Source organism: Macaca mulatta, chromosome 3 (genome assembly GCF_049350105.2).
Source record: "Macaca mulatta isolate MMU2019108-1 chromosome 3, T2T-MMU8v2.0, whole genome shotgun sequence".
NCBI lineage: Eukaryota > Metazoa > Chordata > Mammalia > Primates > Cercopithecidae > Macaca > Macaca mulatta.
This window is the reverse complement of record NC_133408.1, coordinates 95,663,921-95,937,500: the sequence shown is the minus strand read 5'-3', so window position 1 is coordinate 95,937,500 and position 273,580 is coordinate 95,663,921. Positions and strand designations below refer to the sequence as shown.

The following is a 273,580-nucleotide window of genomic DNA, read 5'->3' as shown; positions in this document are numbered from 1 at the left end:
AAGTTCACTCACTTCTTTATTCCTTCAGTAAGCATTTTTGAAGCATCAGGCATCACTCTACATTCTAAGGTTCAAATTGTGTCCTATTCCTTCTCTCATCTTCTCCTAAGTGGACTCCAGCAATGGCCCAATAGCTGGTCTCTCTACCCCAACCATGCGTACTCCAAAGTGTTTGTCCAAAAACACAAATCTAAATCCATTTTGTTTCAGCTTTAAAATCCTCTGACACTGTATAAAAGCTAAAACCTTTAAAGTGGCTTTTGAGGTCCTTCAGAGCCTAATTGTCATCTACTTTCTATTAAAGGATAATTCTCTACGAAAAGGTAAAATCATGACTCTCATGCAAACATAAAATGAACATGCATCAAAGATTATATGTTGCTCATTAATATGAGGAACTAGTAATGTGTTAAAGCCCAGTTCAAAGGTGTGTCCACAGAGCAGACACATATATAGGCAATAAAGAATACTAAAATGAATTTGTTAATAGATGCAAACCTCAATGTTCCATGGTAGGGTTTGGGGGTGGAGCAGGCAGGGAATTGATGTCACCTACCTGACAAAATTCATTTCATTTCCATAAAAAAGATTAATTTGCATTACTATCAGTTTTCTACAACTTACAAAGTGGTAAAAGAGTTCAAACATTGAAAGTTGCAGACCACTGTAGAACCAGATATTATGGAAAAGTGCACTAGACAATGCTCAGCATTCCATAAGGCACCCAGTCATCTTGGTAGTCTTTTTTTCTCTTTTTTTTTTTTTTTTTTGGCCCTTTCCAAGTCTTTCACACTTCCCAACCTCACCTTCAACGGTTCCTCCAGCCTTCTACCCAATATGGTAGTCACACGGCACTCTTCACAGTTGCCTAGGAAGGCTCCAAACACTTCTGGCCATTTGAGATGGAGTCTCGCTGTGTTGCCCAGGCTGGAGTGCAGTGGCGCAATCTCGGCTCACTGCAAGCTCCACCTCCCAAGTTCACGCCATTCTCCTGCCTCTGCCTCCCAAGTAGCTGGGACTACAGGCACCCACCACCATGCCCTGCTAATTTTTTGTATTTTTAGTAAAGATGGGGTTTCACCGTGTTAGCCAGGATGGTCTCGATCTCCTCACCTTGTGATCCACCCGTCTCAGCCTCCCAAAGTGCTGGGATTACAGGCGTGAGCCACCGTGCCTGGCCGAAGTGGACTCTTTATTAGAAGACCTCCTACTCATTATTATTTCAATTTACTCAGCAAATACTTCCTTCTATACCAATGATGGACCAAGCAGTGAGGATTCAGAAGTGGAGAAGACAGACTTGGTCCCAGCCTAGAACTCATTCTTTGAGCAGTGCTATTTACTTTGAATCATCCAGACTTTGGGAAATGCACTGATGTGCAACCACTATGTAACTGTGAGTGGTGATGGGGGTTTCTCTTCAGAGTTCATGGACATTTTTACTGTTGATCATTCTGGATGAAAGAGGAACCCTCAAAGGAGACTGAGGAGGAACACTCAGAGAGAGAGGAGGACCAGAAGGGAGCAGGACAAGACAACACAGGAGGAGCAAGTGGTGGTCCAGAGAGCAACCTCCATGGAGAGGTCCAGTAAGAACATAAACTATGCACATTTATTTTGGAAACCCAACTCTGCAGAGTGTTTCAATGAGAAGATGGAGGCAGAAGTTATATTATTCCAGGCTATCAAATAAAATGTAGAGCTATTTCTTTGGAAGGAGTGGGAATTCTATTATTGGAGCTAGAAAGAGAAGGATCAGAAGAGAAAAAGCGTAGGTACAACCACTAAGTCATGACCCAAAGAAAAGTCACCTATATACATATTATGATGTAGAAAAAGCACTAGATTTGGAGTTTAAAACTTGCATTTAAATCCTGGCTATGAGATGTAAGGCTTCTCATGCAGTCTATTTGCACCTTAGTTTCCTGTTCTGTAAAGAGGGGACAGTAATGCCTCAAAATATCATTCAATGACATAATCTTTGTGAAAGAACATAGTCCAAAGTCCAGTACATACTATGTGCCCAATATGTGTAATTTTAAGCCTCAGAGAGACTACCTGCGTAGTCATGTGGATAATCTTGACAAACTCTCACTGCATTCATTAGTGACTGAGGTTTGCATTTTGTTTTCTGTCTTTGTTTTTGTCTTATGTCGTGCCTGGGTGGAGTTCCAGAAGTGGAGAGTAAAAGAGCACACTGCCCAAAAGTTTTGAGTACCTTGTTAAGAAGAAGGTGACCTTCCTTTGCTTTGATTTGCTTTACTGAAGAGCAGAACGCAGAAAAGGATAAGACTTGTGGCTGGACACAGTGGATTCCAAAAGAGACCCTAGAAGCCCAGTCTCCTTAGAATGTTTCCTGCCTTTTCTATGGTATTAATTAAACCCCAGAAAGGCACTGTGATGCAGACAAATGGGAAACATGAAACAGCTCTTTTCATTGTGGAGGAGGCAAAGCAAGAAAAAAACGAATTCAGCAGGTTAAAGTAGAATTAATACAGACAGACCCTAGGCCTCCCATGGCTGACCTTCCTACAACCAGTCAATCCGAAGTCTGCCATTCCCACCCCCAGAGGAGGGTTAACTACTTGGAACAGATGACATTAGGTTTCCTTTCTGTCCTAAAGAGGGGGAAACTACTTCACTTTCTCTCCTCTAGATAGCATCCTAATTTGTCCCCACTTAGCCACATATCTCAGGACAAGAGCTTTTAAAATTAATGATGCTTTTCTGAGAGTAATTGCTTCTGTTCTAATCACCTGCTATTTCTTGCTACCCATGGGGCTCAGCATTAGGATTGCCTAAAGTAATCAGCAAATTGCCCAAAATGCACTGCTCTCAAGTTTCCAAAGTGCGTAATAAGTGATGGTGAGTCACTCTAAGCCAAGTAGTCACCTCACATCCCTTATAAAGTGAACTTACATGTTAGTATGCTCCCTAGGAGGCAAATCAGAACGTGCAGGGTGGGGGTGATAAGAGCTCACATTTTTTAAAAGCCTTTTCAACTTTTAAAAAACTTAAGATGAAATTCACATAACACACAATTAGCCATTTTTAAATGTACAATTCAGTGGTATTTAGTGTGCTCACAATGCTATACAACCAAGGGCTTTCGCTAATTTCAAAACTTTTTATCACCCCATAAAAACATCCTGTGCCCATTAAGTAGTCACTCCCCCTTCTTCCTTAGTCCCATTGCCTGGTAACCTTTAACCTGTGTTCTATCTCTACAACTTTGTCTGTTCTGGATACGTCCTATAAGAGGAAGCATAGTATATGACCTTTATTGTCTGGCTTCTTTCACAGTGTAATGATTTCAAGGTTCATCTATGTTATAGCAGAAATCAGTACTTTACTCATTCCTTTTTATGGCTGAATAATATTCCATTGTATGGATATACCACAAGTTGTTGATTTTATCTGTTGACAGACATATGGATTGTTTCCATCCCTTGGTTATGCTGAATAATGCTGCTATAAACATTCATGTACAAGCTTCTACATGGATCCCAACTGTTTTTGATATGCCTCTTCCCTCTTTCAGCTCATGAAAAACACTTGACTAGAACAACTTCCAAGGAAGCCCCAGTAAGAAGGAATAAGATATTCTTAAGAAGAAAGGGATCTTGTTTTTGCTGTTTTATTTTTAGTTTGCTATATGATTTTATTTAAAATATTTTAGCACAGTTTTGGAGGAACACTGTATTCTATACACACACCACAATATACTATTCCTGAATATTGTTGACATATAATATGGTATAATATAAATACTTGTAAGTTGATTGATGTAATTTTAGTCTGGCCTCAATGACTTTCACATGTTCATATTTCTCTGACTCCCTTATTTTACTAGATAGAGCCTGAGCCTCTCTGCATTCAGCAGATTTAGACATGATCAGAAAACTGTGGTTGGCATCACAGCTTCCAGAACAATGAGAAGCAAAAGATGGGCAAACACTGGGATCAGCTGCTTACAGAGGATCTTTATTAACTGGGTTGGATTGCAACCCCCAAATCTCTTTAAAACTTGGCCCCTGAGTATGGCCAAATCCAGCCTATACACATTGTGCATAAAATACTTTAAAATACAAAAGTCCTGTTAAGTAATGATAAAATAATAAATTCTCGAGACAAGGAAAGACAATGCAGATAAGTCATGTGTTCTGTGTGAAGATCACTATTTTAAAACTGGTTCAGTATATTCTTAGACTCTAAATATCTCAAAGCAGAATACTTATCTCTAAATGAACTACATTTAACTAATTCTGTGTTTAGTCTATATTTACATGTCAAGGTATCTTCATAAGCAGGTCAAAAACTATATTTCCATTTCTCTAAGAAATTCGAGGCCGAATACAGTGGTTCACGCCTGTCATCCCAGCACTCTGGGAGGCCGAGGCAGGTGGATCACTTGAGGTCAGGAGGTCGAGACCAGCCTGGCCAATATAGTGAAACCCCATCTCTCCTGCACTGTTCTCATGATAGTGAATGAGTTTCACAAGATCTAATTGTTTTAAAAGGGGAGTTTCCCTGCACAAGCTGTCTTCTCTTGTCTGCCATCATGTGAGATGTGCCTTTCACCTTCTGCCATGATTGTGAGGCCTCCCAGCCACATGGAACTGTAAGTCCAATAAACCTCTTCCTTTTGTAAATTACCCAGTGTCAGGTATGTCTTTATTAGCAGCAAGAAAACAGACCAATACATGGAGGTATACAGGAACATGGCTAAACAAGTAAGAGACAGAATTGCTGTTTTGTGATCTTTGGATTGACTCAGCCAAAATCACTTAAATATCAATAACTGAATCATAGAGCAGAATCATGTTGTCTTGTTGGGGAATGGTGTTTGTAAAATCAAAAGCCTCAGAGCTGAAGTGGTATAAACTTTAGTGTTTCCAGCAGACAGTAGCTTGTCTGCAGAGTCACGTGTTGTGCCACATGCATTGAGTATGTCATCCACAAGGACAGCCACCCAATCTTTAACATCACCAACCAGAAACATCCTATCCACCCCAACAATTCTCCTGCAAGGCAAGCCATGTTAGGTCTGTCCATGAATGGTGGAGTCTTTTTGGCTTCTCCTGCTTTGGGTGAAACAATGCTGCAGTTCCTCCAGTCTACAATATTCTCTCAGGTCCACCACAGAACTGCAGGCTCCACATGTAAGTCATTCACAGCAATACTGAAGAATCCCTGTATCTGAGCAGTGTGCAGATCCATAGTACTGACATGCTCCAACCCAGCTACTGAAAACACATTGGCTACAAGTTTTGCAGAAACTGCAGCATGACTCTTGTCCTTTTGATCTCATTGGGCATATGGAGAACATGAGAGTACTGCCTTCATGCCAGAGGACCATGTGGCTTTGCACACATTGGTCATAGCAAGAGATGTCAAGGTGTCATTAATTTTCCCATGGCTACTCTCAATGACATAGACAGCTTGGTCTTTCATTATTTCACCAGTTAGTATGCTAACCTCCTGATTGCTGAACTTCTTAGTGACCACCTTGCCCAGCTCCAACCCCCACCTTTTCACCACTTTCTGGGCAAGTCCCAGTGACCTGCTGCCAAGCAGCACCATATTGGACATAGCTGGAGCTTGGTGGAGCCAGGGGATGCTCAAGGTGGTGATGACAGGAGCAAGGAAAGAGCTGCCACTGCCACTGCCACTGGAAGAGGAGGAGGAGGGGCTGGGGAGGTGGTTTAGGGCCTGGCTGGGGGCAGGGAGCCCAGCTCTGGAAGAGATATTCTTATTTTTGGATGCTACATGCTGTTCCACCTCGTTCTTTTTCCATGTGAGCAAAGAAAAGGGCTACAACATTAAAAGAAAGTAACTCATTAATATTTAGCATAGACTGTAAAATCACTACCGTTAGAATTTTTTGAGGTTTCCTAAACTATTGTAACTTCCCCACATGTTATATTGGTCACTTCTTCCCTTACGATTGGCAGGAAAAGCCTGGCCTGTGTGCTTGTGTGGCCCAGGCACTAAGAGCCTCAAGTTCACAGGGCATGTCCTTGTGCTAGTGCTGCTAGAGAGGGGTAGACCATGTCACACAGGAAGCATCACGGTATTGTGCAATGGGGTTGGGTTGAGGAGGGGCAAGTTCTGTTTCCCACCAAGACTGCTATCAGAAAGGGTCTCTTCTTGCCACAGAGACTACAGCAACAAGGCAGAGAAAGTTCACTGAGGTGGGAAACAGGCACCAGACAAAGCAGCACATCGGAGAGACTGCTTCTTAGTCAGGCAAACAGATAAAAGCACTCCCAGAAAAGCAAAAACAGAATGACCTTAACATTTTGCAACACATACTGGAAGAAACAAGCCTCCACAGAAATCAACCTACGGAAGCTGGAGTAAACATGGACTTTTTACAAATTGCAAAAGTAATGTCAGAGGCCCTGAAACAAGGTGATACACTTTAGATGTTTGTCCTCTCCAAATCTCATGTTGGAAGGGTTTGGATCATGGAGGCGATCCCTCATTAATGGCTTAGTGCCAACTCCTTGTTGGTGAGTGAGTTCTTGCTCTGGTGGTTCACACAAGATTTGGTTGTTTAAAACAGTGTGGCACCTCTCACCTTGCTCTCTTCTCTCACCATGTGATGCGCTGGCTCCCTTTTTGCCTTCTACCATGACTGTAAGCTTCCTGAGGCCCTCACCAGAAGCAGATGCTGGCACTACGCTTCATGTACAGCCTGCAGAACCGTGAACCAAAATAAAACCTCTTTTCTTTAAAACTTACCGAGTCTCCTGCATTTCTTTATAGGAACACAAAAATGGCTTAACACCCACCCCAGGGAACCATCAACTGGGGTTAATCCCAGTAGAATGAGAATGGCATAGGACAAATGGAAGAGGGGAAACAGATTCTGGATACCAAAGACTTGATATGAACACAGACTATTTCTGTGGTTCATTGGCTGAGAGTTTTGTGTTGGTCAGCATGGTTTCAGCAGCAAAACAAAACAGAACAAAAATACCCAATCCAAATTAGCTTAAATTATGAGAATATGCATTGACCCACTAAACTGGAAGACCAGACAGAGTGGTTCTAACTCCATTTCTTTGACCTTCTCCATGTCTTTGCTTTATCCTCAGACTGGTAAAGAGACAGCTACCATAGTTTCCAGCCTCTCAACATATAAAACATAGCCCTGAATAAGAAAAGAACATATTCTCCTGTGGGTCTCTCTTAAGAGTCAATAAACTTCCCAGAATTTCCTAGCAAACTTCCTCAAATTGAGTCACATGCCCATTTCTGACAATCACTGCAAATGGGGTTAGGATAATTATTATCGCCTTCAACAATCCAGGCCCTTCCCTGGAGCGACAGAAAACTGCCCACACAGCATAGCTATTCTCCAATGGTAGAAGAGTATGCTGGATGTTAAAGAGATACCATAAAGTCCACCATGGTTTCCCAACAATGTCTTAGGAAGAACGAGTGCTGGACCCCCCCATAATATATCCCTAAGAGTTTAAAATTTATCTTTGTATCACTGAGGACTTTTGGGTTGCTAGTGACAGAAACACAACTCAAATCAGCTTAAGGAAAACATGGAATTGATTGGTTCTTAGCATCTAAGAAAGGGTTAACTCTTCTTAGCCAACTGAACAGAATATCCAAAGATGCAGCTGGGCTATAGTTGAAGTAGAACCATGAGTGCTCAGGGCTCTCCCTTATCACTCATGTTTGCTCCTCCTTGCATATTGACAATACTCTTTCCCAATCAGGATGATTTTTGTCACATAGCAAGAAACTTGGCTCCTGACAGCTCCTGAGATTTATGTCTCACAGCTTGAGAGACTGAATTCAAGGTCTCTCTGGTTCCAAGTTCAAAAATATTTGGAAAGAGCCTTTTTGGCTGAGCTTGATATAGATGCCAATCCCTGAACAAATTAACTGGAGCCAGGGATTGAGAGTCACTCTGTGCTAGCATGCCAACTTCTGTTCTAATTCCATGGATGAAGGAAAAGGCAGTTCCTAGAAAAAGGACCGTAAAGGACAATCCACTGTAATAGTTATACCCAGTTGTATAAGAAATTGCAGGCTGGGTGCAGTGGCTCACGCCTGTAATCCCAACACTTTGGGAGACTGAAGTGGGTGGATCACTTGAGGCCAGGAGTTTGAGACCAGCCTGACCAACATGGTGAAACCCTGTCTCTGCTAAAAATACAAAAATTAGCCGGGTGTGGTGGCATGTGCCTGTAGTCCCAGCTACTCAGGAGGCTGAGGCAGGAGAATCCTTTGAACCTGGGAGGCTGAGGTTGCAGTGAGCCGAGATTGAGCCACTGAACTCCAGCCTGGGCAGCAGCATGAGACTTCGTCTCAAAAACAAAAAAAAAAAAAGAAAGAAAGAAAAGAAATTGTAGAGTCAGGCCAGGCACAGTGGCTCACGCCTGTAATCCCATCACTTTGGGAGTCCAAGGCAAGTAGATCATTTGAGGTCAGGAGTTCGAGACCAGCCTGGACAACATGGCGAAGACCTGTCTCTACTAAAAATACAAAAATTAGCTGGGCATGGTGGCAGGGGCCTGTAATCCCTGCTACTCAGGAGGCTGAGGCACGAGAATTGCTTGAACCCGGGAGGCAGAGGTTGCAGTGAGCTGAGATTGCACTACTGTGCTCCAGCCTGGGCAACAGAACAAGACTCTGTCTCAAAAAAAAAAAAAAGAAGAAGAAAAGAAAAGAAAAGAAAAAAGACATTGCAGAGAGTCCTCAGTCCAAGAGGAGAGATCCTTCAGTTGCAAAAATATTTTATAAAAAGAACCCCACAAGTATTATCATAAATAATAAGTGGACCCTGACAATTGCAGTCAAGATTGGTAAAGCACAAGGCCTCTTCTTGTGTTTCTTTCAAGGTAAGGGATGCTTTTGGCTTGTTTCTGGAACAAGGAAAAGGAGAGAATTAAGAACAGTGTGTTATTTTCCATAATCCATGAGGCCCTCCCCTCCCACAAAATTGATAGCAGCTGTGAAGTGAAGCAGAAGTTTGTGAGAAAGAAAGAAGAGATTAGCATGGAGCTGGCCCAGGTTGGATAAGCAGGACCTACATCCCTAAAGGCTACTGGGCTACAGGTTTCTCTCTTGGTTGGGGTTCCTGCAAAAGCAGATCCTGAGAAAGCTTTGTGTACAAGTACTTTTGGAGGTCATCCCAGAAAACAAGTGAGGGCGCAGAGAAGTATGTTAAACTCTGCAAGTGGGTGTGTTAACAATTGCACGCTGTTATGGTCCACTGTGGCTCAATCCCACTGGAGACCCTCTGAGAAACTGTGTAGAGCACAGCTCAGAACTGTCTCCCACCAAGGAGCAAAAAGCTGGGATTTTTATCCATCAACTCCTGTCTCCATTGGTTAAGAGTTGTTCCTGGAGACGTTAATTTCCCAGCACTTTCAGGCAGAACATGCATATGAGGCCAGAGAAAAACCTTTAAACAGAAAGAATCATGTGCTTGAGGTAGGAAGTCATTGGCATGATATGGACACTTTCCATCAAATCACACGTGACCTACAGGATGGGCCAAGGGAATATTGCAGGGACATGACAGCATCTACTACAATTCCCAGAACCCATTCCACAGGCAACCCTCCCCAACTTCTGTACCTTCAACCACACTCTCCCCTCTCAGAATGCCCTGGTGTCCATTTAAACTAGATTTCATCCGGATTCAAACAGCAGCAGGGGAGGAGTGGCTCCCCACTGCATGCACTGGGACAATCCCTAGTGGTGGATCTGGAAAGAATGAGACTCAATATGTACTGAGTACCTACTACAAGCTGGTCCTATACATATCTTGTCTCATGGTAATGCTCAAAACAGCCCTTTGATGTATATATTATCATCGAGAGAAAGAGAGAGAGAGAGAGACAATGAGTGTGTATGTGTATGGAAACTAAGACCTGGAGAGGGAGGTAACTTGCCTAGTCTCAAACGATAGAAAATAACGCAGCCAAGACCCAAACCAAGTGTGGTTAACTCCAAAGCCTCATGCTCTTTCTTCCTGACACAGGAATAGAAGCCAATGCCTCTTCACCACCCAGGAAGAGTATTTCTCTTAGATCAAGAGACCAAAGTTTAGAGAACTCCTGGGAGCTTCAGAAAGTCCCAGTCCTCCCAGAGCCTCAGGTGACACAGACCTGAATGTTTGCCAGGCTATCTTTCACTAACACTGAAATAGCCACCTGCACACTGCCTGCATGCAAACCACTCCGTGATATACGTGCACCTAACACAAAGCCCCTTGCATGTTAGGCCAGTGGCTATTTTTGTTGCTTGTTTCTCTGAGGAAGGATTGATATGGAACAAGCCACAGAGCAGAAACCTATGCATGTTACCTCTCTCCAGGGGGACACTTCCCAGGGCTGGGGATTAAAGGAATTCAGTATCTATTAAGTGGAGAGACTTTCCTACAGGAAGAACAAGTTTTATAAAGTCCATATGACATATGAGGCAGTGTTTTCCAGCCTGGGGATTGTGTTGCATAAAAGGACTGGATAATTTTAACAAGATCACCTGCAAATGTTTTCCCCAGTGAGCTGCTTTCTGGAGAAAACTCCTCCTTCCCTCTCCACAGCAACATGAGCTGGGATCATTCTTTCATCTCCTGGAAGATATTGGATCCCACATAAAAACCTTTGCGCCACCCAAGAAGCTCCTAGCAACAACTGTCTGGCTTCAAGTTACATCACTGGGCAGTAACCCCATTCATTCATAGGCATTTAATGGGCACCTACACTCCTCCAGACCCCATGAAAAGCATCCAGGATACTTGGAGAGCAAAGTCTAGTCCTGTCCTCCAAGGATCTCAGTTGATGGAGGATTCTTATTTATTGTGTGTGCTAAATTTGACAACTGTGAAGGTGCCTGGCATTGTGTCTGACACATACAGGTGCACAGTAAATGCTAATTTCCTTTTGTTCCCTTAACAGTCTTCAAAATACTTTTATGGGAATTATCTTTGGTTTCTCAGGGCCTCTGCAAATCCAATTTGGAATGAGACAGAATAAAAGCAAATAACTAAGGACAGGAATCCTGTGAATAGAGAAAGGCAGGCATTATAAACCTCACACTTAGTTGAGGAAGTTGTATCCAGTTAGGCAGTGGTGCAGCACGGAGTTAAGGGCATGTGCTGGGGAGCCTGGGTTGGAATTCCAACTCTGTTCCTTGGCTATAAATTCCCACTTTTCCTTGTTGTATTCCGAGTTGAGCCCAGTTTCTCACCCCTACTGTAAAACCCCACTTTGGTAGTTCCCATATCTGTCTCTATAGTCCCCTTAAATAAAGTCTGCATTATTGTTCTTTAACAAAGGTCGCAGACAGATTTTTCTTTAAACATATATATAATACATATAATATATACACACATATATGTATGTGTATACATATAAACCTCACATTTAGTTGAGGAAGTTGCATCCAGTTAGGCCACAGTGCAGAATAGTGGTTAATATGTATTATACATATGATATATATTTATATATTATTAATATATAATAAATATGCTATTTATATATACATGTGTACATATATATAATATGTATATATTTAGTTAAAAAAAAAATCTGTGACCTTTGTTAAAGAATAAACAGAGCACAGTGGCTCATGCCTATAATCCCAGCACTTTGGGAGGCCCAGGTGGGCAGATCACTTGAGCTCAGGAGTTCCAGACCTGGGCAACACAGTAAAGCCCCGTCTCCACCAAAAATGCAAAAAATTAGCTGGGCATGGTGGCAGGCACCTGTGGTCCCAGCTATATGGGAGGCTGAGTAGGGAGGATCACTTGAGCCCAGGAGGTAGATAGAGGTTGCAGTAAGCCACGATCACACAACTAGACTCCAGCCTGGGTGACAGAGAGAGACCCTATCTCAAAAAAAAAAAAAAAAAAAAAGAATAAGGCAGACTTTATTCAAGGGAACTATATATATACACACACCCACATATACACATATAAATATATACATACACACACACCCACATATAAATATTAAGTTGGTGCAAAACTAACTGCAGTCTTTGCCATTAAAAGTAATGGTAAAAATTGCCATTACTTTTGCACCAACCTGTTAAATATATACACACATACATCCTACTGGTTCAGTTTCTCTGGAGAATCTTGACTGGTACGAGGGGAATAATACAACCCACCTCACTGAGTTGTTGTGAATAGCATGCTTAGAACAGTGCCTAGCACAAGGAAAAAACACTCTAAATGTCACCTACTTCATATCACTTTGATGGTGGCTGTGAGCCAGGACAAGTCCCCAAGTGCAAAACTTTAACACCACACCACGTGTTTCCTCTGCCCGTTGCATACAGTCATGCCTATCTGTCCTAGCCTTGCAGAGCTACTCGAATGAGAATGTGAGTGCACAATTTCCGAGTTGCAGGCCACCCACTTTGTCAGTCGATTGCACAAAGTAGCTGGGTCCCACTGCTCAGGTGATAGCACTCTCACTAGACTCAGTCATCTTATTCCTCCCTAACAGCATCAGGGTTATTCATGGAGTTTCAAGAATTCCTCAGGACACAACCTTGATTTGACTTTAAACCAGATCAGAAGTCCACTTTTCTATCAAGTGTCATTGACCCATGACGAATAGATTATCAAAACCATAAAGGTAAAAAGTAATTGATTTAGGAGTTTTTATTTGTTAAAAGAATGGAAATATTTTTTGCATTATATTTTTGTTTTATCTTGAGCAGTCAAAGAAGAGAGATTGGGAAGTTATAAAGGGACTTGAGGAAAAAAATGAAGCTTTGGAATTTGACAAAAACTAATATTGTTGCCCCACAGCCCTGGCGTGAAAGCTAGTTCCCGGCCCAGTCCTGTCCTGCAGCAGCCTGCCTCCTCTTTCCTTTCAACATGACAGATGCCGCTGTGTCCTTCACCAAGGACTTCCTGGCAGGTGTAGTAGCAGCAGCCATCTCCAAGATGGGGGTAGCACCCATCAAGAGAGTCAAGCTGCTGCTGGAGGTACAGCATGCCAGCAAGCAGATCACCGCAGATATGCAATACAAGGGCATTATAGACTGCATGGTCCATATTCCCAAGGAGCAGGGAGTCCTGTCCTTCTGGCACCGTAACCTGGCCAATGTCATCAGATAACTTCCCCACCCAGGCTCTCAACTTGGCCTTCAAAGATAAATACAAGCAGATATTCCTGGGTGATGTGGACAAGAGGACCCAGTTTGGGAGCTACTTTGCAGGGAATCTGGCATCAGGCGGTGCCGCTGGGGCCACATCCTTGTGTTTTGTGTACCCTCTTGATTTTGCCTGTACCTGTCTAGCAGCTGATGCAGGTAAAGCTGGAGCTGAAAGGGAATTCTGAGGCCTCAGTGACTGCCTGGTTAAGATCTACAAAACTGATGGGATTAAGGGCCTGTACCAAGGCTTTAACAAGTCTGTGCAGGGTATTGTCATCTACCGAGCTGCCTACTTAAGTATCTATGACACTGCAAAGGGAATGCTTCCTGATCCCAAGAACACCCACATCGTCATCAGCTGGATGATCGCACAGACTGTCACTGCTATTGCTGGGTTGACTTCCTATCCATTTGACAGCGTTCAATGCTGCATGATGATGCAGTCAGGGTGCAAAGGAACTGACATCATGTACACAGGCACACTTGACTGCTGGAGGAAGATTGCTGGTAATGAAGGAGGCAAAGTTTTTTTCAAGGGTGCATGGTCCAGTGTTCTCAGAGGCATGGGTGATGCTTTTGTGCTTGTCTTGTATGATGAAATCAGGAAGTACATGTAAGTTATTTCCTGGGATTGTTCCCGCTATGAACAGTCATGTTGTATTATATAATGTATCTTGAGCATTCTTGACAGACTCCTGGCTGTCAGTTTATCAGTGGCAACTATTTACTGGTTGAAAATGGGAAGCAGGCTGGATGCGGTGGCTCACACCTGTATTCCCAGCACTTTGGGAGGCCGAGGCAGGTGGATCATGAGATCGGGAGATCGAGACCATCTTGGCTAACATGGTGAAACCCCATTTCTACTAAAAATACAAAAAAATTGCTGGGCGTGTGGCACACGCCTGTAATCCCAGCTATTCAGGAGGCTGAGGCAGGAGAATCCCTTGAACCTGGGAGGTGGAGGTTGCAGTGAGCCGAGATGGCATCACTGCACTCCAGCCTGGGCAACAGAGCGACACTCTGTCGCAAAAAAAAAAAAAAGAAAAAAAAGAAAAAGAAAAGAAAAAAAAAAGAAAATGGGAAGCAATAATATTCATCTGACCAGTTTTCTCTTAAAGCCATTTCCATGATGATGATGATGATGATGATGATGATGGGACTCAATTATATTTTTTATTTCATTCACATCTGATAAATAACAAATTTGGAGAAATAAAAATATCTAAAATTTTTTAAAAAACTAATCTTGTTTGTTTGACCTGGTAAGGGATGGCAGGCAGGGTAGGAATGAATGGTGCACAACCCAGTAGAGTTTTTAAAAAGGTAGCGTTGTCAAAACGTGTTCTAAACAGTACGTTCATCTCTATTTGAAATCCGAAGGCACATTTTGTAGATAAAACTGAATTATTTTCATAGGGGCAAATACCCATCATGTGACTTGAAACACTGCTGCTCAAGATCCTTGCTGCATTTTAGAGTTTTAGTGCCTTGGGTTATTCTGTTCCCACTGCCTGGAATGCGTTTCCCCCTAGCAGGAAAATATTAACGTGCAGCTCCATGATTACCTCTTCAGGAAAGCCTCTCCTGACCTCTCCCGGGGGAGCTGATCACACTTCCCCTTCCCTTTGTGCACCCACGGCACTTTCTTTCCACTCCTCTGTACAGCGCCTTGCAGCTGAAAGGGCGTGCCTGTGTCCTCCGTCTAATTAAGAACATTTTTGCTAGCTTCTCTTGCCATTCTTTGTGCTGTCTCTAAACAGCACTGGCGTATAATGGGCACTCAACATACATAAGAGGCCATAGATCAGTTTGTTTCAAATGAACCCATATGTTAAATAAGTTAAGTTAAGGGCTGGATTTAAATCAGACGCTAGAAGTGTCTCACCCTTGCATTGTCCACTTTCAATGAACCACTCCACGAATGAATGATTACAAACATAAAAAATGAAAGAAATCACGTATCTGTGAGCAAATCAGGGACCTGTGGACGGGATTATCTGGCTGGTGCATCCCAGACCTGTTGTTCTTCACCTCCCTCTGGCTGTCCACTCTCCAAGAAAAGCAGAGTTATAATAACCCTAGCCTTCAGATCCTGTTGTTGCGGCAGCTCTCGTTAAAGTTTTGTTGATGTAACAACCAAATGTAATGAGTAGACTTGGCTTGAATCCTAATTCAGAAACCTACTGTAAAAACACAGTTTTGAGACAACTAGGTAAATATAATCCAGCTTTAATCCTGGGTATTAAATAATATGAATGAATTACTTCTAATTTTATTACATATAATAATGGTATTGTCCTATAAGAAAATATGCTTATATTTAAGAATTGTATACAGAAGTATTTAGGGATACAAAGATATATTGGCAGAGATTTCCTTTAAGAGACTACAGCCGGCCAGGCACGGTGGCTCACGCCTGTAATCCCAGCACTTTGGGAGGCCCAGGCGGGTGGATCACAAGATGAGGAGATCGAGACCATCCTGGCTAACATGGTGAAACACCACCTCTACTAAAAATGAAAAAAAAAAAAAAATTAGCCGGGCGCGGTGGCGGGCGCCTGTAGTCCCAGCTACTCAGGAGGCTGAGGCCGGAGAATTGCTTGAACCCGGGAGGCGGAGCTTGCAATGAGCCGAGATTGCAACACTGCACTCCAGCCCGGGCGACAGAGCAAAACTGTCTGAAAAAAAAAAAAAGAGAGAGAGACTACAGCCAAGCCGAGTGCGGTGGCTCACGCCTGAAATCCCAGCGCTTTGAGAGGCGGAGGCGGGCGGATCACGAGGTCAGATCAAGACCATCCTGGCTAATACGGTGAAACCCCGTCTCTACTAAAACTACAAAAAATTGGCCGGGCATGGTGGTGGGCGCCTGTAGTCCCAGCTACTCGGCAGGCTGAGGCCCAAGAATGGCATGAACCTGAGAGGCAGAGCTTGCAGTGAGCTGAGATCTGGCCACTGCACTCCAGCCCGGGCGACAGAGTGAGACTCCGTCTCAAAAAAAAAAAAAAAAAAAAGGCTACAGCCAAAAGAAAGAACAAAAGAGAGAAAGGACGGGCAGAGAGAAAAAGGGAGGGAGAAAAGGAGGAGGAAGAATGAAAGATGAAGCAAATATGGCATTATGTTGATCCCTGTAGAATATAGGAATAGGTATTTTCTCTAGTTTTCTTAATGTTTAAATATTTTCATAATAAAACAGGGTTTCAAAAGGCTTTCTGGGAAAGTAAATGTAAAGGAGTTGATAAAAATAATGTTAAACATCAGCAAAGTCTCAGGATACAAAATTAATGTGCAAAAATCATAAGCATTCGTATACACCAGTAACAGACAAACAGAGAGCCAAATCATGAATGAACTTCCATTCACAATTGCTTCAAAGAGAATAAAATACCTAGGAATCCAACTTACAAGGGATGTGAAGGACCTCTTCAAGGAGAACTACAAACCACTGCTCAGTGAAATAAAAGAGGACACAAACAAATGGAAGAACATACCATGCTCATGGATAGGAAGAATCAATATCGTGAAAATGGCCATACTGCCCAAGGTTATTTATAGATTCAATGCCATCCCCATCAAGCTACCAATGAGTTTCTTCACAGAATTGGAAAAAACTGCTTTAAAGTTCATATGGAACCAAAAAAGAGCCCGCATCTCCAAGACAATCCTAAGTCAAAAGAACAAAGCTGGAGGCATCACGCTACCTGACTTCAAACTATACTACAAGGCTACAGTAACCAAAACAGCATGGTACTGCTACCAAAACAGAGATGTAGACCAATGGAACAGAACAGAGTCCTCAGAAATAATACCACACATCTACAGCCATCTGATCTTTGACAAATCTGAGAGAAACAAGAAATGGGGAAAGGATTCCCTATTTAATAAATGGTGCTGGGAAAATTGGCTAGCCATAAGTAGAAAGCTGAAACTGGATCCTTTCCTTACTCCTTATACGAAAATTAATTCAAGATGGATTAGAGACTTAAATGTTAGACCTAATACCATAAAAACCCTAGAGGAAAACCTAGGTAGTACCATTCAGGACATAGGCATGGGCAAAGACTTCATGTCTAAAACACCAAAAGCAACGGCAACAAAAGCCAAAATTGACAAATGGGATCTAATTAAACTAAAGAGCTTCTGCACAGCAAAAGAAACTACCATCAGAGTGAACAGGCAACCTGCAGAATGGGAGAAAATTTTTGCAATCTACTCATCTGACAAAGGGCTAATATCCAGAACCTACAAAGAACTCAAACAAATTTACAAGAAAAAAACAAACAGCCCCATCAAAAAGTAGGCAAAGGATATGAACAGACATTTCTCAAAAGAAGACATTCATACAGCCAACAGACACATGAAAAAATGCTCATCATCACTGGCCATCAGAGAAATGCAAATCAAAACCACAATGAGATACCATCTCACACCAGTTAGAATGGCGATCATTAAAAAGTCAGGAAACAACAGGTGCTGGAGAGGATGTGGAGAAATAGGAACACTTTTACACTGTTGGTGGGATTGTAAACTAGTTCAACCATTATGGAAAACAGTATGGCGATTCCTCAAGGATCTAGAACTAGATGTACCATATGACCCAGCCATCCCATTACTGGGTATATACCCAAAGGATTATAAATCATGCTGCTATAAAGACACATGCACACGTATGTTTATTGCGGCACTATTCACAATAGCAAAGACTTGGAATCAACCCAAATGTCCATCAGCGACAGACTGGATTAAGAAAATGTGGCACATATACACCATGGAATACTATGCAGCCATCAAAAAGGATGAGTTTGTGTCCTTTGTAGGGACATGGATGCAGCTGGAAACCATCATTCTTAGCAAACTATCACAAGAACAGAAAACCAAACACCGCATGTTCTCACTCATAGGTGGGTACTGAACAATGAGATCACTTGGACTTGGGAAGGGGAACATCACACACCGGGGCCTATCATGGGGAGGGGGAAGGGGGGAGGGGGGAGGGGTTGCATTGGGAGTTATATCTGATGTAAATGATGAGTTGATGGGTGCTGATGAGTTGATGGGTGCAGCACAGCAACATGGCACAAGTATACATATGTAACAAACCTGCACGTTATGCACATGTACCCTAGAACTTAAAGTATAATAATAATTTTTAAAAAAAGAAAAAAAAATAATGTTAAACAATCTTTGGATTCATTTCATTCCTGTAGTTTTTCCCAGGCTTCTGAGAGCCAGCCCTTGAAAGCTTCATTGGCCACAGACATCTGAACCAACTTAAGAGCAGGAATTCCCCTGAGGCAAGCTGTTGCAAATTTTCTTGCTTTGGAAAATTCTGGCTTGTCTCCACTCAGCTCTGAATCCAGGCCCAAACCAGCCTCCAACCTGGGCAGAAGAAATCTTCTGTATGGTCTGATCTCATTCACTAGGACGCTATGGCTTGCATTTGTGCCTGTATCCGTTAGCCTTAACCAAGAGGGTTAAATAAGATGGCCTACTCATGCAAATAGCCAGGTAGGTGGTCTACGACTGGTATGGCAGCACCACTATTGCCTTCTTCTTTTTCCTCTGCAGCATTCATCTCATCCTCTACCACTTCATCCATACTTCATTGGCCACGATCTTGTGACATGATTCTTACATGATTAAACTTTGCTGCAATGGAGGCATAGAAATGTAGTCTTTAGCTGGGCAGCCATGGAAGGAAAGAGTTTGAAAAATGGAAGCCAACCAGCCACTTCTGACACCATGCCCAAGCAAGAAAAAAAGCTATAATCCTCTGTGCATATATTTTTCCTGGGGGCCACTTAGAAAGAGGTAGATGGTCAAAGGCAAAAAGCAGGTGACCAGGACCCCCTACAAAATGGTATATTAATATCACTTCTATTGGTGGTCTTTCTGCTGGGCTTTCTGCTGACACCAAAATGTGGGTCTGCATCCTTGCTCTTATCTCCATCAGGGAGAGCGTGCCTGAGAATGGAAAGAACAAGGAGGAGAGCAAGGTGAAGAGATGGAGAGACTGCATCCTGATGACATCTTTAGAGCCCATGGAGCTAGGAATGCCAGGAACTGGAAGGTTAAACTACATGAACCAATAAATATACCCCGTTTTTTCTTAAAAAAAAATACAGTTTGACCTTTGTCACTGTAACATGTCACCTGCATAATTGGAGAAGTCTTGAGGATGGGAGCTCTGCAAAGGCAGGAAGATAGGAGGCGCTCCAGGCACTGCATCTGTTGCCAGGAGTGAAGAAACTCCCTCCTGTGGAGCACCTACTGCCCACCCCGCACCGTGGGGTGCTCTCATATCACATATATTTCATATATATATTAGCCCTTATATATTATATCTATAATATATATTATCAAATACATTATTTCATATCATTCTCATATAACCCTGAAGTACATGTTACCATCCCTATTTTGCAGAGTAGGGCACCGAGGCTTACAGATATTAAGTAACTTCTCCAAGGTCACACAATTAAGAAATGACGAAACAGGTATTAGAAGCCAGATTCCCCCACCCCAGCCCCAGGCTGCCTTTAAATTCCTCCCTGGGCCCTCTTCCTTGCAGGCTCCTGTCCCATCTAAGTCCCTCCTCGTGATCCCCTCACGTCATTTGTCTTCTGCTGCTGATTGTCAGCATTTCTCAAGGTGCCAGGGGCTGTGAGTTGGAAGAGGCGTCAGTCTGAGTAGTAATCCACCTGCAGGGAAGAGATGGCTCTTTAGAAATAAACTAGAAATGAGTATCTCTATGATACCAATGGGGAAAGTGCAAGAGTTCGGACACAAGTGGTTTCAGCCTCTGGGGTAGAGGAAGGTAATTTTATCCGGGGTAACCCAACCATCACCATCCAGTCACAGAGGTGGAGTGGCACAGCCAAGAGCTCTGAATCAGGTTCCAATGATCTAAGCACCAGTTCCAGCACAGCCCCTGAGTCGCTTATCAAGTCAACGCCTCTCTTTGAGCCCAGGTCTCCCCACCTACAAAGTGAGGGACTGGGCCTAGAGGTGATGTAAGCTCCCTTCCAGCTCATCCCACTCTGAACCCATGCCTTGAGAAACCACAGATCCCAATGCAGGCTTGTGTCATCCTCAAGCACCAGTCACTGGGACAGCTGGAAGTCCTTGGGTGAGGTGCTCACCTCTCAGAGTTCATTTTCCCAACACAGGTGTCAGGTGGAATAGAAGAAACTAGGTGTCTAAGGATGCTCATTTATGGTTTCTATCACAAGGGAAAATTCCTTGAGCATGTACAATCCCCACCTGTGGTGATGTGAACACCCAACCTGGATCCAGGAAAACACCTGAGCCAAATTACTCCACTGAGCATTTCCCTTCTTCCTCAGCCCTTTTTCACCCTCCTGATGGCACAGGCTGCCGCTTGCCTGACTCAAGTTTCTCCACTAACTAAAATGTCACACTTCTAGCTGCAATCAGCAAGAGACACTCTCCAGGCAATTCAGTATAGGAAAAAATAAGGGCCTTCCCACTTCTTATTACCCTCATGAGATGCTGACTGTGGAGCTGGCTAAAACCAATGACAAATAACAGGGTTTCTATGAGGAAGTATGAATGGGACCTATGGCCCAAGAAGCAGCAATTATGGACACAAAAAAATGCATGAAAGGAGGTAAGTAGAGTCCTTCCCAGAGAACAGAGGAGGCAGGAGAGCCCATGACCCACATCTGAGTCACTGCACCCCATGGTCATGATCTTCTATTCTAGTACATTTCCCTATTGTTATAGCAGATACAATGATAAATTATTTTATAGGATGCCACAGCTCTTTTTGGAAAGCAGTGTAGATGTAAAAGCCAGCCAGGAAGTTACCAGCTGATATCCAATGATGAAGGAAGAGGGATCCAGTTAGCCCTCATGTCAACATAGAAAGTTATTCAAGTTAAAGCATTTCACATCTATGAGCCCTTTGGATCTCCAGAATAACTGTGTGGAGTAGGAAAGGCATGAGTTATTGCTTTGGCTTAAAAGATGAGGAAACCAAGACCCAAAGAGGGAAAATGGCTTGCCGGAGCTCACTCAGTCTGTAGCATTAGGGCTTCTACACCAGACCATGATTCCTCTTGAAGTGGCTTTTAGTCTGATGGTTTTCAAGTTTGTTCTCATTGAAACAGAAGAGAAAAGGAGAAGGAAGCAAGGAAAGCAAGGAGCATTATAGCTTTAAAATGATTAGCTACAGTGGCCGGACGCAGTGGCTCATGCCTGTAATCTCAGTGCTTTGGAAGGCCAAGGCAGGAGGATGGCTTGAGTCCAGGAGTTACAGACCAGCCTGAGCAAGACAGTGAAACCCCATTTCTACAAAAAATACCAAAAATTAGCCAGGCACATGCCTGTAGTCCCAGCTAGTCAGGAGGCTGAGGCAGAAGGATGGCTTGAGCCTGGGAGGCAGAGTTTGCAGTGAGCCAAGATTGTGCCACCACACTCCAGACTGGGCAACAAAGCAAGACCCTGGCTCAAAAAAAAAAAAAAAAATTAGTTGCCATATCCAAAACTGCTAGATTCCCACAGGACATTAAGTCAGAGCAATACACAGATGTGGGGACAGGCTCCCAAGTTCCCAAAGGCTCCCAATTCACCTCAGATTCCAAACACAGCATGGCCAGCAGTCATGGGGTACCCATGGTTAGAGGGAAGAGGGAGAATGCCTGAGCCCCAAGGACACGACCCCTCACCAGAGGTCAACCTTCCCTTCCCCTGACTGAGGCCTCGGGCCCTGGGCTGATGTGCTCTTCCACTGAAGTGCAGACAATCAAAGCAGAGAGTCAGTGCTAGAAAGGAACCCAAACATTCAACTTCACTCTTGTTTTATAGGTAAAAAAGTTGAAGCCCTGAAAGAAAAAAGAGTGGCTTACCCCAAGGTTACACAGTCACTTGGTGACAAACTCAAGTTTCCTAATTGCCCTTCTATCTCCCTTTCCAAACTGTTGACCTCCCTGCTTCTCCTGTGTGTGGCTGACACAGTCCCCACACTCCTTCCTATCAAGGGGCCCAGGGGAAAATAGTGGGCCCAGAAGATACATGGTTTACATCTGGAAAGCTGTGCAACTCTTGTTATTGGTTTGGTTTTGGTTTTTACTTAACCCCTCTCCTCTCCAGGGGAGGAGATTTAGCTTTGTCAAGCAGAGTCACTATGTTCTCCCGGGATCTTTACTCCTTTCTGAACTCATGCTGTTTTTTGAAGCCACTTCGTCATACCTATGACTCTTTATTCCCCTGTGATAAAACCTCCAGACCTCTGAAATCATCCCTTCATCCTGGCTTCCAAAGCACTCTCCTCTAAATTCACCAGGTAAGGCTGAATAGGTCTGAACCTGCAACCCCCAAAAGATTCCCCGTCCTCCTCGTAAACCAGATGGTGCAAACAGATCCTTTAAAAAAGAAAATCCCTTAACTCCACCCTCCAGAAGTTGCCAAGGCTCATTCTGACTCAGGCAAACCCAATTTTCAGATGCACCTTGTATTCCAGCTACTCCACATCACTCACAGCCCCTAATGCCAAATCCTTCACATCTCCCTTCCTATTCCTTTTGTCCCTCTTCTCTGCCTGACAAGTACCTGCTCCTTTGCCAAGGCCCAGCTCAAGGATCTCCTCTTCTAGGATGCTATGTCAGTCTGGCCCAGCAAGGTTCAGATAAAGAGACTTTAATGAAAGGATTGCTCACAAAGATAAAGGCAGTATTAAAAAATGAACGAGGAACTGTGAGGCCCCCAGACAATGGCAAATGTGGGAAGCCATTACTACCCCAGGACTGAATGGGATTAGGAGAGGAGACAGTGTTACTAGAGCCCTTTGAGAGCTAAAGACTTCTTTGCTTTAATAAAATAATAGGTCGGGCACGGTGGCTCACGCCTGTAATCCTGCACCTTGAGAGGCCAAGGTGGGTGGATCACGAGGTCAAGAGATCGAGACCTTCCTGGCCAACATGGTGAAACCCCATCTCTACTAAAAATACAAAAATTAGCTGGGCGTGGTGGCATGTGCCTGTAGCCCCAGCTACTTGGGACGCTGAGGCAGGAGAATCGCTTGAACCCAGGAAGCAGAAGTTGAAGTGAGCCGATATCACGCCACTGCACTCTAGCCTGGTGACAGAGCAAGACTCTGGCCTGAAAAATTTATCTCAATAAATAAATAAATAAAATAATAATTATTATTATCAGATAATATTTGCTGTAATTTAAAAAAGAAAGAGCTACAGACCTCTTGCCAGAGCTTAAAAGGAAAAAAAAAGAAAGAGAGCTAGAGACAAGGAAGAGGAGCTGCCAGTATGTGCTGTAGTCATGGGGAGGTTCAGCCACTGCTGAGACAGAGCGCTGAAGCAAGAACGTGCCAGAGAAGAAATGCTCCAGCCATTCTCTCTTCCCACCCTCTGATCTCCCAACCTGTCACCAGAGAGCAACTGAGCACAGGCCGCACAGTAAGCTGGATTCAGCATCCCAGAACACAGAGCAGGGAATGGATGGGCAGACAGAGAATATCTAGCATAGAGGTCTTTCCTGCTTCCCCCTCCCACCACAAGCAGAATCCAGCCCTCTCCTCTTTACAAGCTGAAAAGGCTAATGTATTCATGACATATCACATGTAGGGAATCTCTAGCTCCCTGGCCAGGCAGTGAGCTTCTGGAGGGCAGGAACAAAGTGGTACTCAATAAATGATTGTTTTATTAATGAATTAATGAGAGCCATGAACATATTTTGAAATCTTCTACCTCTTTATTTCACTTCCCTTACTATCTTACACCTAGTTGCTTTGTGAGTTCAATTATTTTCCAATTAATAAAGCCCGCATTCTTAGTCACCATCTTAATTCAACAAATATTATGATCCCCTGTGCCCCAAGCACTGTGCTTTGTGTAATAGAAGATTTAAAAATAACTAGGGGATGGGAGCGGTGGCTCACACCTATAATCCCAGCACTTTGGGAGGCCAAGGTGGGAGGATCATGAGGTCAAGAGTTCGAGACCAGCCTGACCAACATGGTGAAACCCCGTATCTACTAAAAATACAAAAATTAGCTGGGTGTGGTGGCACGTGCCTGTAGTTCCAGATACTCGGGAGGCTGAGGTAGGAGAATCACTTTAACCCAGGAGGTAAGATCATGCCACTGTACTCCAATCTGGGTGACAGAGTGAGACCCCATCTCAGAAAAAATAAAAATTAAAAAAAAAAATAACTAGGGGTTCTATTCTAGAGGTAACTGTTATGGACTAAATGACAGCTCCAACTGTTGACAAGGAATTGCTGTGATGGAAAACCTGTAAAAATGAGTTGATTCAGAGGCTCTTTAAATAATAATAACTAGCACCATTTATTGAGCCCTTACTGTGTAACTGAAACTATACTGGATGATTTACATACCTTATATTTGTCAATCGTTACAACCTTGAGAGGTGCTTATTATTCCCAATTTATGAATGAAGGAATTGAGGCACCTGCCCCAAATCACATGATTAACAAATCAAGGTAAAATTAGAGTCAAGGTAAGTCTGATTCTACCGCCCATGTTTTCATTCACAACACTACCTGCTGAAAGACAGTATTTCACAATAGAAAAGGCACCTCATATAGAAAATATAAAATAAATGAATGAAAAACAGATTCCTCTTTTGCAAAAAAAAAAAAAAAAAAAAGAGCTGGGGAAGTGTTAAATAGTGGTATATTTAACCCTTTACCTTGTGGTGTGATCCAATAGTAAGTTCAGCAGAGTAGGAGACCAGAAACCTGAGTTCAAATGAGGCTCTGGGGAAAACTAAAAAGCTTTGGCTCCAGCAACTAGCTGCCTGCCTAGTTCCACAGTGCCCTCTTGTGGTCAGCTGTTGTCATGCATGATTTTTCTTAAATTGAAGAATGAAATGTCTAATAAAGATAAGATTCAGTCAGGGTCGCTCCTGGATAAAGTAGATGAGATCTGTTTTCTGACCACTCTCTATTGCAGCCTCATGCCCACTAACCTCAACTCCTTGTGACTGAAGTACACAGAGCGTGAATTTGGGTGTCAGGCTGATCTGAGAAATACCAGTTCTACTTCTTGGAGAAATGTCGGCCAGGAGGCCTGCTGTCTTCCAAGAGTGGTACTCATAGAGCACCAGGACCCTGCTAGAGCTCCCTAGCTTCTGCCTCTGATCTTCCCAGATAACAGCCAGAAGCCCACTTGCATCACTGCACTGAGGGCCAATCGACCACACCAGCCAAACTCAACATACTCAGATGATGGTGGCCCATACTCTAGTCTATGGTCCAAGAGTGTAATAGGATTTGTTTCCTTTGAAACCAGGACTGTGCATGGTATGAACTGCTTGAGGCTGTTATTTTTCTAGGACAGAGTAGCTACTCAAGACAGTTTCACAGTATAAGAAAAGCCTCTATGACCTGTCCCATATAAGCATTGAGTAGTGATAGAGGGCTGAGGGACCCCATAGAACTTTCTGGAGGAAGAAACATTTGAGTCTAGTCTTGAATACAAGTAAACCAAGTGAAGAGAAGTTTGGAGATAAGGCTCTTCCCATAAAAGTCCAACATGAGTAAAGCCAAAGGCCAAAGAGGAGAAACAGTCAGTGTTATAAATTCTGTGCTATGAAGGCAAGACTGAGATGTGGTTGAGAAGGTCAATAGGCACCCCTCATGGTAACCTGTTAAGGAACCTGGCCTTTCATCGTATAGAAGGTAACTTACTGAAAGGTTTGAAAGCCAGCCAAGTGCAGCGGCTTAAGCCTATAATCCCAGCATTTTGTGAGGCCAAGGCAAGTGGATCACCTGAAGTCAGGTATTCAAGACTAGCCTGACCAACATGGAGAAACCTCGTCTCTACTAAAAATACAAAATTAGCCAGGCATGGTTAACTCATACCTGTAATCCCAGCTACTCAGGAGGCTGAGGCAGGAGAATCGCTTGAACCTGGGAGGCAGAGGTTGCTGCGAGCCGAGATCGCACCATGGCACTCCAGCCTGGGCAATAAGAGCGAAACTCCGTCTAAAAAAAAAAAAAACAACCAAACATGGCATGACCATAATCCTGCATTTTAGATCAATCAGTCAGTTGCTCTGATGGTCTGATGGCTGGGATGGACAGATAAAACAAGGTAGAGATGGGAGGCAGGCAGGAAGGCAGAGGAGGTTTTTGTCTTCGTACAGCAGAAACTCGAGGGCTATTGGAGTCTTGAGGGAGCCAATAATTAGCACTCCTGTTCCACAATTGAGTTCTGAACCAACTGAGAACAAAGGCAAACTAGTAAACAGACAGTGATCACTGTTAGTACTGACACAGGCTAAGTGGATGATGTCTTATATCTACAGACTGTAGTTAACTTCTTTGTTTGGAACGCCAGAATTATCCAGATGTACCCACCAAACCACAGGCATCAGTGACCACCGCAGACTTCTTCATGTGGAAGCAGACACCTCTAAAACTTACAGGAAAAAGCAGAGCAGAACCCACACTACCTTGAGCAACTCAGTCTGCATGTCTCTGGGCATAAAACAGAGAGAGGGCAGATGTGTTACACTAATTAATCTTTCATGTAGAAGAAAACATCAGAGGTAGAAAAGAAGCATTATTCCCTTACATTCCCCATCTTTTTGTTCTTTTCACCCACTGAACTTAACCATTAAAGCCATAGAGAAGAACACAGTCTATCACTCCCAAATCCAACTGCTATTGGGATCACTGGAAGGAGTTTAGATTTTGCCCCAAAAGGCTCTGAACGGAGTCAGTATTAAGGCAACTCCAAGGCTTCTGTAATTCTAAATCTGAAAATTCACTCCATTTCCCATCCCAAAGCACGCCCCACCACATGGTTGAGGCGGGAAATTAAAAAAAAGTAAACTTAAAAAGAAAAAGAAATAAGTTTTCCTGTATTAGGCTGACTTGTCCCAGAGGCAGCAACAGGCATGGCCCAGACCCAGGGAGTCTTGATATTATCTAATGTGCTCTGGAAACTCTCCCAGCATTCCCTCAACATAGGGAAAAGAAAAACAAATTTTCCTTCGTTTTATGGAATGAGTTCATAGATTCCTGTTCTCTGTAACTAGTGACATCAAATATTCTATTTTATCTAAGCAGTAGAGTGAAGGTCATGAGCCTCTGAGCAGGCCTGAGTGATGGCCACCTGGGCACCACAGTGAAGGTTATAGGATAAGCCCATGCTTAGGCAAAACCTAGATAACAGATATCTGGGTTGATTGGCAATGGTCATGTGTAATCCTGAGTTACGATCTGCTACAATTTGATTAACTGTCTTTGTCCTGCCTCTGTATCCCTGCTTTCAGGCCACTGTAAGCTTGCTTCAAGCTAGCCACCCCATTTTGTGAAGTGTGCATAAAAGTCAAGTGCTGTCTTTGTTCTGGGCCCAGTCTTTGGACGTTAAGTCTGCAGGGTCTGAGTGCACTCAATAATAAATATATCCTCCTGTATACACCTCAAGGTCTCTCTCTGGTCCTCCTGATCCTGCAACATGGTCTGTGATGGCTAATTTTAGGTGTCAAGTTAACGGGATTAAGGATATCTAGAAACCTAGTAAAGCATTATTTGGCTGTGTTTGAGGGTGTTTCCAGACTACTTTAGGGTGTGAGTCTGAGTGGACTAGGTGAGATGCACCTTCAACGTGGGCCAGCATCCAGTTGACAGAGGGTCCAAAGAGAACAAAAACAGAGAAAAGGCAACATGTCTGTCTCCCTCCTAGAGCTGGGACAACTCTTCCTTCTCTGTCCTTGGATATCAGAACTCCTGATGTTCTGATGAAGTTGTCCTCTGAGGACAGAGAAGGAAGAGTGATCCCAACTCTAGGAGACCTCTGGACCCCAGGACTTACACCAGTAGCCCCCTGGGTTCTCAGGCGTTCAGCCTCAGACTGAGAATTTTATCATCAGCATCCCGAGTTCTGAGGTCTTTGGACTTCGACTTAGCCACATCAAGGTTTCCAGCTTGCAGACGGCCTGTTTTGGGGCTTCCCAGCCTCCATAATAGCATGAGCTAATTCTCCTAACAAATCTCCTTATATATCTATATACATATACTATTGGTCGTCTCTGGAGAACCCCAACTAATACATGGTCTAACCTGGCATATCAGCACACTAACATCCAATAATAAAACGCCAACAACAGAGATGCCCAAATCTACATGTAATCCTCTCCCATTATCAAATTTACTGGAATTCAATAATTAAATATCTTTCCAAATCAAAGTCCAAACATGTTAAACTCCACTAGAATTAAAATCCAAAACTAAATACCCTTATTTTTGTGAATTAAGAATCAACAAGCCTGGGCAACATGGTGACACCCTGTCTCTACAAAATATTAAAAAATTAGGCCAGTGCTCGCTTCGGCAGCACATATACTAAAATTGGAACGATACAGAGAAGATTAGCATGGCCCCTGCGCAAGGATGACACGCAAATTCGTAAAGCGTTCCATATTTTTAAAAAAGAAAAAAAAAAAAAAATTAGGCCAGGCACAGTGGCTCACAACTGTAATCCCAGCACTTTGGGAGGCCAAGGCGAGTTGACTGCTTGAGTCCAGGAGGTTGAGACCAGCCTGGGCAATATGACAAGACCCAGTCTCCACCAAAAATACAAAAAATTAGCCAGGTGTGGTGGTGTGCACCTGTAGTGAGGGAGGATCACCTGAGCCCGAGAGGTCGAGGCTACAGTGAGCCATGACTGCTGCACTCCAGTCTGGGTGACAGACCCTGTCTTTTTAAAAAAAAAAAGATAAAAGGTAGCTGGGCATGGTGGCATGTACCCGTGGATCCAGCTACTTGGGAGGCTAAGGTGGGAGGACTGCTTGATCCCAGTGGTTTGAAGCTGCAGTGAATGCTGATCACACCACTGCACTCCAGCCTGGGTGAGAGAGCAAGACCTTGTCTCAAAACAAACAAAAAATGTCCAACATTCTTAAGTTAAATGCCCCAAACAATCTTCCCCAAATCCTTATTCTGTTCAGTCTTAACCAGAGAGGGTTTTGATGCTTAGGTGGTTAAAGTCCTTTCAGCAGCCACAACCCAAGCTGTCACTCATGGGAAAGCAATTCTTTTAGGGCCTCAGAAGTTACATTAGATATGCCTCAGATACATCACTTTTTAAAAATTGAGATGTAATTCATGTAACATGAAATCCACCCTTTTAAGGTTACAATTCAGTGATTTTTAGTATATTCACAAGGTTGTGCAACCATCTAATCCCAGAACATTTTCATCACCCCAAAAAACAAACCCGTATCTATTAGCAGTTACTAATATAGTTGTCTATTTCTGTAAATTTGCCTGTTCTGGATCATATAAATGAAATATGTGGTCTTTTGTGTCTGGCTTCTTTCACTTAGTATAATGTTGTCACAGTTCATCCATGTTGTAGCACACACAAGTATTTCATTCATTTTTACAGGTAGATAATATTCTATTGTACGAATATACCACATTTCATTTATCTATCCATCCATCGATGGACATTTGGGTTGTTTCCACTTTGGGGCATTAGGAATAACGCTGCCGTGAAAAGTTCACACAAGTTTCTATGCAGACATGTTTTTAGTTCTTTTGGGTATGAACTGAGGAGAGAGGTTGCAGGGTCATATGGTAATTCTATTTAACTATGTGAGGAATCATCAAATTATTTTCCACAGTGCATGCATCATTTTACATTCGCACCAGCAAAGTACTGGGGCTCAAATTTCTTCATATCCCAGTCAATACTTGTAACATTCCTTTTTTATCATTATAGCCATCATATAGCACCCATGAAATGGTGTTTCATTGTAGGTTTTGAGACAGGGTCTCACTGTAACCCAGGCTGCAGTACAGTGATGCAATCATAGCTCACTGAAATCTCAAACTCCTGGGCTCCAGCAACTCTCCTTCCTCAGCCTCCCAAGTATGTAGGACTACAGGTGCACACCACTACACCTCACTAATTTTTAAAAATTTTTGGTAGAGACGGGGTCTCACTATATTGTCCAGGCTGGCCTCCAACTGGCCTCAATCTATCCTCCCACCTTGACCACCCACAAGCACTGGGATTACAGACATGAGTCACTGCACCTGGCCTAACTCCTAGGATGAAAAAAGGAAGAGCTTGGGTATGACCATTAGCTCCCCTAGGATAGCAAATAATAAAGGAGTGGAAAGAAGCAGGTGTTACATCATTTACTCACCACCAAAGGGAAAGATACAACAGTGGAAGGAAAGCATTGCCCCCAAGAGTTAGAAGCAAAGTGTGGGGCAACCAGCACATACTGTCTCCTGAGAATCAACTGTTAAATCCTTGAGAATTTTGCAAACCAGTTGTTAAAGCCACAGTAGCTTGAAATTAGCCAAGGCAGTAGTACTGACAACATGTAAATCAGAAAAAAACTACAAATCAGTGCTTTGTGTTTTGGAAAATAAAGTTGGATCCTTTTTCCATGTGGTAATACTAAAATTCCAGATAGATTCCAGATTTAAATCAAATGCAGAAAACATAAAGTGCCCAAAGAAAAGTATAATCAAAGCAAAGGTCCTTCCAATCCACGCGGACCAAATACAAAAACCATAATGGCCTAGGTCAACATGTAACTACATTAAAATACATCATTTATGTCAAAAATAGCACTAAGTGGCAAACTACAAACTAGGGAAATTATTAGCAAAATACATGACTAAGAGAAACCCATCAAGAATTCTTACAAATTAGTAAGAAAAAGACAAACATCAATGGCAAAAGCCTCATCGGGTAAGTCATTTACAAAATACAAATGAGATCAAAATTAACCAAAGTGCTGGTGGCTCATGCCTTTAATACCAGCACTTTGGGAGGCCGAGACAGGTGGATCACTAGAGGTCAGGAGTTCAAGACCAGCCTGGCCAACAAGTTAAATCCCCATCTCTACTAAAAATATAAAAATTAGATGGGAGTTGTGGCACCCACCTGTAATCCCAGCTACTCGGGAGGGTGAGGCAGGAGAATCACTTGAACATGGGAGGCAGAGGTCGTGTTGATATTGCAACACAGCACTCCAGCCTGACTGGAGGTTGCAGTGAGCCGAGATCATGCCACTGCACTCCAGCGAGACTCTGTCTCCAAAAAAAAAAAAAGGAAAAGAAAATTTTTAGACATGCCAGGTTTTGCCTGTAAAAATGGCAAAGAGGAGAGAAGGTAGAACACAGCTAATGTTGGGAAGGATATAAATAGTACTATGAAAGACACCTGGCACAAATTTTTTTTTTGGCACAAAGTTTTTCTTGGCAACACAATATACACCCTTTGATCTTACACATTTTTTAGTTTATTCTAGAAAAATAAAAATGTATAAAGATCTAGTTAGACTACTGTGGTAAGAATAGGCTAAATAATTTATAGTAAATCCATTTATGTATACATTAATGTTGAAATATTTGACATGGAAAGATATTCACCATTTAAATTCAAAAAATGGCTTAAGTGGAGAGTAAAACATCAGGATGAACAAGTAAAATAAAATGTGTACTGAGAGTGGACTGAGAAAGTCTATGAAGACATACAGCAAAGCATGATCAACCTTCTCCTTTTTGCTTACTTATAATCCTACGATATGTGTATATTACCTGTTTGTTTTTAATAGTTCTTTGACTTAATTTATACAGTTCTATGATCTTATTATCAGTTCCTTGATTTTACCTGAGTCCTAGAGTTCTTAGCTGTTTTTGGTATCCTTTACCTTAAAGCTCTGTCTCCACTAATTTCCTGGCAATTCAGTAATAATTACATTAAGGTAATAACCCTCTGAACCAATTTTATAAACAAATAGATAAAATTTGTATCTTTAGGGAAATTCCAATAGATAATGCCCGCATTTCTACAATGTGCATATATTACCTGTATATTGTTTGTTTTCAATAGTTGTTCATGGAATTTGAAATCAGTAGAAAAATCCTCATTACAAAACAACAGCATTTTAATTTAATTTTCTAAGTGATCATTTCCAGTTGTTTAAATGCACCTGTTCAAATCAAAGTTCATCATTTTGTTTGGAACGACTTTTGTTTGAGAATCAAATGGTCATGTAAATGAGAAAGCAAATAAGCATATAATGACAGAAAAGTAAGTGGCAAAATAACCACAATCTTTGTTCCACTGGCTACTGCAGTACAATAAATAAAATGACAATTAACCAAAAACACCTTTATTTTCGTCTTCAAAGAAGCTCTTTTCTTCTTTTTCCAGGATAATCATGATTAACTTACAAAAATGGGTACACATCTTCAAAGCACTTCCCTTTAACGGGAAACTTAGCTTTATGGGATTTAAACATTAGAAGGTGGGGGAAAAAAATTCCATTTTCTTGTCATTAAAAGACAAAACAGAATCTAGCTAAGTCAAGAAAACTCATTCACACTTCAGGTCCTTCTCCTCCAGGAACCAGCTGCATAAAGAGGAAAAAGAGTTTATTAGTAACACAACAACCATGTCATCTAAAAATCCCTTGCTCTTCCTTAAGCCACCTTTGCCTGTCCCCTGCGCTCCACATTCCCATTTTCTCCAGATTGTCAATATCTATTCACAATTTCCAACATCATCAATTAATACTTACTATCTCAACAGCGATTAAAAATTCGAAGCAAACTAACCTTTAGACCCAATGCCTCTTCAATAGCTGAGCTTTAGGGCCCTGACCACAGAGAACACCCTTCCCATCTTACGCACCACTGGGCCATGATCATTTAGTTAAGCAAGCAACATTAAGGTTAGTTCTATAATCACTGCCCCAGAAAAATGGGCTCCCATCTAAACAAAACAGTTTCAATGTGTCTTACCATTGTTATATTATTTCCATTTAGCAAAATCTGATCTAATTTAGTAATCCTTCTTCCTTCTGGTGTGATTTCACTAAATGAATAGATAAAATACAGTCAGGATAAACAGTGAAAATCAAAGCCAACATTTTGGAAATACTTTCCCTCCCTAAAAAGGTGATCCTTGTATACAAATTACTCTGAGGTTGGGCAATTATATCGACAATTTTCAGTTACAAAGGTTATCCACTAGGTAATGTAACCTTCATTAAAAGCAACAGAATGAACTCACTGACCTAAGATCCACATCTGTCAGACAGAGCTTCATAAAAAGAAGCCAAAGCTTGCCCAGGAAATCAAATATGAAATGAAATGTTTTTTGGGTTTTGTTTTTTTTTTAAGAGACAGGGTCTTGCTCTATTGCCCAGGCTGAGTACAGTGGTACAATCATAGCTCACTGCAGCCTAGAACTCCTGGTTCACGGGATCCTCACCCTCCAGAGCAGCTAGGACTACAGCTGCCCCCTACCATACCCAGCTAATTTTTAAATTTTTTATAGAGACAGGGGTCTCCCTTTGTTGGCCAGGCTGGTCTCAAACTCCCAGGCTCAATCCTCCTCATTTGGCCTTCCAAAATGCTGGGATTACAGGGGTGAGCCACCATGTCCAGTCTAAATGCTCTTACTATCAGTTCCTTGATTTGACCTGAACCCTAAAATTCCTAGCTCTTTTTTTTATCTTCTACCTTAAAACTGTGTCTCCACTAATTGTCTAGGAGTTTACTAATAATTAAATTAAGGTAATAACACTGATCCAATTTTACAAGCAAACAGATAAAACTTCTATCTTTAAGGTTATTCCACCAACAGGTAATGTTTTCTTATAAATAATTTTACTCAAAAGTAGTAAAACTATCTTTAATTAAGAAGAGATTCCCCCCCAATTCTTTAACACTACTCACAACTCAGTGACATCTTCCAGTACCATATCTGAAATTTGGTGTTAAGAAAACAAATAGAGAATTTACTCCAGCTTCTGCCTTTGTTCAGCTTTTCTTTTCTTTTCTTTTGAGACAAAGTCTCGCTGTGTTATCCCAGCTTAAGTGCAGTGGTACACTCACACCTCACTGCAGCCTCCACCTTTTGGGCTTAAAGGATCCTCCTGCCTCGGTCCCAGAGATTAGCTGGGCCCACAGGTGTACGTCACCATGCCCAGCTAATTTTTGTAATGTTTGTGGAGACAGGGTTTCATCATGTTGCCCAGGCTGGTCTCAAACTCCTGGGCTCAAGCGATCCACCCACCTTGCCCTCCCAAAGCGCTGGGATTACAGGTGTAAGCCACTGGGCTCGCTTGTTCAGTTTTAATTATAATGTTTAACACAACGGCTCAAATTCAAAATGTTTGTTGTTGATAGGAACTTTACCGTCTTTCAATACATACCTCTTAAAACATTATCATAAGTTCCCTGAAAATGAACTGATTTTATTATAATAATCACAAATATACTGATTGTCTATAGTTCTTACGTTATTAAATACTTAAGAAAAACCTATACCACCACCACCACCTTTTAAAAGGATACTGACAAAGTCATCAAATCCTAGAAGAGTACCAACAATTTCCTTATCACTCTTCATCACAATGTGAATTCTTGATCCTATACATTTGTCCACAAGCTCTGAGGAGGGAAAAAATATTATTTTACCATTCATTATTTCAACAAATATTTGAGTGCCTACTGGCACTCTTACTTGCATATAGTGAAAGAAAAACCAGGAAAAACATTCATTCAATAACTTTAGGTCTTATAATACAAATCTCAGTTTAAGCACAGCATCTGGCGCCTAATGAGGATTCCAAAAGAGTCTGTGGCATGAAGGAATGAAAACTTTTCAATCACGGCCACGACCACTAGTTCAATAACTCTTCACCAGCTACAAAAACATAAGAGGAGATAGGTATAATTATATTCACCGGAAACTTTGTCACTGCTTCCCTCCCCCAACTCTGTCTATCCTCTGTGCTCTGACGGCAGCTTGAACATCTCTTTAGCCAGCCTAGCATTATGTAGCAGGATGTCTACTTGTCCAGTATTCTCTCCTCCACTGGCTTGTGTGCTATTTGAAGGCAATGGCTATGGTTTAAGTTTATCGTTGAAAAATGCCCAGGCACGGTATCTCGTGTATAGATACTCAGTTACTACTTATTGAATGAATAAATAACAGAGCTAGTTTCCAGATTCCTCATTTAAGGCTCATTCCGGACCAGGGTGTTAGTGTCAACCATATACATAACATGGTCTATCTAATCTGGGGATCTTAAAAGCCAGGTTGAGAAGTTGGCCTACTACCTATCACACTGCAGAGGCGGGCTCACAACAAAGGAGGCCGACAACACGTTCACTAAATGTGGACCTTCTCCAGTGACGGTCTGCTTTGAGGAGTCAGAAATCCTTGCCCGGAGGAGCCCGACCACGTTAAAGAGCAGGGGCGGCCTGCTGCCTTGAAGACTTGGAGCCGAGAGTCGAACCGCATTTGGTCCTATACATTTCCCCACACTCGGCCAGGGCCTGCCTCGGAACAGCCCCTCGGCCCCTAATCCTGAACTTCAGCTCCCGGTTCCTGCTCCCCAAAGGACGGCGATTACCTAACGGCAGCAGCTGTGACGGGTTGGTAGTAGCGTTAGCCGCCATGGCTACGCCGGAAGTGGCCTGCCTTCATCGACGGTGGGACGACTTTGAAAAGCGCGCTTCCGCTTTTTGCGCAGCCCATACAGGCTCGACCAATCTGAGGCCGAGCGTGCGATCTAGTCTATCGCGTGGGTCGCGTTCACTGCCTTTTTTCCCAAGCAAGTGAGATCCGGTGAAATATTTCCTGCTCACTGGACATTTTACCATCTCGGCAGATACCGATTCTGCCCTCGAAGTTTTGGAGAGACGTTGAAGATATTTTGCCTTATGAATAAATTGTTCCTGTAACCTTTGAGTCGTCTTCCCCCGTAAAGTTGCATTTCCTCTCAAGCCAGAATCTTCAAACCAGTATAAATCAATTCGTATTTCCTGCCATCAATTAACTGTTACATTTTTCTTCACAACTACTCATTAAAGAATCTATTGTTACTTTTTAAAGTCCAGTGGATTGAAAGTCTGAAACTAGCCTTTTTAAAAAACTTTTCTTTAGTGGGGATTTAAAATACGTTTTTTAAACTTTTTACTACAAACTTTTTACTACAAAAAAACAGCAAATTATCGGCCCTAGTCTGTTTTATATTTGTATCCTAGGAAGTTAAAGCTAAACAGTCTAGGTCAGGCGCAGTGGTCACGACTGTAATCCCAGCACTCAGGGAGGCTGAGGCGGGCAGATCACCTGAGGTCAGGAGTTCGAGACCAGCCTGACCAACATGGGTGAAACCCCGTCTCCACTAAAAATACAAAAATTAGCTGGATGTGGTGGCGTGTGCCTGTAGTCCCAGCTACTTGGGAGGCAGAGGCAGGATAATTGCTTGAACCCGAGAGACAGAGGTTGCAGTGAGCCTAGATCATGCCACTGCACTCAAGCCTGGGCAACAAGAACGAAACTCTTGTCTCAAAAAAAAAAAAAAAAAAAAAAAAAGGCCGGGCGCGGTGGCTCACGCCTGTAATCCCAGCACTTTGGGAGGCCGAGGCGGGCGGATCACAAGGTCAGGAGATCGAGACCACGGTGAAACCCCGTCTCTACTAAAAATACAAAAAATTAGCCGGGCGCGGTTGTGGGCGCCTGTAGTCCCAGCTACTCGGGAGGCTGAGGCAGGAGAATGGCGTGAACCCAGGAGGCGGAGCTTGCAGTGAGGCGAGATCGCGCCACTGCACTCCGGACTGGGCGACAGAGCAAGACTCCGTCTCAAAAAAAAAAAAAAAAAAAAAAGCTAAGCAAGAAATTCATCGTTCTTATCTTTTTTGAGCAGCCACAAAGAACGTCATTCGTTAAGCACCCATCATTCCTTCATAGACTGAGTTCCTCAAGGCTGAGAATGATGGGAAGCAGTAGTTTACATGATTAAATTTCTTCGTTTTGATTTAAATGACTTTGGTTCAAATACCATGGTCAGTTATTTGACAATGGGCAAGTTATTTTAACTTTTTAAGTTTCAATATACCCATTGGAAAAAATGGGGACAATAGTATCTACTCATAAGATTAATGTGAAGATTAATTGAGATAATCTATGAAAAGTGGTCAGCATAGGACCTGGCACATAGTAAGCCCTTTTAAACGTGAGCTGTTATTACTTATCCTTGTTTCCTAATACATGATGTCTGGCTCAGAGTGAAGCTACATAAAGCTGGCATTGCTAGCTGGTTTTGCATTCATCTTATTTTTATAACCAGACATAAGCCACTTTAAGGAAGCAATTTCTTATTTTATACACTGTGCACACATTTTCAGGCATACTGTAGGGTCTAATGAATATTCTTTAAATTGATTCTCACTATTTCATTCATACCCATCAACATTCTCCTTACTCTTCATAAGATTTTAAACACAAAGTAATGTCAAATTTGTTTGTGACACTTCTTTCTTTCTCTTTCTCTTTTTTTATTTCTTTTTGTCCAATCCTCATTTGGTTGAAACCCGCCTCTTTTCCTGGTTTTCCTTTTCTATTCCTATTCCTATTTTATTTTCCTCATACCATACTGATAGTATGGGCCAAATTCAAAACATTGTTGTTACTTGATAGAGTTTTTAAAAATTAGAAAAATAGGCTGGGCACAGTGGCTCACGCCTATAATCCCAACACTTTGGGGCACCGAGGTGGACGGATCATGAGGTCAAGACATCAAGACCATCCTGGCCAACATGTTGAAACCCCACCTCTACTAAAAATACAAAAATTAGCTGGGCGTGGTGGCACACACCTGTAGTTCCAGGTACTCAGGAGGCTGAGGCAGGAGAATCGCTTGAAGCCGGGAGGCGGAGGTTGCAGTGAGCCAATCGTGCCGTGCCACTGCACTCCAGCCTGGCGACAGAGCGAGACTCCATCTCAAAAAAAAAAAAAAAAGAACAGAATAAACATTAGCAATTTTGAATGCCACTAATAAAGAATAATCTCCTTATAATCTGAAAAAGGAGCGATATATAGTTCACTTACACAGTAGAGTTAATGGGGATTTCAGGAAGGGAGTGGTATTTTTATTTTATTATTTTCTCTCCTGAGGCGACACTCAAAAAGGAAGAACAGGCCAATTCCAAATGGATAGTTGTTATGAACTTGAAAATATGTCATAGCTCTGTGTCTCAATGATTTTTCTCCTTTTAAGTCTTAAGTAGAAAATGTAAAATAGAATTTATAATTTATCATAAAATACATGTAACTACCAAAGGCTCTTCGATGTATTATATGTTTAGAAAGGTATTTCTAATTTTCTCCCCTGAGTTAAATGAGAAATTTTATTATTTTCCCAATAGACAATTGTCCTTGTGGACAATATCTTGTTAATGAATTTATTCTACATTAACACAACTCATTTAAAACGCAATGTAAGATATGCATGGTGGCAGGCAACTGTAGCCCCAGCTACTCAGGAGGCTGAGGCAGGAGGATCCCTTGAGCCCAGGAGTTTGAGGCCAGCCTGGGCAACATAGCAACACCCCATCATATTTTAAACTTTATTTATTAACTCACTCTGTTACCCAGGCAGGAGTACAGTGGTGTGCTCGCAGGCTCAAGAAGCCAGTACCACAGGTGTGTGCCACCAAGTCCAGCTATTTATTTTTTATTACATTTTGTAGAGATGAGATCTCATTACATTGCTCAGGTTGGTCTCGAACTCTTAGACTCAAGTGATCTACCCGCCTTGGCCTCCCAAAGTGCTGAGATTACAGGTGTGAGCGGCCGGGCCCCACTTATATTCTAAACTCTTAAGTGGCCCAGTCTGTATATTTAGAGATGAAAAAAATTCTGGAAATTCCCTTGTTCACTTTCTCTCTCAATTTTCCCAGTTACTTTTTCTTTCTTTCTCTCTCTCTCTCCCTTTCTTTCTCTTTTTGAGATGGAGTCTCACTCTGTCATCCGGGCTGGAGTGCAGTGCAGTGACACAATCTCAGATCACTGCTACCTCCACCTCCCGGGTTCAGGGGATTCTCCTGCCTCAGCCTCCCTAGTAGCTGGGATTACAGGCATGCACCACCATGCCCAGCTAATTTTTGTATTTTTAGTAGAGATGGGGTTTCAACCATGTTGCCCAGGCTGGTCTCCAACTTTTGGCCTCAAGTGATCTGCCCGCCTCGGCCTCCCAAAGTACTGGGATTACAGGCATGAGCCACCGTGCCTGGCCCTGTTTTTGCATACATCTTTTTTTTTTTTTTTTTTTTTTTTTGAGAGGAAGTCTCGCTCTTGTCCCCCAGGCTGGAGTGCAATGGCGCAATCTTGGCTCACTGCAACCTCCGCTTCCCAGGTTCAAGCAATTCTCCTGTCTCAGCCCTCTGAGTAGCTGGGATTACAGGTGCCTGCCACCACGCCCGGCTAATTTTTGTATTTTTTAGTAGAGATGGAGTTTTACCATGTTGGCCAGGCTGGTCTAGAACTCCTGACCTCAGGTGATCCACCTGCCTTGGCCTCCCAAAGTGCTGTGATTACAGGCGTGAGCCACCACGCCCGGCCCTTATAGATATCTTTAAAAGGTGTTCATTAGACAGTAATTTTAGCCATGTTAATTGTGGAAAATATCAAGACAGTTTATATCAAGAAAATGTTAATAGTTAACACATCACACAGTTGACATCTCAAAACAGTTAATATATTAAGAAAACAGTTAATATATTCTGCATACAGGGAGCAATATAGTTTTACAGTTTTCTGAGCCAATGCCAATAATTTTGTAATACAGAAATGTATAGCAACATCTTGAAAAATGTCTACAGTATTAGCATTAAAACAGTTCTACTGAATCACAGAAACTAAATTTGATTTAGGAAGCCTACTGTTTTTCTCCGCTATGCTTAGATTAGAACAGAGCTCCTTATTTTTCAAGACCAGAAGTGCAAAATATCATAGTTACTGTAGTAATCTCTAATTCTACTTGAAGCAGACTCCTATCCTTTAGGTTATTTGAAAACTGTCGTAGATAAGACTTGTTAAATCTGCTAGTGTTTCTAGAATGCACTTTAAATTGACATGAGATTCACTGCTTAAAAAAAAAAAATTGCAGTACAGTCAGTAATTAAAAAACCCTGGTGACAACAGAACCCATATATTTTGTATTGACCTTCCTTCCTCCCACTCCACCAAAGCAGAAGCTAAAAACCTACAACCTACACATATCAACCTGCTCCTCCGCTGCTCATAACCATTTTTCAGGCGCAGAAGGAAGGGGTTGTGGGGGCTGGGCTTCATGTGGGGCAGGTGGGAGGAGTTGCAAAGGAGTCAGGCTGAGAGGCTTGGACTCTGCTTTCAAGGTAATAGGCTCAGAGTACTAAACCCAAAAAGAGATGGAATGAAAATAATACTCTTTTAAAATCGCAGGACTAGAATAACCATTTTACAAGTATCCAAGTAAACTTCCTTTATTGTCAAGGATATTCGGTTTCAGGTTTTAAATGCGTCTCAGATTGCTACACATAATATTTAAATGAAGGGGAAAAAAGCTCTAGAAACAAACAAACAAGAATTCTCGGGTAAGCAAGTAATTTAAAGGCTGAATACACAGATACGCAACCTCACCAGTATGCTCCATGTTATTACATATTTGAGAATAAGGACGGAGGCCACAGAGGCAAAGGCAAGGAGGTGAAGGAATCGGACACTCGGAGAGTGAATCGAAAAGATGTGAAAAAGCAAGGAAAACAGAAAAGAAGAGGGAAGGGGGAAAACTTTAAGGAGGAAAATGAGAAGGCAAAAGAGAAGGAAGTGCTTTGAGATTGAATCCAGGGAGGAAAAAGCAGGTGTGCCACGCCGCACCTCCAGGTCCCGCGGACACTACAGGCTCCGCAGGCCCAGCCGCCCGGGTCACGAAAGCCCCACCCCGCTGCTCCACGTCAAGGCCCCCTCCGGTCCCCCCCCCGACCCCCCGAACCCCCGACCCCCCGCCCCCGTCCAGTCGATCGCTTTTTTCCTAGCCCCACCTAACTCCCCCAGGCTCCACCTCGGTCTCTCAGAACCCCCAGCCGTCAGGGCCCTCCCGGCCTTGCCCCGCCCCGCCTCGCCGGCAGCTGCCGCCGCGTCAGGTGACAGCCCGGAAGCTGCGGAAGCGGATGAGAGAAGGGCGGCCGCGGCCCCGGGGGCGGGAGCTGCTCTCCCTCCACAGATCTCCCGGTGCGGCCCTCAAGTGCTGCGCTCGCTGACACCCGAAGTCCGCGGCTCTCCGCACACGGTGGGGTCGTCAGACCCGCTGCCCTTGGCAGTCGAAGTCGTAGTGTGGGCCCGCGGCGGCCGCCCATGGAGAAGGCCAGGAGAGGCGGGGATGGCGCCCCCCGGGGGCCCGTACTGCACATCGTGGTTGTTGGCTTTCACCATAAGAAGGGCTGCCAGGTGAGGAAAGGGCCCGCCCCCGCCCCCGGCCGTTCGGGCGTTCGCACCTCCCGGCGCCCCCTGCCCTCCTTCTGTGTTCCCAGCTCGCGTCGTGCAGTCCTCCCCACCGCGCCCGCGACCCTTCGCCTCTCAACCTGACTCCTTTGCAACTCCTCCCACCCGCCCCACATGAAGCCCAGCCCCCACAACCCCTTCCTTTTGCACCTGAAAAATGGTTATGAGCGGCGGAGGCGCAGATTGGTATGTGTAGGTTGTAGGATTTTAGCTTCTGCTTTGGTGGAGTGGGAGGAAGGAATCGAAGACCGGCCCCACTCTCTTCCCCGTCCATCATTGTCTCCACTGGCTTTCTGGGTGTCCACCTATAATGGGAGTCTAGAAAAATTCAGTGCTTGGACTCTGCTTTCAAGGTAATAGGCTCAGTGGGCTTGCATACTAATACTTCAGGTAGCTTGCGCACCTGCAGCCTCTGTAGAAAAATCAGCTTCCTTTGTTTATCTGATGGAAGCCTTGGAATCTGTCGTGTTAAGTACGGTTGTCGATTAACCCTGCCTCCCCCTTCCCATTGGTCCTTAGTTTTGCTATTTCATCTTCTCCGGATTTTACCTTTTGGTGAGAGATGAATCTCTCCAGATCAACCGCAATAAGAGAAGGCGTATTACCGACCAAACCGTTCAAATATAAAGGCGTTTTTCAGCAGCCTCATTGAATCTTTAATCCATCATCTGAAATGGAATATTTGCGATCTGTATATTGAAGGCAAGAGAACAAAATAGAAACAGGATTATCTAATGAGCAAGCAAACACTGGAAGGGAATGATGTCATAATGTGCTAGTGAACAGTAAATTGAAATGCTTTTTTGAAGTATTAAAAATAGTAATGGCCACCACTAGCTCATGAAGCGTTTAGTTTCTTGCATTCCGCAGGAAATGTAACATTTTAGAAGACGTATTGGCAAAAATTAAGTTCTCTAGGGAATAACAGAAAAAGTGATGGGAGTGAAAAAACTGTTTGTGCGTAATTTTGAAATATATCCTCACACCTGTAATGGCAGCACTTTTAGAGACTGATATGAAAGGATCACTTGAGCTCAGGAGTTTGAGACCAGCCTGGGTAACAAAGGGAAACTGTCTCCACAAAAAATTTTAAAAATTAGCTGCATGTGATAGCGCACTTGTAGTCCCAGCTAGTCGGGAGGCTAAGTTGGGAAGATCTCTTGAGCCCAGGAGGCTGAGGCTACAGTGGCCCTTGATCCCACCACTGCACTCCCGCCTGGATGAGAGAGCAAGACCCTGTCTCAAAAGAAAATTTTGGCGACGGGTGCGGTGACTCAATTCTGTAATCCCAGCACTTTGGGAGGCCGAGGCGAGTGGATCACCTGAGGTCAGGAGTTCGAGACCAGCCTGGACAACATGGTGAAAGCCCCGCCTCTACTGAAAATACAAAATTAGTTGCACGTGGTGGCACATGCCTGTAATCCCAGCTACTTGGGAGGCTGAGACACGAGAATCGCTTGAACCCGGGAGGCAGAGGTTGCTGTGAGCCTTGCACTCCAGCCTGGGCAACAAGAGCAAAAAAAAAAAAAAGTTTTGAAAATTGTGTATTACGTGCATAAGTCTTATAATGACTGGTCTAGAATCTGTTCTTTATAACCTGTACATCAGGTGTTTTTAGAGGCTTTAATTAAAGTATGTAAGATTTGCCCCAGGATAGATTAATCAGCTACCTAATTCTCCACGTTACTATTTTACTTCCAGGTGTAAAGGATTAGAGGTGCGTGGCTCATTGAGTTGTGACTCTGACTTCACGTGGTTTTAACTTGTGTGAGGGTACTTAGACTGCTCTTCCAAGTATTCAAAATTGCCGTGGGTCATGTTGACCATCCGTTCTTTCTGTGCGCTGAGATTGTGCATAGGGAAAATTCCTATACTTGGTCATAATTTGTAACTTTTAAATACAAGTGACTGAAGTAAAACCTTTGTTTTAAAAGTGATGCCTTTCAACAGTCCACTTGGTTAAGCATGATAACTTTGTCATTTGACACGGACCTCAAAGTAAAAGCCATCTTCTAATACTGCTGTTGAAGACCCAAAACTAGGCTTGTGGAAAATGTTAATTCATCTTGTTTCTTGCACTTTTCCACCTTTGAAGTCCTCAAATGTATTTTAATTCTTCCCCCCCACCCCCCCCCCAGACAGAGTCTCGTTCTGTCACCCCAGATGGAGTGCAGTGCAGTTGCGGGATCTCCTGCAACTTTCACCTCCTGGGTTCCAGTGATTCTGCTGCCTCAGCCTCCTGAGTAACTGGGATTACAGGCATGCACCACCATACCCGGCTTATTTTTTATATTTTTGGTAGAGACGGGGTTTCACCAAGTTGACCAGGCTGGTCTAGAACTCCTGACCTCAAGTGATCCGCCTGCCTTGGCCTCCCAAAGTGCTGGGATTACAGGCATCAGACTTGAGCCACCGTGCCCAGCCTCAGATGTATTTTAAATGAAAAATCTTTCATTGGAATTTAAATGAACATCTATTACTTTTATCATTTGTTCTTTTTTTTCACTTTTATTTGGGTAACTTGTGGAAGTGAATTATTCTGTAGATAGCGTGTTAGCCTCTAGATGTCATTTTTCTAGTTTACTGATATACTTAACGTTTAGAACATTTTAAGTGATTTTTTGAGTTCTACCATGACATTTAAAGTCGTTTCAAAATATTTACTCATTTCAACTTTTTACTGAATTGTTTAAAATTTAATATTTAACAAGGGATAATAATTAACAAGGGATAATTTAACATTTAACAAGGGATAATAAGTGTGGCCGGGCGCGGTGGTTCACGCCTGTAATCTTTGGGAGGCTCAAGTGAGGCGGATTATTAGAGCTCAGGAGTTTGAGACCAGCCTAGGCAATATAGGGGAACCCCATCTCCCCTAAAAATATAAACATTAGCTGGACATGGTGGCGTTTGCCTGTAATCCCAGCTACTCAGGAGGCTGAGGCGGGAGATTTGCTTGAATCTGGGAGGCGGAGGTTGCAGTAAGCCAAGATCTCCCTACTGCACTCCAACCTGGGTGACAGTGAGACCCTGTCTCAAACAAAACAAACAAAAATTTATCTGACATTAGACCCTTTGGCATGAAATAATTTATGAATACCTTCTCTGTAGTAAATTGGCTTGTTGTTGATTGTATATTCCAGAGTTTTGTTTGTTCCAATATATAAAGTATATTTGTCGAACTACCATAATTTTTTGCTAAGTAGCGTCAAATGTATATCACATTAACTCATTAACTCTTATGGTTTTTTTCACAAACAGGATAGAACTTTTTTAACTACTCAAGTTAAAAGGGAATAGGTTATTTTCCAAAGAGATGTCATAAAAAGTTAAAATAATTAATTTTTGACCACTTTTCTGATAGTTTGTTTTGTATACATAGCTTGCAGTTTTGTCTTAAATAAACTGGATTTACCAAACTGTATTTCTAATACAAAAAAAGAGGAGTAACAATTTTTTTTTTTTAAATTATACTCTTAAGTTCTGGGATACATGGGCAGAACATTCAGGTTTGTTACATAGGTATACATGTGTCATGGTGGTTTGCTGCATAACCAGTCGTCTAGATTTTAAGCCCCGTATCCATTAGGTATTTGTCCTAATGCTCTCCCTCCCCTTGCCCCCCATCCCCCAACAGGTGCCAGTCTGTGATGTTCCCCTCCCTGTGTCTGTGTGTTCTCATTGTTCAACTCCCACTTATGAGTGAGAACATGTGGTGTTTGGTTTTCTGTTCCTGTGTTTGCTGAGAATGATGGTTTCCAGCTTCATCCATGTCTCTGCAAAGGACATGAACTCATTCTTTTTCGTGGCTGCATAGTATTCCATGGTGTGTATATACCACATTTTCTTTATCCAGGCTATCATTGATGACCATTTGGGTTGGTTCCAAGTCTTTGCTATTGTGAATAGTGCTGCATTAAACATACGTGTGCATGTGTCTTTATAGTAGAATGATGTATAATCCTTTGGGTATATACCCAGTAATGGGATTGCTGGGTCAAATGATATTTCTGGTTCTGGATCCTTGAGGAATCGCCACACTGTCTTCCACAATGGTTGGACTAATTTACACTTCCACCAACAGTGTAAAAGTGTTCCTATTTCTCCACATCCTCTCCAGCATCTGTTGTTTCCTGACATTTTAACGATCACCAATCTAACTGGCATGAGATGGTATCTCATGGTTTTGATTTGCATTTCTCTAATGACCAGTGATGATGAGCTTTTTTCCATATATTTGTTGGCCGCATAGATACCTTCTTTTGAGAAGTGTCTGTTCATATCCTTTGCCCACTTTTTGATGGGGTTGTTTGTTTTTTTTCTTGTAAATTTATTTAAGTTCCTTGTAGAGTCTGGATATTAGACCTTTGTCAGATGGGTAGATTGCAAAAATTTTCTCCCATTCTATAGGTTGCCTGTTCACTCTAATGCTAGTTTCTTTGGCTGTACAGAAGCTCTTTAGTTTAATTAGATCTCATTTGTCAATTTTGGCTTTTGTTGCAATTACTTTTGGTGTTTTAGTCATGAAGTTTTGCCCATGCCTATATCCTGAATGGTATTGCCTAGGTTTTCTTCTAGGGTTTTTAGGGTTTTAGGTCTTAGTTTAAGTCTTTAATCCATCCTCTGTTAATTTTTGTATAAGGTGTAAAGAAGGGGTCTAGTTAAAGTTTTCTGCATATGGCTTGCCTGTTTTCCCAGCAACACTTATTAAATAGAGAATCCTTTCCCCGTTGCTTATTTTTGTCAAGTTTGTCAAAGAGCAGATGGCTGTAGATGTGTGGTGTTATTTCTGAGACCTCTGTTCTGTCCCATTGGTCTATATGTCTAAAAAGCAGAAGTATAAAAGAGCTAGAACTAATCTTAACACTATTCCACCAGTGAAGAAAGCAACCAGCAGCAGTGTAGAGAATGGCAGATTTTCCCATCAGTGTGAGTGAACTGGTCACAAAGTCTCCATGGGGTAGCAGAATGTTGCATTGCAAATTTAGAAATGGGTTGATATTAGGGGGATTGTTTATGTTGGGGTGTTACAACTATACTAAAGCCCTGAGTGATTCAGGTTTTGGTGACAGATGACTCACTGTCAAGCCTTTTTTGGCACCTGCTATTAATGAAATCCTGTGGTGACAATAATGAAACATTTGGGAGGGTTTGTTTGATTCTTGTTGAAATAAGTAGTTCTTTGGAACCAGAAAGAAAACTGAAGGGTTAGCAGTTAAGGAAGAATAACCTTTTAAGATTCTTTTTAGCTGCTAGTTTTACAGAAACTTTGTTGTGAAACAAGATTGCATTTTCTGGCCCTTCACTGCACTTTTATTTCTTCAACTTTAATATTTTGGTAGACAGTTTTTCCTGATTTTGGCCATGCTTTTTGTATGTGGTGAAATTATGAAAATCTCTGACCTAGCAGGGCTGCAGCAGTGACAGAACAATGGAATAGTTTTCATTCAGGCTTTGGCATTGTGACTAAGTGGAGTGGGTGTCAACTTGTGTACCTGAACTTAGAAATAAAAATATCAAGAAGATTCCTTCGTTCTCTTATGGGTCCTCCTAGCTAGCAAGAATGTGCCTAATTCCTTTCTTTAGCTTAAACCTTTGATCCCTAGTAAAATACTTATACACCATGAGTAATCGTCTACTTCATGTCATTGATATGATTCAGATCCTTTGCTGAACGCAGATTTTTGCTAAAGGGAAGGCTGCAGAAGGGCCCTAATCTACTAGGGATGGACAACAGGAAGATGCAAACACATAGGGAGAAGAGTCTACTTACCTACTTAATTTTAAGACTGCTCTGATTTTATATGGATTAAGAACTCAGGTTCTCCCTAAGATATTTTGAGAGGATGTTATCTAAGCTGACGTTTTTGGCGGTTTTTAAATCATATTTCAGTATTTTTGAAAATAACATTTATGATAAATAATATGTACTGGCCAGGTGCAGTGGCTCATGCCTGTAATCCCAGCACTTTGGGAGGCCAAGATGGGAAGATCGCTTGAGCCCAGGAGTTCGAGACCAGCCTGGGCAACATAGGGAGACCTCATCTTTGCCAAAAAGTAAAAAAAAAAAAAAAGCCAGGTTTGGTGGTGCATGCCTGTAGTCCCAGCTACTTGGGAGGCTGAAGCAGGAGTATCACTTGAGCCCAGGAGGTCGAAGCTGCAGTGAGCTGAGATGGCACCAGTGCACTCCAGCCTGGGTGACAGTAAAACCCTTTCTCAAAAAAATAAAAAAATAAAAAAATAAAAGAAAAGGTATCAAACCATAATCATGTTTCATGGCCTACCTTTTTCATGTGAAATATACCATTAATATTTTTCTATATTAGTAAATAATTGAATTATGTTTTAAAATTGCTAAATAGTATTTTGTAGAAATACTGTTATTTATTTAACTGATCTCCTTTTTAGATACTTAGGTGGCATTCTAATTTTTCACTATTTTGAATAGTGCTGCAAAGAACATCCTTGTGGCTTTTTGTACCTTTTCTCATAAGTATAGACACTTCATTGTAGCCATTTTTCTTGTGAAGGTTTTATTAAAATGGATTTTGAAACAGAACTTACTGAACACAATTTAAGTTAGTCTGGGTGACTCTTCAGAGCAAATGTCACTCATACTGTGGCATTCTCCGTTTAACATAGAGTTATTTGCACATGGCTCTGACTTCGTCGGGCCCTAGCCGGCCAGAGAGATGACAGAGATGTTAGTAATTACTTCCCAATGTCAGTACTATCCATAGTGATGGTGGTGGTTTCAGCTTCCTTTTATTTGATGCTTTTCTTCCATTGATTGGGAGACCATGTCTACTGAATCTGTTGTGTGAAATAAAATGACTCAGTCACGCGTTATGAAAGGAAACTTACAGCCTTCTTGGTATACTGTCAAGAACTTTATAATAGCTGGTTTTGCTGATAGATTTTTTTTTCATTTGTTTCTGGTTCTTGGCAGTTTTGTAGGTAATTAAGTTGTCAGAAGTGTGACTTCTGAATAAACTCTGGGTGTTCATTTAGATTTGAAATATGGGCCAGGTGTGGTGACTCACACCTGTAAATCCCAGTACTTTGGGAGGCTGAGGCAGGTGGATCACTTGAGGCCAGGAGTTCAAGCCCAGCCTAGCCAACATGGTGAAACCCCCGTCTCTACTAAAATATATATAAATATATATATACACACACACACACACACACACACACATAAATTAGCCAGGCGTGGTGGCACGTGCCTGTAGTCCCAGCTACTCAGGAGGCTGAGGCAGGAGAATCGCTTGAACCTAGGAGGCAGAGGTTGCAGTGAGCCGAGATCTCGCCATTGCACTCCAGCCTGGGTGACACAGCAAGACTCTGTCTCAAGGAAAAAAAACAATAAAACTATATTTGAAATATGGCCCTCTGCACTTGTGCCTTTCATCACACCACTGTGCTCATTGTCACAAGGTATGCTGTTCATATATGTGCACGTGGCTCCAGGGTTTTTTGTTTTTTGTTTTTGTTTTTTTATTTTTTGGAGACAGTCTCACTCTGCCTCCCAGGCTGGAGTGCAGTGGCACAATCTTCACTCACTGCATCCTCCACCTCCTGGGTACAAGCAATTCTCCTGCCTCAGGCTCCCGAGTAGCTGGGATTACCGGTGTGCACCACCACGCCTGGCTATGTTTTGTATTTTTAGTAGAGACAGGGTTTCACCCTGTCTGTTGGCCATGGCGTTTAATTGAAATGTTAATGAACTTTACCCTGGCAATCTTTTGTACATCAATTCATGTTTAACATTTCAATTTTTTTTCATTTCAATATTGAACTTTCATGGGGCAATAGAGATATTATAATTTCTGGGAGTGCATCACACCCACCAAAGGGAGCCTAACACATTCCTAATATCACCAGTGAAGTCCCATGGGGCAGACATGGGTTTCATTAAGAACCTTGCAAAGGCCAGGTATGGTGGCTTACGCCTGTAATCCCAGCACTTTGGGAGGCCGAGGCAGGCGGATCACCTGAGCTCAGGAGTTCAAGACCAGCCTGGCCAACATGGTGAAACCCCATCTCTACTAAAAATACAAAAATTAGCCGGGCGTGTGATCCCCAGCTACTCGGGAGGCTGAGGCAGATGAATCGCTTGAAACTGGAAGGCGGAGGTTGCAGTGAGCTGAGATCAGGCCACTACACTCCAGCCTGGGCAACAAGAGCGAAACTCTGTCTCAAAAAAAAAAAAAAAGAAAGAAAAAGAAACCCTTCTACCTTGTAGCAAATCACAAAACCCTTCATTCTTCAGTACTTTTGAAAGAGGCTTTTCAAAACTGCCATTTAATTCATATGATTTTCTTTCTTTAAATTGTTTAGACTAGTACAGAGCTAGCTAGGATTTAGTGACAGTTCTCCACTTGCGTTCTTTAATGTTGAGCCTTACAAGTATATAATTTTAGAAAAAAAGAACTCAAACAATAGCTCTGCTGTTTTTTAATATTCTGTTTTCACATACTATTCTAAGCAAACATGGTGTCTTAGAGAAATAAAAGCCACGACTTAATATAGGAACCCAGACCTCTCTTGGATGCTCATATATATATTTATGTACTGAGAGCATAAATTTCTATTAAGTAGAGTTGTTTTCTTCGCTCTTGATAAGCAATAGCAAAGATTCTAAGTCCATAAAGTGTGCCCTAAACATAATCTCTGCTTGTTATGAACTATTTTTAAAAACTATCCATGAGAGTCACCATGCAGTTAATTATTGTAATTCTATGAAGATACATATTTTTCTAATTTTTTTCCTGTACATACATATGATAAAGTTTAGTTTAAAAGCTAGGCACAAGAGATTAACAAAAAAAATTAATTAAATTTTTAATTTAAAATGTTTCAGTTTTGAATTTTAAAAATTTTAAACTTTTTACAAATTTTAAACTTTTTAAACTTTAAAACAATTTTAAAACATTTAGAAATTAGGCATAAGAGATTAACAAAACTAGCAGTAAAATAGAATGTTTATAACAATATGCCAGCATCACTGCTCTTGGGCTTTGGGGTCATTATTAAGTAAAATAAAAATTACTCAAACACAAGCACCTTGATACTGCTGCAGTCAATCCAATAACTAAGATGGCTATTCAGTGACTAATGAGAGGGTAGCCTATACAGCGAGGATAGGCTGGACGATGGGATGATTCACAAGTCAAGTGGAATGGAGAGGGACAGTGTAAGATTTCATCACGCTCCTCAGAATGGCACACAATTTAAGACTTATGAATTGTTTATTACTGAAACTTTCCATTTACAATTTTCAGAATGTGGTTGACCATGACTAGCTGAAGCCATTGAAAATGAAACTGGGCAAGGTGCAGTGACTCACACCTGTAATCCCAGCACTTTGGGAGGCCAAACAGGAGTATTACCTGAGGCCACAAGTTCGAGACCAGCCTGGACAGCATAGACCCTGTCTCTATTTAAAAAAAAAAAAAAAAAGAAAGTGAAACTGCAGGTCAGGAGGACTACTGTAATGAAGAAAATACCAATCCTTCACAAACTCTGTCAGAAAACAGAAGAAGAGGGAACATTTCTCAACTTATTTTATGAGGCCAGCATTACATTAATACCAAAGCCAGACAAATTATTATAAGAAAAAAACAAAGATCAATATCCCCCATCAACGTAGATGGAAAAATCCTTAACTAGATAGTTGCAAAAAATCTGGTAATATATAAAAGGAATAATACATCATAACCAAATGGGGTTTGTCACAGGTTGATTTCACATTTGAAAATATCCATTCACAATATTAATAAATAATAGGGTAAAGCTATATGGTACTCTATGGTTGGCAAATGGGGAGGGAAGGTAGAAGGGGAAAGCTCCTAGGGTTTTTATGTATAACCTTGTACCTCCCCACACAGAATCACAACTTGTCAGAACTCACTTTTCAAAGTTAGGCCTTCTTGATAGGCACATTCTTTTTTTTTTTTTTTTTTTTTTTTTTTTTTTTTTTTTTGAGACAGAGTCTTGCTCTGTGGCCCAGGCTGGAGTGCAGTGGCGCAATCTTGGCTCACTGCAAGCTCTGCCTCCCGGATTCACGCCATCCTCCTGCCTCAGCCTCCCAAGTGGCTGGGACTACAGGCGCCCGCCACTGCGCCCAGCTAATTTTTTGTATTTTTAGTAGAGACGGGGTTTCACTGTGGTCTCGATCTCCTGACCTCATGATCCGCCCACCTCGACCTCCCAAAGTGCTGGGATTACAGGCGTGAACCACCGTGCCCGGCCAATAGGCACATTCTTTAAAAGAAAATGTTTAGTGTGAAACATCATACATACACAGAAAAGTGCTTCCATTCCCAATATATAGATCACAAATGTGTATAATCACCTCACAAGTCTAGAAATATTAATAGAATATTGACAGCACCCCAGAAGCCACTGTTGTATGCTTTCCCACTCTTCTTTTTCCTCAACGCTAACCACCCTCTCCACTTGTAACACCATAGATTACTCTAGCTGTTTCTTCACTTTATAGAAATATAATCATGTATTATGCATACTTTTGTGCTTGGCTTCTTTTGTTCAGCATTGTGCTTGTGGAATTCATCTATGCTGTTGCATATTCCTGTGGTTTAATTTCTTCTCTTAACTGTGTAGTGTTCCCTTTGGTGATACCCCACTATTTATTTATTTATTCAACTGTTGACAGGCATTCAGTTGTTTCATCATGGGCTATTACAAATAATGCTATCATGAGCATTTTTTAGATATCTCTTGGTGCACATGTGCAAATCATTTTGTTGGATATATACTTAAGAGTCGAAGTGATGGATTCTAGGGAATACCTATCTTCGCTTTTAGTAGATGATATCAAATTGTTTTCCAAAACAGTGGAACCAATTAACTTTATCACTGGTGTTCTTCATGCTCCTTGCCAACACTGGGCATTGTCCATCCTTTTAATTACAGTAATTTTGGTGGGGTATATAGTGTCATCTCATTGTTTTACTTTACATTTTTTGATTTGTTGGTGAGGCTGGACACTTTTTAATAGGTCTGCTGGTCATTGGGCTGTCCTCTTTTTGTGAAGTACATGCTCCAAGTCTTTTCCTGTTTTTCTATTGGATTATCTTTTTTTTATTTGTTCAAGTTCTTTTTATATTATTGAAAAAAGCCCTTTAAGACTTATATGTGCTGCAAATTCTTTTCCCTCTCTGTCGCTTGCCTTTTCAGTATCTTAATAGTGTCTTTTTTATACCATAATTGAAATGTGGTCAACTATATTAGTCTTTCCCTTTGTGGTTAATACTTTTTAAATGCCATTTAAGACATTTTTACTAATTTGATGTCCTGAAGATATTTTTCTATATTACCTTCTAGATCAGTGTTGTCTAATAAAAATACTGAGCTGCATACATAATTTAAAATTTGTAGTATCCACATTAAGAGAGCAAAATAATCAGATAAAACTAATTTTAATATTGTTATGTAACTCCAAATTATTTCAAAGTTTCAATATAAAAATTGAGATATTTCACATTGTTTTTTCCTACTAAGTAATTAAACTCCAGTGCAAATTTTACTTAATAGCATATCTCAAATGTTCAGTATCCATACATGGACAGAGCAGTTCTAGAAGATTCATTGTTTTTATCCTTTCACATCATATCTTATGTTTCACCTGAAAATGATTTTTTGAATGAATTGTGAGGTAGAAATCATTAGTTACTCATTTAAGCATCCAGTTGACCTAAGACCACTTTATAGAATATAAAGACAGTCCTATCTCCACTGTTCTGTCATGCTACTTTGGTATTAAGGTGTCCACATATGTGTGAGTCTGTTTCTGTATTCTGTGTCATTTGTCTATTTTTCTATGCTTACACCAGTACTACACTATCTTATTATAATTTTTGTAATAAGTTTTGATACCTGGTAAGGAAGAATTTCTTCTTAGGAGAGTCTTGGCTACTCTTGACCCTTTACATTTCCATGTAAATTATAAACAGCTTGCCAGGTTCCACAAAAATATCTTTTGGAGTTTTGATTGAGATTGTATTGAATCTAAGGATCAGTTTGAGGAGAGCACTTCTTTTTGTATTATCTGTTCATCAGATGCTCTCATCTGGGTAGGATCTGGACGTGCTGTGCCTTCCAGGCTCTGCTACCTTTCCCTTTGTGGGATAGAAGCAGCTAACTGAGAGGGAGGCTCAACCCTCAGCTTTGATGAGAGCACTAGAGGGCCCCCTCCCTCTTTTTGCAGGAGACTTTCCTTAAGGGCAGAAAGTCCTTGGCAAGATTCTGGAATTCTAGAATGAAGAAAAATTAAGTCTGGGAGGAACCAGACCCAAAAAAAACACAATGAAACTCTGTATCTATATAGCAGGGGCCTTGTACCCTGTGTGTGAGTTCTCAGGGAGTTCTCAGGGATCACCTGTTCTTGCATTGACTTGAACCTAGGGCACATCAACACAACTTACCCTCCTTGAGAACAGATTAATGCTTTTTACTCCTCACTCTCTTTCTCTGTCGCTAGTCCTATAGTTTGCTTTGTGGTTTCAGACCAAGTTCCATGGAGAAACCAGTTCCAAAGGTAAAGGCTTGTGTATCCTGGCTGACTAGACACGAGAGAAAAGGAACAGACTGTGTTGGCCAGGCTGGTGGCTCACGCCTGTAATCCCAGCACTTTGGGAGGCTGAGGCGGGCAGATCACTTGAGGTCAGGAGTTTGAGACCAGCCTGGCCAACACAGTGAAACCTCATGTCTACTAAAAATACAGAAAATTAGCCAGGCGTGGTGTTGGGCGCCTGTAATCCTAGCTTTTCGGGAGGCTAAAGTGGGAGAATCACTTGAACCGAGAGGTGGAGGTTGCAGTGAACCAAGATCGCACCACTGTACTCCAGCCTGGGCAACAGAGTGAGACTGTGTCTCAAAAAGAAAAAAAGATTGTCTAGAAAAAGGTAATCTCAAGAATCTGAAGAGGGTTAACAAAATGAGGATTAAGGCAAAATACAGTTAGTAATAAGATAACCAGGAATCTGGTCATGGAAAAGGGGTCCTTGTAACTTACTGAGGCTGAACGTTGGTTTACCGTCTTTCATTTTCTACGTCCATCAAATCAGGCTTCTGGGAATCCACAGTCCTGACAATTCTGAACTGTCCCAGTAGGAGGGAAGCCATCTCTGCAGGGTGAGATTTGTGAGCCATCAGGTCTGGTTGTGGGAGTCCACAGTCCTGTCACTTCTGAACTGCCCCAGTAGGAGCAAACCCACCTCTCCAGGGTGAGATTTGTGAGCCGTCAGGTCTGGTTCTGGGAGTCCACAGTCCTGGCACTTCTGAACTGCCCCAGTATGAAGGAAGCCATCTCTCCAGGGTGAGATTCGTGAGCCATCAGGTCTCGTTGGGAGAATCCACAATCCTGGCAGTTCTAAACTGCCCCAGTATGAGGGAAACCATCTCGCCAGGGTGAGATTTGTGAGCCATCAGGTCTGGTTGTGGAAGGTCACAGTCCTGGCAGCTCTAAACTGCCCCGGTAGGAGGGAAGCCATCTCTCTAGGATAAGATGCAAGGGGGTACTAGGGTGTGGGGACTAGAGTACAGGGGACTAGCAAGAGGGGCTATGAGGAGGGCAAGGGGGAAAGATAGGGGGACACTTGGAAAGGGGTGCCTGACAAGCAGGGCGGCGGCATATGGACACTCTGGAATTAACAGAGGAAGAGCTGGGCAGGGAGTTCTGGGGGGTAGAGTGCTGGGAAGGGGCAACATTAGTCAGCTGGGGGAAATGAGTAGGCTGGAAAATTGAACAATTTGGACGGCCCTGGAGAGGAGGCTGAGGGCAGGAAGTTTGAGAAGTAAGGGGAGGAAGGAGGGCTGGAACACGAGAGCGGGAAGGAACAGAAAGAAATGGAGGCCAGCGTTGAGGCTGAGAAATTGGAGGTAGCTTTCTGGTCATTTTTCCAAATGAGTGCTGTAGTAACTCACTTGTCCAAACAAGTCAGAATGAACAACTGAGATGTGCTGAGACCAACTCCAGCGACATTCCATCACAGAATGCCTATTATGAAACGTACATTTATTTTCTTGGGACATTTCTTGACGGAATGCCTATTATGAAACATACATGCTCCCTCTTGTTCTAGTGAGGAGGCCCCACCAATCAGGGAAATTGTCCCAGTTTCTCATTTCAAAAGTGGTCATGGGAAGTAGCAAAGAAAATAAATGGGTCTGTAATTATTGGTCCTTGTTCATGGGATACCATGTAGTTTTGCCCCTCCATAGGCAAAAATTGATCAAGGAGCTAACAGAGGCAGGGGCTTGGGGCCTAGGAGAGCAGTTCTGAAGTAGGAATTGGGAAAATGGGAAGTCAGTATCCTCTTCTCTTTCCCTTACTACCTTATTGAAAGCCCTTTCACATCATTTACCTCACTGTGTGAATGCAGATGATTAGAGATGTTACGTTCATTTTACCGACGAGGACACTAAAGACCAGAAAGCGAATGCCAGTAGGCACAAAGCAGGTGGGACTAGAACTTGGCCAAATAGAGGGCTGGTGGGAGGGAGCACAAGATGGCACAAAGTGCTTACCAGCATCTTTGCCTCCTCCTATGTCTCTGGACAGGATCTTGTAGGAGGAGCTTAAGAGCAGAACTGTACTTTTCGTAGTTTACCTCTTAGTTCTTGTGTTCCCTTGGTTTGATTCCTTTCTGTTCCCTGGAACCAGAAACATAAGGCTAAAGCTGGTACACTCTCTGCCCTTTGAAACTGTGCCCCAAAGAGCCGAAGACAGCAATAACAGAAATCTTCGAGCTTGCCGGATGGAAGATAAGAAAAGAAACAACTTGCTAAAATAAAACTCCCTCCCCTTCTAAGAGAATGAAGTTGGCTAAACTTGGTTAAAACGAATATGGCCAATGAGTATATGCAGAGTGAACTTGCTTATATCACAACCCAAATTTCTACCACGTGTTTCATACTAACTCCCCCTGTTTCATACTAATGAAAGGAATGAGGCACATCCCCCATATATCTCCCAACTTTCTGAGCCCAGCACAAACACATTCCTCCATATTTCTTTCAAACTTCAGAAAAACATCACCTGGGAGATCTCCGATAAGGAATGCTAAATGTAGAATGTTAACCAATTGTAATGCTGTAACCGAGAGAATTACCTTGTTCCCTATAACTTTACATATCCTGTTTACATCGGGCTATAAAAAGCAAGCACTCGCATTGTTCGAGGCCCTCCTATATGCTGTGGAACGGAGGGCCCTCCTATATGCTGTGGAACGGAGGGACCAAGTTCGAACTTGTAGTAAAGATCCTTGCCGCTTGGCTTTGACTCTGGACTCTGGTGGTCTTCTTTGGGGGAACAAACGGTCTGGGCATAACACTAACTCCCCCTGAATTTGCGTATGGGATCCATGAGGAGGTACGAAGAGATAGTTGTGCATGTCTGAGGGACTTTCCAGATGTTCCTTTGCCTTCTACCAATCACTTGCTAATCCCAGAATCAGCCCCCTAACCTTTTCTAATAAAAGTACTGCCTTAAAACTAGCATAGGGAGACAGATTTGAGCTGGACTCATGTCTCTTTGTTGAGTAACCTGAATGAAAAGCTTTTCTTTTCTCAAAAACCTGGTGTCATAGTATTGGCTTTGTAAACCAAAAATAAAATTGAAAGGCCTCCCTGCAACCATCCCAATGGATTCCCTCCTCTGCCAGGGCACCCTGAAATGTAACCTGAAAAGACTGGTTCAGGCCACGGAAGCCAGGTGGGGGTTGGACTTGCTTCATTATACCCTTCCAGCATTACTATCTACACAGACCTTACATTTGATAAGAAACATTTACAGTCTATTCTCTTTAAAGCCTGATACTTGGAGGCTTCATCTGCATGATAAAACCTAGGTCTCCACAACCCCTTGTCTTCACCCAGACATTCTTTTCTATAGATAAAAACTCAACCAATTGCCAATCAGAATATGTTTAAGTGTACCTAGGACTTGGGAGCCTCCCCCTTTGAGTTGTCCCACCCTTCCAGATCAAACCAATGTAAATCTTAATGTACTGATTGATGTATTGAAGGGGGCCTGCCCCTCCACACCTGTGGGTATTTCTCACAAGGTGGAGACGAAAGACTGAGAAAAGAAGACGCGGAGACAAAGTATAGAGGAAGAAAAGTAGGCCCAGGGTGTAGCAGGATGAGCCGCAGACAAAACCTCTCAGACACCAAGTTGTAGAAGGAAGGGCTTTATTCAGCTGGGAGCATCAGCAAGCTACTGCCTTAAAAATCCTTAAAATCCGAGCTCCCCGAGTGCACAATTTCTGTCCTTAAGGGCTCACAACGCTAAAGATTTCATAGGAAAGGGTCGTGATTGAGCAATCTAGGGGATACGTGACAGGGGTTTCATGCACTTGTAGAAACAGAACAGGGCAGGGAGTTTCACAGTGTTCTTCTATACAATGTCTAGAATCTATGAATAACATCGGTTTCTAAGTTATGAGTTGATTTTTAACTACTGGGTTTAGACCAGGCAGACCTAGGCCTGGTTTTGGGCCTGGCGCCAGGCTGCCTGTCTTTAGTTTTACTTCCTTATTTTTTTCTTAAAACAGGTACTGAGTATAAAACAATGTGAGAGGGTCTTTTTCTTTCCTCATTTCCCCTCTTTGAGACCTTCACTCATTAGTTGGAGTTCTCTTGTTTTTGCTGCTTATGTCTTTTTGTGCAATAGATTGATAGTGATTCATATAGTACACTTGTACTGAAGCATTTTGGTGAACGAAGGTGGCAATGAAGTTTTTTTTTTTATCGTTTGAAGAAGTACAGGTAGCAAACAAGGGAGCAGTAAGCAGGTTCTTATTACTATTATAACTTTTATTGTAAGAGTTTTAAATCCTCCTAGTGCTGGGAACTAATTTTTAAACATGGCTTCAGGATCGAATTCGTGCTACACTTGTGCAGGCTACATGTGTCAGTTTTGTCATATTTTTAACTATGTCTTTAATTGCTTGCCTTTGATTATCTATGTGTAGACAGTAATTAGTAAGGTTAAATTTCTTATAGACCTCTCTTTCAGCTGCTAGCTAGTAGTCGAGAGCCAATCTATTTTGATAGATAACATTTCTTATCTGAGTCTCTTGCGGGGCAAGAACAGTCAAGGCTTGACCGGTTTTATTAGTAATAATTTCTAAAACAACTTGTAACCATGTGATTCGGTTGAGCATGTAGATGGGGGTCTGATATCTTTATGAGCCATCTTGTGCCCAAGTGGCTGGTCCGTAGTATTGTATGATTCTTTCTGGGGGCCATTCGTCATCTTTCTAATCACCTGTGGCTATGCTTCGTTTTTGGCGGGAAGCATAAACTGGGAAGCCTAGAAGTTCACCTGTTTTTATGGGCAGTAAGAAGAAAGATGGCTTAATGGTGCCAATTACACAGCTACCTGTCCACTGATCAGGCAGCTTAGGATAAGCTCTGCATCTACATATCCAGTATAACCTGGTGGGGGCTGTCCTGTCCCGGTGGAATTCTGAGTGGGCCTAAACAGTCTGCAACTTTGGAAATTTACTGAAGGGATTTCTTTCTGTGTAATTGGAATTCCACTATGTAACTGTTTTTGCAGTACCATTATACAGCTTTTGCCTAAGACAACTAAGCCGCCCTACAGGATGAGTGAACCTTTTCCCTTCTTTAGCTATGCAATACTGTCTAATAATTGAGGCTTTTAGAACCTAAAAATTGTCAGAGTGGTTCTTTTGGGCCGGGAATTCATCAGGAACTGGGTCTGTAGGAACTAATTCTTGGGCTTCCTATGGCCATTGATCTCCTGTTACGGTTCCTCCACAAACATAACAAGAAGTGACTTTTAGAGACTGGGCTACATGTTTGGCTAATTGCAAAAACAAATTTTTAGTTTTTCCTAGAATCTCAGGTACTGGAACCTTTAGTTCATCATAGAAAGTCTGAAATACTGGTTCTGGAGAGCGTCTCTGAACCTCTCCTTTTATTAAGATGCTTACGCTAGGATCTAGTCCTTTTCCATCAATGCTTAATGTTACGTATTTTCTTTTATTCTATTTTGGGTCTGAGGGGTTGTGATTACTAATTCTAAAGGGTTGCAGCTCCTACTCGTGCAGGAGGAGCCGACTTTTCCTTTTTGGAGCCAAACAGGATCTTTTTTATCTTTCTAAGTAGCCTAAATGACACAAGACTAGTACTGACACATCTCACATGAATATGATTCTTGACAGATATACTTAGTTTTGCTGTGTAACTTTTTTCCTAATCTAGAGAACCGCATCCTATCCTATGCTGCTAACGATTAACAGCGGCACAGGCATCAAATTTTAAGGTTACATTTTTGGGGACCTCTCTTCTGTTCTAGCAATTACTTTACTTGTGCCCTTTAGGAAAGGACCAGTCCTTAGTCTTACTTCAAAGACTGTAATCATGGAAGGTTCAGAGGGCTGGTCACTTCCTGGATTACATACTTTGTACTGGGTGTCATTATACAAACAGGTTCCTTTTGGAGTTCTTAGGTATTCATAATAGCTATAAAATAAAAAGATTGTCTTAACTTGTCCTACCTCAGTGACCTGATGTATACACTGACGGCAGTCCTCGGTGTGGGAAGAAGCAGTAGAAGTTTTTACCACAGAGGTCCATGTTATAACGAAAATAAGTCCCACGACGACTTTCCTTATGCTTAGGCTATGCGTGGATCAGTCAGCTTCCGGGTGTGACTGGAGCAGGGCTTGTCGTTTTCCTCAGGGTCACTTTGCAGGGATTGTCCAGGCTTGGTTTGGCCTCCTAGGTCTCAGTGGCTGCAGGCTTCATGCAACTGTGGTGAATCCAGGCTGGGATTCCTTCCACCTTTACAGCTGTGGGAGTGGTCAGGATAATGGTCTGGGGTCCTTTCCACTGTGGCCGCATTGGAGCCACGTTCCAGTCCTTGATCCACACACAGTCACCTGGAGCAAAAGGGTGAACTGGGGAGAATAAGCTGACTGGGCACCTCTCATTTACCTAAGTTGAGATAGTCTGGGTTATTTTCCTCAAGGCCTGTGGTGTTGCCGCTGTAATTTAATCTTACCTAACTCTTGGGGAGTACCCGGAAGTCCTCGCAGTATAGGAGGAGGCCTATGATACAGAATTTCATAGGGGGAGTATCCTGTTTTCTTAGAGGGGGTACACCTAATTTTAAACAATACTATAGGAAGGGCTTGTGTCCATTTTAATCTTGCCTCTTGACATACTTTCTTTTAACTATTTTTGATAGTTCGATTCATTCACTCCACCTTTCCGGAACTCTGAGGTCAATAAGCGGCATGTAACTTCTATGAGATTCTTAATACCTTTGCCGTCTTCTGTGCCAAGTCAGCCACAAATGCCGGCCTGTTATCTGAGCCGATTCGTAGAGGCAGTCTAAACCTAGGGATGAGATCTCGAAGAAGCACACAGGTTGCTTCACGAACTTTTTCAGTTTGTGTTGGATAAGCTTCCACTTACCTAGAGTAAGTACACACTGGAACCAGTAAATACTTGTTACCTCCGCATTTGGGCATCTCTGTGAAGTCCACTTGAAGATCTTCAAAAGGAGCCGCTCCATAGGTTTGTATGCCCGGAGGCACAGAGGGGCCTTGCTTTGCATTGTGCTGTCCACAGGTAATGCTACTGTTGTAGCAAGAGCTGGCAAGTGTGAGATGTAGAAATACTGGCCTAACAGCTTTTCAAGTGATTCTTGACCTGAATGGGTAGTTTCATGTACAGCCAGCACGACTGCGGCTCCTAACAGCTGCAGCACAGCTATTCTTCTATCTGATAACTTTATCCATCCTTCGTTTATTGTTTGTCCTCCGTCTGTCTGAAGAAAATCTTTTTCCTCTTTAGAATGAGTTGGCACCAGATCAAGCATTTGAGGGAGTAGTGGGACTGTGACTAATCCCCGGTAAGAAGTAGATGCTGCTTTTGGTGCCTCTGTGTCTGCTGGGGAGTTTCCTTGGCTTACCGAGGTGGAAACTCGCTGGTGTCTCTTGCAATGCATGACTGCCACCTTTTGTGGTTTTCACAGTGCTTCTAATAATTGTAGAATTTCTTGTCGATATTTTATATCTTTTCCCCTAGAATTTAACAGGCCTTTTTCTTTATACAATGCTCCATGTACTTGAAGGGTTAGAAAGGCATATCGAGAATCAGTGTAGATGTTTAGTCTTACCTTCACTGGGTTTCAGAGCCTTCACTGAATTAGAGCTATGAGTTCTGCTTTTTGGGCCGAAGTGCCCTGGGGCAATGGCTTAGCTTCAACGACGTCATCTAAGGTTACTACCGCATATCCTGCGCACCTTTCTCCTTGTGAGTTGATGAAGCTGCCTCCGTCCACGTGTAACTCCTAATCTACCGATGCGTATGGCTGGTCTCGAATATCTGGTCTTCTAGAATAGACAGAGTCTAACACCTACCTCTACACAATTATGTTTAACAGGGCTGTCAGATACTGGGAGCAAGGTGGCAGGATTTAAAGTGTTGCAAACTTCAATGGTTATGCGGGGATTTTCACAGAGCAAGCTTTGGTATCTAGTTAGTCTAGCATTCATTAGCTAATGGTGTTCTTTGGTATTTATTAAAATTACCACAGCATGGGGGGGCTTTATGTTCAGGTTTTGCCTAAGAGTTAGCTTATCTGCTTCTTGTGCTAACAGGGCCATTGCTGCCAGGGCCCTACAGTCTGGGTTAAAACTCCAACTGCCATTTTTTCTCTTTTTGACACACAGAGCGCAAAGAATTTTGTCAGGTCAGTTAGCTCAGGGCTGGGGCCAACAGGAGTTTTTCTTTTTTTTTTTTTTTTTTTGAGACGGAGTCTGGCTCTGCCACCCAGGCTGGAGTGCAGTGGCGCGATCTCAGCTCACTGCAAGCTCCACCTCCTGGGTTCACGCCATTCTCCTGCCTCAGCCTCCCGAGTAGCTGGGACTACAGGCACCTGCCACCTCGCCCGGCTAGTTTTTGTATTTTTTAGTAGAGACGGGGTTTCACTGTGTTAGCCAGGATGGTCTTGATCTCCTGACCTCATGATCCGCCCCTCTCGGCCTCCCAAAGTGCTGGGATTACAGGCTTGAGCCACCGCGCCGGGCCAGGAGTTTTTCTTTTTAACTCATGAAAAGCTCGTTGCTGTTGGTTGTAATAGATGTAGTTTATCTAATCTACATTTTTATTGACTGTCATCTACCAAAATATTGACGTAAATCCTGTAACTATTTGATTTCAGACTTTAAATTGATCTGGTATTCCTTGCAGGGCTCCAATTGCATCTAAATAGATGTGAGAGTTGAAAGACCTATAAGGGGCTTCTCTTGCTTTACAATGTCTTATTATTATTATTATCATTATTTTTCTTTCTCTGGTTGATGAAATGCCAGGGTGAAAAGGATAGCCAAATGGACTAAAGCACAAGTGCCACTGTGTTTATTCAGTAGAGTGACCAGTAAAGGTCCACCACAATACTACCACACATCTGCTCAGGGATGAACAAGGGCTGACTGATTGATAAGCTCTTGAAAATTCTTAAGCTCACTGCATCGTTTCAGGTCTTCAAGGAATGCTAAGTTCCCTCCCTGCCGTGAGAGACATGAAGTGAGCTTAGTGTTGGGAGACAGAAGCTGGATGGCCTTCGGGGGCTGACCCGCAGGGACTTCGGGATATAGCAGAGAGAGCTTGGCATGACATTACTCCAGGCTGTAGAATCCCGGAAAAGAGCTACCATGCAGCCTTCGCCTGGTCGCCTGGAGGACCACCTTAGTGGAAGGGGGACAATCAGGGCCTCTGGCCTGCCATGTGCACAAGCACAACAATTGCTTTTATTTAACCTCCAGATGGAATATTTGATCCATTTCAACCAGGCACTTGCCTTTTGGTATGTTGTCTTAATTGCCAAAGTTTGTTTTAAGTCTTTAACTTCTATGATCCTGTAGTAAAATGAATGTTTCCTTTAGCACCTATTTTTATTAGTTTTTAGACCAAAGAAAGTTAAACACCATTTTATATTTAATAATGCTACTTGTATGATTTTTATACCAGATAAGCTAAATTTTACCTTTATATTAGTGTGTTATTAATGTTTAACTTAATTTTAATAAAACTTTGTAGACATATTTATCCAATTTTTTATGTTTGACCATAAGGTAAGATTTTATAGACTCCTTTTAACCTTTCATAATTTTTGTTAAAGAGCGAGTTGATGCTTTAAGAAAAACCTGTTGCATTTTACTTTAATGTCCAGTTCACAGAAAAACTGGATGGTACCTTTTTAACTTTAGCTAGTATGTTTACACACAGAATTTTCTTTACGATTAACGTTTTAAACTTGCTTAAACTTTCAAAACAATGTTTTTTTTAACCTTTTAATGTACGTAAAAATCCGCATTCTTATGCCTCCTTATAATCTTTTTTTTTTTTTTTTTTTTTTTTTGAGACGGAGTCTCGCTCTGTGGCCCAGGCTGGAGTGCAGTGGCCGGATCTCAGCTCACTGCAAGCTCCGCCTCCCGGGTTCACGCCATTCTCCTGCCTTAGCCTCCCAAGTAGCTGGGACTACAGGCGCCCGCCACCTCGCCCAGCTAGTTTTTTGTATTTTTTAGTAGAGACGGAATTTCACCGGGTTAGCCAGGATAGTCTCGATCTCCTGACCTCGTGATCCGCCCGTCTCGGCCTCCCAATCCTTGTAATCTTTTTACCGAAGGTATATTTTACTTTTCTTATACACCTTGCACATAAACTGTTTCTTCAATAGTACTCAGGAGGCCTTGTTACTTTTAAATTATATAACATTTTTTGCATAAAAAATTTTTTTAACAGTTTTTTTCTTTTATGACTTTCGCAGACAATTTTTTGACTTGTCTCAACTTTCTGACTTATTACAAACATTTTTTTCTTTAAACAACCAGTTAATTTATTTCAGGACAAGAATTTACCACATAACATTCTTTTTATGTAAATTCTGCCTCTTCCCTTTTTTCCCTTTCTTGAAATTTTTTTTTAACATCATTCCTAGTGGGGTGGGCTTATTTGTGCCTGACCTATGCTTCGAGACAAAACACTACACTCACATCACACGCACACCACAAAACAAACAAAAAAAAACAGGTAAGAAAGGGCACACACACACTTCTGCAGTTTACACCAAACCAAAATCAAAACTAAAATCAGAGGATCCGGAAATCCAAGCCAACTCAAAACCAAAACCAAAGTATCAAGCAATCCAAGTCAAGTCAAGTCAAAAACAAAAACCAAAGTGCCAGATCAGGCCACGCTTCTACTCAAATGGAGTAGGCAAGTTCCCAAGACCAGTCCACTGAAGTGCCAATAAAGGCACGCCATGGGTGATCAGGCTACACTTCCACTAAAATGGAGTAGGCAAGTTCCCAAGACCAGTCCTATCAAGCAATTCAAACCAAGTCAAAACTAAAACCAATACCAAAGTGCCAATAAAGGCATGCCATGGGTGATCAGGCCACGCTTCTACTCAAATGGAGTGGGCAAATTCCAAAGACTAGTCTAACCAAGTTTCAGATGTCAGGACTCCAAGTACCAGTTCCTTCCCAGTGTTCAGCCACTGTGTTAATCCTCTGCGGGGGCCTGCCATGCGCTGCTGTGGTGAGGCGTTCCACTGGGGCAGTTGCGTACCCAGGAGCGCTCTTTGGATCGAGTCACTCAGGCTGGCTGGAGGTCCCCCACAGGGATGCTCCACAGGGCAGGCCTAAGCCGCCTAAGGGGCTGCCTCGGCCGTCAGTTACCTGGGTTCCGGGTCAAGGAACCAAGAAATGTAGCAGGACTAGCCGCAGACAAAACCTCTCAGACACCAAGTTGTAGAAGGAGGGGCTTTATTCAGCTGGGAGCATCGGCAAGCTACTGCCTTAAAATCCGAGCTCCCCGAGTGCACAATTTCTGTCCCTTTTAAGGGCTCACAACACTAAAGATTTCATAGGAAAGGGTCGTGATTGATTGAGCAATCTAGGGGATACATGACAGGGGTTTCATGCACTGATAGTCAGAACAGAACAGGGCAGGGAGTTTCACAGTGTTCTTTTATACAGTGTCTGGAATCTATGAATAACATTGGTTTCTAAGTTATGAGTTGATTTTTAACTACTGGGTTTAGGCCAGGCAGACCCAGGCCTGGTTTTGGGCCTGGCGCCGGGCTGCCTGTCTTTGGTTTTACTTCCTTATTTTTTTCTTAAAACAGGTACTGAGTACAAAACAATGTGAGAAGGTCTTTTTCTTTCTTCAAGGGGACTGGTGCTCAGCAAGTTAGGACCTGCACTGGTGCTGGTCTCTGAGTTCTCTCAGTATTTATTGATTACCATCTTTACTATCTTGGTGAGGGGAATGTGGCATAACCATAGGGTGATGGTGGGGAGACAGGGTCAGCAGAAAAACATGTGAGCAAAGGAATCTGTCATAAATAAGGAAAGGTGTTGTGCCTGGATGTGCACGTAGGCTAAATTTATGTTTAACTTTACATAAACATCTCAGTGCAGTAAAGAGTAACAGAGCAGTATTGCCACCATGATGTCTCGCCTCCAGCCATAAGGTGGTTTTCCCCTATCTCAGAATAGAATGTATGCTCGGTTTTACACCAAGTCATTCCATTCCCAGAGATGTGCAGAAGACAAATGCGTTCCTCTTATCTCAGCTGCATAGAGGTCTTCCTCTTTCACTAATCCTCCTCAGCACTGACCCTTTATGGGTGTTGGGCTGCGGGGCTGTAAGATCTTTCCCTTCCCACCAGGCCATATCTTAGGCTGTCTCTGGGGAGAAACCTGGACAATACCCAGGCTTTCTTGGGCAGCGGTCCCTGCAGCCTTCCACAGTGCATCGTGTCTCTGGTTAATAGAGAATGGAGAATGGCGATGACTTTCACAAAGCATACTGCCTGCAAACACATTTTTAACAAAGCACAGCCTGCACAGCCCTAAATTCCTTAAGCCTTGAGTCAATACAGCACATGTCTTTGTGAGCACAGGGTTGGGACAAGAGTTACAGATTAACAGCATCTCAAAGCAGAACAATTTTTCTTAGTGCAAATCAAAATGGAGTTTCTTATGTCTTCCTTTTTCTACATAGACATAGTAGCAATCTGATCTTTCTTTTCCCCACAATGTATTATGTCTCCCTAAAATGTATAAAAGCAAGCTGGAGCCCAACCACCTTGGGCATGTGTCCTCAGGACCTTCTAAGGCTGTGTCACAGATGCATCCTTAACCTTGGCAAAACAAACTTTTTAAATTGATTCAGACTTGTCTCAGATACTTTTTGGTTTACAAATTGGTGATCAATTGAAGAGACTCTGAGTATAGGTGGCCTCAACCTTTGACAAATCTATTGATATTTAGTAGCAGCTTTTAGCAGCCTTTATGGTCGAAACCAACAGGACAATTGGCTGAGGCCTGGGAGCCCTCCTCCCTCTAGAGAATCCCTGATCTCCCCAAATTTGGTTGAGATCCAAAGTGTATTTTGCTGTGCAACTCCTTTTCTAGAGTTTTACTTGCTTCCAACAAGGAAAGCAAGTTTTCCTGCTTCCCTGACAATAGAAGGCCGGTAACTCCTTTCTGGAGTTAGAGCTCACTTCCAACAGAGAAGGCAAGATTGAGTTTTCCTGCTTCTAGAATGGTAGAGAGCACTATTCTGTCTGATACCCATTCCTAAGTAAGTAGCTGAATTGGGGTTTCATCTTGGTTAAAGTTATGATCCAGCTGGTCGTAATTTCTCCTTACTGTTACAGCGCTCAGTAATCATATTGTTGGGGTTTTTGTTGTTGTTCTGGTCTTTCTCACATCAGATTTGACCAATTCTGCCTGACTTAGTAGATCTGAAATTCCAAATTGTAGGGAACAGGGCCTCTCTGAATTAGTTAAAATTCCTTGCTGCTGCAAAAGAAAAAAAAATCCATTTTTGGTTGCTTCCTGTCTTTAAAAAAAATTGTTCTTTCATTTACTTTTCTTCTACCTGATTCCTCCTTCCCCCCATTTGCCATATTCAATACCAAGAAAAATCTAGAGATGACTCAAACCCCTTAACGCAGAACAAAGGCACCACTCACCCCATTTGGGGGTGTTCTGTTTTCTTTGTGGAGTTTCAAGAGTCATGGGCAGATTCTTAGGTGTAAAGTTCTGCTTTCCTGTATTATATTACCTCACCTCTTTGGCTTTTGTGGGTAGCAGAGATTACCTTGTACTGTGAGAGGATTTGCCATTGGTGTGTGTAATGGTGGACAAGAACTACAAAGTTAAATCTGACTGAGGACAGTTTAAAGGAAGCAGTCTTCATTGTTGTTTTTTTTTTTTTCCACCTAGGAAGTTGGTTAGGATCCTAATTCTAATTCAGAGGTGCATTCTACAGAGTCATCTCCATTGCCTTGCCTCTCAAAATTAATCTTGATTGACTTCTCTGGGCATTTGCATGAGGAACTGAAATTGTCCTTTTCATAGATAAATGAGATAATGAGTTTCCTCAGCTCCCTAAAGGGCATTTTGCTTCTCCCAGCTGAAAGGCTTCCCTGGATTACTAGGGGCTAAGTGGGAGTGTCTGGTGGGTTGAGCCCCAGCAACGTGTAGCAGCCTTACAGGGAACCCTCAACAAAATTAATTTTGAAAGGCTTGTCCAAGAAATGAATATAGGAGCTGGACATTCCATGCTTTGAGCCCTCCTGGAGGTGCTAGACCTCTGGAGACAAAAATGACTCAGTGGATAACACGCTATGGAGTCCTGCTAATAGCCCACACATTTCAACCCATTCCACTAAACCCTACGCTTTAAAAAAAAAAAAAAAGTAGGAAACAATTTAAGAATGAGGAAAAACAAGGAGAATGACCCCCTTTCAGGCACTCTGTTGGTTTTATGGCACCTCTGCTTGCAAGTGTTTGTGTAAAATGGTCTTTATGGTCTTTTTGTGCACAATTACATAAAGGAAATTTCAGAACCCAAAGGTCAACCTGCAACTGTAAGGTTCCTAAGTTATCTATCTCTTTCTTTTCGGCCTGCTTTAAGTCTGCTGTTACTTTTCTACTGAGATAAAATCCACAGTTTGCATTCAACCATTTCTTTTTGTTATTGTTTTTGCAAACCAATGAGTTTGTATTAATATCTCCTGGCTAGAGTTCTGAAGTAAAAGCTATAGAATCTTTGTGTGAGTGTATATATGTGTGTTTATGTGTACATATGCATATTTTGTTATGTGTTTTGGCCACAGGGACCAAATGTGGCTTAAACTTACAGAGTACTCATAAATAAGCCCAAATGGTTTTCAAGTTCACGTGACGGTAAAATCTTTTTTCTTTTTTCTTTTTTTTTTGAGACAGAGTCTCACTCTGTCCCCCAGGCTAGAGTGCAGTGACGTGATCTCAGCTCAGTGCAACCTCTGCCGCCCGAGTTCAAGCAGTTCTCCTTCCTAGTAGCTGGGATTACAGGTGCCTGCCACCATGCCTGGCTAATTTTTGTAGTTTTAGTAGAGACGGGGTTTCACCATCTTGGCCAGGCTGGTCTTGAACTCCTGACCTCGTGATCCACCCACCTTGGCCTCCCAAAGTGCTGGGATTATAGGCATGAGCCACCGCACCCGGCCAACAGTAAAATCTTTAATCTAGCTTTAAAATTACTGGTAACGTAATACTAGAAATGTCCTAAGAATTGTCAGCATGCATTTTTGTTTACATTTATTGATCAAGAGATTTCATACTTATCCCTGCTATATACTATAAGATGTCAAAATTTGGCATAAGCATTATTAAACTATAAACCCAGCCCAAAACAGAATGATCTTTGCTTGTGTTCTTGGCGTTTTTTTGAAACAGAGTCTTGCTCTGTCACCTTGACTGGAGTGCAGTGGTGCGATCTCGGCTCACTGCAACCTCTACCACCCAGGTTCAAGTGATTCTCTGCCTCAGCCTCTTGAGTAGCTGGGACTACAGGCATGTGCCACCATGCCCGGCTTATTTTTGTATTTTTAGTAGAGGCAGAGTTTCGCCATGTTGGCCAGGCTGGTCTGAAACTCCTGGCATCAAGTGATCCAACCAACTTGGCCTCCCAAAGTGCTGGGATTTACACATGTGAGCCACCACACCTAGCTGTGCTGTGTAATTTTTAATAAAGAGGACATTAATATTAGTTTAGTGAAAATAACCAAATCTTGAATTATGTGGTAAAATAACCATATATTTAATCTTAAGTTTCTTACTTAGGTAAACACCTGAAATTCACAGACTGTAAAATGGTTGACAGGGAAATAACTTTAAATGACGACTATTTGCAGTTTTCATAAATAATCTAGGTAAAGGATTAAAATAAAATAACTGGTTAAATGTAATGGAATAAATACTTATAGACAAACTTGTCATAGCTTAGAATGTAAAATTAAATCAAATACATATTTCATTAAATGTTTGGATATTTTCCAATTAAAAAAATTATATTGTAGGAAAACATTGTTTCTAAAAAAAGAAGTATGCTCTTATTAAAAGGTAATTTTTGTCTAATTCAAACCTTTAAAGGTTATGTATAAGAAAAGAGGAACCAGGAAATAAAGAAGTTACATAATCGAAGAGGTGTTTTTGGTAAGAAAGCTCAAAGAAAAATATGTGAGAAAGAATCTTTTATGGTGAATCTTTTTCCTAAAATAAAATGACAGGGTTAAGAAAGAAGGATATGTAGGACAAACCAGAAAGTTTGAGCATGTCGTGAATGGTCTAAGTCATAATACAGTTAGTAAAAAGGGAATTTATAAAAATGTTTTGTGATTAATTGACTATAATGAAAGGAAATTATAATAGTTTTTCTAAAAAATTGGACTTGAGTATTAAAAATGCACTCAAGAATTTGTTAAAACAAGATATCATTAGAAAAAATTGAGTTACTCTTAGTGCAAGAAGTTTTTAATTTTTAAATTCAATGATCTGTTTCTTTTTGAAACTATTCAAATGTCTCAGAAGCTTAATAATCTATAGAAGAAAATTTTCGAAAAGCAAATGAAAAATCTTTTGGATCTGCTTTTGTCTGCATGTCTGTTATATCTATGATTATATGTGTCATGTGGAAGTGATATTTCACTATTAAACTGTGTGAAAGAGTTCTAATTTGACTTAAAGAAATGTAAGGGCTTGGCCGGGCACGGTGGTTCACACCTGTAATCCCAGCACTTTGGGAGGCCAAGGTGGGTGGAGCATGAGGTCAAGAGTTCGAGACCAGCCTGGCCAACATGGTAAAACCCCATCTCTACTAAAAATACAAAAAATTACCTGGGCTTGGTGGCAGGTGCCTGTGCTACTCGGGAGCCTGAGGCAGGAGAATCGCTTGAACCCAGGAGGTGGAGGTTACAGTGAGCTGAGACTGCACCACTGCACTCCAGATTGGGTGACAGAGCAAGACTCTGTCTCAAAAAAAAAAAAAAAAAGAAAACGTAAGGGCTTTCAGACTGATAGAAGCTAGCTTAGATGCCTTTTAATTCACATGACCTCGGCGGTCTTTGTTAAGATTAATTTGGTAAACTTAATCTAAAAATTCCCTGCAGTAGTTTAAAATCTTTTAAAAACTATTATTATGCCAAATGGTGATTTGTCTATTTGTACTTCTATGTTTCTTAGCTGTTACTCTTTTTTTTTTTTTTTTTGAGACGGAGTCTCGCTCTGTTGCCCAGGCTGGAGTGCAGTGGCGCTATCTCGGCTCCCTGCAAGCTCCGCCTCCCAGGTTCAAGGGATTCTCCTGCCTCAGCCTCCTGAGTACCTGGGAGTATAGGTGGGTTATTCTCCCACTGAATATGCCTATAACCTAGGTGATGGTAAATTTTGGGCTGAGAGGGGCACCTTTTACATGGGTACCCCTCCCACAGAATCATATGACTGTGTGAGAAGCTTTATCAAATTTGCTGTCCCTCATGGGTTTACAGATGGTTAATAAAACATTTGGGTAATTGGGCTGTGTCCTCACTCGAGTCTCAACTTGAATTATATCTCCCAGAATTCACATGTGTTGTGGGAGGGACCCAGGAGGAGGTAACTGAATCATGGGGTCCAGTGTTTCCCATGCTATTCTCGTGATAGTGAATAAGTCTCATGAGATCTGACGGGTTTATCAGGGGTTTCCACTTTTGCTCCTTCATGTTCTCTTGCCGCCACCATGTAATAATTGTCTTTAGCCTCCCATCATGATTCTGAGGCCTCCCCAGCCATATGGAACTGTTAGTCCAATTAAAACTCCTTTTCTTCCCAGTCTTGGGTATGTCTTTATCAGCAGCATGAAAACAGACTAATACAGTAAACTGGTGCTGGTAGAGTGGGGGCACTGCTGAAAATATACTTGAAAATGTAGAAGCGACTTTGGAACTGGGTAACAGGCAGAGGCTGGAACAGTTTGGAGGACTCAGAAGAAGACAGGAAAATGTGGGACAGTTTGGAACTTCCTAGAGAATGGCTTTGCCCAAAATACTGATAACGATAGGGACAATAAGGTCCAGGCTGAGGTGGTCTTAGATGGAGATGAGGAACTTGTTGGGAACTGGAGTAATGGTTACTTTTGCTATGTTTTAGAAGAGACTGGTGGCATTTTCCCCCTGCCCTAGATATTTGTAGAACTTTACACTTAAGAAAGATGATTTAGGGTATCTGGCGGAAGAAATTTCCAAGCAGCAAAGCTTTCAAGAGGTGATTTGGGTACTGTTAAAGGCATTTAGTTTTATAAGGGAAGCAGAGCATAAAAGTTTGGAAAATTTGCAGCCTGATTATGCAATAGAAAAGAAAAACCCATTTTCTGGGGAGAAATTCAAGCTGGCTGCAGAAATTTGTGTAAGTAGCAAGGAGCCTAATGTTAGTCCCCAAGACCATGGGGAAGATGTCTCCAGGCCATGCCAGAGACCTTCACCGCAGCCCCTCCCATCACAGGCCCTGAAGCCCAGGAGGAAAAAGTGGTTTTGTGAGCCTGACCCAGGGTCCCCGTGCTGTGTGCAGTCTAGAGATGTGGCGCCCTGTGTCCCAGCTGCTGCTTCAGCTGTGGCTGAAAGGGGCCAATGTACAGCTCAGGTTGTGGCCTCAGAGGGTGGAAGCCCCAAGCTTTGGCAGCTTCCACATGGTGTTGAGCCTGCAGGTGCACAGAAGTGAAAGAATTGAGGTTTGGGAACCTCCACCTAGATTTCAGAAGATGTATGGAAATGCCTGGATGCCCAGGCAAAAGTTTGCTACAGGGGCGGGGCCCTCATAGAGAACCTCTGCTAGGGCAGCGTGGAAGGGAAATGTGGGGTTGGAGCCCCCACACAGAGTCCCTATTGGGCACTGCCTGGTACAGTTGTGAGAAGAGGACCACCGTCTTCTAGACCCCAGAATGGTAGATCCACTGACAGCTTGCACCACGCGCCTGGAAAAGCCGCAGATACTTAACGCTTGCCCATGAAAGCAGCTGGGAGGGAGGCTGTACCCTGCAAAGCCACAGGGGTGGAGCTGCCCAAGACCATGGGAACTCACCTCTTGCATCAGTGTGACCTAGATTTGAGACCTGGAGTCAAAGGAGATCATTTTGGAGCTTTAAAATTTGACTGTCCCACTGAATTCTGGACTTGCATGGGACCCATAACCCCATTGTTTGGGCCAATTTCTCCCATTTGGAATGGCTGTATTTACCCAATACCTGCACCCGCATTGTATCTAGGAAGTAACTAGCTTGCTTTTGATTTTACAGGCCCATAGGCGGAAGAGACTTGCCTTGTCTCAGATGAGACTTTGGACTGTGGACTTTTAGGTTAATGCTGAAATGAGTTAAGACTTTGGGGGACTGTTGGGAAGGCATGATTGTTTTTGAAACGGGAGGACATGAGATTTGGAGGGTGCAGGGGCGTAATGATATGGTTTGGCTATGTCCCCACCCAAATCTCAACTCAAATTGTATCTCCCAGAATTCACATGTGTTGTGGGAGAGACCCAGGGGAAAGTAATTGAATCATGGCAGCCTGTCTTTTCTGTGCTATTCTCGTGATAGTACATAAGTCTCAAGAGCTCTGATGGGTTTCTCAGAGGTTTCTGCTTTTGTTTCTTCCTCATTTTGTCTTGCCACCTCCAGGTAGTAAGTGCTTTTTGCCTCCCGCCATAATTCTGAGGCCTTCCCAGCCATGTGGAACTATAAGTCCAGTTAAACCTTTTTTTCTTCCCAGCCTCGGGTATGAATCAGCAGCATGAAAATGGACTTGAATACAGAAGCCTTATCAAATTTGCTGTCCCTCATGGGTCTACAGATGGTTAATAAAACATTGGGGTAATTAACCAAAAAGAAAAGGAAAGCAAAAAGGCAGCCAAAGGACTAGCCCCAGAAGGATGATAGAAATTTTGGGATGGTTATTCACCATTTGCCCCAGATTGGAAGATTAAGGGGAAAAAAGAAATCAGAAGGCAAAGGCTATGAGAAAGCTGACATTGCCTGGGGCAATGATGAGGCCAATTAAGATGAAAATTGATAAAAATGAACAAAAGAGTCAGTCCCTTGGCTCGACTCCCTGCTGGTAACCCAAACCGTTTTTTTTGTGTGTTTTTTTTGTTTTTTTTGTTTTTTACCAGGTAAGGTAAAATGGTCTGGGGGTAGAAAAGTTCCTGGAACCAAAACATTAAAAATGTACGTGTTAATAGAATTATAAATTTCTTTTTTTCTTTTTTTGAAACAAAATCTCACTCCATCGCCCAGGCTGGAATGCAGTGATACAGTCTTGGCTCACTGCAGCCTCCGCCTCCTAGGTTCAAATGATTCTCTTGCCTCAGCCTCCCGAGTAGCTGGGACCACAGGGGCGTGCCACCACACCTGGCTTTTTTTTTTTTTTTTTTTAGTTTTATTAGAGATAGGGTTTCACCATGTTGACCAGGCTGGTCTCAAACTCCTAACCTCAAGTGATCCACCCATCTCGGCCTCCCAAAGTGCTGGGATTACAGCATTGAGCCACCACACCTGTCAAATTATGAAATTTGATATATTTAAACAGACTTTAAGGTAGTTGTGACTCCTTTACCTGTCTTATGAAAATTGGTATTATATCGCCAGGTGCGGTGGCTTATGCCTGTAATCCTAGCACTTTGGGAGGCCAAGGCAGATGGATCACCTGAGGTCAGGAGTTCAACACCAGCCTGGCCAACATGTCAAAACCCTGTCTCTACTAAAATACAATAATTAGTAGGGCGTGATGGCAGATGCCTGTAATCCCAGCTACTCGGGAGGCTGAGACAGGAGAATTGCTTGAACTCAGGAGACAGTGGTTGCAGTGAGCTGAGATCATGCCACTGCACTCTAGCCTGGGCGGCTGAGTGAGACTCCTTCTTCAGGGGGTGGAAAAAAACACACACACAGAAAAGAAAATGGATATTATATCTAACTGGGGGATATTTCCCCTATCTAGTGCTATACAACTGAAGGCGTGTAAATCTGCTCTTTGAGAAATGTTAATTGGACGCACTAAATGGGAACTAGTAAGATTGCCTGAGCCCACAGAATATGGGGTAGAAACCAGAGTGCTAGTTGGGACAAATCCTCCACTTCATAGCCTTTTGTGGAGCATTTATTGGGGCTTATGGCAAAAGACTGTGAGTACTTCCCAGTAATAACTACTGGACTAGAGAATTTCCACTTGAGGGGCATCTACTGTCTTGCTGTGGAATGTTAACTGAAGCCACCCCTATGCTAATGGAAATAATGGTGCCCAAAAGAGTTCCATGGTAAAATAAAAGTGGTTTACTTAGATCTTGCTACCTGGATGTACAAGTAGGACGCACTCATGAGCAGGGAGCTACTTTTTTCCCTAGGACTGTTTCTAACTGTATGAGGGGCTGCTAGATTCTACAGTGCCTGATGGTTCTCATGAGCTGTTTGGCTTGTGAATGGCAATTCAAAGGTGAACAAACATCTTGTTTGGAAGGCTGCTGCTCTGGCTAAAGAAGGGTCAAAAAATTTATTTTTCCTTTATTTCTAGTTTAGAACATTTGGGTAAAGTATATTTTTGTAAGCAAATTTACATTTTTCTGAGTTCTCCAAAATTCAGATTGTGATTTTATGACAGTATAGTTGTTTGCATAAGTTTAGTAAGAGTCTTTTAGAACAAAACAGTTGAAGACACTGGTTACTTTACTAAGACTTTCACTAGAATAGCGTATTTTTAGGTAAAGTTCCAGCAAAGCCAACTTAAGAAGAGCCTATATAGGGTGGGCGGAGCAAGATGGCCGAATAGGAACAGCTCCAGTCTCCAACTCCCCAGCGCGAGCGACACAGAAGACCGGTGATTTCTGCATTTTCAACTGAGGTACTGGGTTCATCTCGCTGGGGAGTGCCGGACGATCGGTGCTGGTCAGCTGCTGCAGCCCGACCAGCGAGAGCTGAAGCAGGGCGAGGCATTGCCTCACCTGGGAAGCGCAAGGGGAAGGGAATCCCTTTTCCTAGCCAGGGGAACTGAGATACACAACACCTGGAAAATCGGGTAACTCCCACCCCAATACTGCGCTTTAAGCAAACAGGCACACCAGGAGATCATATCCCACACCTGGCCGGGAGGGTCCCACGCCCACGGAGCCTCCCTCATTGCTAGCACAGCAGTCTGTGATCTACCAGCAAGGCAGCAGCGAGGCTGGGGGAGGGGTGCCCGCCATTGCTGAGGCTTAAGTAGGTAAACAAAGCTGCTGGGAAGCTCGAACTGGGTGGAGCTCACAGCAGCTCAAGGAAACCTGCCTGTCTCTGTAGACTCCACCTCTGGGGACAGGGCAATAACAAACGCAGCCGAAACCTCTGCAGACGCAAACGACTCTGTCTGACAGCTTTGAAGAGAGCAGTGGATCTCCCAACACGGAGGTTGAGATCTGAGAAGGGACAGACTCCCTGCTCAAGTGGGTCCCTGACCCCTGAGTAGCCTAACTGGGAGACATCCCCCACTAGGGGCAGTCTGACACCCCACACCTCACAGGGTAGAGTACACCCCTGAGAGGAAGCTTCCAAAGCAAGAATCAGACAGGTACACTCGCTGTTCAGAAATATTCTATCTTCTGCAGCCTCTGCTGCTGATACCCAGGCAAACAGGGTCTGGAGTGGACCTCAAGCAATCTCCAACAGACCTACAGCTGAGGGTCCTGACTGCTAGAAGGAAAACTATCAAACAGGAAGGACACCTACACCAAAACCCCATCAGTACATCACCATCATCAAAGACCAGAGGCAGATAAAACCACAAAGATGGGGAAAAAGCAGGGCAGAAAAGCTGGAAATTCAAAAAATAAGAGCGCATCTCCCCCGGAAAAGGAGCGCAGCTCATCGCCAGCAACGGATCAAAGCTGGACGGAGAATGACTTTGACGAGATGAGAGAAGAAGGCTTCAGTCCATCAAATTTCTCAGAGCTAAAGGAGGAATTACGTACCCAGCGCAAAGAAACTAAAAATCTTGAAAAAAAAGTGGAAGAATTGATGGCTAGAGTAATTAATGCAGAGAAGGTCATAAACGAAATGAAAGAGATGAAAACCATGACACGAGAAATACGTGACAAATGCACAAGCTTCAGTAACCGACTCGATCAACTGGAAGAAAGAGTATCTGCAATTGAGGATCAAATGAATGAAATGAAGTGAGAAGAGAAACCAAAAGAAAAAAGAAGAAAAAGAAATGAACAAAGCCTGCAAGAAGTATGGGATTATGTAAAAAGACCAAATCTACGTCTGATTGGGGTGCCTGAAAGTGAGGGGGAAAATGGAACCAAGTTGGAAAACACTCTTCAGGATATCATCCAGGAGAACTTCCCCAACCTAGTAGGGCAGGCCAACATTCAAATCCAGGAAATACAGAGAACGCCACAAAGATACTCCTCGAGAAGAGCAACTCCAAGACACATAATTGCCAGATTCACCAAAGTGGAAATGAAGGAAAAAATCTTAAGGGCAGCCAGAGAGAAAGGTCGGGTTACCCACAAAGGGAAGCCCATCAGACTAACAGCAGATCTCTCGGCAGAAACTCTACAAGCCAGAAGAGAGTGGGGGCCAATATTCAACATTCTTAAAGAAAAGAATTTTAAACCCAGAATTTCATATCCAGCCAAACTAAGTTTCATAAGTGAAGGAGAAATAAAATCCTTTACAGATAAGCAAATGCTTAGAGATTTTGTCACCACTAGGCCTGCCTTACAAGAGACCCTGAAGGAAGCACTAAACATGGAAAGGAACAACCGGTACCAGCCATTGCAAAAACATGCCAAAATGTAAAGACCATGGAGGCTAGGAAGAAACTGCATCAACTAACGAGCAAAATAACCAGTTAATATCATAATGGCAGGATCAAGTTCACACATAACAATCTTAACCTTAAATGTAAATGGACTAAATGCTCCAATTAAAAGACACAGACTGGCAAACTGGATAAAGAGTCAAGACCCATCAGTCTGCTGTATTCAGGAGACCCATCTCACACGCAGAGACATACATAGGCTCAAAATAAAGGGATGGAGGAAGATTTACCAAGCAAATGGAGAACAAAAAAAAGCGGGGGTTGCAATACTAGTCTCTGATAAAACAGACTTTAAACCATCAAAGATCAAAAGAGACAAAGAAGGCCATTACATAATGGTAAAGGGATCAATTCAACAGGAAGAGCTAACTATCCTAAATATATATGCACCCAATACAGGAGCACCCAGATTCATAAAGCAAGTCCTTAGAGACTTACAAAGAGACTTAGACTCCCATACAATAATAATGGGAGACTTCAACACTCCACTGTCAACATTAGACAGATCAGCGAGACAGAAAGTTAACAAGGATATCCAGGAATTGAACTCATCTCTGCAGCAAGCAGACCTAATAGACATCTATAGAACTCTCCACCCCAAATCAACAGAATATACATTCTTCTCAGCACCACATCGTACTTACTCCAAAATTGACCACGTAATTGGAAGTAAAGCGCTCCTCAGCAAATGTACAAGAACAGAAATTATAACAAACTGTCTCTCAGACCACAGTGCAATCAAACTAGAACTCAGGACTAAGAAACTCAATCAAAACCGCTCAACTACATGGAAACTGAACAACCTGCTCCTGAATGACTACTGGGTACATAACGAAATGAAGGCAGAAATAAAGATGTTCTTTGAAACCAATGAGAACAAAGATACAACATACCAGAATCTCTGGGACACATTTAAAGCAGTGTGTAGAGGGAAATTTATAGCACTAAATGCCCACAAGAGAAAGCAGGAAAGATCTAAAATTGACACTCTAACATCGCAATTAAAAGAACTAGAGAAGCAAGAGCAAACACATTCGAAAGCTAGCAGAAGGCAAGAAATAACTAAGATCAGAGCAGAACTGAAGGAGATAGAGACACAAAAAACTCTACAAAAAATCAGTGAATCCAGGAGTTGGTTTTTTGAAAAGATCAACAAAATTGACAGACCGCTAGCAAGACTAATAAAGAAGAAAAGAGAGAAGAATCAAATCAACGCAGTTAAAAATGATAAAGGGGATATCACCACCGACCCCACAGAAATACAAACTACCATCAGAGAATACTATAAACACCTCTACGCAAATAAACTGGAAAATCTAGAAGAAATGGATAATTTCCTGGACACTTACACTCTTCCAAGACTAAACCAGGAAGAAGTTGAATCCCTGAATAGACCAATAGCAGGCTCTGAAATTGAGGCAATAATTAATAGCCTACCAACCAAAAAAAGTCCAGGACCAGATGGATTCACAGCTGAATTCTACCAGAGGTACAAGGAGGAGTTGGTACCATTCCTTCTGAAACTATTCCAATCAATAGAAAAAGAGGGAATCCTCCCTAACTCATTTTATGAGGCCAACATCATCCTGATACCAAAGCCTGGCAGAGACACAACAAAAAAAGAGAATTTTAGACCAATATCCCTGATGAACATTGATGCAAAAATCCTCAATAAAATACTGGCAAACTGGATTCAGCAACACATCAAAAAGCTTATCCACCATGATCAAGTGGGCTTCATCCCTGGGATGCAAGGCTGGTTCAACATTCGCAAATCAATAAACATAATCCAGCATATAAACAGAACCAAAGACAACCACATGATTATCTCAATAGATGCAGAAAAGGCTTTTGACAAAATTCAACAGCCCTTCATGCTAAAAACGCTCAATAAATTCGGTATTGATGGAACGTACCTCAAAATCATAAGAGCTATTTATGACAAACCCACAGCCAATATCATACTGAATGGGCAAAAACTGGAAAAATTCCCTTTGAAAACTGGCACAAGACAGGGATGCCCTCTCTCACCACTCCTATTCAACATAGTGTTGGAAGTTCTGGCTAGGGCAATCAGGCAAGAGAAAGAAATCAAGGGTATTCAGTTAGGAAAAGAAGAAGTCAATTTGTCCCTCTTTGCAGATGACATGATTGTATATTTAGAAAACCCCATTGTCTCAGCCCAAAATCTCCTTAAGCTGATAAGCAACTTCAGCAAAGTCTCAGGATACAAAATTAATGTGCAAAAATCACAAGCAATCTTATACACCAGTAACAGACAAACAGAGAGCCAAATCATGAATGAACTTCGATTCACAATTGCTTCAAAGAGAATAAAATACCTGGGAATCCAACTTACAAGGGATGTAAAGGACCTCTTCAAGGAGAACTACAAACCACTGCTCAGTGAAATAAAAGAGGACACAAACAAATGGAAGAACATACCATGCTCATGGATAGGAAGAATCAGTATCGTGAAAATGGCCATACTGCCCAAGGTAATTTATAGATGCAATGCCATCCCCATCAAGCTACCAATGAGTTTCTTCACAGAATTGGAAAGAACTGCTTTAAAGTTCATATGGAACCAAAAAAGAGCCCGCATCTCCAAGACAATCCTAAGTCAAAAGAACAAAGCTGGAGGCATCACGCTACCTGACTTCAAACTATACTACAAGGCTACAGTAACCAAAACAGCATGGTACTGGTACCAAAACAGAGATATAGACCAATGGAACAGAACAGAGTCCTCAGAAATAATACCACACATCTACAGCCATCTGATCTTTGACAAATCTGAGAGAAACAAGAAATGGGGAAAGGATTCCCTATTTAATAAATGGTGCTGGGAAAATTGGCTAACCATAAGTAGAAAGCTGAAACTGGATCCTTTCCTTACTCCTTATACGAAAATTAATTCAAGATGGATTAGAGACTTAAATGTTAGACCTAATACCATAAAAATCCTAGAGGAAAACCTAGGTAGTACCATTCAGGACATAGGCATGGGCAAAGACTTCATGTCTAAAACACCAAAAGCAACGGCAGCAAAAGCCAAAATTGACAAATGGGATCTCATTAAACTAAAGAGCTTCTGCACAGCAAAAGAAACTACCATCAGAGTGAACAGGCAACCTACAGAATGGGAGAAAATTTTTGCAATCTACTCATCTGACAAAGGGCTAACATCCAGAACCTACAAAGAACTCAAACAAATTTACAAGAAAAAAACAAACAACCCCATCAAAAAGTGGGCAATGGATATGAACAGACATTTCTCAAAAGAAGCCATTCATACAGCCAACAGACACATGAAAAAATGCTCATCATCACTGGCCATCAGAGAAATGCAAATCAAAACCACAATGAGATACCATCTCACACCAGTTAGAATGGCAATCATTAAAAAGTCAGGAAACAACAGGTGCTGGAGAGGATGTGGAGAAATAGGAACACTTTTACACTGTTGGTGGGTTTGTAAACTAGTTCAACCATTATGGAAAACAGTATGGCGATTCCTCAAGGATCTAGAACTAGATGTACCATATGACCCAGCCATCCCATTACTGGGTATATACCCAAAGGATTATAAATTATGCTGCTATAAAGACACATGCACACGTATGTTTATTGCAGCACTATTCACAATAGCAAAGACTTGGAATCAACCCAAATGTCCATCAGTGACAGATTGGATTAAGAAAATGTGGCACATATACACCATGGAATACTATGCAGCCATCAAAAAGGATGAGTTTGTGTCCTTTGTAGGGACATGGATGCAGCTGGAAATCATCATTCTTAGCAAACTATCACAAGAACAGAAAACCAAACACCGCATGTTCTCACTCATAGGTGGGAACTGAACAATGAGATCACTTGGTCTCAGGAAGGGGAACATCACACACCGGGGCCTATCATGGGGAGGGGGGAGGGATTGCATTGGGAGTTATACCTGATGTAAATGACGAGTTGATGGGTGCAGCACACCAACATGGCACAAGTATAAATATGTAACAAACCTGCACGTTATGCACATGTACCCTACAACTTAAAGTATAATAATAATAAATAAATTTAAAAAAAAAAAAAAAAAAAGAAGAGCCTATATAGTCAATGAATTCTTGCTGCACTTTATGTAAATCATCAGGCAAAGTATAATAAGCTTAGAACTTATTTTGCACACAAATTGGTCTTACTATAATTTCTCTTGAATAGAAAAAGAGGGCTAGAGAGAAATTGTTTCAAAGGAAAAATGTAACGCTCTATACTAGATTTCACCCCTAACGTTTGTTTTTTTGAGTGCAGATTGAATCATGAATTATATCTTGGCTACAGTAATCTCTAGAGAGTACCAGATTATAAGATTATAATTTTTTCATATCTTTAGTTGGTGCCCTAATGGAATAGATTTATTTTTCTGTTCTGACACACAAATAATCTTTTTATTGTCAAAATATTAATGTTATTTATTTCTCTTTGTTTTACTTTCAAGGAAACGAAACCAATCTTCCTCCTTTGGCATCCCACAGGGCCTGATTTGTTTTTCACCGCAAATGCCCCGCTGCTAAAACTGTTTTGGGGGGAAAAAAACAAACTTGTTTTTGTCACACAACCCAGATAATTTAGGCATGCGGATATATTGTAGGGTGAGTAGGGCAGGGTTTATTGAGTGAAATGGAAAAAAATGGGAAACAGGAACCCTCAGCAAATTGAGAGCGTCCAGCTAGCGGGTTTCCTAACTCACAGATTGAAACCTAGGTTACCACACAGGAACAGGAGAGGCCAGGCTTCTCCCCGCTGCAAACGGCATCAACTTGATGAAGCTTCATCCTGTCCTCCTGGTGTGCAGGCCAGTCAGAGATTCTCCAGGGACCCCTTTTTACTTAGTCTCATTCACCCCTCTAAAGAAATACTTCTAACTGCCATTAGAAGAAGGATAAGAATAAGGATGAACACCAATCTTAACTGCTTCCTGCTGACAGGAGGTGCTGTTTGGGAAGAATGGCAGTCAGATCTCCTTCAGAGACCTATCTAAGGGTCCCTAGCAAAAGGGGCCATCATCCAAGGCTCCAGTTCATAACCACTTGGAGTGTCATGGTCTGAAGGCAAGAAGACACAAATCGGGTTATTAGAAAACATATATCAAAACGAAATAAGTGGCGAAGGGTAAGGACCTCTCAAAAATCCTGAGGCCTTTTACCAGTTTGCACAGGGAGAGAGGGGCCCAAAGCCTGACTGGCTAAAAAAAACTTACCCTTTTGTCAGCATGTCAGGCTTCTGGGTTCCCTTCCCCTAAGCCCAATGCTAAGCTAACAAGTTTAAGATTTGAGAAATTAACTCTTCCCAGTTTGGAGGGTGCATCTTATGGAAGCATACTGTTTCTATCTGTGAAGAGAGGATAGAGGAGGAAAAAGAAAAAAGACATTTTTTCAAAGGAGACCCAGGGGTTTCATACACATTGTAGGGTGAGTAGGGCAGGGTTTGTTGGGTGAAAGGAAAAAAAGGCAAACAGGAACCCTCAGCAAAGCGAAAGAGAGTCCCGATAGCAGTTTTCCCACCTCCCAGATTGAATTCCAGGTTACCACACAGGAACAAGAGAGGCCAGGCTCCTCCCCCCTGCAAATGGCACAAATTTCCTGAGGCTCCACGCCATCCTCCCAGTGTGCAGGCCAGTTAGATATTCCCCGGGGACCCCTTTTTACTTGGCTGTCTCAAAACTATGCAAGCACCCTCCCTCTAGGCCCAAGGACTATCACAGGAGAAGTGGGCATGTGAGATTGTAAGGGCTGGTTTTGAGGGATAGAATTAGGTCAAGGTCAGACCCTCCAAATCAAGGATGGGTACAAAGATGCCTAAACAGCTGGTAAAACAAGGGACTTTACCTCCTGAGCTGTTGTGTGGCACCTTTCCATCCACTTCAGCCATAAAGAATTTCCTGCTTCCTGTAGAATTAAAACAATTACCGAAGCTACCCCTATGCTAGTGAAAATAATGGTGCCCAAAAGAGTTCAGTGACTGATAGGATAAAGATAACTTGTGACAAAGCCTGCTGAGTTAATACCCTCATTATGAAGAGTGCAGATAGTTCCATAAGTCTTTAAAAAACTTTTTTCAAAACAGTGCTTATGTTTTGTTTAGCTAATTGCTGTGAGTCTGTAACTAAAACCGAGACTACAGTGGCTCAATACGTACAAGTTAAAAATAAATCAGTTTTGTAACTTCACCTTTGGTTTTTTTGATTGTTGACTTTCTACTTAAAAAAAGTAATTTTAAGGGGTAATGAATGCCTGGCCATGTCTATCCTGTCTGACCTAGAACAGTTAATTGGCTGTAAGTCTTGTTGACTCTAACATCCTTGGCCATAGGGAGTCCCACTGAGGGACAGAATGGGCCCAGGGCAGGCAGCTATGCCACACCAGCAACACTATGGGACAGAATTAAAATTTGGTGGCCATTGATGTTGCCTCTGGCAAATCTTGGCCAGAAGTGGGAAAATGTAAACCAAAAATAAAATTCAAAGTGTGTTCCACCCACCCACCTACCTCCCACAATCATCTGAATAGACTCCCTCTTTGGCCAGGGTACCCTAAAATTTAACATGAGAGACTGGTTCAGGCCATGATAAGAAATGGGGGAGTTGGGGTAAGATATGCCTCATTATACCCCTCCAGCATTTTCATCAACACAAACCTTAAATCTGATAAACATTTACAATCTATTCCCTCTAAAGCCTGATACTTGGAGGCTTCATCTGCATGATAAAACCTAGGTCTCCACAACCCCTTGTCTTCATCCAGACATTCCTTTCTATACGTAACTGTCTGAACTAATTTTCAATCAGAAATTGTTTAAATCTACCTATGACCTGGAAACACCACCCACCCTGACCCCTACCCCTACCCCACCCACGCCTTCGAGTTGTCTCGCTCTTCTAGACTAAGCCAGTGTAAACCTTAACATGTATTGATTGATGTATTGTGTCTCCCTAAAATGTATAAAAGCAAGCTGGAGCCCAACTACCTTGGGCATGTGTCCTCAGGACCTCCTGAGGCTGTCACGGGTGCATCCTTAACCTTGCAAAATAAACTTTCTAAATTGAGACTTGTCTCTTGTCTCAGATACTTTTTGGTTTACAGCTTCTAGCTCAATGAGGAGAGAGCCCCTTTTGCTCAGTAACAATTCTGGCAACCCAGCTGGGATGAAACCTGTCTGAAGTACTGTAGCCCCTTAATGGGGTACAGGCCCCCTTCCCGAACCCTGAGTGGTCACCTAGACCATTTTGTCCAGAGGCTCGGTGTAGGGCTCCTGCTTGTCCGCCGAGGCTTCCTTGGTACTACTCTTTTTTTCAGAAAAGAAACTGCTTCTGGATTAGATATCTTTCTGATAAGTCAAAGATGTTAATAATAATAGCTGCCATTTATTAAATGTTTATCATAGGCTGACACGGTGGCTCAAGCCTGTAATCCCAGCACTTTGGGAGGCCAAGGCGGGCAGATCACGAGGTCAGGAGATCAAGACCATCCTGGCTAACATGGTGAAACCCCATCTCTACTAAAAATACAAAAAATTAGCCGGGCCTGGTGGCTGGTGCCTGTAGTCCCAACTACTTAGGAGGCTGAGGCAGGAGAATGGCATGAACCCAGGGAGTGGAGCTTGCAGTGAGCCAAGATCGTGACACTGCACTCCAGCCTAGGTAACAGACCGAGACTCTGTCTCAAAAAAAAAAAAAAAAAAAAAAGTTTATCATATACTAAGCATTGTGTTAGTTGTGTGCCTGATATCATTTATTCTTTACCACAAACTGTTAAAAACAGAATTTTCTCAGATTTACTTTAAAGATCTAATTGACTTTCATTAGCAATCCATAAATGGGATGCCTCTCATTTAAGAATTAGGAAAGGCACTCTGATGAACTGAGCAGAAGAGGTTGGCTTTGTAGGCAGGAAATGGTTGAAGAAAGCAGAAACAGAACAAAGGGCAGATTGGTCATTTTAAAGTTACCTATAGGGTTAAAACAGGGGACTTCCCTGTCATGCCTGCTCAGGTGAACTGGGTCCCTTCTGATTGGTTGCTGTAAATCTCCTGGTTTTAGGGGGAAACTGGTTTCAAAGTACAGTTTATGAAGTACGTGGCACCTAGAATAAGTGACTCCATTCTGGTTTGGTCTGGTTTGTTAGTCCTAATACACCCTATAGCTCAGTCCACAACAGTTATTTCCCTTAAATTTCATTTAGAAAAAGCAAGGATTTATTAGCCCTCTTTATAGATAAGGAAATTGAAGTTAAGCGATGACAAGTGACTTACTCTAGGTTACATAGCTAAGTAGTAAGCGAGGACTGGAACCCCATGCTGGAACTCAAAGTTTCAAAGGCCCATGCATTGAACACACTTCATCTTCATATTTTTTTAAGCATTTTCTTAAATTGAGGTGTAACTTATGAACAATAAAGTGCATGAAACTTAAAGCAGTTCAGTTAATTTTTACATACGTATATGTAACAAATATCCAGATCAAAACAGAGAACAATTCCAGTGCTTAAGAAGATACCCTTATGCACCCCTTCCTATCCAGTTTCTACACAAGAATAACCATGTTTTGACCCATGCTGTCTCTTTTGTGTCTTTTTTTCTCTTAGTGTTATGTCTGAGATTGGTCCATGTTGTTTGTATCAGTAATTGCTGTATAGTATTTCATTATATACATAGACCTTTATTTATTTACCCATTATCCTATTAATGGACATGTGGGTTCCCAGCTTTTGGTTATTACAAATAAGACAAAAAGCGTCCTATTGTAAAAAATTTTTTTAATTATTGGATTTAAGTTTATAAAAGTTGGGATTTTTTTCCATATAGTTATACATATTTGTGATACATGACCAAAGTGTGTGTTTTAACTTGGAACTTAGGGTAATATAGAAGTTCCAGATTTCTTCAATATATAAGATCAAGTCAAAGTCAAATACATTTAAGATCCTTCATAACTATGTTTTAAGTGAGAGTTCACTCATAACTAGTAAATGTATTTGATGCTGTCTAGCTTTACATAAAGTAGCTCTCCAAAAAAAATCTGGTACTACTGGAAATTATTTGTCGGAAACACAAATCAAATTGTATTAATGCCATATCTGAGGGTATTTCTGATTTTGTAAGGTGTATATCTGCGAATACTTACGTTTCAATGAATGCCAAATCCTTACAACAATGCTGTTTATTCTCATATCAGGTAGAGATTAATACTTAGTAGAGTTCTTGATTTTGCTAGTCATATGTGACAACTTTTCCTTTTTAGAAGAAATATTTATTTTAAGCAAACATGATTCTATCAACCTAAAATAAAAGTCAGAATGTAGTTTAAAAGAGAATTTATTTGGCCAGGCACGGTGGCTCACACCTATAATGCCAGCACTTTGGGAGGCCAAGGCAGGCAGATCACTTGAGGTCAGGAGTTCGAGACCAGCCTGACTAACATGGTAAAAGCCCATCTCTGCTATTAATAAAAATACATAAAAATTAGCTGGACATGGTGGCATGTGCCTGTGGTCCTGGCTACTCTGGAGGCTGAGCCATGAAAATTACTTGAACCCAGGAGGCGGAGGTTGCAGTGAACCAAGATCATGCCACTGCACTCCAGCCTGGGTGACAGAGCAGGACTCCGTCTATTAAAAAAAAAAGAGAGAGTTTATTTAAGAACAGAAGTTGAGGACTGCAGTCCAGGACACATTTCCAGTTTGCCTTGGCAAGTACTCCAGAGAACGAGAGAGGCTCAAGTTTTAAAGAAAAAAGACAGATGGGGGGCAGGGACAATTACAAAAGTTGTTCTTCAGGAATTCTCATTGGCTTACAGAAATGGCATTAGTGATTGCCTATACATTGTTGGAACTATAGGGTGTAAAGCATTTTTTGGCTACTTGGCCTCAGTCTAGAGCTTGCATAGCAAGTGGCTTCAAGCGGTAACTATTTAGCTCAAGAGGGAATAACTGCCCCTTTCTGGGCCTGATAATTTAAAGGGACTTGCATTCCTCAGATAAGTATTCTTTTTCTTTCTCTATTTTATCAAATCTTCAGTTTGCTGTGTATATGCAGTTACATATGTTCATGTTCATTAACATATACATGTTCATATACATTTTCATTAACACATATATTCATATAAAATTCCAATAACTTTAAAGTGGAAAAACAGAATGATAATGTCTTAATGTTAGTGCCTCAAGCACCAATAGCATGAAAATCAGCTTCCTTAATACTGAAGTAGCATATTTCCCTCATCCCTTTGCGGGACTCACAACAGGGGTGCCTACTCAGCCCACTGCTCTCAACTCCTCGCAGGAGGGAGCACACGAGCGAATGCGGTGGGAACTGGAGTGCATGAGCGCTGGAGCTGACTGGCTGCTTCAGAGCTGGTGGGATCAAACGCCACTCACTCAGACCCACTGCATTCCTCCCCTCGTGGAGGGAGTGCACAGGTGAGTGGGTACAGGAGCCAAAGTGAGCGCTTTTAGGCACCAGCAGGAGCAAACTCTGTGCAGGCCCCGCAGCAGCATCTAGGTGGGGGTGCTTGTGACCCCGAAAGCCCCAGAGGGCGTGTTACAGTGTTCATTTCGTTCTTCCATCTGTAGACAGCTTAAGTGTTAACAGATCAGTGGGCCCTCTGCCTTTTCACATGAGGCAGCTGTCCTCCACCAGGGCAGTGTGACCGCCTTTTGCATCCACACTTGTGGCTCCCAAACTCTTGTCCAGCGTCCAGGAAAAATGAGGTCACGTGAACAAATTGAAGGATGGTAAATGCAGGGGATTTTATTGCCAATGAAAGTGGCTCTTAGTGGAATGGGGATCTGAAAAAGGGATGGGGCAGGTGAGTAAGCTTTCCCTGAAGTCCAGCCATCTCCGACCAGGTTCTTTTCCAAAGTTATGCCGTCAAGCTGTCCCTCTGAAGTCAAGCCACTTCTCTCCAGTGTCCAGACATAGTCCCCCACATCCAGCTGCGTCTCTCTGCTGGCTGAGGATGGGGGCTGGGCAGGCCATGGATAGTTTAGTGAAAGGCAGTATTCAAGTGGAAAAACAGCAGTTCTCACTTTGGGCCACAGATTTCAGGCTTTTCCACTTCAAGGTGGGGTTTTATTGGGGACCCACCTTTTTCTGCCTAGAATATCTCTACCTCCGTCCCTATGAATATATGTTGACACAAGCAAAATGTCCTATTATCTTATATAATAGAGTCTTGATATTCTGTTTCACTGTGGTGGGATTCTCATTATAATAATTTCTACATTAAAATTAAAATACACATTATCTGTTTTCATGCTCATAATCCAAGTACTCCAACTTAAGGGATGTGAAATAATAAATAGCTCTTTAATTCTAGGGAAAAAAATAGAAGATAACAGCCTTTATTCACTTGAATGTATAAAAGTACATGCTTTAAGATACTTATTTCCATTTAATTTAAAAACAAACTTCTTGATGGGCTCAGTGACACATGCTTGTAATCCCAGCCCTTTGGGAGGCCAGGGTGGGAAGATTGCTTGAGCCTAGGTGTTTGAGAGCAGCCTGGGCAACGAAAAATAAAATAATTACCTGGGTGCAGTGGTGCACACCTGTAGTCCCAGCTACTCAGGCTGAAGTGGGAGGACCACTTGAGCACAGGAGGCCAAGGCTGCAGTGAGCCCTGATCACACCAGTGCATACCAGCTTGAGTGACAGAGCAAGACCCTGTCTCTTAAAAACAGAACAAGGTCGGGCACCGTGGCTCATGCCTGTAATCCCAGCACTTTGGGAGGCCAAGGCGTGCAGATCACTTGAGGTCAGGAGTTCAAGACCAGCTGGCCAACATGATGAAACCTCGTCTCTACTAAAAATACAAAAATTGGCCGGCTGTGATGGCAGGTGCCTGTAATCCAAGCTACTCGGGAGACTGAGGCAGGAGAATCGCCTAAACCCAGGAGACAGAAGTTTCTGTGAGCCAAGATCACACCACTGCACTCCAGCCTGGGCAACAGAGCCAGACTGTCTCAAAAAAAAAAAAAAAAAAAAACCTTACTTTTAATTGGTAAGTCTCAAAGGTGCCATTTTACCTCTGCAGTATACACTTTATATTTCTGAACATCTAGTGCAGTCATGAAAACGATGTCATATTGAGGTACAGAAATGTTAAGTGCAGCTGTTTCAAATCTACATTTGACAAATAGTGATTTGTTGCCAACTTTGTAGTCGAGTGAGGAATAAATGCCAATTGCTTTGTAGTATTGACTTTTCAAGAGATATGAGAAAGAAACCATAGCTGAGAAGAAAACATGTCTGATGCCCGGGGCTTTTTCGTTTTCTTCTGTTTTAAGCGGAAAATATGACAGAGCTTTGATTTTGCTGCCTAAAATGTTATGACTATTAAGAAAATAAATACTTTGTGCTTCTGAGTGAAAAGAAAAAATGTCTGAGATACCGAGAAAGGAAGCAAAGAGGCAGAGCAGCTGTGAAGCACTCTCCTTCCTTCTGTAAGCCATTGATATCTGTAGGGTCCATGGATGTGGTTAATGTGTGTGCTAATAGTTTGGAAGTGTGGCTTCTATTTGCCACATGGTTCTCTGGCAGTGGAACATAATGCATTGTTAAAAAGTGAACAGAGAGTACTCCTGAAGTACTCAGAGTTCGTGCTTGGGTACTATGTTGTTTTGTTTTTGTAGTTTTTCTTGTTTCCTCAGTCTTTTTTTCTTAGGACAGAGTAAATGGAATCTGACTAGAGGACACCAATTTGGTTTATAAACTATGAAAAGGGATGGTAATTTTTATTACTGGAGGACAAACATGTCACCCTCTCTTACATAGTTCATTTAGCATTTAGAAAAATTGCTTTTTTATTCCTTGTGATCAGAGTCAGCTTTTATGTTTTAGAAATCAGCCATTGTTGGCCGGGCGCAGTGGCTCACGCCTGTAACGCCAGTACTTTGGGAGGCTGAAGTGGGCGGATCACAAGGTCAGGAGATCAAGACCATCCTGGCTAACACGGTGAAACCCCATCTCTACTAAAAATACCAAAAAAAAAAAAAAAAAATTGGCCGTGCGTGGTGGCAGGCACCTGTAGTCCCAGCTACTCGGGGGGCTGAGGCAGGAGAATCGCTTGAAACTGGGAGGTGGAGGTTGCAGTGAGCCGAGATCACATCATTGCACTCCAACCTGGGCAACAGAGCCAGATCCTGTCTCAAAATAAACAAATAAATAAAAGTTTCCAGTGATTTAGTCATCCTTCTCTTCCTGGTACAGACAGGAAGACACTTAAAAATGTAGATATTCTTTATAAAATAAATTTCTCTTACAAAAATATAACTTTTACTGTTTTCAGAGCTTCTCCTGTGTCTGTTTCCCAAAATATCCAGTTTAAAGTAATCCTATGCCAAAGAGGCATATTTGGAATGGCATATACTGGTGTCCTACAGACATACTTTGGGGTGTCATGTCCTGAACTCTACAATTGGCTCCCTCCCCCTTGTGGAAATGTAATCTCACGAGACCATTGGTTTCCACTGAGTTCCTGCACAAGCTCCAACAGACCAAACCAAGATAGAGGTCCCTCCTGCTAAAGTTCGATGTCACCAGGCTAAGTTATCTGACCTGAGAAATCAGGAGAGAGAGAGAGAAAAGTCAGATTCCCAAACAGGCCAGTTTTAGCTGGCATGGTAAGGGAGCCTCCTCTGCTTTAACCCTTACAAGGAAAGTAACTTTGAAAGTACTAATTTACTTTTTGTTCCTTATTTCTGCTTTCTTCAGCCTTTTACCCATCCAAAAATACTCACTACCCACATTGCGGAGATGAGCTCTCAACTTCTTGTTCTGAGGGTTGCGTGACTGGTGAATTGTTCTTTGCTCAAATAAACTGTTAAATTTATCTTGGCAGACTCTATTTTGATCCCCAAATTTGATTTAGATTTTGGGCCATTAAATTTCACTATTTAATAATAACCCTACTGGATGAGAATAAGTGTTTCTCAATTTCTGGTGATATGGTTTAGCTGTGTCCCCACCCAGAATCTCATCTTGAATTATATTCCCCATAATCCCCACGTGTCAATGGCAGGACCAGGTAGAGGTAATTGGATCAAGGGGGCAGTTTCACCCATGCTGTTCTCGTGATAGTGAATGAATCTCACGAGATCTGATGGTTTTATAAATATCTGGCATTTCCGCTGCTTGCACTCACTCCATTCCACTGCCTGTGAAGAAGGCGCCTGCTTCTTCTTTGCCTTCTGCCATGAGTATAAGTTTCCTGAGGTTTCCTCTCTAGCAATACAGAACTGTGAGTTAATTAAACCTCTTTCCTTTATAAATTACCCAGTCTCAGGTATTTTTTCATAGCAGCGTGAGGACTGATGTATCTGGGTACTTAGCATTGGTTTTTGTCTGTGGTTTTTTACATATACTTAGGGCTGCCATGTACAGCTATATGTACTTCATGACACAATTCCATGGAGAGCCATTTGTGTAAATGACAATGTAGCTCTCCCTGGAGCTGTGCAGTGAGGCAGCCTACTACGCTTACCTTCACTTACGTGGTGCTGGTTAGTTTAATTGGCACTACTATTTAAATTGTCTTGATTCAACTGAGTATTTAAGAGTCTCATGTTAACTTCCAAGAAAATTCCTCTTTAGCCTCTGTGCCATGAAATTTTGTGTCTGTGTGGATTAATTTGGATATATAGAAAGGGGATATACAGAGTATTCAGTCAGTATTTAAAATATGAAAAATACACAGTTTAAGATTTAAATATACCATCAATTTGGAAATAACATTTTTTTTTCATGCTTAATCTTTGATTCTTAGGGATTCTCAGATAGCAACTGGGAATTCTACAATTAAGTCATATTGTGACATTAACTACTCAGTTAACATCAAACTCTGTAAGGGCTCACTCAATCCCACAAAACTGCCCTCACTTCAGGCACCAATCACAAGTCCTGGGCCCCAAGCCACCCCATCTCTCTCTGACTTTGTTGCCAATTCAGGGCTTCCCATAACCTTCTCTGAGGTTTGATAATTTGCCAGAATGACTCATACAACTCAGGAAAACTCTTTGCTTGCATTTACTGGTTTATTATTAAAGGAAACAATTCAGGAACAACCAGATGGAAGAGATGAATAAAGCAAGTATGTTGGTTGGAGAGTCAGGGAGTTTCCATGCCATCTTTAGCATGCTGCCCTCCCAGCACTTTGATGTGTTCAACAACCCAGGAACTCGCTGAATCCCATTGTTTTTATGGAGGTTTCATTACATAGGCATGATTGACTAAATCACTGGCCATTGGTGATAGAACTCAAACTCTTAACACCGTTCCTGGGAGGTCAAGGGGTAGGGCTGAAAGTTACATCTCTTTAATCAAGGCTAGATCTTTCTGGTGATCAGCCCCTGTCCTGAAGCTATCTAGGTCCTCTTACCACTAGAGTCACCTTAGCATAAACTCAAGTATGATTGATTGGAGCTTATTATGAATAACAAAAGATGTTCCTATTACTCAGGAAATTCCAAGGATGTTAGGAGTTTTGTTCCAGGAATGAGGGACAAAGACCAAATATATGTATTTTTAATTATATCACATTTGAATATTCTGAACAGCTTGCAGTAGTATAGTGTTTTAAAAAACTAGAAAAACTCAACAATAGAAGATTGATATTAAAATGATGAAATAATATATATCTTTTTTTTTTAAAGACAGAGTCTCTCTGTCGCCCATGCTGGAGTGCCCTGGCGCCGGCTCAGCTCACTGCAACCACCACCTCCCGAGTTCAAGCGATTCTCCTGCCTCAGCCTCCTGAGTAGCTAGGACTACAGGGGCCTGCCACCATGCCCAGCTAATATTTTTTGTATTGTTAGTAGAGACAGAGTTTCACCGTGTTGATCAGGATGGTCTTGATCTCCTGACCTCATGATCCGCCTGCCTTGGTCCCCCAAAGTGCTGGAATTACAGGTGTGAGCTACCGCACCCAGCCACAAAGGAGTTTTAATAAACGGTTTTGAACTTGATTAGCAATTTCAGCAGTTTCCAAATGGATATATTTGTTGGTAGAAAAATCTACCAGCAGGAGAAGAGAATTATAGAAAGCTGCCAACACAGTACAGGCAGTCTGCAATTTATGAAAGACTTGTGTTCTAAAAGTTGACTGTTTGAAATTCTGAACACTTTCCCAATGAAGCAATGTTGTAAGTACTCTGGGCCCAAGTCAGGCTAGAACAACCTTAATTTTACCCATGGAATTCTTGGAATACATGTAGTATCCACACTTCTATTTATGACAGTTTTGAGTCAACTGCGTCTTCAGTTTCAGCTAGAACCATCTAAAACTGATCTTCCTTCAGTAGAGTTGGAAATTCGGAGAATATGTTAAGCATAGCATAGCTTCAGATATTAATTAAACTTCTGTTATCTAAATCTTCAGAAAAGAAGATAGATTTCTATACCTGCCCTTAACTCCCAAGATTATAGGATGGAAATAAGATTTCCTTCAGAAGTTAAGAACTGCTTGTGACTGTCTTTTATTTATTTGTTTTTAATCCTGCAAGCAATACATATCCATTTAAAAAACACTTAATTAAAAGTAAAGGTAGTATGCTCCACTTGCTGTTAAATCATTTAGAAAATCGTTTTTGTGTACACATACAACACAGATAAAACAAGTGTGGCTAAAGAAGCAATGCAGTTGGTAAATAAAGATCAAGTTTGTTAGGTTGTTCATATTCTTTCAACTTTCTGTAAGTTTGAAAATTTCAATAAAAAAGGTGGCAATTTTTTTTTTAAAGTAACAGGAGTATTCACTTATCTTCAGTCCCCAACCTCATTCTCCTCTCCAGAGTTAAAACATCTGCCAACAGTGTATATAGTTTTTCAAGTATCTTTTCAAGCATGTTTTTAAAATCTATTTACAGAAACTTTTTTTTGCACAAATGGAATCACAGTAAATATAGAATTATACTACTGTCACCAGTCAAGGGGTTTTGTCCAAGACCCCAAGAGCAGGTTCTTGGCTCTCATGCAGGAACGAATTCAGGGCAAGTCACAGAGTAGAGTGAAGTTAAAAGAATTTATTACAGACTGCTGAATTACAGAATAGGGCATCCTCAGAGAGCAAGAGGAGGGTGCACCCATTTCAAATATAATGCTAATATAGGTTATTAAGAAAAGTGAACTTCTGCCGGGCGCAGTGGCTCACGCCTATAATCCCAGCACTTTGGGAGGCCGAGGCGGGTGGATCACCTGAGGTCAGCAGTTTGAGATTAGCCTGACCAACATGGAGAAACCCTGTCTTTCCTAAAAATACAAAATTAGCCGGGCGTCGTGGTGCATGCCTATAGTCCCAGCTAGTCAGGCAGCTGAGACAGGAGAAACACTTGAACCCGAGAGGCAGAGGTTGCTGTGAGCCAAGATCATGCCATTACACTCCAGCCTGGGCAATAAGAGTGAAACTCCATCTCAAAAATAAATAAATAAATAAATAAGGAAAAGAAAAGTGTGCTTCATTACAAAGGCTTGTGACCAGCTTGTGACAGGCTGTTAGTATTGTTATTTTCCTATATTACTATTGATTTTAGCAAGAATTTTTGAGTGTACTATTATTTTTAAAGCAAAACCTATTCTTAAACTAAGAATGCTTTTTGTTCTTAAAGTACTGGGACATTTCCATAAGTCCTAGGTCTTCAGTTAGTTAACATCATTAACTCATTCCCTCAAACATAAACACCTTGTGACCAAGAGTGCCCAGTCCCCTGGGAACATACCACAGCAGGTTTGGCTTTATCCAGCCCTTATTCAAGATGGAGTCACTCTGGTTAGGGTGCCTCTGACACTGTTTACTGATATTCTACTTGCTTTTAAAATTTAACGGTATGTATTAGTTTTCTCTTGCTGCTGAAAAGTTACCACAAATGTAATGCCTTAAAATGACACAAATTTGCCGGGCGCGGTGGCTCAAGCCTGTAATCCCAGCACTTTGGGAGGCCGAGACGGGCGGATCACGAGGTCAGGAGATCGAGACCATCCTGGCTAACCCGGTGAAACCCCGTCTCTACTAAAAAATACAAAAAACTAGCCGGGCGAGGCGGCGGGCGCCTGTAGTCCCAGCTACTCGGGAGGCTGAGGCAGGAGAATGGCGTGAACCCGGGAGGCGGAGCTTGCAGTGAGCTGAGATCCGGCCACTGCACTCCAGCCTGGGCGACAGAGTGAGACTCCGTCTCAAAAAAAAAAAAAAAAAAAAATGACACAAATTTATGTGTCTGAGGTCACATTTAAAGTTTAAAGTTCTGAGGTCAGAATTCCAAAATGGGTTTCACTGGGCAAAAATCAAGGTGTTGGCTGGGCTCCATTTCTTCTGGAAGCTCCAGGAAAGACTTGATTATCTTACTGTTTCCACCTCCTAAAGGTCTCCTGCATTTCTTGTTTCATGGCCCTTTCTTCCATCTTTAAAGCCAGTGGCATAGCATCTTCAAATAACTCTTTCACTGATTCCTCTTCCTCTCTTATAAGGACTCTATGATTACACTTTACCCACTTGGATATTCCCTAGCTCAAGATCCTTAATCATATCTGCAAAGTCCCTTTTGCCAAGTAAGGTAACAAATAGAGTCGGGGGATTAGCGTATCTTTGGAAGGCCATTATTTCGCCTATCACACAGGATATTGTGGCTGTCTTGCTTTATCAGTATATATGAATCTGACATTCTTTTTAACAGCTGGACAAAACTGATAGAAACCACCGATGTTTCTACTCATGATGAATATTTAGGTTTCCCTTACATGCTGAAATAAATTATACTGCTATGAACATTTTTGTATGTATCTGAATATGTGAGAGTATCTATGGGATAAATCTCTAAAACTGAAATTGCTGAGTCAAAGGTGGTAAAGGATGAATTTTGGCACATTAAGATTTTAAGAAGTGTATGTGAGCAGACAGTGCTTCATGAGTCAGGCAGCTCCAAACCAGAAGTGGTTGGGGCTCTACTAAAGGAGCATGAGGGAAGGCATTTATAGGGTGAATATAGATGTAGAGCAAAGAAATTATTTGGTTTAAATTTAAGCAGTTGCCTTATTTGGGCCATGCCTGTGGGAAGTTCAAGAAAATGTAACTAATGCCCAGTTGGCTGCCTGTCATTGGCTGAGCTAAGCTTGGTGATCTTTTAAATTCAGTTTTGGTTTGCTTAAGTAGAACCCTGAGCCTTAGAGCCACCTCAGTCTGAGGGCCTCTCATTTTGTTATCTTAATAAAGGGTAAATGTGTTGTTGATAATACAGCCAAGTTGCCCTCCAAACTGTTGTGCCAGTGTACTGTACATTCCCACAGCAGGCTTCTTTTTAATGTTTTTCAATAGATGGATAAAAATTATATTAATTCAAATTGTATTTCTGTGATTAAAAATGAGATTAAGCATTGTTGTACTACTTTTTTTAGAATTTTCTATATTAAATTTTTTGGACCCTAAAGAGAAACATATTTCATGATGCATCATGAGAATTGGGGTACATGATATTTATGCTTATTTAAAAACATGTTTATTTCATACAAAATTCATTTTAAGTAAATATCTGTGCATCAAAATTTAATGGTTTTCTAAAAGATTGTTTAGTAATAATTACCAGGACTCCTTATGATAAATACACTATATATGGGACTTTGGTACTGATTACATAAAATATGATTATTTTCTTGCATTTATTTTTGGTGTTAAATAACTGAATTGGTAACTTTTTTAACTCTAAAATTGCCAACTTAACATCAGCTTTGAATTTGTGTGTATCTTACCTCGTCACATCCTGCCTTCCCTCACACTTTTAAAAAAATTGTCCAACAAAGCAAATTAGGATGAAACCTGTATGATAAATTATAGAGAAGATACAGAGAAATGTAATCGGAGGTTATTTTTGCCTCACCTTCAGTTAATTATTTTATTTATTTTTTTTGAGTCAGAGTCTCACTCTTGTTGCCCAGGCTGCAGTGCAGTGGCACAATCTCCACTCACTGCAACCTCCACCTCCTGGGTTCAAGTGATTCTCCTGCCTCATCCTTCTGAGTAGCTGGGATTACAGGCGTGTGCCACCACACCTGGCTAATTTTTGTATTTTTAGTAGGGACGGGATTTCACCATGTTGGCCAGGCTGGTCTCAAACTTCTGGCCTCAGGTGATCCACCCGCCTCAGCCTCCCAAAGTGTTGAGAATTCAGGTGTGAGCCACTGTGCCCAGCCAATTTTTCAGTTGATTTTAAATGATCTCTGGAAGAAAAGTTTTACTCCTTAATCTAAACTTTTGAAGAGTTCTTCTAAATGAAAAACATTGATTGCGTCTGGAGATGGGAGCAGGGACTGGGTAGCTGCCTCCCAAGGGTGGGAGGCAGTCTTTTTACAGTCCATTTTTTTGGTGTCTTTAAACATTTTAAATTTGGAATTGGATCACCTTTAGAAATAATCACGAATTGGCCGGATGCGGTGCCTCACGCCTGTAATCCCAGCACTTTGGGAGGCCGAGGCAGGCAGATTACCTTAGGTCAGGAATTCGAGACCAGCCTGGCCAACATGGTGAAACCCCGTCTCTACTGAAAATACAAAAAAATTAGTCGGGTGTGGTGGCACACGCCTGTAATCCCAGCTACTTGGGAGGCTAAGGCAGGAGAATCGCTTGAGCCCGGGAGATGGAGGTTGCAGTGAGCTGAGATCATGCCACTGCACTCCAGCCTGGCTGACAGCGAGACTGTCTCAAAAAAAAAAAAAAAAGAATCACGAATTTTAAATTCAGTGGACAAAAAAAAATTTTTTAATCATTTTTAAAACCCTTTTACAGTTGACTCTCCTGTGATTGAAGTGGCAGCTTGATTTCATTGAAATGTGGAAAGATGAGCCATCCTATTTTTCCACATTAAGGATTGGTTCTAAAAGTGATTCTGGGCTAAATTTGGGGGTCCTTTGTTGGATCTCTACTACTCAATTCAGTAGGCCGTTGGTTTTCCTAAGGGCCCTATGGCTTCAACTACCATCTGTTTGGTGACAGCCCCCAAATATCAATCTGCAGTCCAGTCACCAACCCCACTACCCCTTATGCACATTAAAGTTTAACAGCCCTTAAATCAGAAAGTGGAGAAAAGCTTATAAACTTTTCCTCCTTTTACTGCTTTTTTTTCCCCTCTTCTGTGCCATAGGTTTGCTGATGATATCAAATGACATTATACAGTGTGGCTTATCCTGACTTCTGTCATTCAAGGTTTAAAAGCATTTTTACATATCAGAATAAAATGCTTCCTTTGATCAACCACCTTTTGGCTAACATTCCTTGCTATTTTAGGTTGAATTCTCTTACCCGCCCCTGATTCCAGGAGATGGACATGACAGCCACACTTTACCTGAAGAATGGAAGTATTTGCCCTTCCTTGCCTTACCAGATGGCGCACACAACTACCAGGAAGGTATGTCACAAGACAGTGAAACAGTTAGGTGACATTTTTTAAAAACTTTGCCAAAATATCTTAGGTTCTAAATACTTTGAGAAATTAAAGGCCTTCAGCCTGTTAGAACTATTTATAAAATATTTACATGCTTGTTTGGAGATAACTAGTCATTCACTAGAGCACCTCTAAAGGAGTGCCAGGCTTACATTGACTGCGGCTAGTGAACCTTGGCCACGCCTCTGCCAAGTGATTAGCCAGAGCAGGACAGCCACCACTGGAAGCACTTCCTACATCTATACGTCATACTCCTCAGAGGCAAACCAGGGGGCTTGCCAGCGCCAGCCGTACGTTGCTTGGGACTCTAGCTGCATACTTGCAGTAGTAGGTTATTGCTCCAGTGCCCACCTTAGAAGCAGCTGAGATTGTTTTTGCGCCTCTGGAACCACTGCTGTCACAAGTACTCTGCTTGCAAGGTTGCTTGCTTGCATGCAGAGCATGTTAACATCTTCAAAAAAAGCAGGGCTGTGAAGTTCTTACCGAATCTCCTACCACCCTATAAATGAGTATTTTGCCTGACTTAATGAAGGACTGTATTTTACTATGGTATTTGATGCCCTACAAAAATGTTTTTGTTGTTATTGTTGCTGTTGCTTTTCTTTCTGGTTTTTTTTTTTTTTTTTTTGGAGATGGAGTCTCACTGTTGCCCTGTTGCCCAGGCTGATCTCAAACTCCTGAACTCAAGCAGTTCTCCTACCCCAGCCTTCCCAGTAGCTGTGGTTACAGATGTGAGCCACCATGCCTGGCTGTGCCACCATGCCTGGCGGTGCCACCATGCCCAGTGAAAGGACTGCTGCAAACATGTGAATTAAGATTATAGCAAATTTTCTACAGATTTTCTTTGTATTTGTGTATGTATATAATTTTGTCTGTACTATCTGAAAGGCAGTGACACTTTAAATACTTAAGATCTGAGAATGAGATCATTCCCCAGTGTAACTTCCAGTACCATTATCACAGCTAAGAGATTTAACAGTAATTTCATAATACTATCTAACATCCAATCTATGTTCAAATTTTCTCAGTTGTCCCCCAGATTTCTTGTATTCATTCAAGGTTCATGTGTTGCTATTGGCTTTTATGACTGTCTACTTTCTTTTAATCTAGAACGATTCCCTAAAGATTAAGTATTTTCTGTAATTGTAGTCTCAGTTTGACCTGTTATAATTCAGCCTCTTGGGCTTTTTGTGATGAGTATTTACCATAAGGCAATGAGAAAAATTCTAGGAAACCACTGGTTGTGGTGCTACAAATAAGTATGATTTGGATTCCTTGTTTTGTCATTTTTGTGTTAATGACTGCATTATGATAGCTTCAGATTTTACTACTTATTAATAAGGGTAATTCACCTCACTATTTACATTTTTCTATGTATCTCTTAGATACGGTGTTTTTTCACTTGCCACCCAGAAATGGAAATGGAGCCACAGTATTTGGTATCTCTTGCTATCGACAAATTGAAGCCAAGGTATGATAGTTAATAATGAAAAACAACTCCAAAGTCCTTTCTTAGATGTTGGACACTTAGAGAAACACAGTCTTTATTTTTCAGTGGTGCCTGTAATGTTGTTTTAGATTTTTGAATATAATTGGTAGCTGTTTTTTCACTAGTACCAGTTTATTCACAGAAACATTTTATTAAGTTGACATTGGTGGCTATGCTTATATTTGTATCATAATATTTTGTACATTGTTTTTAGATAGTGATACATAAATTATCCATTTGTCTTTTAAATACTGTACTTACATTTCAAGATGTCTTTGAATTTTCTGTTTCTAGTGTTTGGCATATAACTTAGAAAAATTGAGTGGTAATGCTTGTGTGTTTTTTAGTTTTTTTTATTTTTTTAAAGACAGGACCTTGCTATTTTGCCCAGGCTGGTTTTAAACTCGTAGGCTCTAGGGATCCTCCTGCCTCAGCCTGCTGAGTAGCTGGGACTACAGGTGTGCACCACTGTGTCTTGCCTTTTTTTAAGCAGCATTTCAGAAGTAGTGGGACATGCTTAGAGGGGCTCCCAACTACTCATAAGTTGTCTTAATTATCTCTAAGATTTCTTTTTTTTTCTTTTCTCTCTTTTTTTTTTTTCTCAGGAAGAGTCTCACTCTGTTGCCTAGGCTGGAGTGCAGTGGCACAATCTTGGCTCACTGCAGCCTTGACCCCAAGCTCAAGCCCTCCTCCCAGCTCAGATTCCCAAGTAGCTGGGATACAGGTTTGTGCCACCATGCCCAGCTAATTTTTGTGTTTTTTATGGAGACAGGGTTTCGCCACGATGCCCAGGTTGGTCTCGAACCCCTGAGTTCAAGTGATCTGCCCTCCTCAGCCTCTACAGGCTGAGCCACTGTGCCCAGCCTTGATTATTCTTAAGTACCTGCTAGCTTAATGCCTGACTTACTATGATAGCTCTAATTAATAAATTCAAATAAGCCAAGATGGTGGCCCCACCTTTCATGATTTGCTTATGTGTAGCACTGTTTTTTTGTGGTGGGGATAATCTTAATGAGTAAAAAGCTCTTTCAAAAGGTCAATAATACTCTAAAGTAGTGAGTGGTTCTCATTCTCAGCTGCACATTGCAATCACCTGGAGAGCTTTAAAAGCTAGGATAAGTGGGTCTTCCCCCACCCCAAAAGATTCTGATTTAATGATCTAGACATGGCAGGTGGGAATGTTTTAAAAGCTCCCCAGGTGATTTTCTACGTAGTCAAGATTCACAACCACTGCTCTAAAACAATGATTTTTAATCAGAATTACCTAGAGACTTGTGTGTGTGTGTGTGTGTAAATATCTGTACCTAGCCTTTCCTCCTAGTGACTGAATTAGAATCTCTGGGATTTGAGCCTGGACAATTAAAAGTTTTAAAAGCTTCCTCGGGTGAACAATTAGTAAATCTTTTTCTAACTTGTTATGATGGAAATTTCAAACATGCATAACTTGTTATGATGGAAATTTCAACCATGCAGATAAATTGAAAACATAGCACACTGAGTACCTGTGTACCCATCAGCTAGACTCATAGACTGTGTGTCTGTTTTTCCTCTGACCCACTTAAATGTAAACTACAGGTGTAAATTCCAGGATACCCAAAGTAGGTAACTACCATGAAATAACCCTCTAAGCACAGGGCCTGGAACCTAGAACATCCGTGTTATATCATGAATAACGGAATCTAAAGCTAAAGATATTATGTCAAATAATAGCATACACCTTAAATGTGTACAATTTTTGTCAGTTATACCTCAACGAAGCTGAGAAAATAAAGATAAAAGAGGCTGGGCCTGGTGGCTTACACCTGTAATCCCAGCACTTTGGGAGGCCAAGGCGGGTGGATCACGAAGTCAGGAGATCAAGACCATCCTGGCTAACATGGTGAAACCCTGTCTCTACTAAGAATAGAAAAAAATTAGCTGGGCATGGCGGCGCACACCTGTAGTCCCAGCTACTTGGGAGGCTGAGGCAGAAGAATTGTTTGAACCCAGGAGGGCGGAGGCTGCAGTGAGCTGAGATGGCGCCACCGCACTCCAGCCTGGCAGCAGAGCGAGACTCCATCTCAAAAAAAAAAAATAAGTAATAAATTTTTTAAAAAAAGATAAAAGAAACCTGAGAGTAAGAGTTCAACTGACAGCTTTGAGCAGTTGATGTTTTCATATACTATTGTAATCAAACCCAGGTTTGGCTGCACGCCGCTCAAAAAACAGGAGAGAAGAGAGTTGCTGGGAGGAAAAGCAGATTTATTTGGAAAGCCAGCTAGATGGTGAGCTAGCATTCTAAAGTAGCATCTTAAATTTTTCAGTCTGTCTGGAGGATTTTTATGGGAGAGGGATATGGGGAAGAAGAGGAAGTTGGTGTCATGAGGTGACACACAGACATCTGGGTACCAGCAAGGGTCCAAGGAGGTTGGATACTTCTTTATCATTGGTCAGGCCACAATGCTCCTGTAAGTCTTTAACAAAACATAGTTAGTTGTTTACATACCTTTTAAATCCCAGAGTTGGTTTTAAAACATGCATGATTGCAATTTTTGCATATTGGTACTCTAAAATTATCCTTTTCTATGTGCAGGAACAAGGAAACGCTGCCTAAAAAATGCAGTTAGTTATGTTCTTTTGCTATTTCACTGTTAACACTATTACCTTTACATATTTACATGTGAGATGAATTGAGCTGCTGCCTGTTCTTGGAAATTTGCTCCTTTTAATACCTTTTATTACCCATATGTCATGTAAGCACTAGTAAAATTATTTCTCCCAAGTGGGTCTTATCCCTCAGTGCTGTTTTAACAGCCCTCGTGCTCTGCATAGCCTTTAAATACTGCCTGTCTCCACACTCCCTGGTTCTGACCCACTCAGGAGTACATTAGAGTTGTCCATTTTTCCAGTGATTGCTATCCTTCTCAATAGATAATAGACAATAGAAGCAGACAGATAAACCAGTTATTGGAGGGACCTTGAGCCTGGAAGAAAGACTTTACTCCTTTTTAATGAAGATGAGACAGTGGATGAATCCAATCAGGAGGAAGGATTCAACTCCACAGCTAATTTAAAGCCTGTTCATCAGTCATCAGTTGAAAACATGGGGGCCCCTTGGTCCTCAGGACAGATCCAAGAAGGTGTCAGGCAGTACACTAGAGGAGGAAGTCTTTCTTCCCTTGCAGCCTTGCCTGAGGTTAATCAAATCAAGATTTGCTCTCTACTAGTAGAGGACTGTAGAAATCTCATATAGTCATCCTCACAATCACTGAGAAATAAGTTATGTGCTTGTGTTTGGTGCTGGGTGCCAATACAAGTTTCCAGGCAACATGGCACAACTAACTTAACAAAATTACTGACAGTTCTTCCATCTCTGGAGAACAAGCTGTCTGTTTTTGTCATCTCTTTTTCCTTTTTTTTTTTTTTAGACAGAGTCTCACTCTGTCGCCCAGGCTGTTGTGCAGTAGCACAATTTCAGCTCACTGCAACCTCTGTCTCCCGGGTTCAAGCGATTCTCCTGCCTCGGCTTTCCAAGTAGCTGGGACTACAGGCTTGTGCCACCACACCTGACTGATTTCTGTATTTTTAGTAGAGATGGGGTTTCACCATGTTGGCCAGGCTGGTCTCGAACTCCTGGCCTCAGGTGACCCACCCACCTTAGCCTCCCAAAATGCTGAGATTACAGGCATGAGCCATTGCTCCTGGCCTTTTGTTGTCTCTTGAACTAGCCCCTTCTCACCAGAAACAATGGTCTCTGAAAGGACTGACCATTTATAACCAGAATCAACAGTGATTGATTTGCATTGAATGGTTGATTTGGGCCTGGTGACTTATACATAAAGTATTCTCCATCAGATTATAAATTCCTTAAGATTCGGGATTGTCCCTTCACTATTATATTCCCAGTGCCTCCCATAGATTCTGGCACATAGGGCCAAACTGACATTTATTTGTTCATTATTTCCTGAGAGTCTTAATAACTTTTTAAGTTTAACTGAATGTAAGAAATTTCTTACATATAATTGCTATTTTTATATTGAAAAATAATTTTTGAAATATTGCTATCAAATATTCTGATAAATTGCTCTTTGTTTATAATAGGCACTGAAAGTAAGGCAAGCAGATATCACCAGAGAGACTGTTCAGAAAAGTGTCTGTGTTCTAAGCAAGCTGGTAAGAGACCAAGTAACTCGTTCATTATGTTAAACTTTCGTGGCAGATCTTTCTTTAAGGATAAGGCACTATTAGAATAAGAAGAGATTTAAATGACATATTAAAATTATTTATGCCCTAGCATCTCCTCATTCTCTTTCCCTTTCAACAGTTTTCATTTACACCTCTACCCAAGACTGGGTAAGAGAAAGGAGATCTTATAGCTATTGGAAAGTAAGTTGACACGTAAACAAAATGAGGTAGCTGATATATTTCATTTATCCATTTTGGTTTTGTCCAAAATCTTTTTTTTTTTTTTTGGAGACAGTCTTTCACTCTGTTGCCCAGGCTGGAGTGCAGTGGCATGACCTTGGCTTACTGCAACCTCTGCCTCCCAGGCTCAAGCAATCCTCCCACCTCAGCCTCCTGAGTGGCTGGGACCACAGGCATGCACTACCATGCCTGGCTAATATTTTTATATTTTTGGTAGAGACGAGGTTTTACCGTTTTGCCTAGGCTGGTCTCAAACTCCTGAGCTCAAGCAACCCACCTGCCTCAGCCTTCCAAAGTGCTGGGATTATAGGCGTGAGCCATTGTGCCCAGCCAAAATCTTATTTTATCCAAAATAAAATTTGGAGGATAAGAATATTTCTTCCAAGAAGTAATTTACATATAAGGCAACAATAGTCTCCTAGAAAAGGAATGGCTGTGGCCAGGTGTGGTGGCTCACACCTATAATACCAGCACTTTGGGAGGCCGAGGTGGGCGGATCATGAGATCAGGAGTTCGAGACCAGCCTGACCAACATGCTGAAACCCCGTCTCTATTAAAAATACAAAAAAAAAAATTAGCCAGTCATGATGGCATGCCCCTGTAATCTCAGCTACTCAGGAGGCTGATGCAGGAGAATCGCTTGAACCCAGGAGGCGGAGGTTGCAGTGAGCAGAGATCAGCCACTGCACTCCAGCATGGGTGACAGAGGGAAACTCCGTCTCAAAAAAACCAGAGAAAAGAAAAGGAATGGCTGTTATAAAAGACCCCAGTGTCAGAAAATTGATCAATTATTCATCTGATTCCTGTACACAGCTTTGAGAAGAGTAGCCTGAAAAAATATACATGAGTGAATAGCTTTTTTATACTGGACCAGATGACCGAAGAATAAGAGTACCAGATATTAAAGGAAGTGCAACATGTTAAGAGACTTCCTGAGTAATCATTCTTCAAAGGACGATTACAATAATAAAAGATGCCATTTATTGAGTGCCTATATATCAGGCATTAATTCTGTACCAGACACTTGTTATATGTAATTGTCATTTCCATCCTTATAACAACATTGAGACATAGTTACTGTTCTCACTTTATAAATAAAGGCATATCTCAGAGAAAAAATGTGTAATTCTCACAGACATGTAACTACTAAGTGATAAAATTGGGGCAAAAAAATCAAGTTTTATCTGTCTCTGCTTTTAAAGCAGACACAAGAGATGGGAAGAGGGTAGCTTACTCAAAGGTCTGGTTGTGGTTTTTCTGGTCTATGTATTGAAGTCTATGTATAAAAATAAAATGATTTTATACTTTGATGGGAATCATGATATATTAACAGGGATACTGGAAAAGAGACTCTTCCAGTATTACTTGTTTTTAATTAATTAGAGTATATATACATCATTGGTCATTGCATCCTGAAATGGACATAGAAATGAGAAAACATCTAGAAAAGAACATTACAAATAAAAAGATGAAAATGGTAGAAGAAGATCCTAAATAGAGAAATAAGGATTAAGGGATAACTTTGCTCAAATGTATAAAACAATATTATGATAAAGGACACAAACTAGTTGTTTGTCTTCTGCCACAGCCTCCTGAGTAGCTGGGACCACAGGTGCATGCCACCACTCCCAGAGGAGTGAGCCTCCACAGAGGACAAAAAAGGGAAATGAACTTAAATGTAATCATGAATGTTCAAATAGATTTAAAAACAGACTGTTATAAGGATGAATAAATGTCACTACAGGCTAGCAAAACAGTGTGCAGAATTAGAATATGTTTTAAATCATATAATAGTAATAGCTAATGTTTGGATGCTGTAATAGCTAATGTTTGGATTTTTTCTGTGTGTCAGATACTTCTTACAAGTGCTTTTACCTGGTATTTAATCCTTAAAACAGTCAAGTAAGAGGTACTGTTTTCATATGCCCATGTTCACATCAGCAAGCAGAGGTGGAGAGGTTAGATTCCCCAGAGCTGAGTGATGGAACCAGGCCCAGCAAGTCTGAGCCCACACTCTTAAGCACTGTACTGTGTTTCAGGTACTTTTCACTTGCAGCCAAAGAACAGATGACTTCACAGCTTTCAACTATGAATAATACGCACTAAAGTTGATAGTTACTAACTTTTTTCTCCCTGTTCTCTTCAAATTAAAAAGTTGTGGGGTTCTGTTTCTTTTACTATTATCAACCAATTTTACTGTTATCAACCAATTATTATCAATCAATGGTAATTTCTCTGTTTTCCTTTAAGCCTTTGTATGGTTTACTTCAAGCAAAACTTCAACTCATTACACATGCATATTTTGAAGAGAAGGATTTTTCCCAAATTTCCATTCTAAAGGTAACTTTATACCCCTCTATAGTGTTTGGCTGAAGATATGCTCATGAATCAAGTAAATATTGTCATTAATACTGTGAAGGATAATTATTACCTTAAGAAAGACATTCTAATGTGAAAACACATTTGCATCAAAACACTGAAAGACTAGGAATCTGCCCAAATACTAAATTTAACCAAACTTTTTTTTTTTTTTGGGGGGGGGAATAATGACTACAAATAACTATAACTAACAGTAATGTTTCTCTTAGTGGATAATAGCCCTTTTGCTATGGCATTGCTTCTATAAATTTGCTTATCTTACTAATAAACTGCACAGTATTTTTATATATCAGGTTTCTGGTTCCTAGCTCCCAATACATAGACCAGAAAAACCACATGATTATTTTATCGAAAATGGATAGCATGTTTTCCTCAATGCCACCATTCATGTAAAGAATATGGATCTCTCATGGATTCTGGTGGGAATAGGACAGCTAGGGACTTAGCAAGGGGCAGAGGGAATTTACACTAGGAATTCATACCACTATGTGAATGAGACATGCTTTAAAATGTAGAGGGAGAAAGGAATACCCTGAGTAGTTTTTCATACTCACTGCCCACATCTCTTCTGATACTGCTCATATCCAGAAGAGAAGAAATGAGAACTGGCAAGGTTGCAGAGAGGCTTGTTTTTAAATTTAGCGCCTAGCAGAACAAACTGCCTCAATTAAGAAACCAACTATTTTTTCTGATCAATATATTTCTAATTCAGATCTAAAATGATAGTAAAATGTGCTAAGTTCAATCTATATTTTATAGGAACTTTATGAACATATGAATAGTTCCTTGGGAGGTGCTTCATTAGAAGGATCCCAAGTATATCTTGGTAAGTTAACTGACTTACAAGTTAAAAGAGATTCCTTCATTTCTATTTGTTTAGCAAAGTGAGTTGCATGTAAAACTTTCATTAGAATTACATCTCTATATGGGATCTAAATTCTTCAACATTTGATGCTGTTTCTTCCTTAAGTATCTTCTTAGCCAGTGTTTATGCTGAGAAGAGTATTAGAACATACCAGATTTACAACTGTTAATGTACAAGGTAAATCAAGGTAAATTTCTGCGTTTTTTTTTTTTTTTTTTTTTGAGACAAACTACCTCAATTATCAATGAAAATGGACAGCATTTTCTCACCCAGGCTGGAGTGCAGTGGTGTGATCATGGCTTACTGCAGCCTTGACCTCCTGGGCTCAAGCAATTCTCCTGCCACAGCCTCCTGAGTAGCTGGGACCACAGGTGCATGCCACCACTCCCAGCTAGTCATTTTTTTGTTTGTTTTGGGTTTGGTTTTGTTTTGTTTTGTTTTGTAGAGACAAGGTGTCCCTATGGTGCCCAGGCTGGAATTTCTACCTTTTAGGATAGTAATGGAAGTTTTTTATTGTTTTTTCTTTTCCTTGCATTAATGCTGACCAGCTTAATTCCCTGTCGTAACAGATGAAGCAAAAAGATGCTCAGCTCTTTCCTGTTCTAAGATTCTTCGGGTTAGGGATTTGTGTTTAATTTATACTATCTTGACAACCCAGAATATCCATTGGTAGCCAAGGTATTCAATGGGCAACTCAATAAATATCCATTTTGTGATTAAAACTTTTTAATCACATAGTGGTTTATGCTCACTCAATTCCAATTTCAGCATGCAGTTGCCAACTGCAGTTTACGATTGCAATCCTCTGTGTAATGCAAACTATTGTTCTGCATAATATGAGGTCCTATTCTGAGAACATATTTTCTCTAAATTATTTTCTCTTGTACTGTGTTGTTTCAGGCAGATGATAGAAAAGACTGTTTCAGAAATAATAGCGTATGAAGTGCCATGACCAAAAACCTTGTTTAATCATTGATTGCCACTATAATATAAGCTATATCATTTCTAAACTTGTATAGTTTATGTTTGTAGAATGGGGAAATGTGTTAGACCTGCACTGTCCAAAACAGTAGCTACTAGCCACCTATAGCTGTCTATATTTAGATTAAAATTAATAAAATTTTAATAAAACTTAAGTCAGTTTGTCTCAGTTACTCATGCCACATTTCAATTGCTCATTAGCCGCATGTGATTACTGTATTGGACAAGACAGGTTTAAAATATTTTCATCCTTGCAGAAAGTTGTACTGAACAGCACTGTATATGAGTATATGTGTACCTAATCAAACATTACATAAATATTTGAATATTTGCATATTCCTGCCTTTGTTTTTAATCTTTCTTTCCGTTAAGGGGAAAATAACCTTTCTTCAGTAAAAACATTACATTGTAGCCACAGTTTAGCTTTTTTATTAACATTGTAGGTCTGTCACCTCGAGATCTTGTCCTTCATTTTCGACACAAGGTATAGTACCTTATTTAAATAAATTTATGATGTACAGTACTAAAATGGCCAACACTGTTCTTAGTGTGCACATTTAACTGCCAAATTCAGTGTGCTAAATTGAATGCAGATTGTGGCATACCATGCTTTAGTTCTTCTAAGATGTGCTTGGCCTTATAACTATACAAAATTAAAAGTATTGGTAGTCCTTGTATTATAGAAATTTAAAAGAGCACAAATACTGTTTACTTCTTTGCAGGATAGGGTAATTTTTTCTATTGTTTTTGCAATTTCATCTATCATGAGATTAGAGTGGAAAGAAACATGGTTTGATCTTGCAGAATATTTTATATGTTGCCCTGAGAATGGAGCATTTTTCAGTAAAATATATACATCCCTATACCTTCTGATGTTTATTATTAAAGCAGATGTTGACTAGGATATAAACACAGATTATCCATTTAACAAACATTTACTGAGCACCTGCTTTGTGAACACTCTGGACATCCAGAAGTAAATTATTTATTTAAAGAGCAGGGTCCCCTTTAAAGAGCTTACAGATACTTCAATCAAAGATGGTACCACCCCTTCAAGAAAAAATCATTTCAGTTAGAGATTTAAGTGATTCTCACATTTAAGAGTACACAGGTAATGTTTCACTTCTCAGTATAAGTTCATAATTTTTCATGTACTTTTTAAAGTGCTGTATTTAGTATTAATGATTATGGTTATGTTTTAGGAGGGGAAAAGATGAATTACAGACTTCAGTTTCTCATTTCAATACAACATTTTTTTTTTCCCCTTTTGCAGGTCTTAATCCTATTTAAGCTAATTCTTCTTGAAAAAAAGGTATGATCCTAAGGGATGAAAGGAAAGATGCAGTATTTAACTTTTATTGACTTTTTTTTTTACATTATTTCATAAAATTGAAACTAATGATAAAGTATTAAGATACTTTTTGCCTATCATTGTGGTGAGCTGAAGCACATTTTCTTGTTCTCTGCCATAGAAATATAAATTCGGGGCTGGGCGCGGTGGCTCAAGCCCGTAATCCCAGCACTTTGGGAGGCCGAGACAGGTGGATCACGAGGTCAGGAGATCGAGGCCATCCTGGCTAACACGGTGAAACCCCGTCTCTACTAAAAAATACAAAAAAAAACTAGCCGGGCGAGGTGGCGGGCGCCTGTAGTCCCAGCTACTCGGGAGGCTGAGGTAGGAGAATGGCGTGAACCCGGGAGGCGGAGCTTGCAGTGAGCTGAGATCCGGCCACTGCACCCCAGCCTGGGCTACAGAGCGAGACTCCGACTCAAAAAAAAAAAAGAAATATAAATTCATGCAGCTTTTCTGGAGGTAACAGAAAACTCAATTTTAAACTGACTTTAAATAAAAAGGACGTGTTGTTGGCTCACTTTAGATTTCAGGGTTGTGTGACTCAGTGGCTCCATAGTGTAATTAAGTACCTAGGTTTTTTTCCATCTCTTTGCTCTACAGTACACAGTGCTAGCTTGTTCCAGAGCCTAGTTTCCCTGGTAGTATAGGGAACTGCCGACAGTAATTGGGTTATTTGCTTCCTCAATCATAACTGCCGGCAGAAATAATACCTCCTCCTAAACAATCTAATAAGAATTTTTGACTGGGCACAGTGGCTCACACCTGTAATGCTAGTACTTTGGGAGGCTGAAGCAGGAGGATCACTTGTGCTCAGGAGTTTGAGACCAGCCTGGTATACATGGTGAAAGAAACCCCATCTCTACAAAATATACAAAACTTAGCTGGGTGTGGTGGCATGTGCCTGTAGTCCCAGCTACTTGGGAGGCTGAGTTAGGAGGATGGCTTGAGCCTGGGAGGTGGAGATTACAGGGAGCTGAGATCGTGCCACTGCACTCCAGCCTGGGAATACAGCCACTGTCTCAAAAAATAACAATTAAAAAAATAATAATTCTTCAATTTGTTTGGGCCTATTACAGGCCACACATGTGGCTACTCCTGTGGCCAAATACATGCTTGCCCTGATTGGCTTAAACTTGGGTTCCTGACCACTCCCTAATACAAAAGGATGGGTTTGCCATGATTGGCTTAGTCCCAAGGCCAAATCTGACCTACCAGCTATTGTTATACATAAAATTTTATTGGAAATCAGACCCATTTATTTACTTGCTGTTTATGGCTGCTTTCACACTGTGGTGGCAGAGTTGAGTAGTTGTGACAGACCATATGGCCCACCAAGCAAAAATATTTATCTGACCTTTTATAGGTATAAGGGTGAACTATATAAAAAGTTCACCAGCCTTTGGTTTAGACTAATCAGGAGCCATCCTTGGATCTGGGCCAGTTTTATATACCGTATTACTGTGCCTAGAGGAGTAGGGGTGGAAAGAATATTGGGGAGTCGACCATGCACAATATCCACTTTAGTTCACTACCTTAAAAATATTCCTTTGACCGAGTAATTCTCCTTTTAGAGATCTGTTTTCCAAAATTAATCTGAACTGGACACAAAGCTCTAAGAGAGTCTGTCACAGAATAATAAATTATAAGTGAATAACTATTAGTTTATCTTGTATGTTGTATATAATTTCAGACAATAAAAAAGATACTAAGATGTTTTTATTGTTTTAAAGATTTTCATGGCATGTTAAGTGAGAAAAGTTTGTCTACAACATATCAAGCCCATGATCCCAATTTTATAAATGAATATATATTAATTGAAAAGGGACTGGAAGTAAAGGTATCAGCCTAGTTTGGCAAGAACATAGGTTATTTTTTTAAAGGAAATTTTTTTCTGTATCCTATTTTTCTGTAAGAAATATATATTCCTTCAGGCTGGGCATGGTGGCTCACGCCTGTAATCTCAGCACTTTGGGAGACTAAGGTGGGCAGATCACTTGAGGTCAGGAGTTTGAGAACAGCCTGGCCAACATGGTGAAACCCCATCTCTGCTAAAAATACAAAAATTAGCCAGGCATGGTGGCAGATGCCTGTAGTCCCAGCTACTCGGGAGGCTGAGGCAGGAGAATTGCTTGAACCCGGGAGGCAGAGGTTGCAGTGAGCCAAGATCGCACCACTGCACTCTAGCCTGGGTGACAGAGCGAGACTCCATCTCAAAATAAATAAATGAATGAATGAATGAGTATTCCTTCAAACAGAAAAAAAGACAGTTTTTTTTTAAATTAACCCAACATACTAGTGTGTTGTTTCAAAAATTTTTATTTAATTTCTAAAATTGTAACAAAATATATGTAACATACAATTTATCATTGTAACCATTTTAAGGTATACAATTCAGTGGTATTAAGTACATTCATGTTATGCAGCCATCATCACCATCCAGCCACAGAACACTTTGAATTCCTTTTTATTTTTTGAGACAGGGTATAGCTCTGTCACCCAGGCTGGAGTGCAGTGGTGCGATCTCGGCTCACTGTAACCTCCATCTCCCGGGTTCAAGCAATTCTCCTGCCTCAGCCTCCTGAGTAGCTGAGATTACAGGTGCGCACTACCATGCCTGGCTAATTTTTGTATTTTTAGTAGAGGCAGGGTTTCAGCATGTTGGTCAGGCTGGTCTCAATCTCCTGACCTTGTCATCTGCCCGCCTTGGCCTCCCAAAGAGCTGGGATTACGGGTATGAGCCAGCTACCACGCCTGGCAGCTGTTATTTTTTTATTTTTTATTTTTATAAGACAGAGTCTCACTGTCTAGCCAGGCTGGAGTGCAGTGGCGTGATCTCGGCTCACTGCAACTCTGCCTTCTGGGTTTAAGTGATTCTCCTGCCCCAGCCTCCCAACTAGCTGGGACCACAGGCGTGCACCACCATCCCCGGCTAAGTTTTTGTATTTTAGTAGAGATGGGGTTTCACCCTGTTGGCCAGGATGGTCTCGATCTCCTGACCTTGTGATCCACCCACCCCAGCCTCCCAAAGTGCTGGGATTACAGGCATGAGCCACTGCACCCAGCCAGCTATTACTCTTATATAAATAATTTTTCCCTCTCTTTTATTTGTTATCATTATGGATGGCTTCATGGGTTTTCTAATTTGATTTTGATTGACTCCATTCCAGGTTCTTTTTTATATTTCTCCAGTGAATAAATTGGTGGGTGCACTGATGACTGTGTTATCCCTTTTTCCAGGTAAGAAAACAGCAGTATCTACTCTTTCTTTTGTTTAACTTGTACTGGAACCTAAACTTTTAGAAATAACGTTTCAAAGATAAATTCATTAGGGTTATCCTTTCTATTTTAATATGACATTTGCTTTTTGGAAATAGGTTTCTCTCTTTTGGGTTTCTTTCTGTTCTTTTTGTTTTTAATTAAAATGTGTAAAAGCATAGCTTATTAAATTTTATAGGAGAGTCTACTAATAAAATATATAGCTCTTAGGTTCTTCCATATTATTATAAGCCAAGCTGTTCTTTAATATTGCATATTTTAGGCATGATTGAACATGGTCTCAGTGACTGTTCTCAGTATAGACCCCGGAAGAGTATGTCTGAAGATGGTGGACTTCAGGAAAGTAACCCATGTGCAGATGATTTTAATTCTGCATCCACTTCTGATGTTTCACATACCAACTTGGGAACTGTCAGGAAAGTCATGGCAGGAAACCATGGAGAAGATGCTGCCATGAAGACTGAAGAGTCTTTGTTCCAAGTGGAAGACAGCAGCAAAGGGCAGGAACACAATGATAACAATCAATATTTGAAACCTCCATCTCGCCCATCTCCAGATTCTTCAGAAAGTGACTGGGAAACTTTGGATCCTAGTGTCTTAGAGGACCCCAACTTGAAAGAAAGGGAACAGCTGGGATCAGACCAGACAAATTTGTTTCCAAAGGACTCTGTCCCCTCAGAAAGTCTTCCAATTACTGTACAACCTCAAGCTAATACGGGACAGGTAGTCCTGATACCAGGGCTCATTTCAGGTTTGGAAGAGGATCAGTATGGCATGCCCCTGGCCATCTTCACAAAGGTAAAGTGCAATATTTTTTACCGAATTCCTTAAAGAATTTGAAAAATCCTTTTAGAGTTTAACTTTTGAACTTTTGGTATTCAACGCATTTTCAGATAGAAAATTTTCCTTGAAAACTGTAAAATATATACCAGATATATAGTACTGTGGCATCTGTGACCATAGTATAAGTCTATAGGGAAGTATATAGGGGATTTTGATTGGTAAATGTTTTGCAACTTAGTAGATATGAGTCATATTCACAATCAGTCTCTTGGGTCTATTTTTAATTATTCAGGTTTCTCCTTAAAAAAAGAATTAAGGAAGTTCAGACAGCCTTGATTGCGCTCAATAAATACAGGCACACCTCGGAGATACTATGGTTCAGTTACAGAACACTGTGATAAAACGAGTCTCAGGAATTTTTTTGTTTCCAAAACTTTGAGAGGCTGAGGCCGGAGGATCACTTGAGGCCAGGAGTTTGATTAGACAGATGTGGTAACTCACACCTATGGTCCCAGCTACTTGGGAGGCTGAGGTTAGCAGGCTCGGTTGAGCCCTGGAGGTTGAGGCTAAAGTGAGCTGTGATTACGCCACTGCACTCCAGACTGGGCGACAGAGGGAGACTCTATTATTTTTTAAATAGTAAATGTTTATTATTTAAAATTTAATAATTATTTTAAAAACAACAAAGTGAATAAAACTTAATAATTATGTTAAAAGCACAATAAAGTGAAATACAATTAATTATTAAATCATTAATTTTAAATTTATTTAAATATAAATGAATAAAAATCCTTAAATATAAATGAATAAAAATCCTTTGTTGTCATTTCAACAACATTCACCACATCTTCTTCACTAGCAGCAGACTCCATCACAAGAAACCACTCTCCTTATCCCTAAGCAGCAGCTCCTCATCCGTTCAAGTTGATCAGCAGATTGCAGCAATTCAGTCATATTTTCAGATTCCACTTCTAATTCTAATTTTCTTGCTGTTTCCACCAAATCTCCCCCAAGGTCTTGAACCCCTCAAAGTTATTCATGAGAGTGGTATCAACTTCTTCCAAACTCCTGTTAATATTGATATTTTGACCTCTTCCTGTGAATCACAAATGTTCTTAATGGCATCTAGAGTAACAAATCTTTTCCAGAAGACTTTCAATTTACTTTGCCCAGATCCATCAAAGGAATCACTATCCATGGCAGCTATAGCCTATGAAATGTGTTTCTTAAATAATAAGATTTGAAAATTAAAATGACTCCTTGATCCATGGGCTCCAAAATGAATGTTGTGTTCATAAGCATGAAGAAAACATTAATCTCCTTGTACATCTTCATTAGAGCCCTTAGATGACCAGGTGCATTGTCAATGAGCAGTAATATTTTGAAAGGAATCTTTTTTTATTTTCTTCTGTGTAGTAGGTCTCAACAGTGGCCTTAAATATACAGTAAACCATGCCATAAAGAGATGTGCTATCATCCAGGCTTTGTTGTTCCATTCTAGAGCACAGGCAGCAGATTTAGCATAACTCTGAAGGGCCCTAGGATTTGGGGAATGGTAAATGATCATTGGCTTCAACTTAAAGTCACCAGCTGCATTAGCCCCCAGTAAGAGTCACCTTGTCCTTTGAAGCTTTGAAGCCAGGCATTGACTTCTTCCCTACCTACAAAAGTCCTAGATGGCATCTTCTTCCAGTAGAAAGCTGTTTTGTCTTTATTGAAAATCTGTTGTATTCAAAATCATCAATGACCTTAGCTAGATCTTCTGAATAACTTGCTATAGCTTCTCCATCAGCACTTGCTGTTTCACCTTGCACTTTTATGTTATAGAGACGGCTTCTTAAACATGGTGAGCTAACTCTGCTGGCTTCATACTTCTGCATCTCCTCACCTCTCTCGGCTTTCATATAATTGAGGAGAATTAAGGCCTTGCTGTAGATTAGGCTTTGGCTTAAGGGAATGTTCTCTTTGGTTTGATCTTCTATCCAGACCACTCAATCAAACTTTCTGCATATCAGCAATAAGGCTGTTGTTTCACTTTCTTATCATTTGTGTGTTCACTGGTTAAAAAAAACACACACACACACTTTTAGTAGCACTTTTAATTTCCTTCAAAAACTTTTCTTTTGCATCGACAACTTGGCTAACTGGTGCAAGAGGCATAGATTTCTGTCTCAGCTTTCGACTTGCCTTCTTTACTAAACTTAATCATTTTTAGCTTTTGATTTCAAATAAGATGTGAGACTTTTCCTTTTACTTAAACACTTAGAGGCCATTGTAGGGTTGTTAATTGGCCTAATTTAAATATTGCTGCATCTCAGGGGATAGGGAGGTCTGAGGAGAGGGGAAGAGACAGGAATGGCCAGTCAGTGGAGAAGTCAGAACACACACAGCATTTATTAAATTTGCTGTCTATGTGGGTGTGGTTCATGTCACCTCAAAACAATGACAATAGTAACATCAAAGATCACGGATCACAGATCAGCGTAAGAAACACAATAATAAGGAAAATGTGTGAGATACTGTGAGAATTACCAAAATGTGACAGAGGCAGGGAAGTGAGCACAGGCTGTTGGAAAACTAGATGATGGTTGCAGGGTTGCCATAAACCTTCAGTTTAGAAAAAGCACAATAAAATGAAGTACAATAAAAAGAGTTGCCTATATATATCAAAATACTACAATTTTAAAAGAGAAAAGCTTAGATGTCTAACTTATATCACTTACAAGTGAGGAAAGTTATAACTAATAAATAAGTATACATATATATTTACTAAGTATACTTAATACATACACTTATTAAGTGTACTTATATTAGTAAACTTCATTTGAATATAACAGTGTTTTGGCTAATTGTTCTAACACTTTTTTAATCTTTTTATAAAAACCAGAATGTATTTGAATTTTTTAATGACTTAAACACAATATAGTAAATCAAATTGAATCTTTAATTCACAGTCTTCTCAGGATATCATTTCTTAATGTCAGTAATGCATTAAGATGAAGCAGTCAACTTCACTGGGTCAAAAGTTACACTGGACTGGACATAGTGTCTCACACCTGTAATCCCAGCACTTTGGGCGGCCGAGGCAGGGAGGATTGCTTGAAACCAGAATCTAGAAACCAGCCTGTGCAACAAAGCAAGACCTCATCTCTACGAAAAAGTAAAATAAATTATCTGGACACGGTGGCATATGACTATAGTCACAGCTACTTGGGAGGCTGAGGCAAGAGGATCTCTTGAACCCAGGACTTTGAGGCTGCTGTGAGCCATGACTGTGCCACTGCACTCCAGTCTGAGCTTCAGAGTTTAGAGTAAGACCCTGTCTCTATATAAAAATAAACAAAGTTACACTGATGCTGAGACATATTCTGGAAGCTACATTGTTTGGATGTTTTTTTCATCCTTTGCAGAAAAACTTTTATTGCTATTTGTGAATTTTCAAAGTAGAGCAGAAAAAAAATTTTTTTTAATTTCTTATTCTACAAGTACAGTTATCCCTCATTATTCATGGGGGATTAGTTCCAGGAACTTACCCCATACCAAAATTCGAGAATGTTCAAGTCACTTACATAGAGTGGCATAATGTTTGCATATGACCTGTGTACATCTTCCCACATATGGTTTTTCTTTTTTTTTTTTTTTTGAGACAAAGTCTTGCTCTGTCCCCCAGGCTGGAGTGCAGTGGCATGATCTCAGCTCACTGCAACCTCCACCTCCCAGGTTGAAGCGATTCTTCTGCCTCAGCCTCCTGAGTAGCTGGGACTACAGGCGCCCATCACTATGCCCAGCTGATTTTTGTATTTTTAGTAGAGACAGGGTTTCACTATGTTGACCAGGCTGGTCTCAGACTCCTGATCTCAGGTGATCTGCCCACCTTGGCCTCCCAAAGTGCTGGGATTACAGGCATGAGCCACTGTGCCCAGCCTCTCCCGTATCCTTTAAATCACCTCTAGATTATTTATAATACCTAATGCAATGTAAATGCTATGTGAATAGTTACTATGCTAGGGTTAATTTTGTATTATTATTTTTCTCAATATTTTTAATCCAAGGTCGGTTGAATCTGGTATGTGGAACCCATGGATGTGGAGAACCAACTGTATTTATTGCCCTTCCATGAGCCAGACACCATACTAGATTCTGAATTCTTGTCATCTGTGATCTTGCAGTCTACCATGAAAGGCAGATGTACCACCTTTTCAGTTACTAGAACAAAGTATTCTGTTTTTCCCTGAATACTGTCTGGTATTTATGAAGTAAAACTTTATGTGGAAAAGAAAGATGGGTAATGTTGGCTTGAACAATGTATTTATTTCCTCTCCTATATTATTTGATAAATTATTTCTGGGTTTACCCAACTTTGCAAAAATGTACTTGCCCAGAGTCATTGTTGGTGAATAGTTAATAGAGAATGCCATCTTTGTTCATTTTGTAACTTGCTTGGGATTCTGAAATTATCTTAACTGATTCCACGATTAAACCAATGCAGTTTCTTAAAACTGGAATTTAAGAACTTGGGGAGAAAACTTGGGTTTCTCAGACTACTGGTAAAGCAAGTAGCCACAAATTGTGGGCGTTCTGAGCTGTGTTATGACTTCCTATACCTTTCGGAGCCCTGACTTTGCTGTTTCACCCACCTGCCCTCTAATTTTTACTATTGTGAAGATATCAAGAGAGAAATTAACTGGAGAGGGATTTTGGTTTTGTCAGGTTGCTGACAAAGCAATTTAAAGATGTATTTTGCGTCTTGTCAATAAAGCATGTTTAGCGGAGTATTAGATTTGTGTGCCGTATACAGTATCAGTATTAAATATATGATGGGCTTACTAACGTCCCTATAAAATATTTGTCTTTTTGGTTTTATGTTTTTTGAGTGTTTGGATGAAAATCTAATTTCTTTAATCACAGTTTTAAATGGCAATGCTGACTTTTTCATGTCAGTAACTTTGGAATATGAAATATTCTTAAAACCAAATTGTCTTTAGGCTTTTTTCTCTTGAAGATCTTAAAATCCTTGTACAGAATGAATTAGGTTAGCAAAACATTTTGAAAAGTAATTTTAGAAATAGCTGGAGAGATGCCTGGGTGCCTGGGGAATATTGCTGAAGTAGAGTAGTTATCATATAAATAAATGGAAACAAATTTCTACACAATAAAACAATTATTTCCGGAAGAAAGTCTCCAGTTCCCCGACTTTCTAGTCCTCTCTCTGGTACATGAACTTGCCTGAGGTTGATGCCTTTCATGTCAGTTTCAGAGAGGAGGCTTACTATGTAAATGCTGTGGATACTAGCTTCTAAAATATATTTGCACCTTTCCTGAGAGCTGATTCAGGAAGTGTAGAGAAGAAATGGGTGCTAAGGAAGAAGAGGGGCTGGAGGCAGCTGTGGGGTAGGCTTCCCATAGGGTGATGGGAAGGTAACTGGGACACTGAAGGAGAAGTAGGAAATTAGAGGATGATTTGGGCCTGTGTAGTATTTATGCTCTGCTGCTCCATCACTTTCTAACCAGAGAAACATTGAAGGGGAAGGAGGGAAGTGGAAAAAAAGATAAAGAGGAAGATACAGTAGCTATTTTCTGATGTGAAAAGACAATCCTGAGGGCTTTTCTTCCATTCTTCCCTGATTTTAAGTCTTCCCATCTTGTTACTGAAAGTGTTCTGGAATTGGCTGCACTTTGGAGCAAAGTAGTTAATGGAGGACTGGCCAGAAACGACTGGAGCCCTTGGAGCTCGGACTCTCACCTGCCTTAATCTCACGCATCAGCTTTCTCCCTCTTCTAGTTATGAGATTTTTGCCATTATTCAGTAAAATTAGTTGAGTCACTATAATGGAACTCTATTTAGAAATAACCTCAATGCGACCAGGCTCGGTGGCTCAGGCCTGTAATCCCAGCATTTTGAGAGGCCAAGGTGGGCGGATCACCTGAGATCGGGAGTTCAAGACCAGCCTGACCAACATGGAGAAACCCCGTCTCTACTAAAAATCAAAATTAGCTGGGTGTGGCGGTGCATGCCTGAAATCCCAGCTACTCGGGAGACTGAGGCAGGAGAATCGCTTGAATCTGGGAGGCAAAGGTTGCGATGAGTGGAGATCACGCCATTGCACTCCAGCCTGGGCAACAAGAGCGAAACTCCGTAAAAAAAAAAAAAAAAAGAAAGAAAGAAAGAAATTACCTCAATGCAATTATTGTCGATTAAAAAACTTTGAAACAGCCAAGGCAGAAGAATCACTTGAGCTCAGGAATTTGAGACCAGCCTGAGCAACATAGTGAGACCTCAACTCTACTAAGTAAAAATTAAAAGATTAGCTGGGGCCAGGTGCGGTGGCTCATGCCTGTAATCCCAGCACTTTGGGAGGCCCAGGCAGGTGGATCACCTGAAGTCAAGAGATCAAGACCATTCGGGCCAACATGGTGAAACCCCATCTCTACTAAAAATACAAAAATTAGCTGGGCATGGTGGCACGCACCTGTATTCCCAGCTACTCAGGCTGCTGAGGCAGGAGAATCGCTTGAACCCAAGAGGCGAAGGTTACAGTGAGCCGAGATCCTGCCACTGCACTCCAAAAAAAAAAAAAAAAAAGAAATTAGCCAGGTGTGGGGGCATGTGCCAGTAGTCCCAGCTACTTGGAAGGCTGAGGTGGGAGGATCACTTGAGCCCAGGAGGTCAAGACTGCAGTGATCCATGGTCATGCCACTGCACTCCTGCCTGGGCAAAAGACCAAGACCTCATCTTAACAAATAATTATTATTTTTTTTAATCTTTTTTTTTTTTTTTTTGGAGACGGTCTCACCACTCTTGCCCAGCCTGGAATACAGTGGTGCAATCTCGGCTCACTGTAACCTCCACCTCCCGTGCTCAAGCGATCCTCCCACTGCAGCCTCCCAAGTAGCTGGGACCACAGGCGCTTGCCACCATGCCCAGCTAATTTTTTGTAGAGATGGGGTTTCATCATATTGTTCAGGCTGGTCTTGAACTCCTGAGCTCAAGCAGTTTGCCCGCCTTAGCCTTCCAAGTAGCTGGGACTACAGGTGTGAGCTACCACACCCAGCTAAAATAATAATGTTTAAGGCTAGTCAAATGAAGCACTGGAGGTCGAGAATAAAAATAGAATTGTTTTCAATTTTAATTTTTTAAAAAGTTACCTCAACCTGTAGCCAAATAAATGTGACTTTTGGCCAGGCGCGGTGGCTCACGCCTGTAATCTCAACACTTTGGGAGGCTGAGGCCGGTGGATCACAAGGTCAGGAGATCGAGACCATCCTGGCTAATATGGTGAAACCCTGTCTCTACTAAAAATACAACAACAACAAAAAAAATTAGCCAGGCGTGGTGGTGGGCACCTGTAGTCCCAGCTACTCGGGAGGCTGAGGCAGGAGAATGGCGTGAACACGGGAGGCGGAGCTTGCAGTGACCCGAGATCTCGCCAGTGCACTCCAGCCTGGGGGACACAGCGAGACTCCATCTCAAAAAAAAAAAAAAAAAAAAGAAATTACTTTTAGTGTTTGAGAGATAGGGAAGATTATTTCATATTATTTCATTATGTAGGAGGATAGGTGCTGCGTTTTAAAACTTTTTTAAAGAGCAGTAGCCATTTCTTTGTTTGGCTTTTATTGTATCTGGTACTCTTTAAAAAAAACACACAATTGCCTCCCCCAAAAGATGACTTAATTTGGAATTCCCTTAAGTTTCATTTTATTTGTAACTTTGTTTGTTTATTTTTGAGACAGAGTTTTGCTTTTCACCCAGGCTGGAGAGCAGTGGTGTGATCTCAGCTCACTGCAGCCTTGACCTCCTAGGCTCAAGGGATCCTCCCACCTCAGTCTCCTGAGTAGCTGGGACCACCGATGCGGGCCACCATACCCAGCTAATTTTTGTATTATTGGTAGAAATGGAGTTTCACCGTGTTGCTCAGGCTGGTCTCAAACTCCTGAGCTCAAGCAGTCTGTCCCCCTTGGCCTCCCAAAGTGCTGGGATTACAGACATGAGCCACCACACCCAGCAAGTAATGCTACAATTTTAAAGCTATTTTGAACTATTTTAAATACTTTTATAAATATGTAATGCTTCCACATAGTTCAATATTTGAAAGATTCCAAAGCATCGCTAATAAAAAGTCTCCCTTCCATTCCATCCCCTGCTATCCAGCAGCCCTCTCCAGTGGCAGCCAACATTGTCACTGTCTTATCTTTCCTTCTGGGGGTATTCTATGCAGAAACAAATGCATATTTCCCCTCCCTTTTTACAAATGGCAGCAGAATGTGCCCATTTTTGCCCTTTATTTTTTAATTTAATTATTTATTTATTTATTTATTTATTTTGACACAGTTTTGCTCTTGTCACCCAGGCTGGAGTGCCGTGGTATGATCTCAGCTCACTGCAGCCTCCACCTCCTGGTCTTTTCAAGCGATTCTCCTGCCTCAGCCTCTTGAGTAGTTGGGATTACAGGCACCCACCACCACGCCCAGCTCATTTTTATATTTTTAGTAGAGACAGGATTTCACCATGTTGGTCAGGCTGGTCTCAAACTCCTGACCTCAGATGATCTGTCCTCTTCAGCCTCCCAAAGTGCTGGGGTTACAGGTGTGAGCCATCGCACCCGGCCCTTTTTTAAATTTCATTTTTATTTTTTCTAGAGACAGTGTCTTACTATGCTGCCCGGCCATTCTCGAACTCCTGGGCTCAAGCAGTCCTCCCACTCTGGCCTCCCAAAGTGCTAGGATTACAGGTGTGAGTCATCATGCCCAGCTCGCTTATTCTTTTGTTACAGCATATTCTTTTTTTATTATTATTTTATTTTGAGATAGAGTCTTACTCTGTCGCCCAGGCTGGAGTACAATGGTGCTATCTTGGCTCACTGCAACCTCCACCTCCTGGGTTTAAGCGATTCTCCTGCCTCAGACTCCCAAGTAACTGGGATTACAGGTGCCCACCACCATGCCTGGCTAATTTTTGAATTTTTAGTAGAGACAGGGTTTCAGCATGTTGGCCAGGCTGGTCTCGAACTCCTGACCTCAAGTGATCTGCCTGCCTCAGCCTCCCAAAGTGCTGGGATTACAGGCATGAGCCACCACGTCCAGCCCATAATATTCTTTGGAGACGAACATCATCGCTTTTAATGGCTGCAGGTTCATTGTATGGATGAACATTTATTAGTCCCCTATTCATGAACAGTTTGGATTTGAGTTTTTTGATATTGCATTTATTTTCATAAATATAATATCACACATGATATAGTATTTGTAGGATACTGTAGGATAAATTACAAGCAGAATGCTGGGCCAAAAGGCATATATATTTAGAAATTTTTAAAGGATTTTTAAACATTTTTTAAAAGCTTCAACCTTATTTTTTTAAAACACACTTTTTAGTTTTGTTATTATTATGAAATATAATACTGATTCTGAATGAGGACCCTGGGTTGAGAACCTCTATACTGAGCATCTCTAATGCAAAGGCATGGATTTATTTTCGCTGCTTCTGTTAGTTAGGGGCTGATCAAGCAACAAAAGACATTTTCAAGAGTAAGAATATAACCAAATTACTAGACGTATATTCCAACTTTTGGAAGTCTTCCCTTTCATATTAACTATTTAACAACCACCTGTGAAGTTACACACAAAGCACTCTCCTAGTTGCCATAAAGAATATCAAGTTGCAAAGGGGCTATCCCCTGTCTTCAGAGAGATTTGTCTCATGATGTAAACACAACATTGTCCAGATGACGTAATTCTGTGTTTTAAAAAGTGATGAGATGTAAAAAAAATCTTACAGAACTTGAGGCTGAAAACAAGTTCAGGGGCTCAGTGAGTCTGTGTTCCTGGCTGTATGTACAAGTCATGCCACTTGTTGAAAACCTATTCTGATTTAGAATCTTGCAGCAGAAGTTGCGTATCTTCCTTCAGTGAAGCATTCCAGTGTTAGCACCTGCACTGTCAGGAAGTACGCCGGATTTTTTGTAGACTTAGACGCCTGCTGCAGTTTAGCAATTCCACTGCAATTTTTGGAGCAGTGCTGTTTTCAAATAAAATTCAAATGGAAATTAATTAAATACACAAATACTGCCAGTGTCATTTTTGCTTTAGATATTTAGTAGCAAATACCTTGAAATCTTTTTGCATGATTTGTAACATAGTACAGTATAACAAATGCTATGCAGTACTTTGCTGTTCTCCTAATAGTGCTTCGGTGGTTATGTGCAGATGCATGTATTTTAAATTTTTAACAGCCTTCTACTAAAAAACGTACTTATTAACAGGCTTAATGTTTCATTTCCTAAATGAAAAGGTTCAATTCATTAGTTACTGTAGAGGCTTTTAAATTGAATGAGAACAAAGTGATCAAGAAAGACAACCTTCATATTAAACCACCTTGCCAAGATTTGACCATTCATGGAGACAATTAGCTAATCATTAACTGGAATTACTGTAGTCAAGACTTGAAGTTCCCCTGGAATATTATTTTATTGAGTCAAAGATTAGCTGACTTACAGACAGGGCAAGAAAGAATGGAAGTTTCTTTTCCTACTGTTAGCCCTCTAAGTTTAAAGAGAAGGGTAACCTTTTACTTTTCTGATATTTTCTATTACTGTTCTAATTCATAGGGATATCTGTGTTTGCCTTACATGGCATTGCAGCAGCATCATCTTCTCTCCGATGTCACCGTTCGGGGGTTTGTTGCTGGAGCTACTAACATCCTTTTTCGACAACAGAAACACCTCAGTGATGCCATTGTGGAAGTACGTTTATGTGTGAGTGTGTGTATTTGGCCCTGCTCATCCCAGTTTTCCTTTCTTAACTACAATTATGAATATATAGTAACAACACTAGTAATGATAGTAATTGCATACTGCATGCCATGTATTCTAAGTATTTTATGTGTATTAACTGGTCTAATTCTCATAAAAACAGTCAATAGAACTGTACTATCCACATTTTATACCTGCAGAGGCTAAGGAACAGAGAGATGAAGTGATTTGTACAATATCAAACAGCCAGTAAACGGGTAAACCAGGATTCCAACCTGGGCAACTGGGCCTACCACTACCTCACGATTTTTAACATGTGTGTGTTGTTTAAGTAATTTCAGTCCTTCTAGCCTGTTTAGAATGCTCTTGATACCAAGAAGGAAGCTAGGAATAAATATTTGACATCAATATATAAAAAATTTAAATCATTTATTTTACAACTAAAATAATCTTTTTTTCCTCTTTTTTTGTTATTTTGAGACACAGTTTTGTTCTTGTTGCCCAGGCTGGAGTGCAATGGCGTGATCTCAGCTCCATGCAACCTCCGCCTCCTGGGTTCAAGCAATTCTTCTACCTCAGCCTCCCAAGTAGGTTGGATTACAGGTGCCCGCCACCATGCTTTGCTAATTTTTTCTATTTTTAGTAGAGACTGGGTTTCACCATGTTGGCCAGGTTGGTCTTGAACTCCTGACCTCAGGTGATTCACCCACCTCAGCCTCCCTAAGTGCTGGGATTACAGGCGTAAGCCACCACGCCCAGCCTGAAATAATTTTTGAAAAATTTCATAAGGCTCGGCGCAGTGGCTCACACATGTAATCCCAGCACTTTGGGAGGCCGAGGTGGGTGGATCACCTGCGGTCAGGAGTTCAAGACCACCCTGGCCAACATGGTGAAACCCTGTGTCTACTAAAAATACCAAAAAATTAGCCAGACAGACATGGTGGTGTGTGCCTGTAGCCTCAGCTACTCGGGAGGGCAGGAGAATCGTTTGAACCTTGAAGGTGGAGGTTGCAGTGAGCCAAGATCGCACCACTGCACTCCAGCCTAGGTGACAGAGTGAGACCCTGTCTCTAAATAAATAAATTAATTAAATAAATAAATAAATGGCCAGGTGCAGTGGCTCAAGTCTGTAATCCCAGCACTTTGGGAGGCTGAGGTGGGTGGATCATGAGGTCAGGAGTTTAAGACCAGCCTGGCCAACATGGTGAAACTCCGTCTCTACTAAAAATACAAAAATTAGCTGGGCATGGTGGCAGGCGCCTATAATCCCAGCTGCAGCTACTCGGGAGGCTGAGGCAGGAAAATCACTTGAACCTGGGCGGCAGAGTTTGCAGAGAGCCAAGATTGTGCCACTGCACTCCAGCTTAGGCGATGGAGTGAAACTCCGTCTCAAAAAAAAAAAAAAATTCAGCCACACTAAGGTTTTTGTAGTTTCTGACAGAACATATGAAAACATGTTTCTTGGGCGAATGGTTATAATATAATGAAAGTTCAGGATTCAAAGATGTATTTATTATAATCCCAAATTTGAAGAAGAAAGAGTATATACATTTTCCAAGACAGGAGGATATGGATGGGAGAACCATGGAGCTGCTTCAACATTATTGGTTACATTCTAGTTCTGTAGTTGGTTGGTGGGTTCATAGGAATTTCTTTTATTATTATACTTCAAAACTAACCTGTAAGTTACATGTATTTTTTAGTATGCCAAATACTACATAATAAGATATTCTAAAGTATCTGGCTGGGCATGGTGGCTCACGCCTGTAATCCCAGCACTTTGGGAGGCCAAGGCGGGTGGATCACAAGGTCAGGAGGTTGAGACCATCCTGGCTAACACGGTGAAACCCCATCTCTACTACAAAATACAAAAAATTAGCCTGGCACAGTGGTGGGCGCCTGTAGTCCCAGCTACTCAGGAGGCTGAGGTAGGAGAACGGCATGAACCCGGGAAGCGGAGGTTGCAGTGAGCCGAGATTGCACCACTGCACTCCAGCCTGGGCAACAGAGCAAGGCTCCGTCTCAAAAAAAAAAAAAAAAAAAAAAAAAAAAAAAAAAAACCAAGAATATTCTAAAATATCTGCACTCAAAAGAAAAAGTATTTAAGGAATTACACTTGTTAAATGTGTTCATTTCTGCTAGTGAAATAAAGGTGATTTTTACACGTATTTCTATGTTTTCCCAAATATTTGCAATCTATGTAATTTTATAGTTTAAAATACTACATTTATGTGTGTTATTTTCTAAAAACAGAAAGTGAACATTTTATAAATAGAAAGAAAACTTCAGTGTACAGACCTCTTTCTTAGACTCACCTTTTGAGAATGCTATTATTCATATTTTTTATTTCCAGCTCCACCTTCCCTGTAGTTACTCTGTAAAGTGTGGCATGGATGTCTGCGTGAATGCCCAGACTCTGACTTGTACCTGGATACCCTCTAGGTAGAAGAAGCTCTGATCCAGATCCATGATCCAGAACTCAGGAAGCTGCTTAACCCAACCACTGCAGACCTAAGGTTCGCAGATTACCTAGTGAGGCACGTGACTGAGAATCGGGATGACGTCTTCCTAGATGGCACAGGCTGGGAGGGAGGTGACGAATGGATCCGGGCCCAGTTTGCGGTCTACATTCATGCCCTGCTGGCTGCCACACTGCAATTAGGTAAGAAACCACGCAGAGCACACAGCTACTGTTTTATTATAATTTTTCATTTTGTAACATTTATGAGGTTTTAGATTGCACAATAAATACATATTCCTTATATAAAAATTACCAGTTATTCCCTCACACAGAGATAGCCACTTTTAACATCTTGAGTACTTTATAGCCTTGCAGATCTTTTCCTATGCATGTATTTTGGATTTTGGTTTCATGGTACTTTTGGTGGTCCTTTTACAAAAATGGATCCCTTTATACGTGTTTTCTGAAACTTTTTATTACTTTATAATAGAAACATGTATCAACATAACATGAACATACATCATTTTTACATGGCTGCGTCGTATTCTGTGTTTGGCAGCTGTTTATGAATACTGTCTACATGTTTTTAAGATGTATAAAGGGAGAAAGAAGAATATAAAAAATAGACATCATTGAAAACCATGTTGTAAATGATTAAATCTTCAAATTTATAATCCATTCTAAAAAATATTATTATTCCTATTAAATGGTTAAAATGGGGCAGGTAAACATGGACTTACTCCTGCATTAAAACTCTCTCATTCCCCTTGGGAAAAAAATATATAAATAGTGAAAATGGAGCTCTACAATGAGATTTTCACATTGGACATTTGGCAAATATTCATTAGAGTTGTTAGAAATATGTTGAGCTTGTGTTTTTGTTTCAGTTAACCATTATTTTTTAAATTGTGATGAAATACACATAGCATAAAATTTACCATCTTTATGATTTTTAAATGTACAGCTCCACAGTGGCATTAGATACATTCACATTGTTGTATCAGTAGATTTTTTTAATCAACACCACCACCACCACCACCGCCGCCACATGCTCCCAGGTTAGTTGTTCACAGTGCGTATAAGGAGTTTTAAATTAGGTTTCAGGAGAGTTTTTCATTTGTAAAAGATAGCTGAGGAACAAGTCCTCATTAGTTAATGGGATATTTTTAAATATTTGCCACCACTACCAGTATAGCAGCTGAGACACCAAAATTAAATCCTTTAACCCCAAATCCTTCAGTAATCTAGAAAGAAAACTTCAGTCCCCACTGTCATGTAGCTTAATTAATTTGCTTTTTAAAAAATATTTGCCCAGGAGGCTGTAGGCACTGAATAATAGTAGCTCACTTTTTTTTTGAACATTAAATATATGCAGGGACCAGTGTTCTGAGCACTTTACCTCTAGTAATTCATTTCATCCTCACAGCAATCCTGAAGGTAGGTACCTTGTCATCACCTTTTACAGAAGAGAAAATGAAGCTCACAGAGGTTAAATAGCTTGCTCATCCATCTGATAAGAGGCTTAGGCGGGATCTGATCCCAAACAGTTTGGCTTAGGCCCATATTCTTAACAAGTAACAAGGTCAAATGAGGAAATTCACCCCAATGAACTGCTTGAGTAACGTGTTCTTAGAACAACTTCTTTATGCTGTGTATGGAACTGTGTATCTCATTCATTTCCTTTCCTACCAACAAAAGGTTGTTTTCACTTTGTATTTCACCTTCAAAGCAAACAACATGCAATTAATATATGAAGTAATAGCCATTTTTATCAGTTCTCCAAACCATTTCTGATCTTCCAAGTGGAGGAAACACACATGGATACTTTCCCATGGTATTGATAAAGCTGAAAAGTTTATCAGTTTTCTGTATATTCTTTTAAGTCTTTTTTTTTTTTTTTTTTTTTTTTTTTTTTTTTTTTTTTGAGACGGAGTCTCACTCTTGTCATCCAGTCTGGAGTGCTGTGGCGTGATCTTGGCTCACTGCAACCTCCATCTCCCAGTTTCAAGCGATTCTCTTGCCTCAGCCTCCTGAGTAGCTGGGACTACAGGTGCCCACCACCGCGCCCGGCTAATTTTTGTATTTTTGGTAGAGATGGGGTTTCGCCATGTCAGCCAGGCTGATCTCGAACTCCTGACCTCCGGTGATCCGCCCTGCTCGACCTCCCAAAGTGCTGGGATTACAGGCATGAGCCACCGTGCATGGCCTTTTTAAAGTGTTTTTGACAGTGAAATGCTAGGAAATTCAAGAATGAAACACCAAATAGACAAAGTCCAAAGAAGAGAACATCATGACTGAAAGAACCACTTTGTGTATTCATTCTTAATCTTTTTTTGTAGAAAAATGGCATTTATAAAAAAGTAGAAAGATATCCCAATTGCCTATGCCATGCATATAAACCAGTATATTTATTCACTGTCAAGCATACAGTTTTTGATTAATTAATAATACTGTCCTCATAATGGTAAGGAGAACATGGAAATATTTTGGAGTTGTAAGGAACCTTGGAAAATATCTGGCTCAACCCTCTTATTTTCCAGTTAGGAAAATGAAGTTCTGGCCGGGCGCGGTGGCTCAAGCCTGTAATCCCAGCACTTTGGGAGGCCGAGACGGGCGGATCACGAGGTCAGGAGATCGAGACCATCCTGGCTAACACAGTGAAACCCCGTCTCTACTAAAAATATAAAAACTTAGCCGGGCGAGGTGGCAGGCGCCTGTAGTCCCAGCTACTCGGGAGGCTGAGGCAGGAGAATGGCGTGAACCCGGGAGGCAGAGCTTGCAGTGAGCTGAGATCCGGCCAATGCACTCCAGCCTGGGTGACAGAGCGAGACTCCGTCTCAAAAAAAAAAAAAAAAAAAAAAAAAAATGAAGTTCTGAGTGATTAAGTGACTTGCCAAAGGCCACATAGCTCCTTAACAGGATTTCTGGAACTAGACCCAAGTTTCCTGACATCTGGTAGGCTATCTCCCCCAAATATGGGAGGGCACGGGGATAAAGTCGTTCCTTTACCCTTTTTGGTTGTAGTCTTCACATCCCTGAATGGCTACAGCCCAGCTCAACTTCTTTCAAATATTTACTTGACAGATAATGAAAAGATACTATCGGACTATGGGACAACTTTTGTTACAGCATGGAAGAATACTCACAACTACAGGGTGTGGAACAGCAACAAGCATCCAGCACTTGCAGAAATAAATCCAAAGTAAGCGCATCCTCTGAAGACTGTAGTACATAATGGTTGGTTTACAAGTGCCCAATACAAAGAAAAATCTATTTTAACTTTGAGGAGAATGACGTGAACCCGGGTGGAGCTTGCAGTGAGCTGAGATCGCGCCACTGCACTCCAGCCTGGCCAACAGAGCGAGACTCTGTCTTAAAAAAAATAAAATAAAATAAAAATACAAAAGATGATGTGGTTTTTCATAATGATACAAGCATATACCATTTTCTTTTTTTTTTTTTTGAAACGGAGTCTCACTCTGTTGCCCAGGCTGGAGTGCTGGTGCGATCTTGGCTCACTGCAACCTCTGCCACCCAGGTTCAAGCAATTTTTCTGCCTCAGCCTCCCGAGTAGCTGGGATTACAGGCACCTCCCACCAGGTCCAGCTAATTTTTGTATTTTTAGTAGAGACGGGGTTTCACCATCTTGGCCAGGCTGTTCTTGAACTCCTGACCTCGTGATCCACCTACCTTGGCCTCCCAAAGTGTCGGGATTACAGGCGTGAGCCACCATGCCCAGCCAAGCATACACCATTTTCATTTGAATTTTAAACTTCTCTGTGAGGAACAAAAGTCACCTTTGTACTGACTACCATATTATCTTGGGACTAGAGTTAACTTTTCTAATGTGATTTAAGATGTGCTAGAAAGGATACTTTGCTGCACACACACACACACACACCCGATATTGAAGCCATAGCAACCTGGGGAAGTATGTGCATGAGTAAGGTGGTACACAGAGGGTTTTGGGTAACATGTCTGTTAAGCTTTGTATTATGCATCAAGAAAAATAACCAAGGAGCTGGGCACATTGGCATGTGCCTATAGTCCCAGCTACTTGGGAGACTGAAGCGGGAGGATTACTTGAACCCAACGTTTCAAGGCCAGCCTAGGCAACATAATGAGACCCCATCTTTTAAAGTAAAAATGACTAGGTTCAGCACCAATTTTGGTGAATTTAATCATCACACTTGGCTGTAGCAGAAACCTGTATTGCCATTTGACTATAGTAAAAACAGCAAATTAAAAGGCAAAACCTTTTTAATAGTATTAAATGAAAGGGCTGAGTTCAAAGTGTTCTCCCTCACTGACTACAAAGTCTCTATTCTCAACATGCTGAAGGGAAACAGATGTGGAGGAGCAGGATGGCACTCACAGGGTGGTGCTGGGAGGGCAGGTCAGCCTTGACTGTCCAAGCAGTCAACACACAGAGCCATCCCAGTCTCCTCCCTGGGCCCTGCACTGGGACGCCTGGTCAAGTCTTTATCTGTCACTACATCTGGTGCTTTTAACTTGAACCAGCTCTATAGATGTTAGTACAGGTCCAAAAAAGCCTTAGCTGAAATGAGTTTTAAAAGGATTATGAAATGGTGCTTAGAAGAACATGTGAAGAAATTGAGGCTATTTAGATTGAAAAGAAGGCTGAAGAATGACTTGTTAACTAAAATATATAGGTAGGGAAATCACACAGATATGATAGTGCAGGCCAAGGGAGAACTTCCCTTTTGTCCTCTGAAGGGTCACTGGAAAGTCAGCTGACAAAAGGCAGATTAATAGGAGAAATGGCATGCAAATTTATTAATGTGCATGAGGGAGAGCTACAGTGTGTCTGGATTGTGTACCCAGCTTCACACTTAGCAGCCCTCAGAGAGAATTGATGGTAAACGTTTCTTTCAGACCTTTAAAGGTGCCAGACACTCAGTTCATCTTTCCTATATCTTGATATTGGAGGGCCTCAGAGCAAACCAGGCTGCATTAATGCAGATTTTCTCCACAGATGCAAATCTACCCCCCAAAAGACAGCTTTTCAGTTATGCTTGCATTTCCAGCCCTTCTGAATAGCCATCTTGAAATACATCAAAGAGGTATATTTTGGGGTGAATAGTTAGTTTTCTTCAATAGCAAATTTTCAACGTTTTTACCAAATTAAAAATAACAAATGCAGCCGGGCCTGGTGGCTCACGCCTGTAATTCTAGCACTTTGGGAGGCCAAGGTGGGTGGATCACGTGAGCTCGGGAGTTCAAGACTAGCCTGGGCAACATTGTGAAACCCTGTCTCTACTAAAAATACAAAAAATTAGCTGGGCATGGTGGTAGGCACCTGTAATCCCAGCTACTCAGGAGGCTGAGGCAGGAGAATCGCTTGAACCTGGGAGGCAGGTTGCAGTGAGCCGAGATTGCGCCACTGCAGTCCAGCCTGGGTAACAGTGAGACTCTGTCTCAAAAAAATAAAATAAGAAATGCTAAACTTCTGTTGTTATCAGAGGGTGTCATTTAGAAATATTTCAAACTAATTATAACTTTCGAGAAGTATGAAACCCTTTAACTCTTAAAGATTAGGGAAGGTAGCATTCTAACTTAACAAGCAGCAGGCATATTTCATCCCTTAAATATAGTCATTCCAGAACATAGAGAATGATCACGTGATGTGTCAGTATTTCAATCCTGTGATTCAGGAATCTAGGAATAAGAAGTGTTACATATGCTTACTTTGGGCCATGAAGAGTAGTTTGTTGTCATTTGAAGAACCATTAATTTTATAAGTAGCTATAGATTTTACTAGGATCACTTTCTTTGTTACACCTTGACAGAGGGACTCCTGAGATAAGAATTGGATATTGACCCCTCCATTTTATGTGGTCAAGTTGCTTGATTTTTTTTTCCTACTGCCTGTATAATTGCAGAATGCCTGATTTAGATATATATATTTTTTTTCTTTTAATATAATGGAAATAGGGAAGTCTGAATAATGTATTTTCTTACAAAAATAACGATATTGCTGGGTTTTTTTAAGACCTGCCTTTTGAGCTGCTTTTCTAACAGAAAGTAGAGATTTTGTTGATCCATCCACAAATATTTGCATAACCAATAGCACACATTTGTAAGACGGCCAGGATCAAGGTATGATCTATGACCATGTCCTAAAACCAGTGACTCACCTTGACTGTCCTGGGGAGCTTGTAAAAAATGTTGATGCTTGAGCCCCACCCAAGACAGACCACATAAATTAGAATGTCAGGATAGCACTAACACAGGCTACACACACACACACACACACACACACACAACACATAACACACCTGTTTTACAAGTGAGGAAACTAAAGCTCAGAGGGGTTAGGTAATCTTTTCTGGATGTCATCATTGTAAGTGGAGAGCTGTGATCAAAGCCAAGTTTCCTGATACCAAATTCAGCACTGCCACCCAGCTGTGTCGTCCATGAGAAGTTTACTAATATTTTCTTGTGATAGCTCTTTTTTGCAGCCTTCTTGGTAAAATACTGATAGTTTAAACGCAAACTTTTTTTTTTTTTACAGCCATCCATTTCAAGGCCAATACTCAGTATCAGACATGAAGTTAAGATTCTCACAGTAAGTACTTAAAGAAAATACTGGGAAAATTCTTAATTCTGAATTTATGCCATGTGTTTCATTGCTATTTGGGGATTGTTTTTCTCTACTTGATAGACTTATGCTTCAAATAGTAACCAAATATGTGCATAACATTCTTTAGCTCAGCGGTGTGTTATGTTTCAAAGTGAAAACACCGCTCTTCATAGAGGATGGTGTGAACTAATAATAGGATTTACCATTTTTATTTTGGTGAAGTGCTTTTAGCAAACCATGGCTGTCAGAGAGATGTAGCCAGCCATACATACATCCTTATGTCCTCACCACTTTTTGGTTCATCTGTATGTTCTTCTCATGTATTCTGAAAATGCACATGCTTAAAAGGTTAATAAATTCATAACAAATAATTTAGCTTCTTTTCTCAGTAATTCTAATTCGGGATGGTTACAGAGTGATTATTGTGTGTGTGTCTACATGTGTCTGTATGCATGTGTGAGATTTTTTAAAAATTGTACTTAACACTTCTTTTATCTTTTACCCAGTTCTGTTCAGAATAGTGAACGTGGCAAAAAAATTGGAAATGTCATGGTCACAACTAGCCGGAATGTTGTGCAAACAGGAAAAGCTGTTGGTAAGACATGCCTTTAGCCAGGAACAAATTGGAATCATAACACATCCATTTTCTATCTTTAATATGTAATTGATAAAACAAACATAAAGTTGTAAAGATGTGTGTTATCACATAGTAATACGAGAGTTTTTAAAATTTTTGTCTTATTCATTTGAAAAATTCCAAATTCCAAAAGGTCAAACTTCATTACATCTAATAGAGAGTGACAGAATTTTCTGATGAAGTCACTGTTTTGTTACCAAGATTCAATCTTCACCAGAGTTTTCTTCCCCCATTCCCTGTGCTGTCCACAGTTCTTTATAAATGGCAGAGACTCATAATAAAAGTAGGCATTAGGAACTACTGTCCTCTAAGGTAGTATTACACAATAAAGAAAATGAAGCCAACAGTTGGTTTTTCAAAAAGGTCAACAATATTTATAAAATCTTTACAGACTGGTAAAGATAAAAAGAAAGAAGATGCAAATTACCAACATTAGGGATGAAAGAGGGACATTAGTGTAGCTCTTACAGAAATTAAAAGAACAGAAAATAGGGGAATATTGTGAACAACTTTATGCTAACAAATTTAACAACATAAATGAAATATACAAATTCTTTTAAAAATTCGCATTACCGAAACAGTTGCAAAAAGAAAATATGAATAGCCCTATTATCTATTAAAGAAATTGGGCTGAATGCAGTGGCTCATACCTGTAATCCCAGCACTTTGGGAGGCTGAGGTGGGAGGATTGCTTGAGTCCAGGACTTCAAGACCAGCCTGGGCAACATAGTGAGACCCCATCTCTACAAAAAAATTTGAAAAGTCAGTAGGCATGGTGGTGTGTGCCTGTAGTCCCAGCTACTCAAAAGGCTGAAGTGGGAGGATTGTTTGAGCCCAGGAAGTCAAGGCTGCAGTGAGCCATGACAGCGCCACTGAGCTCCAGCCTGGGTGACAGAGCAAGAGTCTTAAAAACAGAAAGAAATTGGTTGTGACTTTAAATGAAAAGCCTTGCCATAAGGTTTTTAATTTAAACCAGGCTGCCCAGGTGGCTTCAGTTTGAACTCTGTCAAATGTTTAAGGAAGAAATAATACTAGTTTTACACAAAATCTTTAAATAAGGTAATACTGCCCAACTCATTTGATGAGGCCAGTATTAATATCAAAGTCAGACAAATGGTAGCATGTTCTTCTCCACCTAGCTTTTTTCGCTTAAAATATTTTGAATATTGTTCCACATCAGTTCTAAAATTTTTCATTCCTTTTCTATATTTTTAACTTTTATTTTGATGTAGTTTCAAATTTGAACATTGCAACAGTGCAAGAAAATCCTAGTTATCTCTGATTCACCAGTTATTTACATTTTGCCCCATCTGCTTTGTCATACAATGTGTTGTAAAAATAGGGCATTACTACTTCCCTAGCTTCTGAAAGAGGTTGACTAACCGTTAATGAACACAATTCAAAAGCCCCAGAACTAGGTAATCTTTGTGTAGGGGTTCTTATATCCCCAGTTTTCTGAATACCTAGAGAGAGACAGAAAACTCTACAGACTCATTTGTAAAGACAAACACAGCACACACAGCACTACCACTATGTTAGTTTTATTGCAAAGGAATGGAATTTAGCACACAAATATTTATTTCCAAACAATATGCCTTTGACTTATTTTGAATTTTAATTTTTTAATAGAAAAACTATGCTATATTATAGATTATTACAGATACATTATTATACATTATTACTTAATTTTTAGTGATGCTGCTACTGATAGTTAAATTCTAAAGGCAAATCTCTTCTATACTTTCCAAGAACAGTGGGAATGTATTAGTCAACTTAAATAATTTCACTTAGCATCACCTTTTTTTCTGAGACAGGGTCTCACTCTGTTGCCCAAGCTGAAGTGCAATATAGTGCGATCTTGGCTCACTGCAACCTCTGCAACCCCGGCGGGATCCTCCTGCCTCAACCTACCAAGTAGCTGGGACTACGGGCATGTGCCATCATGCCTGGCTAATTTTTCTATTTTTTGTAGAGAGAGGGTTTCGCCATGTTTCCCAGTCTGTCTCGAATTCCTGTCGTCAAGCTAACCGCCCGTCTCGGCTTCCCAAAGTGCTGGGATTACAGGTGTGAGCCACCATGCCTGGCCTAACATCAACTTTTGAGATAATGTTCTATAAAACACAATAGACCTGGGGCAGATAGAGCTCTATACATCTTTGTTTAACGTAACTTCATTTTAGATGACAAAAGCACATTTCCCTAAAACAACCTAACCACTCTTCCCTGTTTAGGTGGTTATTGATTATCAAGTTGGTATTTAAGATACACAAAGCAGTTTGACTTTTTAAGCTCTCTAATAATTCTGATACATAGCCAGTGTTGCTAGCACTGAGGGTATTAAAGAAACAGTGTACTTTCAGAATGCTTAGGCAAGTAGGCTCCTATGCTAAAAAATCATCTATTTTTCCTTAACTTTCCCATGGAAAGGGATTGTTTTGAAATTAAAAATGTAAATGATATTTTGGCTACTATTAACATATTGGTGTAATTCTAGTGAATTAACATTTATTGGCTGGGCACAGTGGCTCACCCTCTGATCCCAACACTTTGGGAGGCTGAGGCAGGAGGATCACTTGAGCCAAGTGTTTTAAGACCAGCCTGGGCAACATGAGACCTTGTCTCTACAAAAAACCAAAAAATTACCCAGGTGTGGTCACACATGCCTGTGGTCCCAGCTACTTGGTAAGCTGAGGTGGGAGGATCACTTGAGCCCAGGATGTCAAGGCCGCAGGGAGCTGTGACCACTCCGCTGCACTCCAGCCTGGGCGACAGAGCAAGACGCTGTCTCAAAAAACATTTAAAAAATTTTTTTAATTAAAAATGTATTAATTATGTTGGTCTTTCACTGTCTTGTAACAAAAGTTAAGACATTTTTCCTTTTGTTCTTCTCCTCTCCATCCAGGCCAGTCAGTTGGAGGAGCTTTTTCCAGTGCAAAGACAGCTATGTCTTCATGGCTTTCCACTTTTACCACTTCCACCTCCCAAAGCCTCACTGAGCCACCAGATGGGAAGCCTTGAGCAGGGCGTCAGAAGCTGCTATTGCTTTCTGAGGTTTAAGTGTCCCCTGTCTGTCTGCTGCTCCCAGGCTGTTATCAGCCACAGATCCACAGCAGGGGACCGATGTCGAACTGTTTACATGGACGGTTGCTCTAAGTGAATGTTTCAGGATGCCGAAATGATGAAATCACAGCCATAGCAGGGATGGCTTTCCAGGTTGGGGTTTCAATTGACTACTATTATTTCAGTCTGAGCCTGATTAAAACATACAGTGAACCTTCTAATGAATTTTGAGTTCTGATACTGTACATTGGTTTACTTTAGAAGAGTTTTTACTTATGTAAATTCTGTTCTGTTTTGGTGTTTGAATATCTAGATGGTCATTGTAATTTATACTTGCTAAAATTAATTTATATTACCATTTTCTCTAAAGTTGGCCTTAAAATGTTCTTATAAAGTGAGGGGGTCACACAGTTGGGCCTTTATTATTTTGCTGAATTCTATGATGATATTTTTGCTTTCTACCCACAAAACATTTATTAATTCACTTCCTCCCAAACACATGAAAGTCAGGGGTGGTAGTTCTGAGGATTGGGTGTTTTATGTTTTTAGTTTGTTCTTTCCACATCCTTAAAAACTTGCTTTCAAACATCAAGGAGTATCACTGTGCTTTCCTCCTCTTTATAACCGTGCAGGTGGGAGTGCAGAGTGATGGTTCAGTGATACTGAAGCGGTTTAACATGAATGTGTCTGTATGGCAATACTTTCAAAGACCTATGTGTTTATTTTTCAACCACAGTCATGTTGCAGTCTTTTACAAGCACTATTTTAAATCCAGAGTTTGTGCCATCTGTTTCACTTTTTTTGTAGCGGGGACAGGGTCCCGCTGTATTGCCCAGGCTGGAGTGCAGTGGTGCCATCTCGCTCACTGCAACCTCCATCTCCCAGGTTCAAGCAATTCTTGTACCTCAGCCTCCCAAGTAGCTGGGATTATGGACATGCACCACCACGCCCAGCTAATTTTTGTATTTTTAGTAGAGATGGGGTTTCGCCATGTTGGCCAGGCTGGTCTTGATCTCCTGGCCTCAAGTGATCTGTCTGCCTCAGCCTCCCAAAGTGCTGGGATTACAGGCATGAGCCACTGCGCCTGGCCTGTTTCTTTTTTAAACAGTTTTCTATTGGGTGTTTGCAGACCTACAGCTTTTCTCGTAGTCTTATTCTTCATAAAGCTTTTCAAAGCACTTAGTCTTCTACTTCCCTAACTGAAAGTCCTCCTATAATCAATCCCTACCCCCTTCTATAAGTATTTTAAAAGAAAAGCAAGGTGACTATATTAAATAGAAATCTCATCTTAGTTTATATTCATCAAAGTAAGAGGCAAGAGAAGAAAACTGCAGCCTTGACATCTGTCATCTGAGAAAGGACATCTGGTTTCATGTTAGGTATATACATGCATGTGCGTGCCATCTACTGATGATCTGTACACAGCTGGACCTTGTGTGTTTGCCATGCTCAGCTCTCATTTGCTTTTCAAGGAGACCTGGGATGGGTGTTCTCAGAGAGTACTTACAGGGAAAAGACTGCCTTTTCAGTAACAAAGGATACTTGGGAAATACATTGTGAGTATGATCTATCCCAGATTGCTGGGGAATTAAAGGAGGGCACTGATTATATTTGGTTTATTCCTCATGAAATGTTTAAGAAGTAAATGCTCCCAAGGCATTTGAAATGAACATAGAAACATAATCTAAATATCTCTAAATTTTCCACTTTGTGTTTTCTAAACACAAATTGTATTACCCATTTGAGCATAACTCAAGAATTCAGCAATGATAAACTGAAGGGCTGAATGTGAGAACTCCATTAATTCCACTTCTTCCAAGAAAGTTAACCTCAGGAAATACTGTTTGAATAGAAGAAAGTAATACCATACAAAACCTTAAACAGTACTCTAATCTTTTTGTGCTGAGACTGAATTCATTCTAACATCTTGTTGTTTCTCAAGGACCACATCATTCGTTGGAGCATGATAGTGTGATTTGTGTGCAATTGTTACCTCTCAGCTGCTGAAGTTCACACTTCAGGGATCTAGGAGCCCTGTGAGGGGTCATCCAGCGAGATGCTGATTTGTCTTTCAGCTGGTATGGTTTCTATGATCGGGGTCAACTCCCATTTCTCACCCTTCAAAAGCAGCCCAGCTCATGCTTTGGAATCCACTGAAATAAAAATAGTTACATCAAGTTTAACTTTCTTTAATACCACTTTTTCCCCGTTTGAATATACACTTTGATTGGACTTTCTATTAACATTTCTAGCTAACAGTTTGATTCTTAGTGGTCACTTTACTGACTTTCAACATAAAACAAGTATCTCAGAAAATACAGCTTTCATCATAGAAATGGTCAAAAGACCATAGCTATATTTCCTTCAGGCTCTAGGAGGTGGAGTTTTTCAAGGAACACTGGCCCTTGTATTGTTGGCAGGAGCCCCAGGGCAGTTCGCACAAAGGCAGGAAGCCTCACCCCTGGTCCTGTGACCCCCCCACATACTTCAGGCTTGGATTCTAGGCTCCAAGTGGCCAGCATAGAAGCAGCAGCCTCTCTCCAAACCCTGGCTCTGTGAGCCACAGGAGCCACCACTAGGCCATCTTCTGACACAGCCCTGGTAAAGGTGTGTGTGTTGTTGGCCAAACTTGCCCCAGTGCTTGCTAAGGCTTGTGTGTCTAAGAACTGAGTATTTGTACCTAGGTGTGAGGGAACCGGGGTCAGCCAGCCTTTTTCAGATGTGCCAGGCACACACACTACATCAATGTCTTGGTGGTGGCTTCACTGCTATCCAGGTGACTTAAAAGTTTGGAAAATGTCCCTGGTATACTTCAATTCCTACTAGATATTGTAATGACAATGGTGTAGGTAAGGAAGAGAGAGTTAAAGCTACCAGTTGTGGAACAGAAATAGTTGCATGTCCAAAGGCGGCTTAGAATGATTGTGCATATGCATTTGGCTCACATAACCAGCATGAATAGTCTCTTCCCAAATCCGTTGGCGATTACCCCCTGGCCAAGCACAGCCCTAAAACAATTCTCATCCACTTTCCTGTTAAGAAACACAGCAGCAATATACTTTGGCAGCAAACCAGAGCATATGATGTGACTTGCTCAACCTTATCTTCCTTTCCAAATTGTATACGAAGCGTCTGATGTTTTTTAGAATAATTTCCTTTGGAAAGCCAAGGAGAAAGCAAATTCGGAAGAGAAGTGAGAAATTGTTGCCTGGCTGAGGAACAAGGTGCTTAAAATCTGAATGAAAGTATTTTGAGAGCAGTATTTCATGTGCTAAGGGTTATAAGAATTCTTTTAGAAAGCAGTCAGAATGTTACTCTGCTAGTTACAAGTTTTAAAGTCACGCTATAGCATTATCGCCCTGGTAGGTAGGTTTTGTTATTGTTTTATATTTTGTGAATAAAAGTTTTGTAGAAGTTACAGCTAGTGGTCTTTTCCCTCCAGAGCCAGTGATGAGTGTTGGAGCACTTCAGCTCTGGAAGGGGTGAGTGTTCTGACCTTTAACCACATGAACTTAACCTGTGTCAGCAGTTGCGGAAAGTAGCCTGTTAGAACAGCAGCTGCTAAGCATTGCCTGGTATTTTAGTGGGGAGATGGTTGGGACTTTTAATGGCATCAACACTTGCATGCTCTGAATCTTTGATCAGAGATGAGGTGCCATTCGTGGCATTTCCACCCCGTCTCGTGGTAGCCTTTAAAAGTGGTAGAAGATGCTATCCTAATTCCCTGAGGATGATGGTCATTCCATGCAGCGTAATGTGCCGCGAGGAGTTTTCTCATTCCAGTTCTTTGGACTTCGTAACATTGGAATTGTTTTTCCATAATTTCCGGCATTCCATAAATATTTGTCAAGGACAAAGAAAAGGAATGTGGATGTTTATTCTTTTCATATGAATGACTTTGTACACATGACTTCCTGCTTTCATTATGAAGGAGGGGAAACTAGCTCCCTTATATGGTAACTCCAAAGTTAAAAAATTGTGCATGTCTGAGGGGTTGAATATATTTTGTAAAACTCTAAATACATTTGTATTTCTGTGCTGTTCTAAAGTTTACCTTTTTACTTATATGAAAGATATAGAAACTATATATTTAAATCATGTAAATGGAACAGTGTAGGGGGTTTTCCCGATCTTATTTTTCATCAGCTTCTCACACCCATGTAGTATGCTGCTCAGATTTTTTCGTGTGTGCAATATGAACATTTGAACATTTCAGTCAGGTACTGAGCCAGAAAAGGTAATTGAAGTTTTCAGAAAGCTTCTGTGCTTAGAAAATATTTTGTTGTTTTCTTAAAATAATAGTATTTTGTAGCTGGAAGAATAAGATCAAGGCTTACATGTTTCAGGCCCCTTGGTCACTGGTTCCTGAATTTAGGAAACATTGGATTAATGAGTTGGTGAAGGCATTTAGTGGTTACAAAAATAGTTTAAATATTTACAATTAAAGGCTTTTCACAAACCTTTTCTAAGAAAATTTAGCTGAGAAAACTTAAAAAGTTTTCTAAGGAAGTTTAGCCCGTGGCACGTGTTTTGATCAGAAAGGTATTTTCTCTTTGGTAGTTTTAAAGTTTGTACTAGTTTTTTTTTTTTTATTGTTAAAATTATAAATCACGTCTAATCATACTGAATTGTAAAACTTCTATTGTATCTTTATTTTAAGCGTAAATGAGAATAAAATGATCCTGTTCGCCCTGCCTACAGTTGAACTTGACCTGTCCTTCTAGAAGTACCCTGTGTGTTGTCCATGTGGTTTCTGTCCACTTAATGAAATGCTGATCATTGTTGAGGGCAAGTGATGGGTTCATAAGGGCTTCTAAGACTATTCTGTTTGTGTATGTTGGAGAATTTCCATAATGAAGAGTTAAAAACTACTTGCTAGCCATTAAACAACTTCATTACCCATGAAAAGGCACCAGTTCCTGTGTGGCGGACCCTGAGTGCCTGACTTAGGAATTGGCTTAATTTCGTAGCTTCTCCACGGATGCCCTGGCCTCCATAAGCCCCCTTACCAACTGAAACCTTGGCTGCTGCTGTTGCCTTCCCATCCTTCTAGTTGTTGGAGGAGCACTACTGAGAACCTGTAGTACATAGTAATCAAAGACCCAGCCCCAACCTCTCTTCCTACTGAAAGTCTTCCCCAGGCTACTCTGAGTCCTTTCTAATACCTGAATTCTCAGGGGCCAGTGGCTCATGCCTGTAATTCTGAACACTTTGGGAGGCTAAGGCAGGAAGATTGCTTGGGCCCAGGAGTTTGAGACCAGCCTGGGCCACATAGGGATACCTCGTATCTACAAAAAATTTAAAAATTAGCTGAAGGCCAGGTGCAGTGGCTCACACCTGTAATCCCAGCACTTTGGGAGGCTGAGGTGGGCAGATCACCTGGGGTCAGGAGTTCGAGACCAGCCTGACCAACATGGAGAAACCCTGTCTCTACCAAAAATACAAAATTAGCTTTTTGTATTTGGCATGGTGGCGGGCGCCTGTAATCCCAATTACTCGGGAGGCTGAGGCAGGAGAATCGCTTGAACTCGGGAGGCAGAGGTTGCAGTGAGCAGAGATCGAGCCATTGCACTCCAGCCTGGGCAACAAGAGTGAAACTCCATCTCAAAAAAAAAAAAAATGAGCTGGGCATGGTGGCATCTTCCTCTAGTCCCAGCTACGGTGGGGGTGAGGGGGTGGGCGCAGGTGAGAGGATCACTGAAGCCAGGAGGTCAAGGCTGCCGTGAGCCATGATTGCACCACTGCCCTTCAGCTTGGGCAACAGAACGAGACTCTCTCTCAAAAAAATAAAATAATAAAATACCTGGATTCAGTACTTACTGAGGACTATGTAAAGCGGTGCTTCCCAGTCTTGGAGATTTGCCATACAGTGCCACACATAGTCCCTGACACGTGCAGTTCCTGATCCCATGGACCTTGCTGTCCAGCAGGTGGGGGTGGGCGGTCACTGTAGAGGGGAGAGTGCTGGGTGGTGGGGGAGCAGGAGTGGCACCAGCAAACCACTGCAGGTAACTGCTTTTTCACAGGGACCAATAAATGTCTCTTCCCGAGTCCAAGTTGAGACCTGAGGGAGAGTTTTCCAGGTGAGGTGGGAGTGAGGGGAAAGACCACAAGACGTAAAGGGCTCCAGGGCCTGGCAGAGCAGCACAAGCAAAGACTGGAAGCAGCGCGGCTTGAGGGGATGTTTTTTGGAGTGGCCGAAACCGAAATGGCAAGGAGGACAGGCTAGAGATGAGGTCAGGAAACAAGCCCATATCTGGAGGAGAGCCCTGTCAGCCCACGGACAGGGGAAAGCCTTCAAGGGTTTCCCACAGGCGGGTGGCAGGTTGGCTGGTGTTGCCTGTGGAAAGTTCTTTCAGTCACGGGTACCACTGCTTCTGCTTTGCCCTTTGCTGTAAAGCTAGTGATGTTCCTCAGCTGACCTCTGAACTCAACCACCGCCCCTTTCCCTTCCTCACTGGCCTTCCCAGTTTTCCACTGACTTTAAATCGCATTTGCCCCAAACACAATAAAGCCAAGAACAAAAGTCTGTGGCGTGGCCCTCAGTCAAAAACCAGTTACTGCGAGAACAGTTTTCCCGATTTCCCCAGGCATTCGGTCCGTGGAGGTTGTTGATGAAAAGAACCTGTCAAATGATGGTGTCCCTGCCAGGAAGCCAAGAGCAGAGAGGGCACTGGAGCATCTGTTCCATTACTCTCTCTGGCTAAGTGGAGACCCAGGAGACATGTGGCACCACCACTGTGGTGACGTGTTTAAACTCGGAGAAAACCCGCTGTTTCTTCATGTCATTTACAAGCAGGAAGGGAATCATTTATACATTCAAAAAGCCCATCTGCCACTAACATCTGGACTTTCAATTATATTAAATTCATGGAATTATTTTTTCTGATAAAATTTTACCGCATTCATGCTCTCAGGAATGCTAAAGTTAAAAGTGGGACAATGGAGAATTTCTGAAGTAGGCTGTCCACCTGCGTCCTCAGGCTCTGCCCTAGAAAACCGTTACTTCCTAGAAACCATGGAGACCAAAGCAAAATTACCCCATCCTTGGCTCTCACATCCTGAATTGGTTCTTTGTACAGGATCATCCATTTAGAAACTAAAGCTTCTGTGGCCTTGATAAACCACTCACTCTCGCTAAATACTTTCCAAATGGAAATTCCTAGGTAAAGTTTTAACAGATGAAGATGAATATTTTTTTGTGTCACCCATTTTATGGTCATTAAAACCACAAGGTCAGCAGGACTAGAATTTTTAAATCTTATATATTTTATGACCTTTAAAGTGTATTTTTTCATTAGTGACAGAACCCTCACTTTGACACTCAAAGTGGAAATCATTTTTATTTTGAATGTGGTTAATTCCATTCCTTTGAGCACCTGGGTTTAATCCTTAGAATTTTCTTTTGAGACCTTGCTGGAAATGAAAGATAACTAGTCACCACTCCTCTGGTTGGAAGACGTGTCTTTTGTTTCCTTTTTTTTTTTTTCTTAATTTTTTTTCTTTAAATAGAGACACAGTGTCAGTATGTTGCCCAGGTTGGTCTTGAACTCCGGGGGCTCAAGCAATCCTCCTGCCTCAGCCTCCCAAAGTGCTGGGATTACAGGCGTGAGCTACCATGCCTGGCTTGTTTCCTTTTAAACTGTCAAGTTAACCCTGTGACTGCCCTCCCTTGAAGAACAGGCTATTGTGTTTCCAAAGCTTCTAATGTAATTCATAGGGAACTCAAAATGGATTTCCCACATGGACAGTGTTGTTTATGGGAGTTATGTCTCAGCTCATAAAAGGCAGCTCACCAGACAGCCAGAGTAGATACCAAAATACAGTCACACGTCACTAACAACATTCTGAAGAATGCGTCACTGGATGATTTCACTGTTGTGTGAACATCATAGAGTATACTTACAATGACCTAGATGGCAGAGCCCACCACACAGTTAGCTCATATGGTTTGGCCTATTGCTCCTAGGCTACAGACCTCTACAGCATGGTACTGTTCTGAATCCTGCAGGCAGTGTTCACACAATGGTAAGGATTTGTGCTTCTAAACATAGAAAAGGTACAGTAAAAAGACAGTATTGTACAAAATTAGCTGGGTAGTGACACATGCCTGTAATCCCAGTTACTCGGGAGGCTGAGGCAGGAGAATCACTTGAACCCGGGAGGTGGAGGCAGCAGTGAGCCAAGATCACGCCACTGCACGCCAGCCTGGGCAACAAGAGCAAAACTCCATCTCAAAAAAAAAAAAAAACAGTATTGTAATCTTAGGGAACCACCATCGTATATGCTGTCTGTCACTGACCAAAGGTTCGCTATGTGGCACATGACTGTGTGTTATAAACGTACTAGAGAACTGAGCAACAGACGGAGACGTGTTAAGTGACAGCCTGGCAGCTGAAACCGTAACTCCCATTCGCCGCAGCCCCAGCAGAGTAAGTAAAGCTTCACTCAGTCTTAACACAAAACCACTTGCTATGGGTGAGGGCTGTCTGGGTCCAGAAGAGATTAGATCTGTACATATACGTGATAAAGAAAGTGATGGGGCTGGGTGCAGTGGCTCACACCTATAATCCCAACACTTAGGGATGCTGAGGCACGAGGATTGCTTGAGCCCAGGAGTTTGAGACCAGCTTGGGTGATACAGTGAGACCCCTTCTCTACTAAAAATAAATTAGCTGGACATGGTGGCAAGCGCCTGTAGTCCCAGCTACTCTGAGGTAGGAAGACTGCTTGAGCCCAGGAGATCAAGGCTGCAGCGAGCTATGATGGTGCCACTGCACTCCAGCCTGGGTGACAACGCAAGACCAAAAAAAGAGAAAGATGAGTGTGTTGAGAAGTCCAGTCAAGTGCATCATGGCAACCTTTTCGCTGGGACAGTGAGAGAAAGCTTCCTCAAGGAAGTGTCATTTGAGCTGCTGAAGTGAGGGTGAGGCAGTGAAGAGGATGAGAGCAGATTTTCTGTCCTCCAGCCTTGGGGACGGGGCTGGGGTGGCATGGCCTGAGATACAGATTTTCTGTCCTCCGGCCTTGGGGACGGGCTGGGGTGGCATGGCCTGAGATGCAGGGCAGGAGCAGGCCAGGGGGAGTGAGGCTCTAGGAGGGGAAAAGAGTGATGAGAGAGGAGAACTGAAGAAGGAAACAGCCTGCGGGGTTGCTAAAGCCAGCAGGAATCTGAGAAAGACAGAAACCAGCTCCTCCTGCTCTGCCCCCGGGAGTCTGTTTCTCTTGGTGAGGCTACGGGGACTAAGGGGAAGAGTGTGAGGAGGGGAAAACCCCTCTTGGCAGACACAGGAGAAAAGAGAAGAGCCTGTGAGGAGCAGTCTGTGCTGAGGACGTGTGTGTGACGATGTGGCTGCCTTTCCAGGGGCAAGCGTGGGAAGTACCTTCCACCAAGGAAGCTGGAAGGGTTGGGAAAGTGCAACTGCCTTTATATCAATATCACAAACCAAACCGTTTTGAAAATAAACATGTTTTTCTTGGGGACTGAAAGATGTTTTATCCACTCTGAAGCTGCGACAGATTTCAAGGCTAAGCAGATGTTAATTAAAATCAACTATTTCACCTGATTTAGGTGGTTAGATAAGTATACACATAAAGTCAAGCTGTACATGTGAGATGTATTTTAATGTTTCTAATCATTAAAAATGTTTCAATCATTTCAAAATGTAATTTACTTCTCAGTTAGGGAAGTATGATCAGTGGAAGGAATACAGCTTCCACTTTTCAGACACATCTTTGAAGATAACTACAAATCCAAGAGGCTCGTGTTTCTGACAAGTAAAAATTCCACATAAAATTGCCTGTATTTCATTTCACTCAATTTTGGCAACAATAATTAGCATCACTCTTTGCATTTGTTCAGGGCTTTATAATAAAGTTGGGATGCCATAAATAGGAGGTCAACAGGCCTGGGTTGGAAACCCAGCACCCACACTTGCTTGTTACTTGACATCTCTGAACCACACATTCTCCTTCAGTACAGTGGGTTTAAATGAGAATGACGATGTGTGTGTTGGGGCTGCACTTGTGTATCTTCATATTTGTCTATTGTTCATCATCCTCTATGGCATGTGAACAGGGCGTTTTTCTTGTTTTATTTATCTTCAGAGCCTAGAACAGTGCCTGGTGCAGAGTAAGCACTTAGTGGACACTGGATGAATAGACTGATAGACAATTCTGATTTGTAAATGGAGAAGAAGGGAGATGTTTTCTTACTGGGAGAAGCAGCAGAACAAAAGAGAATGAAAAGAATGGTGTGAGTTCCTATGGATAGAAGAGAGGGCATCAGAAAAGAATGACATAATTGGATACGAAAAGGAAGTGTGAACTTATACATACTCAAACTGGCATTATGTCTAATATATGGTTGACCCTGAATACACATGTGCTATTACTTTTTTTTTTTTTTTTTTTTTGAAACAGTCTCACTCTGTCACCCAGGCTGGAGTGCAGGTGGTACAGTCTCAGCTCACTGCAACCTCCACCTCCCAAGTTCAAGCAATTCTCCTAGCTCAGCCTCCTGAGTAGCTGAGACTACAGGTGCACACCACCACACCTAGCTAATTGTTGTATTTTTAGTAGAGACGGGGGTGTCACCATGTTGGCCTGGCTGGTCTCAAACTCCTGATGTCAGGTGATCCACCCATCTCAGCCTCCCAAAGTGCTAGGATTACAGGCGTGAGCCACTCGCCCGGCCTGCTATTACTATTATTTTTAATTCTTTTTTTTTTATTTCTTTTTTTCTTAGAGACAGTGTCTCACTCTGTTGCCCAGGCTGGAGTTCAGTGGTGCAATCATAGCTTACTGCAGCCTTAAACTCCTGGGCTCAAGCAATCCTCCCACTTCACCCTCCTAAGTAGCTGGCACTACAGGCGCATGCCACCAGGCCTAGCTAACGTTTCTTAATTTTCTTTTTCTTTTTTTTTTGAGACGGAGTCTCGCTCTGTTGCCCAGGCTGAAGTGCAGTGGTGCAATCTCAGCTCACTGCAACCTCCACCTTCTGGGTTCAAGTGGTTCTCCTGCTTCAGCCTCTCGAGTAGCTGGGACTATAGGTATACGTCACGATGCCCAGCTGATTTTTTGTATTTTTAGTAGAGACGGGATTTCACTGTGTTAGCCAGGACGGTCTCGATCTCCTGACCTCATGATCTGCCCACCTCGGCCTCCCAAAGTGCTGGGATTACAGGTGTGAGCCACCACACCTGGCCATTTTAAATTTTTTTGTAGAGAAATGACCTTTGTATGTTGCCTCAGATGGTCTTGAACTTCTGGGCTCAAGCGATCCTCCCACCTCAGCCTCCCAAAGTGCTGGGGTTATGAGTGTGAGACACCACACTGGCCTATTTTTGATTCTTTAATAACTGAAGAGACTCAAAAGAATTTTTATCTAATGTGTATGATATAAAAAATAATAAAATGAACAATCCATCACCCAGCTCTAAGGGGGTGTCTCTCATCCCTCATTTTGCTTAAAAATTTGTCCAGGCATTGTGGCTCATGACTGTAATCCCAGCAATTTGGGAGGCTGAGGTAGCTAGATCACGAGCCCAGGAATTTGAGATCAGCCTGTGCAACATGGTGCAACCCTATCTCTAAGAAAAATTTAAAAAAAAAAAATTAGCCAGGCATGGTGGCACATGCCTGTGGTCCCAGCTACTCACAAGGCTGAGGTGGGAAATCACCTGAGCCAGGGGAGTCAAGGCTGCAGTGAGCTGTGATTGTGCCACTGCACTCCAGCCTGGGCAACAGAGACTATGTCTCAAAGGAAAAAAAAAAATTACCATATATTTCCCTTCTCAACAACAGATTGTTTAGTGTGTCAGATTATTGAACTTTATACAAGTTGAATCATACATACATATTACCCTGTGACTTGCTTTTGCTTGCACATTAAGTTTCTGAGCATCATGTCGCTTTGTCTATCAGTAGATCATTTTCACTGCCAGGAAGTATTCTATTGTGTGAATATACTGCAGTTTATTTCCACACTCAATTGTTCATGAGTTCACAAACAATTTTTTTGGTCTTCCCCTCCCCAACCAATGTTTGCTATTATAGGAGGCCCCCCTTGAGCATCATGTGCCTGGAATTGAAAAAAAGAAAGAAAGAAAGAAAAAGAAACAAAAAATACAGTAGTCCCCCACCATACCTTCAGAGGTTACGTTCTAAGAACCCTACTACACACATGAAACCACAGATAGTACTGAACTCTATATATTACTATGTTTTTTTCCAATACGTACCTATGACAAAGTTTATAAATTAAGCATAGTAAGAGATTAACAATAACTAACAACAAAATTAGAGGCCGGGCATGGTGGCTCACGCCTGTAATCCCAGCACTTCAGGAGGCCAAGGTGGGTGGATCACGAGGTCAGGAGTTCAAGACCATCCTGGCTAACATGGTGAAACCCCGTCTCTACTATAAACACAAAAAAATTAGCCAGGTGTGATGGCGGGTGCCTGTAGCCCCAGCTACTCAGGAGGCTGAAGCAGGAGAATGGCGTGAACCCGGGAGGCAGAGCTTGCAGTGAGCCGAGATTGCGCCACTGCACTCCAGCCCAGGTGACAGAGCGAGACCCCATCTCAAAAAAAAAAAGAACAATTATAACAATATACTGTAATAAAAGTGATGCAAATATGATCTCTCCCTCAAAATATCTTATTGTACTGCATTCACCCTTCCTGTGATTGAGATGATAAAATGCCTACATGATTTGGTGAATGACACAGGCATTGTGACTAGCGTCAGGCTACTATTGACCTTCTGATGATATGTCAAAAGGAGGACCACCTCCTTCAGGTGATCCTGGACCATTGAGCCATATGATGTTGATGGTTGAGTGTCAGGAGGAAACCAAATTGATGACTACCAACCAGGACAATAGTGTAGACCTCAAGGATACATTGGACAAAGAGATGGAATGTCCTGAGTGGGACAGAAAAGGACAACTGGAGATTTCATCACGCTACTCAGAATGCCAAGCAATTTAAAACTTACAAGTTGTCCTCAGCAAATGCAAAAGAACTGAAATCACAAAAGTCTCTCAGACCACAGTGCAATTAAATTAGAACTCAGGATTAATAAACTCATTCAAAACCACACAACTACATGGAAATTGAACAGCCTGCTCCTGAATGACTCCTAGGTAAATAATGAAATTAAGGCAGAAATCAAGAAGTTCTTTGAAACCAATGAGAACAAAGAGACAATGTACCAGAATCTCTGGGACACAGCTAAAGCAGTGTTAAGAGGGAAATTTATAGCACTAAATGCCCCCATCACAAAGCTAGAAAGCTCTCAAATTGACACCCTAACATCACAATTAAAAGAATTAGAGAAGCAAGAGCAAACAAATCCAAAAGCTAGCAGAAGACGAGAAGTAACTAAGATCAGAGCAGAACTGAAGGAGATGGAGACATGAAAAATCCTTCAAAAAAATCAATGAATCCAGGAGCTGATTTTTTTAAACAAACTAACAAAATACATAGACCACTAGCTAGACAAATAAAGAAGGGAGAGAAGAATCAAATAGACACAATAAAAAATGATAAAGGGGATATCACCACTGACCCCACAGAGATACAAACTACCATCAGATAATACTATAAACACCTTTACACAAATAAACTAGAAAATCTAGAAGAAATTGATAAATTCCTGGACACATACACCCTCCCAAGATTAAACCAGGAAGAAGCTGAATCCCTGAATAGACCAATAACAAGTTCTTAAACTGAGGCAGTAATTAATAGCCTATCAACCAAAAAAAGCCCAGGACCAGATGGATTCACAGGTGAATTCTACCAGAGGTACAAAAAAAGAGCTGGTACATTCCTTCTGAAGCATTCCAAACAACTGAAGAGGAGGCACTCCTCCCTAACTCATATTATGAGGCCAGCATCATCCTGATACCAAAACCTGGCAGACACACAACAACAACAAAAACTTCAGGCCAATATCCCTGATGAACATCAATGTGAAAATCCTCAATAAAATACTGGCAAACTAAATCCAGCAGCACATCAAAAAGCTTATCCACTATGATCAAGTCCACTTCATCCCTGTGATGCAAGGCTGGTTCAACATATGCAAATCAATAGAACTAATCCATCACATAAACAGAACCAATGACCAAAACCACATGATCATCTCAAAAGATGCAGAAAAGGCCTTTGATAAAATTCAACATCCCTTCATGTTAAAAGCTCTCAATAAACTAGGTGTTGATGAAACATATCTCAAAAAAATAAGAGCTATTTATGACAAACCCATAGCCAGTATCATACTGAATGGGCAAAAGCAGGAAGCATTCTCTTTGAAAACCAGTACAACACAAAGATGCCCTCTCTCACCACTCCTATTCAACATAGTATTGGAAGTTCTGGCCAGGGCAATTAGGCAAGAGAAAGAAATAAGGGGTATTCAAATGGGAAGAGAGGAAGTCAAATTGTCTCTGTTTGCAGACAAAATTATTCTATATTTAGAAAACCCCACCGCCTCAGCTCAAAAACTCCTTAAACTGATAAGCAACTTCAGCAAAGTCTCAGGATACAAAATCTATGTGCAGAAATCACAAGCTTTCCTTTACACCAACAATAGACAAGTAGAGAGCCAAATCATAATGAACTCGCATTCACAATTGCTACAAAGAGAATAAAACACCTAGGAATGCAGCTAACAAGGGACATGAAAGACCTCTTCAAGGAGAACTACAAACCACTGCTCAAGGAAATAAGAGAAGACACAAACAAATTAAAAAAAAAAATCCATCCTCATGGATAGGAAGAATCAATATTGTGAGATGGCCATACTGACCAAAGTAATTTATCAATTCAATGTTATTCCCATTAAACTACCATTGACATTCTTCACAGAATTAGAAAAAACTACTTTAAATTTCATATGGAACCAAAAAAGAGCCTGTATATCCAAGACAATTGTAAGCAAAAAGAACAAAGTTGGAGGCCTCAAGCTACCTGACTTCAAACTATACTACCAGGCTACAGTAACCAAAAAAGCATGGTATTGGTACCAAAACAGACATATAGACCAATGGAACAGAAGAGAGACCTCAGAAATAACACCACACATCTACAGTCATCTGCTCTTTGACAAGCCTGACAAAAACAAGCAATGGGGAAAGGATTCCCTATTTAATAAGTGGTGCTGGGAAAACTGGCTAGCCATGCACAGGAAACTGAAACTAGACCCCTTCCTTACACCTTATACAAAAAATAACTCAACATAGATTAAAGACGTAAATGTAAAACTGAAAATCATAAAAACCCTAGAAGAAAACCTAGGCAATACCATTCAGGACATAGGTACGAACAAGGATTTCATGACGAAAATGCCAAAAGCAATTGCAACAAAAGCCCAAATTGCCAAATGGTATCTAATTAAACTAAAGAGCTGCACAGCAAAAGAAACTATCATCCGAGTGAATACGCAACCTACAGAATGGGAGAAGATTTTTGCACTCTACCCATTCAACAAAGGTCTAATACCCAGAATCTACAAGGAACTTAAACAAATGTACAAGAATAAAATAGCCCCATCAAAAAGTGGACAAATAATATGAACAGCCACTTCTCTAAAGAAGACATCTACACGGCCAACAAACATATGATAAAAAGCTCAACATCACTGATCATTAGAGAAATACAAATCAAAACCATAATAAGATACCATCTCACACCAGTCAGAATGGCGATTATTAAAAAGCCAAGAAACAAAAGATGCTGGTGAGGCTATGGAGAAATAGGCACACTTTTATACCACTGGGGGAAATGTAAATTAGTTCCAACATTGTGGAAGACGGTGTGGCGATTTCTCAAGGATCTAGAATCAGAAATACCATTTGACCCAGCAATCTCATTACTGGATATATAGCCAAAGGAATATAAATCACTCTACTATAAAGACATGTGCACGTATGTTTAGTGCAGCACTGTTTATAGTAGCAAAGACATGGAACCAACAAAAATGCTCATCAATGATAAACTGGATAAAGAAAATGTGGTACATATACACCATGGAATACCACGCAGCCATAAACAGGAATGAGATCATGTCCTTTGTGGGGACATGGATGAAGCTGGAAGTCCTCATCGTCGGCAAACTAACACAGTAACAGAAAACCAAACACTGCATGTTCTCACTCAGTGCGAGCTGAATAATGAAAACACATGGACACAGGGAGGGGAACAATACACACTGTGGCCTGTCAGGGGTGGGAGGCAAGGGGAGGAAGAACATCAGGACAAACAGTTAATGCATGCATGTTGGACTTAAAACTTAGATGACAGGTTGATAGGTATAGCAAACCACCATGGTACATGTATACCTATCTAACAAACCTACATGTTCTGCACATGTATCCCGGAACTTACAGTAAAATATATAAATAAAAAAGAAAGATATATTTTTTAAAAAACACCCTTATGAGTTATTTCTGGAATTTTCAATTTAGTATTTTCAGACTGCAGTTGACTGCAGGGAATTAAAACCATGGAACCTTGGATAAGGGGGAACTACTGTACAAGCAGGTTGCTAAGATCAGTCTTGTGTACGTCTCCTGATAGGTGTGTATGAGAGTTTCTCTACGGTGCACACCTAGAAATGGAATTGCTAAGCCATAGTGTATGTGTATCTTCAGTTTGTTAGGTTTCTACTATCTATTACTGTATAACAACCCTTCCCAAAACTTGGGGCCTCATAGTGAATCATAATAGAGTGGTAGTAGGCTCACACCTATAATCCCAGCACTTTGGGAGGCCAAGGTGGGAAGATCACACAAGCACAGGAGTTTTAGACCAGTCTGGGTAACAAAGCAAGACCTGATCTTGCTTTGTTAAAAAAAAAAAAAAAAAAAGCAGGGCATGGTGGCAAGTGCCTGTAGTCCCAGCTGCTCAGCAGGCTGAGGTAGGAGGATCACTTGAGCCTATGAGGTCAAGGCTGCCGTGAGCTATGATCATGCCACTTGCACTCCAGGCTGAGTGGCAGAGTGAGACCCTATCTCTAAAATGAAAAAAAAAAAAAGTTTAAAAACTGTAGTAATGGTTGCACAACTTTTTAAATGTACTAAAAATCACCCAACTGTACACTTATATGGTTGAATTCTATGGTATGTAAGTTATACCATAAAGTTGTTTTTTAAAAAATTACATAGCTTAAAAAACAATAAAAGTCATTTATTTTGCTCAAGGATCTGGTATTTGGGCAGAGATTAGCAGGGATATTTCATCTGCTCCGAGGATGAACTGTCAATTGGAGGATCCAAATTCTAGGATCCTCACATGATTGCAACTTGGTACTGGCTGGCAAGGGAGCCTCTCTCTGGGACTGTGTGGGCTTCCTGACAGCATGGTGGCTAGGCTCCAAGAACAAGTATTCCAAGAGACCTGAACAGACAGAAGCTGCAGGCTTCTTCTGACCCAGCATTTGACGTCCCAGAGTGTTACTTCTGCTGCATTCTTTTTTTGAGATGGAGTCTCACTCTGTCACCCGGTCTGGAGTGCAGTGGTGTGATCTCAGCTCACTGCAGCCTCTTCCTCCCAGGTTCAAGTGATTCTCCTGCCTCAGCCTCCTGAGTGTTTGGGACTACAGGCACGTGCCACAGTGTTTTGTATGTTTAGTAGAGACAGGGTTTCACCATGTTGGCCAGGCTGGTCTCCGAACTCCTGACCATATGATCTGCCCGCCTCAGCCTCCCAAAGTGCTGGGATTACAGGAATGAGCCACCGCGCCCGGCTACTTCTGCTGCATTCTATTGGCCAAGAAGTCACTAAGACCAGCCCAGATTTAAGGAGAAGGGACTCAACCTCTCAATGGGAACAGTATCAGAAAATGTGGCCATCTTCAATGTATCATACAAGGTAATTCCAAATGGTTTCCCAAGTGGTAGTACCAATGACATTCCCACTTGTGAGATATGCTCTTTGACCTCACCAACACATGACAGACTTTTAAATTTTTGCTGTTCAAGTGAGTATACAAGTGTTGTGGACTTATTTTGTATTTCCTAATTTCTAAGAAATTTGAGCACCTTTTCAAATGCTTATTGGTTGTTCATATCTCATCTGTGAAATTTTGCTCAAGTTTTTTATTCATTGTATTATAGAGTACTCTTTTTCTTATTTGTAGGAAATCTTTCTATATTCTCAATACTAGTTGTCTTAGTTTGTTTTCTGATGTATAACAATACCACAGATTGAATAATGTATAAACACTAGAAGTTTTTTGGGCTCATAGTTCTGGAGGCTGTGAAGTCCAAAAGCATGGCACAGGATCTGGCACACGAGGGCCTTCATGCTGTCTCATCCCATGGTGGAAGGCACAAGAGCAAGAACAGATGGGAGCTGAACTTCACCCTTTTATCACAAACCCACTCCCATGATAACTAACCCACTCCCCCAGTAATGTCATTAATACATTTACGAGGACAGATCACTCATTAACTCACTGCCTCTTAAAGGTTCCACCTCTTAATACTACACAATGCAATTAAATTTCAATGTGAAGTCCAGGTGTGGTGGCTCATGCCTGCAATCCCAGCATTTTGGGAGAACAAGGCAGGAGGACCACTTGAGGCCAGGAGTTCAAGACTAGCCTGGGCAACACAGTGAGACTCCATCTCTACAAAACATAAAAAATTAGCCAGGCATGGTGGCACATGGCTTTGGTCCCAGCTACTCAGGAGGATGAGCCAGGAGGATCACTTGAATCCAGAAGTTCAAGGTTTTAGTGAGCTTTGATTGTACCACTGCACTCCAGCCTGGGCAACAGAGCAAGACTCTGACACTAATAATAATAATAATAATAATAATAATAACAAAAATAAATAATTTCCCCAAGTGTTTTGCAGAGGACATTCAAAACACAGCACTAGTCCATTGTCAGTTACGTAGATGCAAATATCTTCTTCCAGTTTGCGGATTGGCCTTTTGCTTTCTTTACAGTATCTTTGGATGAACAGATACACATGTGGGTCTTTTTCTTCTTCTTCAAGACAAGGTCTCACTCTGACATTCAGGCTGGAGTAGTGTGGCGTGATCATGACTCACTGTAGCCTCAACCTCCTGGGCTCAAGTGATCCTCTCACCTCAGCCTCCTGATTAGCTGGGACTACAGGCATGTCCTCCCATGATGCCTAGCTAACTTTTTTGAGTTTCTGTAGAGACAAGGTTTTGCCACATTGCCCAGGCTGGTCTCCTCCTCCTGGACTCAAGTGATCCTCCTGCCTTGGCCTCCCCAAGTGCTGAGATTATAGGCGTGAGCCACCACAAGCAGCCTGGGTCCTTCTCAAGATATTTCCTCCTATTCCTTTGGTCAATTTGACTAACTCTGCATTAAAGCCATTCTGTCTTTGTTGTTGCTTTATAACTCAATAATTTATAATTTTATAATGGGGGAAGAGTTTCTACACAATGATATTGATAATCTGTGCTGGTCAGAATAGCATATCTCATTGTGGAAAAGGCAAAAATAGGTCACATCCCAGTTTTATAAATAAGGAAATAAGGTCAAACCCAGGACTCCTGACTTTTAATTGAGTTTTCACTCCATCTCCCTAAAAACTTCCTATCACTATATAAATCAAAAGTGCTGGTTTGAGGAAAATAAGGGGCTGGCTTTGCTGCGTGTATTCAATCATTTCTGCTCAACAAATGTTAATTCCATCTTTTTTAGCAGTGATCAGATACACAGGCATGTAGACACTCTTTGTGAAGTGCTAGGTATGTGTAAGCTATTACTATTATTATCATTGTGGTATAAGAGATATATCTGGGGCCAGGCACCGTGGCTCATGCCTGTAATCCCAGCACTTTGGGAGGCCAAAGTGGGCAGATCACGAGGTCAGGAGATCGAGACCATCCTGGCTAACACAGTGAAACCCTGTCTCTATTAAAACTACAAAAAATTAGCCGGGCGTGGTGGCACGTGCCTGTAGTCCCAGCTACTCAGGAGGCTGAGGCAGGAGAATCATTTGAACCCAGGAGGCAGAGGTTGCAGTGAGCCGAGATCACACCATTGCATTCCAGCCTGGACTACACAGCGAGACTCTGTCCAAAATAAGAAAAGAAAAGAAAGAGATATATTTGGATCCTAGCACTTTGGGTGGGTGGATCGCTTGAGGTCAGAAGTTCAAGACCAGGCTGGCCAACATGATGAAACCCCATCTCTACTAAAAATACAAAAATTAGCCAGGCGTGGTGGTGGGTGCCTGTAATCTCAGCTAATTGGGAGGCTGAGACAGGAAGAATCACTTGAACCCAAGAGGCAGAGGTTGCAGTGAGCTGAGATCACACTACTGCGCTCCAGTCTGGGGTGACAGAGCAAGACTCTATCTCGAAAAAAAAAAAAAAATCGGCAAAAGACATGAACAGATACTTCTTAAAAGAAGACACATATGTGGCCAACAAGCACATGAAAAAATGCTCTCTATCACTAATCATTAGAGAAATGCAAATCAAAAAAACAATGAGGTAACATCTCATACCAGCAAGCATGGCTAATCCTAAAAAGTCAGAAAATAACCGATATTACTGAGGTTGTAGAGAAAAGGGAATGCTTATACACTGTTGGTGGGAATTGGGAATGGAAACTAGTTTGGCCACTGTGGAAAGCAGTTTGGAGATTTCTAAAAGAACTTAAAAAAAAACTACCATTCAATTTAGCAATCCCATTACTGGGTGTATAACCAAAGGAATATAAATCATTCTACCAAAAACACACATGCACATATATGTTCACTGCAGCACTGTTCACAATAGCAAAGACATGGAATTAACCTAGATGCCCATCAATGGTAGACTGGATAAAGAAAACGTGGTCCATATACACCATAGGCATAGAAAAGAATGAAATTATGTCCTTTGCAGCAACATGGACAGAGCTGGAGGCCATTATCCTAATCCTAAGCAAATTAACACAGAACAGAAAACCAAATACCACATGCTCTTTTTGGTTTTGTTCTTTGTTTTTTGTTTTTTTTTGAGACACAGTCTCACTCTGTCACCCAGGCTGGAGTGCAGTGATGCAATCTGGGCTCACTGCAACCTCCGCCTCCCAGGTTCAAGTGATTCTCCTGCCTCAGCCTCCTGAGTAGCTGAGATTACAGGCATGCGCCACCACACCCCGCTACTTTTTGTATTTTTAGTAGAGACAGGGTTTCACCATGTTGCTCAGGCTGGTCTTGATCTCCTGACCTTGTGATCCTCCTGCCTCAGCCTCCCAAAGTGCTGGGACTACAGGCGTGAGCCACCACCCCAGCCACCACATGTTCTTATTTATCTCACTTTATAAATGAAGTCCACATGGACACAGAGGGGAATAATAGACACCGGGCCTACTTGAGGGTGGAGGTTGGGAGGAGAGCGAGGATCAACAAACTTCCTATCAGGTACTATGCTCACTATCCCGGTAACGAAATCATTTGTACATCAAACCCCCGCGACACGCATTTTACCCATTTACAGACCTGCACATGTACCCCCTGAGCTGAAAATAAAAGTTGAAAGAAAAAAAAAAAAACAAAAATTCCCTTTGGGGAAAAACTCACTCATCTGCCCTCTCCGGCGATGGCTCATTGATGTAATTCAAACAGCTTCCCACCATCTTTAAGGAAGCAAATGACTCTTTCCCATTCCCCTTCTTTCTCATAGTGCTGCCCTTCTCCTGGCCCCAGGCTGCTGGAAAAACCAAGGAAAGCAGACAGGGCCCTACCTTCCAGAAGCCTTAGGAGCACCACAGCCATGGGCATGGGAAGGATGCCCTTGGGATTCTCACGAAAGATGTACCTGTGAAGGGCAAAGTCCAGTGAGACCAGGATGGGAGCTCCAGATAGAAGGACAACAGAGAAGAAGGAACAGAGGATGGTGCCAGGAGGCTTCCTGCAGGGGGAGGTGTGAGGGGTTGGTGGAGGTGAGGAGAAGTCACGCAGCGCAGGACGCTGTAGGTGCCTGGGGAGCAGTGGAGGCAGTGAAGAGCTGTCATCAGGAAAGCGACATAGGAGACGTGCTGTTTCATTTATTTATTTATTTATTTTTGAGACAGAGCCTTGCTCTGTCACCCAGGCTGGAGTGCAGTGGGGCAATCTCTGCTCACTGCAACCTCCACCTCCCGGGCTCAAGTGATTCTCATGCCTCATCTTCCCAAGTAGCTGGGATTACAGGCACGTGACACCATGCCTGGCCAATTTTTTTTTTCTTTTTTTGTATTTTTAGTAGAGACGGGGTTTCACCATATTGGTCAGACTGGTCTCGAACTCCTGACCTCAGGTGATCCGCCCACCTTGGCCTCCCAAAGTGTTGGGATTACAGGCGTGAGCCACCGTGCCGGGCCTCGAGATGTGCCATTTTAGAAAGATCTGTCCTCATAGACGCATGGAAGAAGCTAGGAATGAGGGAGAGAAGAAATGAGGAGAAACAGGCCCGACTCCTCCCAGGTGAACCTCCTCCCTTGGCCTCCCAGGCCCTCACTCCTTCCGTTCCCCTCATTTACTAGGAGAGGAACTGTGTCCAGAGCGCCCCAAAACCTGAAGGCAGAATGCAGTCCTGGATTGTTGTGGATCTTGGCCACGTTTCAAAAGAGACCTTGCTGAGCCCATGTCCTGAATAAAATGAAGGAAATGGACTCCTGGCTTCCAAATATTTCTTCAGATGGGAGACTGCTCAAACGAAGTCCTGCCCTGATAAAATGAGGAGTACGGCAGCAAGGGGGCGCTCCCCCAGCACGTGGCGGTCCGGGCTCCCTCACTCAGGGATCTGTGACTCAGGGTTTCCAGCACTCTAGCTGGCTTTCCTGCTTCAACCACGTTCTTTTTTGGGGTGTATTTGAATATTAAGCTAATACTTGTTTCATTGCTTTAAACGAGGTGTGCTTTTGAGAAGCATGGTCAATACAGCAGGAGTGAATGTTTGTATGCCCCTGTAGCTTAATAAGGAGAGCATAATTCATTTAAAATGGACTGACTCCCATCCTAAGCCTGACCAGCACTCCATTCTTATATTAAAGAAATAATCCAAAAGGAAAAAGAAAAGTTATAAGCATGAAGTTCTCTGTCACAACATTTTACATAATAGTGAAAACTTGGAACCACCAACAGAGAATCGAGTTACGCACTTAAGTATAATACTAAGTGTGATACTCAGTGTGATGATGGACAACTAATAAAACATGCATTATGAGGCTGGGTGCAGGGGCTCACACCTGTAATTTCAGCACTTTGGGAGGCCGAGGTGGGTGAATCTATCTGAGGTCAGGAGTTTGAGACCAGCCTGACCAACATGGTAAAACCTGTCTCTACTAAAAATATAAAAATTAGCCAGGCGTGGTTGAGGGCACCTGTAAACCCAGCTACTCAGGAGGCTGAGGCAGGAGAATTGCTTGAACCTGAGAGGCAGAGGTTGCAGTGAGCTTAGATGGCACCACTGCACTCCAGCCTGGGGGACAGAGTGAGACTGTCTTGCTCACACCTATAATCTCAGCACTTTGGGGGTCCATAGCAGGTGAATCACTGGAGCCCAGGAGTTTGAGACCAGCCTGAGACTCCATCTCTATGCAAAAAAAAAAAAAAAAACCAAAACAAAAACAGGCCAATGTGGTGGCTGGCTGGGTGTGGTGGCTCCCACCTGTAATCCCAGCACTTTGGCAGGCCGAGGCGGGTGGATGACCTAAGGTCAGGAGTTCGAGACCAGTGTGACCAACATGGTGAAATCCCATCTCTACTAGATACAAAAAATTAACCAGGCGTGGTGGTGCATGCCTGTAATCCCAACTATTTGGGAGGCTGAGGCAGGAGAATGGCTTGAACCAGGAGGTGGAGGTTGCAGTGAGCCAAGATTGCACCACCGAACCCCAGGCTGGGCAGCAAGAGTGAAACTCCGTCTAAATAAATAAATAAATAAATAAATAAATAAAATTTAAAAACAAACAAACCAATCATTGTGAATGCTGGGGGAAGGTTGAAAAGAGGAAAATGCAGAATACAAAATTAGACAAAGGGACGAGGCACCTGGGAGAATAGGAGTCGAACTCGCTTCCGTCTTCATTTCTTCTTCTCTTCTTCCTGTATTTTTTCTCCATTTCTTCCACAAGAACTGTGAGAACATGGGAAATGAGCTAATTTATTAGGGTGATTTACTACAGTGATTTTCTTCTGCTTTTAAGTTGTTACTCTTTGGGAGGGCAGGAGCTTAGAATCCAAGTGCAATAAAAGGTAGAGAAGACACTGTGTGTGGGTAAAAGCAGCGCAGAGCTTCCTGGGCCATCTCAGCTAGACCAGTGCCTTTTTCTTCCCCCCTGGGCCCTGAATATATCTCCATCACCTTCCTGAATGCCATGGGGTAACCATCTGGTTTTGAAACAAGCTGTGAGGAGCCTGGCACGTAGTAGGCACTCAATGAAAACTGTGACAATAACAAAGCGTTCCTTTGTAATGCAGGGCTCTATTGTTTTGGCTTTCAGAGAAGGCAATGTAACTGACATACTGAGATCATTAAACAGCAAAGGAACTAAGAAGGCAAAAGAAAGCAGTGCTTTCAACTATTTCTGTTTTCCAGAATACTTGTTGAAACTGTAAAAGGAGATTTAGAATCACAAAAAGTAGGCCAAGGGTAAGAAAAACTCTTCATACCCAAGAGAATTCAGCTGACCAAATTAAGTCTAATCCAGAATAAACAGCTCTCATCTGGAAATCTAGCAGTTCCAGAAAGTACTGTCCAAGGGGAAAAAGACTCACAATGTTGATCTGCATAATTATATAACCCCTTAAGAAAGAGGCAGGAAGCACTATGGTGCTGGAGTGCACAGGGAAAATCAAATGTGAGCACAAGCAAAGCTGGGCTCACTCGAGAAAATAACAGTTCTCAGTTTCTTCTGAAAGAACAGTTTGTTCTTTCTGTACCCCTCTCTGTGAATCTCTTGTAATACCTCATGCCAATAATGAGAGTAGTTATGCAGATCAAATTCCTTACCGATAATGCTCCATCTTCTAACCATCAGTGAAAATTAATCTTTTTGTTTCATTCACTCATCCAATAATAAGTGATTACTAACATATATTGAACAATTACTACACTATGTGCCAGGAGATGTGCTAACAACTTCAAATGCATAATAGATATTTAGTTACTCTTATTAGTAGATAGTCTTCCCAATTTTTGCAGGAAAAACTTGAGCCGAAGTAGAACTCAAATTTAGATCAAGCCGGGCAAAGTGGTGTAAGCCTGTAGTCCCAGCTATTCAAAAGGCCTCCGAGGCAGGAGGGTTGCTTGAGGTCAGGAGTTCAAAGCCAGCTTGGGCAACACAGCAAGACTCTGTCTCAAAAAAAAAAAAAAAAGGATCATACCTAACATATGTAATTCATCACACTCAAATGGCAAGAGAGCTTTAGAGCTGGGAAATACACTTAGCAATCTTCAAGTTCAGATGCCCTCATTATTGCTTACCTTCTTCTATTATGAAAAATTTCAGATATATTCAATAGCAGTCAAAGAGCATAATAAACTTATTTTTATACTATAGTAAAACTATAGTAAACCACTCAGTGTCAATAATTATCAATGTATGGCCGATCTTGTTTCATATTTACCCACACTCATCTTCCTCCTGATATCTCATATAACATTTTTTGCTGTTTTTTAAACTTATTTGGAAATAATTTCAAATTTACAAGTAAGTTGCAAAGATGAAAATAATAAAAAGAACACCCATTACCATTTATCCAGATTCACCTGTTAACATTGTATCCCCTCTGCTTTATTTGTACACGCTATCTCCCCCTGCACAAACACACTCACACACACTTTTTTCTGAACTATTTGAGGCTACATTATAAACATCATTATCTTTTACCCCTAAATACTTAATGTGTATTTCCCAAGAAAAGGACATTCTCTTATGTACCATGGTACAGTTATCAAATTCAATAAATGTAAACTAATTCAATCATTTTATTTTCTCTACCACTTGTATTCCAATTTTGTGAATTGACCCAATAATGTTATTTTTTTATTTTTTATTTTTTTCCTATAGAGATGGGGTTTTGCCATGTTGCCCAGTCTGGTCTTGTACTCTTGGACTCAATCCATCCATCCACCTTGGCCTCTCAAAGTGCTGGGATCACAGATGGGAGTCACTGTACCCGACCCCAATAATGTTGTTTACAGCATTTCTTTTCCCTCCATTACAGGACCCAGTTTTAGGTCAGGTATTGCATTCAATTGTCAGTTTTATTTTATTATTTTATTTTATTTATTTTTGAGACAGAGTCTCACTCTGTTGCCCAGGCTGGAGTGCAGTGGTGATCTTGGCTCACTGCAACCTCTACCTCCCAGGTCAAGCCATTGTCCTGCCTCAGCCTCCCAAGTAGCTGGGATTGCAGGCGCATGCCACCATGCCTGGCTAATTTTTGTATTTTTTGTAGAGACAGGGTTTCGCCATGTTGGCCAGGCTGGTCTTGAACTCCTGACATCTGGTGATCCACCCACCTCGGCCTCCAAAAGTGCTGGAATTACAGACATGAGCCACTGCACCCAGCCTGTCAGTCTCTTTTAATTAAGAAAATTTCGGCCTGGCGCAGTGGCTCATGCCTGTAATCCCAGCACTTTGGGAGGCCGAGGCGGGCGGATAACAAGGTCAGGAGATCGAGACCATCCTGGCTAACATGGTGAAACCCTGTCTCTCCTAAAAATACCCCAAAAAAAGAAAGAAAATTAGCTGGGCGTGGTGGCAGGTGCCTGTAGCCCCAGCTACTCGGGAGGCTGAGGCAGGAGAATGGTGTGAACCCGGGAGGCGGGGCTTGCAGTGAGCTGAGATCGCACCACTGCACTCCAGCCTGGGTGACAGAGCAAGACTCCGTCTCAAAAAAAAAAAAGGAAAAAAAGAAAAAAAAGAAAATTTCCCAAACCTTTGTCCTTTATGACATAGACTTTTTAGAAAAATAAATTCCTTTTTCTTTCTCCTTTTAAGATGTTCCTTGTGTAGAGGTTGTCTGCTGTTTCCTTATGATTAGATCCAAGATGTGCACTCTTGGCCAGTATACTGACTAGGTGACATTGTGTCCTTTACAGGGAGGCATCCTGTAAGGATGCATACATCTGGAGGCATATGATGGCCAGTGTCAATACTGATCACCAGTTAAGGCTGTTGCCTGATTTCATCCCTGTACAATTACTGTTGCCTGATTTCATCCCTGTACAATTTCATCCCTGTACAATTTCCTTCTTAGAGATAATTAACAGTCTGTGGGGCAACACTTTTGAGATCAAGAAATATCCTGCTTATCATCAAAATTTCCCCTAGATTCAGCATCTGTAATTAGTTACCCACTGCTATTATGCCAAATCTTAGTAGCCTAAAACAACAGGTATTTATGAACTCAGACAGTTCCTATGGGTCAGGAATTTGGCAGTGGCTTGGCTGGGTGGTTCTGGCTCAGGGTCTCTAATGAGGTTGCATTTAAGCTGCCAGCCAGAAGCTGCAGCCATCTGAAGGCTTGCCTGGGGCTGGAGAATCTACTTCCAAGATGATTCATTCACATGCCTGGCAAGTTAGTGCTAGAACTAAGGCCTCAGTTCCTTATCACATGGAACTTTCCATAGGGCTACTGGACTGTCATCATGACATGACAGCTGGCTTCCCCTAGAGAAAGAGATCTCAGAGAGAAAGCAAGGAGAAAGCAGTGCCTCCTGTGACCTACTCTTGGAAGTCATACACTGTCACTTCCACCATATTCATTCTACTTGCCCACATTCAAGGGGAAAATTAAGCATTAACTTTTTTTTTTTTTTTGAGACAGAGTCTTGCTCTGTCACCCAGAAAATAACTAGAAATTGCTTTAAAAATTCTTTTGATTAGAAATTAAATATCATAAAACTTAAACTTTTAAAAAACCACAAATAGCCAATCTATAAGATACATAAAAAAGTACTACATACTCATAAGAAAATTTTAGCTTTAAAAGCATTGATCAGAAAGTAAGAGAGGTGAAAACAACAGAGCTAAGCATTTCCCTTGGGCATCAGAAGAGAGGAAATAAGAAGAAGTAAGAATAAGGACAGGAATTGGTGACAAAGAGAAACACAACAAAACCAAAGAGGACTAAAAAAAGGTATAACTTTAAAAATATTAAAACAATAGACCTCTAGAGCAAGTCTAATAAAGGAAACAAAAGATGCAAACAAAAAGCAAAACAAAAAAAGGCAGAAATAACTATGGACTCAACGTAACTAAAATAAGAATAGTAGGCTACATAGTTTGCTAATAAATTGTAAAACCTAGGTAAAATGGATACATTTCTGGAAAATGATAAAACACCAAAACTGGCACAAAAAGAAACAGAAAACTTGAATAGAACAAAAAGCATTCAAATATCTGAAATAGAAATCAAGTATTTTCCCTCCCCAAAACCCCTCGACAGAGATGGTTAACACACATAAATTATTAAACTTTCAAAAAAATCTTTCCCAAGTTGCCAGAAAGTAGGAAAAATTTTTTAAAAAGACCACCAAAAACAAACAAACACAACAGCTCTTAATAGGAGACCAATATTAATTCCAAATCCAAATAAGGAGAAGCCAACCAAAGAACAAAAAGATCACTTCCCGTATATGCATATACACAAAAATTCCAATAAGAATTTTAACTGACTAAATTCTAAAAGCATTATCCATTTGATAACATATATAAAATGTGCAAAATTCCTCTAAAGACATAAACTACCAAAGTTCACTCCAGATGAACTGGAGAGATACCTAATGAAATTGAATTTGTAGCCAAAAAAAAATCTACTTACAAAGAAAGCTCCAGGCCGTGAGGGCTTTACTGTCAAATTCTACCAAACATTTAAGGAAGAGATAATACCAATTCCACACAAAAATCTCTCTGAAAACAGGAGACAGAACACTTGCAAATAACTTTAGGAGATGACATTACCCTGAAGCCAAAACCAGACAAAATCATTACAAGAAAAGAAAACTACAACAAATATTCCTCATGAATAATAGATGAACATCCTTAAAAATATTAGCCAACCAAATCCAGCAATATAGAAAAGAAATACTACATTTGAGCAGGTGAGGTTTATCCCAGGATACAAGCTAGATCAACACTCATATATCAAAAAATGTGTCGACTTCCAAATATGGCAGACTGAAGAAACTGGTATTTCCCATTCTCCAAAACAACTTTAAAATTGGACAAAATTATTTAAAAACACACTCATAACAGGTTCTAGAAATTAACCAAAAGGAAGCAACAACGTGGGAAGCATTCATTCATAAAAAACGGAGAAACTCTGGGTAAAAACAGTGGGAGTCTGTGGCATTTTTTTTTTTTATACTTTAAGTTCTAGGGTACATGTGCATAACGTGCAGGTTTGTTACATATGTATACTTGTGCCATGTTGCTGTGCTGCACCCATCAACTCGTCAGCACCCAACTACTCGTCATTTACATCAGGTATAACTCCCAATGCAATCCCTCCCCCCTCCCCCCTCCCCATAATAGGCCCCGGTGTGTGATGTCCCCCTTCCCGAGTCCAAGTGATCTCATTGTTCAGTTCCCACCTATGAGTGAGAACATGCGGTGTTTGGTTTTCTGTTCTTGTGATAGTTTGCTGAGAATGATGGTTTCCAGCTGCATCCATGTCCCTACAAAGGACACAAACTCATCCTTTTTTATGGCTGCATAGTATTCCATGGTGTATATGTGCCACATTTTCTTAATCCAGTCTGTCACTGATGGACATTTGGGTTGATTCCAAGTCTTTGCTATTGTGAATAGTGCCGCAACGAACATACGTGTGCATGTGTCTTTATAGCAGCATGATTTATAATCCTTTGGGTATATACCCAGTAATGGGATGGCTGGGTCATATGGTACATCTAGTTCTAGATCCTTGAGGAATCGCCATACTGTTTTCCGTAATGGTTGAACTAGTTTACAATCCCACCAACAGTGTAAAAGTGTTCCTATTTCTCCACATCCTCTCCAGCACCTGTTGTTTCCTGACTTTTTAATGATTGCCATTCTAACTGGTGTGACATGGTATCTCATTGTGGTTTTGATTTGCATTTCTCTGATGGCCAGTGATGATGAGCATTTTTTCATGTGTCTGTTGGCTGTATGAATGTCTTCTTTTGAGAAATGTCTGTTCATATCCTTTGCCCACTTTTTGATGGGGTTGTTTGTTTTTTTCAGAAGTTGAATCCCTGAATAGACCAATAGCAGGCTCTGAAATTGAGGCAATAATTAATAGCCTACCAACCAAAAGAAGTCCAGGACCAGATGGATTCACAGCTGAATTCTACCAGAGGTACAAGGAGGAGCTGGTACCATTCCTTCTGAAACTATTCCAATCAATAGAAAAAGAGGGAATCCTCCCTAACTCATTTTATGAGGCCAACATCATCCTGATACCAAAGCCTGGCAGAGACATAACAAAAAAAGAGAATTTTAGACCAATATCCCTGATGAACATCGATGCAAAAATCCTCAATAAAATACTGGCAAACCGGATTCAGCAGCACATCAAAAAGCTTATCCACCATGATCAAGTGGGCTTCATCCCTGGGATGCAAGGCTGGTTCAACATTCGCAATTCAATAAACATAATCCAGCATATAAACAGAACCAAAGACAAGAACCACATGATTATCTCAATAGATGCAGAAAAGGCTTTTGACAAAATTCAACAGCCCTTCATGCTAAAAACGCTCAATAAATTCGGTATTGATGGAACGTACCTCAAAATCATAAGAGCTATTTATGACAAACCCACAGCCAATATCATACTGAATGGGCAAAAACTGGAAAAATTCCCTTTGAAAACTGGCACAAGACAGGGATGCCCTCTCTCACCACTCCTATTCAACATAGTGTTGGAAGTTCTGCCTAGGGCAATCAGGCAAGAGAAAGAAATCAAGGGTATTCAGTTAGGAAAAGAAGAAGTCAAATTGTCCCTCTTTGCAGATGACATGATTGTATATTTAGAAAACCCCATTGTCTCAGCCCAAAATCTCCTTAAGCTGATAAGCAACTTCAGCAAAGTCTCAGGATACAAAATTAATGTGCAAAAATCACAAGCAATCTTATACACCAGTAACAGACAAACAGAGAGCCAAATCAGGAATGAACTTCCATTCACAATTGCTTCAAAGAGAATAAAATACCTGGGAATCCAACTTACAAGGGATGTAAAGGACCTCTTCAAGGAGAACTACAAACCACTGCTCAGTGAAATAAAAGAGGACACAAACAAATGGAAGAACATACCATGCTCATGGATAGGAAGAATCAATATCGTGAAAATGGCCGTACTGCCCAAGGTAATTTATAGATGCAATGCCATCCCCATCAAGCTACCAATGAGTTTTTTCACAGAATTGGAAAGAACTGCTTTAAAGTTCATATGGAACCAAAAAAGAGCCCGCATCTCCAAGACAATCCTAAGTCAAAAGAATAAAGCTGGAGGCATCACACTACCTGACTTCAAACTATACTACAAGGCTACAGTAACCAAAACAGCATGGTACTGGTACCAAAACAGAGATATAGACCAATGGAACAGAACAGAGTCCTCAGAAATAATACCACACATCTACAGCCATCTGATCTTTGACAAACCTGAGAGAAACAAGAAATGGGGAAAGGATTCCCTATTTAATAAATGGTGCTGGGAAAATTGGCTAGCCATAAGTAGAAAGCTGAAACTGGATCCTTTCCTTACTCCTTATACGAAAATTAATTCAAGATGGATTAGAGACTTAAATGTTAGACCTAATACCATAAAAACCCTAGAGGAAAACCTAGGTAGTACACCATTCAGGACATAGGCATGGGCAAAGACTTCATGTCTAAAACACCAAAAGCAATGGCAGCAAAAGCCAAAATTGACAAATGGGATCTAATTAAACTAAAAAGCTTCTGCACAGCAAAAGAAACTACCATCAGAGTGAACAGGCAACCTACAGAAGGGGAGAAAATTTTTGCAATCTACTCATCTGACAAAGGGCTAATATCCAGAACCTACAAAGAAGTCTGTGGCATTTTTACCTCGGTTGCTCCCATCCACCTCGGCACGACCCCCATCTCCCCCATACTGTTAGTGCAACAGTTCTTTTGAAGGCGGCAGGACGGAGTGCGGCTGGTCATAAAAAGAACCTTCACTACTGGAGCAGGCTGACCGGATTTGGGGCGGACAGCTAAAAGCCTACGCTCAGAGGCGCTGTCAGTAAAAGCACTCAGTAGGAAATGAAAGGGTTGGTAGCCTTGCCACTCTCTTCCTTTAACCAATGTCAAAATTAAGAATTTATGAGCCAATGCCCTTGATCAACGTTACATATTTCTAAAAATACTAAAGTTACAACTAAGTTATTTCTAATTTACAAATAACATAGTTTATAGCATCTTGTTTTGGCTCTGGCATAATTTTAGGTGATGACAGAAAATGACGATAATTGCTTTAACCTGAATTAATACCTTAACTGGCTCATTTTCCCCCAGTGAGGAAAACAGATTCCATAAATGCAGGACTAGGGTTATTTCACTTGTCTTCCTGCTTGCGCTCTGCATACTGGCTGACTCACCCACCTTTCAGCTGTCATCCTGATGACTTCCAGGATCCTTCCCTAATGTTCCTCCTGTGTATTCCTGAAGCACTCTGTACTTAATTTTTTATCATAGCCTTTATTACACTGTATTATAACTGCTAGAAATTGTTCCTATTTTCCAAATTTTCCACTAGACCATACCTTACTCAGTTTTGTATCTCTAGGATACTTTCCACTGTCAGGCACACAGGAGGTACTGAATGAATGAATGAATGAATGAATGAATACATTTTCAACTATAGTTTTATAGTTTTAAAAATCTTTCCACAGATTGTAGACCACTCATTTAATGGTCTATGTGTTTTCAATCTTTTAATCAAAAACAACCCTTGTTCTTATGAAAACCTATATGAAAGAGATTAAGGTTAAACTGCCCTGGGTAAAAGAGAGGCTAGGAAATGGGGGAGTAGACAGCCCTCAGGGAAGAGTCCTGGGAAGTCCTAGGACTTCACATAACCCAGTTTCAAAACCATAGCATTAATCTAGTACAGAAAGAAAAATAAAATTATAGGATTTATTTAAATTTATTTAAATTTTCTTTCTGTACTAGAAAGAAAAATAAAATTATAGGATTTTATTTATTTAAATAAATTTAAATAAATTTATTAAATTTAAATAAATTATTTAAATAAATTTAAATAAATTTATTAAATTTAAATAAATTATTTAAATAAATTTATTTATTTATTATTTATTATTATTATTTATTAATTAAATAAAATTATAGGATTTTATTTATTTAAATAAATTTAAATAAATTTATTAAATTTAAATAAATTATTTAAATAAATTTAAATAAATTTATTAAATTTAAATAAATTATTTAAATAAATTTATTTATTTAAATAAATAAAATCCTATAATTTTATTTTTCTTTCTAGTACAGAAAGAAAATTTAAATAAATTTAAATAAATCCTATAATTTTATTTTTCTTTCTGTACTGTATATATAAAATCAAATATAATTTATATATAAATAAAATCCTATAATTTTATTTTTCTTTCTGTACTGTATATATAAAATCAAATATAATTTATATATAAATAAAATCCTATAATTTTATTTTTCTTTCTGTACTAGATTAATAAATTTATTTTTATTAATAAATTAAATTTATAATTTATTACTAAAAATAAATTATAGGAAAAAAGTAGTTTATTTTTTCCATGTTGGTTCTTGTGCTGTTTTTTTAAATTAAATCTTTGACAGCCTCCTGACTTAGGATTTGCTGATTAAAACACCAAAATAAAACAGGCAGAGCAATTACGGACAAGGAAAATCCTTAAAATTATAAGACAGACTTCTCCATTTTATGTTCCCTTCTACCCTAATACCAAAAACAAACAAAAATCTTCTCTAAATAAGACTAACTTGGATTAAATTATCTATAAAGGCTTATAAAAGCCTTTTACAAGTAATGACTTGAAAACTGGGGAGAAAAAAGAATGAGACTATAATACGATCTCTAGCTAAAGCTCTGAAGATGGTGTCTTTACCAGTTAAAAAGAAGCTAGAGAAAAACATCTGTATAGACCTTAAAATTTGATCTTTAATCTCTAGAGTTTTCCTGCTTTAAAATTTAAAAATTTTAGTGATATAGAAGGACCAATAAGAGATTGCTTTAAGAAACTAATTTTGGAGAACAAAAGTCTATATACAATTACATTTACTTTCTATTACATTAAATACATAAAATAATAGGTGAACAGACTTCATCCTAGAATTTCATTTAATAGTGATACATGAATAATTCAATTTATTCTTAGCCTATTCGATTCTTTTCAAGTCTTTCAAGTTTAAGCAAAAAATGCACTTACGTCATCTGCAATACCAAAAATTTTAGATGTCAAATATTTAAGTATGACAGTTCCAAATAACCAAAAACATCCTTGAATAACCTTAAAAAAAAAGAAAACAAAAATAACTTTGATGCTTCATATTCCATAGACATAGGCTAGGAAGAAAAAAATAAATGCTTTAATCATACATGAAATACATATTGCTATCTACAAGAGAAAATGCTAAAAAATGCATCTCAATTTAAAATCAAGCGTGTTGCTCAAAATCAAGGGGCAATAACTAAAAATAAAAATATAATCATACAATCTTATCAAAATTAATATATTTTATAGAAGATTCACACAATCACTGCAGTTAAATTCCCTTTAACAGTTTCTTATACATGCACTGTTTCTCAGATGAAACATGAGTAATAAATAAAACTGGAATTTTTTAACTACATACCCAGGATTCACTTTAACTTGTTTCAAAAAAAGGGCAATTTGGTACATTAAAATTGAGCCCTAATACACTATGAAACTGTTGGATCCCCTGAATTACATAGATCATTTCTTAAAAGTAAAATATAAAACCAATGATATATTTTAGAGAAGAAAAAACATAAGCATTAAAATAGATTGATTCTTACCCATAAACTAAGTTCAGATATATTTATTTTCAGGAAATGTGGTTTCATTGCCAGATTACCCTGAGTAGAAAAAATAACATAGTATACACAGTTACTATTTATAGACATAAATTCAAGTACCAAAAAATTCTTCTAAATAATAAGATACTCAAGTATCTAAAATTTAGCACACAGTCGACTTTCCCACATACCATCCACATGCTTATTTCTACAGTCAGTGACTTCAAGCTATAGCCCTATTATCCAAACAAAGTCAACTAGGTGAGTGCATGACTTTCTAAAGTTGAAAAAGGAAATCACCATATGTAAATGTCTACAACTGATTTGACATATCTGATTTATTTCTGAGCCACGAGGTATATAATATTTTCAGAATTTTGGACAGCAGTCATACAGGCATAAGATTTTCCTTTAGCTAAAAATTACTGACTCAGGGTAAACAACAAATGAAATTTTAATGGATAAACTAAATACTTCTCTTGTCAAATCTTAAGTATTTTCAGGTAGTAACGCTCCCAAACTGTATTACCCTTGGGGAGCTAAAACTACTTCAAACATGGCAAAAATATGATTACAGATCAAAACATAAATATTTGAAACCAAATTAAATCTTTTTGGAAGTTTCTGAATACCTGAGAATACAAAATGTGATACGATTCAGGTTTCAAAGTGATTAATTATAAATATATGCAAATGTGTGTTTATAGTTAAATATGCACAAACATGCTATATTCTGTTATCATTTATTTTTATACACCAGAATATATGGAATATAGATAAATACGCTTAATTCATACTTAAGACGCACCACAGTGTGAAGCATCTAGCAGCATACCTGACATACAGAACTGAAGAGAAATTTCCTACAAAATGTATTTAAATTAGATTTTATTTATATATAATATTCGATTCAATGGTTTCCCTGTCCATAGTACCAAGATTCATGTACTTGATCCTGGGTGATAGCAGTACATGACAAAGTACATATGTAAAACATACAACTGAGTACTTTGTCACTTTGACACAGAACTAAAGAACTATACTTATTAATCCCAAAGTTATGATTTTTCCTATTGTTGCTGAAAATATACCATAATGCTAATTGCTAATTTCTGTAGCTAAGTATACTCAAGGCACAACCTGAAAAGGGTGGTGGCCCAGACTGGGAAGAGGCATATTTTTGAGAAACGGGTTTTTTAATAAATATTATTTGTAAAATAAATGAAAACAGAGGTTTCAAATGTAATGGCTTCTAGAAATTAAGAAACCCCAAATGATCTGAGTAACTTAATTACTCAAGAAGTAGAATACATTCCAATTACAACAGTGAAATACGCTTTTAAAGTTATCGGGAACTAAAGCACATGCACTTTAAACATAAGAAATAAGTTTGCAAAACATTTTAATAGAAACCCACTAAAAAAAAAGGCAGTCTTTAAATTTCAGAAGACTTTTAGACCTACAAAGTCATCCTGCCAGTCAGGCACAGTGGCTCACACCTGTAATCCCAACACTTTGGGAGTCTGAGGTGGGCAGATCACCTGAGGTCGGGAGTTTGAGACCAGCCTGACCAATATGCAGAAACCCCATTTCTACTAATAATACAAAATTAGCCAGGCATGGTGGCATATGCCTGTAATCCCAGCTACTCAGAAGGCTGAGGCAGGAGAATCACTTGAACCCGGGAGGAGGAGTGAGCAAGATTGCGCCATTGCACTCCAGTGTAGGCAACAAGAGCGAAACTCCATTTAAAAAAATAATAATAATAACACAACACAACACAACACAACACAACAAAAAACAAAGTCATCCTGCCAAATGTAGCAGAAGGAATTAGATGACCTTCCACCAATTTGTTCTAATTCTGTAAAATAATCTCTCCATAATCTAAAGCTGTTCTTGGTAGTGATTTACAAAATAAAATTGAATCATCACCTTACTTACACCTTCTGAATAAGTCCATACAAGTAGACAAGGGGCAAAAAACACAACAAAACAAAACAAAAACCCTAAGTAACCAAGGCCTTGATCATCCGATCACAGTGGAATGAAGAGGGGTGGCTACGATAAGATTGCAGTTTGAGGAAAGGGGTTCAAAAAGTGGAGCAGGAGTTGGATAAAAATGGGAAGGAGGAAGGGAGAAGAAAGCATAGAAATCTTTCTGAAATGATACTTTCATTGTTTTTTTTTTTCCTGTTTTAGAAGTGAGTACTTGAACACCATCACATCTAGAATATTCAGTAAGACACTTAAGATGGTTCCTACAGAAAACCCTCATGAATCCTAAGCCAGTGAAGAAGAAATTATTAAACCATTAGTTTCAAAAACAGCCATGTAAGTGTTAAGGAATACTTACCCAAATAATTACCAAAGAAGGATAATAACAACATTGAGTTCCCAAACATCGAAACAAAACAAAATGCAAGAGAAATCTGGAAAAAATCCAAGAAAAAAATATAAGTAATGCACATTAAAAAAAAACCTTTGTTTTTTATTGTGAAATTTGTACATGCCCATAATAAAATTCAAACTGTTCAAAAGAGACTATAAGACTAAAACAGCCCATTCTCCATACCACACTTAAAACTCCCAGAGATAACCATCATGAGCAGTTTCCTGTGCATCCTTCCAGATAATATGTATAAATTCTAGTGTATATATTTTGTTAAACCACAAATGGACACTTACCCTACAAGCTATACTATTTCTTGCTTTTATTTGTAATATGTTTCAGAGAGCTTTCCATATGCATGCAAGCCAATCTAACAATACATTCTGCTTAAGAACTGGAAAAAGTATTCTATTCTATAGATGTACCCTAATTTATTTAACTAGTCCTTTGAATACTGCTAAACACTTAAGTGCTTTCCATTTCTACTTTGTTTTGTTTGGATTTTCCTAATAAAAACACTGGATAAGGATAGACATCCTTATGTGTATACCTTATGTACATGTCAGTACATTTACGAATAAATTACTAGAAGTGAAAATGATGGATCAAGGATATACATATCTTTAAATTCAATACAAATATTGACAAACTGGCCTACAAAAAGATTGTGCTAAGTCACTTTTCCACCAACTGGTCAGGAAAGTTCCTATGGATATATATTCTTGCAACACTGTATTCCTCTTTTAAATACCGGCCAATCCAGTAGGGAAAAAATGTTACCTCATTGTTTCACTTTTCCATTCTTTTAATAGATGAAACACAGCACCCTTTATTCTATTTGCTGGTTATGTTGTCTCGTGTGTATGTGTGAACTGCTTTTTCCCACTGCCCATCTGTCTATTGGGCTTTCATTATTTTCCTTAACAGTTCTCTTCATATATTACAGAATATAGCCCCAATATCCAGAATCTACAAGGAACTTAACAAATTTACAAGAAAAAAACAAACAACCCCATCAAAAAGTGGGTGAAGGATATGAACAGACACTTCTCAAAAGAAGACATCTGTGCAGCCAACAAACGTATGAAAAAAAAAGCTCATCATCACTGGTCATTAGAGAAATGCAAATCAAAACCACAATGAGATACTATCTCACACCAGCTAGAACGGCGATCATTAAAAAGTCAGGAAACAACAGATGCTGGAGAGGATGTCGAGAAATAGGAATGCTTTTACACTGCTGGTGGGAGTGTAAATTAGTTCAAACTATTGTGAAAGATAGTGTGATTCTCCAGAAGATTCTCCAGAATCTAGAACCAGTATTTGACCCAGGAATCCCATTGCTGGGTATATACTCAAAGGATTTTAAATCATTCTACTATAAAGACACATTCACACTATGTTTACTGCAGCACTGTTCACAATAGCAAAGACTTGGAACAAACCCAAATGCCCATCAATGACAGACTGGATAAAGAAAATGTGGCACATATACACCGCGGAATACTATGCAGCTACCAAAAAAAGGAGGAGTTCATGTCCTTTGCAGGGACATGGATGAAGTTGGAAACCATCATTGTCAGCAAACTAACACAGGAACAGAAAACCAAACATCCTATGTCCTCACTCATAAGTCTCAGCTGAACAATGAGAACACATGGAACACAGGGAGGGGAACATCACACACCGGGGCCTATTGGGGGTGGGGGGCTAGGGGAGGGATAGCATTAGAAGAAACACCTAATGTAGATGACAGGTTGATGGGTGCAGCAAACCACCATGGCATGTGTATACCTATGTAACAAACCTCCACTTGCTGCACATGTATCCCGGAACTTAAAGTGTATATATATGAAGGGGTGGCCTGCCCCTCCACACCTGTGGGTGTTTCTCAAGAGACTTGAGAAAAGAAATGAGACACAGAGAAAAAGTATAGAGAAAGAAAAAGTGGGCCCAGGGGACCGGTGCTCAGCATACAGAGGACCCACATCCGCACCGGTCTCTGAGTTCCCTCAGTATTTATTGATCATCATCTTTACCATCTTAGAAAAAGGGAAGTGACAGGATAATAGGATCATCATAGGGAGAAGGTCAGCAGTAAGATATATGAATAAAGATCTCTGTGACTTAAGTTTAAGGAAAAGTGCTGTGCCTTGATATGCATATGTAAACATCTCCATAAACCTTTTTAGTGCATAAAGAGCAGCATTGCGCTAGCAAGTCCCAACTTTCCACCTAAGGTGGCTTTCTCCTTTCTCAGTAAACAGAATATACAATCAGGTTTTACACTGAGATGTTCCATTGCCCAGGGAGGGGCAGGAGACAGATGCTTTTCTCTATCTCAACTGCCAAGAGGCTTCTTTCCTCTTACACCAATCCTCCTGAGCACAGACCCTTCACGGGTGTCAGGCTGGGGGATGATCAGGTCTTTCCCTTCCCACGAGGCCATATTTCAGACTATCACAAGGGGAGAAACCTTGGACAATACCTAGCTTTCCTAGGCAGAGGTCCCTGCGACCTTTGGCAGTGTACACGTCCCTGGGTACTTGACATTAAGAGAATGGTGATTACTTTTCACAAGCATACTGCCTTCAGGCACTTGTTTAACAAAGCACACTCTGCACAGCCCAAAATCCATTAAACCTCGAGTCACCACAGCACATGTCTCTTGCAACGACAAGGTTGGCGGTAGGGTCACAGATTAACAGCATCTCAAATATAGAACAAAATGGAGTCTCTTATGTCTACTTCTTTCTATATAGACACAGTAACAGTCTGATCTTTCTTTTCCCCATATATATATATGTATATATGTATATATAATATATATAAAAGAACCTAGCCCCTTATCAAGTAAACATATTGTAAATATTTTTCTCAGTTCATTTTTGACCTTTGTAGAATTTTTTGTATTATGGTTATTTTCTAAATCTTTATCTTAGCAAATTTATCCTTCATTTCCTTTAGGTCTTTGGATTTATGTCATTTAAAAAGGCACTTAAAGGCCGGGCGCGGTGGCTCAAGCCTGTAATCCCAGCACTTTGGGAGGCCGAGACGGGCGGATCACGAGGTCAGGAGATCAAGACCATCCTGGCTAACACGGTGAAACCCCGTCTCTACTAAAAAAATACAAAAAAACTAGCCGGGCGAGGTGGCGGGCGCCTGTAGTCCCAGCTACTCGGGAGGCTGAGGCAGGAGAATGGCGGGAACCCAGGAGGCGGAGCTTGCAGTGAGCCGAGATCCGGTCACTGCGCTCCAGCCTGGGCAAGACTCCGTCTCAAAAAACAAAAAAACAAAAAAAAAAAAAAAAGGCACTAAAAATAAAATAATCCATATTTTCTTCTAGAAGTTTTATTTTTGATCCATATATATCAATTTCCATGTGAATTTTAGAATCAGCTTATTAAGCTTCAAAAACTAAATTTTTTATTAAAATTACTTTATTCAATAACGTATGTTATTTATAGTTATATCTGCTCAACATTGAATCTTTAGATCCCAAAGCAATACATGTTCCTTCCATTTCTTTAAATCTTCTTTGACATGCATTAGCAAGTACAGTTTTCTTTACATAGATCCTGCATATTTTGAGTTTATTCTAAAGTATATAATTTTTGCTGCTGTTGTATCAAGAATCTTCATATTTTCTGATTGTATATAGAAAAATTATATTAAATATGCATCAATGAATATGATTTGTTTCTAGTGGTAGTTTATTTGGATTTTTCAAGTATTCAAAAATGATATCAACTACAAACAATGATATTTTTACATCTTCCTTTGAATTATTTTTTAGTCAACTGTATTAGCTGACATTTCTGCAACAATGTTAAGTAATAAGAGAGGCAGTAGGCATATTTACCATGCTTCTGGCATTAATGGAAATAGGAAATTGTTCTATTGCTTCATCATTTTATGTGATACTAGTTTTTGTTTTGAGGTGTGGGTATCTTAAATTTTCCAATTTTAGTATATGTGCTGCCGAAGCGAGCACAGGTATCTTAAATTTTCAATGAAATATCCATCTATTTTTACTTGATTATGGTCTTAAACACCAAAAATAGATGCTGATTTTTATCAAATACCTTTATAGTATCAAAGGCAATTATTATATTATGGATTTTCTTTTTTTTTCTTTGAGACGGAGTCTCGCTCTGTCACCCAGGCTAGAGTGCAGTGGTGCAATCTTGGCTCACTTCAAGCTCCGCCTCCCGGGTTCACGCCATTCTCCTGCCTCAGCCTCCCAAAGTAGCTGGGACTACTCCCAAAGAGTAGCTGGGACTACAGGTACCCACCACCACGCCTGGCTAATTGTTTGTATTTCTAGTAGAGACAGGGTTTCACCATGTTAGCCAGGATGGTCTCGATTTCCTGACCTCATGATCCACCTGCCTCAGCCTCCCAAAGTGCTGGGATTACAGGCGGGAGCCACCGCGCCCGGCCTATTATGGATTTTTTTAAACTTCTCAATGTGATAAATATTAATAGAATTTCTAATATGAATACATTCCTGCATTCCTGGAATGAGGCACTTAGATACAAATTTATATAAAAAAATCTATCTGAGCGAAACTACAAAACTTCAATGAAAGTAATCAAAGAACTTTATAAATACATGAAGAGTTATTCCATGTACAGGAAGATTCCATAGTGTCAAGATGTCAGTTTTTCCCAACTTGATCTATGGATTCAGCACAATCCCAATCATGAGCCTAGCAAGTTATCAATAAAGTGATTCTGAAGTTTATACGGAGATATAAAAAACCCAGTACAGAGCCAACTCAATACTGAAGAAGAGCAAAGTCAGAGGACTGACACTACCCCACTTCAAGACTTACTATAAAGCTACTGTAAACAAGACAGTGTGGTATTGGTGAAAGAAGACACGAACAGATCAAGGGAACAAAATATAGAGCCCAAAAATAGACTCACATATATCATCAACTGATATTTGACAAAGGAGGAAAGGCAATACAGTGGAGCAAAAATAGTCCTTTCAACAAATGGTGCTGGAACAATTAGAGATCCACATACAAAAAAATAAATCTAGACATAGACTTTACACCCTTCACGAAAATGAACTCAAAACAGACCATAGATCTAAATGCACACTGCAAAACTATAAAGCTCCTAGAAGATAACATTGGAGGAAACCTAGATGACCTTAGGTATGGTGATGACTTCTTACATAAAACAACAAAGGTACAATTTATGAAAGAAATGACTGATAAGCTGAACTTCATTAAAATTACAAACTTCTGCTCTGTGAAAGACAGGACAATGATTGAGAGAAGGTATTTGCAAAAGACACATCTGATAAGGGACTGTTATCTAAAATATACGAAGAATTCTTAAAACTCGACAATAAGAAAATGAACAACCCAAGGAAATATGAGCAAAAGATCTTAATAGACACTTCACCAAAAAAGATACACAGATGGCCAAAAACAGCATATTAAAAGATGTTCAACCAAATTAAAACAATGAGATACCAATACACATCTATTAAAATGGCCAAAAAAGCATATTAAAAGATGTTCAACCAGATTAAAACAATGAGATACCATTACACACCTATTAGAATGGCCAAAAAGCATATTAAAAGACATTCAACCAAATTAAAACAATGAGATACCATTACACATCTATTAAAATGGCCAAAACCCACTGTGACACCACCAAATGCTGACAAGGATGTGGAGCAGCAGGAACTCTCATTTATTGCTGGTGGTAATGCAAAATGGCTTGGCCACTTTGGAAGACAGTTTGGCAATTTCCTAAAAACTAAGCATACTCTCACCATACCATCCAAATATCCCTTTCCTTGGTATTTACTGAAATGAACTAAAACATTCATGTAAAAACCCGCACACAGATGTTTACAGCAGCTTTATTCATAATTGCCCAAACTTGGAGTTAACCAACATGTCCTTCAATAGGTGAAAAAATAAACAGTGGTACATCCATATAATGTTAACAATAATCAAGATCAAAATGAGCTATCAAGCCATGAAAAGACTTGGAGGAAACTTACTTGCTTTTTACTAAGTGAAAGAAGCCAATATGAAAAGGCTACATACTGTATGGTTTCAAACACATGACACCATACAAAAGGCAAAACTACGGAGACAGTAAATAGATCAGGGGTTGCCATGGTTAGGGGGAAGGAGGGATGAACAGGTGGAGCACAGAGGAACTTTATGGCTGTGAAACTGTTCTACAAGATACTACATGGTTGACAGATGTCATTATACATTTGTCAAAACCCAGGCCGATTGTGGTGGCTCACATCTGCAATCCTAGCACTTTGGGAGGCCAAGGCAGAAAGATCCCTTGAGCCCAGGAGGTCGAGGCTGTGGTGAGCCATGCTTGCACCACTGAACTCCAGCCTGGGTAACAGAGTAAGACACTGTCTCAAAAAACAAAAAACAACCACCACCCACAGAAAAGTGAGGCCTAACGTAAACTACAGACTTTGGGTGATTATGATGTGTGATGTAGGTTTATCAATTGTAACAAATGTACCACTCTGGTGCGGGATGTCAATAGAGGGCTAGGTTGTGCATGGTTGGGGAGCAGGGGGCATATGGGAAGTCTGTACTTTCTGCTTAATTTTGTTATAAATCTGGCTGGGTGCAGTAGCTCATGCCTGTAATCCCAGCACTTTGGGAGGCCGAGGTGGGCAGATCACATGAGGTCAGGAGTTTGAGACCAGCCTGGCCAACATGGTGAAACTCCATCTCTGTTAAAAATACAAAATTGGCCGAGTGTGGTGGCACGTGCCTGTAATCCCAGCTACTCGGAAGACTGAGGCAGGAGAATCGCTTGAACCCGGGAGGCAGAGGTTGCAGTGAGCTGAGATCGTGCCACTGCACTCCAGCCTGGGCGACAGAGTGAGATCCGTTTCCAAAAAAAAAAAAAAAATTTGCTATAAACCTAAAACTTCTCTGAAAAATAAAGATTTTTAATTAAGAAACAAAAACCACAGAGAGATATCACCTTATACCTATTAGGATGGCTACCATCACAAGAGCAGAAAATAAATGTTGGTGATTACAGGGAGAAAATAGAACCTCGTGCACTGTTCATAGGAATGTAAAATGTAGAGCTACTATGGAAAAGTTTGGCAGTTCCTTAAAAAAATAAAAATAGATTTACTATATGATCAGTCCAGCAATTCCACTTCTGGGTACATACTCAAAATAATTGAAAACAAGATCTCAAAAAATATTTGTTCATAGCAGCATTATTTACTATAGCTGAAACATCGAAGTAACCCAAGTATCGGTGGACAGACTGAATAGATAAGCAAAATCGTGTGTGTGTGTGTGTGTGTGTGTGTGTGTGTGTGTGTGTGTGTGTACACACAATGGAATCCAAGTATTCATGGACAGGTTGAATGGATAAGCAAGATCTAGTGTGTGTGTGTGTGTGTGTGTGTGTGTGTATACACAATGGATTATTTTTTAGCGTTAAAAAGGAAGGAAATTCTGACATGCTTCAACATAGAGGAAACTTGGAGACAGTAGGCTAATTGAAGTAGGCCAGTCACAAAAAGCCAAAAACGATCATTTCACTTACATGACATACATAAAGTAGTCAAAATCACAAAGACAGAAAGTAGAATGGTCGTTTCCAGCAGCTGGGAAGACGAAAGAATAAGGACTTTAATGGGTATAGAGTTTCAGTTTTGCAAGATGAAAAATGTTCTGGAAATAGATGGTGGTGATGGTTGTAAAACAATGTGAATGTACTTAATATCACTAAACTGTATAATTAAAAATGCTTAAGGTGGTAAATTTTAAGTTACATGTATTTTACCACAATAAAAAATGGAAAAATAATTTTTTGGAAATAATTCTATATTTTTCTTTTTATTACTATAAGAATTTAGGAATTTATAAAGTGATAATGGAAGCTGACAGAAAATAGTAAGTCATATAATAAAGTATGTATCATTTACCCAAGGTAGGTTTTACTACAAACTACACTGGGTAATTTTATAATTTTATAACTATAACTTTGAGTCAATGCCCTCAGCCATAGTTGCCTATGTGACCAGCCAACTCTGAAGGCTTAACATTTTAAATATCTGATTTATACTACAAAATAAAAAACTATTTTAAATAGTTTGGGAAAAAATAAGCCAAGTCTAAAAAATATATAATTACTGTCTAACTCATTCATGAACAAGGATGTAAAAATCCATCAAAATAACAGCAAACTGAATCCAGCGACATGCAAAAATTGTGTTTAACCCAGAAAAGCAAGTTTATTTAATGCTAGAAAATTAATTAATGTTAATTCATTACAGTAACAGATTAAAGTAGGGGGAAATACACAGAATCATCTAAACGGATACAGAAAAGCATTTCATGAAATTTAACATTTATTCATTTCTTTTTAAAAGTGCTCAAAGCATGATGAGGACATGTTAAAAGGAAAGAGAAGTCAGCTTGAATAGTTGGACAAGTGTGGAACAATTTGAGCATCAACATAAATAACAAAAATAATGTATTACACTGTACTGACTAAAATAGATGTCGTTTTCTTTTGGACACAAGACAAACTGGTAAAAGATGTGAATAGGAATTTACAACAATGGAAACATGAAGGGTGTATAAACATATGAAAAGATGCTCAGCTTCATTATGAATCAGAGAAAATGCAAATTAAGGTCACAAGATACCATTTTACATGAACAAGACTGATAAAATAAAAAAGGATGTAGAATAACATAAGCTGCTATTTGAATGACACATTGCTTTTGGAAGTAGTCCAATCATTTTAGAAAAACAACTTGGTATTTATAAAGTTGAACATGTATATAATTTACCACCCAACAAGTTTACTGCTAGGCAAAACACCCTAGAGATACTCTCAATGTATGTGCCCTAGGAGATACGTGAAGAATGTACAGAATTATTTATAACTAAAAAAAGAAGTTGGGGGGAGAGGAGAGAACCTAAATGTCCTTCAACAAGAAAATGAATAAATGAATTATCCTTTATTTATATGATGGAAACTATAAAGCAGTGAAAATATTTGAATTCTAGCTACATGTAAGTAGCAGAAATCTGAGTGAAAAAATAGTATTTATAAAATAATGCCATTTGTATAAACCTTACAAAGAATGTGAACATTTAATAAAAATATATATTATTTAGTAATCCACATATGGTAAACTTATAAAGAAAAGCAAATTGATTACAATTCAAAAAGTCAGAATAGCGGTTACCTCTAGGAGCAGTGAGGGGATGAGCTCAGGGCATACAGGACTTATGTATAAATTATTAAGAAAATGAAAATGGGATATTATGACAACTGTAAAATTATCAGGAAAAGAAAACATCAAAATTATAAAAACTAATGAAAGAGAGGACAAATGTTTGTTTTTAAAGGACAACCATTCAAGAACATCAACCAACCGGCTTTAGGGTCTTTGTTCTAGCTGTTCCACCAACCTAGAGATCAGTTTCTTTCATATCTACTCGGCTAATTCCTTCTCCTTCTTCCAATCTCTGTTCTACTTCCCCTTCTCAAGAAGACCTGCCCTGACCACATAATTTGATTTTTCCATCTCCTACCCCCGATCTTGGTGCTTCTTATTTGCCTTACCCTGACCTTTTCTTTCTTCTAAAATCTTTTTTTGCATTTTTTTATAGAGATGGGGTCTCACCCAGACTGGTCTTAATCTCCTGGGCTCAAATGCCCTCTTGCCTCAACTTCCCCAGGCCACCATGCCTGGCCTAAAATCCTTATCACCTTCTAACATCCTACATAAATTTACCCATTTACTATGTTTATTATTTATCTTCTGTCTTCCCTCCTTCCCCCATGCTGTTAGAATGTAGTAATATGAATGCTGGTTTGTTCCACATGCCTGGATAGTTGACACTCAGTAAAACTTTTTTTCTTTTTTGTAGAGACATGGTCTTGCTATGTTGCCCAGGCTGGAGTGCAGTGGCATGATCATAGCTCACTGCAGTCTCAACCTCCTGGGTTAATGCAATCCTCCCACATCAGCTTCCTAAATAGTTAGTACTACAGGCATGTGTCACCATGCTAGGCTAATTTTATTGTATTTTTGTAGAGATGAGCTCTGGCTCTGTTGCCCAGGTTGGTTTCAAACTCCTGGCCTCAAGTGAACCCCACCTTGGCCTCTCAAAAGTGTTGGGATCACAGGCGTGAGCCACCATGTTGGGCCCTTCTACTTCATTTTAACAGACAGCTCCTGGATAATATATCAATCCCATGTTTCTGTTTCATAAATTATTTCTTTTACTGATAATGCATTAAGTTGGGCACAACTTCAATCAGATAATATGACCCAAATTAAATTTTTGTGAGTGGTCTATCAAAACAAGGTCTGTTGATTATATCACAATGTTTGAACAACATTTGTTTTAGTTATGAAATTGTTACAACTAGTTTCAACCACGAACAAATCAAATATTAATCAGGAGTTTAAGGGCAAAAAATGGAAGAGAACAATAAAAAATTATTACCATGTGTATATAAATGACCTTCCGTAATTTACATATATCAATGTACCCGACAACACACACTGCAAATAATGATGCAATCTGAAATTTAAAAATAAATTAAAAGTAAAAAAGATAAAATGAATAGCTACAAGAATGAAGAATATATTTATTGTTGTTTCAACTGATTTATATATACACACAGAGTGAGTTCTTTTGTCTTCCTTTTATCTGCCAATTTATTATTAAATATAGTCAATATATTAGTATAGAAAATATTGGTTGATTTTTCTCTCTGATACACAGCTCTCTCAATCATGTTAATTGTCTACTTTGTCGATTGTCCAAAACAATACTCATTTTAATTTCAGGTCAACCCTACTGTCAATATGTACAATTAAAAAGTGCTGTGTCCAATCAAAAAGAAGAAAATGTAATTATAATATGATAACTAATACATAATTGGGGAAGATACATTAAACTGAAAAATAATTATGCAATGCATGTGTGCATAAAAATACTTTAATTTCTCCTTGCTAGTCACTCTTTACAAGTATCTCTATTAGCGTTCTTTCATTAATACAAATATCCAAGAGTTAGTTATAATCAAATTTATCAATTTCAAATCAAGAGTACTTTTGCTGCAAAGGTATTTTTAACTTTCTTTTCTATTTGAAAGAAAACTGTATGTTATATATCACTAATTCTAAGAGTATTGGAATTATTTAGATGAATTAATTGATTAAATGATTATACAGTATCTCTTACATAGAGGTAATATGTCAGACAATGCCTCTACACCCTTCCTCATAGAAAAAGCAACTCAAATTAAACTCTCCCTGTCCTACTACAAAAGCATAGCATAAACAGATTGCAAAGTAGCTGAATACTTAAACATATAACTAAAGTTTCATTCATCAAGTTTTTTATCTCTAAAGCAATCTACAACAAATGTTTCCATTAGTGAGTAAAACAACACAGTTTCCCTTAATTCAGAGTTACCCATGGAGAATACTGCATTTCTTGGGGTGCCTGATATGACATAACAACTGTGGGGAAGTGTGTGTTATTATTCAACATAAGCCCCACAGGGACCTTCACCTCCACAGAAAAGCAGGCGGTATCCACTATCAGGAAGCAATGAGAATGCTCCCTTTTCATCCCAAGGGCTAAGCAACACACAGTACATTTACAGGGTAGAATTTTAAAGAAAGAATCTCAGAGACAATTTTAAACCAGAAACTGATTGAAAATGTCATCAAACTAAGTTAGACAAATGAGTCTACAAGACAAGATCAAAATAAAAAGTAAGTACAAATAAAGCCTATTTTTTAAAATAATGATAAAACCAACTAACTTTACTGACACCTACTAAGTACCAGGTACCGTGTTAAGAATCATACACATTACTTCATCTGGTCCTATACGCAACCCAATAAAGTAGGTTCTTTTATTATCTCTATTTCAGAAATGAGAAAATCTAAACTAAGAAAAGTTAACTATTTTATCCAAATTAAGAGGTTACTGAATAGAATTAGGACTCAAATCCAAGTCTAACTTCATTCCCAAGCAAGACGTTCTAAAAAATATTAAAAAGCAGCCAGGCGTGGTGGCTCACGCCTGTAATCCCAGCACTCTGGGAGGCCTAAGCGGGCAGATCACAAGGTCAGGAGATCAAAACCATTCTAGTTAACACAGTGAACCCCATCTCGACTAAAAATACAAATAATTAGCCGGGTGTGGTGGCACGCACCTGTAGTCCCAGCTACTTGGGAGGCTGAGGCAGGAGAAACGCTTGAACCCAAGAGGTGGGGGTTGCAGTGAGCTGAGATTATGCCACTGCACTCAAGCCTGGGTGACAGAGCAAGACTCCATCTCAGGAAAAAAAAAAAAACAACTCTTCAACTGCTTTATACAAATATACCAGGTACAATAAAAAAAATAGTAGGCAGGGAAAAAAATGAGTATGTAATTCACTCCCTCTCTCAACAAACGACCTCCATTTATAGTGGGCAAGAGTACATGGAAAGACAATAGATAAATTTCCAGACAGGTAGAGAGAATTTTATAAGAGATGAACTGGTTAACTATTTATCCTGTAATCCTATGTGTCTTTATTCTACATGCAAGAATGTACACAACTATTCATAAAAGAAACATTTTACGCAAAAGAAATACTATAGATAACTTAAGAGAAATACTTAAAGTTATAGCACTAGTCCTCTTTTAAGCACATTAACAATACTGAATAACAAAGATAAGCATTCTTACACATTTGAGTTCAATAAATGCATTATGTTAGGAAGTAAATAATTAACAATCATTAATAAATAATCCTACATATTTCTCTACACTGAACTTTCTTTTGTTCAACATTCCTAGAAAATGTTTTAGGAATTAGAATCATAAAACATCTCAGTTATAATTTTATGCAAATGAGTTGACATAGTCAAAAATGCTAAGCTTAAAACAGCTTAAAATATAATCAGCTCACCTGAGTAAGAAGCACAAATTGAGCAAACTGCCAAGGAAGCATGAAAAATACATTGGAAATGCAGAGTGCAATCACACTTCCTCTATAAAGTTTTGTAGCCCTTGAAAAGATAAAATAAGCATTAGTAAGTTCAAACACAAAATAGTCTAGCATTGGCTCCAAACTGCTGCAAATTAGAATCTCTAAATATATATGATCTGGTTATAACACAACCTAAACATAAAATGAACCAATGGGTTAGAAATTATACCTCCTGATACTCAATTACAACAATTTTCTTTGAAAGGTAAATACCCATTATTGCTAACAATAACACAGAGAGAAGGAGGGTGGCTGGGTCAGTATATCCATGAACATTTTTTTCAAATTATATTTTGGTGAATCCATGTATGAATATTTTAAAAATACCTGATTCAACAGATTCATTGGTTAGAAAGGCAGGAGATGCCTGTGAAAAGATGACAGCAGTGTATTTTAAGTGCTAAGTATTACACAGACAACTAGTGCAAGAATGTAGAATAAGAGCTAAGCGGCTGAGAGAGATTTTGTACGCTTGTGAGATAAAAAGTTGGGTCTGGCACAGGTAGGAGAACACAGAAAAGTGGAGGAAAAGATATGGGGGCCATTCTGAAGCAATCTTTAGAGATCTCATTTTGGCACTGACTTGTAATTTAGGAGATTTTTAGGAGGGTAAGATGATTGTATCCTCTAAATCTGCAAGCCAACGCAAAGCCCCACACATGTCCATCTTCACAGAAGCACAGTGTGCATGTTAATACACTGAGGTGATGGAGTGTAGGCAGCTTGGATACAGTAAAGACATCCTGGTTAGACAAACCTACCTGGAGCATAGAGCACCATTACGAAACGCCTTTCTTCACTTCTGGAAGTATCCCTTCCCCAAAGGACATCCCTCTCTGCTATTTTAATCCAACAAAAGTACTTTTAAACTCCAGATAACCTTTTAATGAGTTATGAAATCAACTTATGGAATAAAACTCAGCATTTAAAAATGGAGATCAGCAGAGTGAAACGGAATATATATGACTATATCCTACGTACGAGCGGTTCTATTCTGTGAAACTTTTGTTTCAGTTGTGTGCATACATGTATGTGTATTCTAAGCCACAGTATAAAACTTATTATTTCTTACAGATCATAGTCCGAAAGTTTGAAAGCCACTGTCTAAAATAAAGCATTTCTCTACTGCTTTTGAATACTAAATATGATTTTCATTTTATGGGTAATAAGAGACATTAAGATTTCTGAGCAGAATTTAATACCAATCTGGCAGTTGGGTAAAGAATGCACTATGGGGAGATAGGAATGAACAGAAAACAAAGAAAATCCAATTGGTGATCAAAATAGCTCTGACCCAAGACAACAGAAATGGAAACATAAATATTGCCAAGAATAATTAAAAATAAAAAAAAGCTAAGAACAATCAAGAAAAAGCTCAGCTGTGCTAGTATTAGGTGATTATATAAACTGAATTTCTAAAAATGCTTAAAATGCAAAACTGGACAAAACCAATTTGTTAAAATATACCTCTAACCTTATTTATACATGATTCCTAGCATTAAGGAATAGTCTCCTTTCCAGTTTTATAACAGTATCCTCAGCACTGCAGCCTGCATCAACACTGCTCAGCTTCTTCTTGGCTCCCCCAAGCCATCACCACCCACCACCTCCCTCTCATGTCACAATATGTCAACTACAGGTAGAAACCAAGAACTAAAGGAAATGGCTGCTCTTCCAAAGGAGACAATGTCAGTAAGAAGGATGAAATATCAGAAGACGAAGATGGCCAATAGAAAGAAGGTTGCTATCCTTCAGAAAAAAGGCAAGATGTCTGCCAAAACTTCAAGAAAGGAGGGTTAGCAGGTTTTCCCTCCTAGAAAGACTGCAGTGTCCAGGAAAGCAAAATGAAAGCCCACACTTCCAAGCAAGCAGTCACAGCCACACCAAGCAAGCAGGGAGCCACACCAACTAAGGAGCATAACCAGGAAAGCCATCGCAATCAGAAGTGACAAGCTGCCAATGAAGATGGCGAGGAAGACCAAGATGGGATGGATCTGAACCAGGAGTGGTGAAAGCAGCAGCTGATTCAGCTTCAGATGGCCAGGAATATGAGAAGGGAAATGTCAACCAGAATATAAACAGAGACAATGAAGAAGGCTCTAAAGAAAGGAAAGTTTCTAAAACTTTTCAGCAAAAAGTAAAGACAGGTATGAAAAGGTGGGTAAGGCTGAAAATGACAATGATAAGAGGCTAAAGAAGACATAAAAAGCTTGTCACAGAAGCACCTGGAGCCAAAAACAGAGAAGGACCCAACAGAAGGCAGCCCTTGAAGGCAGGAAACAGCAACTGGAGAGGCCCCATCCTGGAAGGCAGAATAATGGCCTCCAAAAATATCTGTGCCCTAATCCCTGGAACCTGTGAACATGTCATGTTGCATGGCAAAGGGGAACTAGGGCTGCAGACGGAATGAAGATGACTAATCACCTGGCCCGACAGTAGGGAATATATCCTGGATTATCCAGGTGGGCCCAGTGTAACCACAGGGTACTCAAAAGTGGAAGACAGGCTGAAGAGAAGGTTGGAGTGAACTGACAAAGAAGGACCCAATCCACCATTGCTGGTTTTGAAGATGAAGGAGCCACAAGCCAAGAAATGCAGGCAGTCTCCCAAGAAATGCAGGCAGTCTCCCAAGAAATGCAGGCAGCCTCTTAAGAAAGGCAGGCGGTCTCCCAAGAAAGGCAGGCGGTCTCCCAAGAAATGCAGGCAGCCTCTAGAAGCTAGAAAAGGCAAGAAAATTGATTCTCTCCCCTCCCACTCTGCGCCTTCCGGAAGAGTGTAGCACCTCCAATACCCTGATTGTAAAACTTCGGAGCTAGAGAACTCCAAGACAGTAGATCCCAGTTTGTGGTGACTGGCTACACAGCAACAGGAAACTAACACTACCTGCCATGGTGCAGATGGACTAAAGGAAGCAGCGCTCAGTCCCCGGAGCAGCATCCGCACAGCTACTCAGGGACAGATCGGATCAGTGAGTGAAAGAAGATTCAAAGGTTTGCCTTCACTGGATTTAAGACAGGAGCAGAGGTAGAAAAGCAGGAAGGAACTAGAGACTGATAGTCTGCTGTCTGCACTACACTGGAGAAAAAAGCCATGGTCAAGAATGTGAATGTGGAAAAACAGCATCTGTGGTGGTGAATCAAAGACTCTTACAGCACAACACTTCTTACAGAGATGTTTGTGAAGGGACCGTTGCTCAATGTGCCTCAGAACCAACAGGGCACAGCTAAAGGTTATGAATTCATAGAGGTTCACCTTATTTGAAGGTGCCAAAGAATTAAACCCTACAAAAGAGTTTAGGGGACAGCAATAAAGCTGGAGCTACACAGACTTTAAAAAGCTAATGCAAAAACATTACTCATCCCATGTTCTATGAAAGGTCTGTCTAAAGACACTACTATGCAGGAGACTAAAAGCCATGTGATGGTTCTATGCTTGCTGTAACATTCAGAGAGAAATATAGATTGCCCAAAGGGTTTGGCATAACAGACTTCAACAAAGTTCTTCCGAATTTGGAGGATCACTGAAGGGAGTTATCGGTCTGAGTCATCTTCAGATTTTTATCATGCTTTGTTCCATTTTTCCATAGCCCCCATTTGGTTTCATTTTTACCCTCTGAAGCAAGGCAGGTCAATATTTGTCAGCAGAAAGGGTGAGAAGTGTGAATTCTGTGAATTACACTTTGCCCCAAAGGATTGTATCTTACAGGATACACTATAGCATAACCAGCCTTCACCTTCTTTCTGCTCATTATCAGGAGGCTATAGTGGTAACAGAAGAAGACTTGAGAAAGTGGAAATGACAGGAGAAGTGAAAGCAAATTTGCTGCTTCTCAAGCAGTCACTGTGGACCACCAAGAAAAAGGAAGAGGAATAGAAGGCTGACAGAAGAAATGTTTTTGGTACTATTTTTAAGTTATACTCTTAAAATATTTTTACTAATAACAGCATCATATTGGTTAATTATTTTATTACGTTGACTTTATTATGGAAGCTTAAGAAATTCTAGTTTAAATTATTTAATGCAAAAAGAAATAAGGTTAAGTCAAAGTTACCTGAGAATATGAGTCACAAGCAACATCTGAAGAACAAGAAATGCATATGAGAAGCTTTCAGGGAGAGGTGGTGTCCACATTACACAGGTACACTGAAAAAAAAATTCATAGTATAGTATACTTGCTAAATTTACTAAGACAGACATTCCAAGTAAAAATTGCTATTTATAAATAAAATAAAATTATTTTTAACAAATAATTTAAATGGCGTGTTGTAAAACAAACTACTGGACTTTATTCCACAGACAGCAAAACTAGCATGTGAGAAATATTACTGACAGAGAAACACATGGCTTAAGATCATGTAAAGCATTAGTATCATGAATTGTCAACAAGAAAATACCAAAAAAGATGCAACTACATCTTAAAAGGAAAGGGAGGAAAAGTACCAGCAAGAAAACGTTCTGTCAAATTTCAGAATATTTTGAGTTGATTATTTATCTATTGTCTGTCTTCTTTCCCATGAATTTCAGCAAAACTATCCATAACTAGTACTTGAGAATTCTTTGTAGTCATCAATTTTAGTATTTTCATTCAGTGCTGCTACAAAAGAATATTCCATTTTTGGTTTTACTTCTTTGCCTAAGCTACCCTGGGTTGCAAAATATTTAAAAGTAGGTGGTAGAATCAAATTAAGTAACAAAAGTCCTAAAATTTTTAAGTATAAACCTTTCTGAAAAGCTCACTTTGGACATAATTAAGCAATGTACTATCGCGGTTGTAATAATGTCATTTTTCTGTATATATACTAAATATATTAGTAAGTTCATCCTTCCATCAACAGAAAACCACATAGAATTAAATGCAAGCAATCTGATATTATTAAGTCACACTAAAATAAATTATGATGTCTTTCAGTGCAAGCAGGGATGACAAAGACTCCACAGAATGGCAAAGACCATGTCAGAAATAAGTGTTTCCTATATTTTAGCTCTACCTCAGACCACTGAATATTTCTAATACTGCTATAGAAAGACTGAGTCAATTCACTCCTCTTTTCTACCAAGCTCACCATCCTCTATGAAAATGATATATGTATGTATTTATGAATGAACTACTCCCACAAGGGAATGCTGAAAAGATCTGTTGATAATGTATACCGTCGTTACTGAATATTACTGAATGTCTGTTGATAATGTATACTGTTGTAACCAGAATGCAATTTTTAAAAGTTGTTAGTTTATTGGATTAACTGGAGAGTTCAGTAGGACTGACAGTAAGATACATAGGCAAAACACATTTCATTGCCCTTTACTGTGCTTCGCAGATAACGTCTGTCACAAATTGAAGGTTTGTGGCAACCCTGCCTCAAGCAAGTCTATCAGTGCCATTTTTCCAATAGCAGGTGGTCACTTCAAGTCTCTGTGTCACGTTTTGGTAATTTTCATAATATTTCAACATTTTCCTTTCTTTTTTTTTTTTTTGAGACAGAGTCTCGCTCTGTCACCCAGGCTGGAGTGCAGTGGCACAATCTCAGCTAACTGCAAGCTCCGCCTCCCAGGCTCAAGCCATTCTCCTGCCTCGGCCTCCTGAGTAGCTGGGACTACAGGTGCCTGCCACCTCACCCGGCTAATTTTTTTTTTTTTTTTGGTATATTTTTTTTAGTAGAGACAGGTTTCTCCGTGTTAGCCAGAATGGTCTTGATCTCCTGACCTCGTGATCCGCCCACCTCGGCCTCCTAAAGTGCTGGGATTACAGGCATGAGCCACCACGCCCGGCCTATTTCAACCTTTTTCATTATTACTATATCTGCTATGGTGATCTGTGATCAGTAATCTCTGATATTACTATTGTAATTGCTTTAGGTGCCTTGAACCATGTCCAATAAGATGGCAAACTTAATGGATAAACATGTGTGTTCTAACTGCTCCACCGATCAGCCACTCTCCCATCTCTCTCCCTCCCATCAGGCCTCCAAATTCCCTGAGACGCAACAATATTAAAATTAGGAAAATTAATAAGCCTACAAGGGCCTCTAAGTGTTCAATTAATAGAAAGAGTTGTTCATCTCTCACTTTAAGTCAAAGGCTAGAAATGATTGAACTTAGTGAAGAAGGCACATCAAAATCTGAGAGAGGCCAAAAGCTAGGCCTCTTATGCCTAACAGTCTGGAATGCAAAAGAAAAATTATTGAAGGAAATTAAAAGTGAAACAACCTTATTGCTGATATGTAGACAGTTCTAATGTACTGGATGGAAGATCAAACCAGCCACATTTCCTTAAGTCAAAGCCTAATCCAGAACAAAACCCTAACTCTCTTCAATTCTATGAAGGCTGAGAGAGGTGAGGAAGCTGCAGAAGAAAAGTCTGAACTAGCAAAGGTTGGTTCATGAGGTTTCAGGAAAGAAGCCATCTCCATAAGATAAAAGTACAAGGTAAAACAGCAATGCTGATGTAGAAGCTGCAAGTTATCCAGAAGATCTAGCTAACATAACTGAGGCAGGTGCCTGCACTAAACAACAGATTTTCAGTGCAGATGAAAAAGCCTTCTATTGGAAGAAAATGTCATCTAGGACTTTCCTAGTCAGAGAGGAGTCAGTGGCTGGCTTCAAAACATCAAAGGTCAGGTTGACTCTCTTGTTAGGACCTAACGCAACCAGTGACTAACTTGAAGCCAATATTCACTGACCATTCTAAATATCCTAGGACCCTTAAGAATTACACTAATCTACTCTGCACATGATCTACAAATGGAGCAACAAGCCTAGATGACAGCACATCTGTTTTAGCATGATTGACTGGATATTTTAAACCCATTCTTGAGACCTACTGCTCAGGAAAAACAATTCTTTTCAAATTGCTCATTGACAATGCACTTGGTTACACAAGTGCTTGGGTGGAGACGGATGAAGTGATTAATGTTGGTTTCATGCCTGCTAACACAGCATCTATTCTGCAGCCCATGAAGCAAAGAGTCATTTCAACTTTCAAGTCTTATTATTTAAGAGATATGTTTCATAAAGCTCTAACTGCCACAGTGATTCCTCTGATGAATCTGGGAAAATGAAATTTAAATCTGGAATGGATTAACTATTTCAGATACCATTAAAATCATTCTGATTCATGGGAAGATGTCAAAATACCATCATTAATAGGACTTTGGAAGAAGTTTATTTCAACCCTCATGGGAGACTTAGATGGGCTCAAGACTTCAGTGGAGGAAGTAACTGCAGATGTGGTGGAAATGGCAAGATAACTAGAAGTGGAGCCTGAAGATGTGACTGAACTGCTGTAATATCATGATAAAACTTAAAGGATAAGGAGTTGCTTCTTAAATGAGCAAAGAAGAGTGGTTTCTTGAAATGGGATCTACTACTGGTGAAGATACTGTAAACATTGTTGAAATTACAACAAAGGATTTACAATACGACATAAACGTAGTTGCTAAAGCAGTGGCAGGGTTTGAGAGGACTGACTCCAATTTTGAAAGTTCTACTGTGGGTAAAATGCTATCAAACAGCATCACATGCTACAGAGGAATCTTTCGTGAAAGGAAGAATCAATCAACACAGCAAATTTCACTGTTATCTTAAGAAACTGCCACAGCTATCCCAATCTTCAGCAACTCCTCTGTCAGCAGCTGTCAACACCAAGGTAAGACCCTCCATCTGAACAACTTGCCGAAGGTTCACATGATCATTGGTAGTTTGTTTGTTTGTTTAGAGATGGAATTTCATTCTGCCGCCCAGGCTGGAGTGCAGCTGCACAATTTCAGCTCACTGTAGCCTCTGCCTCCTGGGTTCAAGCGATTCTCCTGCCTCAGCCTCCCAAGTAGCTGGGACTATAGGCACCCACCACCACACCCGGCTAATTTTTTTTTTGTATTTTTAATAGAGAAAGGGTTTCACCATGTTGACCAGGCTGGTCTCGAACTCCTGACTTCCGGTGATCTGCCTGCCTCAGCCTCCCAAAGTGCTGGGATTAGCGACTTATTTTTAAACTAAGGTATGTACATTGTTTTTTAGACATAATGCTATTTCACACTTAACAGACTACAGTACAGTGTGAATATAACTTTTATGTGCACTGGAAAACCAAAAAATTTGTATGACTTGATTTATTACAATATTCACTTTATTGCCCCGGTCTTGTCCTAACCCTGCATATCTCTGAAGTATGCCTGTACGATCAAAATTTGTAAAGTCATCAGTCTCTGTACAAAAACAAATATTCAAACAAATATTCAAACTATGCAATGTACAATTTGAGAATTTTCTTCATACAGACGGTTCCCCCACATTTGTTACCCACATTCAATGACGTTATCATTTCTCCAAAATTCATTTAATAGCTGAAGTCACTCAGTTCACCAAAACTGAATTACATTCTCTGAAAGTACGGACAAGAAAACCCAATTATAGGACTGTAATGAAGGGCAACGTCTTCTTTCAAAATTCTGAGTGCATGAAATCAAATGTCCATGAAAATGCTTCCTATGTTTCTCTAGTAACACAACGTGCTTTACTAGATCTGGTACAAATATAATTGCCATTCCAGATGACCCCATGTACTTTGAAAATAGTGAAGAGATTTGGTTTAGTCATGCCTTACGTTTCAACAAATAAATATTTTTTATCGCTAATTTTAAATGTAAAATAAAAATAGTGTGACAGTTTAAAATGCCAATGCTTTTTAAAGGCATTATTTTGAAATTTGAGAATTAAAGGAAATATAAATGTAAACTGCTTCAAAAAAGGGTTATACAAATGTATGCTGTCTCTAAGTACAAGAAATCCATTTATTGTGAAAATAAATTCAATAAAAATCTTACGTTGCACAAACTGCTATCATCTAGTATATAAGTTTTAGCACACATTTCATAACACTGATTATATTGCAACATAATACTGTGTAGATATTAACAACAGGCTTTTATTTTCCGCTTAATAATTTTTTTTTGAGATGGAGTCTCGCTCTGTCACCCAGGCTGGAGTGCAGTGGCGCAATCGCCGTCGGTTCACTGCAAACTCCACCTCCCAGCTTCACGCCATTCTCCTGCCTCAGCCTCCCAAGTAGCTGGGACCACAGGCGCCCGCCACCATGCCCGGCTAATTTTTTTTGTATTTTTAGTAGAGACAGGGTTTCACCATGTAATTTTTAATCATTCACTCAAGAATCAATAACTAAGGAATCTCAAAAATAGCTTAATTTTCCAATCTCTATTTTCAAACTATTAACTTATAATATTGGAAATACAGCATGATCTAATTGATTTATCTTCATAACTTCAAAATAATAGAAGAACAACTGACTAGTGAGTTATAAATTGTGGTCAGCAATGGAACAGAACAGAGTCCTCAGAAATAATACCACACATCTACAGCCATCTGATCTTTGACAGACCTGAGAGAAACAAGAAATGGGGAAAGGATTCCCTATTTAATAAATGGTGCTGGGAAAATTGGCTAGCCATAAGTAGAAAGCTGAAACTGGATCCTTTCCTTACTCCTTATACGAAAATTAATTCAAGATGGCTTAGAGACTTAAATGTTAGACCTAATACCATAAAAACCCTAGAGGAAAACCTAGGTAGCACCATTCAGGACATAGGCATGGGCAAAGACTTCATGTCTAAAACACCAAAAGCAACGGCAGCAAAAGCCAAAATTGACAAATGGGATCTCATTAAACTAAAGAGCTTCTGCACAGCAAAAGAAACTACCATCAGAGTGAACAGGCAACCTACAGAATGGGAGAAAATTTTTGCAATCTACTCATCTGACAAAGGGCTAATTCCAGAACCTACAAAGAACTCAAACAAATTTACAAGAAAAAAACAAACAACCCCATCAAAAAGTGGGCAAAGGATATGAACAGACATTTCTCAAAAGAAGCCATTCATACAGCCAACAGACACACGAAAAAATGCTCACCATCACTGGCCATCAGAGAAATGCAAATCAAAACCACAATGAGATACCATCTCACACCAGTTAGAATGGCAATCATTAAAAAGTCAGGAAACAACAGGTGCTGGAGAGGATGTGGAGAAACAGGAACACTTTTACACTGTTAGTGGGACTGTAAACTAGTTCAACCATTATGGAAAACAGTATGGCGATTCCTCAAGGATCTAGAACTAGATGTACCATATGACCCAGCCATCCCATTACTGGGTATATACCCAAAGGATTATAAATCATGCTGCTATAAAGACACATGCACACGTATGTTTATTGCGGCACTATTCACAATAGCAAAGACTTGGAATCAACCCAAATGTCCATCAGTGACAGACTGGATTAAGAAAATGTGGCACATATACACCATGGAATACTATGCAGCCATAAAAAAGGATGAGTTTGTGTCCTTTGTAGGGACATGGATGCAGCTGGAAACCATCATTCTTAGCAAACTATCGCAAGAACAGAAAACCAAACACCGCATGTTCTCACTCATAGGTGGGAACTGAACAATGAGATCACTTGGACTCGGGAAGGGGAACATCACACACCGGGCCCTATCATGGGGAGGGGGGAAAGGGGAGGGGGGAGGGATCGCATTGGGAGTTATACCTGATGTAAATGACGAGTTGATGGGTGCTGACGAGTTGATGGGTGCAGCACAGCAACATGGCACAAGTATACATATGTAACAAACCTGCACGTTATGTACATGTACCCTAGAACTTAAAGTATAATAATAATAAAAAATTAAAATTAATAATAAATAAATAAATAAATTGTGGTCAGTATTAGTATCAAACAGATCATGTTTAAGATTTATTCCAAGAGTTTTTACTAGAGTTGCTATTTGCTGTATCAATCCCAACTTGTTACTATAAAGTTTAGGTTTAAAACAAATCACCCACCTCTGACTGCTGCTTTTCTATATTGATTATACTATTTCTTCATATTGCTTAATATTAACTATAATAATGCTTTAAACATTATGTTTATCAGTGCTTCCTTAAAAGACTGCTGGCACCATGAAGGTTATGCTACCTCTCTTCAGAGAATGTTATAGGTGTTAAGAATCCTGCTATCCACATAGTAAACATAAAAATGCTAGGTTTAAGAGACATGGCTTGATTATCTCTTGTTTGATGCTCTTAGGGCAGTCCCATTATTTAGGAAGACCCTTAGTTTGGAGTAGGCTTTGTGCGTCTCAGGGCACTGTATCTTGATAAGTAAGCCTGGTTGCTTTCTTGGAGTTTTGGTCTATTTTTGTACCATCCACGGGTTGAGTATTTCTTATCCAAAATGCTGGGACCAGAAGTGTTTCGGATTTCAGAGTTTTTCAAATTTTGCAATATTTGCATTTTTCCTACTGACTGAGCATCTCTAATCCAAAAAAACAAAATCTGAAATGCTCCAATGAGAATTTCCTTTGAGAGTCATGTTGGCATTCAAAAAGTTTTGGACTTTTGGAGTATTTCAGACTTCAGATTTTCAGATTACAGATGCACAGCCTGTACTGATAAGCTGCTCAATTAACCAGTTATATATTTCAATCTGAACTTATAATACAATTTTGGCTCATAGAGGGTTTAATGTGTCAGTGATATGTAAATGCTATTTTAAACTTTACTATCTTTATAAAGAATTTCAGTTGGTTGTATAACAAAAAACATGAATCTTTTTGTCTCTGAAAATCTAAGATATCAGTATATCCTATCCTAAATTTACAAAAAACCTCTGTGAAAGCAGTCAACTTTGTTGAAAAAGCAGTGAGTACACCTCCACGTTTCCACCCATTGTTGCAATGACTCGAACTTGACCACTACTTATTCATCTAAAATAGAAAATATATCTGGCAAGATGTTATCAGTATCAACTCTACCACCTTTATCATGTGGTTATAAACTACACTGCTCAAGGTTATCAACATAACCAAAATTCTGACTACAAAATGAAAGCATTAGCCAAGGCATAAAGGCAATATAAATAGAAACAGAAACAAATGATTCAAACTGCACTATCAAAATGATAATACAACATGGAGAAATAAAAACAATTCAGGTTGCTTCTGAATTGTTTAACTTTTATACTCTGACTAGACCTCCTTAGTAGCATATACTCTTAGGAGAAAAATAAGTAGAGAAATACTGAACCATACTTGGTAGGTTTGTTATTGGTAATGACATTAGTGTAGTAACTCTGAAACCATTTTGTGTTTGTTTCTGGAACCTTTTTGTGTTTGAAAGGAAGTGTTCAGACACCAATGAGATATATCAAAAGGGCAGAAAATAGTGCCAAAATCATAAAATATCTAGAGATTAATAAAATATGTGCAAAACATAAAACATTGCTGAGAGAAATTAAAGGAGATGAATATAAATCTATGTTTATGGATTGGAAGATTTAGTATATTCAGCAATGTCCATTCGAAATTAATCTAGAGATCCAATACACAACCAACAGGTTGTGTATGTGTTGAAAGAGAGGGGAGTAGTGACAAGCTGATTCTAAAATTTGTATAGAAACACAAAGGACCTGGAACAGCTATGGCAATATTGATGAAAAACAAGGTTAGAGATCTTTATCATCAGATATTGAACTTATAAACTACAATATTTAAGGCAATGTGATACTGGCTTGAAGATAAATGGACAAATAGAACATAATGGAGAGTGTTGAAATAAATCCAAAAATATATAGTCACTTTATTTATGACACAAGGCCCACTACAATTCAGCAGGGAAAGAATTTTCTTTTTAACAAATGGTACTAGGTTAATTGGACATCCTATTTGGGGTGGTGTAGGGGAGGAAGGAATCTCGAACCTATTTCATACTCTATACAAGATTCTAGACAGATTATAAACCAAAATGTGAAAGCTACACCAAGCTTTTCCCTTATATTTTCTTTAAGCTTCTAAAAGAAAATACAAGAAAATCTTTATGACCTACAGTAGGCAAAGAGTTTTTAATCAGACACAAAAAGGACTGAACATAAGAGATTGATAAATGGAACTTCATGAAAATTAAGAACTTCATCAAAAAACCCCAAAAAGATCTGTGTACACAAAGATAAAAATCACAAAATCTGGAAAGATGAAAAGGCAGGTCATAAGTGGTGAGAGGGTACTTGCAGAACATATATTCTACAAAGAACTCCACGGAATTGACAATGAGTTCTCATATATGAATAAAATAACCCAAGTATTTTTTAATGGGTGAAGACTTAGGTATTAAAGAAAAGAGTTCTAAATCAGATAAGCCATATTAAAAGGTGCTCAATATCATTATTCATCAGGAAAATGCAAACGAAACCCATAATAAGGTACCATTTCACTCATCAGAATGACTATAATTAAGAGGACTGCCAATGCCAAGCACTGACCAGGATGTATTGATAAAAGAAACTGGAATTCTCGTACATTGCCAATGGGGGTAAAACCTGGCACAAGCACTTTAGAAAACAATGTGGAAATATATCACAGACATACACTGAGAGAAAGACATCAGACATAAGAAAGTATGATTCCACTATATGAAACCCCCAAACAGGCAAAACTAATCAATGGTGATAGAGATAGAAGAGTAGCTACCTGTTTTGAAGGATGGGGAAAGATACAGATGGGACAGGAACAGAGGTGAGCCTGCTTGGGGGCTGGAAATAGTCTATACATTGATCTAGCCTGGATACAAGACTGTATACATATGTAAAGATCCACTGAATAGTTAAAACATGCAAATCTTAACGTATGAAAATTATATATAATTAAAATGTGGGGAGACTATTACCAGCCAAATGTGTGACAATGAGAACATCAAAAAGATTTGCGATGGATTATGAAACATTGAATAAATTTTTTAAAAACTATGCATATATAGTAAAAGAAAACAGCAGGACAGGGGATTTGTCTTTACAGAACACCACTAAATGCAGATGAAATTAGAATTAGAAAATTACCATTTACAACAGCTAATGTAATAATTAATTCAGGCAAAGATCATCAATGGATGCATAATCAGTTGGTAAATGTTACAGAGGAAGAGGGTATTGGTGTCTCAAAGTATCATCCCACATTTCACTTATTAAAAGGAAAAGGGCATTTTTATACTAGAGAAATATGACAGATACCACCTTAACTGTGTGATTTAACTTAGTAAATCTGATTATGGGACAAATTGGTTTTGTATGCCTCCAGATGTAATGCAAAGAAAAGGACACAACATCGTATGTGCCACATTCTTCATTAAAATGTCTAATCTGGCTGGGCGTGGTGGCTCACGCCTGTAATTCCAACACTTTGGGAGGCCGAGGCAAGCAGATTATTTCAGGCCAGGAGTTCAAGACCAGCCTGGCCAACATGGTGAAACCCTGTCTCTAATGAAAGTATAAAAATTAGCTGGGCATGGTGGCACATGCCTGTAATCCCAGCTACTCAGGAGGCTGAGGCACGAGAATCACTTGAACCAGAAAGGGAGAGGCTACAGTGAGCCAAAATTGTGACACTGCACTCCAGCCTGGGCAACAGAGTGAAACCCTATCTCAAAATAAAATAAAATAAAGTGGTCTAATCTGAAGCTTTTAATGAGGAAACAATCAGGCAAGTACAAATTATCAGACCTCTACAAAATAATTAGTTCAGACTCCTCAAAAATGTTAAGGCCATTAAATAAAAAGAGAAAAAACTGTTTGAGATAAACTTTTCTAAACAAAATGACAACTAAATGCAATGTACGATCCTTAATCAGATTCTGGATCCAAAATAAAAGCATCAAATAATTTATGGGAATAAACTATGTAAATGAGAATATGGGTTATATTAAGATATTATTGTATAATTATTAGTGTTAAATTTCTCAAGTATGATAACAGTATTGTGATTATGTAGGAGAATATCTTGCTTTTAGACAATATATTCTGAAGTATTTAGGGGTGAGATATCATATCTCCAACCCATTTTCAAATGGATTAGAAAAATGTCTGCCGGTGTTCGTGTAAGAGAGACAGCATATGTGTTAAAATATTAAAACTGGTAAATGAAAGTGAATCTAGAGCATTTCTATAAGTTTCAATTTGTTCAAAATAAAAAGCTGGAGAAAAAACAGAGAAAAATGCAATTTTCTTGTACTGCCTTTTTAGTACAAGATTTACAGTGGAACTAGACATACCCCAAGTGAAGATATAGAACAGCTGTTGGCTCTACCGTCACACCTGAGAACAACTGCATAATTTAGGTACGGATCTGCCATAGGCAGAGTGTCTTTGCTGGAACCAAACAACTTCTAACCATATAAACAAGAATCCGAAAAAGCTACAAACACAAAAATGAGTATTTGTTGTGACAGCCACCCCTCCCTCAACCTGGGACACACATAGACATACACACACGTGAATCTGGCAGGCAAAGGAGCTGGGGAGAGTCAGAACCCAGTGAGCTCACAATCTCACACACGGCGCTTAGGTTCCAGGGCCTTGCCACGGCTGAATCTGGAGATGGATTAAAATTAACTAAAAAGCTGAAAACTAATCCCTTCCCAGTTTAAAGAGTGGTGAGATCAAAGGAATCGTCCCCTGAGTTGAGCACCTGGAAAGCTGGAGACTGAGACAAAGAAAAAAGAGACCGCTGTAGTTCATTTGAAACTGGAAGTAAACTAAAACAAATTAAAACTATACTACTGCCCTGTTTGGCAGGGCTTCATGTGGGATCACAAATTCTCAGTCTGTCTTCCCAGGTGCTTGACATAAAAGAAGATGTTCCCTTTCTAGGGAAATTGAGGCAAAAATGATTATCTAGTTCAACCTTTATCATTATTTTACAGAAATTGTCTTCCATAAAGTAAAAAGCTATGAGACATGCAAAGTAGCAGGAAAACACGATCCACAATCAAGAGAAAAAAAACAGTCAATGGAGTTAAATTCCCAGATAACGTAGGTGTTGGCATTAGAAGACAGACTTTAAAATAACTACAATAATTAGATTTTAAAACGTATAGAAAAATATTAGTGAGATGAATGAAGAGATAGGAAATTTCAACAGAAAAATGGAGACTCTAGGGGAAAAAAATGGAAATCCTAAGAAGGAACGAAGGAAGAAAGAAGGCAAGAAGGGAGGAAGGCAGAGAGGGAGGGAGGGAATTTACCAGACAGTGATAATAGCAGGCTGCATGCATCAGAATAAAGCATCCATCAACTCCTAGACATGGCAAGAGAAAACACCCAAAGGGAGGAATAGAGAGGAAAAAAAAAAAAATGGGGAAAAAACCAGAATGTCAAAAATCTGTGAGATAGTATTTTTAAAAAGTTGAACATACATGTAATTAGAATCCCCAAAGGAGAAGAGAGAAAGAATGGAGAAAATAAAGTATTTAAAAAGAAGATCTTGGCTAGAAATTTTCCAAAACTGATTAAAAATAAAAACCAACCCACAAAACAAAAGCGTTCAATGAACAAAGCACGTCTAGGTTCACCACCATCAACCAATAAAAAACAAATATATAACGAAAATCTTCAAACAACAGAGAAAAGACACATTACATTCAGAGGAACAACAATAAAAATTATAGCTGACTTCTTAAGTGGAAGCCAGAAGTTAATGGAATGGCATCTTTAAAGTGCTGAAAGGTAAAGCTATCAACCTATAATTCTTATTCAGCAAACATACACTTCAAAAATGAAGGCAAGATAACATTTTTAGACAGACAAAAACTAAGGGACTTATTGGCAGATCTTTATCACAATGCTAAATAAAATTATTAAAACTAAAGAGAAATTATGTCAGATGGAAATCCAGATCTGCAGGAAGAAATTAAGGACACCACTGAGATGCAAACTGAAATGCCCAGTTGTGAAAGATGACTAGGAGTTAATTAGGCACAGGTCAAGATGAGGGAGCACAGAGGCATATACAAAGCATAGGAAACAGCGTGTGCAAAGGCCCTGAGGAAGGAAAAGGAATAGTCCTTTTCGGGAACTGGAGAAAGAAGGGCCAATAGGGCTGAAGCAAAACAAACAAAAATAGCCTGAAGAGTGATGTGAGACAAAACCAGAAATCCAGCTGGGGCAAGGTCATAAAAAATGTTGTAGGCTACTTTTGTATTGTAGACTGCTTTTCAAATTTACATCAGCAGATATGCTGCTAAGATTAACACACTCTGTTTTTATTGAACTTTTGAAGTTACTGTAAGTTTAATATAAGTTCACAAATCCATAGACATACCAGTGAATAGACTTCATAAAATTATACATCTTGTACTTACACTGTTTCCCAAATTCATGTAAAACATAATTTAAATCATGTCATTCTACTAGTCATCATCCTCTAGAGGCATTCCATCCACTCCAAATAGACCCTACAATGACCTACAGAAATCTGCTCTCACTCTATCCTACCTCCAATTATTAACTGCCTGACCTTATCTGCTATCACTCTCTGCTCCTCCTTGCTACTGCCCAAATAAGCCAGTTATTCTCCTGCTTTAAGGTAGAAGATTATCCCACGTTTACATGATTGTCCACAAGGATAGGAGTCTTTGTTTTACTTACATAACTCAATCATCAAAAAGTACCTGGTGTACAGGCCGAAAACTTACCAACACTGGAAAGAAAGGAAGAAAGAATGAAAGAAAAACGAAGTAAGAGGTCCACAAATTGGCAAGAAAAGGTCTCTGCACCTTTCATTTGTAAAAGATAAATTATAGTGATGTCTTCTTTGAAATGCTACTCCCCTACTGAAGAGTTTCGTGTTTGGAGAGATAAATGGGGAATCAAGAAACTTGTAATCCTCTCGCTGCAAAAAGACGTGCAATATTGATCTGGGCAATAATTTCTTGGATAAGACTGCAAAAGCACCGGCAAGGAAAGCAAAAATAGTCAAATAGGTTTGCGTCAAACTAAAACGCTTCTGCACAACAAAGGAAATAATGAACAGAGTGTAGAGTCAACCCGAGGATTGGCAGAAAATTATCTGCAAACCATGCCTCTGATAAGGGGCCAATATTCAAAATATATAAGGTACCCAAATAACTCAAGAGCAAGAAAACACCTCAATTTTTAAAATGGGCAAAGAATATGAAGTCATTTCTCAAAAGGAAAGATACAAATGGCCAACAGATACATGAAAAAAAAAGTGTTCAGCTTCTCAAATCATAGGAGAAATTCGAATTAAAACCAAAATGAGATATCAACTTACACCTGTTAGAATGGCTATTATCAAAAAACACAAATAAGTGTTGGAGAGGATGTGGAGAAAAGGAAACTCCTGCACATTGTTGGTGGGAATGTAAATTCATACAGTCATTCTAGAAAGCCATGTAAGTTTCCTCAAAAACACTAAAAGTAGAATTGGCAATCTCACTTCAGAGTACATATCCAAAGGAACTGAAATCAGTATGTCAGAGATACCTCCACTCCCGTGGTCATTTCAGCATTATTCACAATAGCCAAGATATGGAAGCAACTCTAAGTGTCCATAAAGAGATTAATAAGGAAAATGTGCTATACATACTCAACGGAATATGACACAGCCTTAAAAAAAGAAGGAAATTATGTCATTTGAGACACTATGAATGGAACTGAAAGATACTATGCTAAGTGAAATAAACCAAGCACAGGAAGTCAAATATTGTATGATATTAATTATATGCGGAATCTAAGAGTCATTCTCATAGAAACAGAGAACAGAAAGGTAGTTACCAGAGGCTCAGGAGAGAGATGGGTAATGGGGAGATGATCCAAGGATATAAAGTTTCAGTTGGGCAGGAGGAATAAGTTTTAATGATCTATTGCTCCGCCTGGTGACTACAGTTAACAACAATGTATTGCATATTTCAAAATTGCTAAAAGAATAGATTTTTAGCATTCTCACCACAAGAAAAGCTAAGTTGGTGAGGGAATAGCTACGTTAATTTGCTTGATTGACTCTTTCTACAATGTACACATAAATCAAAACATCACATTGTAGCCCGTTAATATCTACAACTATTATTTGTAAGTTAAAATAAATAATTTTTTAAAAATACAAATAAAATCATCTCCCTGCTGGGTAACCTTGAGCCAATCACTTAATGTTTTATTGCTTCCATTTTTATGCTATTGCGATATTTACTAGGAATCTACCATATAAGAATATTATAAGGATTAATGAGATTGTTTTCAAAGTGTTCCAAGAATTCTTTTCCAAATCTTATATAAATGGCATAACTATGTCAATAAGTAATTAGGAACATGTACGTTTATAGTTTAGTCTCAGTTCAGTGCAAAAATATTTCAGAAATATGGGTCAGAAATATGTTGTGGGTCCTAAAAATGGGTTAATTAGATATGAACCCCAAGGCAATCCTTTCACTCACTTTGAATTACTTTTTTAAAAAGTATTTATTTTTAAAAAATACAAAGTAAGAAATTTCCTCTTCATATGTGCACATCTTTATATATGCAATTATGTTTTACATAAAACAGAATCAATCATGCTTGGTAATAGTTTTTTTTAAATCTTACTATGAAAAAGCTAAACAATCCTATTTCACAAAAAAAGAATTTCTAACAATCAAAAAATACAAGGCCTTTGATGCCTATACCATCTGGTTCTTTGTTTGCTCTCCCACCTCTCTGTGGTATACCTATATTTACAGACAGAGAAAATGAAGGAAGGATATTTCCTAATCGGCTGCCACTGGAAAAGAAAAAAACAAAAATTCAGGTCAATCCTAAGAAAAACCTTAAAATACATAAGATCATAACTTCTGGTATTATAAAAGATTTTAGTCACACTAGAACTTTCCTATGCTTATTTACAAAATAGTTTATTTCCTCCAAAATTTCATTAGTCAAAATAATCTTTTTTCATTTTTAAGAAATCATTTGCTATCTTCAATATGTATAGACTCAGAAAAGCACGCAAACTGAAAGGGAATAAAAAATTCTTACTAGTCATACTACTGTACATCATACAACCTGATTTTTCTTTTTTCTTTATAACCTCATATTTATTTATGTCCTTCAACATTTCTCAAACTGCTTTCCTTGGGACAGATGATATACATTAGGAAAAAGGGTGAGAAAGATGTGCAAGGAAAGGGATCCATGGTCATGAGGATGGAAAACCCCCACACTGCCTACCTGCTCCTAGAAATTCACAAGGCACTTCCACACATTAAAGATTTAATTTCATATTTACCAAATCCCATCCCCAAGCTACTTTTCTGCAGAATACACTTGAGGAATATCAGTTTATAGATGAAGTTTTATGTTTCATTTGTTTTCAAAAACTGGAATAGAACACAAATATTAAAGTATGACAATCAGGCTTATAACTCTATGTAAGAAATTATGATGGTATAATCCAGTAGTTCCAACAATTAACCTTCATTTGCTCAGATAAGAGTGAAATATGTTCCCTACTATACCCGAAGTCTGGGTAGGGGACATAAGGCTTTGTTTAGGTTTATTTCATCATGTTCTGCATCTTTACTCTTGAGGTCTTCTTACTTGTTTTAGCTCATGCTGCTTTCTCATTATTCTACCCAAATATCCTTCCTTCTTTTTCTCTATCTATAAGTATAGGTATATCACAGAGAGGTCAGAGAGGAAACAAAGAATGAGATGGTATAGGCATCAAAGGCCCTGTATTTACTCTCGTGATGTATGAATGAGGAAAAGAGGAAGAGATGCAATGGCCAGCAGGGATAATCCATGTAAGTATCCAGAAGGAGACAGGTAGGGCTGCGACCCAGCACAGGTGGCCTGTTTGCCTTGGCAAAAGAGGAGGAAGATTGCATAGTACTTTGTGGAGTTTCCATGTTCCCCACAGAGCAGAAGACAAAGCCACTTGCTGCTAGAGAGAAACAATGGCAGCATTAAAGGTTTGAGCCTACCTTTGTAGTTAATAACCCCTGTTATAGATTAATGTTCCCCGTGTTGTTTTACTTTGCTTACATCAAACTATAGAAAACCCATCATTATTATACCCTCTGCTAAAAAAAAAAAAAGTTAAATGTACCCTTCCCCAAAAGAAATACCACCTATAACCAATCAAACTGCTGTGACTATGTGCCAATCGTATGAACAATGTTGTATTCCTGCTAAAAATATCTGCCTCTGCCTATATAAATGAAACTAAACTTCCCTACCTCCAAAGGCTGACTTCATTCCTTTGGAGTTGGTGTCCCTGAGTGGTCCACCCTCACACTTTGTGCTTGAATAAACGCTCTTTAGATTCTGATCCTTTTGATTATTTTAAGTTAACACATATGTATGACAGAGTATTTTGATATAATTTGTGGTGTATTCTGTCAGAAAGAATTTTTAAACTTTTACGTATTTAAATATGTTGATATTTTCCTTTATTTCTTCTGTACTTCCTGTCTTGTCTCTGAAGGCCTTCCACACCTCAGAACTATAGTCTCCTAAAATATCTTCTAATATTATTAATTGCATTTTCCACTTAGCTCTTTCACCCTAATTTTGTTCTCCTTGAACTAGCCAATTATATCATTTTATCAAGTAAACATCCCTTTTATCAGTGAAACGAAATTCAGCCTTTATCTTATACTAATTTCTTACAATGCTAGACTCTGTTCTATTTCATTCAACTGCAGCTGACTTAATTCTGTGTGTGTGTGTGTTTTTTTTTTTTTTTTTTGTATCACACTATTTTTATTACTGTAGCATTATGGTAATTTTAACACATGATTTTAAAAAGCTCCCCACCCCCAACTACACTTATTTTTAAGATTTAGGTAATTCTTACCAACTTATTCTTACATATAACATCTGAACCAGTCTCCCAACCCTGCTCCCCTACCCAAGAAAAAATTGTCAGGCTTCTGATCAGAATGACATTAAACTTATATATAATTTGGGTTGGGAAGGACTGTCATTTATATGATGGCCATTCAGTTGCACAGTATATCTCCTTCCATTTACTCAATTCTAATTGTATTCCTTCAAATAAAAATTTTTGGGCCCAGGCACGGTGGCTCATGCCTGTAATCCCAGCACTTTGGGAGGCCAAGGCAGGTGGATCACTTGAGGCCAGGAGTTCAAGACCAGCCTGCGCAACATGATGAAACACTGTCTCTACGGAAAAAAAAAAAATAGCCATGTGGTGGCGCATGACTAGTCCCAGCTACTCAGGAGGATGACAGTCAAGAACCCTTTGAACCGGGAAGGCGGAGGCTACAATAAGCTGAGATTGCGCCACAGCACTCCAGCCTGGGTGAAACTGTCTCAAAAATAATAAAGTTTATTTTGGACAACCAATGTAAGAGTCAAATACCAAGTTAAAACTTCTAGAAGTACAAAGAGAACATGATAAAATGTGATCACAGTGGAAAATTTTAATTCTTTCATAATCTGACAGGTCAAGTAAGCTAAAGGAAACATACTAGGGATTTGAAGGAGCCAATCAACAAGCTCAGTGTTGTGACTATACGGAGATTACACATCATTGTCTTATGTCACAAGAAAGATGAGTTTTTTAAAAAACGACACTTGGGGAATTTAATGTAAAATTTCCTTTTAAAAATTCCCTGGAACAATGAGGAATCAAAATGAAAATGTAGTAACTTTAATTTTCTAAATGACAGAGTAAAGGTAGGGAAAGAACAAAAGACTCACAAATCCAATTCCCCGACGAAATCTCAGGATGAGGTTTGCCTAAGAAGTCGCATACCCTCACTCAGTTGTCATACAACCTGGGAGGCTCTGAGGTTGGACAATTTCCTGAGAGCAGAGCCACTGTGACGACATTCCTTTTTCACCAAATTACTAAAATACAGGTTATGGTCCAACACCTTACATGAATACGGGCTCAGCTTTGCTTAACTAACAAAAGAGGCAGATTTTTTTCTAGTACATTTCTGAGAACTGCAAAACTAGAGGAAGAGAATAAAATTTGTTTATCTACAAGGAATGTTCTGAGTTAGAATCACTGTGAAATGATGTTACTTGAAACAAATCTAAAATAGTGTTCTCGATGTCAACCCTCTCACCCCAATCCATAGAGGATACTAAGTAAGTCCTTTTAATTTGCTAAACAGAAAAGATGCAGCAATCAGAATGTCTAAAATTTAAAAAAAAAATTTCCCATTATAGTTGATCAGTTGATATTTTAGCATTCCCTAGTGGTTAAAAAAAAAAGTCTCTTCTGTAATATTACTGTCAGAAAATATGAACGCTCCTATTGTGCAAATTTTAAAACATTCTAAGCTTGTTAAACATTTACCACATTTACTCATACATCTCATTCATCTAAACCTTGATTTTTCTTAGACATAAAATGAGGGGATAATAAAAAATAAAGCTAAAAAGGACCTGAAATTACTTTCCAGTTCTAAAATTTAAGAATTCTATAATTCTCTTCTTTCTTACCTGCTATGGTTGTATAGATTTAAATCAATTAGCAAGTTTTGATAGATTTTATTAATGATTGACATTTTTATCTCTATTTACAAAAATGATGAACCACCCAAAGTTAAACTTTTGAAAAGAAAAAAGCAATCAGAGTTAATTCAAAACTATATTAAATAACTCTTACGAGTAAGTTTTCTTATTGTTGTATAAATGCTTAAGAAAGAGAAAACGGAGAAAAATTTGAAAATAACCAAATTAAGATAATTTCCAATCTTAAGTTGGAGACTGAAGGCTTGGGCACCTTCCTAGCTCAATGAAGAAATGCCAAGCAGGCCTGGTTCAGAGCTGAGAACCTTCCCCTATACTCACGGTGGCAGGAGGAGAGGGGATTCACTGGTTACTAAGGAAAGAGATAGGAAAGAAAGATGAGGAATGAGGATAAGAATTAGGAAGGGTGAGAAAAGTTCTCAGCTTGGTCCTTTCCAGTCTGTTTCAAGCAAGTCATTAATGTCTTTAACTCTCTATCTGCCAGTTCTAACAGAAGTTTTCATTTATTAGATTGTGAACTCCTCAATTCACCCATGGTGCCAAGGACCAAGGACCAAGCCTTGTCCATGAAAGAGGATGAAAGGGTATCTGAAAACAGAACTATTCAATCAAAAGACTGCTGGCATTCCTTTTCTGAAAGCTTGGAGCCAAACACACCACACCTCATGTCACACCAGGCAGGGCCATGTGTTCAGGTGAGCCTCTGCTCTGACCCAACCACCACACCCTCAACTCCTATGCAGACCTCTACACTGTGTGCTCCAGGCCCTTCATTCCATGGTGAACAATTACCTATCCAACACCTGCAGCCTCTTCCCAAATGCTTCCTCCCTCTCCTGCCCGGAAATATCACTCTCCTCTGAACAAATGCTTCCCCTGGAGCCTCCCCTACAATTCTGCCTCCTAGTATCCCAGAGTCTGTCCATTTCCCTCCATCCCACCACCGCCATACCAGCCCAGGCTCCCATCCTCTTCCCCTGGGCTGCCACAGCCTCCGACACCCCACACCCAAAGCCTGCTCCCTCTACGCTGCAGAGTGTGTTGTCTTTAACAATGAATAGACCCAATCCCACTCCATCCACACAGCCCTTCAATGGCATCCCACTGCCTACAATGTCAAACCCAAACACCAAAACATGTCCAAAATGCCTTGCAGGATCTGGCCCCTGCATACACCTCGACTCCTTTCACTATTCTTCCTCCTGCCCACACTCTGTTCTCCAGCTGCGCTGTCCTCATCAGAGTTCCTCAAATGATAAGACCACACTGACAGGAGTGTGCAGAGCAGCATGGGAGCAAGAACAGTGGGGAGCAGAGCCCCATGAGCTGATGCAGAGTCATCCCAGGGTGATGGGCTGGCACAGAAGTGGAAGGACGCCAGAGATATTCTGAAGCAGGACAGTAAAAATAGGATTTTGTGTCTCCTTGGATTACAGAGGAAAGAGGAAAGTCATGGCTATCTCTTAGAGGTCAGACTGGACATTAGAGTAGACAGAAGTGTCATTTGCTGAGAGAATGAAGACATAAAAAGAGGAAGGTTTTGGAGAAAAGATACCAATATTGCCAACCAATAACTTTCATCAATTTATGCATACTAAATAAAAATACTTATCTTTTAAATATTCATACACAACTGTTAGATCAAATGGGTTTGATTAAAGATGTGTTAGCAGGCCAAGTTAATAGTATATTAAAAATATATATATATAGCTGGAAAAGTTTGAGATGGTGGAATTCACAGCCTATTTAAGATGTGTTTTCAGCCAAAAATCCAGCCTGTATGAGTAGTAAATGCTTGATTTTTTGAAAATAAAGAAGAAGAAAATATCATGTAAAACAATGGAAGCAAAACTGGCATGAAATTTAAGAAATTCAACTTTTCCTTAAAACAGGTGGAGGGCAGTGGAAGAGTGGAAAATTAATACAGAACGCTCTTCCATTCTGCTACAGAACCTAAGAATATTGAGCACTTCATAGGTAACTTGGTTGGATCATGGGAAGAGACGGTAGGAAAATTAACTGTGTTAGTGATGACTATTCACTTCAGACGTAAAAGGGGACATCATGCAAAATTTAAAAGGGCTTTGACATACAGACTAATCTTCCAGGCCCTCAGGGCTTCTGGAACATATCTAGAAATAAAGCAGCTTAAAAAAGTCAGGTATCAAAGAAAAACTCTGAACCTCCAACGACCAAAGAAGATAGCAGAGAACAGAAAAGCGGAAGATGAAGGTATTGTCCTCTGACTAGCTGGTTCCTTATGTGGGAGAAAAGGCGTTTTCTGCTGACTACTTATGTCTACAAAAGGATGTCCAGGCTTTTCTCACAAGAGCTCAGAAACAATGGAGAACTGGGTAGAGACAAGGGTAAATGTTCAAAAGAGGGGGAGGAGATCAGGAACAGATCAGAGGGGACCCAGGGACTCTGGGCAGCCCTCATTAAATGTAGAGAAGTTCATGAAAACGATTATTTAAGTTCTCTTCAAAAAGCGACCTCATTGCCAGAGAGGGGATGGAAGTGAGGAAAAGGGAACACTGCCCCTGCCTCAGTGAGTGTGTGCTCAGCCCTCCCTCATGCATAAGTGTCTGCATATGAGCGGGGGTGAGGGGGAGGAGGAGTCACTGGCACTGGGTGTCACTTCTGCACTGAGGTGAAGAATCAGATATGCCTCCTGGACTCCGGCCACAGGCAGAGGCAGCTGAGGCTGGCAAATGAAAAAGCAACAAGATGAAAGGAGCCTGGGTCTCCCCAAACAAAGCAGTTTCCAATCTGATCGTGCTGTAATAAAAGCCACTAGTCAGTTAAGACCCATCCACTTTGCAACCTTCTAACCAGCTCCTTATTCTTAGATACAAATGTCAAGCTAGGAATCACCAGGCTGTGGGGATGGAAGCTTCCAATGTGAAAAACAGAAACTAATACAAATTGAAGGGGGACCTAGAGGTAACAAAGACAATGCAACAGGCAGAGAAATTTTCAAACTCAAGATTCTTTAAGTTGGAAATCTAACAGAAATGACAATAAACTGTAAAAATAAAATAAGGGAGAAAAACCCTGAGAAAATTCGACTTCAAGAAGTCCAATATCCAATCAATAACTTTCAAGAAAACAGGAAAAAAAAAATGGAAAAGAGAAAGTCATTAGGGAAATAATACTAAAAAAAGTTTTCCTCCAAAGTGAAGAAAGTAAATGCCCAGATAGAGCGCACAAAGTATGCGATGAGAAGGATGAAATAGTATGTGCCACATCATGACCTTTTAGGGGACTAAAGAGAGAAAGATGAACCCAAAAGCTGCCAGAGGAAAAAAAACTAGCCACACACAAAAGGAACTAACGGTAGAATAGCACCAGACTTTTGAAAGCTACACACCATCTTAGAAGACAGTCGAACAAAGCCTTTAAAAGTCTGAGGAAAAATTAAAATCAACAACCAGGCAAACCAGTAATTAAGTATAAAAATAAAAAAGGAAATATTCCAACATGCCAAACAAAATGTATTTAAAAATTATCTCTGTGACTCTCTTGGAAATTACCTGAGGATATGATCCTCAAAAGGATGAAACAGACCAGAAAGAGACCAACTTGGGGTCCAAAACACAATGAATCCAACGCAAGACAGGAAAGGGGAATTCTCAGGATGGTGGTGAACAAAACTCCCAGGGAATCGCTATACGGAAGCCCAGGGAAGGATGGGTCTAGGATGGAACCAGAGACAGAAGCTCCAGGAGGGAGGCCCCAGGGAATAGGAGTGGGCAAATTGAAATAATGGATTTTATACATTTGACAAAGTATAAAATAAGTGTTTACAGTTCATTGTAGATCTGGAGAGGAATTAATCAGCATACAGAACACCAAGGAAAACACAATATTAGCAATAATTAACCACAGGAAAATTTTTCAATTACTAAATAAACAATTATTTATACTACTTAATTCAGCAATAAGCAATATTTTCTGGGTTTTTTTGTTTTCGTGTGTGTGTGTGTGTGTGTGTGTGTGTGTGTGTGTGTTTTGAGACAGAGTCTCGCTCTGTCACCCAGGCTGGAGTGCAGTGGCGCAATCTCAGCTCACTGCAAGCTCCGCCTCCTGGGTTCACACCATTCTCCTGCCTCAGCCTCCCAAGTAGCTGGGACTACAGGCGCCCACCACCGCGCCTGGCTAATTTTTTTTATTTTTAGTAGAGACGGGGTTTCACTGTGTTAGCCAGGATGGTCTCGATCTCCTCACCTCATGATCCGCCCACCTCGGCCTCCCAAAGTGCTGGGATTACAGGCGTGAGCCACTGCGCCCGGCCATGAGCAACATTTTTACAGTCATAATAATGTAACTGTGGACCATGGTTTTACGTATTAGAATTGCTGAGGTTTCAAAGATCTGAAAGTGGCTTTCCCTAGACAAAGGGATCAATGGGGTCGGGAAGACAGATGGGGCAAGGGACCACTGATGTACTTGATTATAAAAAGTTGAATAATGACAAAAGATATGCATATATATACAAAGCAGTGAAAATTCAGTTTAAAAACATACTAATAAGTAACATACCCATTGTAGGACACATTAATAGAAAGAAAGTTGTTCAATTAACTTATTTGGAGACCTCTTGATATTTGCCAAAAAATACTTATATAAGGAACAAATCATAAAAATGTTCCAGATAACATTAAAATAGATGCTCGTAGTCACCACCAAAGAAATAATACACTATATTTTAACCTTGGCTTGAAAACCATTAAAGAAAAACCTTCCAAAAAAAGAGAAACTTTCCATACTGAAATTACCAACTACAAACTACCAGACTATGCGAAGGTATGGAGTTACAGTCATCTTACCTAGAGGATGAGGAGTTGGGGAAATGTGTAATCGCAAAAGCAGATATTTAAGAATCCGTCCCCCAACACGCAGTATGTTACCTTTCCCTCCAATGTGTCGTTAGTTCAATAAATGATTCTAAGTAAAATTAACTGAAGAAACTATTAGAATAAATATAAAATTACATGTATAACAGCTAAAAATGGAGCAAAATAGATCCTGAAAAATGACAATATTAGAAAGAGTAAACTTCCACCTATCAAACCAAAACAATGTGTACAGAAATATCAGCTGAAGAACAGCAAAATCCTGGGACCTCAGAATCCTTCGGAAATGAACTATTACAGAACGGTAATATTCTGGAACATGAGAACAGAAAAGAGAATGGCAAGTCTAGATCCTTGTTAATATCATGTATCTTTGAAACATTTTAATATTTTAAGTAAAACTTTTTATGAAATATAAATACTACTCACTTTGGAAATGGAATAAACACTTTTTTCTTCATTATGCAGGATCTTTAAACAAAAATTAACTAAAGCTGCAGACAATTTAATTGCTGTGGAAAGAATACTTAAAATGTATTCTCAAAGACAGTAGGCCGGGCATGGTGGCTCACGCCTGTAATCCCAGCACTATGGGAGGCCGAGGCGGACGGATCACAAGATCAGGAGATCGAGACCATCCTGGTTAACATGGTGAAACCCTGTCTCTACTAAGAATACAAAATGTTAGCCTGGTGTGGTGGCAGCACCTGTAGTCCCAGCTACTTGGGAGGCTGAGGCAGGAGAATGGCCTCAGTAAACCCGGGAGGCGGAGCTTGCAATAAGCCTAGATCACGCCACTGCACTCCAGACTGGGCGACAGAGCGAGACTCCGTTTCAAAAAAAAAAAAAGACAGTAGAGCACACACTCTGGAGCCATTGTCGGTACTCAAAGCCCTACTCTGCCAATGACTAGCTCCGTGACCTTGGCAAAGTTATTTAATATCCTTGTGTCTCAGTTTCCTCATCTATAAAGTGGTTTACCTATCTCATTAGGTAACCGATTAAATGAGTTTCTGATTGTAAAGAGCTTAGACTAGAACCTCACATAAGTGTCACAAATGTACTGAATTTCTCCAATCAAAAACAGTCTTCAGGGAAGATTAGAATCTGCAGAAGGAAAGTTTCAGAATGAGTCCACTGGAAAAATACTTGCTAAATTGGTAAATGCTAGTAAAGCTTATGTGACAGATAATATACTTCTATTGTGCCTTTCATATATGGCAACCATAAGCTAAGTTTTTCTTTCAATATTTTATTAATTATTCATTTATTCAACCAAAAAATATTTTGGAAGGCAAGCATTCCTCTGGGTCCTTTGCAAACACTACCTTATTCCATTCTCACACAGAAGACAGTCTCTTAAACTCATTTAGGTGTTCTCCCCTCTACTCAATCACTTCTTTAAAAATCTTCTATACTCTTCCATTTTAGTTAACCTAATAAAACACCGCACCTCCCTTTTACAACCCTAAAAGACATCTGTTACTTTATATTTTCCTTTACATTTAAAGGTAAACCAAAGAACTGGCAGTCACTCTAAGTTCTGCTCACATCATTTATTCAAACTATACAAAAAAATCAACCTTAATAGATTCCAACCACAATTTAGAGCTTCTATACAGCTTTTTTGGTCTTCTAGCCTTAATCATGATAGCCTAAGTTTGCCAGACATCTAAGGAAAGCACCTAACATGGAAGATAGAGACCAAAAGATGTTTAAAAAAACAAGCTAGGCCAGGCACGTAATCACCTAGGCTCATGCCTATAATCCCAGCACTTCAGGAGGCTGAGGCAGGCGGATCACCAGGTCAAGAGATCGAGACAGTCCTGGCCAACATGATGAAACCCCATCTCAACTAGAAAATACAAACATTGGCTGGGCGTGGTGGTGTAGTCCCAGCTACTTGGGAGGCTGAGGCAAGAGAAAATTGCTTGAACCCAAGAAGCGAAGGTTGCAGTGAGCCGAGATCATGCGATTGCACTCTAGCCTGGTAACAGAGCGAGACTCCATCTCAAAAAAAAAAAAGCATGATAATCAAAAATAAAAACTCAGTAGGAGGGTTGGAAAAATAAGGCTGATAAAATGTTCTAGAATGTAGAACAAAGCCAAAGAGCTTAAAAATGGGAAAAAAGAAAAGAAAATTAGAGGACTGGGAACTACGAACATCCAAACAATAAAAAAGGGAAAGAAGACAAAGGGAATAAAATAAGTAAAGAAATAATCCAAGAAAATTCCCAGAAATCAAAAGCATGAGTTACAAGATTGAAACAACCCATCAGGGATACAAGAGAACACATGAAAGCAGATCTACACTGAGACATACTGCTTTGAAATTTCAGAACCATAGAGACAAGGAAGATATTCTACAATCTTCCAGAGAGAGGAAGGGGAAGCAAAGGTCACATACAAAGGTTTAGAAATCCGAATAACTTAGGAACATCTGAATAGCACCATCTGAAGCAACCAACAATGTTTTCAAGTCTAGAGTTCAATACTTGGCCAAACAGTGAACCAAATATGAAAGCAAATGAAGACATTTTCAAATATGCAAAGTTTCATAAATGTTTACCTCCCAGCTCTCTACTCTCAAGACCTAGTTACCAGAAGATGAGGTCTACCAAAATGAGAAAATAAACCAAGAAATAGGAACACACAGGATAAGGGCACAGGAGATCCAACAGGGGAGAGCAGTCAAGCAAATCCCAATGGGATGCCAAGAGGACAGATGTACAAACACGAGGGAAGGTGGCCAGTCCAGAACCAAGTACTGACTCAGGCCCAAAATCTCTACATTTTATTAGTGTGAGCCTGGATGAGCCTGGACCAGATTCTTGCCCGTATTTTATCTTGGCTCCACATGCTTTACTGCTGGCATCAGTTAAAGACACTTATGTCACTGACAGAAGTTGTTCTGCTTTGATATGCTCCACAGAGCCAGGGTAAACAGTGGTGAATTTAGAAAGAGGGAACAGCTCTTCCCCTCATGATATTTCTGCTGGATATGCAGTACCTGACCACTACATTTCTGTCAGATATCCCTACCGACTGAGTCCCACATTTATCCCAGGACTAGCTCATGACCTTGCCTACTGACGTATATATACAGCAAATGGAAGTTTCTCTAAATAGTATCTATCCTTATTAGTGTGGTAGATGATATTATTTACTTCGTAGTTTTTTTTTTTTTAATCTAAAATGAAATGGGCTCAACCCACTGAATCAATTGTAAAACTCTCTAATAAGTGATGCCCTGCAATTTGACAAACGCCGTGCTGAAGTAGTCACTGCTTGACTTTGAGGACTGGGGAAAGTCAAGCGTTCCATGAGATCATACTTCAGCTTGAATCCTGTTTTCATACTGGTTAATTTTTGTATTTATTTCACTTGCTTTGGAATAGGTTTCAACCCAGTCAGTTACCAAGGCCTTTCATCATCCAGCACAAACACTGTTCCCATCTGAATCCTCCACAACACTCCCTGAAGAACATGCATCCCAGCAAAACTGATCTGCTTATTACCTGCTTTCCACACACTAGATTTTGGCCTTTGCCTCTCCCTGGTATGCTTTTATCCTCATGGTTTATTTCCACCTATCCAAATACCTCTGACTCTACAAGGTCACACTGAAGTAGTCCCTCCATGCAAAACAAATTTCTCCTGCCTTTGGAGTTCTAAAGACTTTATCCTTCCTTCGTGTCTATCTTCCACTCACACACACCCTGCCGCACTCCCATGTTCTCAGAGCCCAAACAGCCTTAAGAAACTACTTGGTATGAATTGCATGTGTTGACTGAACAACTGAATATGCATCTCCCATGTAGACAGAAAACTGCCTACCAGGCACCACAGGGGTTAAAGACTGAGAAAGGTCAGGTCAGGACCAAAACCACCAAGAACCCCTCAACCGAAACCAGAAACTTCTATTCTCTTCAGTAGATGTTGTACCTTCTGCCTTTGAAAAAACAGTTATAACAAGCATTACAAGAAAATATGAATGATTTAACAATTGTGTATAAATTCTTCTTTCAACTAAAAAAGTAGCCAGGCAAGGTGGCACACACTTGTAGTTCCAGCTACTTGGGAGGCTGAGGCAGGAGGATTGCTTGAAGCCAGTGGTTTGAGGCTGTAGTGCACTGTGACCACATCTGTGAATAGTCACTGGACTCCAGCCTGGGCAACAATATAGCAAGACCCCATATTTTTTTTTAAAAAAGGTAGCATAAGTGTAGATTAGCAGTTTAGCAAACATGCCATGTTTCATATTCTAACTTCTCTTATTTAAAATCTAATCCCCCAAATGTAATAAAGCTACCCATAGACAGATGGGCAGTACTTAGCAAAATGAATAGACACCACCAAGTTTCTCTCCCTCTGGCTCATTACGATGCAAGCACACAGGCCCACTTTCCCTCAAGTCAGCCCGCTTTTCTCATTACCATAGTCTTTTGGTTTAACTTACTTCCCTGTGTCTTGTTTCAAAAACAAAATCTTTCACATCATCTTTTAATTATGCATTTTTATTTTTGTCTCCCCAATTAAACAAAAGAATTTTCTTAGACCTAAGTCAGAAATATTAACATTAAAGTGTCTTAAATCCATATGCAAATATATTTTACATTGATCTTCTAACAGCTTCCTCGTTTGACAAATGCTTATCAAGTAACTGCTAGATACTCAAAGAGTGGGCTAGAAACTCAACAGATCTTTGAGGTACTAAACTGAAAATGCCACACTTCCAAAGGAAAGATAATGGGATAATAGCAAATTCAAACTTATTATCCCGAATTGAAAATCATATACAATTCTCATAATTCTGTACTACAAAGAATCAATAAGCAGCAAGGAAGAAAATTCAAAAGATAATCTCAACGTAAAATACTTCAAACATATATACAGTATAATAAATTGGCAAAAAAATAAGAAAGAGAAAAGTAAACATAAAAAGCCTTAAAACAGTAGTCTTTTAGTTTTAGGAATGCTGCTCAACTGTAATCAGGTCAGATATTAAATACTGCATAGAACACATTTCCAAATATTGCATAGAAGATACTTCTATTTTAACATTAGTAAAGAACTATTAATATCATTTGATAATGAGTGGTCTTTTCCCTTATATATTATGTAAACAATATATACTGGAAGGAGCGGAAACAATCTACAGCCATTGACATTGGAAGAAGAACTGGAGTCAGCCATCTGGAAAGACCCAAATGCTCTAAGGTAAACGCTGCTCCCTCATGCTACCTTAAGCAGTAGTCTACGGACTTTTTTTTACACCAAAACTATAGTAAGAAGTAAGACTTCACACATCTCAGCACACACACATATACACGTACATACAGCAAATGGAATATATTGTTCTATAACAATATATTAGATATTCCATAACCATTTGTGGAATATATATTGTTTATGCTCAAATGCCTATGAATATTTAAAATTTAGGCACTGTGGCTCATGCCTGTAATCCCAGTACTTTGGGAGGCTGAGATAGGCAGATCACTCGAGCCCAGGAAGTTGAGACTAGTCTGGGCAACATAGCAAAACCCTGTCTCTACAAAAAATACAAAAAATTAGCTGAGTTTGGTGGCGTGCACCTATAGTCCCAGCTACTCAGGAGGCTGAAGTGGGAGGATCGCTTGAACCCAGAAGGCAGAGGCTGCAGTGAGCAGAGATTACACTACTGCACTCCAGCCTGGATGACAGAGTGAGACCCTGTCTCAAAAAATAATAATAATTAAGTTTATCAAGTATCCCCAACTCTGTTTATACCTCTGAAACTATCTTAAGTGTGATGGGCCACGGCAGTGGTAAAAGCATGCAAATAATGACTGATTTTATGATAATAAGATTTTTTAGGACATTTTCATAAAACTGAACTATAAATTAATCAACGATTAATTATTAACTAATCAACTATTTTATTTTAGTATATCTTATAAGCACATGCTAAAATATTATCTTACCTTAAATATGTGCCATATATGAAGAATAATGCCATCATTAGTCCATTTAAAATAAAAATTACAGCAACATAAAAGCAAGCAGGATCTCCCGATCCTTTAAAAATAAACAAAACATATGTTCTAACCACATTAACCCAAATTACCTTATGTGTCTAGCAATTTATATTAAATTGTGTTCATTTTGAAAACGGTGGCCAGATATATTAAATAGTTGCCTTGGTTCCCACATGAAAACATAACACTACTGCAGAACATAAATGCGATCAGGGTAATGAGCAATGGTGATTTTAAAACAGGGCTGCAAATTCACAGATACGCCCCCTCAGGAGGTATGGGGTCTATAGCCCCCATTTTTCAGTTTCATTGGGCTTGTGACTCTTTCAACAGAGTACGGCAGAACAACACCATGTGACTTCTGAGACTAGGTCATAAGAGGCCATGCAGCGTCCACCTTGGAACCTTCAGCTGCCGTAGGAAAATCCTTACTACTACTCTGAGGTACTTTGCTATCAAAAAGCCCAAGTCACCCAGAAAGGCCACAGGTAGGTGTCCCAGCTGACAGTTCCAGCTGAGCTCAGCCTCACAGTCCTCCACACCCAGGAGTCAAAATGTGAGCAATGCAGCCTCTCAGTTAATTCCAGTCTTCCCAGATATTCGCGTCTTACTAGCAGAGGTCCCTGAAATCATGGAGATAAGCCAGCCCTGCTAAAGCCTGCCCAAATTCTGGACCTGCAGAATCCATATGCATAATAAAATGGGTGTTGTTTACACCACTAAGTTTACAGTATAAGTTTATTATGCTGGATAAGTTTATTATGTTACAACAGATAACTGGACAATATTATAGAAAGAAACTTACCTTTGCAGCTTTCAGTAGGACTGAGTCCTTCTCCTCTGGTAACCGTCCAACATATCTTGGTTTGAATACCAATCAAGTCCATTATTTTGGTATAAATCTAGTACCAGCTGGCCAATATTACCTATTTTTTAAAAATATAGCAGCATCTTAAGAAAATATACTAAACAATTTTCATTACTAGAATACTTTTGAGATATTCTGACAATTATCATATTTTCCCTTTCTATACCATTCACTTGGCTCCCTTTAAATCTAGTAAAACAAGGCTCAGAATCTCCTAGGCAGATTCTTCACTGGTCAGTTTTTAATTGTTCATCCATGGGTAAGGACAAAATATGGGACAAAAAAAGTGCTAAATTTATGTTTTTCAAAAACTATACAACTCTACTAAGAGACAAAAAAGAGGATTTGCACAAGGAAAAGATACTGGGTCTACTGGAATAGACTGAATTATTTAAGATATGAATTCTCCCTCAAATTAATTCATAAACATAAAATAATTCTATTCAAAATTCCATGTGCCTAAAATGTATCTAGAAAACAAGAAAACTAAAGGGAATGTTTTAACAGATATAAGTCTTATCACCTTTAATAATTAAAATAGTGTGATACTGGCACAAGAATGGCTAGACAGATCAATGTAGCCATGGTATAGGTGGTGGTAAGCCACCCCAGATTCCCTCTTCTGGGCCGGGGCACTCATTCCTCCAGCTGGTTGGAAGACTGGTGCCTGAGAGCTCGAAGCTGTGTCCCTCCCCGGGAACTGCCCGTGGCTGAAGAAAGTAAATTCACTCAAAGTGACACCCCCTACCCAAGGGCAATCTGCATCCAATGACTGACTAGTCAATAGGGAAAGATACTAGAGGCCCTTCTGTCAAGGTAGGACAACTCTGCAAGGCCATCCCAGATCCAGAGTTGCCAGGGACTGGATGAGGCCTTCACGGTGGCTGCATCAAAGCTCTCCTCTTCTCCCTGCCTCAATCTGCTTCATTCATCCCCCTTCAGGTGTTGACCCTAAGGACACTCCCTCAACTACTTCCAGCATGCAAATCTCCATCTCAAAGTCCACTTCCCACGACCTCAACCTAAGGCAATACTGAGCACAAAATCCAGAAACACATGCAAGCATGTAGGTATAATAATTTTGCATATAAAGAAGAAAGCTTACTTCAAATCAGTGGAGAGAGGATGGACACCTCATCAGTGTTAGGTTACACACAATACCATTTTCAAAGAAAAATTCAAGGTTAGGTTCCTACCCCACGCTATGCATCAAAACCAATTCCAGATAAACTAAAAATGTAAATTTAAAAAAATAATTATGATTATAAAAATGAAGTTTTTTACATGTATGTATAAAAGACAAAAAGATTCACAGATATATTTCTGTATAGAAAAAAATACATAGACATCATACACAAAGTTGAAGGGCAAACAACTGGGGAAAATGTTTCATTATATAGCATTATATTAATATCCAGTATGTAATAAATGAGCTCTTAGAGAATTTTAATAGAAATATAGATAAAAGGCAAAAATTGGCCATTAATTTTAAAAGTAAAAATGCATTATATGTATATGTATGTGTTATATATACATAAATAGAGAACACTGAAATATATATATAAAATCAATGAATGAAATATTCACACATTCATGTGACTTCAGTTTCTTTGTCTATCCAATTAACAAAGATGCAGGTAAATAAATAGTTTCGAAGACACTGCTGGTGGATAGTTCAATATCTATCTGGAAAGCCTTTTGACAAAATCATTAAAGTATATATTCTATTGAATGAAAGAGTTCCACATCAACAAATTTATAGTTTTGCAAGGAGGATAAACGAGAGGCCAAATGTCATCTCCACTTGCTGAACTGGGCTCACCTTCCCTCCACCCCCACTCAAGAAAGTGCACTTAATTAAATGAGGATAAGGAAGAAAACGTTTAACAAATGATATGTAAAAGTAACAGGGCTCCCTTAGTATAATCCCTACAAGCACACCAAATCTAGTTTTTGTATTTTCTAAACAATGCTCCTCAAAATCAATAATGATCTTTTTTATATATTCCTCCCCAAGATACATATTTTCTTTTAAAAAAATTAAATACAATTTAATATGTTGAATTATATCTTAGATTTAGAATCAGCATTTAATACAAAAAAGTTTTACAAAAGTGAAAAATCACTATTGGAAAAAGTACCTTACCTCAGGGTAAAGATTGAACCTTTTTAATGTACTAATAACGAGGGATTATTCAGTTTATCATTCATAATCACCCATACTCCATTCAAAAATGAGGGTGCTTCCACAATAGTCTTGAAATAGGAATAATACAGTCCCTGAAATTAGGATATGCTCAGTTAAAATAACAAAAGGTACATAATTATGATGCCTCTTCTAAGTAAATACACTGTTTTTGAAAAACAAAGCAATTAAGCATGTAATAGCTATTAATACAATGAATTTCACAGGTTTCTGATCACTGATAAATCCTAAAGTTGCAAAAAAAACTATGTATTTTCACATAAACTTGTCTTAATTGAAATAACTGAATGCAAAATAGCTTCAAAAATAGTTTCAGCATTTAAAAAATAATACGACTCAGCATACTTCAACTTAGAAAATCCTATTACCCATACCAATATAACTGTTAGAAAATGCTATCTTATGAAAAGAGTGAGTGGTTTATTATGGAACTAAAATTTATCATGAACCAAGAAATCTCAAGCCAAAACTGCTCCTCTAACTGCTTATTTTAATCCCCAAAATGACACTATCAGTCATTTTTCCTCCGGATTTACATGCAAAAATGCAAATGTGTTGAGAAGGTTACACACTGATGTATTATTACATATGAATTTCATTCAGGTGCCACCTAATTTTACAGATTACTTTCCCTCCTATCAAGTCAGCATAAGGTAAGAACCCTGTGGGACTGGGGATGAGGGTGGGAAGTGGTCGTATTTTGAAGAAAAGAGATAGTTTTTTAGCTTGGCACACTACTTTGGAAAGATAGCAAGGGTGGAATAATACATGACACAGAAAAACAAGAAAATACTAGAAGCCTAACGGGGAGTCTAAGTGGCAGTATGAGGGAAGACAGAGAAACACAAGATAAATCTATGTCTTGTATTTGCATCTTCAGTTTTACCTGGAGCTGCCCTGGTAGCCAGTACCAGTAGCTGCCAAAGTTTAAACTGGGTTTAGGACTCATAAACACAAAAGTGATACGCCTACCCAGAAATTTATTGAAAAAGAAAAAAAACGGTCTTAATAGTCTGATGTATTAGCTCTGATATCACTATTTTTAAAATTATGTTTCCTTGTGTACTGATTTGGATAGTGTCCCCTAAAATTTCATGTCCACCAGACCCTGTGGATGTGATCTTATTTGGAAATAGGATTCTTGCAGACGTGATCAAGTTAAGATGAGGTCATATTGGATTAAAGTGGACTCTAAATCCAACAGAACTGGTAAATCTAAATAAAGAGGAATATTTGGCCTCAAAGCTACAGACACACAGGGGAAAAGGCCGTGTGAAGATGGATCAGAGATTGGGGTGAGGCATCAGTATGCCAAGGAATTCCAAGGATGGCCAGCAACCACCAGAGGCTGACAAGAAGCAAAGAAGGACTCTCCCCTCCAGCCTTCGGAGACAAGAGGCCCGTCAACACCTTAACATCCCACTGCTAGTCTCTGGAACTGTGAGAGAATACATTTCTGCTGTTTTAAGCCACCTAGCTTGTTGTACTTCTTTATGACAGCCCTAGGAAACTATATCTTCCTTCTTTTGTAGGTTTGATTTTGGAAACATATCAAAAATTTAAAAATCCCTAAATATCAAAATAAAAATGAAAGAAAGGAATGAACTATTTATCAACTTGGGAGATTTCAAGTAACAGTAAGATATTGTACTTTTACTGTATATCCCTAGTGGACTATATCCTAAGGTTAAAATGGAGCCCAGGAATTCGGCAGGACTGGTTTCACAAGTTACAGGTCACAAAGACCCTGCTGATAATAAAGGATGCGGTAAAGAAGCTGGCCAAAACTTGCCAAAACCAAGATGGCAACTAAAGTGACCTCTGGTCATCCTTATTGCTCATTATAATACATTAGCATACTAAAGGAAACTCCCACCAGCAGCATGACAGTTTACATATGCCGTAGCAACCTCTGGAAGTTACCCTATATGGTCTGAAAGAGGGAGGAACCCTCAGTTCCAGGAATTCCCCTCCTTGTTCCCAGAAAACTCATGAATAATCCACCTCTTGTTTAGCATATGATGAAGAAACAACATTAAAAACAATGAACCAGCAGCCCTCACAGCTGCTCTGCCTGTGGAGTAGCCACCCTTTCATCCCTTTACTTTCTTAAGATAAACTCATTTTCACTTTACTCTGTTGGCGCATTCTTGAATTCCTTCCTGCCCAAAGCCAAGAACCCACATGGCCTCCTGGGCTGAGACCCAGTTCTGGGGGTTGCCCTGTACAGAACCGAACTGCAAGAAATCTTAAACTCTTTTCAGTAATCATATTTTTAATGACACCTTTGGTACTTTTATTCCTAACAAATCAATAATTTGAAACCAAGATTCTCAAACTAAAAGATTAATATCAAATAAGTAAAAAAATTAACCTTGTTTCCATTTTAAAAATTAATATAAATTCATGATCTATCTTCTCTTTAAAAAAATTTTTTTGTAGCCTAATTCTGTTCAGTAAAAAGGACAAAATACAATGGCCAATCTAGTAGCAATGAGCATCTGCCACTGACAGGAATGGTGGCTCATTGGAAAACTGGCTGATGCCAGGTCTGAGAAGAAAATGCCTTGTAGTACCTGAAAGTAAGGAACCTATGGATACTAGTGAGGTCATATCAAGGGCAAACAGGGAGAGCTGTTGTTACGGGGCGGGGGGGGGGTCCTTGCTCCCAGAGCTCTCAAGATGGTGGCAGGCTGCTTCCAAAATGGCGGCAGGCCACTTCCAAGATGGTGGCAAGCCTCATGTTCTCTGACCGGGGGTTCTCGGCCTCACAGATTCCAAGCAATGGACTCTTGGCCCACGTGGTGAGTGTTACAGCTCTATTAGAAGCCGTGGGTCATGGAAGAGAACCATGGAACCCAGTGACTAGTGTTCAGCTCGATTAGGGCAAACCCAGGCACTTAGCCATGCAGGAACAATGGCAAGCCTTTAGCCCAATTGGGAGTGGCAATGGGCGCCTCACTGGATCAGGAGCACAGCAGACACCCTGTCTGATCTGGAGGGATGGAAGTCTCAACAGCTGCAGTGGACAGTGAGTGAAAGCTCAGCTTGAGCCGTAACAAAACACCGACCAGAAGAGTGCAGTTGCAAGATTTAATAGAGTGAAAACAGAGCTCCCATATAAGGGGAGGGGACCCAAAGAGGGTTGCCTTGCCGGCTCGAATGCCTGGGTTTATATCCTGATCCTTGTCCCTCCCACTGCGCTCTCAGGCAATAGATGATTGGCTATTCCTTTACCTCCTGTTTTTGCCTAATTAGCATTTTAGTGAGCGCTCTGATTGGTTGGGTGTGGGCTAAGTTGCAAGCCCCGTGTTTAAAGGTGGATGCGGTCACCTTCCCAGCTAGGCTTAGGGATTCTTAGTCGGCTAGTCCTGTCTCTCACTGCAAGGGCTTTACTTGCTAAACACAAGAAGGTTTACAAAATATGTTAAAATCCATCATGTCATAATGATACTCCAAAAGAAGGTACTCCATTGATCACTACTAGAAGATGCTAGGGAAGCTACTCATTTTTCTGCAAATTGGTAAATAAAAAGAAAGAATAAAGCATTTTCCTGTCTTTCCTCTATGAAGTATACCTCAGAGAGAAATCAAAAGGTATTGTGTGAAAGTTCTTAATAGAAGAATTATAGCTAATAAGTGCAGGGAAAAAAATGATAGACTAGATATCACAGTTTGAGAAGGATAATGAAATAACTAACCTAGGCTGATGGCTAGGCTATAGGAGGAATCAGCATCACAATACCCGAAGCCAGTGATCAATCTCAACATCACAGAAAGTGAGACAACCAGATAATGATGTGCCTCTTGGCCTGACACAATAGAAGTATACAGCATCGCCTAGGAAGTATTCCTGCCAGAAAATAAGTCAAATCTTCTGATCCATAAATGTTCAGGAAACTTGGGATACAGGAACATAATTGAAGAATGTGGATTATTGTGGGTATAGGACAAATCGCCTGGATTTCTCAACAAACGAATGGCAGGAAAACAAAACAAAAACAGGTAAAGGAATTCACATATTAAAAGACTTAAGATACACATCAACTACATGCAATCTGTAGGCACCGTTTGGATCCTATTCAAACACATCAACTGTTTTTCTTTTTTTTTTTTAAAGGTGCCAAACAGGACATTTAAATAGTGATTTCTATTTGATGATATTAAGGATATTATTAAACATTTTCCAGTATGTCTTGTGCCATGGTTTTGTGTCACAGTTAAAACAATTCTTATCTTTAGAGACACTTATGAAAGTATGAAAGCATGAAATGATACAATGTCTAGGATTCCCTTTAAAAGGAGATAGTTGGCTGGGCACGGTGGCTCACGCCTGTAATCCCAGCACTTTGGGAGGCCGAGGCAGGCAGATCACGAGGTCAGGAGATCAAGACCATCCTGGCTAACATGGTGAAACCTCGTCTCTACTAAAAATACAAAAACAAAATTAGCCGGGCGTGGTGGCAGGCACTTGTAGTCTCAGCTACTCAGGAGGCTGAGGCAGGAGAATGATGTGAACCTGGGAGGCAGAGCTTGCAGAACCGAGATGGCGCCACTGCATTCCAGCCTGGGCAACAGAGCAAGACTTTGTCTCAAAAAATATATATAATAATAAATAAAAATAAAAAAATAAAAAGACATAGTGAGTGGGGGTGTAGATGAAGGAAAACCGGCTGCGGCTGTCAGCTGTAGAAGCTGGAGCATCCACTCTTTCTACTTTGGAACATCTTGAAATTTTCCATAATAAAAAATCTGAAATGTTTTTAAATTCCTAAAGTACTATGATGAAACACCAAATAAAAACTAACCATTTCAGTGCGAAAAGCCATCTCCCTTTCCAATGTTGAGAGGTGAGAAAAATGATGGTCATTTTCAAAGAGGTGTGTTATATGGCTCCTGGAAAAAGAAAACAAAGCAACAGTGTTAAAACTTACACTGTAAACATTATTTTTTAAAGTAAGCTAAAAGCAAAAATAAAAGTATCGACTAACTTGCAGATAATTTTGTAATAAAACTCAAATACAATAGTATCTACATTTGTTTTCCGCTCAGTATGTATTGCATTTATACTAAAATTTCCCTCTATAAAAAATCAAATTAGATTTTAAAATTAAAATGAACCAGAATATTTTAAGTGAAGCACAATAAAAGTATAAACTGTAAATGTCATTGGGTTACCATTTTAGAAACACCTAATGAAATTCATATTTCTAGCTAGAAGATTAAAAAAATTAATCTTTCTCTCACCATGAACATATTAATGTTGAGTGGAGTCTCAAATATAGCCTCTTTAATAATGAATCTTTTTTATTAAACAATTATTCTGACCCTGATTTATCAATTAAACTAGCTCTTTATACTACTGTGTTACATGTAATATATATTCCTACTAATCATGCTGAAATTATTCCTTTAAATGTATGGGAAATAGCTTTAGTAAGTTATAAACATCTGCATAAAATACCATAGGAGAAAAAAATCTTACCAGTGCCAACACTGCGGCAAAAGCAGCTGTAAGAAAAAGAAATTTAAATTAGAATTTTAGCATAAACATGTTCATCTTACAGACAAGCCATTTCAAAGATAAGCATTTCAAATACTGAAATGTGTAAAAAAGAATACTGTCTCTTCAAGAAAAGCCCCAGGGCTACGTTTAAAATTGTGATTGACCGGCTCATAAGGGAATTAAGCATACAGTCACCATTTTCATTCACTCACTCATTCAACAAAATATATGAGGGCCTAATATCCGCTAATAGACAGAAACCATTAGATGGAAACTATCGCTAACAGAACTGAGAGAGGAATGGAATCAACAGGTAAAGATAACTCAGAATAAAGAAATATGGTAGCTTAGGGGTACAGGATTGGGGGTGGGAGAAAAAAAGGAACTACCACTTCTGATATACTGCTGCAATGCCTGAAATTTTATGACAAATCTTACCTGTGTTTTTAAACAAATTTAAAAGGAATCGAGTAAAGGAGAAAAAAAGAAAAGGTAAGAGAGAGAAAACAAGCTAGAAATAAAATCAGTCTCATACGAGAATCAATATCTTGCTATCTGTCCAAGTAGAAAGAACATACTAAGATGAACCTGGAAGACACAATTCAATTTTCTTACATCACAAGATACAGCTGATGGCAGGCTTCTGATTAAATAACTCTTAACTAAGGAATCAAACTATGAAAACACTCTTACAAATGAAACCCAAGCCAGGTACAGTGGCACATGCCTGTCGTATCCATTACTGGGGAAGCAGAAGCAGCATCATCTCTTGAGCCCCAGAATTCAAGGCTGCAGCAGTGTGCTATGACTGTGACTGTTAACAGCCACTGCACTCTAGCCTGGGCAACATAGTGAGACTCTGTTTCTCAAAAAACAAAAAAAAAAAAAAAAAAGGAAAGATAAAAAGAAGGAGGAGGAAAAAAGTGGGAGTTCAAGACAGCCTGACATGATGAAACCCCGTCTCTACCAAAAACGCACAAAAAGTTAGCTGGGCGTGGTGGCAGGCGCCTGTAATCCCAGCTACTCAATACTCAGGAGGTTGAGGCAGGAGAATCACTTGGATCCAGGAGGCGGAGGTTGCAGTGAGCCAAGATTGCACCACTGCACTCCAGCCTGGGCAACAAGAGCAAAACTCCGTATCAAAAAAAAAAAAAAAAAAATGAGGAGTTTCTCTTTGGTCATCTCCATCCCTAGCACTTAACGACCTTCAGTAGCTACCTACAGCTATTATCACCAACACACTGGACTTTGTACCCTCCAAGGTGACTGCACAGCTATTTTCTGACAATTTTCTGTTTTCATTTTGATTTTCCTGCTCTTCGAACTACAAAGCCTTGGTAGGTTTGGCAGTTTTATTTTGTTTTCTATTTTGAATAGGGAAAGAAATCTATTTTGAATAGCAAAAGAAGGAATGCATTCTATTAGAGATATTGAGTTTCGAAGGGAGAAGCATGATTACTTTTAAAATTCAGTCATAAAGGCCGGGCTTGGTGACTCATGCCTGTAATCCCAGCACTTTGGGAGGCCAAGGCAGGTGGATCACCTGAGGTCAAGGGTTCGAAACCATCCTGGCCAACATGGCGAAACCCCATCTCTACGTAAAAAAAAAAAAAAAAAAAAATTACAAAATTAGTCGGGCACGGTGGCACATGTCTGTAATCCCAGCCATTTGGGAAGGTGAGGCAGGAGAATCGCTTGAACTTGGAAGATGGAGGTTGCAGTGAGCCAAAATCATGCCATTGCACTCCAGCCTGGGCAACAAGAGCAAAACTCCATCTCAATAAATAAATAAATAAAAATAAAATAAAATTCAGTCATGATTTGAAGAAACTACTGCTCCTAGTAAGATCTAGAAACCAATGGTCTACGTGATGATAGTTTTAAGGACAACTTCAGCTAATCAGAATCTCCTCCATATATTTTGCACTAAGCAAAACTGTGCTTTCCAACAGTTAAGAAAAAATTAGAAAACTTAATTACAATGAAAATGTCTAACATCTGTTTGTCAGTTGCAGTTTAGAGAGCCCTTTCACATATTAAGCAAAAATGATCCAGAGGTGCCTTTGAGGCAGATACGGGTCACATTTTCCCATGAGGCTCACGGGCACATGACTGGGATGCAGCTAGGCCTGGAGGAGAACTGGGTTTCTCTGACTCCAAGTTCAGGCTTGAAGATGTTAAGCACATTCAACGAAGAGGATGCACTGGCACACAGGAGGAAATGCCTTAGAAATCACAAAAGAATCAAGGACAAAACCATTTATTTTAAAGTGAATACAGTATATGAAAACAGGAGAGCATGGAAAGTATACATCACCATCCCAAAGCGGAATATAATTAGGCTTCTAAACAGAGAAATACACTAAGTAAATGTTCACATATTTTAAATATGTATATGTGTACAGATATTAAAGTAGGCAATACTTAATACAACAACTACTCAATATAAGTGTTTTGAAAACAATAAATTATAACTTACCTTAAAAGTCTTATCTTCACATAATATGAATACAAATGTTACCAGAAAAGGGTCCTGATCCAGACTCCAAGCCAGGGTTCTTAGACCTTGCGCAAGAAAGAATTCCGGGCGAGTCCAAAGCAAGTTCATTCAGTAAAGGAATACAGAATGACTACTCCCTAGACTGAAGAGCAGTTTGGGCTACCGAACCAAGGATACTTATAGTTATTTTTTGATTATATGCTAAACAAGGGGTGGATTATTCATGAGTTTTCTGGAAAAGGTATGGACAACTCCTGGAACTGAGGGTTCCTCCCCTTTTTAGACCATAAAGCCTAACTTCCTGACATTGCCATGGCATTTTTAAACTGTCATGGCACTGGTGGGAGTGTCTTTTAGCATGCTAATGTAGTATAGTTAGCGTATAATGAGCAGTGAGAACAAGAGATCACGTTTGTCGCCATATTGGTTTCGGTGGGTTTCAGCTGGCTTCTTTACCGCATGCTGTTTTATCAGCAGGGTCTTTGTGACCTGTACCTTTTGCAGACCTCCCATCTTATCCTATGACTTAGGATGCCTAACCTCCTGGTATTGCAGCCTGGTGGGTCTCAGCCTTATTTTACCCAGCCTCCATTCGAAATGGAGTTGCTCTGATTCAAATGACTCTGACACAAACATTTCAAAATCAAACAGTAATCTACATTAGTAATTTTCATACATTAACTTTCTCCTTATTGAAAAAATATGTATTTTACTGTTTTAAGAACAAATAGCTAGATACACAACCAAGATGATATGATCTGCTTCTGAGCATGCATAGAGAAGCTGTAAAACTTTAGTAAACCTAATGGAAAAAGTGTAGAAGCTGCATCTCTCCACTACAGTAAAAAGAGAACCACACACACACAAACAACACACACCCAGGCCCATCATAATCAGCAAGAGATTTAACAAGTTCATTAACTGATAACCCATTCCAATGGTAAGATATGCATTCCCCTCAAATTGCAAGCTTCCCTTGGGTACCACGAATCTTGATTATCTTTTAAGTGACTAAGAAAACTGTGATAGTTTTTACTATTTTACTGTGTTGTTATATCATTGCCAAACCAACAAACCAATAAAAAAAATTCAGATTAGTTTTCAAAAATAATTACAAAAAAGAAAAAAGAGACTGATAGGTTGACCATAAAGATATAAAAGAGTGATTCCCCCAAATAACCAGAAGCCAAAGCAGTGCTCTTGCCAAAAGAGCCATAGGGTCTTGGGACACATGAGGTCAACCTCCCACTAATGTGCCTCTGACAGATGCCTTAGACTTTAGATCTGAAACCTACAACTTTACACAGATGTAATTAACAAAGCCAAGAGACCTCAACTTCAATCCCAAACTTCACCTGCTGAACTCAATAATGATACTTTCACCTGGCCCTACTTTAGTTTTCTCAACAGGAAAAGTCTAGGAGGTAACCTTTAAGTTCTACATTTTTATAATATTCCCATGGATATGAAAGATGAGAAAAGAGTGAGAAATAAGGTCTCATTTTTAAAAAACAACAACTTTTTAAACTTAGTGGAAAACAATTATATAAGAACTTTATGATTAATATGAAAACCTGCAGAAAAAGATTCTGCTATTGACAACTCCAGGACTGAAAAGCTGTATTATAAAAAGTAGTAATTACTGTTAGGAAATAGGAAACGTATTTGCCAGAAGGGCATAGTAGTAGCACTTTGGGCAGATTTTAGTATTAAAACTATGGACAAAGCCTCACTCTTCTCAATTACAACAATCTCCCTAAACTAATAATTTGTCTAGATAACAAGTTTTCAAAAGTAACTGGTCAAGTGACTTAGAAACTGTGTTTACAATTAGTGCTACTGTAAACTAGTAGATAAAATCACACGCGTTCATGATCAGTACAATAAACCACGCTAGAACTTCTGTAAGTGGTCTTGGTGACAGCTACGCTATTATGTTAACACTTGCTGCTATAATAAAGTTAAAATTACAAAATGCCATCCAAACATTCTTTAGGTGATAGTGATCGTGCTGAAAAACACGCCTGACAATCGGCTACAAATATAGAGAAAGACACCAGAAAAACAGAAACAGCTATTCATTTAAGAGCCCTCAGGACAAAAATAATAGTGAGAATGCTGAGAAAATAGAAAGCAGTATTAAAGCACAAAAACATACTACAATAGTTGTAGATTTATGTATTCTGAAAATAAATTATTCTGCTTTTTAAATGTATTTATAGTCAATGATTCTTGATTGAACTACGAAAGGTCCTCCATGGAGAAATGATCTTCCCTGTGAAACAAGACTGCCCTTTATGAGATTAAACAACATCTGGACCTAGATACAGACGTAATTTTTACTAGCTTTGATGACTAGTAACCATTAGAACTAAATGGTTCTAATAGTAACTAAATAAAACTAGCAGCCTCTTCCCCTGGAAGAGTAATGTCCCAATGGTTTGGCTAATGTACAAGCTGATGGCAAAAGAACTAGCAAAACAGGAATTTAGGATTAAACATATGAATAATAAAGCCTAAAGCTACCCCATTTGGAAGTATGTACACAGGTTTATGGTCTCTATGACAATGTAGATTTAGTCAGTCCTCCATATCTGTTAGTTCCACATCCGTGGATTCAACCAACCTCAGATTGAAAATAGTAGGAGGCAAACATCCATCTGTACTGAACACACACAGATATTATTCCCTAAACAATACAGTATAACAAATATATACGTAACATTTACATTCTATTAGGTATTCTAAGTAATGTAGAGATGATTTAAAGTATCCAGGAGTATGTGTGTACATTATAGGCAAATACTATGCCATTTTATACTAGGGACTTGAGCATCTGCAGATTTTGATATCAGAGGGAGGTCCTTGAACCAATCCCTCAGGGATACGAAGGAACAACTGTGCCTCATTAGCATGAACTTTAAGAAACATTAATATACCTAACACACTCACTAAGAGAAATTAATACAGCCTAATAGGATAAGTATTTACAATGCAAAGCAGCCACTGTTCATATATTAGCAACATCCAAATACCCATATGTACATAAAATTGTATGTGCTCTCAGTATTGATGCCATATTATTGGCCAAAAATCAATCACAAATAGATAACATATGCTTATATTTATATAAACTAAACTCACCAAATTTGTTATTTGGATGCTAATGAACATCACATATTCAGAAACCTTCTAACTGTATCTTTTAATAATAAAATATGTTTAGGTGATTATAAACATTCTTTAGAGTTAGCGAGAAGCCTATTTTAGAAAGAAAAAAAATGGCTAGAAACATTAAAGAAATTCTTTAAAATCCCAAATTCCCATTGGCATGACCTCTGTGAATTAACATAAACACACTCTCACAGTTGGTGCTCAGTTGGGTCTACGTGTCTGTTTGACAGCAAGCACACCAAGATGGCTTGTGTCCCTGGGCCTCATGCTTACTTGGCTTTTCTTGGCCCTTATGCCACCCCTAATATGCTCTTTCTACTTCTTGTTCCTGTATCTCTAAGTATGACCCTCTTTTCCTTCTTTTTCCTGGAGAAGGAAGAAACAAGAAAACATTTATTGAGCACAAAATGTTAGGGTTTCTCAGAATTGGACTCTAGGGCTTCATTGCTTTTGCTGTACTGTCCCCCTAGAGGAGATGAAACATAGCATGAACTTAGGAAACACATTGCCTGGGTCAAATCCCGGCCTTTCTACATTCTAGGGGTGACCTTGGACAAGTTACTTAACATCTGTGTGCCTCAGATTCCCCCCACGTGGTAAAACAAGCACAGTAATCATTGAGTCACGGTGAGGACTGAGTTAACAGTTAAATGAGTTAATCTAAAAGCACTTCGAATAAAGCCTTGCAAAGAGTAAGCCCCCTATCAGTATAAGATGCTATTGTTCCCATAAGCATGGAAATAGAAGTTCAATGGGAATACGAATTCAATTCCCATTAATGTGAAAACCAATTTGCTGATGACTAGTATGTCTCCACTCAGACCTTTTCTCTCATATCCCACCACTGATTGGCATTTCTACTTGGACATCTCACAAATGTCCCAAAAGTAACATGTCCAAGATGAAATTCTTGACCTTTTCCTTCAAACCCATTCCCTCATCCATACCCCTAGTCTTCAGTCTTCACTATCTTGGTGAATGCCACATTATTTACCCAATTAGAGAAGCCAAAAATGTACAAAGTATTCATAACTCTTCCCTTTCCCTCAATCCAAGCCCAATTCATAAGTCCTATCATTTTCACCTCCAAAACACATCTCAAATTGACCAACTTCTCTCCATCTCCACAGCCACTGCCTTCATCCAGCCCAGCAACCCTCTTGCAAGGTCCCTGAACAGCCACCTCATGGGTCTCTCTGCTTTTGTCCTTGTAGTGCAACCACCCATTTTCCCAAGAGCAGATTTCTCAAAGTGAAAATTTAATCATGTCACTCTCCTCCTGTTCAGCATTCCTCAATGGCTTCCTGTTGCACTGAGAATAAAACCCAAGCTCCTTTTCAAGATCTGGCCCATGCCCATCTCACTTTGATGCACCTCTGCCCTCTCTTCTTTCAACATGCTAAGCTCTATCCTACCTTTAGCACATGCTATTCACAATACTCTCTCTTCTTCTGTTCAGCTGACATCTTTTCTTTCTATCAGCCTCTTTTAAGAGGCCTTTCCTGACCCTACTTAAACTGGGTATTTCCTTTTATTTTTTTTCTGTCTCAGCTTGTTTCTTTCCCGCAGTGCAGTCACTCACAATGTGTAATTATATTCATTTATTTACCATCCCCCCTTCTAGAATGTAAGTTCCATGAAGGTAGGGGTGACAGAGTCTCTTTCTACATTTTAGCCCCACCAACTAGCATCTGGCTTAGTAGACACTCAATGATATGGTATGATTGACTATGAATGAACTTACTGTGCTATTTTACATGTATTATCTCATTTATTCTTTACCATAATTAGACCAAGCATTTATTATCCCCATTTTAAAGACAAGCCAACTAAGGGTGAGAAATATCAAAGGGAATGCAGGAACAGGATTCAAATGCAGGCCAGTGTTGAAATGGCTATGCTGCTTCTACCACACCACATTGCTCCCCCCATCTACTCCCCAACAGCTAGATTCAACTCTCTGCATCCACCCAGTTTCTGACCACTTCTGCCTCTAAGAAGTCACAAGTGTTTCCTATCATATGGGCTTCAAGGCTCTGGTAAGCTGTGGAGAATAAAAGCAGTGGTCCTAAATGAGGCAATTTTGCCTCCCAGGGTACAATGGCCAGCATCTGGAGACATTTTCGTTGTTACTACTGGGGAGGTACTAGTGGTATCTTGTAGGTGGAAGCCAAAGAAGCTGCTAAAATCCTGCAGCGCACAGGACAGCCCCCATGACAAAAAAATTACCCCACCCAAAATGCCACAATGCTGAGGTTGCAAAGCCTTGTCAATAAAGAACCAGGTTAGAGCAGGGGTACCCTTGCCATTGACCACAGGAACCAGGTGGGTAATGGGAATGAGTCAAACAGGACTGATGCAAAGCGGGGTAAAGGTAGTTTTTATCATCCACTTTTTCCATACTCAGGTTCTTTTTTTAATTGTTTTGTAAATCGTATCTCATGTGAGTCTTTCACCACAGATGCTTTGTTTGCATGTCTAATGGGCATATCTTTTACTACCACAAAGAAAAGCACCCTTGCCATCTTCACTTGAAACACAGAGCCTTCTCCAGCTACCCTTTTGTCTTCTCTTTTCATAAAGGACACGGGTATAAAAAATACATCACTCTTCTCTTAACTCTAATTAAAATAACGGCCTAATCAGATGATAAATGGCAAATAACAGCCCCAGTTTTGGGGAAACTGTAGAGATCAGGAGAAGCTATGGCAAACTGGCCTGTCTGTGTCATGTCCTCATGGGGGGGGGGGGAGATTCACATAGTTCTCGCAGATTGTTGCCATGTAGGAACATCAGCTCACTGATGCTAGACGCCTACTATCAAAAAGAGGCAGGACATTAACTTTTAAAAACTACTGATGCTTCCCTTTACCACCACCACCGCTGCCGCCACCTCCACCACCGCCACCACCCTCCCCATCCCAGATTCAGATTTAACTGGTTTGATGTTGGCTTGGATACCAAACTGTATTAAAGTTTCCAAGTGACTCTAATACACAGCTAAGACTGAGAAGCCCTGTTCTGGTCCGGGTCTTTCCTTTTATATGTGTACAAATCTGAGGCTCAGAAAACTAAATGCTTTGCTCAGGCACCTAACTAATTTAAAACAGGTTATGGAACCTGAAAATAGTTCCTGTGTTTTCAAACTGTGGGTCACAACACGGGATCATGAAATCAATTTAATGGCTTAAAAATAATATTTTTTAAAAAAGAATAGAAAATCAGAATGTACTATACATTATAGGGTTAAATATCGTGACGCATGAAAAAATGCTCATCATCACTGGCCATCAGAGAAATGCAAATCAAAACCACAATGAGATACCATCTCACACCAGCTAGAATGGCGATCATTAAAAAGTCAGGAAAAAACAGGTGCTGGAGAGGATGTGGAGACACAGGAACACTTTTACACTGTTAGTAGGAGGGTAAACTAGTTCAACCATTGTGGAAGACAGTGTGGCGATTCTTCAAGGATCTAGAACTAGAAATACCATTTGACCCAGCAATCCCATTACTGGGTATATACCCAAAGGATTATAAATCATGCTGCTATAAAGACACATGCACATGTATGTTTACTGCGGCACTATTCACAATAGCAAAGACTTGGAACCAACTCAAATGCTCATCAATGATAGACTGGATTAAAAAAATGTGGCACATATACACTATGGAATACTATACAGCCATAAAAAAGGATGAGTTCATGTCCTTTGCAGGAACATGGATGAAGCTGGAAACGATCATTCTGAGCAAACTATCGCAAGGATAGAAAATTAAACACCGCATGTTCTCACTCATAGATGGGAAATGAACAATGAGAACACTTGGACACAGGAAGGGGAACATCACACACTGGGGCCTGTCATGGAGTGGGGGAAGGGGGGAGGGATAGCATTAGGAGATATACCTAATGTAAATGACGAGTTAATGGGTGCAGCACACCAACATGGCACATGTATACATATGTAACAAACCTGCACGTTGTGCACATGTACCCTAGAACTTAAAGTATAATAATAAATAAATAAAAAGATACAGCTCCAGATTAAAAAATATATACATTGTGACATGAAACTTTTGTCTTAAATATATGCATATAAGTGCTGGTTAGTCTCCATTTACCTCTTCAAATCCATTCTTCTCCCTTCTCTACCCTGTTCTCAGCCCCAAGAGGCTAACCCTACAGAGTGTTTCAGCTGTGCCCCTTGCCCAAGGGTTTCTAGTAGCTTCAGCCAGGGAGAGACACTAGAGGGAGACCAGAGGGTGCAGGGAAAGTGCTTGAGGTCACTCTTCTGGAGTGACTTCGCTCCCCCAGCACAGCTCTCACTGAGTGCAGCCTCTGATAAAGCTCCCCTTTCCCTTCAGACCCAGAGGTGGTAGCACCTTCCTGTTGGTGACAATCCTTGGGTGGTGATTCAATATCCTTTGTGGGTTCTTTAAACCTGCCCACACTTCTGAAAATACTCCATTGTTTCCTGACGGAGCACTGGCATACATAAATAGATCAACAAACATACAGACTTATGCATATATGTACTGAGTTGCATTTTGGAAGTGTGAACAGGTTTAATATAAACTGTATTGTTTATAATGTGGGCTGTGGTCAAAAAAGTTTGGGAAACATTGTTAAGGTTCTTACTATGTCACAGCTGCCTCTGCATGAGGAAGCTATCAGGTTGAAACTTCTAAAAATATACATGTCAAGAACCCCTCTTTACAAATGTTACCACTAAGTAAGTAGCAAATAATGCCCCCAAATCAGAAAAACATATATTTATTAAAACAGACTTTGCAACAATGCTTAACACTGCCCAACAGTGGAAAGACCATGTTGGTAGGCAGTGAGTTCCTCATCAGTGATTAGAACCTATGGAGGAAAGCCCCAGTCAGTTTCTAACTCTTAAAAATGTGTGTTTCTATCATGGAGCTTCAAGTTACAAAATTACTTTCTAAATAGAAATGAATCCATTTCTGTCTAGCTTAATATTTAGTTGTTATAACTGTTCTTTTTTTGATCAGTTACAAATGAACTCTTGATGAACAAAAGAATATGCAATGCAATGCGGAAAACCAAACAGCTATTTTAAAGTCCCACACTGAAATACTGTATAATGTCAGCTCAACTCTCACTCATCCTGGGAGGCAGGAAGGAAACAGGAAATAAGGCAGCTTTCAAAAATGTCTAAACTCTGCTCCTCTCTGCAGGATCTGAGTGGTTTTTTGATGCTGTGGCAGGGCATAATCGTGGGGAAGAAACAGGTCTGACATCAGTCTATGAGGGTACAGAGCCAGAGAAAGAAGCAACCCAGGCCCAATCATCTCTCAAGGTGCCCTGGGGCCTCATGCAGAGGGTTAACAAGGACAGTAAGTCTCTAGACCTAGGTCTGTTCATCCAGCTTCCACACATCTGATGGTCATGGTCCAGGGTACACCCAAGAATACGGTCTACCACACTCACTGGACCTCCTTTCAATGTTCAAAGGGGCAAGTCAAGCAACGTGCTATACTGTTACATTAATACAAAACTGTATTTAGGTATGGGCATTACTAAATCCAAAGATAAGTCATCCAAATATAAGTCATGCATCCATCCAAAGAAGGCACAAAGGAAATGCAATCAAAAAAGAAAATATGCAGAAAATAGCAATAAATATCATTATTCTAAGATTTGTTATCGTACCATCCCTGAAGAAGCAATGCTATTCTATATTTTACTACAAAGTGGTTAATGTTTATACTAGTCATTCAATAAAAATGCAACTCCATCCTGTCATCAGATCTCAAATCAGCATCACATATTTGCTTTTATTACAACAACTACAATGTGTCAAGTGTTCTAAACACAAAGTATCTTCCCATGTATCACCCACCCCTTTTAGTTATGATCCTTAGCAGATCCCTGTGGATCCCTGTGGAGTAAATTCGCCATGTGATAACCCCCCACTAGCAGAGAAGGAAAGACTCACAAAGGCAGGAACCTGAAACTTAAACCAAACTGAACCGCTGCGTACTAGATCTGAAAGCTCTGCCTCATCCACCGTAACGTGCTGCCTCCCCAAGGTGAGCTTTTCTAACCTGCAGACTAGACAGCTTTTCAAGCTCACTACTGAGAAAAAAAAAAAAAGTGTGTGGAGGGGGCGGGGACTTGCTAGGGAAAAAAAACCTCAGTTTTTCTAGGCTTGAATCTGCAATAGGGAAAAAAAAACTACCCTAAAAACAACCTTCTTGAGCCCATTAAAACATACACACAGAGATGACTAGCTTTTTATGACTAAGTGGCTTTTAGTGGTGGCTGTGATCTCAGGGGAAGCCAATTTGCTGTGTCCTATTCCTTGACTTATACTGGACTCCAACTCCTGGCTAAGGGAACTTTGGGTCACCAAGGTAATTTGAAAATATACTAAGGGATAAAGCAACAGTAAATAAATAGTTCAGTAGCCAAAAGCCCAATGAGGCATATAGAAAAGCAATGTTACAGCATTTCACTAGTTGACTTATAAAAATTAGGCCTGTTATCCAAACTGTTATAACTTGCCTTATCGAAATGTCAAACAGGAAACAAAGGAAACCTGAAGTCAGTCCGAAACATAACGAATGCTTCAACTTTACTTTTTTCAGCACATCATTACACATTATCCATTTGGTGCACGGCAGACGGAGGGGAGGAGGGCCCTCCTCACTAAAGGTTCCCAGGCCAGCAGGGAGGATTAAGGCTCGGGCGCCCCAAACACAACACAACCTAGAAAGTGACCTGTGGAGGGGAATCACAAATAAAGCGCCACCAGCGGCGTTTGCGGCCAAGAAGAAAAAAACGCGCTAAAATTTAATTATAAGTTTAAGCAACTCTCTAGGACATGGAACGTGCTTTTGCTTTGAGCTCCACGTAATCGTTTCCAAGCCAAAAGCAAACCATCCTGGCGGTCAGAGGCCGAGATAACGGGGAAGGCGGCCGGTCATGCCAATCAGCAGCGCCCAAGTCTCGTTAGCGAAGACCTGCCGCCCGCGGCCAGGCCAGGCAGCTGTTGATCCCCGGGCCATTCTTTTAAAGCCCAGGCAGAGCGCGGGTGGGAAGCGTGCGAGGAGAGCTGAGCCAGGGAGTTGGGGGAAGGAGAAGGTAAGAACGTCCCAGAGAAAAAGTCGGAGAGGGCTGCAAACTGGCTCGTCCGGCCGGCGGGGCTCGACGGGGCTGAAGCAGAGGAGGGGAACCAAGGCGAGGGGAGGGGGGCCGCGTCTCAAAGTTCCGCGTCCCGGCGTCGCCTGCGCTCGGGCTGCTCACCCAACAGGAGCGTGGTCCAGGTCCGGCCGCGCCCCGCGCGCCGCAGGCCCAGAGCCCAGCGCAGCCGGGCGGCCAGGCGCCCCCAGCGGGCGGTGCGACGGGCTCGGCGCGGGGCCCCTTACTGCCCCCGGCGCCCTTGCGCCCTGGGGACGGCGGCGCGCGCTCGGGCCCGGGTTCCCCGGCGCCGACGTCCGGCGCCCCACTCAGCGGCGACTGCGAGATGGGGGGCTGCTGGGGCGGCTTCGGGCCGCCTCCCGGTGCTTGTTCTGCGTCTGCAAGACCATCTTGGCATAGTCGCGCCCGCTCCCTGCGCGCGCCCGAACGGCGGCCGGAGAACGGCGGGCTGGCTGGGCGGCCGGGCGCCGCTCACTCTCCAGCTGGCGGGCGGAGGGCGGGTCAGCCCCTCCCAGCGGGCCGGGAGGCGGGGAGATCGCGGAGACTGGGCAGCTGCTGCCGGCCTAGAAGTACCGCCTGGAGGCAACGCGGGACTCGCGAGCCAGCCGCAGTTGCAGCCGCTCCGGTTGTCACGGCGACCGCCGAACGCCGGGGGGCGGGGAAGAGGACACCCTGCGAGCGGCCGCGGCCCCGCCCCCGCCGCCCCTCTGCGCCGGACGCGCCCTCCAGGCCGGCCAGCGCGCACGCGCGGACTTCCGGCGCGGGAAGAGCCCACCTAGCTGCAGCTTGGCTACCGGCACCTCTTCGGGGCCAGCGCGGGGCTCGGCCGGGCAAGGAAGCGGATGCGGGCGCGGGCAGCCTTCCGGAGGCGGCCGCCCTTCCACTGTGGGAGTGATGGGGCCGAAGGAAGAGCCCTCTCAGGGATCGATGCGCTGATCCAAGTTTCGGAGCCTACTAAGGCTGCGCGTGGAGCCCGCGCGGGCGAGACGCGTCGGGGCATGGAGAAGGCGCCCGGAGCGGCCAGTCAGGGGCGCTGTGCGTGAGCCCTGCGCTGTGAAGCGGGCGGATGGCAATCCAGTCACCGTCTCCGTTTACTCCCCACTGTGTGGTCGCGCAACTTGAAGCGCAGCCCCTCTCTCACCGACACGAAGAATGGGCGCGACCCGATTTAAAGTAGTAACAGATTTAAAATAGCACCCGATTTAAAATAGCAGCCAGGAATTTCGTGGGGAGCTGATAAGGGCTGAGACACAAGTGTAAACTGAAGACCAGGGTAGGAGCCAGGCTGAAGGTGATAGGATGAATTGGCTGGAGCAGGAAAGATCATCACTAAGTACATTGAGTTTGTTACACTTGCTGTAACCTTGTTGCTTAATAGAAAGCAGGAAAATTTTGCGTTGATAAAATAGGAGATTTTAGTGGAAAATGTGTTTTCTTTTACACAGCAGAGTGCATGAGTAAATTAAACGGATAAATTTAGAAACCCGAGTAGATCCCAGTTCTTCCTCCACCCCCGCATTCTTTGCACAAAGTCTTACAAACTCATCGATTACAACTGGAAATTTCCTTTCCTGGCCGTGCCCAGTGGGCTTGTTCCAAAAAGTCATCTTTAAGTCCCAATGTTGTAAACCAAGGCCCATCGTTCTGCTTATCTCTGTTGTAATTTCCGGAACTTCACTTGACTTTCTTTCTCTTTGTGTTTCTTTGCCCAGTGATTTCTTTACTAATACCAGTATTCGTTCACTGTTAGCCTTTTTAAGAGACAGTGGATTATTTTATAAAGGGAGGGTGTTTGTCATGCTAATTAATATTCCCTCATACCCTGTCTAGTTTGTGAATTTGGATTTTCCAATCTCTTTATTGGAGCAAGGAACAACTATTTTTATACACAGGTTTTAAAAAAATGGTTGAAAGTGGGATGCAGAAGGCTTGGATTCTGAAACAATGTGTCAACTGAACCCAGTGTTAGCACTGGGATTAATGTTGAATTTATTCGGTTAAAAGAAAGCTAATTCAATGTCTATTAAAGATAATACAAACAACTGGCGGGGCGCCGTGGCTCATGCCTATAGTCCCAACACTTTGGAAGGCTGAGGCGGGTGGATCACGAGGCCAGGAGTTCAAGACCAGCCTGGCCAAGATGGTGAAACCCTCGTCTCTACTAAAAATGCAAAAATTAGCCGGGTGTGGTGGCGGGTGTCTGTAGTCCCAGCTACTTGGGAGGCTGAGGCGGAAGAATCGCTTGAATCCGGGAGGCGGAGGTTGCAGTGAGCCGAGGTCGCACCACTGCACTCCAGCCTGGGCAACAGCGCAAGACTCCATCTCAAAAAAAAAGAAAAACGAAAAGAAAAGATAATACAAATAACTTGATGGCTTTTTTTTAATGATTAGAAAGACACATGGAAAAAGAGGTTCAACAGTTGAACTATTAGATTGCTGTGTGTCTCCTGATGTGACAGACCCTGAATTCAGGAACTGCCTCCCTTAAGCTGGTACTGTTGTACCAGGAAAACCCTTGTTGAATAAATAAGTGAGTGAATGAATGCAGTTCCGACAAGTGCTTGTCAGTTTCCCTTGTTGGCTTGGCAACCATGCAGAGAATCCCAGAGAGGGGCAGTGTGGGGTATTCGTTTTTTGGTTTTGTTTGTTTGTTTGTTTGTTTGTTGTCTGTTTCTTTAAACACGATCAATTTCGATCCAGGTTGCAGCCACTGCATTGACCCATATCAACCTTGATCAAGGTATTATACCTCTTTGAGTCTGGATTTCTTCATTCTTAAAATGGGGGTAACATAAACATCTAGTTAACAGGTTTGTAAAAAATAAGACAATGTATGTAAAGCATCTAACAATTACATATATTCAAGTAGTTGCTCAGTGAATGTTCAAATTGTCTGGTGTTGGTAGTTGCTCAATAAGTGTTCAAAGTAGTGGATGCCGTTTAAGGAGAGTGGCAATCTTCTGTCCTCCCAGATCCTGAGGTTGACATTCCAAGTTGAGGTATAACAAGGGGAGAATGCCGCCCTGAGCGGGAGAGCAAGAACAGCCACGTGATCTTTGAGCCAGGTCTGCTGGGCTTCAAGCTTCTCAGCTCTCTGGGCAGTTGATGTGCCTGAATGGCTCCCTGCTTTCCACAGATGCTGTATAGATGTTGCCCATCTCATGGGTCCTTAGGCCTGGATGAAATAGTAGGCAACTCCTCATGCCCCCTCCCAAAAAGGAGGCATTTCACACAGAAAGGGTGGAGGAATGGAAACCAGAACAGTCATGTAAGATTATATGCCAGATTTCATTTTATCCTTAGTATGGCGAGATCCACAAGAGCAGGGAATGGGAATGCAGTTAATTTCTATCTGTATCTGTAGACCAGTTGCCTGCCACACATAGCAGTGGATGCTAAAAAACAAAAACCCTCTGACAAACTGAAAGCTGCAAGCACTGCAAGCTGCATATTAAAAAAACATTTTGTACATGGACGATCTATGAATGGATCTAAGATTATAATGAAATTAAGCATTAAAATTACCAGCTTTAATGTGCTTTTTTTCTGGGAATTCCAGATGCACCAGAGAGGTACTTCCTGCGTGATGCTGTAGAAATACTGGGTCAGGGCAGACAGATTTTTAAGGACAGGAACCTGAAAGAGCAACCACTTATAAAGAATTGTTGCCCTGGCCCCTGGGGTGCAAGCTGAGTCTTTTTCTCACTACAAGTTACACTTTGGGCATTGAAATAAAAATGTTTAATTAAAAAGATATATCTTTTAAACGCTGGGGAAGGAGATAGAGGAGATTATAAGGAGGAAAGGAGCATAAAATAAAAAGCCAGAACATAAAATCATAGAAGAAAACAAGATGTGGAGAAATAAAGCTTAGTGATAATAAGGTATAGGAATCAGGGAAACATTGTCAGATGGGCAATGAAAAAAGTAATTTGGTCAAAGGAAGACCATGTTGGGAACCAGTTTTCCTATGTCTCCACATTGGCATTTTAAAGGCCCCATTTAGAACTTCTAAATATTCCCCTTTTCCTCCTACTTGCTCTCCTACCCATAGAGTGACAGCTGAATGAGAAATCCATGACATTTATTTGTCATTTCCTCAAACTAGGTCACTTGATCACTGTATTAGAAAAGTGTCCTGGGGTCAAGTTCTAGAATCTGACATTTGTCTTGCTAAGCAGTTGCTCATTCCAAGAGAGACATAATTCCAGCACACTTCTTGGAAACCTAAAATGAGTGCAACAAAATATGTCTGTGTAACATTATACTTTCCAAAGCTCCAGCATTAACTTGACACTATATTATAATGTATTCTTTTAGTCTGGTGAGAACAAATGTAAATTGCTACTCTATTGCTCTTCACATTTTATCTTCTGTCTTTCCTGGAGCTGACCTTGTACTTTAAACTGTTCACGCTCCAATGAGTATCCTGAGAAACTCAGAGTTCATTATTAGGTCTCGTTATAGCGCATCATCAAGAACGACTCTGTTGCAGAGAGGCATGTCTCTTTAGAATGTAATTCCTGTTGTTGAGGGCTTACTATGTCTTCAGTAGATATTAGAAGCACTTAAAATTTATTTACTAAGTCCCCATCCCCAAGGGCCTACAGTTTCATTGGACAGGCACGGTAAGCTAGAAAAAAATGTAGTTATATAGCAAAATATGTGATTCGGAGAATAAGTACTAAAAGAATTCCAAAGAGAAGAGATGGTGGCCAACATGATTTAGTTTTCAGGAAGTAGGTGAAATTTGGTCTAGGCCATGCCAGAAGGCTAGATTTTGTTTTAATAGAAGGGAACATGGCAAAGGAATCATAGGGAGCTATATATTTCTAAAACCCTTGCTCAGTGCCTGGCACATAGTCGGTGCTAATATGAATACCTTAAACCTTTTCAGGTGAGGAAGGAAGGGAAGAAACAACTAAAGTACATTTTAGGAATAAGCGAATGGATTAAAGAGTGAATGAATGAGTTAACTAATGAGTGGAACATGAAATGCCTAGAGTACCCCAATCTGGAGCCCGGCTTTCAGAGTTCCGCAAATCTAACTGGGCCAGAGCAGGCTTCTCCCCCAAGAGTACTTAGTTACCCCTACAATGAAGGTGGCTTTAGGAACACTGGGAGGCAAAAATTCTACCTCTGGCCTCCGCTTTGGGCCAGAACTTGCTTTCGTCCAGCTTGCTTCTGTTGACTCCTTGCCGGAGTCCTGAAACTTCTTCTCACCTGCCCGCAGACACAGGAAGATTTGGGACTGATTCAGTTGGACACCGTATGGTCAGTCTCCTACCTCCATTATGTAGGGTGGGCACCTGGATGTATCACACAATGTATCCTCTCACTCCTAAGCTGTTCCCTCTACTCAAGCTTGCCTTTTGATTCCTGGGGTCAGCGATCTGTTTGTGATACACCCGGCTCTTCTCTGTAGCTTCCACCCCTTCCCGGAAGACCCTTCTCCTATGACAGGTTCATTCTTCCACAGCTCCACTCCCTCCCTCCCCAAGCCTTCTTTCTCCCTCCTGGAAAGCTCCTCTGAACTCCTTTTTATCTCTGCTCTTTGTCACTGGTGTCCTCTGCAGACTGCCCATGAGCTCCCCCTTGACCTCACTAGCATTGGCCCCAGTCCTACCAGCTCCTTCCAGTGCTAGGAATGACCAATACTGAGCCTCTCAGCCCCTTGACATCCTCGTCTCCAGGGACCTGCACTCCCACTTCATGTCATTGACCAACACTTACAGTCTCTCCTTGCACCATATCATCACCCCAATCTGGCTTTGCCTCTGCATTTTAAAATTCAAACATCCAATCCTCCACTGCCCCCAAGTCTGTTTATTTTCTATCTTCATGCCAGGGCCTGTCACTGCAACTCCCTCTGCCAGGATCTTTCCTTGCATGGTCCTTCTGTCTCATCCACGTGGCAGAATGTTACTGTCCAACTTTTGATCCACACCCATGGTATTTACTGGAGTGCTGGAGAAATCCCACAACTTAGAAGGCAGGAACCCTATGGATTCATAGTTTCCATTAGCAGCTGGATCCTACATACCGCCTTTTACATTCTCCTGGTTCCATTCTCCCAAGAAGATACAGCAAATGTCCACTAGTCTCTTAAACCTGCTACCCTGTCACCAACTCCCACACCCCTAAACATGGCCTTGCCTCCTACTCGGTGGAGAAACTGGGCACCATCAGAAGGAGCTGCCACATACCCTCAGACTCACCAAAGATTCTGGTTCTTACCCCAGTGTAAGCACTGAACGGGCAGGTGGGCATATGGGTCTGAGCTGAGGAGAGCTGGCCTGCAGATACAGGTTTGGAAATCTTCAACAAAAAGACAATAATAACATTGCCCAGGGGATGTTTGTGAAGTAAAAAGAGCCTAGTTTTTGAACTCTAGAGGACATCAATGTTTGTGAACAAGAGGTGTCTTTAAGGCAGACTGGAAAAGAGCAGCCAGAGAGATCACAAAACCCAGGAGCATGTGGGTCAGAGAAACCAACGGAAGGAAGTGGTCAGCTGACATGATAATGACTGGCATGTCTTGTGAACCAGAAACATGGAGGTCTTTAGCCATCTTGGTGAGAGCAGTTCTGTGCAGTATTAGATGAAGATGCCAGACTTCTGTGAACTTGAGTGTGACTGGAAAATCCTTCTGAGGAAAGCACAAGAACTCTTAGAAGCCTCTGAGGAAGCAGAGATAGCAGGTATAAGGGACTCTGCCAAGGATGTCTATGCATGAAGGAAGGAGGGAGATCGGGTGGTTGACTGGGGGAGATGCTGGTTTAGTGGGGAGTTCTAATGAAGATAACAGCCATGTCACTTGGGCATGGTTAAGGCTGTAGAAAGGCAGCCAGAAGAGTGGAGAGATGACCAAGCAGCTAGTTAGTAGAGGGAGCACCATCCCCTGGAAGAGAGGCTGGGTGTGTCCAGAAGAGGGACTCCTCCTTGTGATGAGGTATCTTTTAGTTACCTCAAACCCCAAAGCCCAAGCCTGCTTTTCCTCCAGTCTCCTTACTCCAGCAAGTGGCACTACCATTCCCCTTTTCCTTTATCCAGGAAGTCATCCTGCTGATTCTGTCTCATTAATGGTCCTCAAATCAATTCATTGCTTTCCACCCTCAATGCCATGATCCACAGTCATTTTTCCCATGGCCTTCAGCAGCAGCTCCTAACTGGCCTCTTTGCATCTTCTCTTGCTGCCCATCAATCTTCCAGAGAGCTGTTTCCAATATGCAAATCGAATCCTGTCACTCCTGTTTTGAAAACCATTCAGTACTTCCAAATCTGTCCACATGGCTAACTAGGACTTCAGAATCTATGCCACACACCCTCTTTCTGCCCCTTCTTCTCCAGCCTTGCCTCTCACCATTCCCCAGTGCCCCTTACCATTTTCCAGTGCCTCTCACCATTCACCAGTTCCCCTCACCATTCACCAGTTCCCCTCACCATTCCCCAGTGCCCCTCACCATTCCCCAGTGCCTCTCACCATTCCTCAGCGCCCGATGCCCTCTCTTCCCTGGACATGCACACATATTGTTATCTTGGATGGCCACCCTTCTGTTCTTCCCAGGTCCTGCCAGTTCTCCTGGATGTCTCTGGCTCAGTCTGCACATCTCACTTAGAGCTCAGTTCCTGCAGGAACTCTCCTCTCCCCCTGTAACCTAGACCTTCCCCTGTCATATCTCTTACCACACTTTTTGTTTTGTTTTGAGACAAAGTCTCACTCTTATCCCCCAGGTTGGAGTGCAATGGCACGATCTTGGCTCACTGCAACCTCCGCCTCCCAGGTTCAAGTGATTCTCTTGCCTCGGCCTCCCGAGTAGCTGCAATTACAGGCATGCACCACCACACTCAGCTAATTTTTGTATTTGTAGTAGAAACGGGGTTTCACCATGTTGGCCATGCTGGTCTCGAACTCCTGACCTCAGGTGATCCGCCCACCTCGGCCTCCCAAAGTGTTGGGATTATAGGCGTGAGCCTTACCACACTGTTTTATTTGTCCACTTATTTGTCTGATTTCTTTGTTAGACTGTAAGCTTCTTGAGCCTGTAATGGAGTGAGGAAAGTGGAACTGGGCTGAGAGAAGTTGAACTTCAGTCCAATCCAACAGGGAACTCTGGAGCTAGGATGCCCCTTCAAACTCATTGCAAGTTGCAGTAAGGATCTCAAACCTTTGACATTCACATCAACCTATTATCAGTGCTGACTGCTTCCAATGAGCAGGAGTAACCTTGGGAAGGCAGCTCCCTTCAGCCAAGAGCAATTGCCAAAGAGGGACTCAGTTGGGAGCCCTCAGCCACCAACACCCCTGTCATGCTGAGTGGGGAGGGCTTCAGACCTGAAGGAGGAATCGGGTGGCCACCACAGCATCTGCTACCAATGCCTTTGGTGGCTCAGGGCCACCCGATATACCATAGGTGTCTATTAAATCTTTGTTGGTTAGTGATTGATTATGTGATTAAATGAATTAATTAAATAACAGAAAACAAGTTTAATTAAGTTAAATGACTTGAGATTCAGGACCTTAAAGAAGGGCAAATGTTTTATTTAGAAATAAAAGACTAGTGAAGGTTCTTGAGCAAAACACTGATGGATTTTAAACAGGATTTCAGGGACATTGTGCAAGTAGACATGTTATGAGGGAGTAAATTTGTGACATGTGGGCGATGGGGATGGCTGAGATAACAGCAAGAATGTGGACAGGGGCTGGGAGGCTGCTGTTTTAACAGGAAGGATAAGGTATGGCACGCCTGTAATACAATGTTTAGAGCATGACAGGACAAATAGGAGACCAGCTGAAAGGTTAAACTAACTCTTTGGAAAATATGTGTGATTGTACTTGACCTCATTAATAGTGTCAAGCAAAGATTCACCCATTTTGAATATATGAAGTATAGATTAGATGTAAGTTCCTTGAAGGTAATACTGCATCCCCAGTGCCTAGGACAGTAGCTGCACACACTACATGCATAGTACATTTGTTGAATAAGTAAGTGAATCAAATCTTGATTGACAGAACTCTAATACACATTCGTAAAGATTAGGAAACAGATTGGTGTAAGTCTAGACCTTCAAAGTATTCACTGTACATTTCTAAACTATAGTTACTTTAGAGTAATCTTGCAGATATGTTTTAAAACTAAGAGATTTAATTGTTTTACTTACCAATTAGGCATTAATTCAATTCACCTCCCCTAGTGCCATGAATCATGGTTTGTTCTTAGGAAATGAACCTTAAGGAAATAGCTGGAAACATTTCATTGCCATGGCAAGATGACCTGAAGCACACTCTGCTCAGCAATGCTGGAGTGGGTGAACTCCCTACTTTTGCCTGCCAAGAAGATCCCTGTTGCTACAGTATCCAGTTTGTAGCAGGCAACAGATTAGGGAGGAGTCACTGGTAAGGAGTCTTTGGCTCTTAAAAGAAAACTAACTGACATGAATTCCAGCACCTGATTTTTGCACCTGGATTATGAACATTGTGTCTGGAGGAGTCAAGGCTGCTCTGGCAAGAGCTGAAGTATAAAGTGCAGTGAAATTGTGCTCCAGCATTGGCGTCTTGCTTGCAGAGCAGTGTACACCATACTAGGTTTCTAGCAGCTTTGGGAGGAATATGCCATGTGTGTTCTGTGCAGTCTCAGGAGGAATCATAATAAGTGATTCCCAGTTTCCATTGGCCCCGAGTTAATGAGAGAATTGGAGGATAGAAGAAAAAAAAAAAGAGCTTATTCCCATCCTTTCTGGCCTTACCCAAAATGGCTTCTTTTATGGATGCAGTGCACAAAAGAGGAAGTGGCATCAGCTAAGCCCAGAGGAAGAAATGGCATCAGCTAAGCACACAGCACAGAATTCCATGGTTGGTCCATGGACTTCCACCCACGTTTTAAGGGTTTCCACCTCTGACTGGGCTTGTAGGGGAGGGTAATGATGTTAATGATATTTTAGGGCCAGTGCTCTTCACCATGAGCCTCTCTCAGTACTCAGTTGTTCAATGTGTGGAAGTTAGAGAGGGTTAAGTTGGGCCTCTGGATTCCCCCAAAGGGATGCCACAATAATACCCCCCAGTGATTGTTTCAAATGATGTGTCTTGCTTTGTGTGATCAGCATTTAGTCACACTTGGATCTTAAACAGCCTTGAAAGCCAGTTGAAACTGCCCAATCTATGTGTATCATAGCACTGCAATTCACACGCAGACTTGGTGTTTGTTCTCCTTTCCTCATCTCTCATGATGAAAAAAAAAAAAAACAAGGACTGTAAGAACTGACACACAATTCCTTCAATGTCAGCTTCAAAGTTCTAATCTGCACTATTGTTTTCTTTATGAGAATTAGACTTGTATGGAGAATCTGATGTTAGTTACTTTACATAACATAGACAACCGTGTAATACAAGATTCGGCCCTCCATAGCAATCCTGGACAGCTAGAGAATGCTTGGCTATCTTTGAAGCCCAATCCAGCCAAAGTGGGTATACAATGAAATGATGGGATGCTAAACTTCCACTTTCAATGTGTTAAATGCAATCATTCAGAAAAAATTAGTTTGCCTCACTCCAACCTTATGTATTCTGAGTTTCTTTTCTTCTGTGACTATTTTGGACAAATGCATGCATTCCAGAACAGAGCCCATAGCACATGTGGAAAATCCTCTGCTGGATGAAGTGACTGGGGGATGGTCTCTGCTGACTCTCTGCTAGGTCAGAGTGGAGCACTGGAGAAACACCGAACTCTTACCCAGGCGGGAAACGATCTGTTTCTCTGGCATCCTGCCTTTTGGTAGGGAGAAAAACTTCCAGTTTGAGTCTGAGGTGAAAATCACTTTCCCCTTGCATCAAAGTCATGAAAACCCTGATGTGCCATTATACCATTCAACATTCCCATCCCTACAGTGCCTCAGGCTTTTGCAGTTTGCCCTCCTCATGCCCTTTCCTGGATCATGACCTTCTTCCAGCTGCCATTCCATTTTCACAGTCATTTCCATGCCCGCTTTGGCTAACTCACCACTCCCTCAAAAGGAGATGCCTAGGTCAAAAAGCAGAGCTTTGCCCCATGTCCTTCCTGGAGCGTGGAGGCTCCTGCTGAGTCCAGAGGGAGCAGCGAGCAGGTCAGAGAAGGGCCCCTTCAGGTCAGAAGCTAGGGACTGCTTCTGCTGTGAACATTTGGGTCCTATTACTGTGCTTTCCCACACCTCTCCCAGATGCTGCCACAACCTTTACATGAATGATCAGCCTCAGTTTCCTCCTGTCTCAAATGTTCTTATTTCCAGGGTTGGGATAAAAAGTAAAAAAAAAAAAAAAATGTTTAGAGTATTAAGCATAGTGCCTGCCTGCAATAGGTGCTCAACAAATGGCCGTTACTATCATCACTATTCTTGCCTTATCGTCCCAAAGCGTCTCCATACTGAGGATACGAATGAGGTCAGGTTAACAGAACCAATGTAAATCCCACTGACTGCTTGGCCTCATTTGCACCTGCAGACCTTCACACCTCCTCCACCTGTAAGCTCCAGGCCAGTATTTCTGGGACTTTCCGGAGGGTGTCTCACGGGTGTGTAAGAACAAGCCAACTCTCTGTGCCACGCAAGCCTGCCCATGGCTCACTTGTCACCAGAATGCTCGCCACCAGCTGTCACAGCTCCATGGGGTGCGGGAGTGAGGCCCTGGCTGCACCTGGCATAGCAACTCCATGTTGGTGGTTATGGCCTGTGTGCCACCCATCTGCACTTCTGTCCTAAGAACGGACTGTGCTGTGGTCTCTGAGCAGCCAGCTTTTTGAGTTACTGGCTGTTAGACCGGGGCCAAGTAGGGCTCCTTGAGACCTCCCATGTTAGAATTTACTGACAGAGTATTTCTTTTTGGAATTCTCACCTTTTTCCTCCTTAGGAAAGGAGCTGGGCTGGGGACGGGGTGAGTCACTTCCTTCACAGGGAGCTTGGAGTCTCTGCTGTCTTCACCACTGCAGGCTTTGTTGTCGGGTCCAGCGTCTTGCCCTGGCACTGCCCCACCTGGGAAGTGTTCTCCTCTGGTGGTCTATTCCGTTCCTTACAAGCAGCCGGCCCCCATAGCGGGCCCAGATTGAGTCCTCTTCTGGGAGGCTCTTCTGCCTGTGCAAAGGGGCCACCGCCAGGCCCAGCCCTCTGTGCACTGGTCTCAGTCTCAGTGGCCCCACCATGGTGCTGCCCTATGGGAGCAAGCCCTCCCGCATCTCCATCCTCCTCACAGCACTAGCTACTGTGGCAACCATGGGTCCTACCCGGTCCTGCTGGTGACTCCCTGCCACCATTGCCAGGACACAGCTCCTTCTGGCCCAGAGTGACAATTCTAGCAAATTTAAGTTGACATTGGCTATCCAAGGGCAAGTATATGTTGAGCACTAAGCGCCAGGCATTGTGTCTAGATTCTGGCTCTCATAGATTTGCTAGGATTCCCTGTAATGGCGGAGGTAGTGACAGGAGCTTACTCTACCCTGGGCAGGAGCGAGGCCTCAAACCCAAGTCTGGCTAAATCAAAAGTCCAGGCTTCCTAGAGACTCACGGTCTCTTTGTTCCTTCCCAGAATCTTTGCTCTTATCCTCACACCTGTGCCACGCAAAGCCCCTCAGGAGCTAGGCTGATCATGACTGGACCCCACACAGTCTGCCCAGCATGCTTCTCCCCGTTGCCTGTAAGCTGGCCAGGACCCCGGGGGGCTTTCCCCATGCACTACCCTGGCACCTTTCTGGGGCACCGTAGTAACTATCCACAGCCCCTCTTGGAGTGTGTTTCTTCATCCTGAGGTCTAAAATCCTGGTAATCTCCCCCAGTGAACCTGCAGTTTCTCCGAGGGGCCGGGTCCTCTGAGGACATGGGTTCCCTGGTGACTGCCTTGCCATTACGGGACCTTCTCAGATGAGTGTGCACACCACATCCCTGATCCCCAAGGAGCATTAGCCCAGAGGAAGCACCTGATCAATCCCTGCCAATTTACGCTAAAAGCCACCATTAAAACAAAAAACAAAAAACCTCATCAGGATGACCTTGCCCTCAGCAGAACTCTCTATAGGCCTCGAAGGTGACAATATGAAGCACTGCTGGAAATTCCCACTCTCCTAGCATCCTATTTATTGATCACATAGCTGCCTCCCAGGGGTGGAACCACTGGGAAATGTGTATGAACAGCACTCATCAACCATCACATTTTTATTTGGCATTAGCTCCATGCCCAGTGAGGTGCCAGGTACAGACTGAGATTCATTTAAAAAAATAGAAAGCGTGGTCCTGTAAATAATTTGCAATTAACCAGGGAGATACACTTATATCGGAGAATTGAAGAACAGTTACAAGTACGCACCGTAAGTAGGAAAGTTCTGCGACTTCCCTGGCTTCCTCCCACTCTCAGCCCTGCAAGCTCACCCCAGCTGAGCAGCACACTGGCTGGACCTCAAACGTGCCAAGCGACTCCTGCCTCAGGGGCTTCTCCTGGTTATGCCTGTGTCCTGGAAAAACCTTCTCCCAGACCTTCCCAATGCTCCTTCCCTCACTTCTATCCATACTCTGCTTCAATTCCCCTTCACAGAGAGGCCTCCCCGGTCACTGTCTCTAAAACAGTTCCTCCTCTTACTCTTCTTACTTTGCTTTAGTGTTTCTTCATAGCACTTGTCACTACCAAATATCCCACTTGTCATTTACTTGTTTGTTTTTGTGTATTAACTACATATATATTTCAGTTGAAAGGTCTGTTCAAAACTTTGATCCTTTAAAAAATTTCCTTGTTTTTTATTGTTGCATTTTAGAGTTTTTTAGTTTATTCTGTTTTGTTTACTGCAGTATCTCCAGAGTCTGGAATAGCACCTGCCACAAAGGAAGCTATTTCCTGAGGAAATGAGGGAATAAAGGAAGGGATGGATGGATGGATGGATGGATGAATGAATGAATGAATGAGACAGACTCTACCTCATGGTAGGATTTATATAAAACGAGAATAATATAAAAATAATGCAATGTTATATTTGCATATCACGCATTCCATATATGTGATTGTGAGTTGCATCCCATCTGTGTGGTGTGTGTCTGTGAGTATGTATGTGTGAGTGGTGAGTTTGTGCATGCTGTTTATGTGGATCTAGCCAATTGATCGCTGTGCAGGAGGAAGAACTCAGACCTTGGAGTCAGAGGAATCTGGCTTCACATCCCTGCTCAGTCACTTGTTAACTGTCTGACAGTAAGTATGTTTCTCGACTTTTCCAAACCTGGGTTTATTCATGTTAACATGGGGATGAAAGTACCTCTTTCATAGATTTGTTATGGGGATGGAATGAGACAGCATACAACGTACTTAAAACACGTTACAAATGTGAAATGCTTAGAAAAAACTATTTTTGATATGTATGCTTTTTTTTATTTCTTAATTTTTAATTTACATAAGGTAATATTCACTGATTTTAGTGTATAGTTGCATGATTTTGGATCCCAATCAAGTTTTATGACCCCAAAGTGTTCCTTCTGTCCCCCAATTTGGGGCAACTTCTCTCACTCCAAACTCTTGGCAACCACTGATTTGCTCTTCGTTCCTGTAGTTTTACCTTTTCCAGGGTAGCGTGTAAATGGATTATCATATGCAGCTTTTTGAGCCTAGCTTCTTAAATCTAGCATAATGAATTTGAGAATCTTCCATGTTGCATGTATCAATAGTTTGTTCCTTTTTATGGCTGAATTTGCTTATTCATTGTGTATCCATTCACTAGTTAAAGGACATTTAAGTTGTTTCCAGCTTTGAGTGATTATGGATAAAACTGATATATTATATTTGCATAAAGGTTATATGAACATAGTTTTCTTTTCTTTCTTTTTTTTTTTTTTTTGATAAATACCTTAAAATGAGATTGCTGGATCAGAGAGTAAGGGTATATTTGAATTTCTTGTTAAGAAACTACCAAACTGTTTTTCAAATGCTCCAGTGGGCTGAATCTCACTAATACATTGTACTGTCTTATTGTGTTTAAACTTTAGCCTCCCTAATTGGCAGGTAGTGGTTTCAGTTTGTATTTCCCTAATGACTAATGATGTTGACTGTCTTTTCATGTGCTTACTTGCTATATATATATATTTTACTGAAGTGTCTGTTCAAATTTTTAATTCTTTAAAAAATTTCCTTGGTTTTTTATTGTTGCATTTTAGAGTTCTCTTTATATTCTGGATACAAGTCTTTTATAATATATGTAATTCACAGATGGTTTTTTCCCTAGTCTGTGGCTTTTCTTTGCATTATTTTGACAATGTCATTTGCAAAGCGAATTCTTAATTTTTATTGAATTCTAACTTACCAAGTTTTTTCTTGAAAGTAGTATGTTTTTGGGGTTATTTATATATATATATAAGAATTTTTTGCCTAATTTAGGGATGTAATAATTTTCTTCTGTATTTTCCCTTAAAAGTTTACAGTTTTACATTTTATACTTAGCTCTATGATTCATTTTGAGTTAATTTTGTTAAAAAGACCATCCTTTCTCCACTGAATTATCTTTGTATGTTTTTAGAAATTCAGTTGACCATACTTATATAGGTCTGTTTCTGGACTTTATTTTATTTGATTGACGTAGGTGTTCATCCTTTTGCCAATATCACACTTGATTACTGTAACCTGAAATAGAGTAGTATGAGTTTTCTAACTTTGCTCTTTTTCAAATTTGTTTTGCTATTGTCATTCTTTTGCTTTTCACTGTACACTTTAGAATCAGCTTGCCAATATTTATAAATAATTCTGTGGAGATTTTGATTATAATTGCATTGAACCTATAGATAAATTTGGGGAGAACTGACACCTTATGAATATCCCATAAACACAGTATATCTTCCCATTTATTTGGTCCTTCTTTGGGATTTTTTTTTTAAATCAGGATTTATAACATACAGATCCTGCTGATATTACATTTACTCTTAATATTTTATTTTATGGTGCTATTATAAATGGCATAATGTAAAATTTCAATATAAATTTTTTATTGGTAGTATATGGAAACACATTTTTTTGTTGTTGTTTTGAGATGGAGTCTCGCTCTGTCATCCAGGCTGGAGTGCAGTGGCATGATCTTGGCTCACTGCAACCTCTGCCTCCTGGGTTCAAGTGATTTTCGTGCCTCAGCCTCCTGAGTATCTGGGATTACAAGCGTGTGCCACCAGGCCTGGCTAATCTTTTCTATTTTTAGTAGAGATGGGGTTTCACCATGTTAGCCAGGCTGGTCTCGAACTCCTGACCTCAAGTGATCCTCCTGCCTCAGCCTCCCAAAGTGAAAGGATTGTAGGTGTGAGCCATCATTCCTGGCCAAAATTAATTTTTATATATTTATATTTTTAGTCAATTATGATTATGAGCTCTAGAGCTTTCTTATAGATTCCTTGGAATTTTCTACATAATCATATTGTCCATAAACAAAGTTTTCCAATCTGTATGCCTTTTATTTCTTTTTCTTGCCTTTCCAATCTGTATGCCTTTTATTTATTTTTCTTGCCTTATTGCACTGGCTAGGCCTTCCAGAACAATGTTATAAAAAAGTGGTAAGAGCAAAAATCTTGGCCTTGTTTCCTATTTTAGGGGAATGCAATCTTTTTCCATTGAGTATGAAATTAACTATACAGTTTTTTCTACATGCCCTTTATCAGTTAAAAAAATTTCCTTTCATTATTAGTTTGCTGAGAATTTTTATCATGAATAGATATTGAAAATTTCAAATGTATTTTCTGTATCTATTGAAGCAATCATGGTTTTCCTTCTTAGCCTGTTAATATGGTTAATTATATTGATTGACTTTCAAATGTTGAACCAGCCTTACATTCCCAAGACAAATCCCACTTAGTCATGGTACATTATGCTTTGTAAATATTGCTGGAACCGATTCACTAAAATTTTGTTCAGAATTACTTCACCTGTGTTCATGAGGGTTATTGGTCTGGTTTTAATGCTGGTATAATTCTAGCCTAATAATATGGGTTGTGAAGTATTTCCTTCTTTTCTATTTTTAAGAAAAGATTATATAGATTGGTTACTTCTTCCTTAAACATTTGGGAAAATTACTCAGTAAAACCATCTGGACGTGGTATTTTCTTTGTTGAAGTATTTTAACTACAAATTCAGTTTCTTTAATAGAGCTGAGATAAATCAAGTTATCTAATTTTTTTCCCCAAAGTTTGGTAGTTTGTATCTGTCAAGGAATTAGTCCATCCTGATTTAACCCTGATTTAAACCCAAATTTATGGTAATAGAGTCATTTGTCTTTAGGTTCTGTAGTGATATCCACTCTTCCATTCTTGATATTGATAGCCTTTGTCTTCTCTCTCTCTTTCTCTCTCTCTCTCTCCTCTTCTTGCTTAGTTTAGCTAGAGATTTATGCATTTTATTGATATTTTCATTAGCTTTGTCTACTGTTTTTCTGTTTTCACTTTCATTGATTTTTGTTTTTCTTTTTGTTAATTCATTTTCTCTGTTTGCTTTGGGTTTAGTTTGTTCTTTTTTTCTTTGTGTTTTGTTTGTTTGTTTGTTTTATGGAGTTTCGTTCTTAGTGTCTAGGCTGGAGTGCAATGGCATGATCTTGGCTCACTGCAACCTCCACCTCCCGGGTTCAAGTGATTCTTCGGCCTCAGCCTCCCGAGTAGCTGGGATTACAGGTGCCCGCCATCATGCTCAGCTAATTTTTTGTATTTTTAGTAGAGAAGGGGTTTTACCATATTGGCCAGGCTGGTCTCAAACTCCTGACCTCAGGTGATCCACACGCCTCAGCCTCACAAAGTTTTGGGATTACAGGCGTGAACCACCACATCTGGCTATTTGTTCTTTTCTTCTACCGTCTCGCTGCAGAAGCTTAAGTTATTGATTTGAGACTTTCTTTTCTGATATGAGCATTTAGTGCTATAATTTTCTTCTGTCTAAGCACTTCCACAATTTTTTTATAAATTGTATTTTTATTGTTACTTATTTAAAAATATTATTTCCCTTGAAACTTATTTAACCAATGGGTTATTTAGAACTGTGTTGTTTAACACGGTTAAATTGTGTTGTTTAACTTCCAAATGTTTAGGTATTTTCTAGATATCCTTTATTTTTTATTTTTTTCTTTAACCATTTATGGTCGTACATGTTGTCGACATTATTTGGTATGATTTCAATTATTTAAAAATTGTTAAGGTTTATTTAATGGTTCAGAATGTGTCCTCTATAGGTACTTGAAAAGAATGTGTTTTGTTGTTTTGGAGTGGGTTGGCACCTGTTGATGGTTTTCTCCTTGACTACTGGTCACATTTTCCTGGTTCTTTGTATGTTAAATAGTTTCAGATTGTATTCTAGACAATCTGATATTATGTTGTGAGACTCTGAGTCCTGTTAAAATCCTCTAGAGAATATTGATTTTCTAGCCGGGCGAGGTGGCGGGCGCCTGTAGTCCCAGCTACTCCGGAGGCTGAGGCAGGAGAATAGCGTGAACCCGGGGGGGCAGAGCTTGCAGTGAGCTGAGATGCGGCCACTGCACTCCAGCCTGGGTGACAGAGCGAGACTCCATTTCAAAAAAAAAAAGAATATTGATTTTCCATAATGACCACCCTGTTATGCAGTTCCACATGACTAGAGAGACAAAGAGAACGAAAGCAAAAATTTTCCCCCGTCCATTTGGGATGATAGGGAACTCTTTTGAAGATCCTCTGACCAGAGAGACAGTGGTTTGGTTGCTTTCTCAGTGTTTTAGGTGCTCATGCCACAACTGCTGCAGAGAAGCTCTAGACTGCTCCTAGTTTAGAGATAGGAGAAAAAAAGAGGGAAAAACGGGGGCGGGTGGGGGGAAGCCTTGGAATATGTTCTACACTTTCCTGCTTACAGAGGTCTCTGTATCTGTTTGGTTCAGTGAAGGAGATTCCTCTGAGTTTTGATGTCTGCTCCTACTCCTCAGTTCCATAATTAGGGCCACTTTCATTTCAAAGCAGTGAGATAAAAAAGCAAAAATAACTCAGGATTCTCATCCTCATACTGGTTTTTCTTCAAGTTTTGATTTTCAAACTATCTTCTGGTGTTTACTTTTCAGAGTCCTTAAATAGTTGCTTTCTGTATTCATTTTTAGCTGTAATCTGTGAGAGACCGACTATAGAGGGCTGGCTTTATCTTGGCCAGCAATGACAGTCTCAGTAATATTTAACGTCTAATAATTATTGAATTCCATGTACGACTCGCATCTCCTATCCTACCTTCTTTAGGAGGGCTTTTAAGAATGTTGGATAGTGGGAATTTTAGAGACATTATAGGATGACTTCTGTTTTCACTGGGAGAGGTGGTAACAGCTTTGTTAGGTAAGCATTTTCTGGCATCTACTTGGGACTCATTTGCATATTGGTAGCTTCAACCTCACACAAATCACATTGATCCGGTATCCCATTTTTATGTTCACACTCTGGAAACAGGTACTACTACTGCCACCAGTATCTGCAATACTTAGTGTGATTGCTGGTTTATATGTCTGTCTCCTCCTTGAGATTCCTTAAGGACAGAGAATGTTCTCTACTTTCTGAGCTCCTAACACAAATTCTGGCACATAGAAGGAATGTAATAATTTTTTTTTTAACATGGGAACTTGCTTTAAAATTGACTTTCATATTCTCGGAATGAGGGATAGCATTTTTCTTGTCTTGTTAAACAGGTATGATAAAAATGCCCCACACATCTCTGAGAACCATCGTGTAACTGCAGCCTTCTCATGCCTGAGAAAGGTAAACACTACACACAAGAGTATCATGGAGTGGCCGCACTGTGTTTTCTCTGCTTCAGAGATAGGTAAATCAAGGCACAGGAAAGTCAGGTGTCTTTGTATTCAACCTGACATTATCAAGCACCTCAAAGAACCTGAAATGGACAATCTGCGTCAACTCTTACTTAGAATGGCAGTTCTGATCTCAATTTCCTTCAGCTGCATAATAGAATACACAACTCAGTATCTATTTACACATCACTGCTTTTTCTTTTTGCAATAAAACATCATTTTAGAATAGGTTTTCTGACTTCCTCTGTGTCTCTGGCTGCATTAACTACCAAAAACGTGGCTGAGCCACACTTCACTGACATCATTGTGCTCCCACCTCGAATCATTTTCATCCTATTGTGAAGCAAAAGCCTTAAAAATGCTCTTTAGGTTTTTTATTATTATTATTTTTAAAGGGCATTTACATTCAGCCATTTTATAAGTGCAGTCAAGGCAATTTCATGTTATTTTCCAAGGCTTTTACACACTTGGAGAGCCTGGCAAAATGCATCCGAGACGTTTGAGCAAGAGGTCCCATCAGTCATTCACATGCATGTTTTAAATTGAGTGCCTGCCCTGTCCGGCTGAACGCTCCATTCATTGAATTGCCTGGAACAGCTCCATGGCCCTCAGGAGCCTCACGCCACCTCACACTGTTGCAAAATTGCCTTCAGACAGGATTCTGATTTCCGTCAGAGAATTTTAAATTCTAGCTAATGGAATGCTTCGAAGGCATGTGCCACAGACTTCTGCCCAGTGCAAGTCCTGTGTATGAGCAAATCTAGCAGGGATGCCAGAGTCTGGACAGCAGAAAGCTGCACTTCCTCAAGAGGATGCAGGATCCTCTCACTTTCCCAGTTATCCTACAGCAGACTAGTCACTGAGGGATTCACCTGGAGTCTATATCTCCCCACTAGCTTCTTACTGTGGGAAGAGAAAGAACAGGATCCTGCTGGGAGCCAGGAGCTCCTGGGTTTAACTAATGGCCTTTGGGCTTGCTTCCCTTCCCCTCTCCACCGTGTGTACTGGTGGACACTGGTCCCCATCCCTGAGGTTCAGTCCTGCCCTGGATTCCAGGTCTACACCAAGCCCGAGAAGGTTTTGGATGAGAAGAGCTGAGTAATTTGCTTGGTCAACAATTTTTGAAACAATGCTTGAGATAACCTTTGGAATCTGAGTTCTTCAACTACAGGGTTTCTGTCTTACTTTTCTCTTGCAGGAGGGTCAGTGCTTTTATTCTCAGCCAGCTATTCCTTGTTCTTCATGTCCTCTACCACCTAGTCCAAAATATACGGTGAGAACTCCTGGATCTCTTAGTTTCTAGTTGTCCAGTTCTACTTCCCCTTAAATTAATGACACAATGGTTTTGTTTGATTGTATCAATGGATCAGACAGGCCCAAATTTAATTGCAAGCTTTGCCCCTGTCTAGTTGGAGGGCCTTAAGCAATGCACTTGACATCTCTGAGACCCAATTTTCTCATCTGCAAAGCAGTTTTACTAAGATGTCCTAAAGATTAAATTACATAATATATAAAGAGTCTAGCAAACAGTAAGCCTGTAAATGATGGCTATTATTATTTTTAGTAGTATTTGACTATCCATTTATTCCGTGACTATTGCCCGAGTTTCCAATGCTCTTCAGACTTATTTTTCTTTGACCACACATCAGTGAGTCCATAGCTAAATGAGTCTATCTTTGGCCCAACTCTCACATTCAGATATATTCTATGCTTTCACCTGAACTTGGGGATCCTCTGTGGATTACTGGTCCTACCTGAATTATTTTTCCTGCTTGTTCTCTGCTTTATTTGTCCTTCTACTTCCTGCGCCCCTAATTTATTCATGTGAAAAAGCAAAATTGTACAATGTAAATTCTGTGAGAACAGCTTCACTCTAAGGTAAATTGTAATGTCTTGTCTTATTCAGGAAATGACTGGATGTTGATGGTCATGTATATCATCTACTAAAATGATAGAATGAATGCTTTAGACACTCTAGAAATAGTTTGTTCCATTTTTCTCTACTTGACTGATGATCTCTTGGGATCAGAACAGATATTCACAATATTAAAACTATAGTAAATTGTTTTGTGGTTGTAACCAATGACAAATAATTTTTTATCTTTGAATCTGACATCCTCCACATCTACTCTCTGGGATGGAAATGTCTTTAGTGGTACTGCCAAAAGAAGCATCAGAGAGCAATTAGATAGAGATGACCTTTCCGTGAATTTTAAGAGGAAGACTCTGATATGGTTTGGCTTTGTGTCCCCGCTGAAATCTCATCTTGAATTGTAATCCTCAGATGTCAAGGGAAGAACCTGGTGGAAGGTGATTGGATCATGGGGATGGTTTCCCCCATGCTATTCTCATGATAGTGAGTGAGTTCTCATGAGGTCTGATAGTTTTAAAGTGTGGTACTTCCTGACTCTCTCTCTCTCTCTTTCTCTCTCCCTCTCTCTCTCTGTTGCCTGCTACATGTAAAATGTGCCTCGCTTCCCCTTCACCTTCTACCATGATTATAAGTTTCCTGAGGCCTCCCCAGCCATGCAGAACTATGAGTCAATTAAACCTCCTTTCTTTATAAATGCTCAGTCTCTGGTGGTATTCTTCATAGCAGTGTGAAAACGGACTAATACAGAGAATTGGTACTGAGGTAGTGGGGTACGGCTATAAAGATAACTTGAGAATGTGGAAGCAACTTTGGAACTGGATAATAGGCAGAGGTTGGAACCATTTGGAAGGCTCAGACGAAGACAGGAGGATGAATGAAAGTTTGGAACTTCCTAGAGACAAGAAGTTTGGAACTTCCTAGAAAACAGGAATAAATAATATACAAACACTTTTATTAAGTAATTCAGAGTTCAATAAAAGACTTCAAAGGAAAACAGATCATTTTGAAATGATTGAACTATGTGACAGGTGGAGTGGCATTAGCAGATCACAGAGGAGTCAGGACTGGCTGCTGGCAGGAGCGGACATCTGAGCAGGTGAGAGGCAGGGGTGTAGGAGGAAGACAGGTAAGACCTTAACAGGCAAGGGGACAGTGTGAGCACTGGCAGGAAAAAGAGTTGCTGGACATTTCCAGCAGTTCATTGTTGCTGAAGCAAAAGGTGTGATGTCGGGGAGTCCCTGATCCTGGAGAGCAGGTGGGATGCAAAGCATGGAGATCCTTTTAAGGCACCAGAGGAGGGAGAGAGATTGAATAAATAGAAGAAGTGGGTGGGTGAGGGAGAGAGGGGCCACTGAGATCATCACAACTCAAACAAAACTAAAACAGGTGTAGTTCATGTCCTTGAGTTCTCTTCCTTTCTCGCATTTTCTATTAAAACGTGCAAACTAGCACCTTAACACGTTTTGTAATTTCATGGCAAATGCTATCATATTTCATAACCAGCAGATGGCACTAAGTATACATAAAATGAACATTTTGCACGCCATCACTTTTTTTTTTTTTTTTTCTTGAGACAGAATCTCACCTTGTTGCCCACACTGGAGTGCAGTGGCGCAATCATGTCTGTCTGCATCCTGGGCTCAAGGGATCCTCCTGCTTCAGCTTCCCGAGTAGTTGGGACCACAGGCGCCTACCTCCTACTTATTTTAAGAGTTCAATCCAGGCTCTACTGTTCTCAAGGGACTTTTCTCCATACTAGAACTCTAAAATTTGACAGGGATCTGGATCTGTGAGATAGGGCAGGCATCTTACAGGTACAGGGTCCTCTCTTCTGCCAGGGGCTACTGTGCTGTAGTCCTGGAGGGATTTCGTCAGGGGATCCCAGTAAGGTTGTAAAATGAATAATGGTCTTGGTGGCACCATCTCTGTGTAGTGAGGAAAACTTATGTAAAACTGGAATGGGTGAAGGGGTGAAACTAGGAAGGTGTCATAGCTGTTAGAGGAGGGGGAGCAGGATTGGGCAGGTAAAGCCTTCAGCTGTGAGGCCGGTTGATATCTATGAAAGAGGAAGAAAGCAGGAGAGCCTCCAGATGCAAAGGACGGCTGACTGGGGCTTGGCTTGCTCAGTGAGGAGCTTAGAGCAAAGATTGCCTGATGAAGCAGTTCAGCATCGGGCCAAAACAGCCAGGCTCTACAGTACCCTTCTCATCTGGTTTGGCTCTGTCCCCACCCAAAATCTCATCTTGAATTGTAATCCCCATAAGCCCCACATGTCAAGGGAGAGACCAGGTGGATGTAATTGAATCATGGGGGTGTTTTCTCCCATGCTGTTCTCGTGATAGTGAGTTCTCACAAGAGCTGATTATTTTGTGTTTGGTAGTTTCTCCTGCGTTCATTTCTCCTTCCTGCCGCCTTGTGAAGAAGGCGGCTTGCTTCCCTGTCACCTTCTGCCATAATTGTAAGTTTCCTGAGGCCTCCCCAGCCATGCTGAACTGTGAGTCAATTAAACTTCTTTCCTTTATAAATTACCCAGTCTTGGGTATTTCTTTATAGCAATGTGAGAACAGACTAGTATATCTTCCTTGCTTGGTCATTGGCTGGGGGTTGCCTAGGAAGAATGTGACCCAGCGTGAATGCAGCGCAGATGCTGATGGTGCTGCAGTTGACGGCTGTCAGTTAACTCTGCTCCCTGCAGCTGGACAGCAGGTTCTCAGAGGAATACTCTAGAGGTGGTGTACTTTTGTGGCTGCCACACCATCCTTGTTAAAGAAATAACTCTCGTATGATACCCATTGCATTTCTTAGGTCTATATGAAGCTGTGTAAACAGGCTTGCTCTTTTCAATAGCTGAGGTGCTTTTTAAATTCATAGGTTCTTGGATATGATTCAATCCAGTATATTCCGTGAACTGGCTTTGCAGCTTCATCTGAATAGTCTCAATATTATATATGAGTTATATGTATCTCTTGGATAAAAAATTTAAAAGTAAAGGCCATTATCTATATGTGCTCAAAGAATATAAAAGAATTTTAATCTCAGAAAAACATAATAAGGAAGTCAATATCTATTTTAATCTCAGGCAAGCATACTAAGGAAGTCAGTAGCTGCAAAAGCTCCTCAAATAATTATTCAAAGTCAAATATAAATAATCTTATTGCTCTTTTGGATTATGAATACATCATAGCTTTTTTATTGACATCCAATTCAAAGTTGGCCTATTGTCTGGTGGTATTAAAATGGATCACACGTGTAGCCCTTAATCATGCACATTGACTTGGAACACCTTGCTTAATCCTCATAATTCTATGAGGTAGGTATTACCACCTATGTACAGATGAAGAAACACATCCTGAGAGATGTGAATTTTAATGCAATTTCTATGAATGACATCTTTTTTTCAGAATCCTATGAAACACAATCCGGTAATTTTTAAGACGCTATACCATTCCTTCCTTACACCATATACAAAAATCAACTCAAGATGGATGAAAGACTTGAATGTAAAACTTAAAACTATAAAAACCCTAGAAGAAAACAGGAAAGGCCATGGACATAGGCCTTGGCAAGGACTTTATGATGAAGATGCCAAAAGCAATTGCAGCAAAAACAAAAATTGAAAAATGAGATCCGATAAAACTAAAGAGCTTCTGCACAGTAAAAGAAACTATCAACAGAGTAAACACACAACCTACAGAATGGGGGAAGAACACCTGCAAACTGTGCATCTGACAAAGGTCTAATATCCAGCACCTGTAAGGAACTTAAATCAACAAGCAAAAGCAAACAACCTCATTAAAAATGGGCAAAAAATGTGAACAGACACTTCTCAAAAGAAGACATGCATGTAGGCAACAAGCATATGAAAAACTGTTCACCATCACTAATCATTAGAGAAATGCAAATCAAAACCACAGTAAGATACCATCTCACACCAGTCAGAATGGCTATGATGAAAAAGTAAAATAATAATAATAATAATAAGATGCTGGTGAAGTTCTGGAGAAAAGAGAACACTTATACACTGCTGGTGGAAATGTAAACCAGTTTGGCCACTGTGGAAAGCAGTTTGGAGATTTTTCAAAGAATTTAAAACAGAGCTATCATTCAACCCAGCAATCCCATTGCTGGATATATACCCAAAGCAATATAAATTGTTCTACCATAAAAACACATAGACACGTATGTTCATTGCAGCATTATTCACAATAGCAAAGACATGGAATCAACCTAAATGCCCATCAATGGCGAAATGGATAAAGAAAACGTGGTACATATATACCATGGAATACTATGCAGCCATATAAAAAGAATGAGATCATGTCCTCTGCAGCAACACAGCTGGAGCTGGAGGCCGGTATCCTAAGTGAACTAACACAGAACAGAAAACCAAATACTGTATGTGCTCCTTATAAGTGGGAGCTAAACATTGAGCATACATGGACAAAAAGAAGGGAATAATAGGTACCAGGGCCTACTTGAGGGTGGAGGGTGGGAGGAGAGGGAGGACTGAGAAAATGCCTATCAGGTACTATGCTTATTACCTGGGTGACAAAATAATCTGTACACCAAACCCCCATGATATGCAATTTACTTATATAACAAACCTGCAAATGTACTCCTGAACCTAAAATAGAAGTTGGAAGGAAAAAAATACATTGCACAAATGGAAACAATAAAATCTACAATTTGAACATTTATTTGAATAGCTGGATGTGTCATCAGAACAACTCTTGATGCTTATTTAAGCACCCAGAGCTACCTAAAGAGAACATGAGGTTTAAGAACCACTGATGAGGAATCAAAGCCCTACTTTGAAGAGTATAAATATATATTAAGCAGTATATACATATATATACACACACATTTTAAAGAAGTGTAAAATGAACACTTGTATACTTAACACCAAGAAATTGAATATTAACATTGAAGCACCCAGGGCTTCTCCTGTATTGCATTCTTCCCTAGAAGTGATCACCAGCCTGTTTTGAATTATGCCTATGCTTTCGCTATTTTGCCACACCGTATCTTCTATAATATTGTCTTGTTTGCTTTTAGGCCATATGTAAATGGCGTATATATTGACATGCACACACATCCCCTTTGATGACTTAGTTTTTAATCTTTAACAGTCTATTTGACATTGGTTCCTGCTGATGCTTGTGACTGTAGATCACATTCACTCCTTTACAATATTACTTTGTATTGAAGTATTCATTTTGTCCATTCTGCTGGTGGGCCTTTGAGTTATTTTCAGCTTTTTTTCTCAGGTACAAATAATGCTTCCATGAAGATTCTTGTAATTGGTTTCCTTGGTATATTTGTACCAACATTTCTTTAGGGTGAAAGTATAAATCGCAGAGACTACATACCTTAAAACCTATTAGGTAATAAAAGCTTATTTTCTAATTTACACTGCTACTATAATTTCATGAGAGTTCTTGTGGCACCCTGTCCTCACCAATTCTTATCCAACATGTGAATGTTACCGTGTGGTTTTCATCTGTATTTCCCTATTTTCTTCTAAGACTTTAAAAGTTTTGCTTTCATTTAAGTCCTTGACCCATTTAAATTTGACTTTTGTACATGAAATTATATATATACCTGTCCTTTGGAAAATTTCCTTATATTTCTCATATTAAGAATTTTCAAAGATTTTTCTTTCCCCTTATCTCAATCCCCATCCTTTATGAAGAGACTCAATGAATTAAAGAATATGAACCCATACGGAGCTTCAGAGATGTACACTTTCTAAAGAATATGGTGAGTTTTTCTGAATATAGACTAAATATAAATGAAAATAGTAACTACTATGTTGGGCCTCACAAATTAGCAAAATATATTCTTAACAAGGCTAATTAATCCCAGTGAGAGTGTTGTAAAACAAGCATTGTTATACACACTAACTGTTGATGGTGCATACAATCCAAAAGGTTTATACATACCTTTGCAAAGGTAATTTGAGGCTAACTGCATTGAAGGCTTTAAGGGTGTCCACCATTTTTTAAAGGAAATTTAACTTAATGAAATCTATAACTTTAAAATCATAAAGTATGAGCTAAGATGTTCATCGCAGTGTCTGTCTGTATATCTTAACCACTTTTGAGCTACTGCCATTTTTGCTACTATGTGTGTGTATATATATAATTGTCCCCTTCTTTAAAATGTTCTGTTTTATTCAAAACTAATTTTTCTATGATTTTGTCCTTCATATATAATAGACACATGTAATGTATAAAAATATAAACATCATTTTGTTATTAAAGTACTCAGATTTTTGGTGCCTGTCAGCAGCAAAGTGGTAGGACACAGATATTATTTGTCGAGCTGTGCATTAGCTTCTGACAACTGGATGATGGAAGGAATTGTTGCAGTTTGTGTGCACCTCACTTCTGGCCATAGTTTCAGATTAGCGCGCAAAAATAGGATCCTAGAAACTATGGAAAAAGTTTCATTGCATTAAGTGAACATCTTCTGTTTAAAAAGAATAAAAAATAAAATATATACAGGCAAGAATTCAGTAGAACAATTTGTATAAGAATGAGCTGCAGCCCAGTACTCCTATTTGTTGACATCAAATAAAGGTGAGACTATTTGGAATTCTGAAATGAGCTAACCTCACTCTGTAACTTGATATTACTGAAATGGTTATTAGTGAGCTATAGGGGGCGGTGCAGAAGAAACTAGTGTTTGTTGAGTGCCTTTATGTGCCAGGTACTTCAAAACATTGTTTCACTAATCCTCATAATGACCCTGCTAAGTAGGTACTGTGAGTTCTGCTTTACAGGTGAAGAAAGCTCATGGAGTTAAGTAACATGATCAACCTTAGCACGGTGCCTGAAATACAGTAAGGGCTTAATGAGTATCTTTTGAATAGATGGTAAGCAATATACCTAACTAATGGAAGAACCAGTATTCATACTTAGATCCATCTCATTGCATAGCTCACACTATTTCCATCATAGTGTATTGCCTTCTGTGTAAGACTACACAGAATCATTTTTAAATGCCTAAGAAACAGCACTGCCAATGTAAACACAGCTAGTAAGCCCAGCAACCTGTGATTTCTCCCTTTATATCAGAACAATTTAATTTCAAAATGTATGCATTGTGAAGGATGAGAAAAGACAGAAAACAGGATCTTCAAGGGCTTTACAGTTACTTAACACAGATAGTACATGAAAATAACAAATATATATGAAAACATCATATGTGTATGGAACATTTTATTAATACAGCTCATCCATTTTTTGTTGAGTTCAACTGACTTTTTAAAATTCATTTTACTTTTAAGTTCTGGGATACATGTGCAGAACATGCAGGTTTGTTACATAGGTATACATGTGCCATGGTGGTTTGCTGCACCTATCAACCCGTCATTTAGGGTTTAAGTCCCACATGTATTATGTATTTGTCCTAATGCTCTCCCTCCCCTTGCCCCCCACTCACACCCACCACCAACAGGCCCTAGTGTGTGATATTCCCCTGTGTCCATGTGTTCTCATTGTTCAACTCCCACTTATGAGTGAGAACATGTGGTGTTTGGTTTTCTGCTCTTGTGTTAGTTTGCTGAGAACAATGACTTCCGGCTTCA

At 40.4% G+C, this 273,580-nt stretch overlaps 2 protein-coding genes, 2 long non-coding RNA genes, 1 other non-coding gene and 2 pseudogenes across 9 annotated transcripts; 3 read left to right on the top strand and 4 right to left on the bottom strand.

Moving 5' to 3' along the window:
* Positions 1 to 12,743: 12,743 nt before the first annotated feature.
* Positions 12,744 to 13,881, top strand: LOC694131 (ADP/ATP translocase 2 pseudogene; annotated as a pseudogene).
* A 5,115-nt stretch (positions 13,882 to 18,996) lies between these two features.
* On the bottom strand, positions 18,997 to 26,146 carry LOC144339874 (uncharacterized). The gene is made up of 3 exons (XR_013415410.1): positions 26,008 to 26,146; positions 19,758 to 19,847; positions 18,997 to 19,110 (listed from the first exon to the last, which is right to left on the bottom strand). It is a non-coding gene; the product is annotated as an uncharacterized LOC144339874 (long non-coding RNA).
* A 2,327-nt stretch (positions 26,147 to 28,473) lies between these two features.
* On the top strand, positions 28,474 to 28,580 carry LOC114677318 (U6 spliceosomal RNA). The gene has a single exon (XR_003728584.2). It is a non-coding gene; the product is annotated as a U6 spliceosomal RNA (small nuclear RNA).
* Positions 28,581 to 31,959: 3,379 nt separating this feature from the next.
* On the bottom strand, positions 31,960 to 35,628 carry LSM5 (LSM5 homolog, U6 small nuclear RNA and mRNA degradation associated). The gene is given in 5 exon segments (NM_001257816.1): positions 31,960 to 32,534; positions 32,926 to 32,998; positions 33,865 to 33,892; positions 34,486 to 34,581; positions 35,550 to 35,628. Coding segments are annotated over 5 exon segments (276 nt in total). The 5' UTR covers positions 35,596 to 35,628; the 3' UTR covers positions 31,960 to 32,501.
* A 5,536-nt stretch (positions 35,629 to 41,164) lies between these two features.
* Positions 41,165 to 142,894, top strand: AVL9 (AVL9 cell migration associated). 4 transcript variants are annotated; one of them, XM_015133728.3, is made up of 16 exons: positions 41,165 to 41,407; positions 99,001 to 99,121; positions 100,543 to 100,628; positions 104,727 to 104,798; positions 107,301 to 107,390; positions 108,189 to 108,255; positions 109,719 to 109,759; positions 110,549 to 110,587; positions 113,797 to 113,866; positions 114,168 to 114,703; positions 125,293 to 125,439; positions 127,879 to 128,098; positions 130,982 to 131,099; positions 134,433 to 134,486; positions 135,008 to 135,096; positions 138,041 to 142,894. In XM_015133728.3, the coding sequence occupies exons 1-16, from the start codon at positions 41,315 to 41,317 to the stop codon at positions 138,154 to 138,156; spliced, it is 1,959 nt and encodes a 652-aa protein (XP_014989214.1). In that variant the 5' UTR covers positions 41,165 to 41,314; the 3' UTR covers positions 138,157 to 142,894.
* LOC144339873 (uncharacterized) lies at positions 54,842 to 60,151 on the bottom strand. The gene is made up of 3 exons (XR_013415409.1): positions 60,013 to 60,151; positions 56,012 to 56,137; positions 54,842 to 54,979 (listed from the first exon to the last, which is right to left on the bottom strand). It is a non-coding gene; the product is annotated as an uncharacterized LOC144339873 (long non-coding RNA).
* Positions 140,192 to 244,804, bottom strand: LOC106997463 (protein C-mannosyl-transferase DPY19L1-like; annotated as a pseudogene). Its single transcript, XR_013415408.1, has 15 exons — positions 244,456 to 244,804; positions 231,479 to 231,504; positions 230,802 to 230,889; positions 225,934 to 226,067; positions 223,725 to 223,845; positions 222,866 to 222,959; positions 192,749 to 192,840; positions 188,617 to 188,716; positions 186,147 to 186,224; positions 175,603 to 175,678; positions 173,247 to 173,306; positions 172,636 to 172,716; positions 162,219 to 162,303; positions 159,929 to 160,002; positions 140,192 to 140,351 (listed from the first exon to the last, which is right to left on the bottom strand). The product of XR_013415408.1 is annotated as a protein C-mannosyl-transferase DPY19L1-like (transcript).
* Between the last annotated feature and the right edge of the window lie 28,776 nt (positions 244,805 to 273,580).

Bases quoted from the DNA above. Each gene is read 5' to 3' on its own strand.
- AVL9 (XM_015133728.3), top strand. From the start codon at position 41,315: ATGGAGAAGGCCAGGAGAGGCGGGGATGGCGCCCCCCGGGGGCCCGTA. The intron at 41,408-99,000 runs GTGAGGAAAGGG...TTGCTATTTTAG, and splicing joins ACCATAAGAAGGGCTGCCAG to GTTGAATTCTCTTACCCGCC. The intron at 109,760-110,548 runs GTATAGTACCTT...CCCCTTTTGCAG, and splicing joins TCCTTCATTTTCGACACAAG to GTCTTAATCCTATTTAAGCT.